A 266,799-nucleotide genomic window follows, 5' to 3' on the forward strand; every position below is an offset into this window, starting at 1 on the left:
TTTTGTTAGTAATAGTGCGATTTCCACCAAACTTGGTAAGATCATGCTCTATGTTATATCCTATATTGTTGCGAAATTTCGTGGTCCTAGCATGGACTTAAGGGGGGTCTTGCAGCGAATTACTAAAAATTACCGTAATATACTATTATTAACTTTATTTGTGCAGATATCAGTGTGGAAGGTATTTCGGAGCCCAGGCACCATATAGTGGCAGCCTCTTGATTTTTTTCAGATTTATCGGTTGGGTAGTTTCTGAGAATGGCCCCCGTAAATGAATGGTCACTTTCAACCCCCCGCCCTCCCCACCTTTTCAACAAATGTCAAAACTAAGACCGTCTTCGAAAAGTACTAACCGAGACCTTTAATTTGATACCCCACATGACTATATTTGATGAAAAAAAAATTTTCACCCCTCTTTTGCATGTATGGGGACCCCCCCTTAAATTCGTCATTAAAGGATGTAATTCACTGTATGCGTGAGCGTTCACAGTTCCCAGCTTTTCACCAAATTTGGTGTCAATCGCTGCAACCGTCTCCGAGAAAAATGCGTGTGACGGACAGACAGACAGACAGACAGACAGACAGACAGACAGACGGACCTGTGAGGAGTGGCCAGATCTCCCATCAGGCGCGACCCCAGGTGGCGGATAGGGGCATACCTATTGATGTGTAAATATGTGTTCATGCACTTTTCTTTTCTGACTGTGCATGGGCACCATGCCCAGGCACCATATAGTGGCAGCCTCTTGATTTTTTTTCAGATTTTTCGGTTGGGTAGTTTCTGAGAATGGCCCCCGTAAATGAATGGTCACTTTCAACCCCCCGCCCTCCCCACCTTTTCAACAAATGTCAAAACTAAGACCGTCTTCGAAAAGTACTAACCGAGACCTTTAATTTGATACCCCACATGACTATATTTGATGAAAAAAAAATTTTCACCCCTCTTTTGCATGTATGGGGACCCCCCCCTTAAATTCGTCATTAAAGGATGTAATTCACTGTATGCGTGAGCGTTCACAGTTCCCAGCTTTTCACCAAATTTGGTGTCAATCGCTGCAACCGTCTCCGAGAAAAATGCGTGTGACGGACAGACAGACAGACAGACAGACAGACAGACGGACCTGTGAGGAGTGGCCAGATCTCCCATCAGGCGCGACCCCAGGTGGCGGATAGGGGCATACCTATTGATGTGTAAATATGTGTTCATGCACTTTTCTTTTCTGACTGTGCATGGGCTAGTGTTTGCTCATCTCTGGTGCGCGGACCAAAATGGCTATGGGAAGGATACCCAGAACATAAAACCACCATGGAAGACGAGAGAAGGAGTAAACTTACGGTGCAGGGGCTCGGAACCCCAGTACCGGCGGCTTTTGGGAGTGAGCAAGCGGGCTCCCGGTCGTCGATATCCCTCGACCGCAGTGCCTCGGTGGTGGACAACTTGGCCACCTTGGCATATAATGTTACAAGTAATTTGGATCTGGAGAAGGAAGTGTTCAAGCGAAGTACGACCTTACCGAGAACACCAGTAGCAAGAACAACCAAGGATGAACTGAAGATGGATCGTTGGACGACAAAAACTGTAACAACACCCACCGCATATGTTCAAGATGCGCGACAGCAAGAGGTGCTCCAGGAACAAGATAAGGATCCATTCAAAAGAAGCTCATCAACTTTGAGATCTCCACCAATGCCAAAGACGATGAAGGACAAAGTACAGGCAAGGTCAACAAACGCCAAAAGTGAAGGACCGTGTAAAAGGGGTAACCCTGCCGGGACTCATAGGGAACAGAGTCCTGATCTGGAGGAATTACCCTTCACCCAGCTTGGGGCAAAAATAGTTGAGCTGTCCGAGTTTATCAAGGACAAGCACAACGTGCACCAAGCCATAAAGAATATGGTGAGGGCTATTAGAGTGCTCTACAATAGATCACAGGAGGAAAAGAATAATAAGGACACGCCGAACCCCGCTGTGCCAACAGTATCACAAGCGACCCAAGTGACGCCTAACCGTACTACCATCCAATTCCAGCGAAATAAGCGAGTACGTGAAAAAGAGGGGGATCCTGTAAATAATCAGCAGGCGCCTAAGAGAAAAAAAGGAGGACAGGACATCCTGAAAACCAACACCAACAGGCCAGAAGGAGGAAACCGTACAGCGAATCTGGGAAACTCGACCAGCGTTGCGAAGCCCAAGACCAACGAAAACGATGGATGGACTAAAGTTACCAACAAAAAAGCGGAACGAAAAGGAAAAGTGCGAACTCGTCCAGATGTAATTGTTATCTCCAGTAAGGGCAATCTGTCCTACGCGGAGATACTCAAAAAGGTCAAAGCGGATCCCGACCTGAAAGATCTGAGCGGAAATGTAAACCGAATCCGAAGAACCCAGAAAGGGGATCTCATGTTCGAGCTGAAAAGATCCAGCGTGGGCAAAACTGATGACTTTCGCACTCAAGTGAAAAACTCACTTGGGGAGAATGCCGCAGTGCGTGCCCAAAAACATGAGATCTATATTCAGTGCAAGGATCTCGATGAGGTAACATCGAAAGAAGAAATTTGTACTGCTCTGAAGGAGCAATTCAAGTTGAAAGAACTCACCGAGGAGTCAGTTGTGGGCTTGCGAAAAGCCTATGGTGGTACTCAAACGGCCACAATACGAGTACCAGCGGAGGCGGCACAGATGTTGTTGGCTGCCGGAAGGGTTCGGATTGGATGGGTTGTTTGCCGTTTAAGGGAACAAATTTCACTGAAGAGGTGCTTTAAATGCCTTATGTTTGGGCACTTCGCGAAGGCATGCACCAGCAGCATTGATCGATCCGATCGATGCAGAAGGTGTGGGGAGAAAGGTCATATTGCCAGAGAGTGCAATAGGGACCCCAAATGCCTATTGTGCGAAGTAAAAGAGGGACAAGATAACCGGCATATTGCCGGAAGTGGTAAATGTCCGGAATTTAGGAAGGCGCTCACTGCAATGAGAAAATGAGGTTTATCCAAATAAACCTCAATCATTGCAGGGTCGCTCAGGATTTACTTGAGCAGGCCACGTTCGAATCTGAGATGGAGATCGCCATCATAAGCGAACCGTATAGACACCGTCACGGTGGCATATGGGTCAAAGATTCGACTGGGGGAGCGGCGATATGGGCTTGCGGTCGACAGGCCATCCAATGTACTGCAAGTCAAGCAGGCAGTGGCTTCGTGTGGGCGAAAATAAGTGGTGTATATGTATACAGCTGCTACGCCCCGCCAAGTTTGACACTGTCTGAATTCGAGCAAATGCTTGATAATCTTGTTCTCGACGCGAGGGGACGTAGTCCAAAGGTGATTGCTGGTGATTTCAATGCTTGGGCCCTAGAGTGGGGTAGTAGGGAATCAAATGCTAGGGGGCGCAGTTTATTAGAAGCTTTTGCGCAGATGGACATGGTTCTGGCCAACGAAGGTGCTGTAAACACCTTCCAGAAAGGGGGGTCAGGCTCGGTTGTAGACCTGACCTTTGTCAGCCCTTCGCTGGCGCGTGGTATGTCCTGGTGCGTCAGTGAACGCTACACCCACAGCGATCACCAGGCAATCTTCTTTGAGACATGTGTCGAGCCACAGGCCAAAGAGCTATCATGCCCGAAACCGAGAAAGTTTTCAGGCTGGTCTGCAAAATCTTTGGATGAGGAGACCTTCATAGAGGTGTGGTTAGATCAGCCTGATAAAGCAGGCACCTCTACGGAAAGAGCCGTCCATCTGGCTCAATGCATTGCCAAAGCGTGTGACGCGTCCATGCCTAGAAGGTGTTCATTCCCCAGTAGAAGACCAAACTACTGGTGGAATGACGAACTGACCGGCCTTCGATCAGCCTGCCACCGAGCCAGAAGAGCGGCTCAGAGGGCGGTAGGTAGAGTCCAACAGGGACAAAAGGAGCGCGCCTATAAGGCAGCCCGCAAAAACCTCAAGCTCGCCATCCAGCGAAGCAAGAGGGAGTGCTTTAAGGAGCTCTGCTCAGAAGCGAACATAAACCCGTGGGGGAATGCCTACAGAATCGTGATGGGGCGATTCAGAGGCCGTTCATCTCCGCAGATCACGTGCCCCACCCTCTTGCTAAAAATCATCCAGGGGTTATTCCCCCAGCAAGAGGAGAGCACCGACACATTCCAACCACCTCTGAATATGGCGGCAATTCCGCCAGTCACCAGAGACGAGCTGTTGGATATCTGCGGTAGAATAGGAGACAACAAAGCGCCGGGCCTGGACGGAGTACCGAATAAGGCCCTTAAGCTTGCCGTGAAATCCAGACCGGACATGTTCGCTGAGTTGTTCGAAGCGTGCATGTCCGAGGGGATATTTCCAATGGCATGGAAGCGGCAGAAGTTGGTACTTCTGCCTAAACCAGGTAAACCTCCAGGTGAACCGTCGTCATATCGACCCATATGTCTCCTGGACACGGTGGGGAAAATGCTAGAGCGGGTAATCTACAATAGACTACTCCCGGTTGTTGAGAGCCAAAGCGGCCTTTCGGATCGGCAGTATGGGTTCCGTAAAGCCAGATCAACCGTTGATGCCATCAAATTGGTTACTGGCTTGGCCGAAGATGCAATTCACGGAAAGGGTAGTACCAGCAAATATTGCGTGGTAGTAACCCTGGATGTGAAAAATGCATTCAATTCGGCCAATTGGAATCTAATACGGAAATCTTTAGCGAAGGTTGGTATTCCCGCCTATCTCGCTGCTATCGTCGATAGTTATTTAACTGAAAGGAGGCTCTGGTATGACACCGATGACGGACCGCAGGAGTACGTTGTTTCCGCGGGTGTCCCGCAGGGCTCCGTATTGGGCCCACTACTGTGGAACATCATGTACAACGATGTATTTAATCTTCCCCTTCCGGGGGAAGCCACAGTGGTGGGTTACGCTGACGACATTGCGCTGGTTGTTGTCGCAAAGCATCTTGAAGATGCTGAGTTATACTCAAGTGAGGCAATCGGTGCTGTTAAAAGTTGGCTAAAGAGCTCTGGTCTGACACTTGCGGAGGAAAAAACGGAAGCGGTCCTCATCACTAAGCGCCGGAAGAGAAATTACGCCTGTATTAGAATCGGGAATCATATCGTCACTTCCAAGCCGACCATCAAATACTTGGGAGTGGTGATAGACAGGAAGCTTAGCTATAAGCAACATGTGCGGTATGTTTGCGACAAATCATCCACTGCAAGTATGGCCCTGGCAAGGATGATGCCGAACATTGGAGGGCCACGGCATACCTCTAGGTTGCTTATAGCCAGGGTGGTGACCTCGATCATGCTCTATGCGACCCCAGTTTGGAGGGAGGCGTTGTGGATGTCAGGGAACGCTACCAAACTGAGTTCAGTCTACAGGAGGACAGCCCTGAGGGTATGCTCTGCCTTCAGGACTGTCTCAGATGATGCAGCATTCGTCATCTCTGGAATGATGCCGATTGACATCTTGGCAGATGAGATGGCGAACATATACAATGCAAAGCCAACCTCTTCCTCATCGCGGACGAGGAAGACTGAAAGGGAGAGATCCATAAATAGATGGCAAGAGCGGTGGGAACGCTCGGGAAAGGGCCGGTGGACGCACAGGCTCATTCCTGCCATCAAGGAGTGGTTGGAGAGACGACACGGTGAGATTAATTATAATCTCACCCAGTTTCTCACGGGGCACGGAGGATATCTCCAATACCTTCACAGGTTTAAATTGGAGACCTCACCCGATTGTCCAAATTGCAATGGAGTCCCAGAGGACCCAGAGCATGTATTCTTCCACTGTCCGAGATTTGTGGAAGAAAGGAGGAATCTAGAGGAGATTCTAGGGGAGGTGCTGGTACCAGAAAATATGGTTCCGAAAATGCTAGCACATCAAGAGAATTGGGATGCGGTAAACTCCATGATCGCATCTATCCAAAATAAACTGCGAAAAGCAGAGGAGAGGAGAAAAACGCGGTCACGTGCGCCGCGTATAGAAGAAAGGTGACAAAGCTAGAGTGAGCTGACTCCGCCCCGTGATGTAATACCTTATGGTGGTTCCGCGGGGCAGGGAGGGAGTCGGGGGTGGTTTTAGTGGGTAAAAATCCCACACGCTGGTGTGTCCAGACCAGTGTCTTTTTGAAGATTTCCACCTCCTCAACAAAAAAAAAAAAAAAAAAAAAAAAAAAAAAAAAAAAAAAAGACAGACAGACGGACAGACAGACAGACAGACAGACAGACAGACAGTAAACCGATTTTAATAAGGTTTTGTGTTTACACAAAACCTTAAAAAGCCAAAACTGAGACAAAATATGAACCTATATTTCTCACTTATTTGGTATTCGGAATGTGCAATGAGAATGAAAGTGTCTCCGACTCACTGATTATCAATGCGCAATCGGATGAAAACTATGTAATTACATAAAAGTCGTGGAAGAAGTTAAGTTAAACGTGTAGGACGTAATCCTACACAAATGAGAAAATTGGCAGTGGATCTTGACGGAGATCTTCCAATAATACATGTGTGTGGTGAATATGTGTGTGTGAAAGCAGGTTTAGTTTGAAACCCTTCCACTTGTCCAGTTTTACGCTTTAAAGTAGATAAGATAAGAAAGGATCGAAAGGAAATCGATCAGAGATACGTCGAGAAATGGTTGAATAGAAGATGATAGAAGAGAAAACATGTCGGTCGAATAGGTAGGATGCAAGCACGAAACATTTGAATTAAAGAACAATTGACGGACTTCTTTTGTGTTTTTATATTAATGCATTTAAGTACTTTACATTTGGTCCTTCGTTCCGATATATCGCATCGGCAATAAACAATTTTCAATCGTGTAATTAAATCAATTGATAAGAGTCAATGAAGTGTCGGTTGTGGTTAAATAAATGTTGAATGCTTGTGTGTTGAATAAATCTGGTGAATTAAGAATTCCTAAATTTCGTCGAAAAATTATTGTACTGTTGGGATCTGACCAAATCTTGTCATTTGTTGTCTCGGGCGCATCGTGCAAAAGTCGAAGACGACAGTACATTACGAAAGGACAGCTTCCGAAATTGCTGCCGGGGGTTGTGAAATAGCGTGACAACTGCAATTTTGCCTCTGTCGTTGCAGTCTCGGAACTGTCATGGGCTAAAATTAGTGATGGAAGTGATTTTGCAGTGAAAAAACAAAGGCTCGACTCACGAAATCATCGAAAATTTTGCTGTGAAAATCGACACGGTTCAGTAAGAGGCGTCTTTCGTATCTATGGTGGATATCTTTCGCGGCCACTGCTACCGGGAGATAACGAAAACACGGGATACCGAAAGTACCGTGAAAATGGCTACTATTGGTTGCTTGCGTGTGTGCATCAACTCGCTTTAGCAGAGGAAGAGGAGCTACAACCGAACGATATATTGCTTATGAAATTATCGAGAATCGTTGAATTGTGCTGTCTCATAAAAGTAGGTTGAATCGTGGGAGATTTTTTGGTGACAATTTTCTCGCAGATTGCATTTGTGGTGAAGTTTCTTCGGCCATGTTGCATCCTTGCAGCGGAAACGAGTTAAAATATTCAAGGTTTCTGTGTTCAGGTCGTTCTCTCCTTTATGTATGTATTGTTGCTATATGTTGACTGTTAATCTTTTGTTCGACCTTGTGTGGTTTTGTGGATTTTTAGAAGTGTATAGGTTAACAAGGATAACTGCTTTGTTTTCGACTGGATTGTAACCAGCCATATAAATACGGACACAGTTTTATTTAACTCTTATTTAAGTAGAAAGAACGATCCTAGATACTAACTTCAACTCATAATTTTCCTCTCTATTAATTTTGATATCTGTTTATGCGCACGCAAACACCATAGTACATTGTTGATGCATCCGAAAATCAAATCAATGCCAACTAAATCAACAATTACGAACTCATTCAACCCAAATTGTCTCTTAATCTTTATATTTTCTAAAATTATAAATTCAGAGTTAAGAATGTTTCAAGTTTTTAGTAATTCAGCTGGGACCATATTATCCCTATTTGTTTCATATTTCCATATTTAGACCATTAAAGATGTTGGAGCCAATAATCTCATTGGATCAGATGTCAGCCAAAATTCCACGATGGCGTTTAGTACTTTTGGATGACTTTTTGATTTAAAATCCCATATGTGAAATGTTCTTTACTATTTCATAAGAGTTCAAAAAACACTTGCGTAATTCAAGTTTTTTTTTATAATACTTTTTATTTTATTGCTCCAAGAATATGCTTCTGCTGCTAAATCGTCTATATAAGAACCAGAAATTATAATTTGCCGTTCTAGGGGACATTTAGTTTATTGAAACTGATATGTTACATTATTTGTGCATTCCAACATCTTATTTACTCTTCTGAAATCTTATTCAGTGTTTATGTTGGTTTGCATAGTCCGAAGTAACACTTTGGCGTCGTGAGCATGTAAATGCCAGTTTTGTAAATAAACTTAATATTATATATTTCCTCTTTGGAAGTTATTTACCAATTTAAAATTTCCCTTTTCAATATCTTGCGTTAGGGTACACTTTTACAAATTACCGCACTTCATGCATTTTCTAGCTTAAGTGTAAATATGCCTCGGGTTCTTATGGTTTCGTGTAAAACAAAACCTTATTTCTAATTGCCAACACACCTCGGACTATCGTTAGCAATTGTTGTGGCACTGTTGTTTTTGATCAAGTAAGTTAGTTTTATTGCACTAGACCTAAGTGAAAAGCGTGGCCAATTTAGTCACGCGAGCAGACAAGCTTCTGCACAGCCAAAACCCGGCGCTCCCGATGAAGTCACAATCGGGGCTATTTGTAGCAACTTTCGAGCCCTCCTAAAAGCTCAGTGAAGTATATAAAGTGAAATATATACTTCACCAAAAGATTTCGCTTGAGAAATTCAAACCAATTCAAGAAGTGCAGTGCTGCAACTGCCAAAATTTCGGGCACATCGGCCTCAACTGTTCTATTGTGCACAGGTGCGTGAAGTGCGCAAAAAAACATGTCCGTGGGGAATGCCACGCGGAGACGCCGCATTGCTGCAATTACGGCCAGACCGGACATCCTGCCAACTACCGCGGATGCCCGACATACAAAAATATGGTTGCCAGAAGGGAAGCTGGCAGGGCAAAAAAGAATGCGGAAACCACAAAGACCAAGCAAACGGTGACAGAGATGTCACAAAACTTGTCCCGGCCAGGCGTATAGTACGCCCAAGCAGCTAGGAACACTCTTCTTAGAGCTGCAGAACGTCAAGCTCCACAAGACAACAAACTGGCCTTCAGAAACTTGGTCGAAAGTCTCGCTTCCGCCCAGACGAATGAACAGCGGCAGATTGCCGCAATCCAACTGTTAATGAATCTATGGAATTCTAACGCCAGGGAGTGATTCGTTCTCAAAGAAGCAAACAACACTCTTTTAGACATTTAACACTTTTTATTAACATTTTCTACTTATGCTAAAAAAGTGCTATAATTAACTCAACCTACTCTTCTACTACTCACTCTTCTGCACCCAAAAACGAAAATTTTCTTCCTACACAGCCGTTCAATAAAAACTCCACTACTACTCACTCCTTTGATCACAAAACGAGAATTTCCTTCCTACTCACTGATTTCCGGCTCGCTGCAACTTAAGAAGCCTCAGTCGCGAAGACCACTTGCAGCAATCCGGAACTTAAACAATTGTCCAAGTCAAGGTTTGTTGCTTCTTAATACTGCAACAGTCAGCCAACGGGCGATATCGTCAGAATATGCTCATGTGTGTCCATCACTGGTACTATGGTGCTGGTGACGATATAGCAAGCCGGAACACGGAATCGCTTGCAAAGTGGGACATTAGCACATGGACAAGATTACTAATGTTTGTTTTGAAATTGGAGCAGTCTGCGACGTACGCTGTCCTTGCAGCAATTACTGCCGGTGATTGCTGACGATGTTTCGCTTGAGATTTTCGTGCGTGATCCACGTTTCACCACCAGTCACCATCCGCTCCAAAAATGGGTCGAATTCGTTCTGTTTCAGCAGTGCATCGCAGGCGTTGATTCGGTCCAAGAGGTTTTTTTCTGCGTCACTCGTGTGGCACCCAAACATCCAGTTTTTTTGGAATCCAATCTTCTGCAAATGGTTCCAAACGATTTTATGGTCTATAGTAAGTTCTTGGCCAATCGAACGAACACGCCGGTTTGCTTGGATGATTTCGACGATTTTATCGGTTTCAACGACGATTGGCCTACCAATACGGAGTGCATCTTCGACATCCACTACACCAGAAAGAAATCGATCGAAAAACACTGTCCTGTGCGAATCGTTACAGTATCGGGCCCCTAAATATCACAAATCTTTTCGACCGCCTTCGTTGCATTTTTACCTCTCAGGTAGTAAAAACGTGAAATATGACGAATTTCTTGCTTGTTGGACTCCATCTTTGACGTGCTATAACTTGAGACTGAAACGTACGTAAAACACTTTCAAAGAGACACTTGTAGAAGATTGTCGTCTTCAAATCGCCATATAGTATGACCCTGTGGCGCGGCAGGATTCGCGGCATTCGAAATTTATTTCGAATGTTGCGAGTGCCAACGAATAGATGGCGCGGATCTATCCACTTTGCGGATCACGACACGGGAGTGGAGGACCGGCGAGTGTGCCATGAGTTAGGGGCAGAAAAGAAACAAATGAAGGGAGACGTCTTTTCTGCCTCTAACGTTTGAGAAGCAAGAAGGATTAGAGTTCTCAACCATCAACCGGACTGGTCGTTTTGGTTTTGTATTTCATCTTAAATTAAAGAATAATTGTAAATAATATAAAAAAAAGATAAGTTCTATGATTATGTCAATTCAAACGATTCGCTTTTCAAATATTTTTCTTTTGAATTAAATTAAATATTTTTGTATATAAAAGACAATTTAGTGACAATAATGCAATAGCTTTAATAAAACTGAATAAATACTTAAACCCGATGCGATAAGTACAACACAAGATATGTTTAAGTATCGCTATCTATTGACAAAATACGGCATTTCTTTTACCCCAACCCTATACAATTAACGTAAGAATTACGCAGAAGGTCGGGTAGGCCAAACAATTGTAATAGCCACCCATTGAAATAAAGTTAAGTTAGTTAAGCTAGATATTTAAGCTAGAATGTAATTAATAATGTATTAGAAAGTAAGACACTATTGAAAATAAAAAACTTATGAACAAGCAAAGGGCGCACTCTTATTAAAGACATTAAAGTATAGAGTTGCGTTTGAACTTATTTGTTTTGCATTCTATCAAAGGCGGATCACGGTCGGAAACTCGTGATCATAATTGCAAGAATCTCTCATTTTCAAAGAATGCACCAAGTTGGTAACGAAAATATGGTTCGTTTGTGGCGCGGCAGGATCTGCAGCATTCGGAATTTATTTCAAATGTTGCGGATGCGGACGGGTAGATGGCGCAGAACTCTCCACTTGTGGCAGCCCTGAATTGCATTCTAACGAACACAGCGCCGTGAGAGTCAGTGCTTGATATTGGAAGTAATGCAAGGAATAAATAATCGGCGATCGCGATACAAAGGACACTGATACGAAGAGAGTTGTTACGACAAGAGTGAACTTAGTTTTACAAATGTAATCATATTAAAGCTAATAAACAAGTAAGATCCCGAGCCGTTCTAGTTTTAATATATATTGTAGTAGACACTACAAATTGGTGACCCCGCATAAAAGACAATTATTCAGTGAGTGCAATGGCTACAAGTGATAAAGTGAGTGAGGAGGATATACAAACTCCGAAGATAGATACGCGTAGAAGACTGGAAGAATTTTTACCTCCGCGTTCAGATGTGCGTGTAGACTCTATTCGCGACGTGAAACTTCCGCCATTTTGGGCACCGAGACCTACGTTGTGGTTCGCGCAAGTGGAAGCACAATTTGCTTCAAATCGCATTACAACAGACAATGCTAAGTTCAACGCAGTGATTTCCTGTCTAGATTTTGCGATACTAGAGCAAATCGCTGATGTGGTAGAAAAACCTCCATTAGTGAATAAATACGACGAATTAAAGCGTCAGCTCATTCAACGATTTACTGATACACCGGAAACGAGTCTAACAAAAGTTCTAACAGAATTGGAGTTAGGTGACAAACGACCATCTCAATTTTATCGGGAAATTAAATCAATGGCTGGTGATCAATTGCCTGAAGATGCGGTGAGAGCGTTATGGTTGAGACGGTTACCCTCCCGCGTACGTGCGATTTTAACTGTGTCAACCGATACAAAAATGAGCGTTCTCTCAGAAATGGCCGACCGTATAATGGACGAATTTAGTGCGACATCGTCTGTGTCAAGTGTAAGCCGAAACGTGGAATTTACTCAGATTCCAAAAGAGGAACCGGCAAAGAAAAACGTGTTGGACGAAATTCTGGAACGTTTGAAGAAATTGGAAATGGGTGCACGACGAGACCGAAGCCGTTCGAACAACCGACAACGTTCACGATCACGATCCCGACAATATGGTAACAGCGATTGGTGTTATTATCACCGTACTTTCGGGAATAAAGCCAACAAGTGTCGAGAACCGTGCTCTTTCGTTCAATCGGAGCCGGCGGAAAACTAATTCTGCCATCGTCAATACGTACGGTCAGCGATGGCGTAACGAAGAACCGTCGTTTGGTATCGGATAAGTCAAACGGGATTACATTTCTCGTCGACACAGGTGCCGATATTTCAGTTATTCCGCATACTAACAACAAGGATGTGGCTTCTTCTTTTTGCCTTTACGCCGCAAACGGTTCAATCATACAAACTTTCGGAAAAAAAACACTGAAACTTGATTTTGGACTTCGCAGAAAATTTCAATGGACATTTAGTGTTGCAAAGGTGTCGAGACCAATAATTGGGGCCGATTTTCTCAATTTTTATAATTTATTGGTCGATTTGCGTCGAAAACGACTTGTTGACGGTGAAACATCATTAGAAGCAGCTACAACAACTACAATCGATTCTGCACCAACATTGTCAACTATTCGAAGAGGAGACGAGTTTCATGAACTCCTTGCAAAGTTTCCGTCAATAACGAATCCGAGTATTAAGACCGCAATTCGAGAACATGTCGTCAAACATCACATTACGACTCGAGGCACACCAGTAGCAGAACGACCAAGACGTCTACCACCGGACAAATACGCAGCAGCCAAACAGGAATTTCAACGAATGGTGGAGGATGGAATCTGTCGTCCTTCCAGTAGTCAATGGGCTAGTCCATTACACCTGGTAGCAAAAAAGTCACAGGAATGGCGGCCTTGTGGGGACTACCGTCGACTAAATGCGATAACGATTCCCGATCGTTATCCTATTGCGAATGTTGAAGATTTTACCTACAACCTCGAAAATAAAAAAGTGTTTACAACGATTGATTTAGTTCGAGCATACCATCAGGTACCAGTTGCCGAAGAAGACGTTGCCAAAACAGCAGTAATCACACCATTTGGATTGTTTGAATTTATTTATATGCCATTTGGTTTACGAAATGCCGCTCAAACTTTTCAACGGTATATAGATATTGTTTTGAGAGGCCTCGACTTTTGCTTTGGATATTTGGACGACATCCTTGTCGCTTCGAACAGCCTGGAACAACACAAGCAACATTTAGAAGTTTTTTTTGAGAGACTGAGCGAATACGGCATCAAAATCAACCCGAGTAAATGCCATTTTGCCAAAGAAAGTGTACAATATTTGGGTTATACGGTCAACAGCGAAGGGATTCAACCTTTGTCCACGAAAGTCGATGCGATACGAAACGCGAAACGCCCAGAAACTATTATGGAGCTTCGAAGGTATTTGGGACTTCTAAATTTTTATCGTCGCTTCATGAAGAATGCAGCTGAAGTACTGTTACCATTGAATAAATTGATTGGTAATAGTAAGAGAAACGATCGAACACGAATACAATGGACACAACAAAGTGAAGACGCATTTGAGAAAAGCAAAGGCTTGCTCGAAAGTACCGCATTGCTTTCTCATCCGATTTTAAATGCACCAATAGCGTTATGTACCGATGCGTCGAACTTTGCGATGGGAGCTGTACTGGAGCAGCAGCAAAATGCGACATGGAAGCCTTTAGGTTTCTTTTCAAAGAAATTCAGCAACGCACAAAGAAATTATAGTACTTATGACAAAGAACTTCAAGCGATTTATTCTGCTATTAAATATTTTCAGAGCCGACTTGAAGGAAGGCAATTTCTTATCAAAACGGATCATCTTCCATTAACACATGCGTTTTTACAGAAATTATCGAAGGCTACTCCACGACAGGCACGACAACTTGCATATATTTCGCAATTCAATGCTGAAATTATGTATGTTAAAGGAAGCTTGAATATTGTCCCAGATGCTTTATCACGGTTAGAAGGAATTGAAACAACTGCGCTGGATCCGGAAGAAATTGCAGTTGAACAACAACGGGACGAAGAGTTAAAAAATCTTTTGGATTCGACTACATCATCACTTCAACTGAAAGAATTTCCTGTAGATAATAATCACATTTTATATTGTGATGTTTCAACAGGCACCGTAAGACCGTTTATTCCTAAACAACTTCGACGAAGAGCATTCGACTCAATTCATCGATTATCGCATCCAGGAGTAAAAGCGAGTAAGAAGTTGATTCGCAAACGATATGTGTGGCCGCAAATGGATAAGGACATAGCAATATGGACTAAAAATTGCATTAATTGTCAGCGATCGAAAGTACATCGACATACCGTACAATCCCCAATGCATTTTCCGTCGACAGACAAACGATTCGAACATGTACATATTGATATTGTCGGACCACTGCCAGCTTCTCAGAATTTTCGATATCTATTTACAATGATCGACAGGTTTTCGAGATGGACTGAAGCTGTTCCTACAACTGACACGCTTGCTGACACAATTGCAACTGCATTCTATACATCATGGATTGCCAGGTTTGGAACACCTCGAATTATAACTAGTGGCAGAGGAAGTCAATTCGAATCTTCGCTATTTCGATCGTTAACGAAGTTAATCGGTTCAAAGAACATCAAGACAACAGCATATCATCCTGCTTCGAACGGAATGATCGAGCGATGGCATCGAACATTGAAAACAGCTTTAATGTGCCACGAAACGATGAATTGGATTGATACGTTACCTACCGTTTTGTTAGGACTACGCACCGTGTACAAGGAAGAAATGAAGTGTTCTCCTGCCGAAATGATTTACGGGACATCGTTGCGACTGCCTGGAGATTTTTTTGTGGAAAACAATGCTCCAAATGATCCATCAATCTTTCTTGAAAAATTCAAACGAGACATTCGTCGATTGAAGCCTACACCAGCGTCACATCATCGAACAGACAGCATTTTTGTACATAAAGATTTGCCGAAATGCAGTCATGTTTTTTAAGGTTTTGTGTGAAACAAAACCTTATTAGAATCGAGACGGTGTCTGTCTGTCCGTCTGTCTGTCTGTCTGTCTGTCACACCCGATTTATTCGGAAACGGCTGGACCAATTGTTACGAAAATTGGTATGTAATCTGGTGATCCCTTTACATGTAGTAAGTGGCGCCATCTTGTGTTAAGTTTAAGGGGGGGCTCCCCATACATGTGAATGGAGGGTGCAAATTTTTTTTTCACAGAATGTAGCCATGTGGGGTATCAAATGAAAGGTCTCAATTAGTACTTTTCGAAACTGGTGCAATATTTGATATTGGGTGAAACATGGAGGAGTGAGCGCTCAAAATATGACCATCAAAAAGTGTAACAGGTCTCGTTCTCAGAACCTGGAATCAATCTGGAAAAAATCACAGTGGTGCATCTCTACGAAATCTAGGCCTCAAAATATATCCGGTTCCGACATCTGCACAAATAAAGTTAATAATAGTATATTTCCACATTTTAGAAATTTACCCGGCACCCCCCTCATGTTCATCCCAGAAGTACAAAATTTGGCATGCGTGTAATGAAGAACATAGTGCATAGTTTGGTCAAGTTTGAAAAAATCCAATTATTATTAACAAAGTTATAGGGGGTAAAACTACAATTTTTTGTGAATTTCGAGCACTCTACAACCTGCATGACGTCATCATCACATATCAATTCGTCAATACCACAACGAAATAAGTTCTTATGAATTGGGTCTCAGAGAATTATTTTGTTTTAGTTTTTTTAGTTATTTGCCAGCCAGCATGTGTGCATGTAGGTATATAATATATGCGTGCTAATGAACTTTGCGGGTAGTGCCTAATTCAAATAGATATAAGAAGTAAATCGGAAATATGGGTACGATCAATTTATATACGTGCCTATATGTGTACAGTATTCGGAAATAGGCAGTTTGTTTGTTTAGGGTAAGCGTAATATCTATGGCTGTAATATGTACGTATGTCTCGTAGTTTGGAAAAATATGAAGGAGTATGTTGGATTTGTAGCTATATACGGATAGAAAAATATGCGTTGAAATTTCTTACATAAGATGAACACAAAACCTTTATATCCGAAGCGCGAGCTTCCGGTATTCCGACTTGTTTAAGAGTGGATTCGTGTAAAAAACCACTGCAACAACCGTACACTGGCCCGCCCGAAGTAATCAAGAGAATATCGGATCGCGTGTACACAATAAAAAAAGACGAAAAGGAAATTAACGTTTCAACAGAAAGACTGAAACCAGCATTTATCTTGAATGAAAATTTGGATTTTTTGACAGACAACGCAAAATTAATAGCACCACGACCACTGGTTCGAAAAACATATTCTGGACCCAAAACAAAAAAAGTACGATTCGAGACAAATGCTTAGGGGGGAAGTACTGTGGCAGCCCTGAATTGCATTCTAACGAACACAGCGCCGTGAGAGTCAGTGCTTGATATTGGAAGTAATGCAAGGAATAAATAACCGGCGATCGCGATACAAAGGACACTAATACGAAGAGAGTTGTTACGACAAGAGTGAACTTAGTTTTACAAATGTAATCGTATTAAAGCTAATAAACAAGTAAGATCCCGAGCCGTTCTAATTTTAATATATATTGTAGTAGACACTACACACTCACTCATTTTCTGAACGCACCAGGGGAGTGGAGAATTAGCGGCGGAAAAATGCCGTTGGTTGGGACAGTAAGGACCGCATGGAAATAAGTCGGTCTCTTCTGTTCCTAACCGCGGCGGCGTAAACATATAACCCAAAAAAATTGTTTGTTGTACGCGCATCGTGTAATTAAATTAAAAATTTTTGGTGTTTTAAATAAATAAATAATTTCATTTAATTTTCTTAATGATTTTGATTACTATTCACACGCAAGGGGGATCAAATTATTTAATTTTCATCTTCAATTTTAATTAATACAAAGTTGAGCAAGCAACACGTTCACCACACAGGCAGCAATTGGTCCTGCAACTTCATTTCGTTGCGAGATCTCGAGGAGTACACATCCGTGCATCGCGAAAGTAATTACGTTTAATTGTCGCGAACTGGTAGTTGGTGGTTGAATTGGATTGCTTGGGAAAAGTATATGCATAGAGATTTTAGAGTGAATTGGACGTATTTGTAGTGGATTTAATATATTGTGCGGATTTCATAAATTGTGCAGTTGATAAAATAAACATGAGTGTAAATTTGAAAAGGGCCTTGTTATATGTCATAATAGACGAACTATGTAATGATGACATACAAATACCAACCCAAATAAAGAGGAAAAGTGTTTGGTCGAAAAGTTGGTATTTAAATCGACCTGAATTATCAAGAAGAAGATCTGAAATTCTTTACTGCAATTTCACCACAATCTTTAGGAGTGTTAATAATGGAGACGTGTTCGGCAATAATTAAAGTATTAAATACATATATTAAGATAAGTCCTCTTTTAATTTATAAAATTTAACACCTTCATTGGTTGTGCTAAGTTGCAGAAGAAAATAGAACATTTCCTTATTTACAGCTGCCGGCAACCGAAGACGAATGGAAAGCCGTTGCCACCGAGTTTGGGGATAGGTGGAACTTCCCAAATTCCATTTGTGCTCTGGACGGGAAACATGTGCAAATAAAAAAACCTGATTGGTCAGGATCGTGGACAGACATTTGAATTTTTGTTGATATACATCCAGATTTCTATTGACAAATTAATAAATGGTTCCAAACAATTAAATTATCTCTATGGAAATAGCCGTTCGGCTTACAGAAGGTCTTTTGCTTATGGTTAAGTACAAATATAAACATATCAATATGTATATCTGTGTCATCTTTCACCAATAGGTTAATTAGAATTTGATGGATCAACTTCTATTTTTCAGTGCGCATAATTTAATTTAATTTCCTGTTTATAAATGCAAAGAAATTAACGGAATATTCAGGGAATTGCTGATTACCGTATCTTAAATGATAATTACGAGGGATGTGCTCCACGGGAATTCCACCTACACAACCATGCGAGTTATGTATACGCCAAATACACATGATATTAAAAACTTGCTGAGTCAATTAGACCGGCATGTGTCGGAAACGTAGCAGACGTACAAAGGTCAGAATGCAATACTACACCTAACTAAGGTGCAGACATTGCATCAGCATTAATTTTAAATATAAGGCAAGTATGCGTAGCTCTCTATTCCGATTCTTGTTATCTAGCCGTCATTATGTCAATTTGTGAATAATTAATTAACAAATTTTCTTGAAACTTTGTACAAAAGTATTTTAATGTTGTGAACGTGGAAGTTCTTTCTTATTTTTCATTGCTCGGTGATATAATCATATATCATATCAACAGTCCTCCATTTCCAGTCCTACCCATAAACTACCCAAACAACATCATCATCATAATCAACGGCGCAACAACCGGTATTCGGTCTAGGCCTGCCTTAATAAGGAACTCCAGACATCCCGGTTTTGCGCCGAGGTCCACCAATTCGATATCCCTAAAAGCTGTCTGGTGTCCTGACCTAAGCCATCGCTCCATCTTAGGAAGGGTCTACCTCGTCTTCTCTTTATACCATAGATATTACCCTTATAAACTTTCCGCGTGGGATCATCCTCATCCATACGGATTAAGTGACTGGCCCACCGTAACATATTAAGCCGGATTTTATCCACAACCGAACCGGAATCGCTCATAGGCTACGGAATTCTCCATCCTCATGTAGTGGGCCAAAAATTCTTCGGGTCAGCCTAGTCAATCTTATCAATTTCGTCGGGATATCGAATTCTCTCATGGCGGTGTACAGTTTTACCCTGGCTACGCTATCATAGGCAGCTTTAAAGTCGATAAATAGATGGTGCAACTGATGTCCATATTTCAACAGTTTTTCCATCGCTTGCCGCAGAGAGAAAATCTTATCAAACAACACCCCATACAATATACGACGGTGCCACAACAATGGCTTTCTAGATAATGATAATAATAGCCGCAGGCAATAAGAACTGGAAGAATTTTTATTACCAATATAATAAAGATATAATCGAACGCATATTTGCACTTAAGCAACAAAATGAATAAAGTGCATTAATTTATAAGAGTATAGCCTAAGGCAAGATATGGTTAGTATAAACAGGAAAAAGAGTTAAATATGTTGTCAGTAGGTAAGTGCCAACACAACAGCACAATAAATAAATATATTTAGAAAACTCATATTTCTTTAAATTTATATTTATTTATTCGCAAAACTTATCAAATCATCGTATCATGTCAAATCAATTAATATCAATCATCATTGATTGATGTGAACGTCTCAAGCGTTCGCAGCACATTAAAGTCCCTCGGAAGCTTTTCAAATGATCAAGCACACACCGAACCGATTCACATTTAGAGGTTATGCCCACAAAATCTCAAAAAATCTTGATGTTCTTGCAACCGTTGCCGCAACCTGAGTTTGTATGGAGAATGCTCCACAGACGTGCAACCGCACTGTAACCGGGAACTTGGTTACCAACTTGGTTCGTCGTCTGTGGGCGCTATTACTTTCGAAAATATTTACAGCACATTGTAATGTTGAGTACTGCAATTCAGTGAAGTCGTTTAAATATTGTTGCAAGTATGTCACAAAAGGAAACGACATGGCTATATTTCTTATTGCAGCTCCAAATGATGAAGTTTTAAACTATCAGATGGGAAGATATCTTAGTAGCAATGGGGCAGTTCGGAGATTTTTTTCATTTTCTATGCATGAACGTCATTCCACCGTAGTCCATTTACCTGTTCACCTAGGGAATGGACAACGAGTTTATTTCACGGCAGAGAACGCAATGCAAAGAGCAGAACGGCCACCAGTGACAACGCTGACAAGCTTCTTTGAGACATACGCAAACGATCCATTTGCAAGAGCATTACTTTACTCAGAAATGCCAAAATATTTTACATTGAATGCATCATCCAAAAAAAAATTCAACGTCGAATATTCTTACTTACGTTTGTTATTAGTTAATGTTCGTGGACCAACTTCATTCGAACTTCTACGAATAATCAATGGTGAATTGTGCACAACATATCCAGCAGCCTGTCATTTACTAGAGGATGATGTTCATTGGGATAACTCCGCCACGATATTAACATAGTATGCTGGTCACAAGCCCAGGTAAAGGAGGAGGGTTTGAGGCAACGTACTCTGTACTATTCTCAGTAAAACAAAAATAAAATGCTGAGATCAGGGAAGGAGATAAATAGAGTATAGTTGGAGTTTTTCTACTATGCTAAATCCTACCTGATCTCTCTTGGTGACAGGCCCCGCGACAAGTCGACCAAGAAAATGCATACAATGTCGTTATAAACATGATGATCGGATTCGGTCACAAGCCTCGGAGAAATGCTAGGGTGTCCACCTCAGTCGACGCGGCAGGACGGGCCCCGGTTCTGTCGAGAAATGGGCAAGGGTTCTTGACGCATGGACGGCGTCAGGACGTAAGCAAGTTAGTCCGCACACAACGAACAAAACAAATACGTGTCTGCACGCTAAATGTTGGTACCCTAACTGCAAAGACCGAGGAACTCGCAAGAGCCCTTCGGAAAAGGGGCATTGATATCTGCGCTCTGCAAGAACCCGATGGTCTGGTGCCAAAAGCTGCGAGATTGAACGCGAACGCGGTAAAAATGGCTATAAACTTCTCTATTTTGGTAACCCACACACTCAATATGGTGTTGGCATTGCCATCTCAGAGGGTTTCCGTGATGCCATTAAAGAAGTCGAACGATTGGATGATCGGCTGATGAAGTTCACCATTATATCAGCTGATCGCACTATCCACTTCTTCACCGCGTACGCACCACCGATAGGTCGACCTGATGCCGAGAAAGATGCCTTCTGAAAACTTCTCGATGAAAAGACTTGTCACGCGCCTGCTGACGACTATATAATTATTGCCGGCGACCTTAATGGTCATGTGGGTGAAAAGGCAGACGGTAGCAGGTGTCATGGGGGAAAGGGGTATGGAGCGTGCAATGAGGGTGGCGAGCGTATAATCGATTTTGCGGACACCCATGACCTTGTACTTATGAATACATGGTTCATCAAACGATTGTCTCATCTTCCTACATTTTATAGTGGGAACAATAAAACGCAAATCGACTATATTCTCATAAGACGCCAACATTTTACCATTGTCACTGATTGCAAAGTCGTTCCCTATGAGACAATCGCACCTCAACATTGGCCGTTGATTGCCATCCTGCGAATTAAGCCACCGATAAAACAGCGTGAGGAACGCACTGGCCCGCGACGCATTAAATGGTGGCGATTTGGTGAGAAGAAAGAGGAAACGATCTCACTCATACGATTGCCGACCATTACGAATGTGGAAGAATCATGGAACCAAATGAAAGACGCGATCCACAAAGCGCCCTCTGCAACCCTCGGGGTCATCAAGCCGAGTAAGCGGTACATCAATCGAGATACTTGGCTTTGGAATGATGATGTTGAAATGAAGGTCCGTGAAAAGAAACGCCTCTACCACAAATTTCTCGACGATAAAACGCCTGCTAATTGGTAAATTTATAAGAATGCCAACCGTGAAGCAAAGAAAGCGGTCGCTGTCACCCGAGCGAACCATTTCAATCAATTTCATTCAAACTGGACACTCGGGATAGCGAGAGAGATCTGTATCAACTTGCTAAAAGCCTTAATGAACGCACACAGGATATCGAACACTTCTGAAGTATTTGCTCATCCTCCACTTCCACAATCATTGCCGACATTTGGACCAGTTCCACCAGTCAGCGCAACTGGAGTCGAGGAGGCAATAAAACAAATGAAATTGGGGAAAACAACAGGACCTGACCACATCGCACCTGAGCTCTGGAAAGCGAAGAGCTGGGACCCAACACTGTGGCTCAGTGAATTCTTTAATCGGGTTATTCAGGAAGGAAGAACACCATCTGACTGGTAAGAAAATACCACTGTTCCAATATGGAAAAAGAAAGGTAGTCCAGCAGAATGTTCAAATTACCGTCCGATCCGGTTACTTTCCCATACCATGAAGATTTTTGAACGCATTCTTGACAACCGTATTCGCGAAATCGTTGAAATAACCGTGAATCAAGCCGGATTTGTCAAGAACTGCGGAACTACTGACGCAATACACGCTGCGCCGTTACTCATGGAAAAATACCATGAGAAGCATCGCCCTCTATACATTGCATTTCTGGATCTAGAGAAAGCGTTTGACCATGTACCACACGAACTCATCCGGTATGCTTTACAACAACACTTCGTGCCAGAAGAACTCGTGCACTGGGTTCAATTGCTCTACCACGATCCGAAAAGTAAAGTTCGAAGTATGGCGGGTGTATCAAAACCGCTTCGTGTCTCTGTTGGTGTTCATCTAGGAAACGCCCTCTCACCAGTCCTCTTTGTTCTTGTTATGAACACCATCACACGGGATATCCAACGTCCAGCGCCCTACACACTGCTTTATGCAGATGATGATTTCCTAGCATCTGATAGCAAAAATAATCTCGAGCAACTTGTTCAAAAATGGAATGATCGCCTCATGCAACACGGTCTCAGATTGAATTTAAACCAAACTGAATTTTTGACGACCGATCCCCATGAAACAGGCACAATCACTGTCGGCGGCAGTGATCTGCCCAGAACTGAGCGAATTAAATACCTCGGGTCAACGCTATCAGCCAATGGAGAACTGCGTTATGAAATTGCTTCGCGCATTAACGCAACCTGGATGAAGTGGCGTTCCACAACTGATGTTATTTGTGATCGACGTATCAACGAACGTCTCAAATCTAAAATTTACCGCAATGTCGTCCGTCCAGTCGCTCTCTATGGTTCTGAGTGTTGGCCGACTATAAAAGACAATGAACGGCGTCTTGCGGTAACGGAGACGAAGATGCTTTGTTAGACTAGTGGCGTCACACGTTTAGATCACATCCGAAATGAGGATATTCGCGATCGTTATGGGGTTGCACCAATCGTGGAAAAATTGCGAGAGAGGCGTCTTCGATGGTATAGTCATGCAATTCGTGCCACCGAAAATTCACTTGCCAAGATTGGTCTAAACGTCGAAATCGATGGTAACCGACCAAAAGGTAGACCTAAACAACGGGGGCTTGATACGCTGGATGGAGATTTGAAAGCCTCGAGATTGCACTCAGATCAGGCATTCGATAGAGCCAAATGGCGAAAAATCGATTTCAAAAAAACACTGGTTTTGCATACAGTATAGATTCAAAAACAGTACATGAGTTTATTCAAGTCTACGCGCTCTTAAAATGTATCTATAGCGTATATTCTGAGTGCGCGCACAAGTGTGATTTAGGAGCGATTCAGACAGCTGTCAATCGGAGAGGTATACTTGCTTTTAGTACGCATATTCCCGCTCCTTTCTATATTTATACATCTGACACCTGTTTTTGTTGATATTTAGAAGCATTAAAAGTGTTACTTTCTTTTAAATCAGTTGTGTTAAGTTTGTGCTGAGAAAAGTCATAAAATGGATAAAAAACGTAAAAAGGTGGCAATTTGAGAGCAGTTCGTAAAAAAAAGTAGTTTTCGTGGTAATCAATTTACGAATCAGCGTGATGAAATTATGGTTAGTACATTTGCTAAGAAAATTCTGTTGAAGATATGAGGAATGATATTTGGGTAACTTTCTACCACAAGATTTCAACTGATGATAGGCCTCAACCTATGAATTGCCCTGGTGGGTTAGACTCATGGTGTAAATACCGAATTGCTGAAATTGGAAAATTTTGTGCACCCTCCACTACTAGACGAAGAAATTTAACCTTTATTGAAAAACATTTGTGAAGATCTTACCACCGACGATCTACTAGAAAGGTGCATCGAACACACACACAAAACACAAATGAAAGCTTCAACGCTTGAGTTTGGAATATAGCTCCAAAATATACTGTGAGCGTCAAAAATAAGTAAACACTTAATTTTTTCGTATTTAAGCTTTAATTTCATAGCAGTTACTGATAAAAATTAACATGCTTCATCACCGGTTAAAAGTATTATATAATAGAAGTTTAAATCTGAAAAAAAGTTAAACAAAACAAAATACCGTTTCAAAAAATTATTAATGCTTCAAAATACTGCTGATTTTACGCGTCAAAAGAAAGTATACAGAATTTACTTCTCTAAGAAATAATATCCAATAATTAATTAGAAATAATTTTTAATATTTAGTTTGTTTTCCATGTGACTTTAGAACAGCATTCAGTCTTTTAGGCATTGATTTGACAAGATTTTTTGTAATATCTGGAGAAATGTTGTTCCATTCTTCGATTAAAGCCCTTTTTAGGTCGTCCTTGTTGGAAATGCTTCTTTGTCTGATTTTCCTGTCAAGGTGCTCCCACAAATGCTCGATAGGATTAAGGTCTGGGGACTGCGGTGGGTGATCGAGGGTTTTTGGCGTTCGGTATAACAACCATTCCTTAACAATGTGGGACGTATGTTTCGGATCGTTATCGTGCTGAAAGATCCAGTTTCCCGACAGCCCCAATTTGTCAGCACTAGGAGTGATATTGTCCCTCAGTATATTTAAATAGTCTATTTTAGTCATTTTAGACTCGATGAAAACTAGATTTCCAACTCCGGATGCCGCCATACATCCCCAGACCATAACTGAGCCTCCACCGTGCTTTATGGTGCTTGTAACGCACTTGTCGAGAAATGCTTCATTTTTCGCTCGCCATATTTTTGGTGGCTTTTTCGCCCCAAATATTTCAAATTTACTCTCATCGGAGTATAAAATGTTTTCCCAAAAGTTTGGAGCCTCATTTTGGTACTTTCTGGCGAATTTTATACGCTTCTTTTGATTCGCTTTAGAAATATAGGGTTTCTTACGTGGCACTCTGCCATGTAAACCATTTTTGTGGAGCGCTCTTCGAATAGTGCTTGCACTCACTGATTTGCCTGAAGTCTCAGCTATTTTCTTTGATATGTTTACTGCACTTGAAACTGGATTATTCCTTACTTCTCATACAATTGTCCGCACTTCGGAGTCAGTAAGCTTCTTAGGTCGCCCAGACCGCGGTAAATTTTCAATAGTATGACGAGTCGTATACTTATCTATAATTTTTTTTATCGTACAATGATTCCTTCTAACGATTTTTCCAATTTCACGCAAAGATTTCTTTTCTTTATGTAAATCTAAAATTATTTTTCGTGTTTCGTTTGTGGTTTGCTTACCCATTATCTTAAATGTTATACTTTTGCACTTATTCAAACAAAAACAAAGAAAATCTACGAAAAATATTAGTGCATTATATTTGCTTACTTCACTTATAAACAGTTTCAAAGAAATTTGTGTGATTCCCGGAAATAATTAAAAACAAAACGAGAAGTGTTGTCACTGTATACTTTCTTTTGACGCGTAAATTCAGGAGTATTTTAAGACAAGATGAATTATTTTTGAAAATGTTTTGTTTAAGTGTTTGTGCTCACATAAACTTCTATTATATGAGCCTTTCAAGCTATGATAAAACATTTTAATTTCTATCAATAAACATTGTGCAATAAAAGTTTAAATACAAAAAAGATGGGCGTTTACTTATTTTTGACGCTCACAGTACGTTTTCTGGAAAGACAATCGTTGAAATTGCAACCTATTGTGCTGTGTGTGTTTTTAATGAAGGATTTCAACCTTTATTAAGATCATGGTATTTCGATTGGCAACGGATTTTGTGCAGAGACAGGACAACAATCGGATCAAACAAGGCAATCGTCGCAGCATTGAAGCTTCAAAAAAAGCGACTTATACCTTAATATGCGTTTTGAATTTTTGATTTCAGAGGTTTCTGTGTCGAGAAATCATGTCAACCAGGAAAAAAGCAGGCTTTGTTGTGACAGCTATATTTATGTCATATCGAATTATCAAAATTAAATTAAATTAAGTTTTGTATACTTTAATATGTATTTCGCATTTGTGAAAAAATTCTAGTATGAAAATAAAATTTACTGTAAAAAAAAAAGCTCTTGAAAATATGTGCAAAAGACTAGAGACGCCCCCTTAAGAGATTTGCCTATCAAGTACAAGCCTCGCGCCGTGACTGCGGAACTCATCCTTACTCAAGGGACGACAAGACCGTTACGGCCGAAGAAATGATTAGTGATGGCTGCCCTTCCTTAATCATCGACGACGACCAGAGCTCCCCTCCTGGGGACCAGCCCGACGCTCGGATCGGTGAAGCAAATTACTGTGTCAATTACATCCAAGGTTTCCAAGACGAATTCAAAGTTGCTTCAGGTAAGTCTGTCTTCAAACGAAAACAAACAGATTCGGGCATCTCGGACAACGAGGCTCCAACGAACAAAAACCGATTTTATCTTCTCTCTGGCAATGAGCAGGGCCCCGAAGCGACGCATGCACGTCCCGGAACCTCGAAATCTGCTGACACTGGCAAACCACCGTTAGTTAAAGATAACAATAAAATTAGGTTTCTCCCCCCACTTGTCCCAATATCCATAAGAAACTACTACACGTAATTACAAAACTGGAAGGCCATTCCTTCACGCTGAAAGAGGAGAAGAAGCCAACCCCTCAAAGGAATACCCCCCCCCCCAAATGAGTTCACCCACGAAGACGTGGCTTCGGAAATTAAGAACCTAACGCAGATTACGCCTGTCCGCGTTACTAGGCTCTCCACCCCGTGGTCACGAGCCAATGACACCAATCTGAGCCTCTTCCGTGTGACTCCCAACTCTGAGGCAGATGTCAATATAGTCACGAAACTAAATACTCTTCTTTATCAACGGATTAGCTGGGAGAAACCCCGAAAAGGGGAGGTCACCCAATGTTTCAATTGCCAACAATTTGCCCATGTATTCTCAAACTGTGGATACGACCCCAGATGCGTGAAGTGCGCGGGACTGCCCCCGTTCGAATGTAGAAAACACCACTGAAAAGGAGTCGGTGGCGCCGCTTAAATCTGCAAACCGCTCAAATGTGCCGCCGCCCATGGACTGGGCATTTCCAATATCACCACACAACTCCTCCATTCGACCAACAATACCGCTACGGCCGAAGAAATTATTAGTGACGACTGACCTGCCCTAACCATCTACGACGACAAGAGCCCGACGCTCGGATTGGTGAAACAAATTACTGTGTCAATTGCATCCAAGGTTTCCAAGACGAATTCGAGCTTCAGGCAAGTCTCTCTTCAAACGAAAACAAACGGATTCGGGCATCTCGAGGCTCCAGTGAACAAAAACCGCTTTTATCTTCCCTCTGACAATAAGCATCGCCCCAAAGCGACGCACACACGTCCCGCAACCTCGAAATCTGCGCCCACCGTTAAAAATACAAATAGAATTAGTTTTCTTCCCCCCGTTTTTCTTGTATGAATTGACAGCAAGGGCACGAGGCCTTTTCATCAAGAACATAGACATGCGTGCGTGAAATGCGTGGTCCCACACGCCACCAGAGACTGCTCCCATTCGAATGTAGAAGACACTGCCGAAAAGGAGTCGACGGCGCCGCTTAAATGCGCAAACCGCTCAAATGTTTCACCACCCATGGACTGGGCAATTCCAATATCACCACACAACTCCTCCATTCGACCGACAAGACCGTTACGGCCGAAGAAATTATTAGTGACGACCGCCCTGCGATAATCATCGACGACGACCAGAGCTCCCCTCCTGGGGACCAGCCTGACGCTTGGATCGGTGAAACAAATTACTGTGTCAATTACATCCAAGGTTTCCAAGACGAATTCAAACTTGTTTCAGGTAAGTCTGTCTTCAAGCGAAAACAAACGGATTCGGGCATCTTGTACAACGAGACCCCAGTGAACAAAACCGCTTTTATCTTCTCTCTGACAACGAGCATCACCCCGAAGCGACGCACGCACGTCCCGGAACCTCGAAATCTGCTGACACTGCCAACCAACCGTTAGTTTGCTAACCACACACTCAAGCCGAAACCAAACGTTTTAAATACCTGGGAATCTCCCTCAATAACAAACTTAAATCCAACCCTCATGTCAGATCTGCTATTGCCAATGCTTCTAACGCCTCATCTGCCTTACAAACCTCCTCTCATCCCAGGCCCTGTTCACTGCCACCAAAACCCTTTTATACAAAACTCTTATTCGTCCAACCTATGGTTTCCCAGCATTGGCTACCAAGTCACCGAACGTAGCAGAAGCCCTCGCGCACTTTGAAAGGAGGCCAAGTACAGAAGGCCAGACCTAAAATCACAAAAACTCTGTCCTGTACGACCTTTCCGGGGTGTGCCCCATAATTCCGGACATGATCAAGTTGTCGCGCGTCAGACTGAAAAAGTGGCTGTTTCACTCCAACCCGCTGATAAAAAAACTCGCTAAGCACAATGTTACGCGAGCTGAGGTATTACGTGTCAGGGCTGGCTCTCCTCTCGGACAGTAATTCTCCTCTCAACCATCACGCCTCCTCTCTCTCGTTCACCCCCTCCTTTTATCAAAGCTCCTCCCCGGACTTTCACAGAGGCTAACCGCGTAAGACCAATGTTCCGGCAGTCAATCCCCACGCAGGTGTAGATCACCTTTCATTATTTTTCTTTACATAGTCTAGATTAAGACAATCGACATTAATTAGCCTGTACAATATGTGATATCTACAATCATTAACTTCTTCCCTAAATTAAGGTCCCTCCTTCTACCAATTAGGCTCCACATTACATGCCCCGCAATCCCACAGTCCTCTTCATCCCTCCCGCCTTGGGTCACTGTCTTTGCACAGGTCCAAATCGAGTAACAGGCAGCCCTTTCTCAGTTGCTACCACCATTGAGAACATAAAACCGGGGGTTGAGGAAATGGTAAACCCCGCAAAGGTTAAGCCGTCGAATAAACGTTTTCAAAATAGAACACGATTATTGTTATGTTGAACCTGCGCTAGAGTAAAGTAGCGTTCTAAAATCCCCGGAGGGATACAGAATGTAATAAATATCCTACAAGATAGTGATTATGTGGCGCGGCTGGATTCGCAGCATTCGAAATTTATTTCGAATGTTGCGAATGTGAGTGGTCAAATGACGCCACCGGCGCTCTCCTACTGCCGCCAGTGAGATTTGAACCGCGACTTTCCGTACGACAGCATTGTGCTCTAACCACTCAGCTATCCGGACATGTCTAATTATGCGTCAGGTTGAAGTTGCATAATTCGGCAAGTCCTCACACGACCTCCTCGTGGTAGCCGCTGGAAACCGGACGGGCCAAGAGTGTGTAGGGCTGGGCTGGGGGTAGGCTCATCCAACGGACGAAGATCTGCTTGTCTGGTGGTCATGTGTTAGGGGCAAGTAGATTTGGTGGGACGATGGACCGAAGCAGCAGCCCGGGGATCGTCCTCCCTGCACCGGAGAAAATGCTAATAGGATCCCAAGCCAAGGTGGAACAGCATACGCCGAGGACTGCGTGGCCAATGGGGAGCTTGGTCTTTAATATGCGAACTCTGAATACCTTGGGCACCTTCAGTTTCAAATAAGACCCTCACCCTGGTGGCCGGGCCAGCCATGGTGGACATTCTTCCCGGATTACTTGTGAGACCAAGACATGGACTCAATTTTTTAAAAAACAAAAAACGACGATAGAAGTGTAGGAGGTGATACCAGGCGCATCATCGGAAGACGAGCTACTGGCCTCCAGCAGCCAGGAGACAGTAGCCGTCAAGAGCAGTACACTCGGTGCCAGCCGTAGCACCGCTGTACTAAAACCAACCGCAGCAACCTCCCAGAGCGAGGCGGCAGACAGACTAATGGCTTCCAGCCTGGAATTCACTGCCGTCAAACTGGGTGTAGTGAGTACCAGACATAGTACTCCTAACCCGAATCCCTCAACGTCGGGGGATCCCTCGAAAGTGAAAACCGACAAGAACGTCGGTCGCCAGAAACCGGCTAGGAAGCGAAGGTCCACTGGTGACCTGCTCAAAAGGCCGGTACTGTCGACGAGCGGAATGAATAAGACCTCGCTAAATACCAGACGATTGTTGAGGAATACAATAGCAAATGCCTGGCAGACGAGGTCGAGCAGGTTGTCCGTGAGTTCCACGTTGTAGCTTGCGCGGACCAGTTCTTTAAGGACTTTCTCGGTTCGTGTGCCGCTAAGATCAGCGACGCCTGAGAGGGCGAAAGCTAAAGATCATCGCTTACGACGAGGTTCCCAGGAGAGCGGTCACTCGCATCTGGTTACCGAAGATCCACATGGATAAGGACAAGCTCGTCCAATTCCTACGCCTTCAAAACCCCGAGATTCTCATAGACAACTGGGTTATTATCAAGGAGGAGGAAACTCAGACAAACAGCCAACCTTTACTACTCCGTATAAACGAAGAGTGCCTGGAGGCACGGAAAAAGGTTCGGAATCAGAAATGTAAAGGTAAAAGTGTTTGGCTCTGCAAAACCGGACGACGACTTAGATCCAATCCAATCCAATCGACGCCGCCAACGAGCTGTTGGAGGAGATGACGATCCGATGGGGACTGACGAACCCTCCACGCAAGCAGACCATGCTGAGGGTAACGCAGGTAAATCTGCAGCACTCGAAGTGTGCCTCGGCTAATCTGCTTATATGCAACATCGCACTAATACAGGAGCCTTGGCTCGGAGGCGACTGAACCATCAAAGGGCTCCAAAGCAAATACTTTAATTTATTCCACTGCACAGGAGATGCTGATTAGGATAGACCTAGAGCATGTATTTGTGGCGCGGCAGGATCTGCAGCATTCGAAATTTATTTCGGATGTTGCGGATGCGGACGGGTAGATGGCGCTGAACTCAGAAACTCTCCACTCACTCGTTTTCAGAACGCACCAGGGGAGTGGAGAACCAGCGGTAAAAAAAATGCCGTTGGTTGGGACAGTAAGGACCGCATGGAAATAAGTCGGTCTCTTCTGTTTCCAACCGCGGCGCTATACACTTCGGTTCGCTCGTGACTTAAATTCAAAATAAATAAATACTTAATACTCATCTTTGGAAGTTAAATATATTGAATTTCAAAACTCAAGTATAAATAAATTCACTAAAAAGTAATACTTAATATTCTCGCGAGGAAGAATCTGTACGCTTTTCTGTGTGCGGATCTGAGTTCCAGCGACCTAGACGTGGTGAAGCTGGAGCGGGCGGGGGCAGAGAACGTGTATATTTCCTCGGCTTACATGGCTCATGACCGACCAGCTGTTGATAAGCTGCGACGCCAATGCAAATCAGACGCTTTGGGGCAGCTCGGAAATCAACGGGAGAGGTGGGCCATTCTTTGATTTTATTATTACTTCAAACCTATCGGTGTGTAACGGGGACAGTACACCAACCTTCAATTTCCCCTGCTCGAAGAACTGTGACGGTCTTTGATATGACCCTAATAACCGACAATGGGATTCTTAGGGTGGAGGACTGGAGATTGTCTGACCAGAGATCCTTCTCTGATCACAGTTGGATACTTTTCAGTCTAGATCTCGCTGCAGAAGTCTACAAACCCTTCAGGGACCGCAGGAGGATCGACTGGAGAAAGTTTGGTCAAGTTATTAAGAATAAACTCTCCGGTGCGCAAATTGGTAAGATTGGCACGACAGACGAACTGGAGTCAAAGGTCGGGGCTCTGGAAAAGGCATTCGATACCGTCTTTAAAGTCTCGTGCCCTAATAAGTACAGCAAAAAGATACTGCACTGACTATCGTCAGAACATCGAAAGCACCAGTAAATCCGCGAGACTCGTTAAGATTCCCTCCAAGGAACATAAGAGCCCATCCTTTCTTAAAAAGTTGGAAGGCTCCTGGACGGAATCTTCTGCCGAAACCTTAAAGCTGCTGGTTCAAACGCACTTTCCCGCCAGCGAGGAGGACTGTGAGTCAGAACCTTGCTTGGAGGGTTTGCGGCCACCACAGCTGTGCGAGACTATCAAATCGGCAATTACCGACGATAAGATTTGCTGGACTATAACCTATCAATAAAATTCCAATAAACAGCTTCTCCGCATATAAATCTTCAGGCCCAGATGGCATAATGCCAGTAATGCTACAGAAGCAGCAGGAAAGGGTTGTGCCGTGGCTTGTTGAGATTTATCCGAGCTGCCTTTTTTTTAGGATACGTACCACAGTCTTGGAGGCGCGCACGAGTGGTTTTCATACCGAAAACGGGCAGGCGTGGTCATGAGTCCGTAAAGGAGTTCGATGAGTTCAACCATTGAGCTTTTAAATAAATTGAGTGACATCAAGACAAACGGAGGGAAAGAGCAAGACGCCATGAACGCATTGTCGGGGTTTGTCTCTATTCAGCAGACTAGCAAATCGACATACCACACGTGGCGCATCGACAACGGTGCATCGCAACACATGTGCGGTGTTACGTCGATTAATTTTCCTGACCGCTTTCGAGGTTTGAATATTCAAATTGAAATTCGATTTTGAGTCGTCAAGCTTCGACCATGGAAGAAAGATTTATTGTGATGGCTGCCCTACTCTGCCTTGCCGCGCAACATGGCTGTGGAATTGGTTTGGTAGAAGAAGAGAAGGATTTTTGGGTTGCAGCTGTGGCAGAGAGTGGTCACGTGCTAGGATTGGCGTTAGTTCATCAATGTTTATTAGATGCATTTTTTACTCATCCATTTTATAAAGCGTCTTGACCGTGATGTGTGAAGTGGTTGACTCGCTATTGGTGTCTGTTTCCGATGTCACCGGATTGGAAATTGCAATTGCCGGAACAGCTGAAATCGATTTAAATGATTGGCGAACGAACACCGAGTACCGAAGTGGATATCATGATAACCACCACGTGATCATTTGGTTTTGACAGGTAATTGAAAGATTTACTAATGAAGAGCGTCTTCGATTGCCCAAGTCATATCGGGCACATCAGACGTAAGGTATGAAAGATTCTCAACACTAAGAGGATCAACCGGTCCACGTGGGACGTCCCAATATATGTTGTATCATTGCTTTAATTTCAAACCATGCAAAAGAAGAACAATTGTCGCAGTCAAACATTTGAACATACGAAGTGGATATATAATATTATATTTTGCTTGTAGTTGCAGAGTCGTCAAACATATGAGGCCATAGAGTTAATGGTCAATAATGTATATAAAAGATACATCCTAACAAGATTCGGAAATTATGTTCTGGGAATCAAGAAAGAGAAACCGCTCTTAATACTGAAAATGAATCTTTCCAATAACTTTGCTCCTAATTTAAACCTTAACGAAAATTTAGAAAATTAGAAATAAAGTCATCGTGTTAAGTAAGGAGATATATAACGAGACCCACAAGCAGCCACTAATATCACATTCCAAGGGAAACTCCGGATCAGTAAACCCGAAAAAGTAACGATCTCATCTGCTGTTCCAACATTGAGAAACCGCTCCTATATCAGGATCAACAAAATTTCACTTTCCCCTCCCGCGGCTTTTGTATACGCGGGAAGGAGATACGAGCCCCAGAATACCAAAAAACATAAGTACTGCACGTGCTGCACATTCAATTCATTTTAATAAATCTCGTTCGAAATTGAAACATTTTAGTTTTCAAGAACATATTATAGTTAACTCGCGTTAGTTTTCTTTTGTTCGTTTGTCTCCCATTAGGCAGTTTACCTCCCTTAGTAAAGAAATTGTCGGTGGTATCATTTCGCCTCCAGACTTCATGTCTCTGCTAGAGTAGTTTGCCCTGGATGGGCTTAGTTTTTTTGAGTATTAAGTCTAAGTACGTGAGTAAAATCTCTGTTTCCTGACAGAGAGGTAATATTTGGTAACCAAGAACCCCGGCTCTCATCTCGCCAAACTGCAGGCATTGGGGTAAGCTCCTGCATTTGCCGCCCGGGTCCACAAATTATCTCGTGCACCGATGCCCAAGATTGCCAATCCTATTAGGGGAGTAAGGTTGGTAATAGCTTTGATGACCGAGTTGGCGCCAAAGAGATGCAAGGCCGAACTCCCTTCGTAACAGAGTTGGCGCCCAACGTGGGGCTCGAAAGGTAACATTCCCACTATTTTTAGGGTTTACATCCACCGGGCTTGATAGTATTAGGATCACAGCTTCATTCGTTTGCGAATACTCTGGTGCCTAAACGAACATTGGTGGAGTTTTGTTCACCAGGTGAACATCCTCTTATAAGTTCGAGCTGGACGCTCAAAACAGGGCTCTTCTTCTGCTTAGCGGGCTTAAATCAGTACTAAGGTGCCTGAATGGAGGATGTAGACCCTGTCCATTCATTTGTCCTTCCGAAGCGTTAGCTTACACTATTGGCTCACCATTTAAATTAATGTTGCATGTCGTGTTTTTTTGGCTTTGTGGGAGTCTGACTTGGATCGTGGCTTTGAGGTTCAGCCGGACTAATCGAAGTTGAGAAGATTGATTAATGGACCGTTCACAAAGTTTTGCCCGAATTTGTGAGTGCCGTTGTGGCTCCCGAGAGGCAGTCCTAGTCATTCTAACATTTCCCAGCAACACAATGTGTTACGTCGATATAATTTTCCTAGCCGCTTACGAGGTTTGAATATTCAAATTAGAAATTCGAATTTGGGAAGTCAAGCTTCGATCACGAAAGGGAAATTGATCGTGGTGGCTGCCCTGCTCTGCCTTGCCCCGCAACATGGCTGGGGAATTGGGTTCGGAGAGAAGAGGAAGATCGGGTGTTGGGAAGTGTTGTTGGCGCATGATCGAAATTTTGAAAGAAACAAAAAACTCCAAGATCTGGCGCGGCGAGGCTGTCGAATGGAATCGCTGGAGTGAAATGATGTGGGTGGCGTCCCACATAACTGGGAAACTGTGAAGTTTTTGAATGCCTTGGGCATTGTCTACACGCGTCGAGGCACTGCAACGATTCTGATGCATGTTCAATGTAATTTCACCCCGCGAATTAGACATAAGCCGAGCATCGTTTAAATTTGTGACGAGAAGTCAATTTGAAGACAACCAACCAGAATAAAAGGAACAACATCGAAAATCTGAGAAGCGAGGAGTACCATCTCGTTGGAACGGCCAAGCTTAATACTATATATAAATAGTTTCTGAATTTACTAGTTTCCTAGATATTCAATCATGATGGAAAAGGACGGCTCGTGTGGAGTGTGCGACAAGTGGAAGTGAATTGCTGTTTAAGAGAGTGCTATCAGGACTACATTGGCGATTGGATGTTGTTGGGTGCAAGTTTGTGGCTGCAAAGAAAGCTGGGAATCATTTGGTCCGCCGCGTCCGTGCATTTTGCACTCACAAAAGGGTCGTTCAGGTTGTGACCCCAGTCTTCCGTACACACCGTTTTTGTCGGTCTTCGCGCCCTGTGATGCTGGCAGACAGGAAACCGCTGAGAAATTGTGAACGTGCAATTTTGTGCAGTCTTCAAGATGGTCGATTATCGAGTTTCCACTGATTATATTTGCCCTCGGGGCTATTTTGAACGAAAATCAAAAAAAATGGCGACGTTTGAAATGAAGAGAAACTGCTGTACATAATAGATTCCTAAGCAACTAAGGTAAAATATCCTACAATTTTTTTTTATATTCAAAATGAATTGATAAAACCATTGCTAATTTAAAATTGAAATGAAAGAAAAGAAACTGCATATTATGTAGGCATAGATTTATATACGAAATTGCACTAGTTTAGAGAACCCGAAATCGAACATATTATCACTACAACTACTATTAACATGCCAAATGATCATTAAAGCCCAAACCCTTAGGAGAAATGAGAAATAAAGAACATTAACATTCAATGATAATTGTTACTACTATTTTATTGCGTGTAGTTAAAGTGGAATTTAAAAGTTATTATAATCCTTTATATGTCATATTTTTCTGTCTGTCAAAAAAAAAATAAAAATTAACGCAATTTAAGTCAAGGAAGCAACGCAATGCAATCAATAGAATAAAGGAAAAACATGAAGGAGGCAACTAAAGGTCGTAGATCTGTCGAAGTTCATATAAAATTAATAATAATAAGCTAAGAATGGTGTTCTACTTAGTACAGATTTTGCTTTCGTAAATGTAAGAATGCACTTACGAAAGCAAAATCTGTACGAAGTAGAACAACGAACAATATTTGATACGCATAGTAACAAATATGCATAAAGATCTATATAAAATGTAAAATAAAATTCATGTAGAATATATATTTAAAGAAATTGCATTAAAATTTCATTTTCCAATCTGATCAAATTTTAGACATTTATTTTAACATTGTACTTTGGAAGGTGTCAGGATCTCGCTATTTTGAAGAAAAATAAATTTCATCATTGTATCTGGTTTTCTTTCCTCACATGACCACATTCTGTGAAAAGAAATGTTACACCCCCTTTCGCATGTGTGGGAGACCCTCTTCAAACTCAACACAAAATGGCGCCACTTGCTGCATGTAAAGGGAGACACAGAACACATGTTTTCACCAAATTTCGTAACAATCGGTCCAGCAGTTTGGGAATAAATCGGGTGTAACAGACAGACAGAATCGATTTTACTAAGGTTTTGTTTCACAAAAAAACTTTAAAAAAGAATGTAAGAAGTACAAATTTTTTTTGTAAAGTCTGATCCATGCTAATATAAAATCCTTGAAAACACAAGCAACATTTGTCCAAATCAATTTTCGAAAAATAAAAGTTTGAAAAATGAGAAAAACTGATCTCAAATTGGAACTCGGACAACTGGCAATACCGGTGTTGTTTTATCAGAAAATGCGGGAATCTCCAGAATTTGCGATCACCTTGACATTCACAATCTGCTGGTTTCATTTTACGTTGAGAAACCTCAAAGAAAGTTTTAATATTCATTTGTTTTTGCGAATTTCCAGTTTGAAACTTAACAAATCGGGAAACCGGAACCTGAACGCTTCAGGTATGAAAGGTTTTGAGTATTTCTTTTATAAAGATATTTAGGTGTGCATTTGTTCCATTAGTACGTAGGTCGTAATATATGCATATGAGAATATCCAGTTTCGGGTGATATTGACATTAAAAGTCAAAGAAACTACAACTTTGACCTATTATAACTTTGTTTGTAATAGTGCGATTTCCACCAAATTTGGTGAGTGGTGAGCACCACATAGTAGCAACCTCCTAATTTTATTCCCATTTTTCGGTTGAGTAGTTTCTGAGAATAGGCCCGTTAAAGAAGTGATCAGTTTCAACTCCCCGCACTCCCCACATTTCCAACAACTGTCAAAGGTACTTACGGTTTCGGAAGGTACTAACGGAGACCTTTGATTTGATACCCTACATGACAATATTTGGGGAAAAAAAATGTACATCCCCTTTTTCTTTCCATAAAACCGCAAAAGTTCAACTGTGGTTACTTTATAATAGACTCTCGCCTTATTTTCACTAATGATGGAAATCACTTCTATGGTGTAATCTAACAAAATTCGCAAAGACCGGTTTCGAAAAAAAACTGTGTGTTTGAAGTTATCAGTATTTGAAATTTCAAACAAATTCAAACAGACTGAAAAGCCAAGAAACTTTAGTAACCCGGCAACTGCCAGTTACTCAGAAAAATATAAAACTGTCAATATTATTTTCCCCGTGAAATGCTAAAGAGGACGATGAAATATTGTTTCGCGCTTTTTTGGTTGTTCCGAAAGGTTTTCGGAAGAAGTGGATCGTCATCGTCTTACAGAATCCAGTTTCTTTGGAGTCAGGTTTAAATTGGGAGGATCGTTTCAATGTGAGTTAACGTTTTTCAAACTTTTTCCATTTTCAAAGGAACAAATGCTTCTACAAAAGCTGCGTTCCCTTTGACCTCAGCTAAAACTAACAACGCGCTCACAATGAATAGGCCGGTCGACGAAACAGAGCAGCTAGGTCTCACAGCCAACATCGAGGCGGAAACTGAAGAGGATCAAGCTATGTTTCATCATTGCTGTTGCAATTTATTTTTATTCTGAGGAACAGATGAGCTAGACGAACTAAAGTCCATCAAATTTCGGTGGCGTATCGGAGCAGCACAAAGTGCATTTTTTCCACTTGACAGATTCCAGTGCACACACAATATTTAATTTGAACAAAATAACTCACGTTGACAATTCTGCTGAGAAACAAAGAGACTTTCCCATTAAATTAAAGTATTAAATAAATACAAATTTATTTCCCAAATTATCTCCTCAAAATCCCCTTTTGACAGTTAAATACTCGCATAGCCCTCAAACCCGTTTCATTTGGAAGTTTACACGCCCACTACCAAGCGCAACGAATTTCACCGCGCTCGTTGTCGTACGCTTTGCTGGTTATTTTACCAGGTCCAACACCCAAACGAAAATTCGAAAAGAAGTTTTCAAAAACCCGAGCGTACTGCTATAAACAAGGCAACATATGAGTGGCTTTGCAAAGCGCGAGCGACCAATGTACCGATTTCGGGTCCGTCAATTCAAGGAAAGGCTTTTGAAGTTGTTGAGGCTTTAGGCATCAAGGATTTCAAGGCATCTGGGGCTGGGAAAATTTAGGACGAGGCATGCCATTAAACATAAACCTGATCTCTGATCGGTCACCTTAGCCAATTTCTTTTAGGTTCCAATCGCGAAATTCGTTTAAATAAGTGGGGACTTAAAATAAGTTTATTGGTGTCGAGCTCACTGACAGAAATCGCAAATAAATTGGAACTGCAGGTGACGCAGCCGCCACAGTGGAAAGCACAAAGTTGCGAGCCTCTCGCCCATTTTGCGAGGTTAATTGGTTTCTATATTGTGGCGGATGTTTGATCTCGTTGGTGAGGTTAACGTCTGGCGCTCGTCTCAGAACGCAAAAGGATCTTTGACGGAATCTCAAAAGTGGCCCACCACCTGGTGTTTACTGACCAGAGCAGCTTCCGGCTTTGTGCAGGCAGGCCTCTGAGAAACGTGGAAAGAGCCGGTGGCCCCGTCGCAGCTTGTTCACCACATGAAAAACTTCCCTACAAAAATGTTTAGTAGCGGTAAAATCTGGTAGTCATGAGTATTAAATATGATCAGTGTGTTAGCTACGTGAACGACCATTTTAGAACATTTTGCATGAATCGATTTTTTTATTGAAAATATGAAGGGCATTAAGCAATCGAAATCTACTGCGGTCTTTGTTTGAATATGAGTCGACCAAAATATTATAAAGTGGAACCACTGTTCTACTAGCGTTGATCCTTTGATACCTTATTTGACACACAAGTAAAAATATATATTTTATTCCTACTAAGGAGTGGAGGATAAAGATTGATATTGCTTTATTGCTGTGAGCATCTTTTTGTTGCACTTTGAAGTTTCTATGAAAAGGAGAGAATATCAGTTGGAAGTTTCTATTTCAAATTATTTATTTGAGACTCAAATTCCTAGAGAGTGCACTGTAAATAAAAGAATAATGCCATTGGTTTACCAAAACCAAAACCAAAAGTGAAAAAAAAAATATTCCAGTGATCCCGCTTATCTATGGATATGTTAAGGTCAATTTAAGTTTCTCTGAGAGGTGTTCGAATGTGCTTTAAAAAGTAGAAATCACATGTTTAATAGAGCAGAATGTATCTGCTTACATAATAGCTGCCTTGTCTCGACAAACTTGTGGCGCAGCAGGACTGGCAGCATTCGAAATTTATTTCGCGGTTAGATGACGCCACCGACGCTCTCCACGCGTTTTAGAACTCGCCACAGGAGTGGAGAGCCAGCGATGAAAAAGCGCCGTTGGTTGAAGGCAGAGGGACCGCATGGAGAATAACCGGTCTCTTCTGCCTCCAGCCTTGACTGCGGACAGGCGCGTACAGTGATAACAGTGAATTAAAACAATTAGTAGTGATTTACTTTTCTCTAAAATATCGTATTATATTTCAATATTTCATTAAAATATTTCATTTAAATTAGTATTTTGAAAACTCGGATGATTTTGCATTTCGTTTCATTTAGTACACTAAATTTCATATGGTGTGTGCTATGCCCTGAGAATATCACGCCAGATATTGGATTATACGTAGCAGTTCAAGCTAATACTATTCATTAGTATTGATATGAAGAAAAAATATTTTTTTCAAAAATTGAAACTATCATATATGCTATATCGCTATACTCATATAAGTACCAGCTTTAAAGATAATTCAATGGAGTATTTTAAAATAATGTGGTTTGTGTGGTTTTTACGTAAGAGGGTAAGTAAAACAAACATTTGGGATTAGGAGTGGTTTCCGCCGAGCGAGTACAGCAGAAAATTTGATAAGTTGACCCGATCCTTTCTCTCCATTGCCGGTTACTTGTAGCAAAGGAGTCGTGTGACTGAAAAGTGTTTGACAGTTCCGGCTAGGAATTCTTTCACCAAAGACGTTTTTATCGATGCCTAATATTCAGTAAGTAACATATAATCGAGAATTAAAACTCGAAGCCGTCGTAGTGGCGGTTTTGAATCCTCTTTAGTTACCCAAAATTCCAAGTAAGTTGTTACTATGGCTCCAAAACCGTGGTTGCGTCCGAACGTTGTCGCTTGAACCCGTCACGAAGAACATCGCCATTTGGGGGAACAATTAGGAACCATTTAACAAACGTTCAAAAGAGGCACGGAAGGGAGTCACTTCCAACCGATTCACGATTCATAAAAATTAAAAAGATGAAACGCGTTTGAAGGAAGTAATGCCTTATATACGTATATTAAAAAAATGAAAACGAGCAGTCCTGGCATTTTTAAATTAAAAATAAATTTGTTATTTTTCGAAAGTATTCTACCGAGTTAAGTCAAAAGGCCCGAAAAATACTTCGAGGCATTTGCACGTTCTATGTGCTATTATGATATTCATTTTTTTCTATTTTATTAATAACTATTACCTTTATTGAAAATTAAAGAGAACTTAGAAATCTGAAAGTACAAAAAATATGCTGTACATACTGCATGTGAAAACAAAGCAATCATACGATTGTGAACCTTTTCTCTTAGTTAACTGTTGCGACTATACAAAAACTAGCCCTACCTAGGATTAACATATAAGGTTCGCCCCCATTTTATTTGAAGCGGCAGGTTGGGGTGGGTCGCACAGGGTCATCATGTTATCTATCCCCCCCATGAGGAAGAAGAGTAGACGGGGGTGACCCGTCGCATAAGTGCCCGAATCAGCTCAGGGCTAATCCTTCCCCGTCCATCTCGCTCACGTTTTTTTTTTTTTGGATTTTTGGCCCTTTCCTTATTAGGCCGGTTGGCAGCTTAGCTCCTTAGGTAGAAAAGAAAAAAATGTCGGTGATATCAACTCGCTTCGAGACTTCACGTCTTTATTAGAGTAGTTTACATCCGGTGGGTTTAGTTTTTTTGACTATTGAGTCTAGGCACGTGAGTGAAATTTCTGTGCCCTGATAGCGAGATAATATCTGAGAACCAAGGTACTGATGTCTTCGCTCAGTAACGAGGAAATCACTGAAATCGACTTGAACTCATCCGCTTTTAAATCTGCGAAATATCTCTTCCTGATAGCTCGAATCCAGGACAATTCTAATCAACTTCCGTATCTTTTGAAGGCACCCAATCAAACACTTCGCCCTCCTATAGTTCGCACTCCACTTCCCGATAGCCCGTCGAAGTAGGTCGGGAAACGTTAGAGCTATTGTCGTGCTCGATCACTTCACAAAATTCGTTTTCATGGAGCCGATCCGGCTTTTCATTGCTGAAGCTGTAACCGGTTAGTTGTGTTGGTATTGACGGACAATGGGGTACAATTCCGTTCCGCTCACTTCAGGCGAGTGATAAAGCAAAGGGGCATTAAACACATATTCACCGCTCTGTATTCTCCTCAGGCGAACTCCTCCTAACTGGTTAATCGATTCTTAATAGCTACTATTCGAGCTTACGTCTCTCCTGATCAACGCGACTGGGGCCGAAATATCCATGACATCTGTTCCGCGCTGAGATCGTCTGTTCATGGAGGGTCTTACTCTCTGTTACTCCAACCTCCTTCAGGATTTTTCCTCGGTCAACTCTGGCGATGCGGAGGTCCTAAAACAGGAGGTACAATTGAACCTGCGATTGGCCCAGTAGAAAGTACGACCTTCACGAGAACACCTTCGAGGTGGTGTAACCAGTGTTAATATTTAATTTAATAAATTTGTGTATGTAAATACGAAGTATACATTTTTGCTCGAAGGTTTGTAATTCGTTCACCATGTTGTGGAGATGTTTCGAAACCTCTTAAAGTGAATCCCAAACTCGCATTATAGCTCTTGAAATAGAGGCTCTAATTCGTTCTCTTTCCAGTCGCGAGTTTTATTTTTCAGATATTTCAGCAACTATTCCCGGAGAAGGTGAAAACTTTATGGTGGGGGCGCATCTAGTGGCGAGCTACAACCAGTGTTGGGCACATTTGTATTTGTAAATACGATGATTTTCTATGAATACGAATACGAATATATTCGTATTCGAAAAAGTAAATATTTTCGTATTTACACAACTGAATACGAATAAGGCTCTATTCTCACGTCCGAAATTGAACACAAACGTATTCGTATTTACGAGTACGAATATGAATGCTGTTGGATGCGAATACGAATTTTTTTGTGTTGAAATGTTATTATTCGCCTGGATAGCGAAAATTAGATCTGATCATGTTAAACATATAAATGGTGGAGTCAGACTCAGACAATATGAAAATTAAGATGCTTTACAGGTATAGGCGAAAAAGTATGTACATATAAACTCGAAGATATTTTCAAGCCTGAAGAATTGTTTTGTAAAGAGAAAGAGCTTTTTCTTCTTGTTTTTGTGTCAGGTAAATGACTTCGTCTGTATCAGACATCAGACAGACAAATGTCCGTTTCAGATAAACGCCTGTTTCAGACAAAATCTGCTTCCACATCAGACAAATGTCTAAACCTTCCTCAGCTGAATGCCTGCTTCTGTATCAGGAAAATGTCTGAGCCTGTCTCAGATATCAGACAATCTGTATTTGTCAACAGGCAGACAGATGTCTGTTCAGAAGCAAACAAATGGTTGGCCAATTGACTCACACAGTACGAGCATATAAATAATTGCCAGTTATGAATGCGTATATAAATATTTAAATTTCTAAATTGGGTATTCCCAAATGGACCGGACTATTATCCAGCTCACAGTGCACACATATGTTTGTGCACATCTCAATTCGTCATTTCGGCTTGCAACCAACACCTTTTGCTTACAAATTACAAACAACCAATTATCGCGACTGAGCCCTTCAGGGAGCAACTATGGGAGTTTGAAAATTCCAATTTATCGGTACCGCAGCGCTACACCGCTTTGTTGCATAACGTAGCGTGGGTTTTTTTTTGGAGTGAGGGGATGGGAAAAAAAGAGGAAAGGAGTTACGTCATCCTCATCGGCCTACACATATCGGCATCGTGAAAGTACGATGCTTAAGTAAATACTCGTTAGCAAGTAAGTTAGTTTTATTGCACTAGACCTAAGTAAATACGCAACTGGTAGTAAGGAAACGATGTATATTTTATTGCTTGCATTGAACCCTTTAAAGGGACATGTAACTATAAACAAAGCGAGGATTCATATTCCAAACATTAAAGTGTAAAGTTGTATTTGAGCATATTTATTTTCATTCATTTTCACGTGATTGTAAATAGATACTATATCAAACGCGGATCACGGTCGGAAACTCCTGATCGTAATTACACACCCTTTTGGAAGTACGAAGCAAGTATTCGGGAGAACTGTTGAGAGAAGTGGAAGAAGGAGATGTTCATGGACATTAAAGAGGCGTTTGACTGTGCGCCTTTCCAAAAACTTTCTGATGCCGCCAGAGCGCATGGTATTGATAATACTTTATTTGAGTAGATCTATGCTATGCTAACACAGAGATTGCTGTGTACTGGAGTGGGTGTCGATCGCTATCTAACAGCAGAAGCATCTCCACTTATGTGGAATATACTGATCGAATCAATACTATGTGAGTTGCAAAATTTGCCAATACACGCTCAAGCTTATGCTGATGACGTGGCTGTGCTTGCTGTTGATCGGGATCTTGGAACGGTGTATAGAAATATACAACATATCGTTGATTTGATAGACAGTTGGTGCCTCAAGTATATACTTTCAGTTAATCCAAATAAAACCACACCTATTATTTACAAAAAGGACAGAGACTTTGCCTCCCAGAGATGAGGGGTACAGCCTTTAAACTCTCCGAAGTAGTGAAATATCTGGGAGTCATTCAAGATGAAAGGCTTCTTAGGAACAAACATAAAGAAACAAAATTGAAACGCGCTCTCACAGCCTATGGGTTGTGCATACGAACTGTAGCGTCCACGCCACAAAAGTATACAACAAATAAAATGTATCAAAACTACATTAAACATAAAATACGAACACTGTACACACCAAAAAATAAATCTAATTATCGCCATATTTATTCATAGACTGGTTTCTCAAAAGCAATCATTTTATTTTTATCGAGCTTCCTCATACAACATATGCATACACTTTCTAATCTATTGTTTTACGGGAACTTGCTCGAGACATATTTAAACAATATTATACACCGGTTCTTATTTTACATTTTTCTCCAAACACAGGCATCAGCATCCATGAATAACAGACACTTACAATACACAATACACATGAACTGTATAAAGGGACTTAGAAATGTTAAAATGAGTAGTGAGTAGTTCGCTTCGAATCTTCGTAGCGAGCAGACCTGTGAGAGAGCATTCGCTAATTTATAGTGAACGTAAAACGTACGAAAACGTAAAAGTGGAAAGTAAAGTGAATTCGAGTGTGGAGAAAACATCCAAGGAAGTATCGTTCCGTTGCCATACAGTGCATCTCAAATTATTGAGACACTGTATACTATAGTGCTAGTAAATATAACGTATTTTTTAAATTTCAATTTCAGTGAATTCGGCACCAACCGAGGACGGGCTTGGGGACGATAATGTCCGCCAAGAGGACCAAGCTAGTGCTACCGGACGAAATTTCGTCCGAAGAGGAGGGAGCCACGGGCCCTGCAACAATGATGGAGGGGAACTCGAGCCTCCTCATGCGAATTGCGGAGCTTGAGCAAGAAAAGGCCGACATGGCGCAGCAGTTGGAGTGCCAGATGGCATTCATCAAGGAGCTGCAGCAGCAGATGGCTGAATTAAAAGCAGCTAACATGGCCGCGAAGCAGCCGGTCCAACAGCAAGAAGTGCAACAGCAGCAGCTAATTAAACAACAGCGACAACAACAGCAGGAGCAGAGGAAGCAGCAGCGACAACAGCAGCAGCAGCAGCAACGACAGGAGCAGCAAAGCGAAGAAGATGACGGCATGTGCCCGGAGGTCATCATCGAGGAGGAGGAAGGAGACCCCTTCAACTTCGTCGTCCGAAAAAAGAAGACATCAAATAAGACTAAGGTTAGTGCTATCACTGTAAGTGCCCCACCAACCACCCCAAAATCCTCTCCCCAAGCAGCCACCCCTAAGAAACTCAAAATTCCCCCGATAACTGGGTACAGACTAAATGTACCGCAGTTCCTGAAACTTCTGAAGGAAAAAGGGTTGAAAGCAACCCTGAAGAACACGAGGGCTGACAAGACCCTCATCTTCGCCGAGACGGTAGAAGACCATGCTGCAATTTTCGCTCTCATAAGAGAGAAAGGGCTTCACGCCACCACCAGCACCCCACCGACCCTTAGAACAAAGTCGCTGGTTATTCGCGGTCTCCACAGGGAGACAGACCCAGCAGACATATTGCGGGAAATCAATGAAGATTACCCGCAATTAAAAGTGAAAACTGTGGCCAATCTAATTACGCGTGCAGATAAGCTTCTGCACAGCCAGAACCCGGCACTCCCGATGAGGTCACAATCGGGACTTTTCATAGCCACCTTCGAGCCCTCCCAAGAGCTCAGTGAAGTATTGAAAATTAAGTATATACTTCACCAGAAGATTTCGCTTGAGAAAGTCAAGCCAATTGAAGAAGTGCAGTGCTACAACTGCCAGAACTTCGGGCACATTGCCCCTAACTGCTCCATTGTGCACAGGTGCGTAAAGTGCGCAAAGAAACACGTTCGCGGGGAATGCCCCACACCATCGGCGGAGGCGCCGCATTGCTGCAATTGCGGCCAGACCGGACATCCTGCCAACTACCGCGGATGCCCGGCATACAAAGATATGGTTGCCAGAAGGGAAGCTGGCAGGGCGCGAAAAAATGCTGAAACGGCGAGGACCAAGCAAACGGTGACACAGATGTCACAAAGCTTGTCCCGGCCAGGTGTATCGTACGCCCAAGCAGCTAGGAATACTCTTCCTAGAGCTGCACCTCAAGCTCCACAAGGCAACAAACTGGCCTTCAAGAACTTGGTCGAAAGCCTCGCTTCCGCCCAAACGAATGAGCAACGGCAGATTGCCGCAATCCAATTATTAATGAACTTATGGAGTTAAATATAGTCACATTTAACTCCGCGTCCCTGGTCTCACACGCCCAACGTGCCACTGCCCAAGCGTTGGTTGATACTCTGAAAGCAGACATATTTTGCGTTTCGGAGACCCACCTAAACCACAGACATAATGTCAATTTCACCGGATATACCACTATTCGGCATAACAGCAACACGGGCGCTGCCCTTCTAGTCAAAAAAGACTATCATTTTGAGGAAGTCGTCATCGAGGGCTTACTAGTCTGTTCCGCTGCAGCGGCAATAGTTAAAACTACCGATAATAAACGGATTTTGGTAGTTTCCGTTTATTTCAAATACAATTCCCCAAGTGAGCAACTGGGCCATGACTTAAAAGTCTTGGGCGATCTCCAGTTAAAATCCAAATATCTTATCTTCGGTGGCGACTTTAACTCACGGCACAAATCCTGGGGCGATAAGGCAGAAAATTTAAATGGGAAAACCCTGTATAACTGGATCCACGACCCTTTCACGCCAGCCAACCTTGAGGTGGTCTCGCCGGATTCGCCGACAAGACCCGCTAGTCAATCCATCATTGACTTTTTCCTGCTGTCTGATGAAACCAAGCAAAGTTTTCAGGTAACTTCCTGTAAAACCTTGCCAGGTATGTCCGACCATTTTGCAGTTGAACTCAAAATGGCCTCAACTTCACAACTGCAGAAGCGAGTTAAGATAACCATCAGGTCATTCGCCCACACTGATTGGGACAAATTCAAGTCAGATTTAGCACCAAGGCTGAACTTGAAGAAACTCGCTACAGATCGCAATCTGTCGGACAAAGAAATCGACGAAGCAATCATTTTGGCCACGGACGCCATCAATACTGCTACACGCAGAAATACCAGGCTTATCAAAGTCGATGAGTTTGTATACAACAAACTCCCGCATGATATCATGCTACATATGAAGGTCAGACAGATTTGGCGCAGGAACCTCAAGCGCAACTTCCATAAAAATGGAAATAAAGTTAATGCTGAATACAAAGCATTGCTCTCCCGGATTAATTGCCTGAGTACAATTATCCGGGAAATGGTGGCGCAATTCCGCAATAAAGAATTAACCCGTAATCTCGCAGATATTAAACCCGGGCCAGATATGTTTCAACATATAAATAGGCTAGCGGGGAAAAATAAGTCCCGTAATTTCGTTCTTACCAGGAACAAGGAACCAATCTGCGGAGACGCCAGAAAGGCGCAAGTCCTTGCGGAATCATTTGAGTCTCAGCTCAATACCCCTCCGCCTCAAAGTAACCCGGCTATAGTGTCGATGGTTGAAACAACTATCGCCGACTTTGTCTCTAGGCATTCAAATAGATTAGTAACATTCTCCCAAACGAACTCCTCCGTAAAACCAACGGATTCGCAACAATTTCTGAGTTTATCACAGCTCACCGCCTTGACCTCAAACCTAAACGGTAAAAAATCAGCCGGACCTGACGAAATTCCTAATTACGTAATTAGGCAACTTCCCCGAGTCTCCATCAAATTTTTGCTGGCAGTATTTAATAACTGCATAAATAATGGCTATTTTCCCACCACCTGGAAAGTAGCTAAAATAATTGCGATCCGGAAAAAAGGCTTCTCTTCTGAGCCTAACAACTTTAGACCCGTTTCATTATTATCCAATTTAGGCAAACTCTTTGAGAGAGCATGGACAATCGGGCTAGTCCAATATTGCAACCTCAAAGAGATTATACCGAACCATCAGTTCGGGTTCCGCAGCAAGCACGGAACTCAACATGCACTTAGCTACCTTCACGACACCGTCGTAGCAAGACTTAACGTCAATAATAAACCGACCGTAGCATGTGCATTAGACTTAGAAAAGGCCTTTGACTCCGTATGGGTAAACGGACTAATCTACAAACTGATAGATCTTGAGTTCCCAATTCCGATCATTAGAATTGCACTAAGCTTTTTCGAAGATAGGTATTTCTACGTCAGTGTGGGGAATGAATTCTCCGATCTCTTGTCGGTAACATCGGGAGTACCGCAAGGATCCATTTCTGGACCCACCTTTTATAATATCTTCACGGCTGACGTCCCAACTCCTGAGACCGGCACCGAACTCATTCAATATGCCGATGATACACTCATCTTCGCTTCAAGCCTCCACCCCAACAGGGCAGCCAAAGCGGTCGAGAGGTATTTGAAAGACCTTGGCAAATATTACCTGGCATGGGGCATTAAGATTAATGAGGCCAAAACACAATTCTGCACCTTCCGGAGGAAAGCTAGATACCTAGGTTCTAGAGGAATCCATAGAAAAGCTACACGCTTGAAAATGAAGATCGGAAACACTATAGTGAGCAATTCCCAGACCATCAAGTACTTAGGAGTTAAACTTCACGAACTCCTTAAGTTCAAGCCACATCTTGAGCTCGCTATCGGTAAGGCACGCGGTGCATTCAGTAGGATCTACTTTCTTCTTCGAAAGAAGGTAGGACTCAGCACCAAGGCCAAACTGACTCTCTACAAGACCCTGATCAGACCCATTATCTGCTATGGAGCGCCCACGTGGATCACTTGCTCCACCCGAACCATGTCCAAATGTGAGGCATTCGAACGCCGGATATTAAGATACTGCACTGGTCTTTCCTATAATTGGAAAACCAAGAAGGTTGGAAAAAACGCCGAGGTATATCGGCGCGCCAAGGTACAACCTCTTCGAGAATTCGTTCTCAACTTGGTGGAACGGTTCTTCGAAAGAACGGAGAACCATCCAAATCCACTAATCCGGCAACTCTACCAACAGGGTAGCACCTTCCCATTGGCCAACTACCTAAGGCCCTGCCAAATAGTGAGCGAAGCTCTTAAACCCGCCATCCTTTCCCTATATGATTCTCCCTGCCTGGTAGGGGTACATCGAGGCTAAGCACAAGATATGTAATGTGCTATTGTATATAGTAGGTTAAGTATTTATTGTTAGATTAAGTTAGATTAAGTTTAGACTTAGTTAGTTTTAAGTATTTTAAGTAAGTAAGTAATGCCTTCTGGCGCTTTTAGTGCAAGCGCAGTCTTTTAAATAGTTCAGTTGAATACAAATAATTGTGAAGATATATGTATTAAAATTAATACAAGTAAAGTAATAATTTACACAGAAGGTCGGGTAGGCCAAACAATTGTAATAGCCACCCATTGAAATAAAGTTAAGTTAGTTAAGCTTAATATCTAAGCTAGAAAGTAATTAATAATGTATTAGAAGTAAGTCACTATGGTAAATAAAAAACTTAAACTTAAACTTAAAATGAGTACAGTTCGCTCCAAGACATCGAAGCGAGCAGACGTGCGACGGAGAGTAAAAAATTACAGTGCAAGGTGATTTCTTCAAGTCACCAGTTGAGTGAAGGAAAAATTGAAAGTAAAAAGTGGAAAGTGAAATATCCAGTGACAGCCAAAATAATCCAAAGGAAGTACCGTTCTGGTAGCGTTATACAGTGCATCTCAAAATTATTGAGACACTGTATACTACAGTGCAAATTGACAACCTTTTTATTTGTTTTTCAGTGAACTGACAACAACAAAGGACGGGCTTGTTGACAGAATGTCCGCCAAAAGGACGAAGCTGATCCTGCCGGACGAAATTTCGTCCGAGGAAGAGGGAGCAACGGGCCCTACAGCCAAGATGGACGCAGATTCGAGCCTGCTCATCAGGGTTGCGGAGCTCGAACAGGAGAAGGCCGACATGGCCCAGCAGTTGGAGTGCCAGTTATGAGCGCCAACTGCTGCAGCAGGAGATGGCTGAAATGAAAGCAGCCAACATGGCCGGGAGGCAGCCAGTCCATCAGCAAGAAGAGCAACAGCAGCAGCTAATTAAGCAACAGCGACAACAACAGCAGGAGCAGAGGAAGCAGCAGTGACAACAGCAGCAGCAGCAGCAACGACAGGAGCAGCAAAGCGAAGAAGATGACGGCATGTGCCCGGAGGTCATCATCGAGGAGGAGGAAGGAGACCCCTTCAACTTCGTCGTCCGAAAAAAGAAGGCATCAAATAAGACTAAGGTTAGTGCTATCACTGTAAGTGCCCCACCAACCACCCCAAAATCCTCTCCCCAAGCAGCCACCCCTAAGAAACCCAAAATTCCCCCGATAACTGGGTACAGACTAAATGTACCGCAGTTCCTGAAACTTCTGAAGGAAAAAGGATTGAAAGCAACCCTGAAGAACACGAGGGCTGACAAGACCCTCATCTTCGCCGAGACGGTTGAAGACCATGCTGCAATTTTCGCTCTCATAAGAGAGAAAGGGCTTCACGCCACCACCAGCACCCCACCGAGCCTAAGAACCAAGTCGCTGGTTATTCGCGATCTCCACAGGGAGACAGATCCAGCAGACATATTGCGGGAACTCAATGAAGATTACCCGCAATTAAAATTGAAAACCGTGGCCAACTTAATTACGCGTGCAGATAAGCTTCTGCACAGCCAGAACCCGGCACTCCCGATGAGGTCACAATCGGGACTATTCATAGCCACCTTCGAGCCCTCCCAAGAGCTCAGTGAAGTACAAAAAATTAAGTATATACTTCACCAGAAGATTTCGCTTGAGAAAGTCAAGCCAATTGAAGAAGTGCAGTGCTACAACTGCCAGAACTTCGGCCACATTGCCCCTAACTGTTCAATTGTGCACAGGTGCGTGAAGTGCGCAAAAAAACACGTCCGCGGGGAATGCCCCACACCATCGGCGGAGGCGCCGCATTGCTGCAATTGCGGCCAGACCGGACATCCTGCCAACTACCGCGGATGCCCGGCATACAAAGATATGGTTGCCAAAAGGGAAGCTGGCAGGGCAAGAAAAGATGCAGAAACGGCGAGGGCCAAGCAAACGGTGACACAGATGTCACAAAGCTTGTCCCGGCCAGGTGTATCGTACGCCCAAGCAGCTAGGAATACTCTTCCTAGAGCTGCACCTCAAGCTCCACAAGGCAACCAACTGGCCTTCAAGAACTTGGTCGAAAGCCTCGCTTCCGCCCAAACAAATGAGCAGCGTCAGATTGCCGCAATCCAACTACTGATGAACTTATGGAGTTAAATATAGTAACATTTAACTCCGCGTCCCTGGTCTCACACGCCCAACGTGCCACTGCCCAAGCGTTGGTTGATACTCTGAAAGCAGACATATTTTGCGTTTCGGAGACCCACCTAAACCACAGACATAATGTCAATTTCACCGGATATACCACTATTCGGCATAACAGCAACACGGGCGCTGCCCTTCTAGTCAAAAAAGACTACCATTTTGAGGAAGTCGTCAATAGTTAAAACTATCGATAATAAACGGATTTTGGTAATTTCCGTTTATTTCAAATACAATTCCCCAAGTGAGCAACTGGGCCAGGACTTAAAAGTCTTGGGCGATCTCCAGTTAAAATCAAAATATCTTATCTTCGGTGGCGACTTTAACTCACGGCACAAATCCTGGGGCGATAAGGCAGAAAATTTAAATGGGAAAACCCTGTATAACTGGATCCACGACCCTTTCACGCCAGCCAACCTTGAGGTGGTCTCGCCGGATTCGCCGACAAGACCCGCTAGTCAATCCATCATTGACTTCTTCCTGCTGTCTGATGAAACCAAGCAAAGTTTTCAGGTAACTTCCTGTAAAACCTTGCCAGGCATGTCCAACCATTTTGCAGTTGAACTTAAAATGGCCTCAACTTCACAACTGCAGAAGCGAGTTAAGATAACCATCAGGTCATTCGCCCACACTGATTGGGACAAATTCAAGTCAGATTTAGCACCAAGGCTGAACTTGAAGAAACTCGCTACAGATCGCAATCTGTCGGACAAAGAAATCGACGAAGCAATCATTTTGGCCACGGACGCCATCAATACTGCTACACGCAGAAATGCCAGGCTTATCAAAGTCGATGAGTTTGTATACAACAAACTCCCGCATGATATCATGCTACATATGAAGGTCAGACAGATTTGGCGCAGGAACCTCAAGCGCAACTTCCATAAAAATGGAAATAAAGTTAATGCTGAATACAAAGCATTGCTCTCCCGGATTAATTGCCTGAGTACAATTATCCGGGAAATGGTGGCATAATTCCGCAATAAAGAATTAACCCGTAATCTCGCAGATATTAAGCCCGGGCTAGATATGTTTCAACATATAAACAGGCTAGCGGGGAAAAATAAGTCCCGTAATTTCGTTCTTACCAGGAACAAGGAACCAATCTGCGGAGACGCCAGAAAGGCGCAAGTCCTTGCGGAATCATTTGAGTCTCAGCTCAATACCCCTCCGCCTCAAAGTAACCCGGCAATAGTGTCGATGGTTGAAACAACTATCGCCGACTTTGTCTCTAGGCATTCAAATAGATTAGTCACATTCTCCCAAACGAACTCCTCGGTAAAACCAACGGATTCGTAACAATTTCTGAATTTATCACAACTCACCGCCTTGGCCTCAAACCTAAACGGTAAAAAATCAGCCGGACCTGACGAAATTCCTAATTACGTAATTAGGCAACTTCCCCGAGTCTCCATAAAATTTTTGCTGGCAGTATTTAATAACTGCATAAATAATGGCTATTTTCCCACCACCTGGAAAGTAGCTAAAGTAATTGCGATCCGGAAAAAAGGCTTCTCTACTGAGCCTAACAACTTTAGACCCGTTTCATTATCCAATTTAGGGAAACTCTTTGAGAGAGCATGGACAATCGGGCTAGTCCAATATTGCAACCTCAAAGAGATTATACCGAACCATCAGTTCGGATTCCGCAGCAAGCACGGAACTCAACATGCACTTAGCTACCTTCACGACACCGTCGTAGCAAGACTTAACGTCAATAATAAACCGACCGTAGCATGTGCATTAGACTTAGAAAAGGCCTTTGACTCCGTATGGGTAAACGGACTAATCTACAAACTGATAGATCTTGAGTTCCCAATTCCAATCATTAGAATTGCACTAAGCTTCTTCGAAGATAGGTATTTCTACGTCAGTGTGGGGAATGAATTCTCCGATCTCTTGTCGGTAACATCGGGAGTACCGCAAGGATCCATTTCTGGACCCACCTTTTATAATATCATCACGGCTGACGTCCCAACTCCTGAGACCGCCACCGAACTCATTCAATATGCCGATGATACTCTCATCTTCGGTTCAAGCCTCCACCCCAACAGGGCAGCCAAAGCGGTCGAGAGATATTTGAAAGACCTTGGCAAATATTACCTGGCATGGGGCATTAAGATTAATGAGGCCAAAACGCAATTCTGCACCTTCCGGAGGAAAGCTAGATACCTAGGTTCTGGAGGAATCCATAGAAAAGCTAATCGCTTGAAAATGAAGATCGGAAACACTATAGTGAACAATTCCCAGACCATCAAGTACTTAGGAGTTAAACTTCACGAACTCCTTAAGTTCAAGCCACATCTTGAGCTCGCGATCGGTAAGGCACGCGGTGCTTTCAGTAGGATCTACTTTCTTCTTCGAAAGAAGGTAGGACTCAGCACCAAGGCCAAACTGACTCTCTACAAGACCCTGATCAAACCCATTATCTGCTATGGAGCGCCCAGGTGGATCACTTGCTCCACCCGAACCATGTCCAAATGTGAGGCATTCGAACGCCGGATATTAAGGTACTGCACTGGTCTTTCCTATAATTGGAAAACCAAGAAGGTTGGAAAAAATGCCGAGGTATATCGGCGCGCCAAGGTACAACCTCTTCGAGAATTCGTTCTCAACTTGGTGGAACGGTTCTTCGAAAGAACGGAGAATCATCCAAATCCACTAATCCGGCAACTCTACCAACAGGGTAGCACCTTCCCATTGGCCAACTTCCTAAGGCCCTGCCAAATAGTGAGCGAAGCTCTTAAACCCGCCATCCTTTCCCTATATGATTCTCCCTGCCTGGTAGGGGTACATCGAAGCTAAGCACAAGACATGTAATGTGCTATTGTATATAGTAGGTTAAGTATTATTGTTAGAATAAGTTAGATTAAGTTTAGACTTAGTTAGTTTTAAGTATTTTAAGAAAGTAAGTGATGCCTTCTGGCGCTTTTAGTGCAAGCGCAGTCTTTGAAATAATGCAGATCAGTCAAAATAATTGTGAAGATTTATGTATTAAAATTAATACAATTAAAGTAAAATTTACACAGAAGATCGTGTAGGCCAAACAATTGTAATAGCCACCCATTGAAATAAAGTTAAGTTAGTTAAGCTTAATATTTAAGCTAGAATTAATCCATCATGTATTAGCGTAAGACACTATGATCAATAAAAAACTTAAAACTTAAACTTAAAATGAGTTCAGTTTTACTATACACCGAGATCGAGCACATCAATTCGTCGAGCGCGCCAAGTTCCTAATTTGATATCTCGCTATTATTCTCACACTCTGTAAAATCCCAATCCTGTTATCATTTTTATAATAAAGTTAAACTCGTGTGCTTATAGTCTTGATATAAGTTCCATTGAGTAGTTCTTATAACATAAAAGTGTAGAATTTTACTTATTTACCGTACCATACCTCCCAAAGAACCTTTGTTTCGACATGGGGACTCAGGCCTCATGTGGTAATGTGAATATACGTTGCTATCATTAAGTTGATGTTCGCTTATGCATCTGTAGTGTAGTGTGTTAAGGTCAGACAAAGAGTTTTCATTGCACAAACTAGCACACTGCGAAGAACTGTGTATCTGGGTATTACCGGTGGCATGAGCAGGACATCCGGCGCAGCTCTAAATGTATTACTCAATCTGCAGCCCCGGGATGTGCTAATTCAAAGCACTGCAATGAAAGCAGCTCCCAGACTAATTCGATTAGACCTATGGAGAAAGAATGGACGTGGGGTTCATCTTACAATACGTTCTGATTCTCAGGTTCCCATACATTTGTTTAGTAGAAAATATGAAGTTACCCTGAAACGTAGAGAGAACTGGAAAGTCCCAGAGGAATACGTGGAGGTGTGGCGCAGCGGGGTTAACAACATTCGAAATTTATTTCGAATTTTGTTAATTCAATTGATAGGGGCCACCATCTGTGTTCTCCGTGGCAGAGCAGGCAATGATGTGCTTCAGGAAAAATTACGATGCGTTAACGAATCAAGAATATTCCGTTAGACGGGAGAGTCGAGTATAATGGGCCACCACGGTCTGAGTGCTCAGAGGCTGTAGCTTCTACCCCACCACAAAGACACACGGACAATTTGAAAAAAAAATTGGAAAGCAAAAACGAAAAGTTATCCTTTTTCTTGATAACGTGGGTTGTCACATTAACGTGAAGCCCGCATTTCTCTCACCAAACACCACCTGTTGGCTACAACCAATTGATCAAGGGATCATAAAAAGCCTTAAAACGCACTATGGCAAACTTTGCAAGTGTCAATGTAATACCACCAATCGATGAAGCTGTAGTGTCCGGACAGCTAAGTGGTTGGAGCACAAAGCAATCATAGGTCTCACTGGTTGCAGTGGGATTTTTATCGTGACTTGACGTCGGATACCAGTCGACTTAGCTATGAATGAGTAGCTGAGTCAAATCAGGGTAATAATCTCGGAATGCTGACCACATTGCCTCCTACAGTGTACTGTAGTATACCGTTAGGGTCTTCAACCAAGTGCTCTAATACATTTCAAGGCCCTGATCCATTATGGATTGTTGCGCCAACGATTATTATTATTAATCGATGAAGCTACTTCTGCGACAGCCTTGACTAAATCTACCACAGTACTACGCGGTTGTTTTTGGTTAAAGACTGAATCGAACAAAGTAAACGAGCGTACAATTAAAAACTCTTTCAAACCTAGGAGATTTAATTTTTCGTCAAGTTCATCATCGTCCGAGAATGGCGTAGATTTTGTAGCCAATGAAACGATTCCCGTAAACTTCATTGATGTGGATGATGACATTTTGACATCCGAACCATTGGGAAAATGAATTTCTCAATTCACTTGAAGCTTCGAATAAAGAAGTTGAAATTTTCCATATTTCCGAAGATGATGAACTTGATGATACAAACTTTTCAGCTACAATAGATTATCGTGAGACAGCTAAAGCTTTAAATTGTCTTATTTTTTTACAATTAAAAACTTAGATGAACTTGGAATTTGGAAAAAAGTAATCAATGTCGCATAATGTGAGTTTGATTTTCTATTCTGTATTTCTTTGTGTGCACTATTAAAACCCGCACTGATTGCCCGAGGGAAAATTAAACTGTAAATAAAAATATTTGCACAAAAACTCATTATCAGCCTCAGTAAAATTTGCAGTAGACTTCTCCAACTGGTAAATACAGCATTTGCAGTTTATGTGTTTGCACTGCATCTGTTATCCGTGTTAGTAAGACACATCCCCCATATGCCCCTCCGGCACTCAGTGCCCATCACTGTTTTCTGAGCTTATCTAGTTAGTCTTGCGCATTTTATTCAGAGTCAGTCAGCATTTCGTTTAGTGAAAACAGTGTCGAGACATAGTGATGTTTCATCCGGACATTTGGACATGGATGGGATAGTGATGGTGATAGTGACTTTTCAGAATATTAAGCATATAGTGACGCATCCGACTTCGATGAACCGGGCGATTTAGAGCCGCTTGAAGATCTTGAAGTGCTAGCACTCCAGCAAATCGTGGGCAGAAATATGTTGGGCAAGGCAGGAACGACAAAACCGTTTGGTGGTCTATGCCGAGTAGAACTGAAAAGGCACGCAAGGAAGCTTTAAGGCGAGAAATAGTGGCAGCATACGTGTATTCGGAGAAAACCGATGCTTTCAAACGCGTTTTTTCCTCTTCTTCACTCTATCGTCCAACAAATTATCCTTAAGATAAACAGGAAAGCGAAAAGAGCGTACGAGGCAAATCGTAGGGGCAGCAATCCGAAAAAAATGTGGCCATGGAAAAAACGGATGTGGATGGATACAGCCGGATGAGGCTCGGTCAACTGGCGTCGCACTTGATCTGGTGTTGCGCCTTTGCAAAGACTTTCAGAATATTGGCGTCAACATCACAATGAATAATTTTATTATCAGTTATCCACTGAAGGTCGAACTGGCTGAAAAGAATACAACTTTGGTCAGGACCATACGGCGAAACAAGCGCGAATTGCCAGAGAGTTTTGCGTTGAATCAGGAAGCACGAAAGGTAGCCCCAGACACATCAATTTTCTGCAGTGCACACAGACTAGACAAGGTAATATCATCCGAACATTATGTTCGCCATTTTTTAATTTGGTGATGTCACTTGGGTCGTGATTATCGAGTCGACCATTTCAGTTTGAAAATCGTTGCGAATACTTTATTGAGAAATGTTAAAATTTGTGGTTTTAAATTTTCTATTAATAGTGTTTGAGGCAAATTTTTGTGAAAAATTGAAAATGGTGAGGTGCGCGATAAATGGTTGGGATAGTTATCAAGGCAAAAGAGGAAGCACCTTGAGATCCTTTCGTTTTCCGAAGAGTGAGACAATTTACGAAGTGTGGAAAAAACTTTGCGAAAAATGTACGAAGATGGTCTTCAAAGACGCTCATGTGTGTTCAAAACATTTTTTGCAAGAAGATTATAAGCTACAAGACATACTTCTGGAGACTGTGAAAAGCAACAGACGGTAAAAGGACGACGCTGTTCCAAGTTAAAATTTACGGCAGCAGGGTAATGAAAGCGGCAGATCTAAATTAGTAAAGCTCAGGAGACAAACGAAGGAATCGTCTTTTGAGAGGTATGTTATTCAATTTGAAGATGAAATTTAAAAAATAGGAAAAGTCTAGATGCTGTCATCCAAGATGCAGGCATAATTCATCAGACGCTACCTGGCCTCCACCTTGTCAGCAGCATGTGCCAACCGACTCGAAAAGACGCCGATGTTCAAACAGAGTAAACTATGGATAGGATACAAGTACGTTTGTTTTTCTAATCTAAATAAATTGTTTAAAACAGTTTCGATCACGATTGTAGCAAAGAATTGGAAATATTGGAGCTACAAAGAGAAAACAGGTTGATCCTCAAAAATACTTAGACGTCTACAAATAACAGAACGTACAATTTCTTCACTCAAGAGTGTTTTTACGAAAGGGCAAATTCGGAAATGATTGATTGATTTTATTATGAATGAATTTTGCAAATTTTTCGTTGAATTTCTGAAATTTCTGTTGTTCGTAATTGAATGCAACATTTGATTGACTAACAATAAATTTTAGTGACGACTTCATTTAACAATCTGTGGTCATCTTACCAAATTGGAATTTCGAAATCCAATATCTCTGAGACTTTTCTAAAGATTTCTAAGATTTATCTTAACAGCCGATATTGATAAGATATAGCAAATAGGATTCGCTTTAGTTTAATTATCAATTATTATTAATTATTTAATTATTTAACCAGGAATATCATCAGCCATATAGAATCATATTGATAATTATAAATAGAATCGAATAAAGAACATATTTTAATTCATGCATGAAAAAACTTTCTGATGACTGACCATAGACAAGGTATGCTACTAACCGGTAAATATACGAGAAAAAATGTGATACATCGGAAATCACAATTAAGCCTAATCCATTAACAATTAGTGAAACGCGATATGCATATGGTTTCGATGAGAAATTTCATTCGTGATATGAAGAAATATATATCGACTCGAGTAAAAAGATTATTGATCTAGTTCGCAATGTTGGAAAAATGCATTTTTTAATTCCCTTGCGCTAATTTGTAACATCTGCACACTTTGATTCTCATGCACTAATTTTAGAAGTAAAATTGAGTGGATAAATACCTTGTAAAGTAGTAATAAGTTTCAGAGAGAAAATAAAAATCGATTCGATAAAATCGTAATTTATTTTTTCCGCAAACCTTTCCCACAGATAATAATTCCTACTACCATTGGGGTTATTATCTTCCTATTTTGATCAAGTAAAAGAGGCTGAAGCGATCCCACCTCTGCTGATCAAATCTCCATATGGACTTTATTCATAGATAGAGATGTTACCTACAAATCTTAATTCATAACTTTCCTTTAGCCATAATAGTTCCAGAGATACAGGATGTTTATTAAATTTCACTATACATTATTTCGGTCCAAATGGCGTCATCAGCAATTTGACGTTTCGTATTGACATTACCTTGTCTAGTCTTTGTACACTAGATTTTCTGCTTATCAAATGTATGCGAGCTATTGAGCTACACGATAAACCCAAAAAAGCATTTTTGTTTGCTGTCAACTGCCCATGCCACAGAAGAACTTAATGCACAAACGCAGCTCTTTCAGCATACCCTTTGCTTGAATTATGCCAACCGACATTTGACAAAAAAATCACTTGGAAAGTCGGTCGAAATTCCCTCACTTGCTGAAATTCGTACGGACTGCTATGGGCTTGATCGATTTCAAATCCGGAAATTCAAGTTACGAACGGCCAACAATGCCTACAATACAGGTAAAAAACAATATTCCAATTCCGTGCGCATATTTAGTTATATTTCTACGCTCTCGTTTCAAGGTTAGCAATGCGAAACGTAGATGTGAGGCATGCAAAACTAACCCGACTACAAACGATAATAAAACGACGGCCGTGGGTAATATTTGCAGGAAAATTTCTTCTTCGAAACATTACATACGGGCATCTAAGTCATGCTACCTACGTTACTTCGGAGACCCAAGTGGTAATGACGAGGAAAATGATGATCTGGACGAGGATGATCGACAACGGCCATCGACATCAAAGGGGCTACCGCCAAAACGTCGCCGTCACTCGATCAATGCTTTGAAATATATCATTTGAATATTTTTTATTTTCAAACATTATAGTTATAGTGACCGCGGCTTCACGACGGGAGCGGAATCTCATTCGGCTCTTTCTTAATTAATTTGCTTAAATAATGCATTTAATAATGTGCAATTACCCTAATGATCGCTACAGATTGCACATTATTGAATGCATTCGGGCGAATTAATCTTGACAGAGGCGAATGATTTGCCGCATCCGCAGGCGCATGCGCATGTTGCCGCAACATTGATTAGACAGAGTTCAAGGAATATAGCGGCAAGTGGAGCGGTGCTGGGTTGAGAAGAGAGTGGAAAATGTAGAAGCTGAACGAGAGGATTGAATTTAATGGCGGTCCTCATCCTGGTTATCAAATATAGCAGCCATATAATCGAAAAGTCCTCATTTTTTTCGACTAATATAGTGTTGGTTTTAGTTTTGACGTTTATTTTGGATGGAGACTTTGAGGGAAATTTGTTACAATTTAAATCAATGACTTATTCTCATAACAAAGGAATTGAAAAGGTGAAAAGTGAATGGAACGGTTGAGGTGAACGGCGCGAAACTTTGTCTTTTGGGGTTCGAGACCAAAAAACCTTCAGGACTACCTCGAAATATTGAATAGAAATTAATAGTGACGGTGAACTTCAAATTTTTTCTTTTTCTTTAATGATTTTTAATTTAATTTAATTTTTGTTTTAAATTTTTTTTCTCTCTGATTTTTTTTATTATTTTTTTATATATATTGGATTTTTTTGGAATAATTACATTATGATTTCGAATTAAGTTTTGCGTAATTTGAGGACTTCCTCCCCCTCTTTTCCTCCTTGATCCCGCAGAACCTATCATCCTCAAAAGATAAACTGACCTGAGGATGTCAAGGAAGGGTGAGAGCGGCAATAATCGGGACTGTGATCCATCCATCGTTTTTTTCATTTTTCAATTTTAGTTCGCGTTCTGGTTGTTATTCGATAGGCCGTCGCGAATTCCCTTCTATTGTCTATTTTGGAATCCGGTGCGGACCCACGTATCGGAATAGACACGTTAAGTTTGTAGTAATGAAGCGTGAGGGATCAAAGCGCTCAAAGGACCCCCCGAGCTAGACTAGCACAGAGGCGTGCAAGAACGTGTCGACCGAGCACTTTGATGGAGCTTCAAACTTTGCGGGCGGAACTTCACGGTTAACTTGGGATAGCTCTGCCCTCTAGGTCGTTGCCGGCCACTTAGGATGATCGCTCTGAGCATCCTACTCACTTAATTTCATTACATAGTTCATTTGAGTTGAACTATATTTTATAATTAAGAAGAGGGCGTGAAAACCGCGATTTTCCATGGATTAAGTTGTAATGACAAGGGACGGGTATAGGGTAAAGAAGAATAAATATCTATATACATACATATAGTTTATTTGCGTTATTTTATTCGGTCCCGTCAGTGATCCAATCAGACAGGTTTTGACTGTATTCAAAACAAGTTTTTTAAAAAATTAAACCATACACACTTGTACATATGTCTCTGTACACCCATATATACATAGCTTACTTTTGGTAATTTTCTTATTCAATTTGTATTCATGTTCATATACATTTTTATACGATTAATAAATATTATATTATCAAAAAGTATCTTTCTGTTTTGTCAACTTTTTTGAATTTGTTGAAATACCCTCACTTAAGAGGACACTGATGTCCGGTTATGAGAAGTTCCACTGTACTCTCAGTGTTCAATTCGTATTATGCTAAGATAAACCTTAGATTGAGTTCTATACTGTTAAGGTTAAAATATTTCCTTGGTTAGGTAGTTATACTTTATGTTTTCTTTTCAAAAATGAAAATGCTGTTACTCTTGAAAAAAATTGTGTTTTTCTCGACAACAGTAGTGATGACGAGACGCTGAGTTGAATAGATTGTTCGTCTACGAAAAGAATAAAGTGGATTCGAGAGAACTCATTGTGCTAGTCTTTCTCCACCAACCACCAAATTCCCACATAGATTTAAGATAATTCTAAGATTTAAGCATTTTTTTAATTATTAAGGGGTTAGGTGGGTTTCAAAATTTCAAAAAAAATCGTTTTTTTTTGCTTATCTTATAATACAATATGTTTAGAATATTCTCTCAAAATTTGAAAACGATCTGAGTAATATTCTAAAAGATACAGCCTTCGGATGTTCGGCCCATCCGGTTATGTCAGCGTGACGCGTCGCAGGTGTATCGGGGCAGCTGCTTAGCTATTGTTAGTTTGTCATCATTTACCCTTACTTTTCGCTTACCTAGTCCCTTACTTCCACTTTCTATGGTCACATTGCATTAGTTATTCTGTATTTTACTTATTTTAGTACTGAAATTTAGTTGATTGTTGCCAGTCGAGCTGCAGGGTTGCTTGAAGTTATAAGTATTCGTTGTAAATTTTATCGAGGTTTTTATAAATTTCGTTGCAAAATGCATAAAGTTACAAGATCTGATCAAGCATCGGGCGCTCAGAGAAAAGATAGACCCAAAAGAAGAAGACAATATTTCAACCCTAAGGCTGCAGAGGTAGACGAAAAATCTTTCACCAGCACGTCGGCGAAGAAACTGAGAAGTCAAGACGAAATACACGTGCCAGAGGACGGTACTCAAGAGTATGCCATTATAGACTTTTTTTAGTATTTTCAACACTTTCAACTTTTGTGATGTGCGGTAATATAATAAATGAAAATGGACAGGACAAAGTCTGGGATGGTATAGCTAGTTTTAGACAGTGTGTAAAATTTGGTCTTGGATTTAAAATTCAGGTGGAATGCGAAAATTGAATAAATCAACGTCTGCTGCAAATGAAGAAAAAAATAATTAACGTGTGATAAAAACAATATTGAAGATATGACAGATGTTACCGTGTCAGGTGATGGCACGTGGAAAAAGCGTGGGTTTGCATCATTACAGCTTTAGAAATTTTTGTAAAATGATCCTATTGTAAATTGTGTGAAGCGTGGAAAAAAAACTTACCACGGTAGATTTTGAAGAGTGGCAAGAGGAACATGTGCAAAAAAACGAATGTAGTGCCAATTACCAAGGACCTGCTGGTAACATGGAAGTATCATCAATCGTTTCAATGTTTCAACGCTCTTTAGAAAAATTTAGCCTAAGATACAAAAATCATATTGGCGACGGGGATTCTAAAACATATTCTGGAATTCTTAACGCCAAACCTTACGGTGAAAATTTTGAAATAAACAAAAAACAATCCATCGGACATGTACAAAAAAGAATGGGTACCCGTTTACGTAATTTGGTCAACAAAACCGGTAAAACAATCAGACACAAAAAAATCTTTCTGGTAAAGGCAGACTTACCGCCAATTGATTGATAAATTAACAGTTTATTACGGTTTAGCTATAAGAAGAAATAGTGATGCGGCACAAAAGATGAAAGACGCAATATGGGCAACTTACTTTCATTATAACTCCACAGATGAAAATCTGCAGCACAATAAATGTCCCTGCGGCCCCGACTTGTGGTGCCCTTGACAGCGCGCTTCGGTTATGAATTCTCTATCATCATCTAAACACGATCACGACCCGTTACCAAGTGACATTTCATCAGCCATCAAACCGATTTATGAAGAACTCAGTAAGGAAGAGCTCTTGGAACGATCCGTTGGTGGTTTTACGCAAAATAACAACGAAAGCCTAAACCAATTAATTTGGAAAATTACGCCAAAAATTCTTCCTGCTGGATCAAAAATACTCGACATTGCTGCATATGTCGCTGCCGGTACATTCCATGAAGGAATCGCAGCATTATTACTGCTCATGCACAGTATGGATTTAAAACTTGGCCGAAATAGCCACCAGTACGAACGAAAAGAGGATGAGAGCCGCATACTTGCAGCACAAAAAAAGCTGACGCTGAGACTCGAAAAGCAAGAGTTCGTCACAGACAAGAGCAGGTGGATATTGCCACTGCAGCAGGCACTTTATTATATGGTGCTGGAATCGATGACTCCATGTAAGTTAAAAAAAACATTTTTTTCACATGTTATTTGAATGTAAATCTTTAATCGCGTTTTTCTCGAAACTACAACTTCAAAATAACATTAACTCGTGCTTGAACGAAGGGTTTTTTTTCTATTTTAAGTAATTTTTCAAGGCCATGAAGGACGCAACTTTTACTCGAAAAAAGGGTTTTTTGTTCTCAACGCCACCAAAAGTCCAATTTTTGTTTTTTTTTCCTTTGTCCAAGCACGAGCTTTAAGCATCTACTAACAGAAAATTTTTGGTTTTTGCATTTCAGATGAATCTGTCATGAGTTATCCTGACTACGCCAAGAGAACTTTTTTTGAGGAGTCACAGGGGATGACGTGTCAACGCCTTAATTTTCAATATTTTTCTATGAAAATTTCACAAACTACTTATGAAATATATATTTTTTGCATGGTATATTGATGGACTAAAATGTTTTGTTGGATAAATAAAAAAAAATCGTAAAAATGTACCTGTTTTGAGCCTTTGAAACCCACCTAACCCCTTAAGTTTTCCTTACGAGTATTAGTAGCTGAGGTACCCGTTGTTACTGTAGTTGAAAAGTAGGCTACGCTACTGTACCTATAGAATAAGCTTCTGCACCAAGCAAATTATAAAGATGTATTAACTAATTAATCAATCCATCAATCAAGATAAATTCGGGCCATTTACCAATAATATTTAAGATATTCACTTCTTTCGATTTTCTTTAACTTCAAGCGAGAAACTTCGTCAAGGTATTAATTTAAATTAATTTTTTTCTAGACAGAACTATTCTATTTCGAATATTTCCTAGAAAGAACCCCACAATTTTCCTTATAAACAACACGTGAGTGATCCTTTTACCACCTCAAATAAAAAAACTAATATTTTGAAAGCCGTGGACCAAAAAAGAGGAAATAAATTGCTCTCCATTTGGTCGGGTCCGGCATCAAGTTGATGCGGACTTAGGACCCCGCAATTCTCAAAAAATAAAAAAAAAACGATTACTCAAAAAAATTAATGGGAATGGCAGTGCCATAGGGATACTAGCTCATTATCTTCAGGAATAGCTGATGGACTATGATGTTGGGAAACTAAAGAAAGGAAAGTTGGAAAATCGTAAAGAAACTGTGACTTGAACATTTTTAAACAAAATTTGGGTTATAGCATCTGCAGGCAATTTTTGAGATGCAGAAAATTTGGAACAAATTTCATTAACAGGAAACCGACAAAATTTTGGAAAATATTAAAGAATATTCGGACAGATATTACTAGAATATCTAGAATAGTTAAATGGTCAAATTGTGCAAGGAATAAAGACACGTACTGTACTTGAAAAAAAATTCTCTCCACTTAAAAGAAGAGCGATAAAGCAATGTATATAAAAAAGATATTCAAAGATTGCTTTTCACTGTTCTTCGTGCAAAACTATTTAAATCTTTTGCAAATTGTCATCAATTTAAATTCAATTTTTTAGTTCGCTTACAACCTACAGGGAACCTTCATTGTGACTCAGTACTTTCGGTTAAGTTAAATCTTGTTTTTGACTCCTCTATATTACTATTAACCTAGTGAAGTCATCCTTATGAGAAAAATAGTAAATATTCTAAGTATACTAATCATTTTATAAAAATTATAAACCGTAACATTGGAGGCTTGCCATGTAAAAAAATAATTAATTCAATTAATTGCACCTTAGTTTCTTAGTTTTCTTAGATTTTATTTTTCAGGTCAACCACTCTATGACACCCAGTTAAATTGACCGATATTTAGCCGTAATCAATTTAAATCGAATTTTCGTATTAAGTATTTCTAATTATTCATTGATAATCTAAAAGCTTGACCACTTACAATTATTGACTCGCCGGGCTTGCTGTAGGTTGGCAGCGATGAATTCACAAACTGCAAAATAAATATTTTATTGAAATCAAATTTCAAACAGAACTATTAACAATACCTTTGGCGTTTTTTGATGCGTTGACATATAACCTAGGCAAAGAGACTTTGTAGTGTGGCCCCATAATAATTCTCCATCTTCGCTCCCACGATTAAAAATTATAGCTAACGACCCTCCATAGAGTTCCTTGTCTCTAGGTAGAAGTTTAGATTCCAAAAATTTCCCTTTGAACGTCTGATGTAATGATGTTGTCGGGCATGTGCATGATAGTAAATCAGTTGCTAATTCTCTGGCTAATAGCGTTTTTATCAAATATTCCCCATTTCCGGTTGTGCATGTGCCAACCATACGATCGTCTGTAACTTCTGCCCAACAGCCGGCACCGAAACTTGCCGCTTGCCCCACTCTCCCCGAAATCTTTAATATAAGTCCTCCAGAACTGCAACCCGCCGCTATATTACCGTTTCCATCAACACAAACTGCGCCCACCGTATCGAGACTAGTTATTTGTGTGTTATATACACTGGATGCCGTTTTTATTTTCGATTTATAATGTTCATAGCATCTCTGCGCTTTTGATGAAACCAGCATCGATGGGTCAACAAGCTGCAATCCCAATTCTTTCGCGTACAGTTCAGCTCCATCTCCAGCTAATATCATAGGCGGTATTCTTTCAAATGTTAGCATTCTTCCTTGGCGACTGCATATGTTGCGAGCAAGCTGAATCGGGTTTTTCACGGTTCTTACATTCGTACATGCTCCAAATTGTAATGTCGCTCCATCCATGATGGATGCTTCACATTCAACTTTACCATCCCATGTCAAATTTGATCCAAAACCAGAATTTGTATTTCCCGAATTTTCTAGTCTTGTTATGGAAGCTTCACAAGCTTCCAAGGCAGTTCCGCCGTTTCGTAAAATATGAACTCCTCGCAAACAGGCCTCTTTTATCACTTTTTGATACTTTGTTTCGTCTACGCAATTGCCTGCACCTGAATGTTGAATAGAAGAAAAATATTATCTACTTTTGATCATGAAAATAGGAAAAAAACCTTAAATAGAAAGATAAAAGAAGGTACGGTCAAAGGGTGTTATAGGTCCCAGGGCAAAACGTGGATTGGGTACACACGATGGAGCATAAAACCTGGGAAATGGCTGCTGAACCGACATCAACAACTCTATTACCAATCCCCAGTCCCTAATCCTAGTTATGATAACGAACCCATACTTGAAGATTTTAACAGCTAAGTGGGGAAGGAGCCTGTATACAGGCGGTATGTTGACTCCCATAGCTTACACAAAATTAGCAATGATACGTGGGCCTCTTCGGATAAGACTACTTTCAACCAAATTGATCACTTGCCTATGGAACACCGCCACCTTTCAACCTTGGTGAATATCAGAAAATATACGGCGGCCAATAAGACTCAGATCACTATCTCGTTGGCATGATGCCCCGAGCTCGTTGCCAACGAGATCCACCTAGAATGCCCTCTGACAATCAAGTGAGAGTTAACACTGAAGCCATCACGACACAGCGCTCCGTAACATCTACAATGGGAAAATGGCTGTCGCAATAGGCACTAAAAGATGTCCTGGAGAGGAGGGTAAAATCGCACTGGTCAAACGAAAACAATAAAGCTAGGAGGCTACAACTTTCAGATCGTTGAAAATTTCTCCTATCTAGGGTCGAAAATCACAACCAACAACAGCTATGACAATGAAATCCGCGCACGGTTGTTGTCAGCCAACAGAGCCTATTTCAGCTTATAAAATCTGTTTCGCTCAAAATGTCTCACCATAGGGTCAAAGCTGTTACTATACAAGACTATGATCTTCCCAGTCTTTATATATTCCTCGGAGAACTGGGTTCTTAGCAAAAAAAATCCGAACTATTGACCACGTTCAAGAGAAGAACCCTCCGAAGAATTTTTTGCCCCCTGCATAAGGATGGACGATTCCGTAACCTACACAACGAAGAAATCTATGACCGGTACAACGACTGTCTGATTATGGATAAAATCCGGCTCAACAGGGTGCGGTGGGCGAGTAACTTAATCCGCATGGATGAGGATGATCCAACCCGGAAAGTCTATAAGGGTAATATCTATGGTAGAAAAAGAAGACGAGGCAGAATGTGCCTAAAATGGAAATGGTAGGTCAGGACGCCCGATAGCTTTTAAAGATATGGAATTGGTGATGATGAATGTAAGCTAGCAACGGAACGAAAACAATCCGTGGAATTCATCGGCTTAGAAGCCATAAGTTGCCAGGGGCCGATGGAATCACAGCCGAACTGATTAAATATGGTGGCCAGCAACTGCATCAAGCGGTTCATCAACTTATACTCAAGGTGTGAGAAAACGAATCAATGCTCGACGATTGGCAACGAGACATTACCTGACCTACTCATACAAGGGGAGATATCACGCAGTGCAGCAATTACAGAGGTATCACGTATGGAAAAACGGTTGGAATATGGCCACCACTTGTACCATCTTTTCATCGACTTCAAGGACACCAATGATAGCATAGCCATGGCAAAATTGTACACGAACATGAGAGACTTCGGTATCCCAACGAAATTGATAAGACTGGCTAGGCTGATCCTGGCCAATATGCGGGACCGAATAAAAGCATCAGGATCACTATCGAGATCATTCGACATGAACAACGGTCTAAGACAAGGGGATGCCCTGTCATGCGTCCTCTTTAACCGGGCCATGGGAAAGGTGATCCGCGATGCAGATGTTAATGCAAGAGGCATCTCCTCTTCAAATCTACCAAATTACTGGCCAGCGCTTACGATATTGACATAGTGCGAAGAACGACCCGAGGTGAACAAACTGCCTTCGTCCAGATCTAGCATTCGGCGCAAGATCTTGGGCTGGACATTAATGAAGACAAGACGAAATATATGGTGGCAACGTTACCTCCAAAAACCAAAAGCTGACCAACATCAAATCGCACTGGTCAAACGAGAACAATAAAGATAGGAGACTACAACTTTGAGACCATTGATAATTTCTATCTAGGGTCGAAAATCACAAAAGAGAACAGCTACGGCAAAGAAATCCGCGCGGTTGTTGACAACCAACAGATCCTATTTCAGTTTACAAAAACTGTCTACTGTAGAATGCTATGATCTTGCCAGCCCTCATGTATTCCTCGGAGATTTGGGTTCTTAGCGAACCCTTAGCCGCGTTCGAGATAAAAATCCTCTGAAGAATTTTTGACCCCTTTCATGTGGATGGACGATTCCACAGCCTACATAATGACGAAATTTATGAGCAATACCACAACCGTATGGTTGTGAGTAACATCCGATTCAACAAGTTGCGCTGGGCGAGTCGAGTTGTGACGATGATGGTGATAATGATCAAATCAAGGAGGAGGGTTTGAAGCAATGTACTTTGTACTATCCTCAATAAAAAAAAATGAATGAATAAAGAAAGAGATAAAAAAAATTTACTTGTAGTGCCCTTCGTGTAACCCACTCGTCGGCCATCTTGGGAGAGTCCGCAGTGCAATTTTCACCCATTCTTATCCATTGCCACTTTCGCCTTCCGATAATAATGCGTAGCAGTGTTAGGCTCGTGCGCCCACCAAGTTTTTCGTTTGAGATATTATCAGGCAAGCGCACTCCGATGATAGGACGCAGACAGGTATTGACGAAAGCTAGGAGCTTTTGAATATCAATGTAGTTCACTTTTCATGTTCCACTCTCATTTAGCAACAAAGAAAATACATTAGCACAGAACAGTATCTTGAGATCTGCGTTTCCAGATTTTAGACAGGGCAGCAAAAGTAGATCTAGTGCTGTTAATGCGTCGTTCGTTGCTCTGCCCATAAATTCAGATGCGATGACGCGTCAGACTGAGAACCTTGGTGGTCATGGTTATGGTGTTTATCTTCAGTCCAACTACACTTGCGTCGCTTTTAGAGAGAGAGCCATTTGGCCATCGATAACAAGAAAAAATAATATCGGTAACAGGATCCAACCCTGGTGGACTCCGCTTTTGACCTCATAATCCAGCAGCACGTGACACTTTCCACCACCATATGTCACTCTAATAATAGATATTAGCTTTTCCGCAATGCCCCTTCTACGTAGTATATATAGATAACTTTTTCGAAATCAATGAAGAGCAGGTGAAGTGAAAATCTAAACTCCGCGCATTGTTCCAAAATGATCGGGACGGTGTTGATGCGGTCAATGCAGGAGTATCTAGAGCGCAAACCACTCTCCCAACTACTCTCGGTAGATCAAGTTTTCAAGATGTTCTTTGATGCGTTCCTATTTTAGCCATTATTTTTGCGACACACTTCCAATTGTCACACTCAAAACGAGTGCCTTTCGGGAGTGCTTTTTGCGGAAAGGTCTCCGTTGACCAAGATGCGAGAAATGCCGAACGCACCACGCAAGCGAACGTAAGCGGCCGTCAAATGGTGATCCCTTTTGAGGCCAATGTCAGCATCTCTCTTGTTACGCACACCCAGGAGACAACTCCTAAATCTACTGCTTATCGCAAAGTGGTCATTCTGACCTTATGGCAAACTCTGTCCTCCAATAATGTGCCACTAACGACGAGGCGGTGGAAGCTTTAGAAATCCACGTACCCCCCACCATTATCGTTAAGAGTCACCAAGACGATGTTTCCCCATCACATATTCGAGCAAGATGTTGTCAGAACCCACCTTGGCATTCAGATCACTCATCACAATCACAATGTCACCTTTAGGAAGCCTCCCCTGAACGGCGTGTAATTGTCCGTGGAAAACATCCTTCTCCACTATATCGGAAGTCTCCATTGGTGTGTACGCGCCTTGCGCTTAGGCCCAGAAGGTCCAGTTTAAATCCTTGAAATTCCCACTCAACTTCGAGAAAACGACCATTCTAAGGACACTCGCTACCGTTATCGAAAAGCATGTGCACATTCCAAAAACCAATCGTAGTCCGTTTTCGATAGTTAAAGGAGACTCATCATTCCAATATGGAACCCGTGCGATCCGACTGCTGTCCCATACCATGAAGATTTTTGAATGCAATCTTGATAACCGTATTCGCGATATCGTTCAAATAACCGTAAATTAAGCCAGGTTTGGCAAGAACTCCGGAACTACGGACGCAATACACATTGCACGGTTTCTTATAGAGAAATACCGCGCGAATCATCACCATCTTTACATTCTAAAGAAGGCGTTTGGCCGTGTACCACACGAACTCGTCTGGTATGCTCTTATCCCACACCTAATATCCGAAGACCTGGTACGCTGGGTTACATTGCTTTACTCCGATCCGAAAAGTAAAGTTCGAAGTGTGTTGGATATATCAAAATCGCTTCGTGTCTCCGTCGATGTTCACCAAAGAAGCTCCTCTTTTTTCTTGTTAAGGACACTATCACATGGTTCATCCAACGTCCATACACTGCTTTATGCAAATGATTTCCTATCGTCTAATAGGAAAGACGATCTCGACCAACTTTTCCAAAAATGGAATGATCGCCTCATGTAAAACGGTCTCAGATTGAATTTGAATAAAACAGATTTTCTTACGCTCGATCCTAATGAAACAAGCACTATCACGGTCAATGACCTGCTATTCTTTATGATCGACGTCTCAAGTCGGAAATTTACGACGGTGTCGTTCGCCCTGCCGCCCTCTATGATTCTGAGCATTGGCCAGAAGACAATGAATGCGTTTCTTCGTAATAGAGACGAAGATGTTACATTGGACTGGTGGCATAACATGCCTTGAACACACCCGCGATCGATTTGGGGTTGTGAATGAGACAAAGGCGAAAGAAAAAGAAGAATACCCACTTTTAATGTTTTGTGTGGATCTCTCTGTTTGTCCTATTTCCCGAGACCAACGCCATAAAACAGTTCCATGGTGGAATCGAGATCTGCAAAGACCCGAGAAATCTACCAGATGGCTTCTAAATCGTTGATAGACCATCACAATGGTAATATTTACAAAAATGAGGAAACTAAATAGCAGTTACCTTCCAGAAATGAAGGGTACAACCCTTCAACTCTCCGAAGAAGTGAAATATCTTGGAATTATTCTAGACAAGAAGCTTCTTTGGAACAAACATGTAGAGGTAAAAATAAAACGAGCTATCACAGCTTATGGGCTGTGTAGGCGGACCTTTGCCTCGACATGGGGACTTAGGCCCCAGGCAGTAATGTGGATAAGATAGGATCCGTAGTATGGTAGGTTAAGATGAAAGAAAAGAGTTTTCGCTGTAAACAAGAAGCACTACAAAGAACTATGTCTGAGATAGATTTGTTGGAGCTCATAGATTAATTCCCCATAGATCTGGGAAACAATGGACGTGGGGGCACAGAGCATCAAAAGAGTTATTGGAAAAACACACCAATTTTCACAATGTCTTCTGATTCTCGGATCCCCATACATCTCGTTGGTAGAAGATATGAGGTTATCTTGAAACGAACAGAAAACTGGGACGAACCAGGAGAATGCGTGTCAGAAATACTGACTTCTTCTACACCGATGGCTCAAAAACAGGACAGGGTTCTGAAGCAGGAATCTACCTCTCGAATAAAAACGTGAAGTGGGCTTTTCCCTTTCGACAATATACAACGGTCTTTCAGACTGAAGTGTATGCGATCCTAAGGACAGCAACTTGGATGATTGACGAGCGGTTGAAGGGGCGGGCGCATCGCAATCTGTAGCGTAGCAGTCCTTTGATCACTTCAAAAATCGTTCAGGAATGTAGAAATCGATTAAACACTATTTCTAGATTCAATACGGTGGGACTTCTTTGGGCATTCAATCATTATTGTGTAGAGGGAAATGAAATCTTGGATGCTTTAGCAAAAAAGGGTTGAATTTCCCCATGTCCGGACCAGAACCAACAATTGGGGTGTCAGTAGCATTGACTAATGCTGCTTTCAACAATTGGGAACAAACTTCCCATAATGACAGGTGGATGAGCCTTAATGGTGCTAGTCACACCAAACTTTTCCTGTTAGAACCAAACAAACATACGACAGTTTATCCCGTCGAAAAGTAGGAAGACTTGCAGAAGTGTTATGGCCATAATTAACTAGCTAAGCATATGTTTAGAATAGGAATTCTCCAAGATGATATGTGTCCATCCTGTAACGGGGTAGCTGCATCCACGGAACATTTTCTATGTGAGGGCCCCGCCTATGGACCTATCAAGATTCGATTTTTGATACTGACGTGCTACAACTGCAGTGAATAGCATCACATCCAATAACAGAAATCCTGCGATACATAAACGAGTCCAGGATATTCCGTTAGACAGGGGAATCGAATACAATGGACTACTAGAGTCTAAGAGTGCAGAGGCTTTGCCTCTCCCCCACCTCAAACCCACACACAAATTTCATTTGCTCATACATGCTGGTATACACACACATGCCTGCCTCCAGTAATTGACACTGAAATACAAATAACAAAAAAAGGACAAAAAACGAAAACTACAATGCCCCCACGGACTCGGTGTTCAGTTTTTTTTTGCTAAGAACCCAAGTCTTCAAGGAATCATAGCTGTTATCGGTTATGATTTTCGACCCTAGATAGGCTTCAAAGTTGTAGTCTCCTATCTTCATTGTTTTCGTTTGACCAGTGCGATTCGATGTTGTTCGTTCTTTGGTTTTTGGAACTGGCGTTGCCACCATGTTTTTCGTCTTGCCTTCATTAATGCGCAGCCCAAGATCTCGCGCCGTCTGCTCGACCTGGATGAAGGTAGACTGTACAATGATAACGTTCGTCAGGTGGTTGTGAAGACCATTTGTTGATGGTTCATCTCCCGGACTTCTGTTAGCTGCGGCTATTGTGGCATCCATTTTCCCTTGTAGATGTTACGGAGGACTGTGTTGTGAATGGCTTTAGTATTGACTCTCACTTGATTATCAGAGGGGATTGTAGGTGGTGTTGTAATTCGAGCTCGGAGCACTATGCCAACAAGATAGTGATCCGAGTCTATATTGGCGCCCCTATATGTTCTTACATTTATCAAGGCTGAGAAGTGGCGCTGTTCGATCAGCACGTGGTCAATTTGGTTGAAACTGGCTCCGTCTGGAGAGGCCCACGTATGTTGGTGGACCGCTTCCGCGCAAACCACGTACTTCCAACAACCATTTCGTGCGATACTGCTAACTGAATAATCCGCAGTCCGTTACCATTGGTATCCCTATGTAAGCCGGCGTATCTGTTGAAATCTCCAAGTATGATTTTGATATCTTACTTGGGGCAGGCCTCGAGGAGCAGCATTCGATCTGTACAAGGAGCACACGTTCCATGAGAAAATAATGATTGGATTGCCGAATTATATCCCATATTATCGCCGATATTGATATCAAATTTTGTACTTCTAGGGTCAACTTAAGATGGATTTTCCGGAAAAAATTCTAAAGCATGGTAATATACTACTATTAGCTTTATTTGTACAAATATCGGGACGAAACATATTTTGATGCCTAGATTTCATATAGATCATTTTGATTTTTCAGAATTTTCGCCTGGATAGGTTCTGAGAACAAGACCTGTTCCACTTTTGCGGCACGGCAATGTCAAAAATAAGATCATCTTCAAAAAGTACGCGTCGAGCCCTTTCCTTTTATACCAAAGATAACAATATCCTGCGAAATAAAATTTTACACTTCCCTTTCGCATGTATGGGGAGACCCTCTTCAAAGTCAACGCGAAATGGCGCCACTTGTAAAGAGATTAACAGACCACACCTTTTCACCAAATTTCATGAAAACAGGTTTAGCCGGTTTCGAGTAAATCAAGTAGGACAGACAGAGAAGCAGACATTGATCGTGTTAATTTTAGAATGCGATATACAATGAATACCGAGTATTCATTTGTCTGATTATCAGATGAATCAAAGACTCCCTCACTAGGAACAGAATGAGTGACTATGGCTGAAAGTTTTGAATAATCCAAAACAAAATGGATATGCGTGACTATAGGCACAAACACAACAGCAGAGTGACTGTGTCCGTCCGCAATGAGAGAGCTGTCAAATGAGGTTCATTAGACGTACTTGTATGAGACAATATACAATAAGCCCGGTGCACCATGCGGCAGGCAGAAAAGTTCGGAATATCGAATTTGTGCGATGCCTGAGAGAGAGTTTGTTGCGTCATTTACAATATGGCGGCACTTTTCGTTCGCGGCTGTTACATTTGAATAGGATTAATTAGCATGATTTCGTTTAGGAAACTGTCGTAGGCACTAATTGAATTACAAGTGCCAATTATATCGGCCTCCATGCATTTTTCATGTTGAACGGCGTCTTGCCGTAATGGAGACGAAGATGTTGCATTGGACTATTGGCGTGACACGTTTTGATCACTTCCGAAATGAGGATATGGGGATTGATCGTGGAAAAATTGCGAGAGAGGCGTCTTCGATGGTACGGTCACGCAATTCGCACTAACGAGAATTCGAAGTCGATGGGAAAAGTCCAACGATGGCTTGATACGCTGGATGGTGATTTGAAAGCCTCGCTACTGCATCCATATCAGGCAAATGATAGAGCAAAATGACATAACCGATCGCGACGAGCCTATCTCGCTTCTGAACGGGACAAAGGCTGATGACGAAGAAGCTGAAGCGCATTTAAAGTACCCGCGAACGGAGACAAGGTTATAACGGCCACATCTATGGTAGAAAATGAAAACGTGGCAGATCCTGTCTCAGATGAGGCGATCTCGTAGCTCAGAACACGAGACAGCTTTTAGGGAGGTCGAATTGGTGGATCTTAGTGCAAAACTGGGACGTATGTTACTAAGGCAGGCCTAGACCGGATACCGGTTGTTGCGCCGTTGTTGTTGGTATTTCCTCAACTACTCTAACAGTTTAAACAATGACATCTCCTCAGGGCAAGTTTTGTTCAGCTCCAAATTCATCACTTTGCTGCTCCTTGTCCTAACACATTTGAATAGTAATCCTACACTCAGAGTCCTTTGGATAAGGGATAAGTTAGCTGATTTGCTTGATTTTAAAGCAGCCCATGTGCACTTCGTTTGTTGTAGGATAGCCCCAGGAAATGTATATTCCTAGAATTTATATTGCAAACGCCGCGAGGATAGTGCCTGTTTTTCATAAAGCATTCATTCTATTGGAGCTTCCTATTACAATGTATGCTTTTGTTCCAAATCTGTGGCATCACCGTCCAGTGCCAAATTCCTGAAATTCTCCAAAGTAACGAACATGGTTCATAGAATATTAACGCCGAGAACTACATCTTTCCTTACGAACAACAATTTCGAGAGACAATTACAATTTACTCAATTACTTTACGGAAACCAAGAATCACACTCTAATTACCTGTATGCACAGCAACGAATCCCGCCATAATTCACTCCCGAAAGTAACACAAGTAACAGCCAACAACTGTCAACGAATCTATTGTTTGTAAACAAGCACACCGCTCCTGTCACCCGTGGAACTTCTCAACTAATCAACTTCCACTATTTATCAAGGAATCTTGCCATTCCCCCGGCAATTCTCGCACATTTACCGCACTCCTAGCAATGCCGGTACTGAGTTTCAAAGCGGAACTACAAATCTAAATAGTTGGTTAACGACCGAGTGATCCTTCCACGGCGACCGACTATCGAAAAGTACTTATATTTCAATTCAATGTTTTGCCTTTTTTTATTTCCAGGGAATAAATACCGAGCATATTCACACACCAACTTACTTTCAAACGCTCAGCGCGACATCTTCGAGTGAAGCCTCAGTTGTAAAGAAGTTGGAAAGCAGCATTAGCTTAATTGACAGCCCAAGTAATCGCAAACACCAAACCGCCATATGATCCCGTCAGGACCCAACCGATTAAATAATAGGGGAACGGAATAATGTCAGATAAAGGTATTGGCGAGAAAGTAGACCCTCCCAAAGCACAACCGGGAGATGGAATAAGATCACTCCGTTCCACGACCCTCTTCCGTGTGGTCAACTACGAACTCTACGCGAAGCCAGTATGTAAACAATGCTCCCCCCTAACCAAGGAACAAACTGATCCACTTCTTCCCTTGCAGAACATCGTCATCATGTCTATCGGTCTTGCCGCCTTTGGGCTCGCGCTAGGATACGTGGCCTACATGCGGTCCAAGTACGAAGGCATGGGATACTACTCGGCGGTGCAGGACGACGGCAGCGAGGTGTTCGTGAAGAAGCGCTCTAAGTGGGAGAACTGAAACGCCGCCGGCTTCGAGAAGTGTATCAAAAAGGAAAATTTAATTTATTTATGCCGTTATTGTTGTTGACAATTTTGAACATTTAGAATAGACGCGTAAACAAATAATTTCAACGACTTCATGTTTTGACTCGAAACAACAATGCTGGAGCTCTTAAATGCTGCCGCGGCCGATTCCGGTTTTACGATGCTAATTTTAGTGAATTCAATTCTTCTATTAAAGCGTTTTCTGTTGCAATTTTCGCCATTTGGTTTGCCTCGAGACGTTCGCCCTTACTTTGTTTCGTTTTCAATTTTGCGATATCTTGCAGTCGTTTGGCAATGTTGCGCATTTTCTGATCTTTTTCAGGATCACCAGTTGGCGGAAGACTGACGTGCATATTTTTCCGATTTTTCTGCGCATTTCGGTGTTGCGGCTTGGCCTGCTCCTTTATCTGTTTACTGTTATTGTCGCCGGCAGAGTTGGCCTGCTCATTGGTATCTGTTTCCTGCTGTTGGCTCTGCTGCTGCGGTTGTCTGTTCGCACCCTTAGGAGCAGCTTGCTTGGAACCCGCCTCCGAGTTCTTGTTTTCCTTCTTCTTTCGGGACTTCTTTTGCCGATTAGAATTTGACGAGGTGTTCTTTTGGCCTGTGTAACCTTTAAAGAGCAAGAGGAGAAAACACACATTAATAGAAGGGTTCACTCTTCACTAAATTCTATTTTATTGATGCATTGATGGGACATGTCGACTGAGGGGAGCTAACACTAAACGGGGCGGTCTGTGTACGCAAACTTAGTAGTATCTTCGCTTTTTGTTGAACGGAGGATCCCGCCAATTTCTGTTATTGTAGTGTCTATCGCGCCGCTGGCCATACCCTTCCCTGCGGTTATCCCAATATTTCCGTTTTTTACCTGGTGGCAATCCTGGTATAATCGGCTGCTGTTCGACGTCACCGTTTCCACTGAGCCTTCCTTCCTTCATTAGTCGCACGTTAGGAGGTTGGTAAACTTGCTTGCTAGCTTCCGGTTGGCTCGACTTGATTCCTTCGACCTTCACATCTGTGATGGGGTTTTCCTTGAACACTCCTTCACCGAACTTCTGCCACATTACTTCCAGTAACTCTTGCCCCTGCGGCCAAAGGGTTTCGTGCAGTAATGCCCCAGAATAGTGCCATACTTTGAAGCTAAACATCAGAAAAAAATTGTCAATAAGGTGAACTTAAATAAAAACAAATGGAGACTTACCCGTTTGCAATTCGAAGTCGTGGTGCAGTCGTTGCAGTAACGAACGTTTCACCGGTAGGACACCATTCCAACAAGGTGGAATCCGGCGCTTGCATGGACGAAATCTGCTTCCTCCTATTCATATCCCACACTTCGACATATCCTCGCAGGTTGCCGAAGCCAGCCAGGATAAGCAGTGTCTTTTAGTCAAGGAAAAAACGATGCAATGTATTTGGAAATCGACGTTGTCCTGAAGAGACACAACTCATAGGAAGGGCTATAACAGAAAAATCTAGAACTTGAAACATTTCAAGCCGTAACATGCTACCGTGAAGCAATTTGGTGACTATTGCGCTCGCAAATGTTTGGATTATAACCAAATTCTTCAACTTTTAGCGAAATCAATCCTAATTAGGGTCCAATAGACCGGTTCGTCGTGCACGAACGTTCTGCGAACTATCAAATTTTTGGCTGATTCTCTTTCCTTATGAAGTTAATAATCTATTTATTATTGACGAACAATAAACAGAGCAAACTTCATTCATTTATTGCCCTCAGCAGGTGCTCAGAGGTGGCGATGAGGAAGACGGGGCGGCAACCCTGTCGGCCAAACCAAAACCAAGTGGCCGAGGAGAACCTCCATAGTGGTAGCACCGGGAGACGCTGTACTCACTTTGGCTTGCCGGCCGTGATGCAGTAGGCGAATGCTCCAAAGGCCTAATCAGGGCGATCAGACCCGAGTCTGCAAGGGGTCTCATTTGAAGTGGGCAAACTGGTCACGAAACCTCACCAGGGTATACTGGTACCATGGGAACCGAGATAGCCCCTGGACTCTCATACCCAACATACAACTCTCGTTGTATGTGACACTCGGTTATTTGCGGTTAACCCCCTAGTGCGAGCTTCATGGGGGTTGTTGGTTATGCTCAAGCGAGAAGAGACCTTCGGGCTTCGGCGTGGTGTTGCGTTTTAACACGGGTCCCGTACTCCTTAGTTCGGTAGAGATTTAGGTAGGTCTTGCATCCACCAGTATGAATGCTAAGCCATGCACTTGGTATAGACTAGTACCGTTGTTGCTTGTCTCAGCGGGGCTCTGATTGTGGTCACAAAATCTATCCATGTCTTAAGAAGATCGTGGGATTAAGTCGTCCAGACAAGTGCTCACATTAAACCCTCAAGAACTCACTGCCCTCAGCAGGAAGAGAAAGCATGAACCTATACTCCGACAAAGTCTAGTAATTGAGGAACTATTTCCAACTCCACGAAGGGCGATGTCATTAGAGGTGGAGAAGTCCATCAAACCCAAGGAAAGTTTAAAAAATATACAGGCATCCAGATAGGTTCTACTCTATTGTAAGATGGGGAGATTCAGAATGCGGAGGCGGAAAAGGTAGCCCAGAGGACGAAAATTTTTCTAAAAGAAGAGGGAACGAGTTAATGTACGTTGCCCCTTTTCAAGGGTAAGACAATCACAGACTGGAGGGTCACCAGTTTACGAAGCAGTACTCGAGGGTACTTCTTATGAAGCAAGGTAAGGAGAGTATGGTTGGAGTTAAAATTAGAGGTGGAGCGAAGTGTAAATCCGGACATCGTTGCTGCTCGATCGGTGACTTTGAGGTGGTGAATGTCGCAGCGGAGCGTATTGTCGAATGTGACTCCGAGGTCTTCAGTGAATTTCTGATAAGGACTATTCGATTATCGAGTATCAAACGGAAGCGGGTGAAGGTTTAAGCGAGTAGCTCATCAAGTGACACTTTCTGACATTCAGCACTAAACTAGCAGCAGTGCATCAGTGATCCAAAGTGTCTAGCTTTGGTTGGAGGAACACAAAGTCCATAGGCGACGGTATAGTAGAAAACAGCATAGAACAGGCATAGAAAACAGGCATAGAACAAACAGGGACAAGTAAGGATGGTGAAAAGGCTGTTGATAAAAAATAGTAAAGGGCCCAGAATAGATCTCTGAGGGGCGCCAGAAGAAGAGGAGAAGGAACAGGATATACAACCATAAAAAAAGACGCGGCAGGATCGGTTGAAGAGGTAAGAGGTGAGTCATGTAGCAAGTGGAATCGGAAAGCCTAGAGGCGAAAATTTGGGCAGCAGTATCTTGTGATTTACCGTATCGAAAGCTGTAGAAGAGTCAGTGTAGATAGTAGGCACCCCTATCTCACCTCGATTAAGTGATCCTAGCAGTGAAACCGCGACTTGCGGTTTTTATCTATAGAGCAATTATAGTTGTTACACTCTTGAATAAATGAGAGTGAGTAATTGTGCGGAAAGTGCCAGTAATCAGAAGAAAATATCTGAGGGAAGATATAACCCCAAAGCTAATTCTTATCAAATTGCAATTTTGCATTTTGAAGGATTGCGCAATGACTAGCAAAAGTATTCGTTTTGCTCAGCGGCCGATTGATAACAAAGCGAATAAGGAAAAAAAAGTCCCAAACTAAAGTTTTACTTCCTGAGCTATGTCTATAGGCTGCTAGGTACAGTCAGTGCAATGATGTGTGATTTAAAAATCTCGGATTATACTATTAAAATCACATCGGTGGGCAAGGCGATGGGGAGAAAATCCGGGCCCGAGGTGAAAATTATATATGGTCCCTTTATCGACCTTCAGTTTTGTCGTCACTATATTCCGAGTCTGATGAAAATCGCCCTCTTCTCAGTCCTGAACAGCTTAAAAATATGCCGCACACTTCCCGCGTTTGTCATGTTTTTTTTGTGTAACGAACATGCTGCAGGACCCTGCTCGCATATATTGTCCAAATTGAAAGAAACCGAAATGGTGTCCAATGTTAATAAAAGTTTAATTTTTCATCCGTACTTTGGGATGATGATTATTGTTTTTGTTTTCCTCCTCGGACTCTACCTTGTCGTGGAGGAGGAGCCTGTAGTAGTTTATTACTAATAATATTCAAGTGGTAAGGAGCCACCGACTTCGAACCCAGCCGACCGAGGCACGGATTTAGGAGGCTTCACCATATTCATATGACGCCACGGAGAAATCTGTGAAAAACATGCTCTCCACTTCAGTGGAAAGCTTACACCTAATTTAAAAAGGGAGTACAGCAACTGTAACGAGAGGAACCGAAAACCCGACTACAGTCGGCGTGTCGATGACACTGTTGCGTACTTCTTTTAGAAAATGGAAAAGGAACCTGTAAAGACTCCTAGCCGACGACAGCAGACGGAGCTTCTTTGGAATGATTTCTAAATTGCCCGTTGTTAGATCACAACGTACCAGAAAAAATCGGACAAAAGAAAGCGGAATTTTCAACGAAAGGTGGAGACAAGCTGGTAATCTCGGTAAGATCCACACTGGACGCAGCAGCACTTATGACAAAACCTCTTCCTATCTATTGGCAACAAGGCTAGCAAAGCTGTAAGACTGCCCTTATTTACTTCTGGGCAAGAGCCACGAGTTCGTTTTAACAAGACCTATGATATTAGATAAATAAGATCCTCCAATCCGAGAGCCTACGTCCTGATGTCAAAGTTGTTAGAGGCAACCATGGGGCCTATTTGCAATCAACTTACAATGCCAGGTTTATGGCAAGAGACATAGAGAGATATAGAGCAACTTGTAAGAAATATTTTTCGAGGATACCTTGCTCTGGAGTACGTCGTGGTTAAGGTAGTCTTCATCCCTAAGCCTGAAAAAGAGGACTTTATATCCAAAGAACTTCAAACATATCAGCTTAACTTCATTTTTGTTGAAAAGTCTGGAGAGACCGGTTGAGTCACACTCGCGAGAAAATGCTAAGATCGCACCCACTTAAAGTAAATCTGCTCTTCACTCTCTGGTTTCAAAGGTAGAGGATGCAACTCTGAAAGGCGAGTACGCAATGGAGATGTTTGTAGACATTGCAAAAGCTTTGGATTGTCACCAGAGAGCATGGTACCAATGAAACCTTAATTAAATGCGTGCTGCGTGCTGATGTAGGTGTGGATTGTTACATAACAACAAAAACGACGAAAGGCTACTTCTAAGGAGGTGTGGCATCGCCAATTTTGTGGACTAGGTTAAGCAACTCACTATCATGCGAACTGCAAATCTGCCAGTACACACCCAAGTTAATGCGTATGACATGGCTGTGGTTATTATTGATCGGGATCTCGAAAATGTGTGTAGAAATATACAAAATACCGTTGATAGGTATAAATAAAACCATAATGATATTATTGGCAAAAAGGAGGAAACTGAATAGTTTTTTCCTTCCAGAAATGAAGGGTACAATTCTTCGAACAACACCTCAATTGTTGATAACGAGCGCATATGAATTAGCCAAGTAGGCAAGGAAAACCTAAGCCATTTACAGAACAATTGTCCGATGGGATTATTATTCGGATGGCAAGACTGATCCCACTCAAAGCCACAACTAAGATACTAGCAATTCGGACATGGCCCGCCACATTGTTATCGACCGTCGAAATGTCGACTATTCAATTAGCACAACATCACCATGGCTTGTAGCTCGGCAAATGAATGACTTGTGGGCAAAAGCAATCGTCTTCAGACGACATTTATCAAAAACGCTCCGAATTTATACTATTCAGAAAGAAAATCGCAACACATGTCGGTTCAAATGAGGACATTGCACCCATAATGGAAAAATTGAGAAAGATGTCTTCGATGACATGCTCACGTAGTTCACGCTGCCGAGAACTCAATGATGCAGTGATATTAAGAACCTTGTTTTGGGTAAATTAGACAATCGATACAGGTTTGATTTGATACAGAAAACAGTCCTCTTAGGAATTGCAGGGTACCTACAACATTTTAATGTCAGTTTCAGCTTTTTGCCCTTACATGTATGATAGTTTCCTTCCGATTAGAGGCACACTTGGACAAAGGAAGCTTTCATTTCGCCAAGGTTTCCGAAAGTATTCGAATGGATGATGGTTCCTCTAGGAGGTACCATCATCCATGTAGAACACATTCTTTTTTATCCAGCCCCGGGAAAATTATGACGGGCTAATTGATGCAGTATTCTAATTGCTTTCCAAGGCGCACAATCTCTCACTGTTTTGAGGAAATATCCACTGAGTGGACATTCCGAATTATTCCTCCACAGGATTCAGGATTCCTCCGGACTTAACAGGATACAGGAGAAAATACAAATTCAAACTTTCGCGTGACAATGTGATTCTGGAGTTTAGGCTGACAAATAGAGCATATAATAGACGTTTCTACTTTTGTCTCCTTCTAAATTTGTCGGTACCTCCTCCATGTGCCACAAGTCGAGATACTCAAGCAAGCGTCCGATTTCATCTTGAGTTCTTTATTTTTGCACCAGCCCTTTTCCTGCGCCAAATAATAAACAGCTTTATGGTAAGAGGTACTCGATCTCAGCCCTTCCAAATGCTAGCGAGTTGGGAGCACATATCTTCCCTCTTCCGCCCAATAGTGGCCCTCTGAATAAAGCTTCTCGCACTTCTGCTCTTCCAAAGCATTACTCTGTCGTCCTTATTCAGTGGTATACCCCAAAATGTCTTGAGGTCAAGTTCTAGTTCCTCTAGCGAGACTTGAGTCGAGGTGTAACTTTCGGATTATCCCCCGGTTCTGAAACAATCCACCTCAATCCAATCTATAATTTCGACTCCCCTTAGGAACAGCGAAATGTTTGTCTGCTAATAGTGATTGGTCCATGAGAAAAGACTTAAAGTTTAACCACAACGACGATAGCTTGATATGCTAGATGATGGTTGGAGAGGGTCTCAACTCTAGCCAATAAGAGTAGCGAATCCGACGAGTCGACCCCGTTAGCGAACGGAATAAAGGCTATACAAGAAGTGAAAAGCTCTGAAGAGCGAAAAAGCCCTTAATCCTCACTTTCAATAAAAAAGATTTCCCATTGCTACCCGGATCCTCATCGTCAAGTAAACTAATTAAAAATCCTAGCCTCCAACATGACGCTACTGATAAAATGTTGTCTCAAGATTCACAACACACCATTCAGAACAATAGTAGCAGCTAGATATTCAATTTAGAGGATCACACTCTTATAAAAGGAGGAGTACCCCTCAATGAGGTAGTCATTTTGCAGTTCCGCTCCGATCCAGAAAAGTGAAAATGGAAAATCTTAATACAAGTTGAATAAGTTAGTGACGTATACGAAAATTACCATAGCCGCAACTCCTGAATTAATGTAATGTTTATAGTTATATGAAAAGAATATTTCCCGGAAGATAACAAATTCAAGGTAGTCCTTCAGAAAAATTTGACTTTTTTTAAGAATGCAGGATTTTTTATGGAATGGGCATCTTTCTCTAACACTATGGTATTATCAAAAGAGACACAGCAGCAAATTCAGGATCTATGTCAACAGGACCGACCGACAGCTTAGTTTTTCGAGAAAGGCTGTCATTTTGTGGGCCCAGTAAGGTCCAGAACAAATTGAAGAATGGGAGAAAAGTGGAGGGCTGCAAGTGCTCCTACCGGGCGATAAGAAAAAATAAAAATGCTAATTAAGGATGAAGTTGGAACCAGAACAAGGACTGTAAAAAAATCCTGAACCAATCACCTGAATTCAAGCATCAAGGAAAAAAGCCTCCAGAACTATCGTCAAAGATTACATCAGGAGCCTTTCGTGGGGGATAATATGTAGAGGTCAACGAAACAACTTCTAATCTAAAAGAACACTGAAGACAGGAAAATGTTTTGTTAGAAATTAATCGACGAAGGCTTAACACTAGAAAATGCGAGAGGTAAGAAACAACGAGTTTACAAACTTTTACAGATGAATCCCCTACCAAGATTTTTCCAAAACCAAACAAAAATATACGAGCGAAAACATCGGATCCGAAAACGATACAGCCAATTCAACGACCTAAACCAGGGCTTAAAATCATTGTGGCCGGAGCGATAAATTTATACGTCCATGCTTATCATCATGAATGAAAACTGTACGGTTAATGGCGAGTACTATCGAAACAAAATGTTACCGATCTACGGGAAGTGTCTCAACAACCCGCAACAATATCCAAAAGGAATACCTCCCATTCTTATGCAAGATGGGGCTCACTGTCACAGTACTTCTCAAAGGTTTGGATGTTTTCCCAAGGAAAATAAATGAATGTTGCGAAATGAAAGGACATCACACCAAATATTAATCTGACAAATTGTATTATTTAACATGTACGCTTGTGTATGTGTTTGAGATGGGGGGAGAGGCAAAGCAGGAAGGTGAGGAAAAGTTTGATGTGTTTAGCAGCATTAAGGCTCAGCCACCTGTCATTATGGCAAGCTTGTTCCCAGTTTTTGATAGCGGCATTAGCCAATGCTACTGACACCCCAATTTCTGGTTCCGGTCCGAGCAAGGGGAAACTGAACTTTCCTGAACGATTTTTGAAGTGAACAAAGGACTGATCAATGCTTTCAAAGCAACTTGAATATCGCTACAGATTGCGACGCACTTGCCCTTCAACCGCTCGTCAATTATCCAGGTTGCCACCCTTAGGATCGCATACACTTCAGCCTGAAAAGGGAAAAGCCCACTTCTCGTTTTTATTCGAGAGGTAGGTGCTCCTGAGCCCTGTTCTGTTTTTGAGCCATCGGTGTAGCTGACGTCAGTATATCCTGGCACGCATTCTTCTGGCTGGTCCCAATTTTCTACCAAACAGATGCATGGTGATACGAAAATCAAAAGGCATTGCGAAAACTGGATTCAGTTCTCCCAATAACTCTTCCAATGCTCTGTGCCCGTATGTCCATTGTTTCCCCATAGATCTAATCGAACTAGTTTATGAGCTGCTTTCATTACAGGGCTCTGAATAAACAAATCCAAGGGCTGCAAATTGAACAATGCATTCAGAGCTGCGCCAGATGTCATGCTCATGGCACCGGTGATACCCAGACACACGGCTCTTTGCAGTGTGCCTAGTTTACAGCGAAAACTATTTTGTTCACTTATGCTTATTAAATTAATTAAAAACAATTCAGTAGTTTCGATACTTTTTGGAATCTTTGAAAAAGTAAGTGATACCATACTCCTGTTCACCCTGTATATGTATGTTTATGAACTTGAGTTCACAAAAGATTCATAATATCGTAAAAAGTTGAAATTGTTCGACTTTGTGGCGCATAACATAGATATGTATAATGGTTTTAACAAAAGCATGGTTGCACCCTACACATAAACTCTGTCGTCCCGACTCCTGCATTTCCAGAGACGACAGACAAGGAAGAGAAAGAGCCGATGTGGCAATATATATATGGAAGCGTATTAGGACGTTGGCACCCGAGACGGTTAATCCGCCGCAAAGCTTGCGCACAATGCGACTCGGGGGTTGTAGTAATGTCAATTTGAAGTTTAGTAGCAAATTGCACTTTAAAAATTACTTGAACATGATGCGCTTTGAATTGGTCGCCCCAAGAATGCATGATGCAGAACAGTGGAGGATTAACGCACTAGGAACCATTCAGGGAAAAATGACAAACATATGATGCATTTCGCGTTATGTACAAAACGAAGCGGATGTTCGACGATCAGCATATGTTCTCTCGTGAAAAGAGAATATATTCTCTCCGAGAAACAATATGCACATATACATACATGTGGGAGTAATTTCGTTGCACATGTAGCAAAGCACATCATGTACGCGACTATCGCACTGCCAACGTCGCGACTTTCGACCGCTTTGTGTGCCAGCGCCGATTCACAGCCATTTAATTAACTTCTGAGTCAGATCGCCAGCGTACTTAAAGGGGGAAAATTCTCCAGAATTTTCAATTTCCGGCTGTTAACTCTACTTTACAAGGACGAAAATGTTTTTTTTTTCGCGCTGTACACGGTCCTTTTCGGACACGGATTGATTTTGGGACCACTATCAGAGCCCCGCCATGACTAGCACAGCGGTACTGGTTTATACTGGGTGCAGGCTCAGCATTCATACCAGTTGATGCGAGGCCTAACTAACACCTCTGCCACAACTACGGGGTACGGCACGCGAGTTATACAGCGCAACTCCACGCTTGAGCTCCGAGGAGCTCTGCCCGCGAAGTAGGCATAACCACAACCACCATGAAACCACTAGGGGACCACCCGCAAATAACCGGGCCGAGAACACATCCTCCAGGAATTCTCCTGGAGCATATGCTCTCAGAGGGCCATCCCGGTTCCCATGGTACCAGATAACCTCCAGTGAGGCTCCGTGGCAGAGCCACTTCAGATGAGTCCCTTGCAGACTCGGGTCTGATCGCCCTCCTCGAGTAAGTGGGGACGGCACCCTCCAACAGATAGAAGGAGTGGAAATATTCATGACAGGTGCATATTTTCCAGAATTCCTATTGGGATACATTCTTTAAAGACAATTTGAAATGCATTTTCAGGCCACCGAATAATCTATTATGCGACAACATCGAGACAGTGGCTTGTAAACCTACCAGTTCCAGCTCTGGAGATCAATATCTCAAACATTGAGCTACTAAAATAAGTTCAATTAAAGATATTGCGAGATTGGTATCCCATAACACTCTGTCGTCGAAAATTTAATCACATATGACACTTGAGTTGAGCTTGCTATTCAGATGCCTTCCGAATTTACTTAATCTTACATTACCTTTCAATTTTATCTTTTTTGAAAAGGATATAATTTCCAAAATCATTAAAATAGCTGCAATTACGCGAAGCTTCTCCAAAGTCAAATATAATATCGCATTTCAAGTTGAACAGTGTAGCCTTGGCTGGCATATAACCGTAGACAACCACGAATTCCGTTGACTTTGGACTCCAAGTTACAGAGTGGATAGGTCCCTCCTTTCCTGTTAAATAAGCAAAAAGTTTATTTCAACAACGCTTCCTCACTTACGTCTAAATCATACCTAATTGAACTGCAAATGAATCTCCTTTCGTGGACATAAAATGAAGTGCTTGTTTGCCGTAATATGAAGCCCCAGTCTGATCCACTTCCGTACTTGTCAGCAATAATAGACCAGTGCCTCGTTTATTCCACATCATTTCCACACGATCGGCCTTGAATTTTAATCAATTATAATTGTTCTACAATTTTGACATTAAATTTAAATACTTGGAAAAAGCTTTTGCATGCAATTGTCTGGTTCTGTTGCAGTGCCGGATATCGATATATCTTACACATGGAAGGAGCTCCTTTGGCACCGGGTACATAAAACGCAAGATGTGGAGGACATTGTCCAGGTGCGATCGACAATACTCCATTTCGACCGCTCCCCAGCTTATTGGTGGATGTAGCAAAACCTTCCTTACCCTTCAATTCGTAAAAATGTGCCTCACCGCCAATCATTAATGCAAACAAGCTCTCATCCGCCGACCAGCATGGTTCCCTGTAAGAAAGTTTGGGAATGATTTCCTTTGTAAATAAGATTCATTCTAAAAATATTATTACTCACAAATTGAGAAAATACAAAACATATTTGTTGGAAAATCAAGGGATTCTACTTGACACGACACAGCACGTTTTGAAGCAAAGGTAACGACCCTGCATAACAATTTTTGGAGACTATTTTTTTCTAATTGGGTTCATGTCGTTTTCATCACTCAGATTTCTAATCAAGAATATTATTAACTGCATTCTCCTAATTTTTTCATACGACTCAGCACCTGCCTCAGATAGCCTTAATGATGACAAAAAAGGCTTTTCACAAGCTCCAGAATGAAAACAAATATGGAAGAAAAATCCTTGTTCCGAAACGCCGAAATGTGAAACGTGGAATGGTGTGGCGTCGAAAGGACCTGTGAATTTCATCCTTCCAAAACTTTCTTTATGTGGCTATTACCAATCACTTGTTTACAAAGATCACCCCGTGAACCTGGCCCAGCTAAACAGCAACATTGGTCAGGTTGATAAAACTTCCGCTTCAATTATCGCAATGGCAGTAAGAACTAAACTGTGCACTGGACTTTACGCGCCAAATTCCATTAGATGAATCTGGACAAGCTCATTGGCCAGGTTTTATACTAAGCAGAGAGTACACTTCCGTCCAAGTTCCAAACGATTTTTATATGATATAAGAGGCATTCTCGGCCACCGCATTGCAAACTGAATATTGGGACTTTAGTGCAGTAGCCCAGTCGGCCAGAGAAACCTATCGGTGTCCGTGCTTTGATTTTATTCGCCATCTATCCTTTAGCACGAATTTAATATACTAGACTTATAGCACACCGCTTTCCTCCATATGGTTATGGTTTCCATAGGATTTGCGGATTTTCGTATATAGGAGGCACGAAAGTCTCTAGACCCCACGTCAAAAAATTGCCTGAATGAATGTACCGGAAAAAATACTCTAGATAGAGAGGTACTCAAATTTTCAATGGAAATGTCCAAAGAAATACAATTGCCTGTGGATTCCCAAGAGGAAATACGAAAATTTGAAGATGATTTGTATGAACGTGCAATCACTAAGAAAATATATAGATGACAACAGTACTGTTTTCAAGGGAATGAATGGAGGGTTTGAAACGCAACAGGATATCATAAGTTGATATTAACACTGCATATTAAGGCAAGCACCGCAATTTTTGCCAATTATTTTATATAACAACATTGATCTTAGAAATCTTAAATATGTGGAATTGCAATTCCTGGACGACAGCAGTGGTGAATACCAGAATCCAAAAAAGAGTATAAATTCAATAGACACATTGGCTTGGTTACAGCAACTACCAAGGAAGCAGACTTTCTCAAAAGGAAGATAAAAGGAGAAGTGCTGAAATATCGGCACTTCTCACAGAAGCCAGGAGCAGGCATACGAATAGTGAAGACACGGATGAACGCATCCGTGGGGCTCGGTAGACACGAACTGATAACGGTACATTGGATAAACCAAGAAGAGGCGATAGACAACGTGTGAAGCCTTTACTTTCCACAAAGATCATCAGCAATCGCCTGCCAAAACCTCCAACGGGAAAGTCATGAAAATTGTGTAAACAGTCACGGAAAAAACCGACTACACTTTGTCGAAGAAGGATGTCCGTAAATGGAGAATATAGAGGGAAGACAATTTTGATGCAAGATGGAGCTCCACCGTATAAAGCTGTGACAACTTAACTGTTCACGAGCTCACAATCGACCAAAAACAACCACGAGTTGACGATTCTCAGCAGTGTTTGATGCTCTTCCTCCACAAAAACCCGAATTTATCCGTAGATATGTAGCAACCGACGAAGCATGGTTTCATTATTTCACACCACTGACGGATGTATTACGGAATGCCATAGAAACAAAAGAAATAGCACTGCAAGCGTTTTCGGACATCGAAGTAGCGTTCGATAATACATGTCACACAGAGATACAAGATGGCCTGATTTGTATGACAGTGTGAAACACCCTGGCCTTCTGGATGGGGAGAATGTTAAAGAGTAGGCAAATAGAAATACCGACAGGTAGGCTGTCCACAGGGCAAGGTACTATAACCGCGTATGGGGGGTGTGATATTGGATTGACTTCTAGGAAAGCTAACAAATACAACTCCAGAGTTACTAGCTCCTGGTGCAGGAAGGCGGGCTGCGCATCAATCCAGTCAAAGGTACCATAGTACCATTCACTAGGAAGCGTAAACTTGATCACCTGAGAGGCATCAAGTTAGATGACATGGAGGTGAAACGAGAAACAGAGATCAAATATTTGGGAATTATACTATACCAAAAATTACTCTGAAAAAAATATATTGGAAAAACTTGTCGGAAAGTTGCGATGGCTTTCGTGACTTACAAGTCCATAGCAGCTGATATACTTTCTAGGCGGTAACCCGAATTACGATACCATAAAAACGACGTTTCATTTCAATAAGAAGTTTGAAACACGTTGGAGTAACTGGATAAACTGGGAGAGCGTGGCAATGACATACGGGAACTTGTTTGCATTAATGAAGGGAACAAGTAGTATTGCCACCATCTTATGGAGGAATATAAACCCATATGCACGAAGGACTGTTTAAATCTCACCAAGAAGAACTTCGAGATTATAGGGAATAATCATTGGCCACACCCGCCTAAACTATCATCTGAGGAAGCTAGCGATATCTACGGATACTGCTTGCAGATTCTGTATAGAGAGTGACGAAACCTCCATACACGTTCCGGAGCAATGTCTGGCACTTATGCAAAGTAGATCGAGGGACCTAAGAGAATACTTAACGCCAAATGAGAAGTTGAAATACTTGGTAGTAGGGAATATATTAAAATTCCTGACGGTTATAGACTTGCTTGACATACTTTAGTTAATAGGTGCACTATAAACAGTAAAAGGAGCACAATAGTTCTTTTAGTAGAGATTGAATGTTTTAGTTTCCTTGCGATTTTTTTTAAGTGGAAGGAAAAGTAAACGAGTTGTTCTTTTTAAGCATGTTATAAAGCATGTTCAGAAGATTGGAAAAAAAATTTGTTTACAGAAAAATATTACAAAATGACTGCCCAACAGCCCTTTCTGCGGAACAGTGTTTTTTTAGGGGCTCCGGATTTTGGAAATATTCATTTTTAATAAAGTGGTGAGCATTTGGAAAAAAAGTTCATTTTACTACCAAAAAAATCGGGAAACCAGAATCTGGACGCTTCAGGTATGAAAGGTTATATTTCTTATATAAAGACATTTGAGTGTGCACTTTCCCCATTAGTATGTAGCACGTAATATATGCATATATTATGTGAGAATAACCCCTTTCTAGTGATATTGACATTCAAAGTCTTGAATTTGCAAAGAAGCGGCAATTTTAACCTATTATAACTTTTTATTAATAATGCGACTTTCACTAAACTTGGCAGGATCATACTCTATATCATAGTTTACATTACTGTGGTGGTGAAAAAAATGTACACTCCCCTTTTGCATGTATGGAGATCACCACTTAAATTCAACGTAAAAGGATGTAACTCATTGTATGCGTGAGCATTCATAGTCCCCACCTTTCCACCAATTATTTTACACAAAACCTTAAAAATGGGCACTCATTTATACCTAAAAAATCGAAATATTAATTTATCGAAAATCGACTGCGTATTTCTATGCGGAATTTCTTTCTCTTTCTCCAATATTGATCGTCCAATGGGAAGATTACTTCTTCCCTCTAAACTGAATCATCCAAAAATAGTTTCAACTGTTTTCATTTGCATGCTCCGTTCTCTTTAACCCTCCCACTAGAACTACCATGGGAAATATGTACATAAAGATTTTTGAAGAGTAGACTTGCTTGCTTTAGAACCTTGAGTATGCAGTTTTCGGATAAAAAATGTAAATAGAGACATTTTATGCTCAAGGGCCTCGGGTGACCAAGATCGCGGTGAAAATAATGCGGGCCCCACTTTCATTACAATACACTTACATACATGAATATAGAAAAATTTGTGATTTGGATCATGAAATCGACTTTTCAATTTCTCCTTGGAAAAATTATAATGTATGAAATATTTCGCCAAAGTTACAAAATATGGTTCGACTAAGAGGTTGAATTTTATTTGGAAAACTGATGGCACCGCTATGAAAGGTCAAAAAGTTCGAGTTGAGAATAATTCGACTTTATTTCTAAGTGTTAATCCCTCTTGAACAGCAACCCTGCAGCCTTAACACTCTGCCAATTGTAAACATTCAATGGCAACCCTATACCAAAAATACCCGTAAAATCACCAATCAAATGTGTTCGGAAAAGTGTCCCAACGAAAAATCCCCAATAAAGAAACACCACCTTCAATTAAACCATTCGAATTAGAATGATGTCGGGAGAATATATTCATATTGAGCAGCCGCTTTGCGTGTACATTAGGGTTATGATTTTTTTTAAATTCAAATGCCTGAGGTGATAAACGATGAACTTTTGTATAAAACTAAAAAAAATAACTCCAATTTTCTAAAGGTTTAAAAAAAATTCCGCCCATATTGGTATTTGTAATTTGAAGAATATTTTCAATATGTTTTATTTGCTTATGAATATGGTATACAAGTCGGGAAACCGGAAGCTGGGCGCTTCAGGTATTTGTACGTAGTCCATTATCTATATGCATTTAGCATGTCAGAATTAGTAGTTCGGGTTGTAAATTTACACGGAAAGACAACTTTGAGCTACTGTAACTTTGTTACTAATAGTATGACTTTGACCAAACTTGGGGATAATATGCTTCATATTATATTTTATACTACTACCAAGTTATATAACTCTGGGATAAACCTAAGGGGGGTTTTACTCAATTTTCCCAAAAATATTGTAATATACTATTATTAACTTAATTTGAACAGATATCGATATGGAGAATATTTTGAGGCCTGGGCACCATATAGAAGCAGCTTCATGAATTTTTCAGATTTTTCAGTTGGGTAGTTTCTGAGAACGGGTCCGTTAAAGAAATCATCACTTGCGACCCGACTAAGAGCGGCTACTAATCGAGACCTTTCATTCGATACCCCACATGACTACATTCTGTGAAAAAAATTTTTACACCACCCTTTTACATGTACGGGGACCCCCCTCTAAATTCAACCTAGAAGGATATCACTCACTGCATGTCTGGAAGTTTACAATTCCTGCCTTCTCACCAAATTTCGTGTCAATCGGTATAGCCGTTTCTGAGAAAAGTGCTTGTCACAGAGAGACAGACAGACATTAAACCGATTTTAATAAGGTTTTGTTTTACAAACAAAACTTTAATAAAAAAGTATGTGAATGATTTTCAATTTCTAAATTATTTTTATGAATTTCTCATTCAGATACATGACACTTTTGTAAGTTTTGTGAAGCTATTCCATTAATTTTGCAGCTCACTCAGCCACCATATTTGAACGAGGCACAGAACGTTCTTTTGTCCAGTGAGTGGTAAACGACTTTAAAGTCTTTCCGCAATTTAATTTGGTAATAACAGCTACTGGTTATCACATGTATGTGTCCTCTGAATAGTGCAAATTTTAAAATCCTGCCTTTGCTCAGACAGTTGCTATAAAGTCACAAGGAAGTTTCGGATAATTTCTCCATTTTGTGAAGGAAAATAAGCAATCAGTGCAAATATTGCTCCTGAATTCCACGTGGCACAATGGAGAGAGGGCAACTTTTTCCACTTGATTTAAGGTTATATTTTTTGCTCCTGTCAGTGGCTATATCCTTCTTAGTGTTAGAAAAGGAACTGAAAGTCATCTCTCCATCCCAGGCTTCTGCTCACAATAGCTTCTTTGCATATTCTCGTATTCTACCAAAATATAGTTGATGCTGAGAGACTGCGATTTGGTTAAAAACACAGATTCCACCAAGTGGCGAAGAGGAAGATCATGAATGTTATGTTGACATCCTATAAACTTAGGTGCTCCTAGATTCTTTCGTCTGAATTGTGCTTGGTGGTTAGCAACTATTCCGTTTTTCCTTCTTGCATTAACTGCAGTTGTGTTACAAATAATCATGTTGATATTGTTCCATGCATTTAGCCATCCAGCAAGGCTTACAGAGGAATAAAAATGTCGTTAGCTGACTCACTGTCAACAACTGAAACACCAAACTGCAAAGTTCTTTTCTTGTTTGTGAGACAAACCGCCTGATATTCTTTATTTTTCTCTTTCCATCAAAATTTAGTGTCCGGATAGCTCAGTGGTTAGAGCACTAGGCTGTCATACGGAAGGTCGCGGTTCAAATCTCACTGGTGGCAGTGGAATTTGCATCGTGATTTGACGTCGGATACCAGTCGACTCAGCTGTGAATGAGTACCTGAGTCAAATCAGGGTAATAATCTCGGGCGAGCGCAATGCTGACCACATTGCCTCCTAGTGTACCGTTACGGTCTTGAATGAAGTGCTCTAACACACTTCAAGGCCCTGATCCAATATGGATTGCTGCGCCAACGATTATTATTATTATTATTATCAAAATTTACACAAAGCTCCTCTTCAGCATCCTTCATAACTCGAAACCAGGTCCCTGATTATGAAGGTGTGAGAACCGGCATTTTCTCTTCAGTCAAGTTTTGAAGAACTTTCGATGCTTTTCTCGTTGACTCACCCACTTTTGATACCAACTGAGGTGCCGATTTTGTAGAATATACCTTCGTTTCATCGGAATATTCTCTTCTGCATCAGCGTAATCAGTACTGCTATTATCTTATTGAAGTACTATCATTTGTAAACTATTGCTTTTGTAAGTTAAGAAAAGAATTAGTTGTTTTACCAGGGTGGTTGCAGTTTCCTTCATCGTTACCTACCTCCAGAATGTGACAAAGTATATATTGGTCAGACTAAAAAGCTAGTGACCACAAAATTCGAGGAACACATAAGAGATTACAACAAACGAAAAAGCGACGACCCTCGAAACATCAAGTCAATGGTAGCAAGGCATAAGGTGGAGGAGGGACATACCCTAACGATGGACAATGTGGATGTTATAAAGCGGGTGTGGATCAAAGAAGGGAGGCAGGTAACCTTAAATCACGATGAAGGAAACTGTGCAACGACTCTGGTAAAAAAGGTATGCAGCAGGTAATAAAAAAAAAAGTAGGGGGAAATATGGGAAGGGTCAGAAAATTAATTATAGAGCTGAAAAGTTGCGAGATAAATAGGGGTAGTTTAAGATAGGTTAACTAAGGAAAGCGGAATACTAACTGAGGAAGGAGGCACGTGGTCTTCAAAATAATTGTATGCGGGAGAAAAATAAAAATATTTACAGTATAAGGAAAAACACCTGGTTCTTTTCTTAACTTATATATCAACTGTAAAAAAAACATGGACATTAATTTAAACTTGTTGTTTTTGGCTTGCTAAGGGGCCTGATTTATTTATTCATTTTGAAGGATGAATTGTTTTTTTTTTTCTTTTTTAGCCGTGTAACCTACACGTTCTCCTGATTCAACTTGTTTCAAGTAAAACTCCTTGCCTTCCTCATACAAAAAAATTCCGCTCACTTTTGTAATGCCTAAAAGATCCTTTGCTTCCTGTCTGTTCCAAGCGACGTTATAGCATGCGAAATTTATTGCATTGCGAGAATAAAGAAGTTTAATTTCTCACAAAGCTTCAAGAATTCTTGCGATATCTTATTTATTCTTTTATTAGGCATTTAGGTTTGTCATATAAACCGAAAATTCGACCAACGGTGTCTATATTTAAAGACATTTTGAACATAACTTCATCCATATGTTTTTTCAACATCAAATAAATAATGTCAGATGTTTAAAGTGCACTGATAGAAATTAACATCCACAGCATCATTTCATATGCACAAATACAGCAAATAAAATTGTTAAATTTTTTTAGTATTCGCAACCTACAAACATGTAAATGGCTGCCGTCATTTGCTATTCGCGTAGCTATGAAAAACCCTTGCAAATAAAGTAATGTTTTGCGCGGGAGTTTCTTTTTTGGAAAAAAAAACACAAACAAAATGTAATAATTAGACAAAAGTTCATCATCTGGAAACACAGGAAATTCAAAAATTGAAAAGTGTCAAAAACTCATAACCCAAGTGTACATTTAGTCCAACGACCACCCACCGCGGATCTCGGTAGTGCAAATTCATAATCTACCTAGCCTCCATATGGATTGCTCGATGACTATCGCAGCTGATAAACTCGCCTTGTTTGGTAGCGTCCAGGTCTCAGTTCCAGTCGTTTCCAATAAACTGAGTGTCTGAGACAGACAAATCGACAGACAATGGAGATTAAGAACTCCCTCAAAGTATCGCTTGCTTTTAAAAGGCGGATTGGAAATTTCGAATTTTCTCCTGGTATAGAAACGTTGGCGGTCAAAGGGTAGTATAGCTCCCAGGGCAAAATGTGAATTGCTACCCACAATAGAGCATACAACCTGAGAAACGCCTGCTGAACCAACACTAACAGCTCTACTACCAAACCCTATCTCCACCTCCATGTAGTGATCGCTAGGAGTTCTTTACAGACCGAATGCTGCTCGGCAGCTAGCCGATACCCTGTCCCAATATAAGGCTGATGAAACACCATTGCAAGATATGCGCTAGGCAGAAACCGGTTGCCTGGAGAAGAGTCACTACCCCACATATTATAGCGGCCATCCAGTAAACCATGTGCTCGGCGTAGGTTTCTTAGTCAGCCGAAAAATGAAAACTGCTGTTATCGGCTATGAAAATATAAGCTTCATAAACGTTCACGCCCTACAGAGGAGACTACAAAGTCGGAGAAGAATACCTTGTACGAGGCAATTGAACGGACCCTCAAAGCCTGTCCCAAGTATGATATGATATGACATTTCAACAGTCAAGTAGGGACGGAGCCCGTATTCAGGCGACACGTCGGCTTCCATAGCTTACATAAGGATAACAATGATAACGGACTGCAGATTATTCAGTTAGCAATATCGCACGAAATGGTTGTTGGAAGTACCCGGTTTGCGCGGAAAATGGTCCACAAACATAGGTGGACCTCTCCAGACGGAACCACTTTCAACCAAATTGACCACGTGTTGAGTAAACGCCGTCACCTCTCAGCCTTGATGAATGTCAGAACATATAGGGGGGCCAATATAGACTCGGATCACTATCTCGTTGGCATGGTGCTCCGAGCTCGAATAACAACACCACCTAGAATCCCCTCTGACAATCAGGTGAGAGACAATACTGAAGCCATTCACAACACAGTCCTCCGTAACACATATAAGGGGAAATGGATGCGGAATAACCGCAACTAACAAATGTCCAGGAAATGAAGCAACCACAAATGATCTTCACAACCACCTGAAGAACATTATCATTAATATGACCAAAAACATTCCTAAATGTATGCTAGCAACGGAACCACCGAGTAAAGCTGCATTCTCAAAGAACGCGGGCACTCGCAAAGACCTACTACGAGCAGAGAAGCGACTTCACAGACGGAAATAGGAAGCCTAGGAAAACCAACAGTTCTGTGAACTCGAAAAGTACAGGGAGCAACCGCACCAGGCGTGCAAGTTTTACCAACATGTCAGCAGGATGAAGTCTTATACACCTTCATACTCATCCTGCCGAGACAAAGAGGGAAATCTGATTTCCGACAGAATGGGCATATTAGAGTGATGAGTTGAGTATTTTGATGATGAACTGCTCAACAATCAAAATATATACTGCCACCACTAACCATGGAGGAAAGAGTCCGTGCAATCCACCGGCTTAAAAACCATAAGTAAAATTGGTTAAATATGGAGGCGACCAATTTCACCAAGCGGTTCATCAACTGATGCTCAAGGTGTGGGACAGCGAATCAATACCTAGCGACTGGCAACGAAGCATTATCAACACATAAAAAGAGGGATATCACGCAACGCAGCAATTATAGAGGTATCACGTTGCTGAGTACCATCTATAAGGTATTCTCCGATATCTTGCTAGGTCAGTTAGCCCCATACGTCCAGAACATCATTGACACATACCAAAGAGGCTGCTCTCCAGGCAAATTAGCAACAGATCAGATTTTCTCTCTGCGGCAAGCGATGGAAAAATTGCTAGAATATGGGCATCAATTGCACCATCTTTTCATCGACTTCAAAGCCGCCTATAATAGCATAGCCAGGGTAAAACTGTACACGGCCATGAGAGAATTCGGTATCTCGGGGGAAAATAATAAGACTAACTAGGCTGACCCTGACTGACTCTTGAGACCATTCGACATCAACGGTCTAAGACAATGGGATGCCCTATCATACGTCCTCTTTAACCTGGCACTGAAAGAAGTAATTCGCGATGCAGATGTGAATGCGGGAGGCCTCTTCAAGTGCACCCAACTACTGGCCTAACATTGACATTATGGAAAGAACAACCCGATATGTACAGTCTACCTTCATCCAGATCGAGCAGGCAGCGCGAGATCTCGGACTGCACATTAATGAAGGCAAGACGAAGTACATAGTGGCAACGTCAGCTCCAAAAACCAAAGAACGAACAACACCGAACCGCAATGGTCAAACGAAAACAATAAAGATAGGAGACTACAACTTTGAGACCGTTGAAAATTTCTCTTGTTTAGGGTCGAAAATCACAACCGATAAATTTTATGACAACGAAATCCGCGCACGACTCTTGGCTGCCAACAGAGCCTATTTCAGAATCAAAGCTCTTAAAGTACAAAACTATGATCTTGCCAGTTCTTATGTATTCCTCGATGATTTGGGTTCTTAGCGAAAAAAAATTTCGAAATCTTAGCCGCGATGGAGAGAAGAATTCTTCGAAGAATTTTTGGCCCCCTGCATAATGATGGACGATTCCGTAGTCTACATAACGACGAAATCTTTGAGCGATACCACGACCATATGTTTGTGGATAAAATCCGGCTCAACATGTTGCGGTGGACAGGTCAGCTAATCCATATGGATGAGGATGATCGGGAAGAGGAGTCCGGAACTTCTAAGGGCAATAACTACGGTAGAAAAAGAGGACGAGGCAAACCCTGCCTGAGATGGAGCGATGGCGTCGATCAGGGCGCCCGACAGCTTTTAGGGATATCAAATTAATGAAGCTCGGGGAAAAACTGGAATCTGGAGTTCCTTACTAAAGCAGGCCTAGACCATATACCGGTTTTTGCGCTGTTGATGATGATGATAGGAAGATTATCCATGCCTTGGATAAGGACGGACCAAAGGATAACAACCTTTGACTATCGTACCAGCAGTTGGTTTTTAGAATGTGTGTGCTTCCTGCCGTCGTCGTCAAAATAGCTAAAATAATCCTGGAACACATCATGAAACATCTCGAAAGCTTGGTTGGCAGAGAAAAGGCTAGCGGGCTTTCTGCATCGTTCTATTCTGGAATAATGCAGGAGAGTTCTTATCTCCGCTTGCTCTGTTCTTGATCGATTTCGAGAAGGCTTTGGACAGTGTTTTCAGCTAGTGTATCTGGCGTGCTCTACGCAGGAGGGGCACTCCGGAGAAACTGATAGCCATTATCAGAGCAACATATCCTGTGCTGAACCGAGGTAAAATCTCGGAGGATTTTAAGGTCCAAAACAGAGTCCAGGATTGCATCATGTCATCGATAACGTTCCTCGCCCTGCCTCGCCCGGAGGGTGTGGAAGGGCTCAAGGGACCATGACATTTTTCTTCAAAGATTTCAACTATGAGCAGAGCATCGAGGACGTTGATCATCTTATATATCCCAGAAGCGTCATTGCTGCCGACATCAGATGGATGGTTCACGATTAGCGCTACCGACACAAGATTTCAAATGAATATCTGGTGGAGTTTCAAATCTAATTCTAGCAAATATCAACCAGTTCAAGAAAAAAGCTTTCTGCTTCGCTGCGTGGGTACAAAGCAGGGGATATTTACAGCGCAACCAATGCTACGCCATGCGAACAGGTCGGCCCAGGAACACAGCGCAGAATAGTGCAAGCATCTCGAGAACTGAAGCACATTTCAGCACGCCGCTAACGATGATTTGTTCAGAATTACACTAAAATTCGCCTACGAACAAAATAAAACAGATTAAAATACCCAATGCAGATAATGATGACATTGAAAGCTAGGAAAGAGGGGGAAAGAATTTGGCTTCCGATTGTCAAGTTTCCTCATTGCACTTTATGCAACTAACAAATAGTCTCCGGAAATTGTTTTTGATGAATACATAGATTTTGAGGCTCAAGTCAACTTAATCGCTACCGTAATTGAAGATTTCATCACCCTAAGGAATTGCAGAAAATCGAATGAATACATCCAACGTCTTGAATTGAAGCGTGTTTTGTTTACTGTTATTTCGCTAAGGATCTATAATTTAAACTAGAACATTCAACACAATCGATTACTTACCATTCGGACTGTTTCTTCTGAATAAGCGAAAACACCTCCTCACCAGTCGCTACTTCGTACACGTACTGGTTCGGGGCTCCTTCAGGCTTGTCCTTGGTTATGGTGAACAACTCCCAAGTTACAAGAAAGTTACCCCTGGGGGAGAATTTGAGGTGAAAGGCCTTAGGCCGTGGCAAGGAACATATCACTTTCCAATCGCTCGTTGCGATTATTTTGACCGCGCTGCCATTCGCAAAAGCGGCGTATCGTCCATCGGAACTGAAAACAATCGCGCGACAGTTCTTACTCTCCTCTCGCGGTAAGCTCGAGTTCGGTGCGTAGGGCAGCTTCCCATTCGTGAGGGCCCAGAACTCAACACCCGTGCCGGAGCGGACTGAAAATACAACGAAAAGTGTTTAGCTCACGCAACCGGATCATATGTAAATATTGCGCTTTCGCCAGACTGTCTGCACAACATCTCGCCACTTGGGTCTGTCAATCAGAAGCCCAGAGCCAGATTCACCGCAAATCTTCTCTCATGCACCCCCGCTCGGGTGTACAACGGCAGGTAGGCGACGGCTTTCTGGAGAAGCGCTTAAAATCCAAGAAAGTAGGTAATTTACTTGCAAGAGCAGGAGAAATTCCTTCCACAGCCATGTCAAAATTCTAACCTCAAATCTGAGCTGCGAGGATGCCAACTGCCAAATGACGACGAGTGCTGTCTTCTAGTTTCTGACGTCTGGTTGTCAAGTGCAGAATGTAAACACATGCGGACAATGGTTCAAATATTCGCTAAGCGATCAACGGGTGTGCTTGAGGGGAATATCGACGTTGAGGAAAGCAGCATAACAGGCGTCCAAACTCCCGATCAATGGGACAAACAGGATTATGTAGTGGAAAGCTAGAAATTGGAACGAAAATGCAGCCAAAACATTTAACGCCTATGCCTATGACGAATTTGAAAAGTATGAAATCTTCAACTGACAAACATGGCATTCTGGGATATTGAAAACAATAGCAATTGAATTTTCGGATTGGAACCGAGTGCGTTTTGCTCGATAACTGGGAAACCGTCCTTTTGTAAGTATAATAGCATAGATTCCCAATATGGGGATTAAGTTTTAATTCGATGTGCCTTTCATATTGTATGCAAGCACTTTTCCTTTATTTTTCTTCACTTATGTAAAGAACCTGAAAGAGATTCTAGTCTGATCTTTGCCATTAAGATATTCTGCAATACCTTTTGTTGTGGTGAATAATATTACTAGTCTAATTTGAATTGATTTTATCTGTTAATAGTGGCTTATATATAAACAGTAAATATTCCTCCACCAGCTTATATTTAGCAGTATGTCACTAAACTTTATTTCAATGGGTGGCTATTACAATTGTTTGTCGTACGCGACCTCTGTATTTTACTTTATGTTTGTGTAAAAACATAACATTATTACCTTTAATATAATATATGGTTGCCTTTCACCAATTTGTGGGGTATACATATCTACGCGCCATCGCTCGTGGTTACCTGAAATGCACTTCGGCTCCCAACACGACTTCCCAAAACACTCGCACTCGTCCTTTACTGTCCTACGCCAAGTGCGCTTGGAGTTCACTTTCCATGTGCTACCGCCATATAGCAACACAGAAAGGACACTAGCACAGAACAATCACAACTTGATCTTAGTGTTGAGATAACTGCAAATTTTAGACAGGGTAGCGAAAGCGGATCTAGCACTGTTGATGCAACAGCGTTCACGAAATCGTGGAAATAAGCCGGATTTGTCAAGAACTGCGAAACTACTGATGAAGTGCACGCTAGGCGATTACTCATGGACAAATACTGTGAGAAGCGTTGCCCTCTTTACATTGCATTTTTGGATCTAGAAGAAGCGTTTAATCGTGTATCACACGAACTCATTAGATATCCTCTACGACAACACTTAGTGCCAGAAGAACTCATGCGCGGGCAAACTGCTCTCGACCCGAAAAATAAAGTTCGAAATGTGGTGAGTGTATCAAAACCGTTTCATGCCTCTGTTTGCGTTCATCAAGGAAGCGCCCTTGACCCACTCCTCTGTTTTCTTGTTATAAACATTGTCACACGGGACATCCAACGTCCAGCGCCCTATACACTGATTTATGCAGATGATGTTTTCCTAGCGTCCAATAGCAAAAATCATCTCGAGCAACTCGTCCAAAAATTGAATGATCGTTTCAGGCAACACATTCTCAGACTGAATCTGAATAAAATTGAATTTTTGACAACTGGTCTCCATGAAACAGGCACGATCACTGTCAATGTCAGTTACCTGCCCAGAACTGAACGATTTAAATATCTCGCGTCAATGCCTCAAGCAATGGAGAACTGCGTATGTTATTGCTTCACGCATTAGCACATTCTGAATGAAGTAGCGTTCCACAATTGGTGTTGACGCGACGTATTAACGAATGTCTCAAATCTAAAATTTACCGTAATGTCGTCGTGGTGCAACCGATCACGACGAGCCGACCACGCTTGTAGACGGAACAAAAACTGAAGAAAGAGAAGAAGTCAAATAGGGACTTAGCTTTCGCTATAATAGCAGCCTGGCTTAAAGATATTTGCCACTGGTTCGTATCATCTATATCATTTTAAAATGTACGTTCGGGTGACTCCTACACATCAATCCCTGGACTGAACACTGTAAACGATTTCAAATGTTTACTTTAGTTTTATTGTTAAAATTTTTCACTTCTATTTCGACATTTTTTCAGCCGTTATACAATTGATCATTATCCGGTCAGGGTTTCGTTTTTCATATAACATTGCATGCCATAAATCTGCTAACAATCTATTTGCACACATGCATTAAAATTGGCTGTGTTAATAATCATTTTAAAACCATTTGTAAACACAACCCATTTCAAACATAACACGCATCTTATATAAGTTAAACATGGATTGCGTTAAAAAAATTGTTTCAGGGCTAAGCCTCACCTTCATTGAGTCGTTGTTTATTAAAGACTGACTAAATCTAATTACAATATTAACTTATTTCCTGCATTAAGTTGATGCGGACTTAGGACCCCCTTCATTCTCAAAACGAATATTAACTTATTGCCTTTGATTGCGGTGGAAACGGATGTCAGCAATTTTTTTTAATTTGCTCAACTGCAATGGACTCCCCGCTTTAGAAACAGACTATATGTCGTTTACGAAGAAATAGTACTTCCAAATATCACTTAATTATGTGAAAGAACAATCCGAAACAAAAGGTGTAAAAACAGCAAATATGTTAGATTATAGCTTGGGAATTGAGGGAGTCCTAAGGGTTGTGCTTCGCTCCTCATTCCTAAGTAAACATCCAAATTCCAAAAATTATATGACTTGCGGTTTCGTCTAGGGCAGAAGCAACTCATCGGACGGTGCCGCAAATACTACTTGTAGCCACTTCGGTCACGCCGCTCTCAGCGCAAAGGTGAGGCAGTTTCTGATGAGTTGCCTCTGCTCTTTGAAAACGCAAATATACTAATTAGAATAATAGCATATCCACCGATGCCTTCAAATATATTATCTATTTTACAAATGTGAAAAGTTAAATTAATGCAAATTTTGGACACATTGTTGGGTCGGGGCAGGTGTGAAATGCTTCCGGAGGAGTTTTCTCATTAGGGTAGCAAACGTCAACAGTACTCGTCGACCGTTTTTCTTTTGAAGGTTTTGTAGCGAAAATGAGAGTTCGAAATTCTAACTTTTAAATTTCGTCATGAATTAAAAAACGATTTGATTAAGTTGCCTTTCCACAAGATGGATTCCAAATTTGGAGAAACAGGTAAAAATACAGTCGAGGAGTTTCTACCGTTCGCACTTGAATCAACATCTGAAGAAGTTGGAATTAGGACTCAAACTCAAACTGAATCCTTTCTATGGAGATGAGATATGGCCGTTGAACAGCATGGAAAATTTGAAAATTTCACAATACGAAATGCCGAAGAGTAGTCTCGTGGAGCAGATTTTTGGAGCATTCAGGGTGCCAGATAATGAAGCTAATGCAGGAAGTAGAAGCCGCGTCAAAAAAGTTATCGAACGTCTAGTTTAACTTTCACCTAGTTTGAAGTGATAAACGCAGATATGTTTCTAAAATCAAACTGCGCAATTCTAAGAGCATTCCTAGATGCTATCGGCACGGATTTTGTTGTAGAAATTTATACACTCAATAGCTGAACAACTGAAAATATGTGGTTGTTATGCGCTACTTGGTGGGATATAGCGCGTCAACCATACAATCACCACGTCAATTACACGCATCGTACAATGGACCACAAAAATGCGTCTCAAATGACGCCGCTAAGTGCTCTTGGGGCGACCCTCTCGTCGGCCATTTCGACATCCGATTCGGTGCCACCGTCGGCCGAAACCACAAGTTTGTTAACGCCTTCGATGCTCTGCCCATTAATGCAGAGAATGACCCGCCAGACTGAGAATTTTGGTTTTGTTGGTGTTTATTTGCAGTCCAACTGTACCTGCCTTTCTTTCCTATCCCAGAGCCATTTGGCCAAGATACATGACCCGATGAAAAACAAAATATGTCATTAGTGTGGTGGAGATGTTTGAGAAAAGATGTCATCGTCCATTGAACCCCTCCACCTCCTGCGGAAAAGGCACCATGAAGAACGTCATCGGAATGCTTCTCCTGGGTAGAGCATACCGGACACATTGTCTATATAAGGAATGTGTTGATGGGGTCAATGCAGGAGGCTTGAGAAGGGAAACGAGCAGCCCCTCTTTTAATAAAGCTTTTGAGGTGTCCTTTGCTGAGTTCTAGGATTAATTTAACTGCAATTTCTGCGAAGTCACAGAGCACGCGGATACACCTCCAATTATCGCACTAAAGGCGGGTCCCTTCTTTAGATACTTAACGATCAACCCTTTCTTCCACTCTCTGAAAAAGGTTTTAGATTTCCACGATTTTCATACCGTGGAAGTAACAGATCTGAAAAAACGCGGTACACACTTCTGAATTCATTCCATTCTATGGCATCTTCCGCTTCCTTGAACAGCTCAATAACAAATTCCTTTTTGTTACGACACACACTACACGAAATTTCCCGGGATTTCGGTCGGTATCAAAGTTTGAACGCGTCACGCTCGCAATCCCTTTCGTTTTGCAATCCGGTTCCACGGTTTTGCAGTCAGCCAATTATATGCTAATCCCTTTCAAGGTCCACGTTAAAGCCTCTCTTGTTACGCACATGTCCGATCAAGGTGTTCTCTGAGTCCACCTTGGCATTCAGATCATCCACAACCATCAAAATGTCACCTTCAGGAAGCTTCTCCCGAATTGCATGAAATTGCTCACTTAAACAATTTTTCTCCACTCCACTTTTTGGAGAAAACGGGCATTGTGAGGACCCTCAATCCCGTTTTCGAGGAAAATTCGCACATTCCAAAGGTCGTAGCTGAGGTTGGTCCTTATCCGAAGCATTCTCCACTTCTCGGTAGCAATGAGAAACTGACTTACATCAATCCGTCTAATCAACTTTCAAAACGATATTTAGCAACCCAGTTGCAAATGCTTATGATGGGGAAAAGAAGAAGACTATGTTCGTAATTAATAATATAAAACTTGTATTTATAGCTAACAATAATATTTAGTTTTCGTATTTTAACATTTGGTTTTATAAGCGAACGCGTAAAAGATACTGCATGGACATTTTATTTTAATTAATTACAGGTGATTGTACATTGATCAGCGCTGCGGCAATTTTAACGACATCGCTTAGTAAGTCTACGGACTGAATCGGAATCGCTGCATGGGGCTTCAAAAATGCAAATTCTCTGAATTGTTTAACTACTCGTTCAGTATGGATTCTCAAACTCGCTATTCTATTTGTTTCTTTCACTTGCTCTTTCGTTGGCGTTCCGTTGTTCCTGGCAGTAGGCGACCTTACAAGAACGCATCCTTTCTCCCCTTGCAAAAATGACTCTAAGTGGTTGAATCCTTGATCGGCCATGATGTGGCATTTTTGTGGGAGTACATCAAGAAATTTGCTGTTTTTGACTATTTCAGTATCCGAGCATCTCCCGCCGAAACCTTCGGAAACGAAATTGATAAAACCATCAGGCGTCGCAGAAATGAGAAATTTGGCCGTGTTGCATTTTTTGTAATTGGACCACGTTGACGCCTGATGTAATAAATTGCTTGGTTGCTCGATTTCAATTTCAAGACAATTTAGGATCGATTGCACCTTTTGGTATTGAGCGCGGAAAGCCAGAGGCAATGCTGATTGGATCCTTGATTTTGAAGGCCAAAATACCAATCGCCCGAAAAAGTGAGCCATGATTGGAACAGTTGCACGAAATAGTTTAGCGGCTTGTTGCGCACTTATGTCATATTCATCCCCAAGAATATCAAAAGGAAGATTGTTTTTTATCTTCTCCATTGTCAATATTATGTTAAAAAGTGGTATTTTTGCAGATCGCGATAGCAGTTCAAGGAGGAAAAACCATTCATCAGTGACACCAATGTAAATTTTAGGCTTTTTCGAAATACGTTCAAGTCGTCGTTCGGAATTTCTAGAGATCGATCCAAGGAGTTCCTCGGGGATTAATTCGGGGGTGCTAACAACGCTCGGCACATATTCGTATACCGCATCTGCCACCGAGGGGAATGATCCATCCTGCGGTAAAATAGTCGATTCCCTGGGAGAATGTTTCAACGACGAACAGGATTCCACATTTTGCACAGGAACAGGTATAGCTTCTTCGGCATGCTGAGACTCCTCTGTCGCAGTCCAAGCATTGCAGACCTTCACTCGCCTCTTTACCGGGGTGGTGATGGAAGATTTGCCAGCCACCGAAGCATCGGATTCGCACTGAGAGGGATTCGAATCTTCGGCTGGTTGAATATTCTGCGGCATCTCTTTTGTGGCATGATTCGTGTTAGGTTTACTTTTTTCTTCCAGCATGTTTGCCAAGATCCGCTTCCTTTGCAATTTTGCAGCTGCAGGTCGGATTTCGGTAGGGTGAGCCGTCCTGGCCCGGTCCTTTTGGCATGCAAAAAAGCGAGGCAGGACCCCTGCCTTCAAAAAAACTCTACAAGTGGGTCTTAATGAGAATTTGATGTAGTTCTGAAGGTCTTCCTTCAACTGAAAGATGAAAAATGGATAATAGTGTCATAAGAATCAAGCGGAGTCATAATTGTTAATTAAGAGAGTTTATAGAGGCGGCTTTCTAATTGTAGCTTGCAACGCTCATGCTCGCGATCCCGGGGGTTACCCTTTGGCATAATCGTTTTGGTTGGTTGAAAGAAAATCAGTAGCTCTCCTACTACAATCAGTACTATTATTGGGTATATGCATGCATTTCGGAGCAACTTGTTACCTTCCTACGCTGAGGAAGCGAGCAAGCGTTCCAGAAATGCGAGCATATACACAATAATAAAACTGATCTTCGTTAGCGAGTTACTGTTTTTTTTTTGGCAGAGCATGTTCAAAATGTTTTAGCCAACTTAATCAATGGCAGTGTACTTCTATGATTTCGTCTCTTCCAGAACCACAAAGCAACTAGCACTTTGGTCGTCACGAGTTAAGCCCGCGAAACGGAAGTGATCTTGGACCCATAGCGTTGCGAGCGCTAAGTAGCAGCCACCTAAAACGTTAACTTACATCGAAATGATCCTCGCAACAATGTAAATCCGATTTTAAAGAAGCTGGACTTCGGCGCGCAACGGCGATCCATTTTTTTCGAATTGTACCTTTCGGGACAGGTAAAAACAATTTCCACGGGGTTTTTACGGAGTTACTTTCGCAACAGGGCACGAAACAATGTTTCGGCGTCTTCCTTGACATTTCACCGACTAAATTGACTTTGACAGTTTGATATTTTGATTTGCAACCACAAGCCGCCGTTCTGCTGAAGTTTGTTGACTAGACTTGTGACGTCATACACCATGCGCGGGGTTTTCAGTGCGTTCGAATTTGGCTGAAATTTAAAATGCTGATAATTAAAGAGAAAAACCTTTTTTGTTTTGAGAAACTATCTTTGAGAGTTGAAGAGAAATGATTGCCATCATTGAAGAAAATAAGGCTTTACGTACAATTGGTCATATTAGGGATTTATAGAAAATAAGTTCAGTTTTGGTGCCAAGGACTACTTTCTTTCGAAGAAGATAATAGATTCAGATTTATTTATTGAGCAAAGAAAAGAAATACATGTGCGGTACAAAAGGAATAATAACTTAAAAGCTCAAGCGTGACCAATTAAGTATGCAACGCTAACCTACGGAAATATCCGGCCTAGCCGGTTACATGTTATAAAGCGAAAAGGTGGTGCATGTAAGTACTCATTTGACATAACATGTGCTTAAGCCTAAGAATAATTTATAACTTACAACTAAACAAATATAACACAAAATAGTACTCCGCACTGGAAAGCGGGAAAAAATAAGTTTTTAGGCCCCGGTGGACAGGATTGATCGACGGAATTGGATTAAAGCACAGTCCTTTCTCAATGGTGGTAGCATTCTGAGAAAGGGCTACCTTTTACTCGATTCGGACCTGTGCAAGGACAGTGACCCAAGGCGGGAGGGAGGAAGAGGACTGTAGGATTGCGGGGCATGTATTGTGGAGCCTAATTGGTAGAAGGAGGGACCTTAATTTAGGGAAGAAGTTAATGCTTGGAGGTATTACATATTGTACAGGCTAATTAGTGTCTATTGTCTTAAACTGGACTAAGTAAAGAAAAATAATAAAAGGTGATCTACACCTGCGCGGGGATTGACTGCCAGAACATTGGACTTACGCGTTTAGCCTCTGTGAAAGTTCGAGGAGGAGCTTTGATAAAAGGAGGGGATGAAGGAGGGAGGAGAGGCGTGATGTTTGAGAGGAGAGCCACCCCTGACACCTAGTACCTCTGCTCGCGTAACAATGCATTGTGTTTAGCGAGATTTTTTATCAGCGGGTTAGGGTGGGACAGCCACTTTTTTAGTCTGACGCGCGACAACTTGATCATGTGCGGAATTATGGGGCAAACCCCGGAAAGGTTGTACAGGAGAGAGTTTTTGTGAAATTTTAGGTTTGGCCTTCTGTATTTGGCCGTGCATTTCCTGAGTATCGTCCTTTCAAAGCATTGGAGGGCTTCTGCTACGTTCGTTGACATGGTAACCCATCCTGGGAAACCGTAGGTCAGGATCGGACGAATAAGAGTTTTGTATAAAAGGATTTTGGTGGCAGGGAACAGGACCCGGGATGAGAGGAGGTTTTTTAAGGCAGCTGAGGCCTTAGAGGCATTGGCAATAGCGGATCTGACGTGAGGGTTGGATTTGAGCTTGTTGTTGAGGGAGATTCCCAAGTATTTAATGGTTGATTTCGGCTTGAGAGTGTGGTTAGCAATGCGTAAATTCAGGTTTTTGCTTTCTGGCACTGTACGCCAGTGGCACTTCCCACCGGGGTTTCTGAAGCAAATAACCTCAGACTTAAGAGAATGCTGAGAGATTGGACGAGATTGTAAAGCCCTCTAGGAAAGAAGATCCACGAGGAAAGGATGGTACTCCCGCGTTAATGATATCCGCGCTAAGAAATGGGCCTGACTGGGGCCAATCGAAGAGCACTTTGCCGTTTTCGTTGTTAACTGAGTCGCCCCAAGATACGTGCCTTGCGTTGAGGTCACCGCCGAGGATGAAGGCGTCGAAACTGATGCGATTTTCCAGAGTTCGTCCAGAGTGGGAGTGAGGTGACGACCTGTGCGGCCCAGGAAGTAGAGAGAGCCGATTAGGACCCGGAGGACGCCACCACCTCTGACAGGAAGTCTGACTACTACTAACAGGCAGTTTGACGCCAGTGCAGCCGATGGGATACTAATTTCCCTAAGTCTCGCTTTGACTAGTATGGCTGTGCCTCTGCCCGCGTCGTTGCGGAAAGTACTGTAACCGGGCGCATGTAATTTTACGTTGGGGGCTTCCTCCAGTCTGGTTTCGTTTGGCAGAGCGAGATTAGGATTGGAATCCTCTAAGAGCTTGCGGAGAGCGAAACGTTTGTCATTAGAAATGAGCGAATTAGTGTTGAGTGTGAGCACCTTCATTTTGGTTGTCTAGCAATTTGCAGAGGAATTGTAAGTACGCTTCGGGTTTGTTTTCAAGGGGGAAACGCAGATAGTTGTGATAGAAGTCGGAAATAGTGCTCCACAGCGAGGAGAAAGAGATATTGAATAGAGAACTCGCTTCCATGAAGAAGCCCCTTGGAATGGAAGAATGTGCAGGCGATAAAGGGCTAAGGGTTCTTGTTCGACTCCTGACCACTGCGGCAAAAGACGAGGTCAGTGAGGGAGGGGCGGTCCAGTTGGCATGAGGCAGAGTGTTAGGCTGCGAGACGCGAACAGGCGAGGGTCTGTCAAGGTGGGGGAAGAACGAAGCAGATCGAGAGTGCGGGATGCTTTTTGCTCTTTCTTTGCGCTGGATAGATTCCAGCCTGGATTTCGAGGTTCCGGGACGTGCGTGCGTCGCTTCGGGGCGATACTCGTTGTCAGAGAGAAGATAAAATCGGTTTTTGTTCGCTGGGGCCTCGTTGTCCCAGATGCCCGAGTTTGTTTGTTTTCGTTTGAAGACAGACTTACCTGAAGCAAGTTTGAATTCATCTTGAAAGCCTTGGATGTAGCTAACGCAGTCATTTGCTTCACCATGGGCAGGAATAACGATGATCGTAAATTTGGCAACAGCGCATAAGCCCGATCTGAACACAGTCGAGAGCAATCGTCAGAACGAACCATGCGCTGATTTTGATCTGCTCATCTGTTTCCAGCTTTCAGCTTCACGTTGTTGATTTATAGGCGTGACATCGGTCGGAATGTTAGTCGCGAAAATGTTATATAAGGTTAGCCCTGAAATGGATCCTTCCGGTACTCCAGAGGTTACTGGCAACAGACCAGAAATTTCATTTTCCAGGCTAACAAGGAAGTGTCTTTTCTTCATAGAAATTTATCGAAAATCTAATCATCGGGATGGAAAACTCTTTTTCTAATAATTTATAGATAAGTGCGTTTACCCATATACAGTCGATGGCTTTTGCTACGTTTAAGGCACATGCTACCGTTGGTTTATGGCTTGAGGTTAAGACGGGTGCTCACGGTGTCTTCGAGAGAATTATATTTTCGAGGTCATAGTACTGGACTAATTCAAATGTCAATTCAAATGTCCATTGCTCCTCAAAATGTTCTCCCATGTTTGATAGAATGAGAATATGCCCAAAGTTGTTGGTTCGTGAGAATTACCTTAGGAATTGAATTTTTAACTATGTATACATGGAACTGTCATGCATTCATCGCTCTTCATATAGGGAAACAGAAAACCTTTTATACCCAAAGCTTCTAGCTTCCGGTTCCCAACTTGATTCAAATTTAGCTTCTTTTTCAATTCTGATTTTAATTTGCGCCAGTTAATGTGGGCCAAAGATGTTATTGTGGTATTAGCCGCTTTTGCAACCGGTAAAATGAGGACAGTTTAAGTTCAACTGGTTCCTGGTTGCATCTTGACTTTCGGGGCTGATTGATAAATCCGACAAGACCAAGGTAGATTGGCGTCTGAGAATCGTGGATCCATTTAAACAGGATTTTTCCATTCTAATTAACGCTGAGTTACATTTGATATGGGCGAACGCCATCAATATCCGTCTATAATAAGTGGTTCTAACAATCGCCTCCACAGCGAAAGAGATGAGCAGGTTCTCGATGAAAAATTTTTTAAAATCATAGTTTTTTTCTGACTAAAAGGGTAGTGTCGGTGTTCGAGTCATTTCATCTTTGAATGAAACTCTATCATGCAGTTGGGCGTACCAAATCAGGGACGCAGAGTACTTATTTAACCATATTTAATTTTATAAATTCAAAATCTGCTAATGAGTTGTCTCTGTTCATTATTTTGGGTCAAATTTTAGAAAGCGTTGGAAAAAGGGGTAGAAATAGGTTGGGTTGCAATTTTAGGAAGAGATCCTTTACCGGTTTCAGTGTCAGAACCATCCGGTTTGGTCAAACTTTGTGACAACTGTATCACGGTTTGCTTGGCTCGTCTCATTTCCTTTTTTTATTTTGCCAGTTTCCCTTCTGGCAGCCATATCTTTATATGCCGGACACACGCAGTAACTGGCGGAATGTCCTATTGGACCCAAGTTACAGCAGTGTGGTGTTTCGGTCTTTGGTCTTGGACATTTTCCACGAGGATGGCTTTTTATACACTAAATTCACCTGTGTATGATCGGCAAGTTAGGGAGAGAGCCTTGTTTTGCCAAGAGAGTTGCCACTCATTTAGTGTACTTTGCTATTATTCAGGAACAACCTCCCCTCTTACGCTTTTACATGACTTTATGCTCCTTAACAAGAAGGGAAACGGGAATGACTCTCACACCCGCAAAGCTCTACGTCTTTGTACTTGCGCAAGCCGTTTAGGATACACTGCCTTGCCAAGATCATCAAGCAGAAGAGGCTCATTAAAAGACAACTGACTTTAGTTCGAAACTCCAGCTGCAGCATTGCCCGCTACTCTTTGATTTGCTTGACAAAATTCACCTTTGAGTCGAGCATCAATCCAAGGTACTTAACCGTTGGTCGTGACTCAATTCTCGTACCTCTTTTTTAGTCGGGATGACTACTTCGGTTTTTCCAGCGGAAAGCTGAAACCATGAGCAGTCATCCGTCCGTTTACCCGATTCATGAATAGGCCAAGTCTGCTTCGCGCCTGTACAGCAGTGCGTCCGGCAACAAGTACTGCAATATTGCAAATTGTCTAGGGTGGCTAGAATGTCTTTCTTACGGAATTAATAGCATTTCTGACAGCAAGCGTGCCAAACCTACAAAGTGGTCGGCATGCAAATCACAGCTCAGGGTCTCCTTTCCCCCTGCTGATCACCGCAAATCTCGCCACATTCCAGCGGGAAGGAAATATGCCTTCTTTCAAGTAAGCTTTGAATGCGAGCAGTAGTTTTGATCGAAAATGGAACACCAGTTTGTATACCTCTACCGGAATACTTTCTTTATTTTCATAGAATGAGTAACACTGCCTCTTTCAACTGTTTTATAGAGAAAAGTGTAACCTGTACAGGGTGGGCAGGGAATAGTGCTCGTACAATACAAACCACCTGTTCGAGGTTAAGTGTTTTAAGGGTTTCCGTAGATTCCCCAATTTGTCGGGTAACCAGCTTATAACAAAAACTCTACGGATCCCCATTCACCTTATCGACTAGGTGCTGCCAGCAGCGAGATTTTCTTTTATTTGTCATGCTGCGAAGTATCCTCTTGACTGATCTGTACTCTGCCATTGTGCTGTATACCTCCACTCGTTCGTTGTGTTGAACAAAGGAGTTTTTGACACTCCTTTTGGAACTCGGCAATCTTTGCCGTCCATCATTTCAAAGAGGTTTTTTTTTTTTGTTTAGAGGTTGAGGAGGCTTAAGTCCGCATCCACCTGATGTCGGACTGGCCCAACCCACTCTCAACTTTTTTGGTTCACGGACTACTTTTTCCGGACTTAACAGCCAAGTATAAAAAAAATTAAAAAGCGTCGAAGACGGTAACGAGGTAACTCGTCAAACGCTGCCTTCCGGGGCAGAGGTAAGGATGGTCTGAAGTGTTGCCTCTCAGGGCAGCCTCATTCAAGTGCCCTGGCATTGAATTTACCACCAACCAGGATTCTGCACTCCGCGCCTAAGACAGCGTCTTTCAGAGTATCACGCCTGCGTCGAAAGTCCAGCATCGTCTCATTAATTGTTAGATAGACGTTGAAAAACGTTACCCATAAGGACAGAATCCAAACAAAGCTATCCCGAAGCACCTAATATCTCGGGGTGCCATGAAGCTGAGCCCTTGTTCCGGTACTATTCACTGATGAGCACTAGTCAGCTTTTATCTCTGCAGCGAATTGCGCAACTCATGAGCAGTTACACTCCGGTGCATATTGGCCTGTAGGATGCGGATCATTTTAACCGGCTCCTACCTTTTTCCAATTCTGCTCTGAAGACTGGACATCCTTCCGAGTTCGCAATATCTACAATGGTCTCACCAGGTGCGTCACCATCCTTGTAGAGGACCAAACTCTCACTTTCTTTTTAGATATTTGCTTTATGACACACCTAACCTGCGGCATGCTGCCCTACTGCTGCAACGTGTGCCCATAATCTTAGTATCTATAACAGTTGGTGGGGCTGCCTAAATTCGTATCCGACATACTTCCCAAGCGGTTCTGATTTCACGCGGTTGAGAAGTGTTATCCGTATTATTCGGGTACTTCCAAGTCAAGATCTCGAATTTCTAGACAACACGTTGGTTTTAGGCTAGAAACCAGAGCTTTCTCTCCCAATAGCCCTTTGATCCCCGCCCAGAACGTAGCGTTGTTTGTTGTCTTCAGACCTAATTCGATGAGGATTATTCCACAATTTTCAGGATTGATCATTGAATGGATCTCACCGAGATCGTGTTCGTCTTGGCTTTAGGCAGACGACACGGACTGTTTTTGCCTATTGTCCCTGTTTTGCCTTCTTTTTTTAGCCTTAGAGGATACCAAAGTGAAGTCTCCTTCAGATGTGTCTTTCTGCTTCCATTTTTTCTCCAGTTCACTCTCCAGTAGACTATTTGCAATCCGTTTGGCACATATGGTACTCTTAGCAGGCGGTGCGGTTGCTATTTCTGAGGCTCTCCCCCTGTAGAAGGAAATGCAATCCAGGAGCTCCTCCAGGTCCACCAGCCCGTTTTTTACTGGACGAGCCTTGTAGACCGCATGTGCTCCACAACTGTCGTGTATTTTCTGATAAACCTTTTCTTCGGTTTTCGCAAGTAGAGTCGACTGCTCTCCCAATTGGCTTATATTCAAAGCCATTTGTTTGCTTTTTTCCGAAACAGCACTGCAGGACACTTGAGTTGCCGTAACCGCCCTGTAAATCCAGTAAATCTTCCCCTTGAAAAATCTGGTGAAAGAGACGACGAAATCCTGATTAGATTTGATGGAAATATCTAGCACTGGCAACTGCGATTGCAAAATGTGTTATCTCTGCCTCAGTATTTGCTCTACAAAAATGCTTGAGCCGATTCGAGAATTTGAGCCTTCCAATTTAGGAAAGCCAAATTATTGTTGTAAATTTGCCCTGATAAAAACCTGAGGCAATTATCTACAAAAGTGACTTCTCCATATGTGTGTTCTGCAACGAATCACGCTAATTATCTGTTTGCATACATGCTTGCATTATTTTCATTTCATGTTGATATTCCATTTTTTAAAAACAGTTCCTTCCCCAATTCTAATGATTTTAAAATATGTTGTTCAAGATATACCCTAACAATTACTGAATGTATTCGTAGTAAGTCAAAGCACTTGTTCCTTGATCTTATTTTTTTACATTGAGTGAATAATAGAGGAACGAGGGCTTAAAATATATGCACCGAAAGATGTAAAGGGTCTCGTATTTAGAAACTAAACAACCGAAAAATCTGAAAAAATTTACAATGATGCATCTATGCGAAAACTAGGCCCCAAAATACATCCCATTCCGATACCTGCTCAAATACCTTCATTCTAGAAGTACAAAATTGGACACCATTATACGTAACAATATAATACACAATTCTGGAAAGTTTGAAGGAAATGCAACTATTGTTAACAAAGAAGAACATAGAAGCCAAAATTTGTTTTTAAAGTGAATTTATCATAATCTAAGACGTGTATAATGTCATGGTATATAAAGTGAACTCATATCAACAGCGGAGTTGAATATCTTGGAATATTTTGCATTTTTAGCTATATACGAATGGGAAAATGTAAATAGAAAATTTCTCACACAAGATGAACACAAAACCTTTAGACCCGAATCGTCGAGGTTCCGATATTCTCACTGGTTTTATACTTGGGATTTGGCATGACCATGAGAGCCATCTACGCATTTCCATTACCTTCTCCCGGCTCCTAAAACTCGTTTCCCGTAGTTGTTTTTTGACTCCCCTGAGTAGTAAAATAAAGTCTGGGAGACAAATCAGGTGAATTCGTTGTGTTTACTAAAAAAATTACCGATAATGGTAACATTGTGCTGTTATGGTTTAAAACCCAAGTCGTTTATCTACAGAAAATCACGCATTTTTATGAATTTAATGCCCAAATAATACTTCTTGTTCATTGTCTGACCATCTGATAAAAATCATCATGCACACCACTTGATGAAAGGCGCTTGCCTTTCTTTAGAATTGAAATTGTGGATCTCTGCATCAACTAAACCACAGAGATTGTGATTCAATATAATTTTTAAATTGTAAAAAATCCAAAATATGTACGTGGATAAATGTGTCCAGCACGGTGTAATTTTCGTAACAGTTGAACTATGACGTAAGACTTGATTCGCTTAGTAGAAGTGCCCCGAGGTATTGATTCTGGAAACTTTTTCATCAAGATAGTATATGGAGAGAGATAGATCATTAAAGTAGAGATCTTATTTTTATAGGAAATTGGACATGCCGTATTTGAGTTCTCAGAAATCAATGAAGTTATTTTTATATCTGGTCTCCATTGAAATGAAAAATATGGAGACGCGCCCCGTTTGGCATAGAGCAACAAGTTATTCAATTGGTGTTGGTGTACACACTACAATAACGAAAGTACTGTGAGGGGTCGACATTTTTTCCACTTTCCACGAAACTAATTCTTTGAATGAGATAGTCTCCTGATAGAAATGTTAGTGACCGAATATGGCTTAGTAAGCCTGGACGAATTTATGGTAGAAATTGACAGTGTTAGAGAAGCAGAGAAATGATGATATGGAACTGCCAAAAGAAGATGGGCATGTGTCGGTTTTCCAACAATTTGTAAACCCCTCCCACATCTTACTTTCAAAAAAAAATTTAACGTTTTAAAAGGTGCGGTTCATTATCAGTTCAGTTCCGCCATTATTCATGAAAAGTTAGAAATTCAAAGATTTCCAAAGAAGCTAAACAGAATCGAGTTGAAAATATGCATAGATGTGTGAATGAATATAGGCATTATTATACCTACTTTAGGTAAAAATTCTAAAAGAACACGATATCTCATGCCATATTGAAACGTTACTCAATTATCTTGGAAGTTCGAGACGTTTTTTCTTTTCATACAACTTTTAACAACCGTTAAAGCAAGTTGATACCTTTTGGACTAAGTAACCATCTACAGCAATTTCTTGATATCTGGGGAGCAATATATCAGAATGATGACATTATGTATTTTTCCTGTTCTCTCCTTTGTGGGGTATAGGGCATCCGCATAGTCTCAGGTTTCAATGAAACGGTGTTTCAGTTTCATTACGATCAGACTTGATGCTGTGCAAGAGATAAGCCTACAGCAGCGAGGCAGCACGCTAATGAAAACTCATCGTCTTGGATTACCGGGACTCCAACTCGAGACTGGTGCTCAACCATCTACCACCATAATAAAAGGTATTAAATGCAGTTCAAATCCCCCACCCTCCCGCTCATGAAATAGACAATTTTCTTGGAAGCTTCTCCAAATTCGCCTTAATTAGACCAAATAATAGAAAGTATAATTAAAAGCATTTTATATCGTAGACAATTAATAAACAATATTTAAAATTATTCTCAATTAATAAATAATTGAAAAATCATAATATATAAAAGGCATTCTTACAACTCTACTAGTGTCATTAGCATTAGACAAACTAAACCATACAAAATACGGACTATTCTTTATTTAATACTAATTATCCACAAGATCAGTTTTGGTTTACTCTTCTACGACTCATTCAATAGGGTGGAGGTTGATGAGGCTGGTGAGGGTATTGTTGTCCCATCATGCCCTGATTTGGCATCTGCCTTTGCAGTTGTGCAACTAATGCGGGAGTTTGTTGTTGACCCATTCCTTGATTTTGAGGTTGTCCCATTCCTTGTCCTCCAGATTGCTGTCCCATCCCTGTAAGTTACCATGATGATTCACAATTCAAATTCAATTCCAAACTGAAAAATATTCTCACCTTGCATCATCATTTGCTGCTGTCTTATTCGTTGCTGGAATTGTTGCTGGGTGACACCTGGTTTTCCACTACTTGCCTGCTGCCGTGGGTAAGGCGGTGCCGCTCCTTGGCCTATCATGTTGTTCATTGTAACATTGGGAGTTTGAGTCATATACTGGCCACGATTAGCTTGTATGACCCGTTGCTGGGCGAGAAATTCAGCTGGTGTATTCCTTTGAGGATTCATTTGATTGTATCCAATCATGTTTTGTTGTGATGTCAATTGATTAATTGTCTGTCCACTGTAGCCCGTGAAATTTTGCCCCATTCCTTGGAATTGAGGACCTTGATTTCCCATGCCAACGGCTTGTTGTTGCAGCAAGCCTCCTGCTTGACCCATTACATTTTGAACTATTCCCGGGTTAGGTTGTCCCATCATGCCAGCATTCGAAGTATTATTCATCATTCCGGCTGTTTGGCCCATCAACGATTGGTTGCCTTGAGGGTTTTGGTTCAAGGCAGCTTGTTGTAACTGAGGTTGCTGGTTCATCATCTGGTTCGAGTTTAATCCTTGATTGAGACCTGTTTGATTTATTTGGCCTAAAGCCTGGTTCAGATTGCCCATGTTAGACTGCCCACCGGACATCTGGGCAGGATTTATGCCGCGAAGTGGATTACGCATGTATTGTTGTTGTTGCTGCTGCCTTTGCTGCTGTTGTTGTTGGATATTGAATGCTGGATTATTATTCTGGCCACCGGTCATTATCGGATGCCGTTGGCGTAACATGTTTGATAAAGCTTGTTTCGAGGTGTTCAACGGTGGTCTATCGAATCGATTAACTGCAAACAAACGTGATTGAATGTAAAAACAAGCACAAGAAACGATAAGGGGCAATTGTACAATATAATTTTCAACAAATCAAAAGAAATAATTTTGAAACAACGATTTTGTTGACTTTACGTCCTAAGCTCGAAATTTGAATAAGCTCATAATTTCCAATCAAAATAACGAATGTCAAAATAGTTTGCGATATTTTGTTCATTTTCTTACTTTGCATTCCTTGTTGATTATAATATGGTTGTTGTGGTTGCATTTGTCCATAAGCACCCCACGGTTGTTGGCCTTGATTCATTTGTTGCGCACCCGGCACAAAGCTCATCGGTGTGTTTTGTGCCTGCCCAACCGAGTTCAACACTTGCTGTACATTGCCTTGATTTTGCATTTGTTGCTGTGCCATCAACTGGTTGTTGTTTGGGATCATATTTTGTTGATACTGTTGCATATTGGTGTTCATGGGCATATTCATCTGCATTTGGCCCATCTGATTATTTGGTATTTGTTGAGGCATTTGTGGTTGCTGTTGCGAATTGACAGGTGCCGCGGCTGGGACTGCCGCACCCGGTTTTTTCCTGGGCTTACGATTCCCTTTTCCTCTTCCTCTACCGGAAACAACAGCACTCGGAGATTGATCAACCGATGAAGGGGTATCCGCTTTCATATCATCTTTCTGAAATACAAATACGTGATTGAGTTAATGAAGAAACAAAATGCTCGTTCGAAACTTACAACAGGTTTTTCAGGAAGAGGTTCTAAGTCTTCGGGGGGTAGTGGCAATGATTCGTAGAAATAACTGGTAGGCTTTACTAAACTGTGTGTATGATACTTCAATAGGCGATGGGTTTCTTCGTAAGTTAAAGGTTTTCTTTCCAATTTGACTGCACCGAACCACGCCCAGGATAAAGGTGCTGGGTTCTTATGGCCTTCCAAAATGTCCCAAACACTTACCCGTTGTTTATCCGAGATGCGTAGACCCTGGTGACAAATTATCTATTAAAGAAATATTCAAACGATTTAGATTTGTTTTATTACATCAAAGCCACTCCCTTTATTGTCAACACCACTTGGCTCGCACGAAACAACCTGCAATTCAAAAAACAATATATATATGGGCGCATTTAATGGTTCGATCATTTTAGAAGACTTATATATAGTTATCTGGAAGAAGAAATGATATTCATATATAGTAGTATATGTTGTTGCCAAATGCGACCCCCGGCTATTGAAAAAGTCTTAAATTTGGTGAATCATTCCCGTGAGTTGTCTACATTATTCGAAAATTGCAAGACGACTTTTCCAAATTTAAAATTATAGCGAAGAAGGCATTAGCCTTCTCCACTGAATCTTAATAGCGAATGAAGATGTTTAAGAGGATGATGTACAATAGGTTGCTCTCATTCATCGAACTAACGGGCCGTCCATCAAAATAGCAGTATGAGTTTCACCAAGACCGCCCTACTATGATAGCAAAGGTTGGGGATTTGAATGGAGTTGCGATGACCATCAACGTATGATGACGCTAGATGTTGAGAATGCTTTGAATTCGGCCAAGTGGATTAAATTACAGGCACTTTGGCTAAATTAAATGTTCCTGGCTTGCACCCCATGGATTTATATGGATACATATATGGAGGGTGAATACGACATACCATGCAAATGCACAGAGGATTGGCGACGGATTTAGGATGGCGTCGAGTGAGCCCGTATGCCCCATCGTGGGAATAATCGCTATAGACCTCCTAGCCGTCAATGGAACAAAAAGCTAGATGCAGCTTTGAAGGGGTTAGGACTGAAAAGAAACAAGTACCGCGCTTGCGTTTATTTTAGGGAAGATTCAAGTCTGATTGTAGCCTTTGTCCAGTTGGCTCAGTGGTTAGAGCGTTAAGCTATCTTAGCGGAAGGTCGCGGTTCGAATCACACCGGTGGCAGAGGGATTCGCATCGTGACTGGATGTCAGATACCAGTTGACTCAGCTGTGAATGAGTACCTAAGTCAAAACAGGGTAATTATCACGGGCGAGTTACGTAACGGTCTTGAATAAGTGCTCTAACACGCTTCAAGGCTCTGATCCATTGGATTGTCGCGCCATTTATGTCTACGATTTTCATTTATTTTTGCAAGCACTGCAATGTGTGAATTCAAATTATCTGTTAGCAAGATTTTCAAATTGAAAAAAATTGTTTTTTCTGGTTATACGGTGATAAGGATCCATCAAAGAGAAAACTGTATCTAGCTAGATCAATCTCAATATATCAAGAAAATTTTGGGTGAATTCAGTATGGCAGATTGTAAGCTTGACTCCGGCTAATACGAGCATCTAGCTATCAGCTTATATGGACAAAGGAAATTAATTGTTGGTCATATACCCTATCAAAGGCAGTAGAATGTTTACCGTATTTAACTTAAGTCACACAAAACTTTATATTGTTTTTGTGAATCTCCTTGGTAAGCCGTAAAATAATTCTTCCGGTACCTCAAAGGTACAATCGACATGAAAATTTGATACACCAAATGAAGCGAGAATTAGTTTGATATATATTGATGAAGGTTTGGTATCCGAAAGTGATTCCATACGATATTGCAGTAGGTATATGGTAAAAATTGAAAACGGTGTAAACACTGGTGTAGTAGATGACAGCCAGGCGCAAGATCATCTGGAAAAACAGTAGATATACGCCTTATTTCAGAAAGCCAACCCACGGGATCAACCAATGCTAAAATCCGTGACTTTTGCTCATACCATGCAATACACCTCAGCCAGCAAGCTAGATGGGGAACTACCATTACGAGGAACAAAAAATGAAGATGACAAGCAGCTTGCAATTGTTGGTGTGCAACTATTTAATAAAGATATGAAGATATCCACAAAATACTGTCCGAACCCGTCTGTTGAAAAAGGAGGATTCTGCTCGGCTCTTTAAGCTTAATGGAAGCTCCTCCATTTTAGGAGGTGACTTACGCGAAAAATGGATTCTGGGGATCCAGGTTAACAACTTTATTTGAAGAGTTATGAGCACAAAAGTGCAATTTCCACTGCAGTAACAAGCCTACATACCGACCGACCGACGAAATCCTAAAATCTTATGTATCCGAGCGCCTATTCGGAGTGAAATATTTAGGAACATACTCTGAATTGAAAAAAATGCAGCTGGGGCACCGCAGGCCCAACACTGTTTAATGTAACTTCACAAACAAAAAAGAGATTCTAGCTAAAGTCATCATCAACTGTCAGACGTGCCAAAGAAACAAATTTGAAAGTTATGCAAACGCTTCAAAACAAAGTGCTTAGAACCCTAGAAAACGCTCCCTACTTCATTCGTAATGAAGAACCGTATAGAGATCTGAGAATACAGACGGTTAGTAAAGTTATCAAAGACTATGCAGTTAATCAAAGCCAGTGATTACGTTCATAAGAAAGTAACGGAGTCCAAAAATTAACAGATATCTCAAGTATGACGAGACGACTGAAAAGAGTAAATCCAAATGACTAACATAAAGGACGAATTGCTTGAGGACATAAGCTTTTGAAGAACAACCAATCCATCAGCAAAGCCAACCAAGGCGCTGGGGTTGTGGTCAACCCTATAAATATGAAACTGAAATTTGCAAATGAAGCTGCTCAGTCGTAGCTGGCTAGAGGTGGGTTTAGAGGGTAAAAATTCCACGTTTCAGGTCACGTGAATACTGAGGGTAGTCTTTTAAAGCATTTGAAATCATTAAAACTTGCTTTTTCTACGAGACTAGCACTGACGAAGGGAACAAGTGGTTCCCATGAAATCTGTACGAAGCGAATGAGATTTTGTATCGTCTAGTGAACTATATTTCTGCGTATTTTGCATTTAGATAGTTATTTTGAATTAGTGTTTACTGGTGCGTTATTTATCATGGTTTGCAGTCGTCTGAAGAGTGTGGTTGACTCAACTGAATAAATCACCAAAAAAGTTGTTAGACAGGAAACCGTACAATAATACAACCGGGGAATAGTCGTCCTATTATTCACATTGCAGTGCAGGGAAGCTTCTGGAGCTTACATGTTCCTTCATTTTGGAACGATACAAACGGGTGGAGAAGTAGTACATGACTCACAATGACACCGGCTAAGGAAATTTAAATGAGCCAAGTGGTCAATGATGGCAAATATTGTCCAGGATCTTTATTAAGGGAGGGTGTTAATAAACGTATCTGTATATTAGTTCTGGTCCAAGGGTGGTATATGTCCCAGGGCGAAACGTGGATTGGTACCCACGATGGAGCATAAAACCTGGGAAACGCCTGCTGAACCAACACCAACAGCTCTACTACCAAACCCTATCTCCACCTCCACGTGGTGATCGCTGGGTGCTCTTTCTTAACGAACAGCTGCAGATGGAGAAGGATGAAGACGAGTCTCCCGCGCCTAAAAACGGGACAAATTGTACCAACTGATCCTCAAGGTTGCGGGTTGGGTAGGGCTGACAACCCTACACGGAAAACCGACGTTACGAAGCCACAACAGGAGCCTCGGACTGGATGGATAACACAACGAGGAACCCGGCAATGACAAAGAAATAACGATTTGCGCATTTTCTCATGGAACGTGCCCTCCCTGTACAGAGATGAAGCTGCCAAGCAGTTTGCCGAGACCCTGTCCCCATGTAGGGCTGATGTAACAGCGTTGCAGGAGATGCGATGGACAGGGACCGGTTTCCTGGAGAAGAGCCGCTACACCATATATTATAGCGGCCATCCAGTAAACCATGTGCTCGGAGTAGGTTTCTTAGTCAGCCAAAAAAATTAAATCTACTATTATCGGCTTTGAAAACATAAGCGAACGGCTATGCACTCTGCGCTTGCGAGGCAAGTTTAGAAATATAAGCCTCATTAATGTTCACGCCCCTACAAAGTAGACTGCAGAGTCGGAGAAAGGTACCTTCTACCAGGCAGTAAAACGAACCCTCGAAGCCTGTCCCAGGTATGATATTAAAATCATACTTGGGGATTTTAACAGCCAAATAGGGAAGTGGTCCGTATTCAGGCGATACTTTGGCTCTCATCGCTTTCATCAAAATACAAATGATAACGGACTCTGGATTATTAAATTAGCAGTGTCACAACAAATTGGTTGTTGAAAAACCCTGGTTTGCGCGGAAAGCGGTCCACAAACATAGTTTGGCCTCTCCAGACGGGACCACTTTCAACCAAATTGACCATGTGTTGATCGAACGCCGCCACCTGTCAGCTTTGATGAATGTTAGAACATATAGGGGGGCCAATATAAACTCGGATCACTATCTCGTTGGGATGGTGCTCCGAGCTTGAATAGTAACACCGCCCAGAATCCCCTCGGACAATCAGGTGAGAGTTAACACTGAAGCCATCCACAACACAGCTCTCCGCAACACCTATAAGGGCGAAATGGATGCCGCAATAACCGCAGTCAACAGAGAGTCTGGAGATGAAGCATCAACAAATGATCTTCACAATCACCTGAAGAACGTTATCATGGATACCGCCACAAACATACTTGGCCCCAGCCGCAAAAAAGTCGGAACGGCTGGTTTGACGATGAATGTAAGCTGGCAACGGAACGGAAGATTGCCACATACCGAGTAATGTTGCATTCTCAAAGGACGCGGGCACGCGCGGAGATTTTTCACGAACCCCGTCGAGCGGAGACGCGACTTCACAGACGGAAAAAGGAAGCCTGGGAGAACCAGCAGGTCTGTGAACTCGAAAAGTACAGATAGCAACCACACCAGGTGCGCAAGTTTTATCAACAAGTCAGCAGGATGAAGCCTTACACACCTCGATGTTCATCCTGTCGAGACAAAGAGGGAAATCTGATTTCCGACAGAATGGGCATATTTGAGCGATGGGTTGAGTGCTTTGATGAATTACTGAACAACCAGAACCTCGGTGAGTTGGAAGTCCCGCCAACTGAAGACGACGGACAAACACTGCCACCACCAAGTATAGAAGAAACAGTCCGCGCAATTCATAGGCTTAAACATCATAAGTCCCCAGGGGCCGATGAAATTACAGCCGAATTGGTGAAATATGGAGGCGACCAATTACACCAAGTGGTTCATCAACTTGTGCTTAAGGTATGGGGCAGCGAATGAATGCCTGACGATTGGCAAAGAAGCATTATTTGCCTCATACATAAAAAGGGAGATATCACACAGTGCAGCAATTATATAGGTATCACGTTGCTGAGTACCATCTATAAGATATTCTCCGCTATCTTACTAGACCGGATAGCCCCATACGCTCAGAACATCATTGGCCCAGATAGAGGCTTCCCTCCAGGCAAATCAGCAACAGATCAGATTTTCTCTCTGCGGCAAGCGATGGAAAAACTGTTGGAATATGGACATCAGTTGCACCATCTTTTCATCATTAAAGCCGTCTATGATAGCATTTCAGCTCACAAAAACTGTTCCGCCCGAAACGTCTCACCATAGGGTCAAAGCTCTTACTGTACAAGACTATGATTTTACTAGTCCTCATGGGTTCGTCGGAGACCTGGGTTCTTAGCAAAAAAAATTCTTGGCCGCGTTCGAGAGGCCCCTTACATGAGGATGGACGAATCCGTAGTCTACATAACGACGAAATCTATGAGTGAGCGGGTCATTTAATCCGTATGGATGAGGATGATCCAGCCCGGAAAGTCTATAAGGGCAATATCTATGGTAGAAAAAGAAGCCTAAGATGGAGCGATGGTGTAGGTCAGGACGGCAGACAGCTTATAGGGATATCGAATTGGTGGACACCGGCGCAAAACCGGGGTGTCTGGAGTTCCTTATTAAGGCAGGCCTAGACCGGATACCGGTTGTTGCGCCGTTGATGATGATGACATTAGTTGTAGATTATTCCATCATCACATTTTGTTTATGTTGCATTTCATTTAGTATCTTTCTGAATTGGCATTTCTTTCAACAAAAACAAAATAAAGTGTCGACAAGAAAGCTATATAATCATTTGAGAAAAACGGTTTGGAGACAAACCAGATTGATTAAAGATCGAAATGATTATGAAGCGAAAGAAGTTCTATATAAGCCCCGCATCTAATTAGGAGTGCATGATGTATTGAGTTTTTTTTATGGTCAGTACGTACATATATATTCGCTTCTCCCGAGATTTCTGGCGTTAAAGCATTCATGCAAATGGTTTAATTGTTCGCGTTACCATTTTCACTTCATATTCAATACACGTATCACGACGGAAAATACAAAGATGAAAGCAATTAACGTCTGCGACATTTCTTATTCATAATTCTACGCGACTAAAAAATGTTAAAGTGAGAGTGAAATTACTCGAATTCAGTTCCATATTTTTGCCAGCTGCCATTTTGGTTACTATAGTTCATTGTAGTTTTTTACCGTCAACCAATTGTTAGTGATAACAATTTATTCATATAATTATAAATTAGACGTCGTTATGATGTCGAATAGGTATACCATTAAGTATCGTTCATTTAAAGAAGGATTATTCAGATGGAATTCTATCTTTAAGTTCATTAAAACCGTTATCTGATAGTATTATAATTAACCAAGTATTTTCTTCATACGCACCTCAGTCGTTTGTTTTGATAACTGCAATAACTGCCTAATGAATTTTATAGAAGCGTTATTCTTATCACCAATCTCCTTCTTCAGCTTCTTCATGAGATTTATATATAATTTCTTATTTTCATCGCGTTCCGACTGGCTGTCAGTTATTAACGTGGAATGTATTAAAGTTGCTAACATATCCAGCACAGTTGTAAACAATTCACTACAAAAAAAGCGAATTTATTGTCTAATTTATAGCATGAAAAACTAATTCTCACCAATTTGTAGTTAAATCAATTATTCCTTGGCACACTAGTTGTGTTAGTAAAATCGCCCAATCTGTTGTAGATGTTCCGTTCTTTTGTATTGCTTCAAACATTCCGCCCACAAGCGAGAATCTCAGTTGAAGGGCATCTAACATCTCTTCTCGACCTCTTGGATCTTCAATGCCGCCAACATTCTCAAACTAGAAAGAACATAATTAAAAAGTAGTAGTAGTATTTGCTACGAGAACGAAGTTCATAATGGAATTCAAAAGAAATTGGGAAATGAATATAATGTATCAAATTATTTTGAAAAGAATGAATCAACGCGATTTTAAACGTATTTTATTTAACAGCGTTTTGTAATGAACTGACTCTCCCAACGTTAATCAAAATAATCATTAATCAACAACGTTTCCTTTGAATGTAATAAGTCAATTGATTCGGAAAATAATGCTCTACTGTTTTCCCATTAAATAAATACTTTAAATCTACTAAAGAAAATGCTAAAATCTATTTACTTCACTTAATGATTGCAGAAACAGCGACAGTTGAGAATAAAGCGATGTGAGCAATCCTTCCTTTTGCTCATCTTGACCCTTCAGGCAAGTCAGCACTAGCCCCAAAAATGGGTGGTTATTCAGAGGAACTTTCTTCTTGTTATTTCCGTTGGTCTTCTCCTTTTCATCCGAATTCTCCTTCGACTTTGTAAAGAAGTTTGTACTTTCAAGAACTTGACCAGCAACTCGTAAAATCCGACCTTGAACGGCGCTTGGCAGTCGAGATACTAAAGGGGCTACTAACCATATGGACGGTTTCGGCTTAGCATTTTTCGAATCGTCTTCATCAATTTGGAATACATCTATGGCAGCCCTAGCGACCATGTCCAGCCAATTCGACCTCTCGGTTTGATTATTCGCTGTTTGCTTATACATTAATTGTAGATCTAAATATGAAATTCTTAAAGACCATTGCTCCAAATTTTCCAGTATGCGCACAATTATCGACTTTTGATCCAGATCGGCGATAATATTGTACTCATTTTCTGAGTAGCAAATCATATGTAATAGATTTTGCACTTGCTTTGAGGTAAGCATATTATCTATTAACATTCCACACAAAGTATCGGCTGTTTGGAGGCATCGTTCAAGAACCCACTCTTGCGAGCAAATTTGCTTCAGCACATGTTGTGCAAAATCCGATAGGGATGAAATGTGTTCGTTTTGGGCCACGTTATGTTGTTGTAGGTCCAGCATCATGTCGTCCCTATCATTGAGAGTATTCAAGTCGCTCGTACCCAAAATGTGACTCAGGTCAACAGGCCGATCCATATTTTTTGGTGTGCTTCCAGGGTGAACTGGTGTATTTAAGCCGCTCCTCTTTCCGTTGCCAAATGATGTCACCGAGGGCTTTTGCGCTGTCGTATCTCGCACAACCAGAATCCCTTTCAAAACAGTCATCACGGCTTCTACTCTTAAATTCTTATGTGCGGCAACTAACAGATGTCGATCGCAACTAAGTTTGATTCCACAACCAGGCCCTGTTGCGGTTATAGGATTTGGCGATGTACTTACTGAATAAAGTCCAGGCTGTGGTATTTCGATAGTCTTAAAAAGTTTCAATAAAACATGGCATGATAGCCGTGCACCGGCTTCTACATCGGGCGTGATTTCTCTTCCGCCATATGTATTTCCCAAAGCTGGAAGAGCTATTTTCAGTACAAAATCAGTCAAGCACATACAGTGTCGGGCTACTAGAATACATGTAAATACTGCCAATGAGTTATGTATGTTCAGATTCTGGATATCTATTTGACCTACTAGGTCGTGATAGAAGTGATCTTTGTTCGAACCGCATAGTGCTGCTAGGGCAACAATCCACTCGGCACTTAATGAGTTGCAACAGGCAGTCAATTCAGCACAGGATATGGCTATGTCGTTCAGGCGATCATTGTCGGTTTCTCTACACACTGCAACGATTGCATTACACACGAAACTATACCGATTGTTTGGAGATTCCTTCAAAAGTCTTCCCCATGCAGGTTCAATCTTTCCACCTCTCTTCGGTGAATTTAACATATCTACTAAAAAGTCTGGATCGTAAGTATAATCTACAGATTTCGGCTCTGTTGAGAAATTCAGAGCTTCTTTTAACTTAGGATATAACGCATGGAACGTTTCCACTGTTTGTGTCACCTTAAGAACAGCGCAATTAGAATAAAGTTCAGACAAATATGCCAGAATACATCGTTCAGCGGAACTACAGTCAGTTGGGTCTGCTACATGTTTCACAACTCTGCATAGGCCCTCGAATATGGAAGACACTTGATCAGGATACAATAATAAGCAGCTGTTATAACGTCTTAGGATGCCAATTATATAAAGACTGAGAGTGGTCGTATAGCTCTTCACAAGCGTCGATTTTCTGATCATCAGTTGGTTTTCTACCTCAGGCAATTCTTTTAGTATTTGAATACACATATCATTCAGTCCATAAATATTTAACGCCATTTCCATCAAATCAAACAAGAAAGCTACGTGTTCTTGAACTGGTAGATAATTACTGTTGCCAAGTGCAAATGCATTGAGCATTTCCTGAACTTGCACAGCACATTGCCAAGTGACCACATGTTGATCGAAGTACGGCATATTTTGACATTTGTTCGTTGTAGCCTCAAAATTGAATTCACTCCGTGAATGTTTCTTAACTTTACCGCCTTCCGCAACGTCAATGCTGAATTTTTTCGAAAACAATTTACAAATTTCCTTGGACATTTTTTTCACGGCGTGTTTCTTTTCATCTCTTTCTTTACCAACGCCAAACAGAAGAATATATCGTTGGTTACAGTCATGCTGGGACAATGGGTCATCTTGCGACAAAGGAAAATGTTTTGTGTAAATGTAATGTCTTGAGATTGGAGGATCACTCGACCCAGTATTTCCCATCGAGTTGTGACCGACATGATCAGGATCTTTGGGGCTATCTGGGGCATCCATCCCACTATGCTGTCCCTTCTCTTTGATATGCTGAAGTATTTTATCCAAGTCGTCGTCCACGTTTGAATCATCGAATTCCTCCATATTTTGTCTGAACTCCATCCCTGTTCCAAATGCATCATCATCTAATCCTTGGTTGGGAGGCGATGGTTTATTTGACACAGGCCCAGTTTCTGTAATGCCCGACCCGGATTGCTTGTTTATTGAACTTTCCATTAGAAGATCTCCTCTGGAAATGAGGGTGCGTAAGTAAGCGTCATGAGAGAATACATCGTGTCGGATAAGCTCGCTGAATAGGTGAACTAGATTAGTGAACTGGGCGCGATTTTGAGGAGAACTGTTTTCTTCTAAAATGGGCGCGTCATGATCAAGGAAGTCCATAAGAATCGGTTGAAAAACCGGAACTCCACCAACAAGTCCTATTCCTGAGCTCACTGATTCTTTATCATCCCCGTTAGCGGTGTTGTTCGCGTTGTACAAGTCATTATCTGCTGTTGTCACTTCAGTTTGTCTTTTATCAAGCAGCCAGGCGACAGCCATAGCTCGGTGCTCGCCCCATCTTTGCCAGGAAACTGCCCATTCACACAGTATCTTTACAGTTGGGGCGTCCTGTTTAGAATCATATTCGCTTTTCATTTCTTTTGATTCTCCATTTGTTGTTGGTTCCTGCTTTACTACATTGAATGGGGTGAATATTTTTGCATACAAAGTCTCCATTGAATTGCTCGAGTCCATTCTGTCAAATGAATGGTTATCAAGGGCCTCTAGAATCGTTAAAACTTTGGAATATGAATTTGTATTTGCTTTTTGCCACTTTTCAGCGCACCATCTATTTTCAGCATGTTGAGAACGAATACGAATGTTTTCTTCGGATTGTTGCAATTGTCGTCGAATTTCATTATTCACTTCTACGCTGTTTCGGCTCGGCAAAGGTAGGGCTGATGGCGGTATAAGTAAATGATCTAGTGGACTGCCAACCAAGGAAGAAGTCGATCGGGCTTCACCTATCCAGCACCATACTAAAGCTGTTGGGCATTCAATTGTTATTATTTGCAAAATCGAGCTAAGCTGCATAATTATGTCCCGGTGATGTGGACAACTCATATATTCCGTCAGAATTGAGTCATAAGGATCTGTGGAAATTCGCGCACGTTTATCCTTCTCTATTAATTGCTCCAAAGTTGTTGGCATTCCGACAGCTGATTTATTATCTAGTTTGTTGGGTTCCGTCTTAATATCTACAAACTGGGATGAGTTTTGTGCCGTTGACGAGCTAGAAGATGCTTGACCTTCAGCAGCATGAATCATATTTGACAATTTTTTAGCAACAATATAAGCCAATTTTCTGGAAAGTCGTTCAGATTGAACGAAATCTTGCATGTACTGTAATGTGAAAGGTAAAACTAATTTTAACAGTCCATCATCTGCAGGTTGTGCTCGAGTTTTGTCCAACAATTCCAAAATCCAATAGAGGAACTCCTGACGATCTAAAAGCGTCTCCTCATACATATATTTGCTCAACTGTGTGCAATAATTCCACTGCTTTAAAGCATTTTTAGCGTCATCTTGATTAGTTGGGGTCGTCCCGGAAAAGCCTCCGCACGATGAATTTGCTGGACTGTGTAGTGATGCTGGGCTGGTCATTGGAGGAGGGATCGTCGATGGATAATTGGCTGAAGCGGCTGCAGGCTGATTTGAGGATTTTTCTTGAGCTGGACCTAGAAACGATAAATATATTGAAGTTGTCTTTACATTATTACATATTATAGTTTGGAACATAAAGCTAGAATTCTTTCAATTGGCCATTACTGCCATCATTATCACTTATTACGATAGAATTGGGATTATTATCATATTGGTACTTGAATATGTGCTTATTGTATAAAGTTGAGGATATGCAAGAATTTTAGACCTGACTACGAAAGCAGTCATAAGTTGCATCTTCATGTGGATACAATTGCTGGCAACTCGGAAAGGTGTATTGCTGTTGCAATGGTATACTGATAAAACTTCTGGTAAATCACCCTGTATATTCCGACTGAAATAGAAAACATGGATATATGCGAAAGTCGACGAGATACCTATGTAGTACATTACAATGTATCTAATTATACCAGTACTTTATTTATAACTTATTCTAACCTTTTTTTTTTTTTAATATACAATTAATTACTATTCCTTAAAATTTTAATAAATTGCGGATGTTTTGTCTGTTCTTCTCTATCTTCCTTTGGCTCTTTCTTTCTTAGAAGTCAAAGCCAATCAACTCTTCCCAGAGCTTTCACAAGTACATGCGTTCGTCATGCAAATTGCTCGTCCACCACACCACTCACCCTCGGTTGGAATCAAACGCTTTAACCGGGCCAGAGAGACTCTCTTGGGTGTGTAACCTATAACGGGGCGTGTCGGCCTCGCTCGACGATCTCAAAGGTACCCTCGTAAGGTGGCCGCAGTGGCTCCCGAGAGACGTCGTCCTAATTAGGACATCCGTGCTAGAGTCGTGATATCGTTTTTTGCGTGATTGGCGGTTGGTGGCAGCTTCAGCTTTTAGGAATTAATCGCCAATTACGGGCCAGCTCCTCAATTGCTCGCGCCGCTAACTTCTGAATCCAATTCTGATTCGAGATTTTTCGATTTTTCCGTGTAGAGTTGCGCTGAAAATGCAGCGAGACTTTGACAGCACGAATTGAGAAGACCATGCGGACGCGGAATAGTAAATGTGATCGCAACTTCAAGCGAAGTTTGTTTTCTCGTGCAGTGCAAGGTATGGGAAAATGCGAAACCCAATTTTTGCAATAAAAATGAAATATATTTTTCAAGCGTTTCACAAAATGCCACGAACACACACTTTTAATAGTGATAGGTGTAACTAAGTTAAAAATGCGTCCGTGCAGGTCCAGGTGCTTCGACAAAAACGGATTTTTCACCGTTGGCTTTCTTCTCTTGTGGCGAGTTCGAATATGCCACGGAGAACGCCGGCGATGGCATCTGTCCATCGCGTGCTAACCCTGTTGCGTCACAAGCTTTCGCACTGCCACCTTGAGCAAATGCAATAATCCGGTAGAATTAAGGGTCGACCCAAGAAGACTATACACAAGAGATTCAACTACCAGCACATTCTTTAGAATTTTATGGAGACGGAAACGAGAGTTTCGCAAGAAAAATTCCACGCATCTTTCGGATGCATTCGTTTCCTGCTGGGATGAGATAAAGAGACACACACAAGAACACCATCTAGGCGACATTAACACACTAATACATTAAATGCATGGGTCTCGGGCCACTTACCTACCTCGTCTCTACCCGATTGATGCACATTGAGATTCGGTGTCCCTTTGCCGCTCAAGTTGCTCCTTCTGTGCAGTCTTCTTGAGTCGACCTAATGTCGAGTACAGGGTTGCTGGGGAGCCTCAGGTTCTCCCTGTATACCAGCTCCGCGGGACTTACAGCCAATTGCTCGCGATTGGGTGTCCCGTGACCAAGTAAAATGAGTAGCAGGACTTGCGACCAAGAAGGGTCGGGGCATTTTAGCCGCTTTCAGCATCCTGTGCTATCTTTCAAGTATCCCATTGGACGGTACACTGTTGTCTTATGGCGTTTGAAACCAAGAAATTTGCTTAACTACAAGAGAAAAAAGGGGTCGAAATTCATTTTCTGGTCAGTGATTATAACCGCAAGCTCATCGAAGTGTGATTGTGAGGTAATACTGAAAACGTACGAGTCTCATGAAGGGCCAATTAAGTTGAGATGCATTGTGTGGTAGCGCTTGGTGGACCGAGGAAAGACGCCTATTTCTTTACTCACATGCTTTGTAGTTTCGCACTTCCGACATGCGGTACACTGTCTGTCCCAAGAAATAATGTCCATGACCATAGGCACCCAAAAATATTATGCGTTTACTAACCGAATCGGTGTCCGGATGCACTAGATCCTGAAAGGCATGAAATTTTTGCTTACGCAAATCCGCCGGAATATATGGTTTTGATTTAATCTTGAGAATCTGAAAAGCTGAGTCGTCCTTTTGCGCTCTGTGATTAGCGGAAAATCGACGGTTATGATATGGCAGAGACTACGCGCGGTATTGATGTTGCGGTATTTCTGAAGAAGTGTGCCAGTACGTAGGATGGACTATGGAAAGAGTGATGACCTAAAGGGGAGGTTATGGGGTCAGTGAGCGAACTGTTGTGCAGATCAACTGGCAATCCACATTAGCACAGGAAATCTGCGCCTAAGATGGGAGTATTGATATCCGCTATAATGAACGCCGAGAAAACGCCCGTCGAAGTTCTAGACTCATATTTACCTGTCTGTAGTCATATCTGCGGATCGACGAGGAATTTGCTGCCGCGAGATTTAACAATTGCGGTATTAGGCGATGATTCCGGGATGCGGCAAAAACTGAGACTTCAGCGCCTGTATCAAGTACCAATACCAACTGCTGTACAAAACCAGATTGAGGCGGGGAACACAATGTCTTGCGCCAATCGCTTACGTTCTCCTTTACTTTCGCTTTTCCACGCTCTAATTCGATCAATTCCAAATTAACGAGTTTACTTGATAGACGATTCCGGATCCACAAGTTTTTCTGATAGCCGGAAAGGCAATTCCTTGCCGCCAGGAGAGCACACAACAACAGTTTGATCCCCGATTTTATTGTGAAATCACATCAAAACCAAATAAAGTCCAAACTTGCGACTCCCCGGGTCAGTTCACTAATTATATTTTATTTTTACGTCATTCTGAACTTTCTGATTTTTTAATATACAATTAATCACTATTTCTAAAATTTTAATTAATTTGTGTTAAGTTAAAGCTCTAGGCTATTGTTTCGGAAGGTTATGGTTCGTATCTCGTTGGTGGCAAAGAGATTTGCATCGTAACTGGATGTCGGATACCAGTCGACTCAGTTGTGAATGACTGCTTGGGTTAAATCACCATTGTACCCTAAATGGAACAATGGCGTCAACCATACCTATGCACTATCATTGCCGGTTCGCTGGTGTCCATTTATTGAAGCCCTCCACGTCCTCCAGCAAATACAACATGAAGGACTTCACCGATAACTATAAGAGCAATATATTCATTATGAAAGTCGAGTCTTGGGCTCACTCATAATCAACAACAGAGGAAAAATCGAATTTGACATATACCGCAAAATCAACATTCACGCAGAATACCATCCCAGCAACATCACACGACGCAATTCTCAATTGTATGCTAACCGCACCGTTATTAGAGGAACGCTAGAATAACGAGAGACGCCATCTTATTGAAACTACGGCAAAAAAAAACCGTTTCAACAGGAAGACGATTAAAGGAATAATCCGTGAATTGACAAAAGTGGAAATAAACAATCTGACGATATTTTTCACACAAGCAGGACCATAAAAAAAAGACGTGTAGCTATCATCCATTCCCAAATCAGCTAACAGGTCAAAAATCTCTCAAGGAAACGCGACATTGAAGTGACATCTACTAGCAGACACTATCAACTTAAGATACGATTAGGAAGCGTCAAGGACACCAAGGATGACAACGTGAAAACCAGAATCTATCAGACAACCTGCACCAATTGAGAAAAATTGTATGTAGGGCAAACCAGAAGACTAATAACGACGAGATTCAACGAACATATAAGGGAAGCAAATCTGCCTTCATCCAGATCGAGCAGGCGGCACGAGATTTTGGGCTGCACATGAATGAAGGCAAGACAAAGTATATGGTGGCAACGTCAGCACCGAAAACCAACCACCCGACAACATCAAACCGCACTGGTCAAACGGGAAGAATAAAGATAGAAGAATACAACTTTGAGACCGTTGATAATTTCTCCTATCTAGGGTCGAAAATCACAACCGACAACGGCTACGATGATGACATCCGCGCACGATTGTTGTCAGCCAACAGAGCCTATTTCAGCTTACAAAAACTGTTCCGCTTGGAACGATTGACCATAGGGCCAAAGCTCTTACTATACAAGGCTATGATCTTGCCAGTCCTCATGTATTCCTCGGAAACGTGGGTTCTTAGCAAGAAAAATTGCGAACTCTTGGCCGCGTTCGAGAGAAGAATCCTCCGAAGAATTTTTGATCCCCTACATGAGGATGGACGATTCCGTAGCCTACATAACGACGAAATCTATGAGCGATACCTTGACCTTCAGGTTGTGGATAAAATCCGGCTCAATAGATTACGGTGGGCGGGTCACTTAATCCGTATGGATGAGGATGATCCAGCCCGGAAAGTCTACAAGGGCAATATCCATGGTAGAAAAAGAAGAAGAGGCAGAGCCTGCCTAAGATGGAGCGATGGCGTGGGTCAGGATGCCAGACAGCTATTAGGGATATCGAATTTGTGGACCTCGACGCAAAACCGAGATGTCTGGCGTTCCTTATTATGGCTGGCCTAGACCGGATACCGGTTGTTGCGCCGTTGAAGAAGATCATGATGAAATCTGGCGAAAGAGAAAAACAGACCAACACATTTTCTCAAATCATTAGTAGCCAGACACATCACCGAGGAGAAGCAAACACGCAAGATAACTTAAGGGTAATTAACGAGGTTAATAACTTCCGTAAATATGATGCATTAGAAAGTTTTATTATCCCCAACATACCTGAAGATAAAAGGATTAACGGCGATCTAGGAAACATGAAACAGTTGGCTTTTTGGATTAATAACCAGATGTAGATTTAGGTATTTAAAGGACAAACTGGTGGATAAGCAGGAGCTTATAGCGACTCGGGAAATAATAATTCTTATTCGGCATTTCAGGGAAAATTTAGTCTTTTCTTTCTGGTTGTTTTTTACTGGTCGTGTTGTGCTTTTCAGGTGTCTTTGGATAACTTCAGCTATTATCTTTGTGACAGCGAGCTATCAGCTGCCCCACTTTAAGACTCATGCTCTTCTCCCAGATTTTAACGATCACCCCCTTCTACTATTCCTTATGAAATCTCAAATGGCAAGGGGTTCTGGGCGACGGCCAAGCCTACGGCTTTACTCTTTTTGAGTCCGTTGACAGTCAACATGATTTCACTTTTATTTGGATTATTGCATGTTACGGTGATCAGCCATTTCATCTACGAGAGGTGGTAGTTTAGCAGAAAGTTCTGTGATTGAACATAGTCCCGCCAATGATGAGGACGCGGAACTGCAGAAGTTCTCAAACCTCTCATCGTTGTTGTTACAGTCCTCAAGGTCGATCACATGTGCGAGCGAGGTATTTCCAAGCCCATCTTGGAATTCAGATCACTCGTCATAATCGCATTAAATTGTTCATAGAAAGTTCTCTTTTACTTCTGTATCGAAAATCTCTTTGCATAGTATAGTTTATCAAGATTTTTATTATTTTGGGTCGGAGTATTGTAGCCACCATCCTGTCCCAGTTTATGCTAGAGTGCCTTGCAGATATAAATAGCATTAATCCGACGAGAGCTTTCCAAAATACAAAAATACAATGCTCTGTTAGGCAGTCCCACCATCTTACTTAATTTAATGCCAGGATATGCAGCCTGCGCCGTTCGGATTAGCGCTTAGGTTAGAGAAAGGGAGGGAGCATTGATCTCGCTATCGAAGACCATATGCACGTTTCAAAACAATTTTAGTCCGTTGACGAAAACAAAAGGTAGTAGTTGATAGATAAACCAATCTACCTTTAAGTGGTTACCGTTTTTCTCTCCCCATTCCTTCTAGATGTGGTTTATGACAATTAGGGAATAATTTGAGTATTTTGCAATTCACAGGCGATTCACTGCTCCAGTGCACGAAGCACGAATTAATTTTACCCCATTTACACTTTCAGACGCCTAGCTGCTACACGGCCATTCAGGTCATAATGAATCTTCCCTCCTCCTCCCTCAAGTCCAACAGAAGTGCATCCTGTCACCGATATTTTCTCTCATTATTGGCAAAGGGTTCAAACATCAGCAAAAGGCAACAACTCCCATCTTTGGCTGTAGCACGTAGTGATACACATTATCCCAAAATGATCGATGAGTAAGTCGTCTTAAAAACCCGCGATGCAGAACAGTGAAGGAATGTTGGCTTCACGAAAGGTCCTGGGAAGTGTTAGAATATAGCCTCAGAAATAACCAACGGTGATATATGTTAAATTCACCATTGTCCATTCAAATCAAGGTTGAAAAAGTTAAGGGGAAATTTAACTTCAATCTAAACTCGTTGTGCGTTTAACTGATTGGAGTTATCTGATTTATTCCGATTTTTCGAAGAATTCATATAGAACAAAGAAACTTATTTTGTGCGGGCCTGTAATCTAACACTGAGCACAGGTTCTCCAGGTGAGTACTCGAAGCGAATTCATATTTCGGGTGATAAAATCGTCGTACTTAACTGAAAATTTTGATGGTGATATCGGTGTACACCACCTGACTAACAACGTGGTCGTGAATGTATAGAATATAGAAGTTTCCAATCAAAATGTCAATAAAAGTTATGAAAAAGCTTGACTCCCAGACAGGCAGGTGCAAAAAAGACTTGCAGTGGGTCTAAGAAAATATTGATCACGACTGAGCCCAGGTTATTTTCACATATGATTCGTCTTTTTGGCTATCCATCTCAGTGAAATTTCTATGATCGAAAAAAGATGAAGGATTTCTTCAACGCACACGAAAAAATTCTGCGTAGGTCCATTTTTACTGATGCTTCTCGACATAAACCACCAAGCATATGTAATGTTTGTTGGGAAGGAATTTCCAGCCCACAATCCACAATAAATTACTAATTTATAAACAGATTCTAGAATGGCCAACCACTGGTCAAAATCGTTACAATTGTGACCACTCTATTTGTGGGTAGTGGAATGTAAAGATCAATGTAAACGATGCAGTGAAATATGCAATGCTTTACACCAGGAGAGAGTGCTTAGATTTAGCCACATTCGCTTTAAAAATAGTCATCAACATCTTGGCATAAGCTGAGATAAAAGTAAGCAAATGGTCTACCCATTATATACTGGCTATAAATATATTTTTTTGGACGAATTATCAAGTGGCGTTCGGTTGGTTCTCGAGTGTAAATGAATAGGTTTCAAGCTCACACTTCGAAATGGAATACTTGCGTAGTCAGTCAGGTCTCTAATATCATCTTCACCCTTTTTACTGCAAAATCCCAGCACTTCACACCAACCAGTTGGTGATTGGGAAATCGCTTTTACAACTCCAGAGACCCTAAGGAAACAGTTACTCGTACTTATATTTGGCTAACACAAATGCAACAAAGACTTTCTCTATGGATTTAACGATTATCATCTTATGACAAAAAGATCAACTTACTTATCACCCAATCAACCGCGACCAGTAAATTTCGCAGAAACGGAGTGCGAGCAAGGCCGTCTAATTGTTTTTCATTTGCTACCATAATCAAAGTTAAGAGTAGAGAATTCACGTTAGGGTAGGCTCATCTCAAGCAATAGTTCCAGTTAACGATTAGCTTCATGCCTTGACTATGAGACCTTACTACTACGACTTGGTAGACGATTGAGAGTGAAAAGCAGTTCATGATTCTGCTGAAAACCCATCTTATGATTCGTCCCATCGTGGAGGGAGTTCACTGTATCATATTATATTGAAGACAGGGACTCGTTCAATCCCTTCTCAACTGAGAATATTGGATTCTGAACCCACGCAAAGTAATTAGATATGTGCTGCGACGTTGCATAACGTTAATTAGGTTCAAGGCCACGATCATGGAGCAGACCCTGGAGCTTTTATCTGCAATACGCTCTTACCTTACATATCTATTTATACACATTTCGCAGTGGACTTAGCTTGATATTATTAAATTTATGTGGCTCTGGGTCAAGGCCAAATTGCTTTCAAAGGATATGCAGAAGATTTTGTTCGTTCTTTCACCGCATACTTAATAATTTATTCTACTTCATATGGATAAAAACAACTAACATATATACTCTTAAGTGCTTAACTGTACCAGCTAAAATTCCACCCCTGATAAGGTGGGTAGTGTGTAGCTTAACAACGTTCTTAGTAAGCATAGCTAGTCGTCTCCATAGCTTTTACCGTGAGTCCGTGACGGAGGCAGTAACAGTGGATTATCTGGAGAGTAGCATTCAGGCGGGCACATGTTTCCGCAAATTTCCAATAAACATTACGAATAAATCGTCTGGAATGCTTGCGCAACTGCCTTTGTGTCACCTAGGGGCGATGATTAACAGCGAATCGATTCCATCGAACTTGCCCCGTCACAAATCGGCGCGTATGTAACAAAATTGAAGGCACTTTCGATGATCATGACGAATCTAAGGTATATGTCTTTTCCGATGTGGCCATCTCAATTTTTACCGAGTGCTACCTACATGGATTTGTTTTAGACTGGTCTGTCCAAAGCTTTTTGCGTCTGCGTATAGTTTCCCTGGTTGGTATTTCTTCATCACTTTCTGTGTACCAACCGCTCTGTAAACGTAGATTACCTAACTGTTGGCTACGTTCTTTAACAAGGATCCGCTTCAATTTCGAGGTTTCGAGTTTATGCACTTCTTTAGAGCCTCTTTGAACCGACCCCACTAATCAGCTCAATCAACGTAGTCAGTGCTTGGATGAAAAGGGCCTTTATCGTTCACATCTGTTTTGCCAAATCGAAATATAGCCTCATACTCGGCAATGTATCTAACATAAAGTGCTTCCCAGGAATCGTTACTCGACGCTGAATTCTATTTTTTCTTTCATCCAAATGTCGACATCAAGAGATTTCACCGGAATGTTGATGACCTCGCATCTAATCGCATTAAAGTAAATGGGAGTCATTATTTGAGAATCTGTATTTCGGTCTCTACCAGATACTCTAATAGTCTCGACCTTCTCGTGTTGATGTTAGAATTTTCCCAACAGATATGATGAGCGTTAAAATCGCATCTTGCGATTACTTCCATGCCTATACTCTTGCAATATTGAATACTTCTAATAAGTTGATCTAGAAAATGCGTCTTCGTCGTAGGGAAGGAAGGTTTTTTGAAACCAGCATGTAGAAGTGAGCAGCACTTTCATTGGTAGACAACGATTTCCCCACTAACCACACATGGTTCTTGTATGAGGTACATAACATTCTTGCAACAATTGAGCTGACGATTGATTAGTGCATGGGTCGCTTTACAATGCTGCAAAATTGTTTGGGAAATATTGCACCTCATCTACGCTTCCGATGAAGATGCCGTGGGCTGTACGTTACCTTCATTGGCATTAGGAGCCGACGCTTGTAGTGTGACGATCTCTACCCGTAATAGAGCCAGCTCCCGAGTCTTCCTAATATCCGGTTCAGTAACGCCTATCGGCTTTCTATCCTGCTCGTGTTTAGCACCATCGAGGTGGATATGTTGGGAAAATGATTTCGGGTTTGCATATGATACTAAATGGGATTCTTCGCTACTCAATGCCGAACAAAGCAATAGAAAGTGCATATTACCTTAAAGCGGCTTTCTTCCCAGTGCGCACTGCATGTGAAACGCCAAACCAGAGTATCCCTTTTTTGCATGAAAGTTCAATTCATTCATTATTTAATTCTTGCTGTTGCCGTAGATCTTATGCTACTCTAGTGGTAAAAAATATTTCCTAAAATCGGCTGCCGAATATGTTGGTGATATAACATCATTTGTACGCTTAAGCGAATGGAAGATGACGTTTGATACATTACGTTTCATTATTGCTTTCAAGGTGATGTGACGGAAGGAGATTGATTCCAAAACAAAAAAAAAACGAGGCTACTCAAAGAAGAGCTGCTGGCGAAGGGTATCGACATTCGCAACCAAGCCAATAATTTGGATGAAGGAGACTGTTTTAAGTATTTTGGTTAAGTTGTTAGTTGACATTTTTAGATGTTCTTCTTCTTATAACTCGCAAGATATGTAATGCTTTCCCCTTGAGAAGCAAAAGAAAGAATATTCTAAAGAGTTGTTGTTTTCCCCATAGTTCAAAACTACACCCAAATGATATTTGCATTGTCGTTGTTTCGTATTTAGTTTTTCGTTTGAAATGTTCGCTGAAGTTTTATTTAATTTTCTGTTTGTTCTAAAACGAGCTCCTCCGTAAAGTTCCGTTTCCCCTTAGCCTTTATTGGCTGCACCCATACAAGGTCTAACTCATAAATTTTAAAGAAAATTACGAGAATTGTCGCCTTCGCTCGAGTCAATTTTACCGGCGGTTTGTTACGCCACGGCACTTCACTCAAGTTCATTTTTGATTACTGTTGTAAAGATGTGTCTCGCGAAAGGAAATACACCACGGGAACTTCTGCACCCATAACTGCCGTGACAATAAAGATGCCACCGTTTTAGAGCTGTTTGTCGCAACGCTCGATAAAATATGAGGGCGGATTACAATACGTTCGAAATCCAACACATGAAATGGGCGGACGGATAGTCGAGCGGTGCGATCGCATCGAATTCCATCGTATGCTGGCAGCACCACACAGATTTGCAGACAGGGCCGCAATATGTACCAGCTCATCCACGTTTATCGCAATACAACAAAAAAACTAACTTCACTGGAGAACGCGGCGTCGTATACCCGGAGCTTAGCAACACGACGCGTAACAATGTACGACCACTTTAGTATGCTCAATTTTCTGGTGGGCACAGACGCGGAAGTCTCGGTCCTCCCCGTCTCCAAACCCAACAAATTGTTTCTGTAGCAGTTGAAATTTCGGGCGAAGACGCCTCTCTCGCAACTTTTCCACGATCGGTGCAACCCCATAACGAGCGCGGATATCCTCATTTCGGATGTGATCTAAACGTGTGACGCCACTAGTCCAAGGTAAGATCTTCTTCTCCATTACCGCAAGACGCCGTTCATTGTCTTTTATAGTTGGCCAACACTCAGAACCATAGAGAGCGCCAGGATGGACAACATTGCGGTAAACTTTCAATTTGAGACGTTCGTTGATACGTCGATTACAAAGAACACCAGTTGTGGAACGCCACTTCATCTAAGTTGCGTTATTGCGTGAAGCAATTTCATAACGCAGTTATCCATTGGCTGATAGCGTTGACCCGAGGTATTTAAATCGCTCAGTTCTGGGCAGATCACTGCCGCTGGCAGTGATTGTGCCTGTAAATCATATTCGCCTAGTTCAGATCTAAGCCGGCCGAAGTGGAATCAATTTCTTCTACAATTTCGGGAACTACCAAGCACTGCCAGTAGTTCCTCTATGCACCGCATGGATTAATGGTATCCAAGCAGACAACGCCTGCTATTGCGTGCTCAACAGGACTAATGTATGTACAACTTACTACCTTGGGCCTTGTAGTACCTGAATTCATATTTGCTACTACTCTGTGAGTGCATAGACCAAGCAGCTATAAGGGGCGGTCGCTTTCCAATACAAATTGAGGAAACAATCTTTTTAATTTACTGTTGGTTATGATTTATTCTATCCCTTGACTTTGAAGACCAATTGGACCGAAATCAAGCTTTTTGCTCGACTGTATTGCATTGCAAAATGAACATGTAAGGAAATGTAAACGCCCTAAATAAAACTTTTGCTATTATGAATACATGTCTTCCTATAGACCGTGGCTCAAGCTTTAATTTGCAGATGATAAGAAATATCTCGAGTTAGCAGCTATTTAAATCAAGAGGAAATTGAAAACGACCCTGAAACAACTGAAGGAATTCCTGCCTTTATGATTTATAATACGATTCAGAACTTACCGTGATGATAGTACTCCTGGAGTTTGGGAATTAAATCTTTCATGAATTTGATTAACGTGCCCGTCCACTCCGTTGCAGGATCGGGCATTTGCCTCTTTTTAATTTTCGCTTCCGACACCGCCACGGTGTACGCCGAGCTCAGTTTGATGAACCAGGCCGCGCGCTGCATGCTCACTTGATTCTCACAGAGCATAACGAAGATTTCTTCCTTTTTGTTAAAACTCGGTGCCTTCTTCGCAAGGCTCTGCAATGGCTTATTGCCTGCTAAATCCTTGAACCATGCGTCCAGAGTCACCTTCGTACGCGGTGAAACGGGCCAGAAGTTGTCTTTCGGATTGATTTGTTGCTTTTTTCTGCCACTGTCTGGTAATGTCATCAATTCTTCTTTCTTGGCAAGTATCGAGTTGAAAAATGCTCCGACTCTGGCTGCAGTAATGTTGGAGTTATGGGCCGTGCCGAACTCATCAGATAGTTGCGGCATTGTTGCAAATCCATGCTTCACATTCATCGATGTCAATTCGTCCTCCTTCTGTTTCGCTTCTTGCGGGTAGACATCGGGAGGCCCAAGCCGAGGCTTTTTCAGGGGCCGTTTTTCTTGAAATATCGCCAACATTTTGCGAAATAATTTATCACGAACGGTTCACATACAGCTATGAAACCTTTGCGTTATTTTCTACTACAGTCCATTCACTTTTACTAGTAATATTTCACTAAATTAACAAAAGACACCCCCGCGCCTAGATAGTAGACGTCTTCTCCATATTGACTGAGATCTGTCAAACAGGACAAATGTCAAGTTAGCCATTGTTTGGGTCGTTTACGAATCTGTAAATTCGATCTGCACAACTGCATAAGTCTCCACAAGTCAGAGCGGAAGTGATGATTCTCGCCCAGAATGGCCGTTATTTACCTTCAATGATAGTTCTATTAATATAAATAGCAGCATTACATACATTTCAATCAGTTTCGAAATATGATATTTTGCCTGTTTATTCAAAAGTATCTAAACATTAAAAGTCAGCTTCATCTGTTGTCTATTTTGCGGGGAGTAGTTCACAGTACTTTTACTGTAAGTTGTATATGTACTTTTTGGTTCTTTAGTTAATCTTAAGCCGTAGCTGTGTTTGTCCGGCAGACTTTATATAAAACAAATATTTCCCCTTTTTCTTCAGAATTTGTCTTGTTCAGGGTCAGCTCCTTTCGGTCGTAGGCTTGATCGAATATTAATTGAGAAATTTTCCATTCACCGTGTAGTGTATCAAACTATCGCTATATCGGTCAGTCTTTGGATGTCCAGGTCAATCTTAGCTAGCGAGTTGTAATCAACGCAGTTGATATGACCCTACCATTGAAGGTGTCCATCACAACTTCACTTCAATATGTACCACGTCATATCGATCGCCAATATTTTCATTTCCCTGTTTTTGGTTTGGAAAATATAGAGGACGGTCGGTTGAACGATGCTACGATACATTTTGGAATAGAGCCGTTTATTGATGCGTCGATCGCAAAACAGATAAGTTGTCAAGCGCCATTTCATCCAGAACTGGTCAGTTCTTTGCCTCCTGTTGCCGCACTATTAATATCTTACAATTCGATAGCTCTAACCCGATTATTTTGCTTTTTACACTTTGTTAATTAAATTAAAGAGTCGAAGTCTACTTAAAAAGATTCAATTGTACCATTAAAATATTTTTTACCCCTAGATGGAGCACATTCATATGAAGCTATCTACTGGAGCAAGACGGGTTTTGGTGAGATGCTCATATCTGGATTAGAAAACGAACAACGCGCCGATTTTTTCATACCAGCCACAAGGTGAACCCAACATAACAGGGTTATTCATAAAAATTTTTCACACATAAATAACAAGCCAGTGTCCCGAATAGAAGAAGAAGAAGAAGGGGTATTCCGGAGAAACTAATAGCTATTATCAGAGCGACATATGATGGCGCAAAATGTCACGTGTTACATCGAGGTAAAATCTCGGAGGATTTTGAGGTCCAAAGTGGAGTCCACTAGGGTTGCATTCTGGTCCCGATATTATTTCTTCTTGTTATCGATGACGCTCTTCATGCTGCCTTGTTCAGAGGACGAGAAGGAATTCGATGGACGATGATATCCTTCTTCAACCACCTCGACTACGTTGATGACATCTGTTTGCTCTCTCATCGGGTCATGGAGCTTGGCTAAATGGCTCTGGATTTGGAAAGAGAGGCAAGTAGAGTTGGATTGATGATAAACACCAACAAAACCAAAGTTCTCAGTCTGACGGGTCATCGTACTATCCCTATCTGCATTAATGGGTAGAGCATCGGAGACCTCGATCAATTTATATATCTAGGAAGTGTGGCGTGTGATTTCTGCCGACGGCGGCACCGGACCAGATGTTGCCCGACGCATTAATAGCGTTAGGTCCACTTTCGCTGCCTTGCGTAAAATCTGAAAATGCAGTTATTTTAGCACTAAGATCAAGTTGAGACTGTTCTGTGCTAGTGTTCTTTCTAGATTTCTGTATGGAAATAGCACCAGTGACCACCACTGCCATTGGTAGCTTCCAAGCCTTCATCAACACTTCTCTGCAACATATCACCGGAGTACGCTAGTCTGACACTATTGCAAACAAAGAACTTTATCGGCACACAGGCCTGCCAACGCCCACGCGCAATGTGATCGGAAGGCGGAAGTGGCAGTGGATAGGTTACATATTAAGGAGGGGCGACAATTGCATTGGGAGCTATGCCAAGCAGTGATATCCACTCTCGCAAGATGGCCGACGAGTGGGTTGCCCAAAGGGCACTTGACACAGAACAGTAGAGGAGAAGTGCGAACGCCTCGGGAAGTCGTGGAGGGTGCTTTCAGGTAATGATGAACGATGACAGTGCAACTCGTAGGCCAAGATGGTCCTGCAAAATATTGAAGTCATATATTATAGATTTTCTGCACCCTATAACATGCTATGAACGCGCATGGTGTGCGGATCCTGCACACAAACAAGAACCACTTAAAAGTGATAGAAAAAACACCGAAAACTTCAAAATTTAGCTTCACTGAATTTTTGCGCGAGTGCAGAAAACTAGACCCAGATTCTTCAAACCGACAGCCCAAGAACAGCAATTTTGAAGAGAGGACCAGCTATGTTTGAAGCGAGGTTTCGTTCATTTGAAACAGGATAAGTGGTTAATTGCCTATCTGGAAACTCATGAATGCAAGTGGATCTGTAAAGTCATCATTGAACACCTCGATGATTTCTATTTCTTAATAGACTACGCTTGAAAAACCATAAAAGCGCATCAATCAAATGCGAGGTACACCTTCCGTTCCGAGAAGACCCATCGCAGCTAGGAAACGTTAATCTTCAATATTAAACCAGGTGCTACGAAGCTTATTAAGATCCTCCCGCTGACAATGAGAGGCGGAAGGTTGGGATGGGTACTCCAGTGGAGCTGAAGTACCAAAGTAAAGTACCGTTGGCTACGCCTCACTAAGACCCCGATGGAGCAACCGGGTTACGAGAGATTTAGCAACTAAACAGAGAAATAGCCCCAAACCTTCATTGTAACAGTTACGAACTAATCTTGCAAACAACAGCGAAATCAGCTCTGTCATCAATGCGCTTAAACGGAATAAAGCAGCTGAACTTGGCCGGTTCCCGGCGGAGTTGTTTTTCGTTGCCGCTGCACTTTCAACAGAGTTGATATTTTCATTTATCTAAAAGTCATGAACTGCTACTTCCATTCATCTAAAAGTCCTGGGAATCAGAAATTTCTACCACTCCTGGGAATGGAGGAAAAAGGATGATCATTAAGCTCAAAGAAAGAACATTTTCCTTAAATACAATTTGTATAAATGCCCGAAGTATTGCATTCATGTCTTTGTTGGTAACGTTGTTTCTGTGGATGGTATTTTGTCTGAAATTTGAAAATGATGATACCTTAACACCAGAACAAATGAAGATTGTTCCGCACCAGCATTCTCTCTGTGTTGCCATGAAGGAACACCGTCATTCCATTATTATTCGGCGCAACAACCGATATCAGGTCTAGGCCTGCTTTACTGAGGAGCTCCAGACATCCCAGTTTTATGCGAGATCCACCATTTCGCAAGCAGGGTCTGCTTCGTCTTCTTTTTCTACCATAAATGTTGCCCTTATAGATTTTCCGTGCCGGGTCATCCTCCATACGGATCTCGCGCTACTTGCTCGATCTGGATTAAGATAAATTGTACATCTCGGGATGTTCTTCCCTTAATGTCGATATTGTCAGCACGGGCCAGTAGCTGGGTGGACTTAAAGAGATGGCGTCTCTCACATTTACTTCAGCACTACGGATCGCTTTTTCCATCTCTGAATCCTTCACCACAATTACAATCATAATTGACATCCAACCTTAAAACAATGTTCGCTAAACCACGTAAAAACAAGCATGAAACTAGTGAAAGGGCTGACAGATCAGCAGAAAACTCACTTCAAAATTATCTCAAACGACAACCACAATAGGCATATGAAACTGCACAATTAAATCTTCCTTAAACAGGAGAAAAACTAAGAACTCTTCCTATACAAAATGATGAAAAAATTAAGCAAGTTCTCCCTCTTCAACACCGTTGAAAAATTTTGGCGGTCACCACCCTTTTCAAATTTATGGAGCTTCGAAAGAGGGATATTTGTTTCCATGTCGTTAATAGACTTATTAGTAAGGTATTATTGTCATGATTTGTGAGGGGTTTGGAGAAGGGAGCCATTGCCTTTCCCTTCCACCTCCTCTTGCGCGGGTGACGAGATTAATGACATGGAAATATCCTCTTTTTATGGTGCCGTAATTTCTTAAAAGGGGGCAACGGCTACTGTCTAGAACTCGAGTACCTTCCTTTTCTCCTGCATACCTTTTTTACTCCCTCCTCCTTCGGGGGTGATGTTGGCAAAACTTTACCAAGATAATATGAAAATACCACTACGAACTAATCTTTATTCTGCTTTAACTGAAATCAAGCTGAAAATTAAGTTTTTACTTGTCTTAATTGTTCAAAACCATATTTAAGCAAAATCTTTTCATATATATGTTTGTATGCCTTGCACACAATTTACTTAAACTGCGAAGCTCTATATTAAAAATTACCATTCATGGCAGATATGCGGGCATTTGTAGACATTTCGAAAACCGTCAGCCGCAATGCATGAACATAGAATTTCGATGATTCCATTCATCTTCTGCTGACTCGGGGTGATTGTGCTATCGCGTAAACAATCAGCTGTCAAGGAATGTCATCCAACTACTCACCGATTGTCATGCGCGAGAGTTTGTTGTTTCGATTGATGAAAAGTGAACGTGTAGAACGACTGACAGATGTTAGATGCTAGGCACTCGGTCCTGTTTTATTTAAACCCTAGTGAATCGAAGTAGTGTTCTAGTTAATAAGTTCCGATCAGGATTACATACCGGGGCAGCTAGAAAACAAGTGCACAATTTGCTCCCATTGATTATTGTAAAGTGTAAGAATGAGCGGCGAAGGAACCAGCACGAAGAAGCAGAAGACCGTAAGTGGCTCCCATCTGCTTTGCGATTTCATTTGAGTGTAATATTTGATAATTGCTATCTGTGGAAAGATTCATTAGCGCAGACTATTGAGGTCATGGGAAAACTGACGAAGTTGGCGTGTCAAACGCCGCTTAGAAGGCAAATAAAAGAGATGAAATAAGATCAGTTTGGACTTTGAACTAAGTAGTAGATCCCAAGCCTTTTATGAATGAAAGATAATCTCGTAGATAGTCAGATTAAATACTATTGTCATACCGTTATCGTAGATTCTTAATGTTCTATTGAAATTGCCACGTGACGTGTCCTCCGACGTGAAATGCCGATGGCCTTGTGGGTCAGAAATCTCAATAGTGGCATGGAAAGTGCTTTCTAATTCTGATTGGTTTCGCTACATCTAGCCGCACTTTAATCTCTTCTAGCGATCTTTTCCAGCTTATTAGTCAGGATATTGCGTCATCGCCCATGCAAAAAATCGCAGTTTTTTTTCAGTAAAGTGAGAATTTTTATCACACATATATAGTAGAAGTGAGCAGTACATCTAGATGTTAGTCTATTTCCAATATGCAATGCAGAGCGAGCCTTAACTTAGAGCAGGTTGGAAGAATATGATTTGACCGATGGATGCATGTTTGTTCAGATAAAAATTCGTTATCAGTAAATAAATGTTCTTTCTATGTAATCTTAAAAGTGGGATTTTGACAAAGATGAAATGATAGCTACTCAGCAAAGCAACTTACACTCGAGTTTTTATAATGTCGCAGATTATCATCGCTCTAATCATTAAGATAAGTTTGCTAGCTGAACCCGGAACTGCAGATTTTCTTCAGGTACTGGAAGAAATGGAAGAACTGCTTGTTCACTTCCAATATGGGTGTGAAATTACCATATTTTAAAACATGCGTCGCTCCAAATGATGCCATTTGAAAGCATGCATTGTATTTCCGAGTACGCTGTAAAAACTGTTTGGATTCTTGAGTAGCTCCAGTAATATGAGTTAGAAGTGGCTCGGCCGGTTCAGTTAGGGGTGGTCAATTGACCTTGCAATGGAATAACACATACTAGGCACTTCCTACAGAAACTTCAAAGCGCGACAATATGAACACAATATAACCATTATATCAATGAGGAAATTTCGACGCATTTTGCAATCGTAGTCTTCATTGTAATTGAGGTGGTGCTTTATGAGGATCGATTCTCAATATTGATCGAACCTGTCGTGAACCTTCAGCCTTACCACGTTGTTTGTTTTGCTCTTCGGGAATTGCAGCAGCTCTGAAAGTATACATTTTTGCTCGAAAATTTGTAATTCGTTCAATAATTGTTGAGATGTTTCGGAACCTCTTAAAGTGAAATCCCAAACACGAAGATTATTAAATCATGCATCTCATCTTTCTTATGTTCCAGTAGCTCTTGAAATAGAGGCTCTAATTGGTTCTGTTTGCAGTCGCGAATCCTGTTTTTCAGATATTTCAGCAACTATCCCTGGAGAAGGTGAAAACTTTATGATGGGGGCGTGGGATGCTCTCCTTTTCAAACTCCATGAAAACTCGTGGCAGTGGGAAAATTGCAGCGGTCACCCCCTTAAAAAGTTAAGACACTGCTATTGGGGGATATTGTGATGTTATCATGCTGAAGTTTGATTTGCCAACCCCGCCACCGAAAGAGTGGGAAGTGAAAGGCGAAGGAATAAAAAAGTCCGTCCGTTCTACCCCGCACTAAAAACTCGTAACAGTCATTTCTTCTTAAAAATTTACGATGCCCTAAAAAGGGTTATGTTCGTAACATTAATAAGCTTATTATTAGGATTACTTGATACACTGACGGATCCCTCAGAGCAGAGGGATAGGGTACCGGTGTCATTGGTCCAAGGAAAATGTACTTTAAGCCAATGGACAGGTACTCTAGCATATTCCAGGCGCAAATATACGCCATAGACAAATGTGCCCCCTTTAATCTGCAAAGGAACTACAGGGGGCAGAACATATCTATTCTCACCGATAGCCAAGCAGCAATCAAGGCACTTAGATCCAACCAGGTGAACTCAAACTGGTGCGGGAATGCCTTGAGAGACTGAATACACTCGACTCGTCCAACAAGGTCTGGATACTTTGGGTTCCAGGCCATGCTGGGTTGGAAGGCAACGAGGCAGCGGATGAACTAGCCAAGAAGGGAGCAGGGACGCCTTTACAACAAGGAACTATACTGGGCCTACCAGGGATGGAGCAGTCCAGGATGGAAGCAGCAGTCCCAGGAACCCATACGCACAAAGGATTGCTTAAACCTCACCAAAAAGAACCTCCGAATCATAGTGGGAATTCTCACTGGTCATTGTCGGCTGAACTATCATCCAGGTAAGCTAGGGATATCCTGCAGGTTTTGTGAGGAGTATGACGAAACCTCTATACACGTCTTGGGACAGTGTCTGGCACTTGTGCAAAGTAGGTCGAGGCATCTGGGATACCCAGCTGAAAGATCTGGAAGTAGGGAACATACTAAAGTTCCTGACGGTTAGAGGCCTGCTTGAGATACTCTGATCAAAAGGTACACTATAACCATTAAAAGGGGCACAATAGTTCTTTAAGGACGCGGTGCGACTTTCCCTTAAAAGAATAATAATAATAATATTAGGATAATCATCATTGCGACGTGCAGGTGTAATTGCGGAGAGAGCTACTTTTCGCTCCTCCACCCCTCCTGCATTCACGGATTGAAGGGGGGATCGCCCCTCTTCCTCTGCATATACTCCTCACCTTCTACGGATGAACCTTTACTTCAATTTTCATGGCGATCGGGCGAATGGTGTAGAAGTTAAGCTGTCATTGGGCCATCCAGTGGGGAGCTACAACCAGTGTTGTATTTACACAAGTATTGTTATTTCGGAAATTGGATGCAAACATATTCGTATAAACGAGTGTGAATACGAATTCTGTTAGATTAATATTTCCAAGTGCCAATACGACAAAAAAGTATCTACATATACATTGGAAAGATATTTTCAAGCCTGAAGAATTGTTTTATGAAGAAAGCAAAGGTATCTTTTTCTTCTTCTGTGCTTGTATCAGGTAAATGTCCGTCGGAATCGGACATCAGATAGGTAGATGTCTGTGTCAGACAAAAGTCTGTTTCAGATAAACGCCTGTTTCAGACAAAGTGCTTCTGTATCAGACAAATGCCTGGCCCTGCCTCCGCTGAATGCCTGTTTTTGTATCAAACAAATGTCTGCGTCTGTCTCACAGGCTGTGTCTGAAGCAAACATGGGGTTGGGCAATTGACTCACACATTACGTGCATATAAACAATCGCCACTTACGAAACACGCGTATACATATAAATATTTAACTTTCTAAATTAGGTGCTCTTAAATGACCAGACTATTGTCCACCTCACAGTCCACACATATATTTATGCGCATCTCAATTCGCCATTTCGGCCCGCAAACGACAGGCCTTGTTTACAAATTACAAACAACCGACCAAATATTCCATTTAGGATCATATATGTGCGTGTCGTGAGGTGATGTTTTGCAATTCATAGACATATACATATCTACAATAGTGTTGGCTACAAGCCGAAGTTGAGAATTAAGATGCGCACAAATATTATATATGTGGCAATGTCAGCGCCAAAAACGAAAAAACGAATAACATCGAATCCTACCTAGAGTCGAAAATCACAACCGATATAAGCTATGACGATGAAATCCGCGCACGGTTGTTGGCTGGTCTCATAATAGGGTCAAAGCTCTTACTGTACAAAACTATGATCTTGCCAGTCCTTATGTATTCCTCGGAGACCTGGCTTCTTAGCAAAAAAAAATGCGAATCCTTGGCCGCGAAAGAAGAATCCTCCGAAGAATTTTTGGCCCCCTACATGAGAATGGACGATTCCGTAGCCTACGTAACGACGAAATCTATGAGCGACATCATGACCGTCTGATTGTGGATAAAATCCGGCTCAACAGGTTACGGTGGGCAGGTCATCTAATTGGTGAACCTCGGTGTACAACCGGGGTGTCTGGAGTTCCTCATTAATGTTGGCCTAGAGCGGATATCGGTTGTTGCGCCGTTGATGATGATGATGATGGCAAATATATGTGTGCACTGTAAATGACAATTGTTTATATCCACGTACTGTTTGAGTTAATTGTCAAACACTTGTTTATCTGTTGTCTGATGCCTGAGACAGGCTCAGACATATGTCTGATACAAAAACAGACATCCAGCTGAGGTAGACATTTGTTTGACACAGCACAGATATTTGTCTGTCTGCTGTCTGAAGCAAACCCAGACATTTGTTTAATATAGAAACCGACTTCGTCTGAGACATATTTATCTGAAATACACATTCGTGTTCCTAATGTCTGATACATTTACCTGAAATAATCGCAAAAGAAGTAAAAGTTGTATTTAGTATTTCGCATGGCCGCCTTTCACCCTGATCCACCTCTGCAACTCGTACGGGCTTCGATTGGTATAAATTTTTAGTAAAATCGTCCAGAATTTCATTAAGTCGTATCTTCTCTAAAGTGTTTTCTAGATTTGCTTTGTTCCTTATCGACCTTTGTTGCAGGCGCCTCTTCATGAACGCCCATAAGGTTTCTATGGGGTTCGAATCTGGACTGTTTCCTGGCTATGACACCAACTGTATGCTAATCTCCTCTTTCCAAGATGTTACTTGTGAATAAGAACCGTATTGAGGATAAAACAGATAAAACATTTGACACGGGAAAAATTTCCTTTACTTACAGCTCTATGATACGGAGCCGATTCGTCCTGAAACATTAGTTCATCAAAATGCTCATGCAGTGCTTCTACCGTCTGAAGAACGAAATCTTCGATAACTTTTATTCTTTTCTGCGTTGACAGCACCACTTAGAAACGAAGAAGTACTAATTCCTTTGGATGTTATGCATCTTCACATCATTATTGAGGGAGAATGGCGTGCAGTTCGCACAAGCCACTGGGGGTCAAATTACTCTCATTTTCTTCTTCGCACTGGAGATGGACTGTCAGATCCCAGCAAAATGCATTTCGACTCATCAGAGATCACAACTCGCCTCCAATCGTCCACAGTCCAGTCATGTTGATCCAATGCCCAATTCAGTCTTTTTTTCGAGCATAGCCTTCGTTAAAATCGTTTTTTTCCTGGTTTCGAGCTCTGAATCCTAATTCATTCAACCGTCGCTCTAATGACTGCCTGGCCCGGGGAGTAATCACCTGTTTCCTCTCGCTCCCTTGTTTTCGTCCACGAGGGCCATCTCTGGCATACTTTTTAAAAAAAATTTCTAATACTTGCCTCAGAACAATTGATTTTTCTCCATATTTCGCTATTACTATCACCCCGTTCCCACAAAACCAGAATACGGGCCTTTTTTCAAGACTTAACTTCTTCCTTCCTGTCATTTTTTCATACAAAATTAGAGGTTTCACCCTCTGTCTTTCAAAATCTCCAAACAAACTGATACTGAACTAAATTTCAATATGACAATTCTTTTATAACACCAATATTTAACTTTAAATCCCAAAAAACAGACATCATTAAGCGAGACTAAATGTTGTTTTGACGTAATTAAAAAGGTGGAATCACAAAAGAATTGAGTGCGAACATTGTTTGTCGGGCACAGTACATATTTTCAAATCAGAATATGTTGTAAATATATTGAATAAATTTTAGACTGAAATTCCAAATATTTACCAAGTTACAGCGAATAGAAAAGCAAGCGCCAGGTTATCACCTCATAAAACGAAACCTTTAAACGCGTTTTTCTCGAAACTACATCTTTTCAATTTTAGTCTACATACAGTAGTTCTGGTCCAAACCACGATTATGTATGTATTTTCATTAATAATTTCTTTTTTTCTGGATTTTCAATGAAAAATAGACGCGATTTTTAATGGTTTTTCATTTCAATTCCGTTATTTTAATATTTAGTAAGGTGAAATTATAATCGTATCTTGGACGATAGAGAGAGAGAGTATACAGAATAAGAATATATTTGAATTTTTGGTTCCAGATTATTACAAATAGAGATGTGCTTCCCACCAACCACCTACCTTTTCGGTCTCGGGGTGAAAATGATATGATGATGGCCTCCCTGAAATTGCAAAATTAGTCTAATTCTGTTAGTTTGTACTCTAGGGCCCTCGAAAGAACAAGAGGAAAATATAGGTTCAACCAATATTAGTAATCAATATCCTAAGTCGAAAAGGGTTTCAGAAATATCAGCCCCATTTTTTGAAACTTTGTTTCCCCACTTGCTAGACACATGCTAAACAATTAAAGCTATTATCATGAAATTTATTGCAAGTATGTATTCGATGAAACCTTGTACAACACGGTTTTGTGTTGAGTTTAAGTGAGGTTATACATCCATGCCAAGAGGGGGTGGCATTTTTTCTCCAAAATTAAATTAAAGTGTCCCACTAAGACCTTTGTATCAATCATACAATGAAGGTGGTCCCGTTCTCAGAACCTATCCAAAAAAGGATTATAAATAACTGAAAACGATGCTTTTTTGTTTAAAGATGTGGGAGCCCCCATCTATTTGAAGCGGAATCACACTACTTCTAATAGCTGACGTTTTCGTCACAACGGCTGATACCTCCGACGCTGCCTCAATTCTGCCCCGCTCATTATGATTCATACTCCCCTGCAATGATTGAGGTTTATTTGAATAAAACTCATTTTCTTATTGCAGTGAGCGCCTTCCTAAATTCGGGAAATTTACTACTTCCGCCAATATGCCGGTTATCTTGTCCCTCTTTCACCTCGCCCAATAGGCATTTGAGGTCCCTATTGCACTCCTTGGTAATATGGCCCTTCCCCCCACACCTTTTGCATCGATCGGATCCATCAATGCCGCTGGTGCATACCTTGGCTAAGTACCCAAACGTGAGGCATTTAAAGCACCTCTTTAGTGAAGTCTGTTCTCTTAAACGGCAGCCAACCCATCCAATCCGAACTTTTTCCGCCGCCAACAACTTCTGCGCTGTCTCCGCTGGTACTCGTATTGTGGCCGTTTGAGTACCGCCATAGGCCTTTCGTAAACTCACAACAGACTCCTCGGCAAGTTCTTCCAACTTAAATTGCTCCTTCAGAGCAGTACAAATATCTGCTTTCGATGTTATTTCATCGAGATCCTTACATTGTATGTAGATCTCATATTTTTGGGCGCGCACTGCGGCATTCTCCCCGAGTGAGTCCTTCACCCGAGTGCGAAAGTCATCAGCCTTGCCCACTCTGGATCTTTTCAGGTCGAACATGAGATCCCCTTTCTGGGTTCTACGGATTCGAATCACATTTCCCCTCAGATCTTTTAGGTGGGGATCCGCTTTGACCTTTCTGAGTATCTCCGCGTGGGACAGACTGCCCTTACTGGAGATACCAATTGCATCTGGAAGGGTTCGCACTTTTGCTTTTCCTTTCGCTTTTTTGCTCGTAACCTTAGTCCATCCATCGCTTCCGTTCGTCTTGAGCTTTGCAACGCTGGTCGACTTTTCTACATTCGCTGTACGCTTTCCTCCTTCAGAGCTATTAGTGCTGGTTTTCAGAGTTTGCTGTCCGCCTTTTTCCTCTTAGGCGCCTGCTGGTTATTTAAAGGATTCCCCTCTTTTTTCCGTACTCGCTTATTTCGCCGTGTTTCGAAGGTAGTACGGTTAGGTGTCACTTGGGTCGCTTGTGACACTGTTGGTGCAGCGGGGTTCGGCGTATCCTTAGTATTCTTTTCCTCCATCTGCGATCTATTATAGAGGACTCTAATAGTCCTCACCATATTCTTTATGGCTTGGTGCACGTTGTGCTTGTCCTTGATGAACTTGGACAGCTCAACTATTTTTGCCCCAAGCTGGATAAAGGGTAATTCCTCCGGATCGGGACTCCGCTCCCTATAAGCCCCGACAGGATTACTCCTTTTATACGCTGTTTCACTTTTGGCAGTTATTGATTTTGCTTGTCCTTTATCCTTCATTGTCTTTAGCATTGGGGGAGATCTCAAAGTTGATAAGCTTCTTTTGAATGGATCCTTTTCTTGTTCCTGGAGCACCTCCTGCTGTCGCGCAATCTTGAACATATGCGGTGGGTGTTGTCGTTCAACGATCCGTCTTCAGTTCATCCTTGGTTGTTCTTGCTACTGGTGTTCTCGGTAAGGTCGTACTTCGCTTAAACACTTCCTTCTGCGGATCCAAATCACTTGTAACATTATATGCCAAGGTGGCCAAGTTGTCCACCACCGAGGCACTGCGATCGAGGGATATCGACGATCGGGAGCCCGCTTGCTCACTTCTAAAAGCCGCCGGTACCGGGGTTCCGAGCCCCTGCACCGTAAGTTTACTCTTTCTTTCGTCTTCCATGGTGGTTTAATGTTCTGGGTATCCTTCCCATAGCCATTTTGGTCCACGCACCAGAGATGAGCAAGCACTAGCCCATGCACAGTCAGAAAAGAAAAGTGCATGAACACATATTTACACATCAATTGGTATGTCCCAATCCGCCAGCTGGGGTCCCGCCTGATGGGAAATCTGGCCACTCCTCACAGGTCTGTCTGTCTGTCTGCCACACCCGATTTATTCGGAAACGGCTAGACCGATTGTCATGAAAATTGGTGAGAGTATGTAATCTGGTGTTCCCTTTACATGCAGTAAGTTGCGCCATTTTGTGTTAAGTTTAAGGGGGGCTCCCCATACATGTGAATGGAGGGTGAAACATTTTTTTTTACCGAATGTAGCCATGGGGGGTATCAAATGAAAGGTTTCAATTACTTTCCCAAACTGATTCACATGTTCATGTTCACAATCGGGTGAAACATAGGGGAGTGAGGGCTCAAAATATGTCCCCCAAAAAGTGTAACAGGTCTCGTTCTCAGAACCTTTCCAGCCGAAAAATCTGAAAAAAATCACAGTAGTGCATCTGTACGCAATGTAGACCTCAAAATATATCCGGTTCGGATATCTGCACAAATAAAGTTAATATAAAGTTAATATATTTCCACATTTTAGAAATTTACCCGGCACCCCCCTTATGTTCATCCCAATTTGGCATGCGTGTAACGAAGAACATAGTGCACAATTTGGTTGAAGTTTGAAGAAAATCCAACTATTATTAACAATGGGGGTAAAACTTGACCATTTTTTGTGAATTTCGTGCACTCTACAACCTGCATGACGTCATCATCACATATCAATTCGTCATTACCACAGCGAAATGAGTTCTTATGAATGGGCTCGCAAAGAATTATTTTGTCTTAGTTTTTTAGTCGTTTGTATATGAATATCAATTACTCCAAACAGACATGTGTGTATGTAGGTATATAGTATATGTGTGCTAATGACTTTGCGGGTAGTGCCTAATTCAGATAGATATAAGAAGTAAATCGGAAATATGGGTACTATCAACCTTCATATATGTGTACAGTATTCGTAAATAGGCAGCTGGTTTGTTTAGGGTGAGCATAATATCTATGGCTCTAATATGTACGTATGTCTCGTTGTTTGGGAAAATATGAAGGAATATGTTGGATTTGTAGCTATATACAGATAGAAAAATGTGCATTGAAATTTCTTACATAAGATGAACACAAAACCTTTATACCCGAAGCGCGAGCTTCCGGTATTCCGACTTGTTTTTAAAAGAGACTGCTTTAATTTTATTAGCTATATCATTTAATAGAAAAACGAGATCGAGAGGCTGACTCTCCATTAACTGTGTTCTATTAATTGTGAAACACTAAAATTGATGTGATCAATAACGAAATTATTTCCAATCATATTCTTCAATTAATAAGGCAAACTGTACTGAAAATCGACGAATCATATTAACGATCTTTTCCTCTTATCAACCTATTAAAAGCGTGGCAAACCATAATTGTAAAAAAGCAATTAGGAGTAAATACCGGGAAAAGTAGCTGCTTGCTCTGAGAAAAGTCATATTCCTTCTATCTATTACAAGAAAAGTTTGTTCTGATCACCTCAACATGCGTGAAATGCTATTCATAGTAACAAATCAAAACTCTGCTTCAATAAAAAATGGTGCAATTTTTCAAATTGAATTCCGAATGGACCAATCAATATTTTCGTTGATCTGTATTGCGTGGATTTATTAATTATACAACTTGAACCAAGTCGGGAAATCAAAAGCTGGAAGCGTATGAAAGGGTTTGGTGTATTTCTTATATAAAAACATTTGAGTGGACATTTGTCCCATTAGTACCTAGTACGAAATGTAATGCGTTTATTATGTCTGAATATTCACTTTCGCGTGCTACTGGCATTCAAAGTGTTAGAATCAATTATAGTAGGATCATGCTTTACATTACAGCCTATATTACTGCAGAAATTCGTGATTCTAATAATGAACTTAAGTAGGCTTTTATAGTCAATTACTAAAAATTATATTATTATTAGAGACATAGATCGGTCGGTATGGAAAGTATTTTGGAGCCTAGGCAACCTACTCATTTGTACAGGGTGCGGCAGCATAACTTCGTTTTTTAAAATGCGCGCCACTCAGTTAGTTGATGTCATAGCGGAGCGCTAGTGGTCTCGTTCAAGAGGGGATACTGTAAAGTTTTGTCCCGACACGGTTCAGTCGCCATCATGCGTTGGAATAGTGAGGAGCGTGCCTTTGCCGTTGGGGTTTACTTTTCAACCGGATGTTCGGTTATTGCAACACAGCGTGCATTTCGGAATCGCTTTAATTTAGCCCCGTTGGCTCCCGTCCCAGACCGCAAATCAATTGTTACATGGGTCAATACATTCAGACAAACTGCAAGTGCGACAAAAGGAAGAACTGGAGTCCCTCGGCCCATTAGATCACCTGAGAACATTGTAGCAGTGAGAGCGTCAATGTTGCGATCGCCACGGCGTTCTGCGCGCAAACACGCATCTGCCCTTGGACTATCCGATCGTTCTGTGAGAAGAATTCTTCGTGGTGATCTTCATTTTCTTCCCTATAAGATGGCGATAGTGCAGGAACTTTCAGAACGTGACTTCAATTCTCGGATGAACGCGTGCGAGCTTCTTCTTGATGTCGTTCCCGAGTGTGCTATTGTTTTTTTTTAGCGATGAAGCCCATTTTCATTTATGTGGGTCGGTTAACAAACAAAACATGCGCTACTGGGCTGACACCAACCCTCGAGAATTGCATCAAAAGCCTTTGCATTCACCCAAAGTCACAGTGTGGTGTGCAATTTCCTCAGCTGGAATTATTGGTCCCTGGTTTTTTGAGGAAAATGAAGTTACAGTGACAGTGAATTCGGACCGGTATGTAAACATGCTACAGAATTTTTTTTTTCCCACGGCTAGAAAATTTGGATTTGGGGGACACTTGGTTCCAACAAGACGGTGCAACAGCACACACTTCTAGAGCATCGATGGCTGTTTTGAGGGAACATTTTCCAGAGCGCCTTATCTCAATTAGAGGCGATTTGGAATGGCCGGCACGCTCTCCCGATCTGTCCCCTTGTGATTTTTTTCTATGGGGTTTTTTGAAATCCCGTGTTTATGTGAACCGTCCACGAAGCCTACAAGATTTGAAGACCAACATCCAAGAAGAAATTGCCAACATAACACCTGCTATGCTAACAAGAGTCATGACAAACGCCAGAAATCGGTTTACGCAATATATGGAGAATGGGGGACGTCACCTAACAGATTTGATCTTCAAAACAATGTAAATAAAAACTTTAGACATGTACCTACATTAAAAAAAATAAATAAATATTTTCCGATGCATACAATAGTTTTTATTGAGTTTTGAAAAAAGGAAGTTATGCTACCGCACCCCCATATTAAATATCAGAACTGAGACTGAAAAGTACTAATCGAAACCTTTCATTTGATACCCCACATGACTATATTCGATGAAAAAAATGTACCTCCCCGTTTGCATGTGTTGATAGCTCAATTCGTGATTTATCAAAAATGAAATTCAAATCTCAAAATACATTCAAATTTATTTAAATGGGGGGGGGGGGATGCACAACTCCAGCACCTATGCTTTTAGTAGGCCCATTGAATTATCCTATTCCTTTTTGACAAACACCCATGCCCGTACCTGGGAATCGAGCGCGAAGCACGAGGTCGAGAACGCTACGCTGACGCCGCAACCACGCATTTTATTAAAAATATTGCGAAATTTATCTAAGAAAGATATGCTTCGGAGAAAATATAGTGGAAAATGTTGCTCCATATTAATTTAGAAAACTCGAAAAATATTTAGGAAATGTTTTGTATATTTTACACATTCAAAAAAAAAAAATTAAAATTGTAAACAACCGACATTTTTCAAGACAGACTAATATAAAAAAAATGTGTTTTCATGGAAAAAAACTTGGTTCGATATTCTCATCTTTGTTTATTTTTCATTCTATTCCACATTCTTACATTTCTCATGGTACCGATAATGTAAGTGCTTTCAGCCTGCACTTTCAATATCTTCTCTTACGTTGGGTTATTGATTGAGAGGCTAAATTTTTCGCGATCTTGTCCATAAATATACTTCTGGCTTTTTTGCCAGTAATTAAACTTGAGAGTTCAATGCTCCGTTCTTCCAGGTAAATATATTACAGTTAGATACTGGCCAAAACTAGTTTCTGCCTCGGAACACCATCAGAACTTAGATGAAAAGCATATCTCTGAATAATGCTCTCTAATGACCATGATGAATTGCAGTAGATTTTTTTTCGAAAGTTCCTGAGGTATCTTATTGTAATGTACTTGGACTTTGGCAAATATGAATTCGGACTAAGTTAGCACACATTTTGGGGAGCTAGAGTGGAGATTTCGACACCGAAATAGCACGTTTATTCATAAATCTTTGATACTTTCAAGCGCCAAAGCTTCGTAAAGTATAGGTGGCTCTAAAATAAGATAAAATAAGATACAAATGATGATTATGAATTTACGGGCACAATAAGACTGTTTATGAAAATTTCAAATATAGTAATTTCAGAACATCTGCGTAGTAGTAAGCATTGCACTATCATCTAATTAACATAGATAAACAAATGGTTTGCCAACAGGCATATCTAGAATAAACTGTTATCTCAAATTATCTATTGTAATTAGGTGTATACAATAGAATTCATTCAAATGATTTGGATATTTCAATAACCTTTATTGTCATTTTGTTTTAGAAAGCATTACGTGATTCAGTTTGTAGCGCTTCCGCCTTGTTTAAAATGTTATGTGGATATTGAGAATATAAATAATGAAAAAAGTGAATATATCCTAGAAGTGTAAACTCTTAAATCGTATTTATCGGCTATAATTGGTTGCAGAAAGTTGAGGAAATATGAAAAGTAATGTTTATTTAACCAGCTATCGGTCATCGCTGGGCAACAATACGAACTATTGCTATCATGAAATCAAAACATTTTGCTTACAACATCAAAATTGTAGTGGAAATTCTCAACAGGTGAACTTTTTAAATTGGATATCATACATAGTTAATTTTCTCTATTCTCCCCTCCCCTATCTGCCCTGTAAAAGAAAAATACTAATTTTTGGCTGTAATTTCCACCATGTGTTTTTCCGTTCACCGTACTATTAGCAATGCATGTTCGTCCCCAAGGATAGTGTAACAGTCGGGAACATTACGTAGGATTTTCTCTAAATGTTCAGTTTGTTTCAACGAGACGTTTTTCTAGTTTTTTATTACTGTGAAAATTAGTGTACATACCATAAATTTTTTTTCAATACTCATCACAAGTCAGTTAGGTTGCTGGGGCTTCGTTTGCAGTCAATAGAAGATACTTTGTTCATTTCTTCAAAAACACTCTTTAGATGAACGCAAGTGTGAAGATAATGTTGATTAGTCTTTAAGGGGGTCATCCCGTGTGTCGGTTCCGCGGAATCGAATTTTTTTTTTGTTATCAATTGTATTTAGATATAGTGATTTTTTGATATTCGGAGTCGTTCGGAAATTACAGTGTTAAACACGTAATATGACACAAGCCAGATTTATGTCGCTCGCGTTATAAAGCGCGTATTTATCCGTCCGAAGGAGGTTCGAGTGACTTCGCTAAAAGGACAAGAATTGAAACCAAGGCTGTACATGTGTCTCTTGAAGAAACCTAAGGTTTATGGATTAGATATAGCAGACTAATGATCAGTTAAGATTTTGTGGCTAAAAATCACATTTTTTTTTTAAATGAGTTTTTCTCGAAACTGCATATTGAAAATCTGCTGCCACCCTAGCCCAAAATCTATCCAACGAAATTCTTTGAAATTTTCACGACTTATTCAGAACATATTTCTACGGTCCGCAAACTAGGATAATTGCGATTCATTCAGTAGTTTTTTTTATTCATGGAAAAAGCCGTAAAAAAACACCAAAATTCACAAAAAAAAGTTTAACGCAGTACCAAAAATTTAGTTTTTAATAATCCTAGTTTGAGGACTGTAGTTAAGTCTGTACGTTAAAATGCCGTTTATTTTTTCTCTAAGACGATCGCAGCGCCATTTAGCGTGGCACCAGAAAAACACCTTTTTTTGGAGATGGGTGTATAAATTGTTCTGTATTTCAATAATGAACTATACTACCGTGCTGGAAATATTATTACGCATGCTCAAGATATTAATAAATATATGGTGAAAAATTCGTATTTGTATCTTTATCCAGTTCTTCACAAAAAATTTCTAAAAAAGGCGAAAAAAACGACCTTCACCCGGTATGACCCCCTTAAGGTTTTGTGTAAACACACAAAACCTTATTCGAATCGAGTCGATGTTTGTCTGTCCGTCTGTCGGTCTGTCTGTCACAGCAAATTGTTCCGGAAACGGCTAGACCGATTGTCACGAAAATTGGTAAGAGCATGTGATCTGTTGTTCCCTTTACATGCAGCAAATGGCGACACTTTGTTTTAAGTTTAAGGGAAGGCTACATGTGAAGAAGGGGGGGTGAAATTTTTTTTTCATAAAATGTAGCCATGTGTGGTATCAAATGAAAGGGTTCAATTAGTACTTTTCGAAACTGGTTCAATATTTGATATCAGGTGAAACATAGGGGAGTGAGGGCTCAAAATATGACCATCAAAAACTGTAACAGGTCTCGTTCTCAGAACCTATCCAATCGGAAAATCTGAGAAAAATAGTGCATCTCTACGAAATCTAGGCTTCAAAATACATACGGTTGCTATATCTGCACAAATAAAGTTAATGACAGTATATTTCCACATTTTAGAAATTAACCCGCCAACCCCCTTATGTCCATCCCAGAAGTACCCGGTATGGATTTGTAGCTATATACGAATAGAAAAATGTGCATTGAAGTTTCTTACAAAAGATGAACATAAAACCTTTATACCCGAAGCGCGAGCGTCCGGAATTCCGACTTGTTTCGATATGTTTGCAGAATTTACCCCTCCGAAGCAGAATCTCATTTAACGATTTGGGGTGAGCAAAAAACTAGCACAAAACATCCGGCAATGTGGATTCAGGCGAATGGTTCTTACATCATGACATCGTTCCTGTGAACATGTCTCTCGGTGTTCGCCAGTTTCCTGCCCCAACGAAGACTATTTGCTTTACCTACTGATCCTACTCACCATATTTAGTTCCCTCGGATCTCCTCCTGTTCCCTAAAAAGAAAAAAGGACTTAAAAGAAAAGTGTTTTGCCGATGTCGATGACGTAAAGTGAATTTAAAAGGTGCTTCGAATACTGAGCTGAACGTTTATATAATTTCCTCAGTATCAGCAAAGAGTATTTCGAAGCAGGTTAAAGTCGCGTTTGAAAATAAATAAACTACAGTTCAACTGCCAACCTGTTGTCCGGAAGGGAGTTCGTCGTCCTTTTTTCTATGGTAAATATCATCATCTAAGATGTTCCTTAGGGAGCTCGTGGTCTGCAATACGTCACCCAAGTCCTATTTTCAATATGAAATCCAATCCAAGGATGATATTTGTACTTCGAAATTAAGTACTGATTATTTCCGCTTATACGGAAATGCGGGGAATTTGAGATCTTTTCCAGAGAGTGGAAGAAGAGGTGATCTGATCTTTAAGATTTTGAAAACGGGTAATGGGTCAAACAGAAAGATGAAGTTAGCAGAAAGGAAATGGAAATAGTTAATAACAAGTCGGAATATCGGCAGCTGACCCTTCAGGTATAAAGGTTTTGTGTTCATCTTATGCGAGAAAGTTTCTACGCACATTTTTCCATTCGTACTCGTATATTAATAAAAATCCAAAATATTTCGTCATATGTTTTTTCAAACTACAAGAAATACATACATATTACAAAGGTAGATATTATGCTCACCTTAAACAAACAAACATTGTCTATTACCGAATACTATGCTTATATATGCACGTATATAAATTTATCGCACACAGACTTCGGATTTACTTCGTGCACAAAAGCATACATATGTACATATGAAGTACGCTGGTTTAATGTACAAATATATCTATCTGAATTAGGCACTACCCCAAAGCTTCATTTACATATACATACCATATAAATATATACATGTATATGTCTGGAGTAATTGATATTGATATATAAATGATTAAAAAACTAAAATGAAATGTTTTCCTACGACCTCTCATTCACGTGAGCTCTTTTTGTTGTAGTTTTGACGAATTGATATGTTATGATGACGTCACACACGTTTTAGAATGCACGAAATTCACACAAAATGTAAAAGTTTCACCTTCCATAACTTTGTTAATAATAGTTGGATTTTCTTCACACTTCTCAAAGTTATGTCTTATGTTATTACTAACGCAAGTGCCAAATAATTCTAGCATGGGCTTAAGGGGGGAGGGTTTCCGGCTAAATTTCTAAAATATGCTAATACACTATTATGAACTTTATTTGTGCAGATAGAATGGGATGTATTTTGAGGCCTAGATTTCGGTTAGATACACCACCGTGATTTTTTTGAGATTTTTCTAAGAACGATACCTGTCGCACTTTTTGGGGGCCATATTTTGAACCAAAACTCTTCTACGCTTCACCCTATATGTGGGACTAGTTTCGAGAAGTACTTATTGAGCCATTTCATTGATATCCCACATGGCCCACATGGATTGTGTGGAAAAAAATATGCATCCTCCATTCACATGAGCCCCCCTTAAACTTAACAGAAAATGACGCTACTTACTGTATGTAAAGGGAACAACATGGGACACAACAAGAGACCACATGCTTTCACCAATTTTCCGAATAAATCGGGTGTAACAGACAGACAGACGTCGAGTCGATTCTAATAAGGAATGAACGAAGAGATTGTCATTTCACACAGAGGCTGAGGAATTCATTCCTCAATAGCAATACCTTTTAACACAAAGACCCGCAGAGACTTCTGGAAGGTAATCACGTACAAGATGAACACAAGAAATGACAAGTTCTCTAGATATGCTAATGAAGGAATGGGATAGGAAAATGTGCCTCAATTTCCTATCCCTGCTTCCAAAGGAAAGGTGTGTAACCCAAAGTTTGAAAAACGAAGTGAAATGCACGTGGAGTCCAGCTGGAAACAAAATTGAGTTGTTTTCTCCTATCCGACACGCCAAAATGAAGTTGGAGCCAAACAAATGAATGAAGCTATCCCACAAACTAATAGTCCGACAGTTGTCAAATTTGCACGCGTGTCTTTTAAAAGTTAGGGTTAATTAAAAATCATATAGATTTAATACCAGTAGCACCATATGTATGGTAGCTTACGAACTTTTCATCCCAACTGGTACTATATATTATATGAAAGGTGTAAGACTTGTTAAAGTAACTCCTTGTCCAATCGGTATGTATGATGTAAAATCTTTGGATGTTATCGAAATAACTCCTTCGTTGTAATGCCTCTTTGATTTCGTTGCCTTTGTTGATTGGGACGTTGTTCATTGCGTTTAATGCTTTCTCCCGTGCCGAATTTAATGTGGATACTAGTTCTCGTAAAAATATGGATAATTTCTCTCCATTGCAGGGGGTCAAAATATCCGTGTGAAAACTTTTTCGTCCATCATGGCTGCAATCAGAGTTACATTTCCCACATGAATTATAAGTTGATCGGGCGTGCTTTCGACGTAAGTCATTTTTGGCCGTATCAGTTGACATCATGTCGAAATACCGATAGCATATTCTTTGAATGCTTTGCGGGGCGTCTATTCGATCTACTTTGAAACTCACATAAGTACATTTTTCATAGTAGGAAAACCAATAATTCTTTTGAATTCTTAGACAATGAATTTATAAAATCGAAGATTCGATGTAAATTTGATCCGGAAATAAGAAAAAAATTAGAAATCTGGATCTGGAATATCGTTAATTTTAGGTGGAAGTGCTTTACATCACCAATCAGCGGCCGACATTCATTGCCAAGGGATGACATTACTAACAAATAGTTTCTAAAAGCAAAAAAATAACATACCCAAAGCCGGCTCAAAGTTAGACTAAAACCAGCAAAGAGAACAAGGAATCAGATAAGGTATAGATAACTAGATTTTTCAACGTTTCAGCAATAATCTTAAAAGCTCTGCTTGCTGTATTGACAAGCCCGTCTAAATTATTGAAGCCACTTCTTGCTAGTCAATATGATTTATTTGATAAGAAACTTCCCACATCAAGCTCACCTCTGAAGAAATATAATTCATAATTTGGAACTGTTAATCATTGTGAAAAATCAGTTTTCTTCCCCGTAGATGCCTGTAAAACACGAAAGTACGCAGAAATTTATCACTGTCTTCTATCGAATTCATGGGAATACAAAATGATCAATATTAATTCCTAGTTTATATAACCTTTTCTAATTGCTCCTCCTACACTTTTTTTATTTTCCGTTGTTTCCAGCGGATTTATCTTGCTCTCCTCGTAAATATTGCAGTCCCCAGTCGCGATAATGTACTTTTTACATGTGTATATATGTCCGAGAAAAGTATTTTTAAGATTCCTTTTGCAATTTTAATCTACACCATACCGATAATGCAATATTACATTTGCAAAATGTATTATATCATAAACGTCGACTCTGAAATGAAACAAAGAGGTAGTAGTCACAGTCCTTTGATAATTTTATATGGACTCAGACTTTTCATAGATAATGTCATCATCAGAGAGACCGGAAGTTGGGTGTTTAAAATGTTATCTTTATTAACATTTTAAACACCCAGCGTTATCAAAGTTCGCATGCTTTTGCTAACTTAGCATAGGCAACATAACATAGATAAAAAGCTATCAAGGATCGGCAAACTGGGCACTCCAAGTATCGACCATGTTGTGTGTATTTTGCTTAGAGTAGAATGTATGTAGTTTTTCATATTGAAGGTGTTTTCATATCATCCAATTATCCCATGATTGTTTTAGTCGAAAAAGCTTTGCAGTTTATAATTTCGATATTTCAAGCTTTACTTCCCATAGGATCGCAATTATTCCAACCCTTAAAAATGTTGAAAAAATTAGCAGTTTTGCAGAGGGTGTGCTTCTCTTCCAAATCTGTTAGCTTGAAGAAAACAACACATTTTCGTTATTATTAACTAATGTAGTTTTTTCGAATGAGCTCAAGCAGCTTCACTTTTTCAGCTGCATAAATAGCATTAACAAATAATTCATGGCAAAAAATATCTGACGATATTGGGTTGCCTGGTAATAAAGTGCTAGATGCCGTGCAAGCAAGAAAGGAGGGACATTAGCCGAGATGACAATGTTGATGAAAATGGGTAAACGGACGCTCTAACAATGAAGTACGTACGATTATGCGAAAAAGTACGACTGCATCTCTTTGAAATACTAAGTTTGAAATATAGAATTAAATCAGTGATTTCCCCAACATCGAAGAATGATGTGAAAGAAATAAGTAATAATATATGCCATATTTTTGAAAGAATTTCGAAATTTTACAATAACACATTACTTCATTAAATCATAGATCCGCAATTAATTTGCCCTATTGTTTTATTGTAACTTTATCTTTGCATCTTCGAGCTGTTGAATTGAAGCAAATTAAAGATGGTTCGACGTGGAAGAATGTTCCGCATATTCATCTAAATTTTAATAGCGCATTGACCAATCCACAAGAGTAATTCAATTTCGCAAACCAACTTGAACTTTATTGAAAAATTTAAGTGGTTACCATAATTATTTTCATAGTAAAACTCCTTATTTAGGTAATTCTTCAAAAAGGCCAAAAAACAAGCATTCAGGACTTGCTTGGATTCTTTCATAGTTGCTCGAGTTGTTATGTGTTCTGTGGAAAGCAAGGCGGATTGTCCAGTAAGTGCTGAAAGCCGATCAAATTATGAGGGTACTTCCTTCGAAATAGGCTATTTATTCCTTCATATACATATCTCCAAACTTTTAGATATACCATATTGAAGAAATAAATATGATGTTCATCCTAAACAAGCAAACATTGCCTTATACCGCATACTAATACGTACGAATGGTGAGTACGCGATGGGGGTGTTCATGGACATTGAAGGGCTTTTGACTGTGCGTCTTTTCAAAAACTTTGTGATGCCGCTAGAGCGCATGGTGTTGATGATGCTTTTATTAAGTGGATTCATGCTATGTTATGCTAACGCAGAGATTTCTGTGCGCTGAGGTGGGTGTCGATCGCTACCTGACTGCAGAAGCAACGAAGGGCTGCCCCCAAGAAGGTGTGCTTTCGCCACTTCTGTGGAGTATGTTGATCGACGCACTACAATGCGAACTGCAAAATTTGCCAATACACGCTCAAGTTTATGTTGATGATGTAGCTGTGCTTGCTGTTAATCTGAATCTTGGAATGGTGTGTAGGAATATACAACGTGCCGTTGATTTGATGGACAGCTGGTGCCTCAGACATGGTCTGTCAGTTAATCCAAATAAAACCACAATAGTTCTACTCACAAAAAGGAGAAAACTGGATGGACTTTGCCTTCTGCAGATGAGGGGTACTACCCTTCAACTCTCCGAAGAAGTGAAATATCTGGGAGTCAATCTAGATAAAAAACTTCTTTGGAACAAACATGTAGAAGTAAAGATGAAACGACCTCTCACAGCTTATGAGCTGTGCAGACAGACCTTTGCCTCGACATGGGGACTCAGGCCTCATGCGGTAATGTGGATATACGTTGTCTTCATTAGGCCGATGTTCGTATATGCATCCGTAGTGTGATGGGTTAAGGTGAGACAAAAAGGTTTTCACCGTAAACTAGCCGCATTGCAAAGAACTGTATGTCTGGGTATCACTGGTGCCATAAGCACGACATCCGGCGCAGCTCTGAATGCACTACTCAATTTGCAGCTCCTGTATATTTTTATTCAAAGCACTGCTATCAGAGCAGCTCATAAACTAATTCGATTAGATCTATGGGGAAACAACGGATGTGGAGGCACAAAGCTTTGGAAGAGCTACTGGGAGGACTGAAGTCAGTTCTTACAATGCCTTCCGATTCTCGTGTCCCCATACATCTGTTTGGTAGAAGATATGAAGTTACCCTGAAGCGTAGAGAGGACTGGGAAGACCCAGAGGAATGCGTGACGGGATATACGGAAGCCTTCTACACCGATGGCCCAAAAACAGAAGAGAGTTCTGGAGCCGGAGTCTACCTCTTGAATAAAACCGAGAAGTGGGCCTTTCCTTTGGGACAATATGCAACGGTTTTTCAAGCCGAAGTTTATGCGATCCTAAGGGTGGCAAACTGAGTGATTGACGAGCGGTTGAAGGGCAGGCGCATCGCAATCTGCAGTGACAGCCAAACTGCGTTGAGGGCATTGAGTCCTTTGATCACCTCGAACATAATTCAGGCATGCAGAAACCGTTTGAACTCTATCTCTAGATTCAATGCGGTGGAACTACTCTGGGTACCTGGCATAGAGGGAAATGAAATCTCTGATACTTTAGCGAAAGAGGGGTCAATCTCCCCCATGCCGGGACCGGAGCCAGCATTTGGAGTATCAGTAGCATTGGCTAAGTCTGTTTTCAAAAACTGGGAACAAGCTTCCCATAATGACAGGTGGCAGAGCCTAAATGCTGTTCGACACACCAAACTTTTCCTGCCAGAACCGAACATGTGTACCGCAAAGTTTATTCTGTCGAAAAGCAGGAGGTGTATTGTGGGCATTTTGACAGCCCATAATTCACTAGCTATGCATATGTTCAGAATAGGAATTACTCAAGATGATACGTGTCCCTCCTGTAATGAGGAAGCGGAATCCACGGAGCATTTCCTATGTGAATGTCCCGCCTATGGATGCATCAGGCATCAGATCTTTGGTGCCGTTGTTCTCCAATTGCGACGGGTAGCATCACATCCACTAACGGAAATCCTGCGATACGTTAATGAATCCGGAATATTCCGTTGGACGGGCGTGGCGAGTACAATGGGCCAACACGGCCTGAGTGCTCAGAAGCTGTAGCTTCTCCCCCACCATCCACACACACACACACAATGCGAACATATGTATATACACATATATCCATCTAAATTGATCGCCGGCATCTGAATATTCCCCCATTACTCTAAGCAGTACTTAGATTGAATACTGCTGGTTCTAATGCATATGCATATGGTATATCCACCTGGATGGGACACTACCCATAAATTTTATTAACATATACATACATATGCATTTGCAATAACTAAAAAAAACCAAAAAAGGAAAACTGAAATGCGTCCGCGTTGATGTGAGTCCATACACGCGTCATACATGCCACGCCATACAATAAATTCACGTTGAATAAAAAATATTGCCTGTCTATAACCTTGTTAAAAAATAGTTGTATTGCCTCCCTCTCCTATGTTTCATCCAATATCAGAAGAAAGAGTACCATTTTATTTGATACTCCATAAGACCAGCCCCCTTAATCCCAACGCGAAATGATGACACTCGTTGTCATAGACCATATATTCTCACCAAGCTAGGGTCAGCCGTTTCCGAGTAAAACGGGAGTGGCAGACCGACAGACAGACAAACATTAAACCGATTTTAATAAGATTTTGTTTCACACAAAACAATATTAATATAAAGATCAATAGAAAGTTCATTTATATAAAATTATTTGGGTGCATGATGGTTATAATTCTTGCATCGCTCCTAACGCATGTGCATTAAATACGTCAGATTGTTAATTTGTGTGGTAATTTTATCTCTTATGGTGCAGTGGTTTTCCGCAAAACAGGAAATATTATAGCATTGTTAATAATAATAATAGGTTTTCTGCCAAACTTTTCGGTATAGTTTTCCATATTATGACCTATATTATTGCAACATTTCATAGTTGAAGGGGAGGGTGACCAGCAAGGTGACAAGATATAGTAATATACTATTATTAATTTTATTTGAGCAGTTATCGGAATGGGGAGTATTTTAAAGCCTAGCTATCATACACAGGCACCATCTAATTTTTTAGGTATTTAATTTTTTTTATTTTCGAAATTCAATCCGTAATATCTGAAGAATATTGTGTTAAATTTTCAAGTCAATTGGAGCAAAATTGACGAAGTTATGAGTATTTTTATACCTGCCAGATTTTTGTACCTATACCCGAACCAACCCCAACGCCCCGACCCGAGCGCGCTATTCTTACCCGGCAGATGTTTCACTCTCTATTAATGTAGTACCTTACCTCCCAGTTCCATCTATCGAAATTTCAAGGCAAGGACAAACGGGTTTATACCTGATCTGTATACTTTGTCAGTGTGGTGTACAGTTAGCAGAAAATATCCTATCGAGTAGACGTATCCACGTGTTCTTATTTTCGCATAATTTCACCTCCGTTTTCATTCATTTTTGTTGCTAAATTATTACAAAAATGCCCAAAAAAATTGGAAGATCTGATAGACAATCAACTGGTTCGAGATTATATCGACCCAAAAAAATTTTACCTCCCCACAAACGGAAAAGCGAAGACATTACGACAAGAAGCGCGTCAGCTAAAAAAATAAAAATGACCGTTGAAGATCAAATTAGGGAGGATCTTGAACGACATTATAGGGCAATTGATTTTTTATTGGTCTTTGCAACAATTGCTACGCTAGTGAAGTGTGTGAAGTGTGATGGAAAAGTAAATTTCACATCAAAGTGTCGTGCGAAAGTTGTAAACAAATTACAAACGTTCCGTCTAGTGCTCGAATAAACTCTGGTATTTACGAAGTGAATTATCGGTTTGTCTTCGTGATGAGGATATTAGGCCTTGGATTAGTTGGCTGTGATAAGTTCTGCGGCTTGATGGATTTGTCTAGTTCATTTTTATCAAGACCGACTTACAATAATTACGTGACGAAAATGTGCTCGACTATAAGAGAAGTAGCGAATCGGTTTTTTTCATCTGCTACAAAAGAAGAAAGAGCAGCAACAGCCGAAGAAAAAAAAACTGAAGATGCCGACGAACTCAGTGTATCAGGCGACGGAACATGGAAAAAAAGAGGCTACTCATCTTTATTCGGCGTCACCTCGCTAATCGGTTACTTTACTGATAAAGTGGTTGACATTCTCGTCAAAAGTTCATACTGCCACGAATGTAAAATTTGGGAACACAAATTGAACTCTGCCGAATACGAAGAATGGCATGAAGCTCATGTAGATACTGGAAACTGTCAGGCAAATCATACTGGTGCATCTGGAAATATGGAGGTCGAAGCGATAAAAACAATGTTTCAACGCTCGGTAAATAATGGTGTACGATATCGCAACTATATCGGCGACGGTGACTCCCAAGCTTACTCCGGGTTAGTGAATTCTAAACCTTATGGTGATGATTTTTCAATAGTAAAAAAAGAATGTGTAGGGCATGTTCAAAAAAGAATGGGCACTCGTCTACGTGAAATAGTCAAAAAGACCGTTGTAGATACCGAAACTAAGGCTGGAAAGAAAATCAAAAGAAAGAGTCTGTCTGGTAAAGGGAAGCTTACGGCCAAAATTGTCGATAAATTGACGGTATACTACGGATTGGCTATCAGACGTCACTCTGATTCCGTAGAAAATATGAAGAACGCTATCTGGGCAACGTTCTTTCACTACAGTTCGACGGACGAGAATCCACAGCACGAAAAATGCCCGAGCGGCGCGGACTCCTGGTGCGAATGGCAAAAAGCTGCAGCTGCTAATGCTTTGGATTCGTTCAAACACACGTATTGTGCTCTTCCCAAGGATGTTTTGGATGCAATCAAGCCTATCTACGAAGATCTGAGCAAAGATGTCCTCCTGGAACGATGTGTCGGAGGCTTCACGCAGAACAACAATGAGAGTTTGAACCAACTTATTTGGAAAATCTCACCGAAGCACTTGAGTGGAACCTCTGTCGTCGTTGAAATTGCAGCTTATGTGGCAGCCAGTGTCTTCAATGAAGGTTCGTTTGCTTTACTCACCTTCATGCAAGACATGGAAATCAGTTGTGGATCAAGCGCTCATGACTGGGCGCGATCCACTGACTCCATACGCATAAGCCGAGCAGAGCAGGAAGCTGAACGACATACCAAAAAAGGCAGGATTCTTCGTAGGCAGGAGCAAAAAGATGCATTAGACATCATCGATGATAGCAACATCCTCTATGGACCTGGCATTGATGACTCAGTGTGAGGTATGTCGATAAAATTCGCTTATAAACGTTTTAACTAGATTTTTTTGTGATTAAAACTTTAAAGCGTTTTTCCCACAACTCACGTTTTCAAAGTCGGTGCCCCTGATAACTCCAAAACTACTGTACCGATCCTTTTGAAATTTTAAACACTATTTCTGTACATCATTTACGAGGTAACGCTGTCGAGTTTGATTTTCGAGACACGTCCGAACAATTGCTGCCATTGCCGTATTTTTTAATATTTCTTTGTAAAAATTTGATGAAACATTCTTCGAATGTCATACTTTAATGTACCATTGGTTGAGTAAATAAATTTTAACTGTGTCGTTAGAAAAAAAATCACAAAAACATGGCTTTTTTTGTACGATTTGACCTTATTTTTATCTTCACGTTAAGGATTGCTTTCAAGTTGTAATTTTCTTTGTCTAATGTAAGCATTAACAGTGGGAGTCCTCGCTTGTTGATTATAGTTTCTCTCTTCTCCTTTGACTTTTTTTCAGTGTATTCACTGCATCTGGGTTTTTAAAGCCTTCTCTCCTTACAATGTCGTCTTTAGACCCGTCGGGTGGAGTCCCCTAGCTGCAACCTTGAGAGTTATGTTTTTATCTGCGAACGTGCACCATTTAATTTCAGCCTTTTCGAGAAGGCACTGTAGTCGTCATCGCCTGTGTACTTTCCACACATTTCTGCTTAGAGCAATTATTGACTACTCCTTAATCATGCCTGCCTGCTGTATTTTTAGTTAGTTTTTAGGTGCTTATCAATTCCGCTGATATTAATCCGCGGGAGAAGTTTCATTGAGGAGGAAGATGCAGCTCCAAGCATTCAGTTCTTAGATATTAAGCGAAATATATCATGTCTTCAAACGTCTATTCAGCTGGTTTCCTCATATTGGCACTCCCAGGTTTTTGAGGATCTTAGGACATTTTCCCAGAACAGAGAGTGTTCAAATTCCTTGGCGAAGAAAACATTTTCATGGTATTCCTGTCTAAGTTTAAGAATTGCAGATCTGTCCCCTTTTCTTTAGATTGATGGTCACTCATTGATTTGATATTTAGTGCTTCTAACGCCGATTGATTGCGGGAACAGATTCGAATTTCAGCCAAAAAAATGTCTATATCTCCGCCCAGAATATGATCATCATTCTGCCAAGGGATGGATCAGTTCTATAATCGCGTCCTTTTTACGAAAATACTCTTGAGATTAACGTGTCTTCCATAACTGACCTGTCAATGAAAATTATTATGGCTGTAATTCCAAACGATCCGTGGTTATCTGCCATTTTGTTTTTTTTTTAGTGAATACGACAGAGAAGGAACTCTCAAAGAAAAGTTTGGGAATCATATGATCTGCACAACCATTACTATTTGAAATAATCCTTTAGGAAATGATTGGATGGTGTTTAAGGGAGGAAGTGCTAGTAAAGAGGCTTCAAATTAGCACTTTTTGTTATGATATTTCATTATAGGCTCAAGTTATGAAAAGTTCAAGGTTTTAGATTAACTTAAAGTTAAAGATTGCTCCTTAAATCCGCAAGTATATACAATTGCATTACATAATTACTAAGAAGAGAAAAGCAACAAATTATAAACTGCCCTACGTTTGGGATCGAACTGTCATATAGGGGAATTAATTTTGAAAGAAATATAAGTCAGAAACGGGGAACCTAAGATTTACACCAAATAGGATAAGGAATCAGTTGATGTGCTTTTATTTAGAGCATAGCAGGGTCATAAAGCAGAAACGCGGCCCAGTGTGAAAAATATGCGGACCTCTCTATTATCTCTTTAACTTTAGTTAGATCCATTGTATATCCCTAGCCCAGGCTCCCGAAAAATCTCGGCACCTGAAGAAAATCATCTTTTTCTCGGGTTTCGGGTTTACTTTCTTTGCGTAGAAACATAAGCTTTTAGCACTCCCATAAAGCAAGGAAAATCTCCTAATGCATGCTCCACAAAACTTAGCAAAGATGTCCGCCTAGTCTTTATCGAGACTATTGCCGATTGTACTATTATATTGCAAGTTAATTATGGCAGGCACGACTCCTTTCTTTCTGAGCGAATAATTTCTAAATGTGTTTTCATCATCATCAATGGCGCAACAACCGGTATCAGGTCTAGGCCTGCCTTAATAAGGAACTCGAGATATCCCGGTTTTGCGCCGAGGTCCACCAATTCGATATCCCTAAAAGCTGTCTGTCGTCCTGACCTACGCCATCGCTCCATCTTAGGCAGGTTCTGCCTCGTCTTCTTTTCCTTCCATAGATATTGTCCTTATAGACTTTCCGGGTGGGATCATCCTCATAGCTGAGTGGTTAGAACACAAGGCTGTCGTACGGAAGGTCGCGGTTCAAATCTCGCTGGCGGCAGTGAGATTGGTATCGTGATTTGACGTCGAATACCATTCGACTCAGCTGTGAATGAGTACCTGAGTCAACCCAGGGTAATAATTTCGGGCGAGCGTAATGCTGACCACATTGCCTCCTCCAGTGTACTGTAGTGTACCGTTACGGTCTTGAATCAAGTGCTCTAACACACTTCAAGGCCCTGATCCAATATGGATTGTTGTGCAAATGATTATTTCCGAGTTATCACAATCTCGGCAGATGCCGGATTTTACCTAATACTAGCACTAAGTGCCAAGCATTTAGGCTCGGACGATCCTACCTACTTAAAAACTAAAGGGGCACTGGTGGTGGTGGCCGGTGGTAGGTCAGTGGGAGAATCCGTCGAGTACCCCCCGCAACATCGAGCACGTATGCAGAATGGTGTACTTCTGCATGGTTTGAACCAGACTGTGCGAAAGTCCCAGGACATCAAGGGAAGCCGTCAGGGATTTAGGTACAATACCTGTAGCTGACAATATTATGGGAACTACAACCACCCGCTCGAGACGCCAAATTTCTTTGATTTCACGAGCCAATGGCTCATAGTTCACCTTCTTCTCCACGTATTTCCGTTATTATTATTATTATTATTATCGTTATCCATACGGATTAAGTGAACCGCCCACCGTAACCTATTGAGCCGGATTTTATTCACAACCGGACGGTCATGGTATCGGTCATAGATTTCGTCGTTATGTAGGCTACGGAATCGTCCATTCTCATGTAGGGAGCCAAAAATTCTTCGGAGGATTCTTCTCTCGAACGCGGCCAAGGGTTCGCAATTCTTCTTGCTAAGAACCCAAGTCTCCGAGGAATACAATAGAACTGGCAAGATCATTGTCTTGTACAGTAAGAGCTTTGACCCTATGGTGAGACGTTTCGAGCGGTACAGTTTCTGTAAGCTGAAATAGGCTCTGTTAGCTGACAAGAACCGTGCGCGGGTTTCATCATCGTAGCTGTTATCGGTTGTGATTTTCGACCCTAGATAGGAGAAAATGTGTTTTAGTAAGAGATTAATCCACTTGATCCAACGTATAGCTATTGAATGACTTCATCACAACCCCCTATAGACCGATCATAAGATTGTTTATTACCCATTCATGTTTCGCTGACCGGCTTGCCTCTATTCTTGGATCCGGATGTTTCCTATGGGATTCTTCTCTTGCTAGAACAAAATGGTGGTAGTTGCTGTGGGGCGGATTGCCAAAATATATTCTGGAACTCGTCAAAGTAATACTTGGGGAGCGTAGGAGCATTGGAGCTGTACCCCTGTTTATCGTAGGGTCCACTTTGGAAGTGGTCGCGGAATGCAAGTCCTGGCAAATTTTATTAATTTTAATTTTCTATTCCGGTTAGTTCTGAACATTTGTCGCTCACAACTTGTGGATATTATGGAAACCCTACTCTCTTTCGTACGACCTGAATTTGCGGTCCTATTGCACTGCCTTACAGTATCACTTGTATCCCCATACCTTCTACGTCGGGGCCAGTATTCCTCCCCTCTCTCGTCAGGCCTGTTTGCAGTACATCTTATATTCCTGAGAGTGTCCATGAACATGAAATGAAACAAAACCCAATGGTGCCTTAATTATTTCACACGGAAATCGTAAAATCTGATGCTGATGTATAGCTTTTAGTGTTTGATTATGGTTGTATGTAGAATCGAAACTATTAGTTAAAAGTTTATTTCATTTAACACTTCAAGTGATAGCTTGTCAATTTGAGGAATACTGCCTTTGGTAAAGCACATAATTATGATTGCGATAAATTAACATAGAAACCACTAAAATCGCTTTTAATTGGTTGCCTATTTTATTAATACAAAATTCCAGGCACGTCGCATATTGTTCAGACTGAATATGCATTTCTGTAACTCCCCAAGTTGAATGGAGCGTAGTCACTAGAACTTGGTATATCAGTTTTCCATAGCGTCAAAAAGTTGGTCGCGTGGATATACCAAGTGATAGTTGAATGTTCTGAGTGTTCCAAATATTATGCAGATAACTTTGTGTATGGGACGAAAGCTTACGATTTATTGCTGAATATGCTGTTTTCACCAAGCCGACTATGAAAGCGTGAATTCTAGTAAAATTTTCTTGTTGCTTGTGTTAACCAGTTATGTTGGTAGCTCAGCTTCTTCACTGTCGAACTGAGGCTTCGCTGGTACAAAGACGAGAGTGGAGTGTTTGAGGCATCAGTCGCTCTGTGATGCTTTCGGTGAAAGGTTTCGCTCATTCGTAAGTCTTCTCGGTTTGTCTGGTTACTTTATTTATTTACGATGGTGCTCAGAGGCGGCTTTTGTAACGGAACAATAAATAATGTAAGTGCACCATTCACTTTCTTCACTGGCTTCTATTAATTCCCATTTATCATCAATCAAATTGGTCTGGTTTAAGAAATGAGCCGATAAGATATGATACGTGTATTTGAATGTTTGTACAAGAATACCGACGAAATGAGGGAAAGTGTTGAGTTGTCAATATCCAAAATTGGGAAGTGTTTAATGTGAAACTGCATACAAAAAATGTGAAAATGATATGTGGCGTTGCGAATAATCAACGATGACTTACCATTTTAGTGGCTAATGAAACACAGGCATACAAGCTTGGAGGTAAATGTGAAGTAAAAGTTATAAATGAAGTCTTTTCACTCAACTCAGTCAACGTAGCTGATGATGATACGTGAGAAAAGCGAAGGGAAATTCATGAAAATTCTTTCGAAATGAGTGGACTTTTCTTTAGCTTTCTTTGCTTTTATATTTATATCCAGAAAATTGCTGCTAGCACTGGATATATAATAATTATAAAAACGCATGAGCTCCTATGGAAAGTACTACGAAAGTGAATAGTGAGTTTAGTAAACTTCATATTTAAGAATCTGTACACAATAGTTTTATATATGTGCGTATAATAATTACCTAACTACATAATACAAATTGTCTTAAGAGGAAATTTAGATCTGATCAACAATAATAAACGAAAGGTTGAAGTCTGCCGATAAAACATTCATTAAAGTACATAACGTACATCACACTCTCGAACGACGAGCAAAATTTCCCACGATGGTTGGTGATGGGTGATCGGAACGGCTAGGATTTTCAACTGCGGCAGAGAAGCCGCATTTTTAAATTCCACTTCAAATTTGATATATCCCATAAGTAAAAGTTCAAGTTAAATCAGAGCTGCGAAGTATCAAATTATATCATCTCTCCTCAGATCAATTTATTAGAGAAAATATAACAAACTGTTGACAGACACGTATTAGACGCATCTCCCCTGACTGAGTTCTGCTTAAACCATGTTTTTAAGGTTTGGCGTAAAACAAAGCCTTATTAAAATCGGTTTACTGTCTGTCTGTCTGTCCTTCACACGCATTTTTCTCGGAGACGGTCATAACGATTCACATCAAATTTGGTGGAAAGGTGGGAACTGTGAACGCTCACGCATATCGTTAGTTACATAATTCTACATCGAATTCAAGGCGGGTTCCCATACAAAAGGGGCGTGTAGATTTTTTTAATCAAATAAAGTCATATGGGGTATTAAATGAAAGGTCTCGATTAGTACTTCCCAAAGCCGGTGTTACCATAGTTTTGACATTTGTTGGAAAGGTGGGGAGTGCGGGGGGTCGAAGAAACTACCCAACCGAAATATCTGAAAAAATTCAAGAGGCTGCCACTATATGGTGCCTAAGCTCCGAAATATCCTCCATACCGATATCTATTCAAATCAAGTTAATAATAGTATATTACTATAATTTCTAGTAATTGGCTGCAAAACCCCCTTTAAGTTCATTCTTGCACCCCGAAATTTTGCAACAGGGTAGGGTATAACATATAGCATGATCCTACCGAGTTTGGTGGAATTCGCAATATTACTGACAAAGTTATAAGAGGTCGAATTCGTCATTTCTTTGCAAATTCACGAATATCACCTGAATGTAGATATTCTCACATAATATATACATATGCATATATGCTATGTACTAATGGGACAAATCAAACACAAATGTCTTTAAAAAAGAAATACACAAAACCTTTTATACCTGAAGCGTTCAGCTTCGGGTTTCCCGACATGTTTGTTTAATTCTCATGACATAAAAAGCTTTTAATTTTGCATCCTTAACTATTGGCACCGGTAGGTATTTATATCACTTTTTTTGCAGTCTCCGTGGTTGGTACCTGCACGAAGCCGGAAATACTCGCGCTCTAAACTACTGTAATTTTCATGCTTTTTTGAATTTCTTTAGTAGGACATGATTTTTGAAAGTAGATAGACCAAAATTTGCAGACTAGCAAACCGTAAATTTCGAAATACTCGACCCACTCGAAACGTCAACCACGACTCTGACAGGGGCTGACCTTACGGCTGCGACGTTAGGTTATCGAAAAAGAGTTTTCCGATATAGTGGAAAGAGATCCTTTCTATCATATAAGTAATTTCCCGTAGGTCATGAAAGGCTTCCTAAAGGTGACATTGTGATCGTGATGGATGATTTGAATATCAAGGCGGGCTCTGACACCACCTTGCAACAGGGAAACATAGTTTCGATGACGGTAACAACAGTAGTGGAAAGTTTGCAGACTTCTGTAACTATCACTGCCTCGTCATCGCATCGGTAGCACACTGTTCGAGCACAAGGCTTACCACAAGGTTAGTTTCATTTCGACTGATCGGCATCAAACATATATTCAGATCGGCCATATCGTGATCAGCAATAGATTTAGTAGTTGTTTTTTGAAGGTGCGTAACGAAGGAGGTGCTGGCATCTTATCTTCGCTTGCAAGGCTGCGTCTGTTTTTAAGGGAACAGAGTGTCGGCCCCAAATTTAATAGGGAATATTTTTGCGATTTTTCTGTCGTCTAGTAATTAGAAAACTTTTTTGATGCGGAAGCAAAACAATCTTTAACCAACCAGCCCGAAAATATTGTTGAGCACTGGCCCATCATGAAAAGTGCCCGTTCTGATATCTGCACAAATAAAGTCAATAATAGTATATTAATATTATATATGGTGGCAACGTCAGCATCGAAGACGAATCAACCAACATCATCAAACCGGACTGGTCAAACACGAAGAAGCATAAGGATAGAAGAATACAACTTTGAGACCGTAGACAATTTCTCCTATCTAGGGTCGAAACTCACAACCGATAACAGCTACGATGATGAAATCCGCGCACGGTTGTTGTCAGCCAACAGAGCCTATTTCAGTTTACAAAGACTGTTCCGCTCGAAACGTCTCACCATAGGGTCAAACCTCTTACTGTACAAGACTATGATCTTGCCAGTCCTCATGTATTCTTCGGAAATTTGGGTTCTTAGCAAGAAAAATTGCGAACTCTTGGTCGCGTTCGAGAGAAGAATCCTCCGAAGAATTTTTGACCCCCTACATGAGGATGGACGATTCCGTAGCCTACACAATGACGAAATCTATGACCGATACCATGACCGTCCGGTTGTGAATAAAATCCGGCTTAATAGGTTACGGTGGGCGGTTCACTTAATCCGTATGGATGAGGATGATCCCACCCGGAAAGTCTATAAGGGCAATATCTATGGTAGAAACAGAAGACGAGGCAGACCCTGCCTAAGATGGAGCGATTTCGTAGGTCAGGACGCCAGACAACTTTTAGGGATATCGAATTGGTGGACCTCGGCGCAAAACCGGGATGTCTGGAGTTCTTTATTAAGGCAGGCCTAGACCGGATACCGGGTGTTGCGCTGTTGATGATGATGAATAGTATATTACTATGTTTCAACAATTTACCAAAAAACTCGCCTTAAGTTCATCCCAGAAATACAAAATTTGGGATCAGCGTAGGCGATAATAATAACACATAATTCTGAAAAGTTTCAAGGCAATCCAACTATTATTAACAAAGTTACAGAAAGTCAAAGTTTCGCATTTCAGGCAAATTTATTTCACCCGACTGCGTGTATGACATCATTATATAAAGTGAACTTATATGAAGGGCGGGGTCCATGGGGACGTTTAATGCGCGGGTAGTAACCTATGTAATAGGCATGTATGTATGTACCTGGTTACCAGCACGGAGTAAAGTGGAAATACGTGAAGATGCGTTAGATCAATTTCTCAATGCGACAGACAATGTTTGTTTATTTAGGATGAACACAGTATTTATGTCGCGGCGGAATATTGCGGAATATTTTGTATTCTTCTTCTCTCGAATGGAAAATCGTGCGTAGAGAGTTGCTTACATAAGATGAACACAAAACCGTTTACCTGAAGCGCCGAATTTCCGGTATTCCGACTTGCTTAGAGAAGTTTTGAAAAACGTGGTTTGGAGAAAACGCATTTAAATGTCGGGAAACCGGAAACTGGACGCATCGGGTATGAAAGATTTCGTGTATTTCTTTTTTAAAGACATTTGAGTGTGCATTTGTCCCATTAGTACGCAGCACGTAATATATACATGTATTATGTGAGAATATTCACTTTCAAGTCATATTCAAAGTCTTGAATTTACAAAGGAACGACAACTTTGACCTATTTTAACTTTGTTATTATAGTAATATTTCGATTTCCACCAATTTAGTAAAATCATGCTCTATGTTATAGCCTACATTACTGCAAAATTTCGTGTTGTTGCTATGAACTTAAGGGGGGCTTTGCAACCAATTATTAAGTTTATTATAACAGATATCGTTATGGAGGGTATTTCGGAGCCTAGACACCATATAGTGGCAGCCTCCTGATTTTTTTCAAATTTTTCAATTGGGTAGTTTCTGAGAATGAGAAATGATCACTTTCGTCCCTCCGCATTCCTCACCTTTCCAACAAATGTTAAAATTAAGAACAACTTCGGAAGGTACTAATCGACATTTTATTTGATACCCCAAGTGACTATATTTGGTGAAAGAAATTTGCACCCCATTTTTGCATGAATGGGGATCCCCTCTTAAATTTGACGTAAAAGGAGGGATGCGTGGGCGTCATAGTTCCCACGTTTGCACCAAATTTGGTGTCAATCGCTATAGCCGTTTCCGAGAAAAATGCGTGTGACAGAGAGACAGACAGGAAACCGATTTTAATAAGGTTTTGTTTTACACAAAACGTTAAAAAGGAGTGAAGCAAATGGGATAATAAATGGCCGTGCAATATTAAAATGTTTCCGAAAATTTATATGAAAAACGGGAACAAAGTCATGAACACAGAGACTTCATTATCTTCTGAAATGCATTTCAATAATCTATAGTGTTAAGTTCATATCTTACAACTTACTAACAAATGTTTCTATATAAGTCAGCTATGTCGCATCTACATCTGATTAATTATTTATTCAATTTCTAAAATGTTTATATTCTTTGTCAACTGCTCTAACACTATTGAAGCATGTTTCTGGCAAAGAGGTTAGGGTAGACATTTAGTTTTCCCTCATTACTTATTGTTTGTGGTATAGACAATTTATAATAATAATATTTTATACCAATAATAATATAGACTTAAATAGACTTAATAAAGCCAAAATCCATTTTTTAGGTTGATTAATCAATTAAAAGGGTGGAGTGGATACGCAGTTGCGATATGGAGAATTGCTTGGCGATTTCCCTTGCAATTGCAAACACCTATTGAAGTTATTCTTCACAGGAAGAAAGAGTTTCTCCAGCATCAATGGTACCTTTTTATTCAATTGAGATAGCACCAGAAATATCTTGCTAGACCAAATTCCCGTATCATAATTCCTGGATCGATTTCCACTAGGTTGCCTTTGGACTGAAAGTTGTTCCAAGAAGATTTCCATTCGTTATTAATTCAAATCCACCTACTGTATTATTATGGCATTTTTTAAGGGAAGATTACAACAACGAAGATAGTAGAGCTACATAGTGCTGAATAAGAAGGTACTCGTTTGCAGTAATCTGTGAATTCTACTCCGCTTTTGGATAAAGCAGGCCTAGGGCAGCAGATGGAAGTGTGCCAGGGAAAGACTTGCCAAGAGTTTGAAGCATTTGAATTTGGCCGCTGCTGCGAGATGGGTTTTAAATGTGAAAGTATCGTCAAATGTGATTTAGGAATTCCAACAGATTATCAAGATAGAACCGCTATATACCTACTTGGACATGCTTTTCATTAGTTTCTGTTTCTTACAGTATTCGCTTAAAGTTTATAAATTTGTTGCTTTGAAGAACTTCAGCAGCTTGGATCAAGTTGAAACTTAATGGATTCAGTTATGGGGCATATCATGAATATATAAATTAAATAAAAGTGGAGCTTATACCAATTTCAACAATTATTCAGGTGGCTAGGTTTACTCAATCTATTGATCAACCTGGAAAGTTTGAGCAGATTATTTATTAAGTTGGTGGTCTTCCTGCCTTGAGACACTTTTAACAGTTTGAAAACTATTCCAATTTGCCATTTGAAAGAGGGACGTAATTTTTTTATTAGAATATAGTCATGTAGGTCTCAATTAGTACTTTTTAAAATTAGCCTAATTTTTCATATCAACTGGGGGGGGGGGGGGGACTAAACATTTCAATTTTCCTTTTTTAGTTATTTATGCATTAGTATTAATTATGCACGGAGTAAAGCAGAAATATTCAGATGCGTTCGATCAATTTAGATGCATACATATTATCTCTCGATGATGTTATAATATGTAATATTTTGTATTTTTAGATATATATGAAATGAAAAGCCCGCATAGAAAGTTCCTAACACGCCGTTATGCCCGAAAAGCCCGGCTTCCGTTTTCCTTTGGAATAAATATTTACAATTTGATTTAAACCATACATTCGAAGCTTTAAATACATTTAAATTTTAATTGCTGAGAATTTTCTGTCTTAGCAATAAAATATAGATCTTTTTTATTTTTACTTTTTTTTGTTCTTGAATTTAAATTTAGTTAAACCGCAATTTTTTGGGGAGCTGTATTCAATATCAATTTATTTTTATAAAAAAAGCTATGCTAGTGCAGACGCCTTTACAAAGTCCAGAGCGTCAAATCTTTTCAGCCGCTTGAATTTTCAATGAGGCAAAATTCGTTTAGCCATTGTATTAGCGTGGTTCTTCAGTCTAAGGGTTTATTAGCAGAACACATTTCTTCCACTATTGTCCTGGTCTCACTGTAAAGATCCACAATGGGGAAATACCAAGGAGCACCGGATACACATCTCAGAATTGTAGACTAAGACCGCTGGAAATCAGTCGTCTAAATAAGGTTCAGTACAGGACCGAGTACACTCCCCTAAGGTACTCGTGCTCTGATCTTATGCTGTTCACTGAGAATATTTTTGTATTTCACCTGGAATTGGCGTTTCGTTAAATACGATAGATTATGGAAACAATCAGGGAGTAGTCGTTTGATTTTATTAATAAGACCTGCGTGCCAAACTTTGTCCGAAGTTTGCGTCACATCTAGAGGTAGTGCTGTGCAATATCTTCCGCCTTCGAGAGCCTTGTTCATTTCTGATACGATCCGGTGGACTTCTTCTATTGTATTGTGCTGGTTTCTAAATCCGAATTGATGATCAAGTATAACGTTACTATCTGCTAGGATTGATCGTAGCTTCTGGAGTAGTAGTTTTTCGAATACTTTCAATATTGTGGGAAGAAGGCTTCTCGGTCTGTATGATTTACTTGCAATACATCCTTTCCAGCTTTTGGAGTCATTGTTACAATTACATTCTTCCAACAATTTGGAAAATATCCGATTCTCAAGATTGCATGGACTGGCAGCTATTTCAACATGAAATTCTGATTTGCGTTATAAGCGCTTTGTTTTCCTCAGTGTGTATAATGATATCTATAACATATTGATTTCGTAGCATATATAAATAGAAAATCTAACATTGTTAAAGTAAAGGAAAAAATATTACAAAAAAAGTAAAAGGAAACTGTTTCCGGATCTTCTATTTATATCAACCCAACTTTACTCAAACGCTCTAAATGGAAGTTTTGTTAATAATCGTAGCAGATATTTAACACACTAGCGGTACCTTCACATCAATTAACTAGTTTACCCGATTTGCACACTGCTATCATTTTTTTATTCCGTCTAGTAGAACATCAGTGCACAAAAAGTTACTATATAAATTTAAACAAGTCGGGAAACCGGAGGACGGACACTTCAAGTATGAAAGGTTTTGTGTATTTCCTTCATAAAGACATTTTCGTGTGAATTTGCCCCATTAGTACGTAACACGTAATATACGCATATATTTTTTGAGAATATCCACTTCCGGGTGATATTGACATTCAAAATCTTGAATTTCCAAACAAGTGACAACTTTGACCTATTATAACTTTGTTAGTAATATTGCGATTTCCACCAAACTTGACAAGATCAAGCACTTTATTATAGCCTACATTGCTGCATTTTCGTGGTGCTAGGATGAACTTAAGGAAGATTCTGCAGCCAATTACTGAAAATTATAGTATTATACCAATATTAACTTTATTTGAAGGGATATCAGTATGGAAGATATTTCGGAGTCTATCAACCATGTAGTGGCAGCCTCCTGATTTTTTCAGAACTTTCGGTTGGGCAGTTTCTGAAAATGGCCTCGTTAAATAAATGATCACTTTCGACTCCCCGAACTTGTCGCCGTTCCAACAAATGTCAAAACTAAGACCAGCTTCGAAAATTACTAATCGAGACTTTTTATTTAATACCACACATGACTATAGTTGGTGAAAGAAAATTTACACCCCCCTTTTGTATGTATGGGGACCTCCCCTTAAATTCGACGTAACAGGGTATAACTTACTGTATTTGGTGTCAATTGCTGCTACAGTCTCCGAGAAAAATGCGTGTGACGGACAGATAGACAGACAGTAAATCGATTTTAATAATGTTTTCTTTTACACAAAACTTTCAAAAACCACCACCTAGCGTTTTCATCAAAATTCGGTTTTAACAACTTTGTCGCCCAATTCGGCCAAACAGAGTTAAGCGGAATATCGAGAGGTTTCTGAAGAAGAGCGCTTTCGTCAAATGAAATTTATTTTGACATTGATTTATTTTGAAACAAAACTTTATTAAAATCGATTCAATGTTTGTCTGGCTGTCACACGCACCTTTCTCAGAAACCGATATACCGATTGACACAAATTTGATGGGAAGGTGGGAACTGTGAACGTCCTCAGTGAGTTGTATCTTTCTACATTGAGTTTTAGGGGGGCCTCATTAATGCAAAAGGGGGGTGTAATTTTTTTTTTCACCGAATATAGTCATGTTGAGTATCAAGTAACAAGTTTCGATTAGAAATTTCCGAAGCCAGTCTCAGTTTTCGCATTTGTTGGAAGGGCGGGGGTGCGGAGGCTGGAAAGTGATAATTTCTTTAACGGAAACATTCTCAGAAACTACCGAACCCAATAAAGCTGCCTCTACATAGTGTTCAGGCTTCAAAATACTCTCTATGTCGATATCTGCTCAAATTAAGTTAATAAGAGTATATTATTATATGTTTTCCAGAAATTGACTAGAAACCCCCATTAAATTTATCTTAGAGTAATGTAGACTATAGTATGAAGAATGATATCCCCAAGTTTGATCAAAATCGTACTATTACTGATAAAGTTACAGTACCTCAAAGTTTTTTTTTTCGTATACATTGATTGCAACCCAAAATATAATACTAAATATCAATATCACACTAAAGTGACTAGTAGTAGTCATATGCTAAATATACGTAGACATTACGGACTATTTACAAATGCGATAGTTCTGTACTCAAATATATTTACACAAGAAGTAGCCGCATTTGGCTCTGCCGATGGTATTGAGTTAGTGAAGACGAACGAAAAGTTTAATATATGATGTGAGGATATGATATTCGTTATGATCAATTAGTTGATCAGAAATATAAGCAAGGTAGAATATGACTTTGGTCGATACTTTGGGGATAATTTTCTGGATGATATAGCCACGAAAGGTAAAGTATCTGTGTTTTATTCTGAATTCACATTCCAAGAAAATATGTTCCAGAATATAAGACGTCTCCAGTGGAACGGGTGTTTCAATTTTGCCAACCAGACCTTCGTTACACACGAACATTTTTTCCCAAAGAAATTCTAGATGAGAAATTGAGCCTGTAAGCCCTGTTTGGGCATCATACAATATTGAAGGACAAATGGGAAGATTGGACATCGAGATAATGCAGTAACTCTCCTTTCTTGAATAGTTCCCCAAAGCACTGAAATGAAATGTCGAACTTGAGATGGTACTATCTTCCTGGATCGCTTTCCAACTTAAAGAGTTGGTGAATTGAGTACGCAGAAATTGAGTTATGTACACAGCTGCAACAGCTGTTTTCAGTTACCTGCAATTGACTGGTTATACGTGTATAAACTTGACGTCACATCCTTTAACATATTAAATATCTGGTTTGCTTCCAGTTTACCAACTGTTGGGATAGTGTAGAGGGAACTAGTGTGTTTTTCATTCATTCATTCACTCAACTAAAACATATTCTCCTTCTTGTGTTATATGAGGGGATGACTTTTCCAAATAATTTGCAGTAATAAGAAGAAGATCATTTTCGATTTTTCAATCACGTCGATCATAGCCCTACTCAGACTCTTGACACAGGCTCATTATTTTCCTCTCCCAAATCACTTCTTTGATGTTTCTACTTTCTTAACTTGTTTTGGTTTTCTAGTCGAATTTTTATCTGTTTTCGGAGCATCAGTTACAACTAATTTTTTTTATAATTCCCCTGGCTTACGTTTGAATTTTCTGGATGCTTCTCAACTGGGAGTTATATACATTCCGTTGTAATAGTAGCTGATTTCTTACTCGCAATGGAGGAAGCCGATTCTGCGGATGCTTTCTATTGGTATTCAAATCCGTCAGTCGTGGAGTTGTTTGAGTTCTTACAGAGAGTTTTTCAATTTCAATTTACAGCTTTAAGCACAAGTGAAATACTGGATTGCTTAAAAACTGTGTGGCTTAATTGGAAACACAATTGAGTTCACGCATGTTTGATAACGTATCATCTCTATTATGTAGGCGTGTCAAGGTTATTATATTTATATATTATTGCATAACAATCGAAACTTTCTCTGGTAAGTTTGATACAGATTAATTATCTTCTTCAAACGGGGTAACGTCTAATAGTAGTCGCAAATTGAGTTGAATCCTTTGTGGAGGGACCTGCCATACTTAAATTGATACAATCTTGATCAGATGGTGTAGATTGTATGTAGATGAGAAGTGGTGCATAATTAGGACATGCGCGATCAATAACTAATGACAGCAAAAAAATCGTCATCGTCAAGTAAGTTTCTATCGAACTGGATAATATCACATGCTTTGAATGCACATATATTTATATGTCAGTGACTGCAATTAGCTAAAATTATGTGGATGAAAAGTATGATAATTACGTGAATAGTTGAGTCTCTAATCTATCACTACGATACATACTGACGGTTCCTAAGGAAGTTTGCAATTCGTCGTGATTACACTTGAATTTCCTGGAGTTATATTTGTATGCTTAATCAACTGTCTATAAAAATAATAATGGTTGGCGCAACAATCCAATTGGATCAGAGCCTTGAAGTGTGTTAGGGCACTTCATTCAAGACCGTAACGGTACACTAGAGGATTACAGTACTCTATAGGAGGCAATGTGGTCAGCATTGTGCTCCACCGAGATTATTGCCCTTATTTGACTCATATCCACAGCTGACCCGACTGGTATTCGGCAGCAAATCACAATACAAATCCCACTGCCATCAATGACCTTCCGTACGACGGTCTTGTAGTCTAACCGCTCAGCTATCCGAATTTACTTATGGAGAAATAAAATTGAACATCCACTCTGCAGGAGTTGTTAGCACAAGGATACCAATGCTACCCCACTCGCATAAGTATGACTCATCAGACGCTGCTTCACGTCTGCCTTGGGAGCAACGTGAACGAAAGTGGCTACGGATTGTGTGGCTAAAGTGATTTTTTTGCAACTAAAAAAGTTGTTGAGAAGAAAATGTAAAAAGAGGTTATTCTGAAATCTTGCTACATCTGTTCGATTGAAAGTCTTGCGAGATTGCATGCAACAGCTTCTCTTGAAATGATTTCTAATTTTTTCATTCTAAAATTCAAAACCTGTCCAATATTTATATTTTCATTTGATATGCTATTCTTCAGTATTCCTTTGTACACAATCCGTAAAGTAGGAATGCTGTTTTAAGATTTTTCTCATTCTGCACTAAAAATTTTAACAATTTTAATTTTGCGCCATGTGAGTTTCGTCGATGTTTACAGTTTGGTCCTGAGATAGTAATGCCTACAACTAGGATTGCTTTTCTCAAATTGATATTATTCTTGACATTCAAATTTTCATGCCATAAACAGTGGACTACCGGGCTTTGCTGCCTGAGCCATTCTGAAGGAGAAAATTAACAAAAGCAATACATTATTTTATTAAATTTAACATGCAACATTATTACGTAAATGGAGGTGCAATATACGCTAAAAAGGCATCAATTAAGCTTACTTTTTATCACTTATATCAATTCATTGATGTTACGAGAGTTTGGTGAATAAATGCAATAAGAAACTCACTTTTTCACTCATTAAACCAAAAAAACTGTTCGTTATATGGATTACCTCTATCGCAGAAGCAACTCGACTGACTCTACCCACTAGATATCCCAATACCTTCCAAGCCAGAGACATCTCTTTAGCTGAAGTATATTAGGATATAGGGTTCCTTTAAGCCCTTGAGGATCATAACGCGCCAACCAACAACCACGCTTCAACTTTCTGCAGGACATCTTGAGCACCCTATGATACACTCTTCCATTGGTATTACGAATCACGTAATTGAATGGTGAATTACTATTTGCCCTTTCTAATGTGACCAACAAGAAAATGGTCGCCTTAATAACTGACTTATCCACCACCATCTCTGCTCTATTATTAACACGCCCTCAGGGGTTTGGCCCATACGGTCAAGTAAGTAGTTCTTCTTTCAAGATTGGTTCAAAGTATCCTTATAATGATGAACGTTCATGAAAGTTTGCGACTTTCAAATGCTAGAGGTTCCAGGTTAGGGTCTTAACTAGCTCGCTATTTGATGGTTATTTAATTACTGTCCAGGAAAGCATATGCATATTGTTGCTAGAGAGACAAAAACCCAACTAGCTTCGTATTACTTCTCTGTAGGATATTATGGAGGCAACCTACTTGCGAGGCTCAAAAAATGGGTCACATTTGTATTTTAAGCGATTTGTATAACAAAAAGCAGCTTTAAAAAGAATATCTTGAAAATACGCCCCTTTGCGGTGTTGGTGATTTTGTAGAAATGATCTATCTGAAACTAAAATAACAGCTTCATGATTGGCATAACAGTGGGTATCGTTCGATCAATAATTATTAATTTACATTCAAAAGTATCCAAAACTTTGTAAAAAGCTTGTTTTTTCGGTTAATTTTATGCCGAAAAAATAATAATGTGAAAAAATCTGGCTTTTTTAGGTTTTGACCGAGGCCCTATATATGTAGAATCTTCTTTTTCAGCCTTTGTCCCGTTCAGAAGCGGGGTCGGCTTATCTTCATTGGTTACGCTCATTTTGTTCTGTCAAGGGCCGATTTGGATGCAGCCGCGAAGCGTGAATCAATATCCAGCGTATCAAGCCTTTTCCCTATGGCTTCGATGTTCAGATCAACCTTGGCAAGTGAATTCACGTGAGGGCAAATTACGTGATCGTAAGGTCGAAGACGCTTCCTTCAATTTTTCCACGGTTGGTGCAACCATATCCTCACTTCGGATGTGATCAAGACGTGTTACGCGACCAGTCCAATGTAATATCTTCATCTCCATTACCGAGAAACGCTGTCTATTGTCTTTTACAGTCGACCAATGCTCAGAACCATAGAGAGCAATAAGGCGAATGACAGTGCTAGTGGCAGGGTCATTTTGAGTTTGAGACGTCGATAAAGAACACCGGGAACACCACTTCATTACGGTTGCGCTAATGCATGAAGCAATTTCATAATGGCTGATAACATTGATCTTAAATCTTTAAATCGCTCAGTTCTAGGCAGTTCATTCTTACTGACAGTGATAGTAGCTTTTTCGATTAGTAGTCAAAAATTGTGTTTTATTCAGATGCTGCATGAAGCGATCAATTCATTTTTGAACAAGTTGCCCGAGATCGGCTTTGCTATGAGACGCTAGGAAAACATCATCTGTCTAAAACAGCGTATAGGACGCTAGACGTCACACTTAAAATTTGGTGAGAATTGGTTGAGTATAAAAAGTACATCGCATAAAAAAATGTTGTTCCGAAAAAAACGTATTTAACGTTTTTCTTAACGGGAAAAATTAATTGATCATACCTAAAGCTAACGTTTATAACTTACCTAAGGAATATTCAGATCATGGTGAAATTTTCACGAAATATTCTTGCACAGGTGTCCGAATAACGGAAGATCAGGGTTCAAATCTCAGTGGTGGCAGTGGGATTTGTATCGTGATTTGACGTCGGATACCAGTCAAGTTCAAGTGTTCTCTTGTGTTTTCAAGTACTATTTTAGGTATTATCTTTTCGACGGTAGGAAGCAAGCAAATATAATGCGCAAATAAAATAATCTTTAAATGCAATGCCTACCGCAGAAAAAGAATTGGAGTTTCATCTGCATAGCTAATAAATTTTCTAAAAATTTATTGGAATTCACAAGAGATTAGAAGTGATTTGCTATTCTTCTGCCATATGTCGGTAATATATTTAATGATGGCATGAAATCAGTTATATAAATATACAAGGTGATCTCCAAAAAACACCAAACGTTTAAATCACTTCTTTAAATTTAAAATCTTTTTTACGTATCTCTCTTTGTTGCTTAACAATATTAGATACTCGTAATATTAATGAAGTTCATATTAATTTTTTTACAATAATTGTTCCTTTGCAGTGCATGCAAGTAGCTACGAATGTCACAGAGCAAAAACATCATGTTACAAGAGAAATCAGAGGCAGAAATTTGGGACTGTGCAGAGGTTTTAGAGGGTGCACAGTTTGGTTAACAGGTAAGAGAATTTATTTCTAATTTGAATATAGACTAAGGTTCTAAATTACCAAATATGAAACAGAATGAATCGGCACACAAAATCTCCATACTATATTGTTGTTGTTATATTAGGTTTAATTTTATGGGGCCCATTCTAGTCTACTCCGTAATGAGGCCAATAAAAGTGACCATCTCGATGGGGTCGTCCCATAATGCCTTGGTGGTAAGTGCCGTATGAGCTGCCGAGCAATTGAAGATATAGTCAGCATCATGGGAGGTGCCGTTGCATACTGGGCAGGTATTTTGGATATGATGGTCGCTTCGAACAGGTACGAATTGAGGTAAAGACTTCCTCCTTCCAATGAAAAAATGAGTAGCTATCGTTAATTGGGGTAGGCTTTTTTCGCCTTCGGGTCTTCCTCCTGTTGTAGCTGAATAATGGCACTTCTGTAGGTTGATCCGTCAAATATCCCTTTCGAAGTCCCCCAGATTGGGTCAGATGTAACAAGGAAGTGTTAGTTTATTCATTAAGGATTGGTTGGAGCAACGATGTCGGTAACATTCTATGTATCAAACACTGCTTGGTGAGAAGCTTATTCTGGTTTATTTTTTTAAACTTTTGGGCATGGCATCAGAAGGTGATGACTGCCTGCTTGTGTGTGAAGAGCGGAATTCTGTCAGGTCTGAATGTTCGTTTATCAGGTTCACTTAAATTAGGAGGCCACATGGGAGCTGCATATTTTGTTAGAGATATACTAGTCGCTTTCATCATCATTGATGGGGCAACAACCGGTATCCGATCTAGGCCTGCGTTACTCCAGACATTCCGGTTTAACGCCGAGGTCCACCAATTCGATACTCCTAAACGTTGTCTGGCATCCTGGCCTACACTATCGCTCCATCTGAGGCAGGGTCTGCCACGTCTTCTTTTTCTGCTGGATTTCATCGTCGTAGCTGTTATTGGTTGTGATTTTCGACCCTAGATGGGAGATATTGTCAACAGTCTCAAAGTTGTAGTCTCCTATCTTTATTGTTATTATTTGACTAATGCCATTTCATATTATTGCCTCTTTGGTTTTTGGTGTTAACGTTGCCACCATATATTTCGTCTTGTCTACATTAATGTGCAGCCCAAAATCTCGCGAGGCCTATTCGATCTGGATGTATTATAGGTAGTTTGTACATTTCGGTTTTTTCTCTCATGATTTCGATATCGTCAACAAAGGACTTAAAAAGGATGATGCCTCTCGCATTAACCTTAGCATCACGGATCAGTTTCTCCAGAACCAGGTTAAAAATGATGCACGATAAGGCATCTCCTTGTCTTAGACCATTGTCGATGTTGAATAAGAGAGTGATCCTGCTGCTTTTATCTGACCTCGCATATTGGTCAGGACCTGGTCTGTCTTATCAATTTCATTTCAGAATGACAGTTTATAGTTTTACTTTGACTATGCTATCGTAGGCGGCCTTGAAGTTGATGAAAAGATGGTGCAACTGATGGCCATATTCCAACAATTTTCCATCGCCTGCCACAGAGAGATCTCTCTGATCTGTTGCTGATTCGCCTGGAGTGAGATCTCTTTGATATGGGCCAATAATGTTTTGAGCGTATGAAGCTAATCTTCTAGATGGTACACAGCAACGTGATACCTCCATAATTATTACACTGCGTCATATCTCTCTGTTTATGTTTGGCGTAAATAATGCTTCTTTACCAGTCATCACGCATAGACTCTCTATCCCACACCTTAGCATCAGTTGATGAGCCCGTTGGGGGGAAACCAATTATGTCGCCTCCATATTTAATCAGCTCGGTTATAATTTCATCGGCTCCTGGCGACGTAAGGTTCTTAAGCCGATGAATTGTACGGACTGTCTCTTCAATGGTTGGTGGTGGCAGCATTTGTCCGTTGTCTTCAGTTAGCGGGACCTCCAACTCGCCGATATTCTGGTTATTGAGCAGTTCATCAAAATACTCAACCCATCGCTCCCATATACTCATTCTGTCGGAAATTAGATTTCCATCTTTGTCTCTTTGGCAGGATGAGCATTGAGGTGTATAAGACTTCATTCTGCTGACTTGTTGGTGAAACTTCCGTGGCTGGCCGCTTTGTAGATTACTAATGGGGCTCTTATTCTTCGTGCAGAAACGTCTAGCTAAGGTTTTGAAAATAATGTTCTTGCTTTTCATCTAATTATGATACATATCGTAAAAGCATGCGAATTTGATGTCATCATGATGTGGAAAGTAACACGGAAGGTTTTAGGGTAATTAGTATTGCGAATAGGTTGTCTACTACTATATCTTGCTGCATCTTTACTTCCTTGGTCCATATGATGAAAAGAGTCCCTGTGTATTTAGGAGTAGATAGTTTCAAGTTTCTGTTAACGAAGAAGTTAATGAGTTCGTTCACATGTACCCATCCTCCCTCAGTTCTGATAGATACGAGTTGAACGGGGGCAACCTATTTGGTATGCTAGGTAGCACAAAGGCCTGTTCCTCTGGAAGCGCTAGGCGAGTTGAATATGGGTCTTAAATATCGGGAAGAGTAGCACTTCGAACATTTGGGCCAGTTTCGTCCTACTAGAGCATATTCTGTAAGTGATTTCAGTAAAAATCATCCAAGGATTGATTGCGCACTTCATTAGGATAAATTCTTATCTTCCCAGTCAGCTTTATTAGAGCTGATAGAGATACAATATTCAGCAATCTTATATAACTTGACTTATATAACTCTAAAAATGTTAGTGGGTCCCACTGCTTTTTATCTACCAGCCCAATAATTTTACTTCGTTTTATTATTTTATCTGACGTCTTAAGAAGTTCATACCTAATTTATGCTAATTTATGGTGTTTGTTTTTTTAGGTTTAAGTGGCGCAGGAAAAACTTCTATTGCTTTTGAGTTAGAAGCGTTTCTAGTTTCTAGGGGGATTCCCGCTTATGGCCTAGATGGCGACAACGTACGTACAGGCTTGAATAAAAATTTGGGATTTACTCCCACGGATAGAGAAGAAAACATTCGACGAGTTGCTGAAGTAGCAAAATTATTTGCTGACAGCGGTGTTGTAGCAATTTGTAGCTTCGTTTCACCATTCAGCGATGATCGTGATATGGCAAGAAAAATCCATAAAGATTCGGATTTGAAGTAGGATAACCTATAAATTTTGCAGCAGATTGTTAAACTATTATTTTATTAGGTTCTTCGAAATTTTTATTGATACACCCTTATCAGTATGTGAGTCGAGAGACGTTAAAGGGCTTTATAAGAAGGCTAGAGAAGGTTCAATTCAAGGATTTACAGGGGTCACACAAGAGTACGAACAACCTGTAAAACCTGATTTAGTAGTGAATACCGAAGGTTTCACGGTTTGGGAGTCTACATACAATGTCATTAAGTTATTGGAGAAGGAAAATGTTATACCTCCTAATCTTCACGATCTTACTCAGGTAAGTTTTCTACAAACAATACTTTCAACTTTTTTCTCATAATTTCATGTTAACACCCTCTTAGATACCCGAGCTGTTCGTTCCAGCTGCACGTAAATTAGCCGCCTTACACGAAGCAAAATCTCTACCAATATTGCAGATTACAAAAGTAGAACTTCAATGGGTTCAAATACTATCAGAAGGATGGGCCTATCCTTTGAAAGGATTTATGCGGGAGCAAGAGTACTTACAGGTTAGTTGCTAAAGATGTGACTTACTATTATATTTTTATATGGGTACAGATTCATATGAATTCCAAATGAAATAATTTGGTTTATAATTAAATTAATCTTTATTTATAACTTTTTCGTATCATACCTTTATATAATAATGGAGAAATTGATTCACGTTGTGTCCAATCGTTGATACCTCTGCTTTTTCGTCACATCGTTTCAACTGCCTGTAACGCACACGAAACTAAATGTTCCTATTCTTTTTCTGAATCAATGAACCCTGTTTGTCAATATTCTACACCATTTTCCCTACTTCTCCTTGCTTGCCTTGAGATTGACACCTGGGAAAATATTAAATTGGTATCGGGTCCTACGTATCAATTTTACGAGTTACGACATTAACCTGTTATGCCATGATTTGCTTCTAAGCTGCTAAAGGGAAGCTGCATTGTGTCCTTAAAAAACTATTGTGGCCCTTTTACTGGTTTTAGTGTAACTATAAACTATAGTATGTCAAGCAAGTCTATAACCGTTAGGAATTTTGGTGTATTCCCTACCTGCAAATCTTTCAACTTTGTGCCTTGACCTACTTTGCATAACTGCCGGGCGCTGTCCAAGAACGTGCATCGACACACTCCGCACACCTACAGGCAGTGTCCGTAGATATCTCTAGCTTCCCTTGGTGTATACGGTGACCGGTAAGAATTCCTACTATGATTCGGAAGTTCTTCTTGGTGAGGTGTAAACAGTTCGTCCGTTGCTTCATTGCTTTCTAACCCAACCTAGTCTTGCACCCAGAGTATCGAGATCTTATTGTAAGAACCGAGCGTATTCAGTCTCTCAAGGCATTCCCATACATCGACAGAACCTAAATAGGTGATATTAGAAACAGGTAACCAATTTCTCACGATGTCTCCTTTTCCTGGTAGTTTCGACATAATTCAAATACTTCACCGAGACTTCTTGCTTCTCAATCACTTTTATTAAAATGTGCACTAATGAGGTTGCACAGCAATGATGGTATTCCATCAAAACTCGCAGTTTCATTGGTTTCGTGTTAGAAACTGTTATAAAAGTCGTTCTCTCCCATTGCATGAGTAGTTATCATTAAAATCATCTTGTCTACTAAGATATCTGCTATCAGAGAAGCAAAGTTGAATGTCTCTCAGTTGAACTCTCTCTTTGTGTCTATTCGCCTGTAGCTGTTCGCACGTACCTTCTGACTTTGTTCCATTAATGGTCCTTCACGAGACCTGGTCTCAGAATTGATCTCCTTGTGGCGGTATCGATGGTGAGCACACACAGCACCTTTTGACCTAGTGACCTTTTTCTCCACAGTTCCAGCATTGTGGTGCTTCACCGACTGATGGCGCCTTTACATTAGTTTGTAATTTTCCACATACGCGTCGATTGCTTAGTAGTTAATACGTTACTGAAATAAGACATGCTTTTGAAGTTCCATAGCTCCTCATTCGATGTGGATGTGATTGCATCACAGCATCCGTTGGTTTACCGCCTGGCGCCCTTTCTTCTCTTTTCTGTTTACCTCTACTCAGCTGCTCTTTTTCCATAAAGGTATGCGTTTTCTAGCCTTGACCTTCTGCCATTAATGTTTCCCTTAAAGAAGCAACTAAAGTTTTCCGATTACCACCCATTGTCACTATTTTTTATCGTTATTTATACGCGGTATGTTCCAAGTCCACGAAATTTATTCACTTGAAATCCAACTTGTAACACCAGTCTTGGATGCATAAGGGTTCGTAAGGATGCCAAATGAAACTGGATTATTATCGAAATAATCTTATTTTATCGCTATTTCATACAGTCCACTTTTGCAACAAGCATGTATAGTTAATTAATTAATTAGTCGTGTTATTATACTATAGCTTTTTCGTGATTGTGTATCTCATCAAAATCGTCCGCCTGCCTGCTACGTGTTGATGCACATTTGTTTCTGGATGCAATTCCTCATTTCCTTTTGATTTGAACTGGTAGAGCTGATCTACTCTTTTTTACAAACGCAAATTTGGTATTTAATCTAACAATATATTCTTGGTTACTAATCAAATATTGGAATGCAAATATGTTGAACCTACGAACTCTTAATGCAGCGGTTGGAAAGCTCCAACTTCTGGAAATATACGTTCATGGATACGGACATCGTGGAAAACCCTTTGATTTTAATTAGCCCACATAATTCAAAAAAGTTGATCTTTTAAATTTCTCGCAGGCACTCCATTTCAATTGCATTTTTAATGAAGAGGGAACTGTTCGAGAAAATCAATCAGTTCCGATTGTGCTGTCCGTGTCAGAAGATAGGAAGGAAGAGTTAGAAGGTTTGTAGAAATTAGGCATATTTAACTAACCATAACGCATTTGTTTGTTTTCATTGAATTTAGGCATAAGTGCGCTGACATTGATGTATGAGGATAAACCGATTGCTATCCTTAGAAAACCAGAGTTTTACTACCAACGGAAAGAAGAGCGCGTATCCCGTCAGTTTGGTACAAGTAATCCATTCCATCCTTATGTGAAGGTAAGCACTTGAATTTCATAGATATTTCAAATTAAAGTTAATTTATTGCGAAAATGGAAAAAATCACATATTGCTTCCCGCCAATGAATAATTAAAATTACTGATACTAGATGTTGATAAAAAAATGGAGGCGAATAACAGTGGCGGGCACTTTCTGCGTGCTATTCCTATATAGCATATAGCAGCGCGAAGAAAACCTTGCCAGGGAACTATCTCAACCTGATGTGACGTTGAGGTTAGGAATGACCAGTGATCAATCCCTCAATCTCGAGGAGTTAGCTATCCCCAAAACCAGAAAAAGTGATTAAATTTCACCGTACAGGTCCACCTGCATCTAAGTGCGGATCCTCTGAAACATCCTGTTGAATATGTGCTTGCATGTCTTTGCAAGCCAGGCTCTGGAATACAGGTCAAGTTTTTGAGACACCATTTCCTCTCAGGTGCTCAGATGTGGCGGTGAGGAAGACGGGGCGGCAACTCTGTCGGCTAAACCAAAACCAAGTGGCCGAGGAGAACCTCCATAGTGGTGCCAGCGGGAGATGCTGTACTCACTTTGGCTTGCCGGCCGTGATGCAATAGGCGATTGCTCCAAAGATCTAATCAGGGCGATCAGACCCGAGTCTGCACGGGGACTCATCTGAAGTGGCAAATTGGTCACGAAACCTCACCAGGGGTATACTGGTACCATGGGAACCGAGATAGCCCCTGGACTCTCATACTTCGGGTGAACTCCCGTTGTATGTGAGTACAGTTCGGTTATTTGCGGTTGGTCCCCTAGGGGGACCTTCATGCGGGTTGTTGGTTATGCTCAAGCGAGAAGAGACCTTCGGGCCCGGCGTGGTGTTACATTTCAACACGGGTGCCGTACTCCTTAGTTCGGTAGAAATTTAGATAGGTCTCACATCCACCAGTATGAATGCTAAGCCATGCACTTGGTATAGACTAGTATCGTTGTTGCTTGTCTCAGCGGAGCTCTGATTGTGGTCACAAAATCAATCCGCGCTTTAAGAAGACCGTGGGATTAGGTCGTCCAGACAGGTGCACACGTTAAACTCTCAAGGACTCACCACTTTTTCTCATGACATTTGCATCTTTAATAAATGGTGCGGTGGGCTTACACCAGGATGAATCGGCCGTTTAAATGAAACGAAAAATGCAGCTCGAGCAGAGCAAACAAAATTTTCTTTTCAAATAATTCAATCGACTATCATGCTCTCATTGCCTGGCTACGATTATCCGGTCCGCCACCAGTGCTGATATCTAACTCATTGTCGAGGAAAAGGGTACTCAGCAGAAAAGTTATTTACAAAAATAAAAATGTTTTAACTAAAAGTGACTGGAGAATTAAAAGTTTGACCAATTTTTCTTGGGATCGATAAAAATATATCTATAATCGAAGAAGAAAAGAGAATATTGGAAAATGAATTTTTACGAAATAGGATTCGGAAAATGTGAGAAGTAATGAGGAATTTTGGATAAAGGGAATTGTAGAAAGTGCTATGCTCTTAAAAAAGAAGAGAAGCAGCATCTATTTGTGTTTCTCATTCCATCAAAAGCCAATTGATAGGTGGAGCCCATCCATATTTGTCTTCTGTTTAACTCTACACGCTGTTCCAAATCCAGAGCCATTTGGACAAGATCTATGATTCGGTGAGAGAGCCAGTAGATTTGATCAGTATAGTAAATGTGTTTTTCCGACGAGTGATCCATTGAAACCCTTCTCGCCTCCTGCTAAGTTAGTATGGAGAACGTTGTGGGTCATGAATGGAAATAATGTTGATGTAGCGCCCCTTTGACAAGAAAAATTCTTCGAAGATTTTACCTGCGAAGATTTATTTTTGCATATTATATAATTTGATTATAATTTATTAATGCAACTTCGCAGGCCTACTCTCCCCCACTCCAAGTTGTAATAACTATGGCACGGGTGTCTGGATGGCTCAGTGGTTAAAGCCCTAGCCTGACGTAACGGAAGGTTGCAATTCAAATTTCACTGCTGGCAGAAGAATAAATAGGATAAAGGATAAAACATCATGACCGGCTATCGGGATACCAGTAGACCCAGCTGTGTACCAACAAGATATCCCGACATTTTTTTCTTGCTCCAGAACGATTTCTACTGGTCCAGGAACAGGAGAGTGAATGTTGAGAAAAAAGATCATTGCCTACTAATTAATAATAATAACAGTATCGAGAGAGGTGCAACGCGTCCTAGAAGAACCATTGTGCCTCTTTCAGAGTTATAGTATACCTATTAGCTATAGTTTATCGATCAAGCCTATAACCGACAGGAATTTCAATATTACCTATTGGTGTTTCAGCCTGGCTTCTGGTATTTAGTATTTTCGCAGGTACCTTAACCTACTTTGCACAAATGCGGGACACTGTCCCAGAACATATATAGAGGTTTCGTCACTCTTCTCACGGAATCTACGTTGGTTGATACCGAGATATTTAAATCGCTCAGTTCTGGGCAAGTAATATCCATTGGCTCCGTTAGTGTTTGTTTCATGGCGATCGGTCATCAAAAATTCAGTTTTATTCAGATTCAATCTGAGACCGTGTTGCATGAGGCGATCATTCCATTTTTGAACAAGTTGCTTGAGATTATTTTTGCTATGAGACGCCAAGAAAACATCGTCTGCATAAAGCATAGGGTGCTGGAGTAGGATGTCCCGTGTGATAGTGTCCACAACAATTACAAAAAGGAATGATGAGAGGGCGCTTGTTTAATGATGAACACCGGCAGAGACGCGAAGCGGTTTTGATACACCCGCCACATTCCGGCCGAGTTCTTCTGGTACTAGGTGTTGTCGTAGAGCATACCAGATTTCTCCAAATTCGGAAATGTGTTGAAAAATAATCATGGCATGGGACAGCTGTGGTATTTTCTTGCCAGTCAGATGGTTTTATATCTTCCTGGATAACCCGATTGAAGGATTCACTGAGCCACAGTGCTGGGTCCCAGCTCTTCGCTTTCCAGAGCTCGGATGCGATGTCGTCAAATTCTGATGCCTTCCCCAATTACCTTCGTTTTGTTGCTTCCTCGACTTCAGTGGCGTCAACAGTGAAAGCCTCGGTGTTTTACGTAGGTACCTGTCGTGGAGACTTAATCCTATGGTCCTCTTCAGACACGGGTTGATTTTGCAACACCACGTCGAGGCCCGAAGGTCTCTTCTCGCTCGAGCACAACCACAGCCCCCATGAAACTCCCACTAAGGGGCCAACCGCAACCAACCGAGCTGTACTCAGATACGACGGGAATTCGCCTGAAGTATAAGAGTCCAGGGGCTACCTCGGTTCCCATGGTACCAGTATACCCCTGGTAAGGTTTCGTGACCGAAGCCACTTCAGATGAGTCCCCGTGCAGACTCGAGTCTGATCGCCCTGATTAGATCTTTGGAGTATTCGCCTACTGCATCACGACCGGCAAGCCAAAGTGAGTACAGCGTCTCCCGGTGCCACCGCTATGGAGGTTCTCCTCGGCCACTTGGTTTTGGTTTAGCCGACAGGGTTGCCGCCCCGTCTTCCTCCTCGCCACCTCAGAGCACCAAGTGGCGTCAACAGGGGGAATCGCTCCCAATGTGACAATACTTGTAGAAGTGGAGGATGAACAAATTCTTCCATGGAAATTTGCTGGAAATGTTCGCGCCAACTATCAGTCGCGGTTCGTCGATGGGTAAGCAAAGTCCCGTTCTTGTTATTATCGCAACAGAATTGTTCGATATCTTGTGTGTGCTCATGTCGGCTTTTGGCAACTCGATACAGATCTGTCTCGCCATCCCGAGTGCCCAGTTTATCGTAAAGATCTTCGTATTAGACTGCTCGGGTGACAGCGACCGTTTTCTTTGCTTCCTGGTTTGAATTCTTATATATTTGTTAATCAGCCAGCGTTTTATGGTTGAGAAACTTATGGTAAAGGCGTTTCTCTCCAGGGACCTTTATTTCAACGTCATTCTAAAGCCAGGTGTCTCGGTCATTCTTATAAATTTGCCAATTGGCCGGTGTTTTATCGTCGAGAAATTCGTGGTAAAGGCGATTCTTCATCATCATCATTCCAAAGCCAAGTATCTCGATTGATGAACCGCTTACCTGGCTTGGTAGCCCCGAGAGTTGCAGGGACCGTTTTGTGGATCGTGGTTTTAATTTGGTTCCACGATTGTTTCATATTCGTAATGGTTGGTAATCGCGTAAATGAGATCATTTCTTTTTTATTTTCACAATATCGCCACCATTTAATGCGCAGCGGGCTAGTGCGTTGTTCACGCTCTTTTAACGGTGGCTTGATTTGCAAGACGGCAATCAACGGTCGATGTTGAGGTGCGATGATCTCATAGGGAATGCCTTTGCAGTCATTGACGGTGGTAAAATAGCGGCGTGTTATGAGAATATAGTCGCTTTGGGTTTTACTGTTCCCACTAGAAAATGTAGGAAGATGAGACAAATGTTTGATGAACTATGTACTCATACTTACAAGGTGATGGATGTCCGCAAAATCGACTATACGCTCTCATTACGCGCGCCAAACTCATTTTCCCATGGCACCTGATGCCGGCTGCTTTTTCATCCACATGACCATTAAAGTCGCCTGCAATTATGACATAGTCATCGGCGGGCACGTTACAGATTTTTGTATCGAGTTTGTCAGTTGTCAGAAGGCATACTTCTCAGCGTCAGGTCGACCTGTCGGTGTGCGTACACGGTAAAGAACTCATCATCGTTCAACTTCTTAAATGGCGTCACGGAAACCCTCTGAGATGGCAATTTCAACACCATATTGAGTGTGTTGGCTACCATTTTTAACCATGTTCGTGTTCTATGTCGCAACTTTGGTCAGCAGACCATCGGGTTTCTTGTAGAGCGCAAATATCAATGTGCCTTTTCCAAAGGGCTCTTGTGAGTTCCTCCGTCTTTCCTGTGAGGGTCGACTGAGGAGGATATCCTAACATTTTTCCGAAGCTTGTTACTCGATCCGATCATGTTGTTTCTAACGACATTGGATATATTTTCTTGGTGCGCGACTGGCGGAACCAAGAAAGATCGGGTAGAATTTAGCATAGTGGAATAACTAATAATATTTTATTTGTCTCTTTCCCTGATCTAAGCACTTTATATTTGCTTTATTGAGATAGTACGTTGCTTCAAACGTTCCTCCTTTACCTGGGATTGGGATCAGCATGCGATGAAAAACGCATGGCGGAGTTTATCCAGACCTTATTAACGAACGTATTAACGCATTCCCAGACCAGTTTGGACTTCGCCTGATTGAACCTAACTGCCTTCATAGCCTCCTGACTGTCAGTCAGAATGCTAATGTTCCGAACCCTGTAGTTACTTTTGAGGTTGGAGGCACATTTATCTATGGCTTATTTTCCACCTAAAATATGCTAGTGTGCTTATCGATTAGTTCAAAGTCCGTTTTCCTTGGACCAATGGCCCCTTGCGCCCACTTTTTCAATTATGAGGGACCCACCAGTGTACCAGGTAATCAGTTACTGATTTAATTTATTGGTCACTACCACACTCCCCCAGTGTAACCCATTACTCTATTGTGTTCCAAATTCCTTGTGAAAATGAAACCGCATTGCCATGCTTCTCTTGGTATCTGTAATGCAGAATACCGTCTAGAAAGAATGTTTATTTCTTTCCTACTATGGATCTTCAAATCATCAAAAGTTTTCGTAGTTTTCCGACATATGTTGCCAACATGTAGTTCAAGGTAATTTTACCTGTCTTTCTCTTTTAACGTGAATGCCATGAAGCTCTCAGATCAAGCTTGCGCTTTCTAAGAAATGATACAATAGTGGTCTTGGTTTAATTTCCCACATTAAGGATAGTAGGGCCCCGCGGTGCGGAGAACTTTAAGTAGTGTTCATGATTATAGAATTTGTACCTGTCAACATTTCGACTTTCCTGCTCTCTAAGCATCTTGCCCATCCAGAAGGCCACGGTGTTTCCGACTCCCTTGCGGATTAGGACATCTCTCTCCATGCGATGTGTTGTCAAAAGCTTCCTCGACATTCTGCACACAGTGTAATTTCTTTAGTCTTTATAATATTGCGTAATGCATCTGTAAACTGATACAGGGCAGTTTCGGTTGACATGAATGTAGGGGATTAAACAGTCTACCAGTTTAAGACCTGTTCGAAATTCTATTTCGGTGAACACCAGTATTGCACTCCATCCCTTGGATAGCTGCATGATGATGACCTACTCCTCACGCGTCACTATTTGTTCTGAAAATTGTTTAGAAATAGCGGAGATATCTCCTTTTTGAACGTCATTTTGCTGGTCTTTGCCTTCTGATCAAAGACCTTAGTTAGTTGCAAGAGAGGGATAGGTTTGCTTCCAGAGCACTATATTCCACATCAGTCTATCCTGCAGTCCACTGCCTCTCCTCTCTACTCAAGGCTGATTATTATTAAATTATCGATCACAAGGAGGGTAGATGATTACCTTCAATTCTTCGCATCCTGAGCACACGAATGCTTTTTGCTTTATTGCCCCTCTGTTTATCAAAGCGCAATCAATAGAAACTTACTTATCTAATATCTTCTTCTAGATGGTTTATGAGTCCGGTGAATATTTAGTTGGTGGTGATTTGGAAGTTTTCGAACGAATACGCTGGAACGACGGGCTTGATCAGTACCGCTTCACACCCAACGAACTCAGGCAGAAATATGCAGAAATGAATGCTGATGCGATATTTGCCTTTCAAGTAAGTGGCGCTATGTAGAAGGAATACTTAAGGACTAAATTTTTTCTTTTTTCAGTTACGTAATCCTATACATAATGGACACGCCTTACTTATGCAGGATTGCAAGAAACAACTGCTAGAAAGAGGTTTCAAAAAGCCTGTTCTCCTTCTGCATCCTTTGGGTGAGTAAAACGTTTTATGGTTAGCTTAGAGAGATTCCCACTAAAGAATATCCCTTAAAGGTGGCTGGACAAAAGACGATGATGTTCCACTTGATGTTAGGATGGCGCAGCATGATGCAGTCTTGGATTCAGGTGTTTTGGACCGTAAGGACACAATTTTGGCGATTTTCCCGTCACCGATGATGTACGCAGGTCCAACGGAAGTTCAATGGCATGCTAAAGCAAGTGCGTATCCCTGCCCTAGTCTACATTATTTTTATAGTCACACAAATTAAAAAGCCTATCTTAGTGTGTATTTAGTAAAAGCATGAATGTAAAGGTAATGGTTATTATCATATAGGGATGAATGCTGGAGCTAACTTCTACATTGTGGGACGCGATCCAGCTGGAATGCCACATCCCGATAAGCAGTTGTATCCCGATGGCAATTTATTTGATGGTACCCATGGTGCCCGAGTACTCAAAATGGCTCCAGGGTTAGATAGAATTGAGGTAAGTATTTTGAGAAAAGATAAGCATGTAGTTTTGTGCTGGTTAATTGACTTCTTTCTACTAGTTTTAAAAGAGATCTGGCCGAACAATTCAAGAACGGTTTTCATTTTAGATTTTACCATTCCGCGTAGCAGCTTACGACAAAAGTATATCAAAAATGGCATTTTTTGACGAGAAACGATCCCAGGACTTCGAATTCATTTCGGGTACGAAAATGCGTACTTTGGCCAGAACTGGACAAAATCCACCGGATGGCTTCATGGAACCAAAAGCTTGGAAGATCCTAGCAGAATACTATCAATCACTGAACTCCTCATGTATTATGTAGAAACATTTCATTACGAGATTAGATGAACATTGGCAGCATTCGGTGTTATGCAGAAACACATAAGTTTAAGTGCAATTACATTTTAATTTATTGACACGGTTCGTGTGATAGTCTTAAATCACGACACTCACCAATATCACAGAGTGAGTTCCTGCAGAGAACGGAATCGAATATTTAGTAAAGAATTTCTCCAGTACGCATTGTTTTCCACTCACATTATGTCTTCAGTTAGAAATCTAATTTCTTTTCTGTAGCTAGGAAAAAATAGTCGGATAGTCAGAAACATTCAGTGAGCATACGTTACCAATAATTCTCCTCCTTGAAAAGCGGGATTATCGAATGTCGTAGAATGAATTGATATAAAATAAGTATAAAGTTTCGACGATAAAGTATATATATATGAGGGTGATAACAGAAGTATTCGAAATATGTTGGGTCATTTTAATGTATTTTAAATAAAATTATATTTTTATCAAATCCATTTTTTTCTTATTATGCGCTGGATCCTGGACTGTATGTGGTTCTTTTAATACCCATTTTTCATTAAAGATTGGAAAGGGTGCAACAATGGTATATAGTATGTACCTTTATTGTTAACTCCATGTTGCTGATTGTAGGATAATATCTTTTATTTTACCAAAAACAAAACCACAGAACAGTCCCAGTTTTCTCTCAATCTGGGGCGAGGGCATTATCTACTATACCCAAACCATCATTTTTGAGGTACTTCGTTAAACGGGTGGCTGGAAATGAATGCGTCGTTTTTTTTAAATTCTTTTAGATCGGCACACTGATTGGGACAGTTAGCTCGGGCCTATCTATTTATTGTTCACGACTTGTGGAGTAGAGATTTTTTCGTCGTCGTCTACATTCTATACATCATTTTTCTCCAGTTTTATTTTTGCGTTCGATTCGTTTGATATTTTCCACGTCCATTTATTTCTGCTTGTTTGTAGGTGTAGCGATAGACAACACAATTGGATCACGTTGAACGAACTACAGGGCTCAGTAGATTCCATTGAAGTAAATTATGAGCAATATTGGTGGAACAATTTGTAAAAATAGTTTGTTGTTTTTTTTGTTATGATCCTCGACGGTGAATTTGCGTCGGCAGACTGAAGTAGCTATCGAACACAACTACAAGGTTTCAATGGTGACGTCATTTAAGAAGTCGAAAAATGTGATGACTGGCTGATGAAGCTCATCTTTATATCAGCTGATCCAACTATTCACTTCTTCACCGCATACGCACCACAGACAGGACATCACGCCGAAAAGGATGCCTTTTGGCAACTTCTCTGTATAAAAACCTGGTGCTCAGAGATGGCGGTGAGGAAGACGGGGCGGCAACCCTGTCGGCTAAACCAAAACCAAGTGGCCGAGGAGAACCTCCATAGTGGTGGCAGCGGAAGACGCTGTACTCACTTTGGCTTGCCGGCCGTGATGCAGTAGGCGAATGCTCCAAAGATCTAATCAGACCCGAGTCTGCACGGAGACTCATCTGAAGTGGCAAATTGGTCACGAAACCTCACCAGGGGTATACTGGTACCATGGGAACCGAGATAGCCCCTGGACTCTCATACTTCGGGTGAACTCCCGTTGTATGTGAGTACAGCTCGGTTATTTGCGGTTGGCATCTAATAGGAAAAATGATCTCGAGCAATTTGTCTAAAAATGAAATGATTGCCTGATGCCACGGTCTCAGATTAAATTTGAGTTTTTGACGACCGATCCACATGAAAGAGGCACTATCACTGTCAATGGCAGTGACCTGCACAGAGCTGAGCCATTTAAGTGTCTCGGATCAGTGCTATTAGCCAACGGTGAACTGCGTCATCGAAATGTTGTCCGTCCTGTCGCCCTTTATGGCTCTGAGTGTTGGCCGACTATAGATAATAAACCGCGTCTTGCGGCGATGGAGACGAAAATGTTCCTTTATACTAGCGGCGTGATACGCTTTGATGACATCCGAAATGAGGATCGATATGGGGTTGCACCGATCGTGGAAAAATTGCGAGAGAGGCATCTTCGTTACTCTCACTAACAAGAATTCACTCGCCAAGATTAATCTGAACATCAAAGTGGATGGTGAGCGACCAAAAGAACAGTGCCTCATACGCTGGAAGGGGAGTTGAAAGCCTTGTGACTGCATCCAGATCAGGCCTTTGATAGAACAAAAAGGTTAAACCGATCATGATGAGCCAACCCCACTTGGGAACGGGACAAAGGCTAAAGAAAATCAGGAAGATTTTAGATCCCACATATTGTGAGAAGTCTGCAGTATTTTCTATAGTTCGTTTTTTTTTAATTCGGGCCACCATAGAAAGATTTGTGCTTCCCCGAGTGGCACTAATTTTTCTTTCAAGAAATCGTCTCTGGTCATAAAAACATACATTGATTACTGCAAAACTAAGTAAAAAAAAATTTGTTGTATATTTTATGCTTCCGTTAAAATCATATTAATATTTCTGGATGATTGTGTATTATTTTCTTGTATAGAAATAAAAATTTTGAGCTTAACACTGTACTACTAGTCCTGTCGAATATTCTGTACAAAATTGACGATCGACCATAAATGATTTCGACCATTCAGCTGTGTCTAATGGTGTTAATTTCCCCGTTGCCAGGTGCATCGAATTGGCTTCGCTTTTGAATTGCAATACTTTGAAACCCCCTTGTAGTGTATTACGCCATTTGTGTATATTAGCAAGTTGAGTTAATTCACTACTTGGAAACTGAACAGTGCCTCCAGCATTTCCTGCGAGACAAAATTCTCTTTGCTATTATGTGAGGTGACCCTTCATTCTAGCTAATTGTTAGTCGCGCAACACTCAATTCCTTCCAATATTGTTTTAGTTCCCAAATCTTTATGAAGATCAATATTCCTGATATTTCAGGATAATACGAAAACTTAAAACTGAAACCGCTGCAGCAATTTTGGGTGTTTTAACATATGTTCCCATATGTTCATATAGATTGAGGATGAATGTAGATTAATCATTTACAGCTTAAGTAGAGATGATTTTTAATGGAATATCTACAAAAGGTTTCGAATTTAAGGTTTCTTATCGAACTGTATTCCCAGGTATTTAATGTCATTTGATTGGGTATGTTTATGTTACTGATTATCACTTGATAAAAAATTGTCAGTCTGCGGAAAAAACAGATTAAATTATAGAATCAAAGCGAAAGTAGACATCAATATAATATTTTCATCGTAATTCTTGAACGTGTTATCTATCCAAATATGTAAAAAACAAAAATCGGAAAAGAAATTTGGCTATTTTAATAACTTCTTAAACGCTTTTCTATTTGTAAAGAAGTCGCTTTAGAGTTTGTATGGAAACTCGATGCAGCGGTCTCGCAAGCAAAGGTACCTTGAGTCGTTAAATCGTTAAGAGGAAAATCCGTCGTCCGTAAGACCAAGCACATTCCCTAGGGTATTCCTACTTTGTTCTTATATTGTTTAGTGACATCTTTGAATTTCACCTGGAATTTGCTTCTGGTTGAATATGATGTTAACAATTTGCTGAAACAACCGAGAACAGGTGTTTGATTTGATGAATAAGACGGCGCTTGTGCCGCATCTAGGAATACTGATGATCAGGTACCACGTTTGTGTCTGCAAATGGAATTTTTTTTCGTATCACAAAAGAGTTTGCAAACGGTCGCATGCCTTTTGATGATCCTAGAAAAGACGACGATCAGTTGCATCCGCGAAACAACCATCGGATCCGTCTAAATTTATTTCTCACCCAAAAAGGATGGTTGGCAATTTTCTCGATCACAGGTCACAAAGGCATATATTGGAAGATTGTCTTTATGTACCTAAGTTGTGTGTCAGATTTCAGTTTTTGCCGCTGCAAATAACTGGTTCTGGTTTGCGGCAAAATATATGAACATCACGTACACACACACACACCTATTTCTTCATTGATTTCCCATAGAATGGCATCTTTTCGCTGTATATAATGGGATTTTTTTAAGTAGCTGCTGTATGTAGCACCTCAGTACTATGATAATATCAAGTAAAATCTCTTCCGTGATAATGCCCTTTCTGTGCTTCTATATGGGAATAGCATGTGAAAATTTATCGTCACCGTTATTCAAAAGCCGGAAGCTTTCCACAACTCATATCTGCGTCTTACCGAGGGGTTACTCTGTCTTGAGACAATTACAAATGAAGAACTTCATCGGGGTAAACGGTAGACACTCGCACACGTGCTAATTAAAAAGTGGGAATTGGCGTGGATAGGTGGTACGCTGAGAAAGAACGAAAACTCCATTGCGGGTTATGCTATTATACCATCTAATGAAGGCCACCATCTCAAGATGGTCGACGAACAGTGGAGCAGTACAAGCTTCTCAGGTAGTCGTGGAGGGAGGGAGGAGCTTTGGAATGATAAACTTTTCTAACAGTGCAAAAATTGAGATGATTGAGCGCCAACGCCTTAATTTCTACTACCTTATATATTGACACCAGAAACCAAAAACGATACTTAGAAATCTAAGACAAAAATACACTCCAATTTTACCTTAATTTTTTATATTTCAGCATTACCTACAATCATGAAACATAAAATAAAACCGTATTTCCTGTTTCATAATGTACTTACATCCCAAATTGAATCGAAATAAGCTACAGCACATTTAAATTACAAATAACAGATTTTATTAACAAATAACAATTGAGCTTTTAAAATAAAACAGAATAATAATATAATAATATTTAATAAAAATAATATACGATTATGGTTCACGTATTAAAGCGCTAGAAATTAGGAAATTACACATGTTTTCTTGTCACCATCCATATCATCCGTGTCGATAAGATTTCCATTGGGCAATGATCGTCCTTCAATATTTGGAAGGTATGGCTCGTAATCTAGATTTTTCCTTTCGTATAGCAGTAAATATGCAGAACTTGGATCAATGTTTGGTCTGTTACGTATTTCTCGACATGAACTGTCATTATAACAGTACCACGATCCATTTGGATTGGCAGCAAAAGATACGTAATGGCCTCCATTAAGCATACCGGAATGTGACTGAAAAATAAAACAGAAATAGAATTGTAAGACCAGCCTGAGGATTGGCAAAATTTCAATCATTAATTAAAGATAATTTATCATTATTTCTAAGAAACCATCTGTTATATGTGGCGTACGCATGGTAAATATCACAACAGGGTTTGCTAGAAAGGCACGAATATATATGGTATATAATGGCGATATATTATATCGATATATATTACACGGCCAGGGAAGGATACTCGAGCTCTACTACGTGTCAAAGACCATTCCCTTTTTACCATGAACCTGTGTTTCATAAAGTTCATTTTGTTCACTCTTATGATTCATTTCAGTTTTCACCAGCTTCGAAATTTAATAAGTGAAATTGGCAATAAAGTCCATGGGAGACAGGACAGCCTTATTTGAAAACTTCGCAAAGAAGCTCCCAAATCACTTGCAGAGGAAGATTCAGAAGTATTTCAGGGAGAAGATAGGAAAACAACATAGATCAAATCAATCAATTTCAGAGTATCAACTATTCCACTGAGTTGAATATTGGGATTTCACATAATTTTGTCATTTTGACTGATGCCAGACTCATGAAATACTGATCGTGTAAGGTCATCGATACAACATATGTTCTGACATGCTCTTGCCACCAAAGCTGGCAATGACGTTTGGCTCTCAAAATAAATTCGAATAGCTAATCATTATTGTGTCCGAATAGCTGAGTGGTTAGAGCGGAAGGCTGTCATATGGAAGGTTGCGGTTCAAATTTCACTGGTTGCAGTGGGATTCGTATCGTGATATGACATCGGATACCAGTGGACTCAGTTGTGAGTACCTGAGTACCTGAGTCAAATGAGGGTAATAATAACGGGTGAACGCAATACTGACCAGATTGCCTCCTACAGTGTTCTGTGATCCTGTAGTGTACCGTTACGGTCTTGAATGAAGTGCTCTAACACACTTCAAGGCCCTGATCCAATATGGATTGTTGCGCCTTCGATTATAATTATTATTAATCATTATTGTTAGTGGTCAAAGGGTAGTATAGGTCCCGGGGCGAAGCGTGGATTGGTACCCACGATGGAGCATAAAACCTGGGAAATGCCTGCTGAACCAACACCAACAGCTCTACTACCAAACCCTATCTCCACCTCCACGTGGTGACCGCTGGGAGCTCTTTCTTAACGAAAAGCTGCAGACGGAGAAGGATGAAGGCGAGTCTCCCGCGCCTAAAAACGGGACAAATTGTACCAACTGGTCCTCCAGGTTGGGGGTTGGGTAGGGCTGACAACCCTACACGGAAAACAACCGTTACGAAGCCACAACAGGAGCCTCGGATAGGACGGATATTAAAACGACGGACCCGGCAACGACAAAGGAACAACGATTTGCGCATTTTCTCATGGAACGTGCGCTCCCTGTACAGAGATGAAGCTGATAAGCAGCTAGCCGATACCCTGTCCCAATATAGGGCTGATGTAACAGCGTTGCAAGAGATGCGATGGACAGGGACCGGTTTCCTGGAGAAGAGCCACTACACCATATATTATAGCGGCCATCCAGTAAACCATGTGCTCGGAGTAGGTTTCTTAGTCAGCCAAAAAATGAAACCTGCTGTTATCGGCTTTGAAAGTATAAGCGAACGGCTATGCACTCTGCGCTTGCGAGGCAAGTTTAGAAATATAAGCCTCATAAACGTTCACGCCCCTACAGAGGAGACTGCAGAGTCGGAGAAGGATACCTTCTACGAGGCAGTAGAAAGAGCCCTCGAAGCCTGTCCCAGATATGATATCAAAATCATACTTGGGGATTTCAACAGCCAAGTAGGGAAGGAGCCCGTATTCAGGCGATACGTTGGCTCCCATAGCTTACACGAAAAAACAAATGATAACGGACTGCGGACTATTCAATTAGCAGGGTCACACGAAATGGTTGTTGGAAGTACCTGGTTTGCGCGGAAAGCGGTCCACAAACATACGTGGGCCTCTCCAGACGGGACCACTTTCAACCAAATTGACCACGTGTTGATCGAACGCCGCCACCTCTCAGCCTTGATGAATGTCAGAACATATAGGGGGGCCAATATAGACTCGGATCACTATCTCGTTGGCATGGTGCTCCGAGCTCGAATAACAATACCACCTAGAATCCCCTCTGACAATCAGGTGAGAGTGAACACTGAAGCCATCCACAACACAACCCTCCGCGACACCTATAAGAGGGAAATGGATGCCGCAATAACCGCAGTCAATAGAGGACCTGGAGATGAAGCATCAACTAATGATCTTCACAACCACCTGAAGAACGTTATCATGGATACGGCCACAAATATACTTGGCCCCAGCCGCAAAAGGAGTCGGAACGGCTGGTTTGACGATGAATGTAAGCTAGCAACGGAACGGAAGAATGCCGCATACCGAGTAATGTTGCATTCTCAAAGAACGCGGGCACGCGCAGAGACTTATCACGAACTCCGTCGAGCGGAGAAGCGACTTCACAGACGGAAAAAGGAAGCCTGGGAGAACCAACAAGTCTGTGAACTAGAAAAGTACAGGGAGCAACCGCACCAGGCGCGGAAGTTTTACCAACAAGTCAGCAGGATGAAGCCTTATACACCTCGATGCTCATCCTGCCGAGACAAAGAGGGAAATCTGATTTCCGACAGAATGGGCATATTAGAGCGATGGGTTGAGTACTTTGATGAGCTACTGAACAACCAGAACATCGGCGAGTTGGAGGTCCCGCCAACTGAAGACGACGGACAAATACTGCCACCACCAAGTTTAGGAGAAACAGTCCGTGCAATTCATCGGCTAAAAAATCATAAGTCGCCAGGAGCCGATGGAATTACAGCCGAATTGGTTAAATATGGAGGCGACCAGTTACACCAAGTGGTTCATCAACTTGTGCTCAAGGTATGGGACAGCGAATCAATGCCTGACGATTGGCAGCGAGGCATAATCTGTCTCATACATAAAAAGGGAGATATCACACAGTGCAGCAATTATAGAGGTATCACGTTGCTGAGTACCATCTATAAGATATTCTCCACTATCTTGCTAGGCCGGATAGCCCCATACGCCCAGAACATCATTGGCCCATACCAAAGAGGCTTCACTCCAGGCAAATCAGCAACAGATCAGATTTTCTCTCTGCGGCAGGCGATGGAAAAACTGTTGGAATATGGACAACAGTTGCACCATCTGTTCATCGACTTTAAAGCCGCCTATGATAGCATAGCCAGGGTAAAACTGTACACGGCCATGAGAGAATTCGGTATCCCGACGAAATTAATAAGACTGACTATGCTGACCCTGACCAATGTGCGAGGCCAGATAAAAGCAGCAGGATCATTCTCAAGACCATTCGACATCAACAACGGTCTACGACAAGGGGATGCGCTATCATGCGTCCTCTTTAACCTGGCCCTCGAGAAAGTGATCCGTGATGCTGAGGTGAATGCAAGAGGTACGATCCTCTTCAAGTCCACCCAACTACTGGCCTATGCTGACGATATCGACATCATGGGAAGAACCACCCGAGACGTTCAAACTGCCTTCATCCAGATCGAGCAGGCGGCGCGAGATCTTGGGCTGCACATCAATGAAGGCAAGACAAAATACATGGTGGCAACGTCAGCACCGAAGACGAATCAACCAACAACATCAAACCGCACTGGTCAAACACAAGCACGAACAAGAATAAGGATAGGGGAATACAACTTTGAGACCGTTGACAATTTCTCCTATCTAGGGTCGAAAATCACAACCGATAACAACTACGATGAGGAAATCCGCGCACGGTTGTTGTCAGCCAACAGAGCCTACTTCAGCTTACAAAGACTGTTCCGCTCGAAACGTCTCACCATAGGGTCAAAGCTCTTACTGTACAAGACTATGATCTTGCCAGTCCTCATGTATTCCTCGGAAACTTGGGTTCTTAGCAAGAAAAATTGCGAACTCTTGGCCGCGTTCGAGAGAAGAATCCTCCGAAGAATTTTTGGCCCCCTACATGAGGATGGACGATTCCGTAGCCTACACAATGACGAAATCTATGAGCGATACCATGACCGTACGGTTGTGGATAAAATCCGGCTCAATAGGTTACGGTGGGCGGGTCACTTAATCCGTATGGATGAAGATGATCCCACCCGGAAAGTCTATAAGGGCAATATCTATGGTAGGAAAAGAAGACGAGGCAGACCCTGCCTAAGATGGAGCGATGGCGTGGGCCAGGACGCCAGACAGCTTTTAGGGATATCGAATTGGTGGACCTCGGCGCAAAACCGGGATGTCTGGAGTTCCTTATTAAGGCAGGCCTAGACCGGATACCGGTTGTTGCGCCGTTGATGATGATGATTGTTGAGAACTCGAACGGCAAAGTAGAAGAAATGGAGAGAAAAGGTTATTAATAGCAACAAACTAAAGAAGTATTAGTTTGTTGCCACTAACAACTCGCGAACACAGCGAACACAATGTATTTCGATCGACCGAATATTTTTTCCCCAGTAGGTGTTCGACCAGAGTTGATAAGATCAATCTGGATTCATTTAGATTAATTGCGGACGACTGTTAACTCAATGCGATTTGCCCATTGCGCGAGAGTACAATAATAATAATAATAAGAATGAGAATTATTTCGTTGCATTATGATTTAATTTTTTATTAATTTAATTTTTATTTTCATAACATTTTCAAAAAAGCAAGCGATGGCGGCTTTACGGTTTCTTACCAGGGCAGAGGCAAATCGTCAGACGCTGCCTCTGCCCTGGTAAGAAACCGTAAAGCCGCCATCACTTGCATTTTTGAAAAGTTTGGGTGCAATCCCTAAGCAAGGGGTCCGTGGACCAGAAAAGAGGGAGTAAGTTGCTCCCCATTTGGTCCGGTCCAGCATTAAGTTGATGCGGACTTAGGACCCCATCATTCTCAAAACATAACATTTTGTTGCGAAATCTTTGCCCCAACCCAATACACCAAATAACGTTTCAAGAAACTATAAGACCTGATTGAATATAGAAATGTGGAAACGGATTGACGAACAAAGGAGCTGAACGGTTCGAGTGGACGCTTACACCGATACCAGCGCTCCTCGAGATCAAGATTTACTTTAACATTAATCCATAAAAAATAATTTCGGTTCTGTATATCGCATTACGAAAAGCGTTATTAATAGTCGTCTTTCAATGTCTGATTAAGAATGTTAGCGGTAGATTTATCGTTCAACTTAAAGGGTAACACCACTGTAGAATTTTTCAGGAATCGATTTTTTTACTGGATAAAAAAATACTTGGAACTCTGAAGAATATGAAAAGCTTAATTGACAAAGAACAAAATGGTTTCTACACAGAATCCTTTTCCATCAGAGTTGGGCAAAAACATAATCAACGATTATGCTTTCAACTACGATTACGTTGCTAATCAGAGGTTGGCATGATTAATTGCAATCACTGTAATCATAATCATGTGAAATCAACGTAATTATAGCAATAATAATAGCACTACCGGTTTTTTTTTTAAGTTGCTAAGTTTTTATGAGGTAAGAAAAAAACAACTGCTTACTTGTTCTCCATGTCTAGAACCATATTTTAAAAATAAACAGCTTTATTACTTATAGAGGCTGCGTAATATCACTATTAAACTCTTTTTAATTTCCATATTATTATAACCTCAGTCGAAATTATTTAATTTATTAATTAGTAATTTAAAATTAAACAAGTGAAATGGATATGAATTGTTGGTAGCTTTTCTATTTTTAGCAATCAACTCATAAATTCGATTATACCTATGTAAAATACGTACCACAAAACCTACAAACAATCCACTGAGTAATAATCACAAAATCAGTATAAAAATAGCATAAAAGTATATAAACTTCAAATAAAAACTAATAATGAGAGATGAATCTAAAACCCTACAAACAAATCTACATCGCTAGATAGCATAGTCAACCTTGATCCAGAACTACCTGATAAACAGGTCAAGTATTCTAAAAAGAGTATTATGCGATCAGAAAATTATTCTGTCATAGGAAAGAACACAAGCGAGCTTATACCATGTGCAAAAGCGTAATATCATAAAAAATTCATTCTGCCTGATAACAGTTTACTTATATACATTTAGATATAATATTCACGTATCTCTTGAATGAAATGTCTAGTAGTAAAATAATACTTTATACGTACGTCTAACATATATATACGTATAGAACCTTTTGAAGGCTGAAAAGTTAATATCGACCAATATAAATAGGAAAAATTGTACAAAAAGATGCGATGAGAAAATTGCCCCTAGAAACTTTAACTTTAATTTAGAATCAGATATAGGAAATTGCGTAGAATTAAGCTTAGTATGCATAAAAATAATATTTAAGCAGGTAATTCAAAATGGCAATACAGAGTTGTGTGGCAGGCGATTAAAAGCAGGTTTATGTTTCCACTCGGAGAACATAGAATGAGGATACAGTTTCCGAACTCGTTTCTGGGCACGAATATGGATAGTGATTTGAAAGCAACACGAGCGTGGTGTTCTGTAAATATTGAATGGTGCCAGTGGCAGTTTTATTTCATCCCGAAAGTGGTACCCTTCGGGCAATGCAATCCAAACCGATCTCGATAGGGCTCTTTGAGTCTCACCAACCGACAAGCCTACTATACATCGAAATCTCAAGAAGCACAGTGGAAAACATGCCTAGTCCATTGCCAAACTCCGAATTGGACGTCAGTCTCCGATAAACGAGATCTTCCGTCAACGCGCCGGTATCCGGTATAGGCCTGCCTTAATAAGGAACTCCAGACATCCCGGTTTTGCGCCGAGGTCCACAGACAGATATCTCTAAATGGCTGCCTGGCGTGCTGACCTACACCATCGTTCCATCTCAGGCAGGGTCCGCCTCGTCTTCTTTTTCTACCGTAGATATTACCCGTATCGACTTTTCGGGCTGGATCATCCCCATCCATACGGATTAAGTGACCCGCCCACCGAAACCTATTGAGCCGTTTTGAGCGGAACAGTTTTTGTAAGCTGAAATATGCTCTGTTGGCTGCCAACAATCGTGCGCGGATTTCATCGTCATAGCTGTTTTTGGTTGTGGCCCTAGATAGGAGACATTATCTACGGTCTCTAAGTTGTAGTCTCCTATCTTTATTCTTCTCGTTTGACCAGTGCGTGTTGATGTTGTTGGTTGGTTGGTTTTAGGTGCTGACGTTGCCACCATATATTTCGTCTTGTCTACATTAATGTGCAGCCCAAAATTTCGCGCAGCCTGCTCGATCTGGATGTATGTAGTTTGTACATCCGTTTCCGTTTGTTCTCCTATGATATCGATATCGTCAACAAACGCCAGTAGTCGGGTGGACTTAAAGAGGATGGTGCCTCTCGCATTCAGCTCAACATTACGGATCAGTTTCTCCAAAGCCAGGTTAAAACGGATGCACGATAAGGCATCTCCTTGTCTTAGACCGTTGTCGATGTTGAATGAGAGAGTGATCCTGCTGCTTTTATCTGGCCTCGCACATTGGTCAGGGTCAGCTTAGTCACTCTTATCATTTTCGTCGAGATAACGAATTCTTTCATGGCCGTGTACAGTTTTACCCCGTGCTATGCTACCATAGACGACCTTAAAGCCCATGAAAAAATGGTGAAACTGATGTCCATATTCCAAAAGTTTTTTTCCATGGCTTGCTGCAGAGAGAAAATCTGTTCTAATGCTGATTTGCCTGGAGTAAAACCTCTGTCAATGATGTTCTGGGCGTATTCTGGCTATCCGACCTAACAAGATAGCGGAGAATATCTTATAGATTGTACTCAGCAACGTGGTACCTCTATAATTTCTGCACTGCATGATATCTCCCTTTTTATGTATATATGTATGTCACCGACCGCATCGAAAAGTCCCAAATTAGTCCGAACCAAGCAAATACATGTCTGCACGCTAAATATTTGCACCCCCAGTGGAAAGATGTAGGAGCTCGCAAGAGCCCTTTAGAAAAGGTGCATTGATATTTGCGTTTCACAAGAAACTCGATGATGCGGTGCCAAAAGCTACTAAATAAAAGGCCAACACGGTAAAAACTTCTCCTTTTCGTGATACCATAAAGAAATGATTGACAAATCGTGGAATCAAGCTAAAAACACCATCCACAGAATGACCCATGCAACCCTCGAGATCACCAAGCTTTGGTGAGCGGATTCGGTTAACGATCCGCTCACCAAGATACTTGGCTTTGGAATGGCAATGTTCAAATGAAGATCCGTGAGAAGAAACGCCTTTACCATAAATTTCTCGTCGATAAAACAAGACAAAACACTATATATTTCTCTAAAAGTAAACAAATTTCTATTTCCTCATTCCGGAATTCCGTTGAAGAAGGCAGCAAGTGGCTGCCGAAATAGGTGTTCAGTTACTAATAGAAGATTCATTAACTATAAGAAAGTTGAAATTTTTTACTTTTAGAGTATGACTTTAGTCAGTGCAAAGGAGCCGAGCGCAACAGGCAACACTAGATAATTGGCAAAAGTACAAGAATACTAACCAGAAAGCATAGAAAACGATCGCTGTTAACCGAGCGGTCCATTACAGGGACCTTTACAATAAACGTGGGACGGCGAAAGAGACCTGCATCGACTTGTTCGCCGAGGCAAACGCACATCAAACGGATATCAAACACTTCTGTTGCGACAAGACGGTAATTTACTTACCAATCCACAGCAGACAATTTGTTCGTCCTCCACTTCCACAAGCACAGCCGACATTTGGAGCAATTCCACCTGTCAGCGCCACTGAAGTCGAGGAAGAAAGCAAATTAATGAAATCGGGGCAAGCAACAGGACCTGATGATCTGAGCTCTGGGAAGCGAACAGCTGGGAAAAACACTGTGACTAGGTAAATTCTTTAATCTAGTTATTAAGGAGGGTAAAACATCATCTGACTAGCAAAAAAGTATCACCGTTCCAATATGGAAAAAGAAAGACAGTCCAGCGGAATGTTGAAATTATCGTACGATCCGGCCACTATTCTATACCATGAAGATTTTTTAACGCATTCTTAGCAACCTTATTCGCGAAATCGTTCAAATAGCTGTGAATCAGGCCGGATGTGAATTGGGGAACTACTAACACAATACATGCTCCGCGGTTACTCATGGAGAAACATTGAAACACCCTTTTTACATTGCATTTCTGGATCTTGAGAAGTCGTTTGGGAGTCGCCTAGAAGAGGACTATCTAAACGTTATTTGAGCATACCCGTTCACATAAATGTATAATTTTTTTGGGCAGAGTCATTAGCTAATAATAAATCGGACCTTCGTGATGCAGTCAGAAAATGAAGAAAAAATCATACAAAATAATAGTCAATAATAATAGTAGATTAGATTCGCAGTATAAATGAGGTTCATGAGTCGGCCGGAGGAATTTCCACCCTTCCTCACTGCGGGGATTACCTACCTTATCCCCAACAGGGCACGGTGCAGGACCCCGCAGACACAAGACTGATCACTTGCTTACCAACCCTCTACAAATTCATCACGTCCATTATTAGTGGACGGATCAATGCGCGCCTCGAGACCAAAAGATTTTGTCCGAGGAGCAGATGGGCTGCCGAGTTGGGTCAAGGGGTTTCAAAGAGCAACTCATTATCGACTCGGTAGTTGTAGGACAAGCAATTAGAGGCCAAAGAAACCTCTTCAGTTGCTATATCGATTATGCCAAGGCTTTTGATAGCGTTCCGCACACCTGGCTAATCGACATCCTACATCTGTATCGCATTGATCCGAAACTAATAAAGTTTTTGGCGACAGTCATGGAAGGGTGGCATACCACCTTATCGGTGCGTACATCTGAGGGTGCTAATACCTCAGAGCCCATCCGTATACGGAGGGGCATCTTCCAGGGGGATTCATTGAGTCCTCTTTGGTTTTGTATGGCACTGAACCCCCTTTCATGGCTACTGAATGATGATAGAGGGCATGGTTTTGCAATAAAGTATGGCCTACGTGCTAAGTGCGAATTGACACCCTTGATGTACTTAGATGACATCAAGCTGTATGCTGGTACTGACAACCATCTTAGAAGTCTGTTGTGAATAATAGACATGTTCAGCCGTGATATTCGGATGGAGTTTGGATTAGACAAGTGTCGAATCCAAGCCATCCGCAAAGGTCATCACGAGCCGCATGCCGGACATAGCATTGGTGACCTCCACATCGAAGCTATGACCGAGACAGACTTCTACAAGTACCTAGGAATTCTGCAAGGACCGACTGCTCGAGTTGGTGATCTGAAGGATGCTCTGCTGTCCGAATTCCTGCGAATTATAAAGCTGGTGCTGAAATCGCATCTCTCGGGGAAGAATAAAATAAGCGCGTTGAATGTATTCGCTATCCCTTCACTGGCTTATGCATTCGGAATATTGCCGTGGACGAAGACCGATCTGGAAAACGTCCCGCGGCGGATACGGACAACTATGTCTAAATTCCGAATGCATCATCCAAAGTCTGCCGTGGAGCGGATGAACCTGCCTCGTAAAATCGAAGGTAGGGGCGCGTTTGACGTGGCGGCACAACATCATCACCAAGTCGACTCGCTGCGCGCTTATTTTTACAGCAAAGACCAGGCGAGTCCCTTGCATGAGGCTGTCTGTAAGGCAGAATATGGGCTGACTCCACTTAACTTGAAGGATCCATCTTTCAATCCTCTGAGTGGGGTGAAGTCGGACCAAGAGCGGATCGATGAATGGAAGTCAAAGGCAATGCATGGTAAACACGTGAATTGTCTTTGGCAGCCATTTGTCGAACAGATTGCTATGTGCTGGGGAGCTCTTTGCTGAGACGGAGGGGTTCATGTGTGTCATTCAGGATGGCGTGGTTGCCACCCGAGCTTATAAAAAGCTCATCATGAAAGAACGGGTGGAGAACGACCAGTGCAGAATGTGAGGTTCAGCGTTAGAGACGTTGGACCATCTCATTTCTGGCTGTACTGTTATGGCAGGCATAATGCTGTATGTTAGGTTATCCATCAAAAACTTGCATACAAGCATGGGCTGATCACGGGAACATGCCCGGTTTACCGATATGAGCCGCAAGCAGTACTTGATAGTTCTGCTTACAGCATGTATTGGGACCGGCAAGTTCTGACTGATCGCCACACTCCACACAACAAGCCTGACGTACTGTTAGTTGACAAGACGGGTCGCTCCGCGTATATTATTGATGTGGCTATCCCCCATAATAGCAACATTGAACGGAAATACGTGGAGAAGAAGGTAAACTATGAGCCATTGGTTCGGGCTCTATCAAATGCCTGATCTGAATGCAATCTCGAGGCTTTTAAATCCCCATCCAGCGTATTCAGCCACCGTTGTGTCGGGCTGCCTTTTGGTCGTCTACCATCGACTTCGATTTTCAGACCAATCTTGGCAAGTGAACTCTCGTTAGCGCGAATTGCTTGACCATACCATCGAAGACGCCTCTCTCGCATTTTTTTCACGATCGGTGTAACCCCAAAACGTTTCACGACACTGATCGGATAAATACAGTTCAGATTATTTTGCAGCAGTGTACGGAGCTCAGATTTGTCTTCTATTGCCCTTCATCGATTTCAAGAAGGCTTTCAACGAAGTGAACAAGGAGAAGTATTTTCATAAACTAGCTATTATGAGAGAGACCTAGTTCAGTCTTTAAAGTTGAAAATCGGGTGCGACCTCCGAGTTCTTTCAGTCAAGACCGATTGACATGAAATTTGTGGTTGGGTGGAGGGTGGCATAAGAAACAAAAGTTATATAGCGCAAATTTTCGAAGTCAGTGGGATAAATAATAACGGATCTATGATCAAAATAATGTAATTTCAGTTAATTTCTGATATATAAATAAAAACAAACATGGTTTGAACCCTCGCAATAAATTCTGAAAATTTGGTGGATATGGAGTGCGTAGTTTTAGGCACAAATCGGCGTTATATAACTTTTGTTTGTTTAGTCACCGTCAAATTTCATGTCAATCGGTCTTCACTGAAAGAATTCGGAGGTTGAAAGCTTTAATGACTGTCCCCTCCTGTCCCATATACTATTCCTTCTTGTTACCAATGACTGGCACGCTGAGGACTTCAATGGATCATGATCTCTTTTCTCAAGCAACTCGACTACGCTGATGACATCTCTTTGTTCATGGTCCTTAGACAAATGACTCTGCATTTGGGAAGAAAGGTTATTAGAGTCGAATTGAAGAAAAATACCTACAAAACCAAGGTGCTCACTCTTAATAATAATAATCGTTGGCGCAACAATCCATATTGGATCGGGACCTTGAAGTGTGTTAGGACACTTCGTTCAAGACCGTAACGGGACACTACAGAAGTACACTGTAGGAGGCAATGTGGTCAGCATTGCACTCGCCCGAGATTATTACCCTGATTTGACTCAGGTACTCATTCACCGTTGAGTCGACTAGTGGGATTTGAACCGCGACCTTCCGTACAACCTTGTGCTCTAACCAATCAGCTATCCGGACACGGTCACTCTCCCAATCTGCCTTAATGGGCGGAACATCGATCAATTCGGTTATCTTGAAGGCGTTGTTTCCGTCGACGGTAGTACCGAGCTTGATGTCACATTGCGATATGTGAGCAGCACATGAAAAGTGACCATCACTGGTATTTAAAGGCAGCAAATAAGAACTCTAAAAAGAAAGCAACTTGATTTGCAAAACCAATGGTCTAGTCTATTTTTTGAAAGATGAAATTTTCGAATGCATATACCCTTCGATTAGTTCGGTTTTTCTAATAATACTCATCTTCATTGCGAGCAGACCTTAATAAATATCTATAATTTTAATATGCCTGTTGAATTTGAATTTTTTTCGTATAATGTAAATTTTCGGAAGCTACTTACCACTACAGCATATAAATCATATTTGAGGTTAAAGGGATCTGCTTCTGGCGTCAATTTATGTTGGTGAAAGTCCACAAAGTGTCCATCAATGATGGGTGTTTTTGTCAGACTGGTTGAAATCAATCGCTTCCGTTTTTCCAAATTTTTTGCAGGCATTTTTCTTAGACTAGTACTCGTATCAGATTCCAGAATAGACGGAAGGCCACTTTCTTCGATCCTGTCTATATGATTTTCTTTGGCGGTTTCTATCATGCTTTCATTTCCCACTTCTATTATAGACTCGCATGTTTGTTCCGAGTGATTCGAAATGTTGCGGTTGGTTTGTGAAATATCATTTTTGGTATTTTCATTTACTGTAGTCTTATCGATACCACTCTTCATTTCTAACAGCTCTTTATGTCGTAAAATTGTTTCTTGTGGCACTGATGCTAAATATGGCGTAGGATCGAAATCTTCAAATGGGAAATTTACTACTTTTTGTGATTTCACCCACTTTCCATTTACACAGTTAAATCGTTTTAGATGAATAATCTGGAATCGAAAAATACCTTAGGATGTTTATAATTTATAGATAAAAGATAACTTACTAAAATAGGTGGTAATTTCCAGATTTGCAGTTTTTTTGTTGCCGGTTTCTTACCCTTACAGTGGCTGCAATGATACCACTGCTCCAATTTCTCTTCCGAAGTAAAAGCACGCAAGCAATAATTTAAGTCGACTGGTTCCGTTTGCTGTCTCCTACAAATTGCCACAGATTCATGTTCCGTCCACAACTGAAAAAAAACATTAAGCTCCTGCGTTTTAAAGTTTGGATTTCCTTAAATACCTTCTCTCGCGTACTTTGATATCGCAAATGTAAAGCCGTTGGATCCCAATCGATTGCAATATTTATAGAACTAATTACATTTGTCGGTCTATCTGAAGCCGTTTCTTGCTGTGCCTTGTTATTATCTGGGAAGTTGGTTGAAAACTTGTATAAGTTAGATGAAAAGAACACTCAATAAACTTTTTCAATGTCCAACAAATCGGTGTAGTTCGCGAAAATTGTTAAAATCTTCATTTCAACGATGAATGGTGGTTACTTGTTAGCATCATTTTTCTTAAAATAAGAATGCATATCCAGTAGCAGAACAGAACAACATCTCCATTGAAACTGCCAAAACTTTCAGTTTTACCCCCGCAGCGATGAGAGACTTGTTCGAATTCAACATAGTAGACGCCAGTCATTGACAAATTTGAATAGAAAAAGATCTTTTTGGCAATCGTTCTCATCCATGACGCTGTACTGTCAGTTGCGTAATCTTTGTTCACCGATAGTTGATTAGTCTTCCAATTATAAAATATACAGCACTCGAAATAATGAAAAAAATTTTTTTCCTATTGTGGACGCACACCGGAAAATTCGCCAGTCCAAAGTATGATTTTTTTTCAAAATTTCAGAAAATATATTCCTTTATAATTCACTGTTACTGTTATGTTGGATCCTATAAACTGAGCACTCGAGTGTTACTCACATGAACCATGTTGCTACTTAAATTGTTTTAAACGAAGTAAACATATTGCTTCGAAGGCTATTTAGGCGTAGGTTAGGTTAGACGTTTTTTTAAAAACATTTGGATTTTGACCAACGATCAGAAAACTCGTCGTGTCAGGATATCAAAAGTAGATTCTTTTAGATTTTGCCCATGATTTTCTAAGCATGCATTATTGTATTGTAATACCAACTAAAGACAATCTTATTCACGGAACAAGTTTAAGGCAGCCAACTACCTCGACAACGGTATCGGAGATTCCAAAATACTCGCTTTCCCCGACTCCAGCGAGAACTCCAGCGATATAAACTGGTCGTTTTGGGGATAAGAGAAGTTTGATGATGGGACTCTGTTAAGAAATCCTCTCTCTCTCTCTTGCGGCATTGTGCTTTTTTACTCTGGAAAGCCAAGCGGTAGCATACGCGATTCCGGTATCAGACTGTTATTGACGGCTACCACAAGATGCGTTTTCTTGACCTGGAAGCAAGTTTCCGACAGGAACTTTCGGTCCAGGTTAAGGAGCATCAGAGTTGTACAGTGCTACGCACTAAGGGAGTTTCCGGTATAGTGGAGAAGGATGGTTTGTATTAGCAATCACTCGCTGTTCAAGAGAGGCTTCTTAAAAGTGACATTGTAATCGTGATGGGTGATCTGAATATCACGATGAGCTCTGACAACAACTTTGACATATGATGGGGAGGAATTGTCTTGGTGACCGTAACGCAATGGTCAACGGTTTGTAGACTTCTACAACTTTCAGCGTCCCCCAACTTTCAACGGGCCTACAGCAGGGTCAGCTGGGTTTTGACTGACCCACATCAAATTTCAAATCAGATCGACTATACCGCGATCAGCAGCAAATTAAAGAGTTGCGCTCCGAATGTGTATAACAAGAGGTGTTGACATCGGTCTTAAAGGGACCATCATCTGATGGACGCTGACCTTCGTTTGAATGTCGCTACTACATCTGCTCGCAGGGTAACATAGCGTCGACCCCTCAAATTCAATACGATGCGTATCAGTAAGCAAATAGTAAACATTTCAGAATCGTACAATGCATCATAAAAAAGCTTGCAGCTGATCGTAAGGCTGTCGATGGTCTTGTGAGGGACGTTAACGATAGACTTTTCATCTATGGTGGTGAGTAGCTGAAGAGATGGAAGGAGTAATTCGCCACGATTCTGCATCATGCAGAGCGAAATTATCACTGCCATTAACGCACTCAAACAGAGTTAAGCTAAAGAGAAACTCTTCTGTGTAGCTCCTATAGTTTCTGCAGAGTCGTTTCTTACGCTCATTTGTAAATGCTGGGAATTTGAAGTCTTTCCCAGTGTGTGGAAAAGAGGGATGCTCGTTAAGATTCCAATGACGGGCAACCGCCTTGAGTGCGGCTACTGGAGGTGTCTTCGCTTACTTTCTACTGTTGCGAAGATATTAGCTAAAATCATTCTGAAACCCGTTAAGGAACCCTCGGAAGATTGATCGAAAGAGAGTGGGCTGGTGTCCCCGCATTGACCACATCAATACCCTGCGGGTCATTGTGAAGTAGTGCACGGAGTTTAGATCATCGCTCCATCTGCTTTTCATCGATTCCGAGAAAGTTTTGAATAGCGTAAACAGAGAGTCTATTTGGAATGCACTGCACCGGAGGGCCAATCCGGAGGTGATAGCGGTTATCAGAGCGACATATAACGGCGTAAAATGTCACGTGCTGCATTATGGTAAAATCTCTTTGGAGTTTGAAATCGGAAGCGAAGTCCGGCATGGCTATATCTTGTTACCAATATTTTTTCTTCTGGTAATTGGTTACATTTTTTATGCTGAGTCTGCTGAAGGATGTGGGAGGATTCAACATCTTTCCTTAAATATCTCGACTAGCGTAGTCAATGACTTCTTGCTCTCTCATCAAATCATGGACTTTGGCCAAATGACTCTAGATTTGAAAAAGGAGAAAAGCAGAGTTGGACTGATGGTAAACACCAACAAGACCAATGTTCTCAATCTGAGTGGTCATCGTACTCTTCCTACTTGTATCAATAGGCAGAACATTGAAGGTGTTAAAAAACTTTGTATATCTAGGAAGGTTACTTCGGCCGACAGCGGCAATTCCGCCTTCCTTTTTTTCCAAAATTTGGAAAAACAATTATCTCAACGCTAACATCAAGTTGAGGTTTTATATGGCCGCAGCACATGGAAAGTGACAACCATTGTTACTCAAAAGTTCCAAGCTTTCATCAATCCATGTCTGCGTCATGTTATCTATGTAATCTGACTTGACACTAACGAAGAACTTTGTCGGCGTACGGGCCAAATGCCTGTAGACGTGTTGATCAGAAAGTGAAGTGGCAATGGATTGGTCGCACATACAACTACCTGCGGGTTGGGCCATGCAATGGAACCCACTATCCCCGGATAGCCGACGAGTCACCCTAGGAGTACGTGGCGTAATTGAGGAAGAAGATGAAGAGCATTGGACATGACAGCAACCACGTGTAGATGTGCTGCGGTATGGAACAAATGTTTTTGTACTTTTGATAGCAGAAAGTGGTCATTCTCTAATACATCCGAACACAGTGGGGACACAATATCTTTAAAATCGTGTTTTCGTTCTTCAAACATAATTTCCCGTTTTTTTAAGGAATAACAGTAGTTGAAAATAAAGGTTTGTAGGATATTAATATAATTTAACTTACCAGCAGAATTTCCCAATTGATTTGAAAATAGCTTTTCGAAAAGTATATCATCATTACATGGTATTTCACAGCCCCGACAGAAATTTGACCATGGGCACAGTGCGCAAACCAGCCCACCATTTGCAACTGCTCGAAGGGTGAATGGAAAGTCGTATCCTAAACTATCGTCACTACAATAAAAAAAATCATAAGTGAAATCATTTATTCAATGTAAACGTACTCACCAATCTGCCGCATGATTTGCCTGGTCCGGTGTAAGTGGTAGAGGACTGAGCAGCCTGTTCACTTGCATCCATACACCACAATACAAATCCTTATTTGTTCCATTTTCATAGCACGGTATTAATAAAGGAACTCCGAATAAACTAGGTCGAGTTTTATGATAGGATAGAAAATAGGTGTCTTGTCTTGTCAACTTCCTATGGACAGCCAATAAATATCGTCCAGCTGTTACGTTGCAGGGTATATCCACGCTTTTTTGTTCGCTTTCAATATAGTTCGTTAATTTTTCTTCGCTTTCAATAGTTCTATCCGATGACAGAGATCTACATGGGCAATTAACTGTGGCAAAGTCATTATCACATGCGTTATAATTCTCTTCAGATGCATATTCAGAATTGTTCTCCAAACTAGCTGGACCTCCATTTCTCGCAATCGGTTCAACATTGTTCGATAGCAGCTTAGTCGCTGATATCCTTTTCAAGTGAACATCACTAAAAGTACTTTCGGGGCTTGTACTAATTTGGGCAGATTGCTACAATGGGTTTCGAACAATTATTTATCAGATATGGAAGCAGCTTATCCTGACGTACAAAAATAACCAATACCACTCGAAGCAAATCTATCTCTTTACTTCAAAAACTGCTACTTTAAAATTAATAAAACACTACATAGTGTAGTATATACAGTGATGACCAAGAGCAAATCAACCTATCAGTACTTGGCAATTTTATTTCAATCATTTCTAAACTACAATCAATTCAAAGGAAGGAGTCAGTCCTATGATAATGTTTCTACTATAGACGCTAAAACTATATTTAAAATAAAGTGAACTAAGTGTTGAGGACGCCATCTACAACTAACTATACAATGCAACTTCATATAAATGTTTTGGTACCTCACACGAACGATTCCTCATTGTCGGTAAACTGTTCGAACTGAAAACTAAAATAGCCTCCGCTGAATTTACGATACGTAAAACATCAGCTACATTGAGCAGTGATCATTCGTAATAAAGAAGACGTTTCCGCGTAATTTCAGTAACGAAAAATGCTTCACGTAAAGATGGTTTAAGTCTTCATCCACGCTCTCCAAGAATTTTTAAATAACTACCAAACATTTCAATCGATCAACCAAAATAATAGACCATACATTCGCGACGGTGAACATGGAAAATGTTCTTCCCTACACTCGCAAGCTATTTTAGCGTTGGCATTTGAGTTAGGTATCGTGTTGATTAGAAGGTGAAAGTGGCGATGGATAGGTGACATGCTACGAAAAGACAACTCCATTGCTGGCTATGCCATCCCAGGAAGGTCATTATACCCCGCTTAGGGGCCAAGGGCAATGACAACCATTTTAATCGATCGTCAACTCCTCTTGCGAAATAGGTTCTACAATTTAACTCCTCTTTCCATTTATACTTTTCCTAAAAATCGCATATTACGTACATGCGGAAAAAAATGATATCGTTAGTCTCCATTATCCCATATGGTTTAGTTTAGCTCGTTCCTATTACTTCGAACAGACCTCACCGGGTGCAGCATTGCTATCCACTCTTTCCACTGCAACATGGATGACCATGACCAGATAATTGACAGAATCAGGAGATTTGAGAGTATTACAATCATCTAGTGAGTTCATAATAACCACTACCTTGTTCACTAGGATTGACTAAATATTGATATTAATTTCCTCAGTGCAAGAACCAATGGGATTCAGGCGGAGATTTCAGGCAGGATTTTTTTCACACAAAACTGCTTCCTCTAGGAGGTCCAACCTTTCATCAGATTTTTTCGTATGAAAGGTCATAGACATAACTTATTTTTTGTTTTGTCTTTTCTCTATCGAGATATGTACAGTATTTCACGGACGGCACGGAATGGTGGAACTGCACCTCCTATAGGATTGCAATTTTGAGAAGACAAAGAAAATCTTCCAAGAAATCGTCGAACCTGGTTTCCACATTTATTTAGAATTTTGCCGAACACATTGATTAGGGAAATTGGTCCAAATTTCTTCAAGTATTTCAGTTTCATATTTTTCTTTGGAATAAATATCTTTTGATTTCGGACCATCTCCCCTGGACATCTAGGTTCACAAGCATCTACATGCATAACCCACAGTCAGAAAAATTTATCACTATCCAATACAGCGTCGTGTAAAACCAAATGAGCTGAGGATAGAAATTAAACAAATGTACCCCCTAATAAAGCCCCTGGTTATGAACTTATTACAGGGATAATACTGGAAGAAGAGCATAATCAAGTTACTACAAATAAGTGGCAATGGAAAGTGGTCGAACTTATAATGGTTCCTAAACTAGAGACGGAGTCAAGTAGAGTCGAATCGTATGGCGCAATTGCTTACCTACTACCACCAAGTTATTTGAAAAGCTTCTCCTTAAGAGGCTTGAGCAAATCATTGTGGATCGAAACTTATACTGATGTCGTCTAGGTGTTCGATAAGGTGTGGCATGGTATTCTGTATGAGGATCTACATAGGGACCTGAGAATACAGTTGGCTAGTGGAGTCATTAAAGAGCATGCTATTGAACATAGCCAACAATTACGTTCATATGGAAATAACGAAGAACAAAAATTGATAGATATCTCAAACATCACGAGCCGATTGAAAAGGGTAAAGCCAAATAACTTACTAACATAAAAGACAAGCTGCCTCAAGACGATTTTGAGGAGCTAAGGAACTTCCTTAGCAAAGTCAACCAAGGTGCTGGGGCGACTGCAACTTGTGTTTTCGAAGAATTGTACCAAAATCTTCAGTCAAGAAAGAATGGGGAACATACGAAGAGCGAATATTAAATTCGAATCCGAATTTGTTTAAGGTATGACAGGCCATTTTTATTCTGTCAGTTCTCTTTTGAGATACTATCTTTTGATGAAATTCCAGAATGGTTTTGTTGTTAGTCGAATTGCTAAGAGAACTCCAGGTTTCTTGTTGTAACTTACAAATCAGAACTTTGAGAGACTGTCTCAAATCAGCTTGCATCTGCACGGACCTTTGACAATTATGAAAATTTCATCGTAAAACTTATATACTACTTACTTACATCTGAAGAGAGCGTTTAAGATTGCATACCATCAGATTATTTGCTAAGAGTGGAATCATACAGGCGATGTCTTCGTGTTCGATATAGCATCAGTCACTGGGCCCGAATCTGTTTGACATAGAAACATTCGGAACTGACCCTTCGATACTCAACTATGTGAAGGATTTGAAAAGAGTGCTCTTTCTGTTACTTAAGATACTTTAAATTAAATTGCCAACAACTACCTCAAAAGGACAACCTTTAGGAGAATTGATGATGCCGCCATGACACTATTTGGGCATTGAAATCCGTCGTTTTCGGCGCATTGAATTTGCTATTCAGATTGGAAACAAGTGTGAAATAGCGTGTTGGACATTAAAGGGAAACTTGGAACTTGAAATCGAAGACTAACATGTGGGCATATATCGAATTAAGCGAAGTTATTATTAAGTTTAGTACAATTATCCCGGAAAAGAAGGTGAGGATACGGCCAGGAGAATGAATAACGAGTAGGATCATGGATCCAGTCAAATCATGACCTAATCTAATGACAATCCTTGTCGCTAGATGAGGAAAACACCCAATTGGGAAGAACACCCCCAACAAACCAAACCCGAGTGACTTGAATATGGATTCAACTCGGAGACTGATGTCCGCCCGAACGGCGGTGGCGGAAATCTGAAAAGATCTCTCATCAAAAGCATTCTAAAACAGAGAGAATAGTCTAAAGCAACAATGTGAAAGACATTATTGCGATAAAAAAAACTCACGGACACGAGAATCAGTTATCTGAAAAGCCCGTGTCAGGAACTCATCTTAAACAAACGAAAGAAAGAACAACATGGGCTGCTCAAATGTTTCAGAATTTTAAGAAAGGTTTTGCTGGATATGTACAAGTAGAGGAGCATTAATACGGATTTCAAAAACTAAATATGACAGGTGGATGAGTCCAAAACCGAAAAGCGAAGTAAAGCTAAAAACCGAACACAGAAACTTAAAATAGAGTCACTATTTATCAAAATAATGGTTGCGATCACCGCTACATAGAAATACTGGGAAGTCTACATCAGAGCACATAATTCGAAGCCACAGCACCAATACGTAAAATTCAAAAGATAAAACAGGAGCGTTGCTTTTGGAACTTGAAAAAGCCGAGCAAATTAAACCTGCGTTTATTAAAAACTCAAAGAAATGTTAGATGTGCTTAGCTTAAAACCTATGGCGACAGTGAAGATGCGGGATATAAACGCTCTCAATATTGAAGCACAAGTTGTGGGAAAGTTACTTTCTGATCTAGAAGAGCAGCTTAAGATTTCACAAGAGAGGGTATGCCCGAGAATATGTAAACATGGCTCAAGAAAACACAAAAATTCTTATGAAAACTGGAAGAATAAAAGGTAACTCATTAACAAAAATATGCAGCCACAATAATGAAAGTTGCTATAGATGTTTTGGATACGGTCATGGACAATGGGACTACAAAGAATTAAGAAATATGCATCCAATGCGGCGACCTAGGATACAAGTTTTTCTGCGCACCCGAATGAAGCCTGTGCATCAAAGGAGGACTTAACCCAAAAAAATACTTATTGGGATCGACTGATGGACTTGACACAACATCAGCGAACAGTACAGCAAGATTAACAGCGGAAGATTAATAGAAGCCGAATTTGGACTTTTTTGCTCCCAGCATCCAGATACATGCTACCAAAGAGACAAAATGGAGCAATTACAAACGGGGAGGGCCTCAAAGACTACACGAAGACCTGCTGCGGCAAAAGAAACTTACAAAACGATCAAAAAACATTGAAAATAGTAACAGCAATGGAAGAACTTGGAAATGATATTAAAATAATCCATTTGGTACTAAATACAAGATCGACATCGGCAAGGCTACAAATTCCTTTTTCGACGGCAAAAAATGGAATATTCTCCCTTCGACCTACAGGACGTTAGTTGAGGATAATGAATCATCACCGAAAGAAGCACAGTTATAAAAAAGGTTGAAGTTAAAAATTGTCGTGAGATCCCATGATGCAACACCATTGCTAAAAAAGGTTACATTGTCTCAGCAACTCATAAAGATCATAAGAAGTTATTCAGATGATAGAAAATTGATCCGCAGCATTATCGATGGAGCATAGTGCATCCATTGCGACTACGGGCCAAAGTTTCCGGACCAACGAAAAGTACTTCAGCTCTTACGATGTGTTTCCAAGAAACCTCCACTGTTTTGCGCCATGTGTTTCTAAGGCGACATCATCTTCTTGGATATGTAATTGTTACCCTGTAGATGTAATTGTTACCCTTTCTTAAAGTGTAGTTTATCCACTGCCACTTTAGTTTTCTGATCAACGCATCTCCCTGTATCCGGCCTGTATGCCGTCACTGCTCTTCCATCCAGATTTTCCAGGCCGGAGTACAGCTCCCGAGAGGAAATTGGTGTGGAACAACTTCAACTTGATGTTGGTGTTAACGTATCTGCATTTCAGATTTTAGATAAAACACCGACGACGGATTTACCGCTGTTATTTCGTCGGGTGCAGAAACAACGCTGCCAAGATAGAAAAATTGATCATCGCCTTCGATGTTCTATCCGTTAAAACAGATAGGAATATGTTTTCGGTGTTATTCTTCAGTCCGACTCTAATTGCTTCTCTTTCCAAATTCAGAACAGCTTCGCTAAAAGCTATAACTCCGTGACAAAACTAAACTACTTCTCCTCCAAATCAGAGTAAACATGATCATAACGAAGAGAACTGTCAAATAGTTAGGTATCAGCCTAGATACAACATCTAGCGAAAAGCCAGTCAACCATTCGCTGCCTTCAGCTGATTGAAGTCTATAATATAAAAGAAGAGTACTTATTGCAGTGACAATCACCAACTTACTATAGTGAGTCTGAAATAAAGGTGAACCAAAAAAACTACATACAGGAGAGACGGATCTCTGGCGCATTGCTTGAATTTGTATGGTGGAAGAAAAACATTACGCATTATCGTCGTTCTTCAATCATTTGCACGTGAAGAATTCCACGCATTTTCCTTTTTGTGTTAGTGTTATGTGTGTGATGCTGTGCATTGGTGTGGCCACGTGGTCACGAGAAACATGGCTGCGAGTACGTGCAATCTCGAAAATGTTACAATAACCTCAGATCAAAGAACAACAGCACTGAAAGCTCGCTCAGCATATCTGAAGGTATCAGAGCCGCATGCATTCGTTATCACGGCATAAATATCCTTATTGATCGACAGGCAATATAGCGGAAAACATGATAGTAAATTGAAAGGTACAATTCTCGCTAGCCAAAACATCAACAACAATGACGAAACAAAACACAAGGAAGCTAGAGCGATTATCTTCTACTTTTATTTTACGCAACTGCTCTCCGAACAAGGGTATTTTCAAAAATACTTATATAAGATGGTGGAAATAGACAGACCAATATGTATCTAATGTAGTTCAATGCAGGATGCAGGATGCCAAATTTTAACTGAGTGAGGCGGACAATATAAAGACGCGTAGACGAAGAAGCCAGGAGCCACCCTAAAGTAATACATAGGGAATTCCGAATAGGGAAAAGTCACAATAGAGAGAGAGGAAGTCTAGTTGTTGCGGTCTTGTCCGCAAAAAAATTGATAGTGTATTGGGAGTTGGAGTTTACTCTAAAGGCAGATACCCCCTCTTCGAGCCAGATGTATTAGCAATCTGGTAAGTCAACTACTGAGATATGATTTACTTCAATCATCACCCTCTCCGTACTAACAATGAAATGTTTAACATCGCCCAACTTTGACTGTACACTGAAAAAATTTGCCCGCACAATGATCGATCGATCATTTCTAAAATATTAAGTTTTCCGATAATTGTGATCAAAGTATGAACTGAAAATTACATTAGTAGTGTGCAAGTTTTCCAGTCGATTTTAGAAGAAAGTTCCTTGAAAACGGAAAAGTAATTTATAGGATAGTTGTGGGTTTATCTTACACTAGTTATGATATAGGACCGATTTGCTCTATCGAGTCATTGAAGGAAAAGTTGTGATGTGGTAAGATTTTTTTAGTTTCATTATTTGCAAATCAACAGGCCAAAGCCGTCATTAAATGGTTACTGTTAATATTTCGTTTTAAGAGCTTGGTTCTCATCTTAAGTGTGAGATGCTTCCAATATCGGCGTTAACTTAAAATTAAAAATTATACATACTAAAAAGCAAAATGGTCTCAACCGTACCTTGAAGCATAAAAGATTTGGAGGCATGCACGTAGTGTTTCCAAAGCACCGCCTTACCTTCGATGTCCTCGCACTAGACGAATCTTTGTCATATTCAATTTCGCCGCTGAGTTGTTTGATTTCTTCGTTATCATTGTTGATAGAATTGCTGGTTGTTGAAAGAGTAGCATCACTACTTGCATGGTGATCTTGTTGCAATGCTACCATCAAAGCTTGGTTTAATAAAGAAAAAACAATAGCAAGTTATTTCGTTCGTTCAAAACACGGCATATAATTTATAGACCGGAAGGAAGATTGTAGCGTGTTTTAACGAATAGAACCGCTCTAGAGTTTCTCTATATTTACAATGCCATGAACGAAACGAAGATATGAAGCATTATCGTCGAATTACCTGAGTTCCGTTGAATATCCTTCAAACCTTTTTCTATGTTAATGCCTATAATCGAGTTACTTCTTGACTGGCAATCGTCTCCTCCTTCGGGCAATTGATATGCCACTAAATCGGTGGCATTTGCAGATGAAACTTTTATGTCGTCAGGCAGAATAGTTTTGATTTGAGAATTTGAAATTTCGCAAACAAGCAATAAATATGGATTTATGTTGCACAAAGGAGACAACGCTTTCTTCAAGTCGAAATATTTTGAATCGGCATTCAAACGCAATCCGTATTTTACAGGCACGGATCCATTCATAAGAATCACTGCAAACAATTTCTCTGTAAAACTGATGGAGGCTTTCAACTAAATATCAAAAAATTACCTAATACTTCACAATAAATGAAATTCTCAACTGGCAATGGTAAACTTAACAAACTAAATGGATCGAAACGAACTGATTCCCGACCACAACACAAGCAGCTAACTTTGGATTTCAGTTGTCCATAGAACATATCTATAACTATACTTTGGTTTCTAGAGTGATGGTAGGACCAGGCTTCTGCAGCAACAATTTCATCTGGGCGGCCAGCTGAATCTTTCAGTTCCATGTAAGGCTTATCTGCTACTCGATTCAAATCTTCATGTAGAGCATCCAAGAGCCACTCCAACAGTTCCTATGTTATAGGACAATAAAAATTATATTTAAATATGATCAAAAATATTAGAGTAAAGTTTTCCCACCTGTGTGTCATGCTGCCCTCCACCTGCGAATTGCGGAGCATGTTTTGTAACACAAAATCGTAATTTTAGAGGTGCTATAGATCTCGTGTTTGTTGTCCACACCTAGAGCATTTTTTCGTTATATCCTTGTGGAACAGAGTTAAAAAAAATATCTTCTTCAAACCTCTTTCAACAGTTCGCCATACCGAGTAGCTAATTGTCCCTTAGTCCCTAACTTATTGGCGGTATTCAATTCAAACAAATGTATGTTTTTCTTAAAATACAATGTAAGTGGTTGCGTATTGAACAAAACTTGTAAAGCTGCATTCATGAAGCAAGTATTTCCTAGGTTATGTAAACCAGTCGCACCAAGCGCATGCACGGAATGTATTGAAGCCGTCGTCAATCTTCTCTCTAAGCTAATATTATTCGCTAAAGTTAAGGAGCCTAACTCTTCGGGCCATGTCAAGTCCTTATTTCTTACTTCTAATAATATTTGATCCCCATCATTTATAGATAGCTCCTGCAATATCATATGTTCTTCTTCTAATAGGCACGGAGTTTCTTGGTCGTAATTACTATCACCACCCAAAATATGCCAAAGTCGAATATTTTCAGATTTCAGTTTTAGTTGTTCGCATAAGAATTCGGCAATTTGTTTAACAGTCGCTAATCGGCTAAAAGCCGCCGTATACGCAACATACTTCTTAGGTGGCTGTGGTGCAGCTGTTGCTATTGTCGTATATCCGCTTCCAGGTGATATCGATCCATACCCGCCTAGAATATCAAGTAATATGTTAAAAACAATGAATAGACAATAGAAATAAGAAAAAAAACTCAACCTGAGACCATTCCCCATGACGATGTATTTTGCACTACTTGTGATTGCACATTGTGATGCCTCAAAATCTTAAGATTTAGAGGGTACAGTTCGACTTCCACATCTGGCGAATTACGCGGTTGAATTACCTATTTTAAGAAATGTTAAAATTACTCTCATATCCTGAAACCTGATTTTTACCTGTCGCGGGAGAGGCAGCGAATCTCCATACCAACGAGACAATGCTTTCCAAAGCGACTCCGGAACCAATTCAAAATCATATCTTTGTGTCAATGGAGTATCTTTCTTCAAATGGCCACCTTCACCTGTTAAGCTAGGGATTCCCTTATTGGCATTTTGAGTAATCAGATTTGAATTGTCGATTGGGCCCGGACGTGCATTATGACGCCGTCCATAGGAAATACCGCTACTGCCAGAACCTGAAGCACAACATTGCCTAAAATGAATTTCTCAATACCGCAACCTCTTTACCTAAGCTTGACGAATCCGCGGTGGCTAATAAGTCACCCATCGATTCTGAAGAATTCGAAGTGAAACTTTCATCACAAATCATGGCTTCATCCAAACCAAAAACCATATTTCTACTACTACCCATTCCGGTATAAGGTTTACAGTATGTACAAGGAGTTGCTGAGTAATGTTGAGTATACTGTATCCAGCTCTGCCACCAATCAGCTGCGATTAAATACCAAAATTGGCCCACCTTATATCCCCGCCGCTTTTCCCGTGATAACCATTCTTTAACTGAAAATTAATAAACATTTAGATGTGACAAAACAACATTGCTTTCTAAGTTATCCTACCGATATCAAATTCTAAATGTCGACATTGTGGCTTCAGTCCAAATACTATATGGCAAACTTCGAAAAAAAGGTCCAAAAAGGGTCGTACGAGGTTCAGCGGGCTTTGTATGCTCCACATCATAAAATCTTCCTGACTAAAATAAAAATCCAAAAACTGATTGTTGTCTCCTATGCATACGTTCTGAAAAATACAATCAAACATTTACGCTACTTCTTGCTATTTCATTGTTCAATAATCACATCGGGCAAGCACTGACTGCCGTTGTCCTTGTTTTGTCGTGAAAACCTAACCATATCATTGATAACATGATTTATCAGAAAAGTCTTAGTATTGTTAGCACTGCTGCTTTCCTTTGCCACGTAAATCAATATCTCCACCATTTGATTCAGTTCCTTGAAGTTCAACACCCCATCCCGATCAATATCGAACACTTTGAAGCAAACTACATTCATACAATTTTCAATTAGCGTATACATACTTTAAATATCAACCAAACTACTTACATTTGCTCCTCTCTGCATTGGGCCCCCGACATGCTGCGCTAACTCCACAACATAATTCTTTGAAATCAATGTGGCCATCGCGATTCTCATCGAAAGCATTAAAAAGACCAATTAGAGCAGCTTTAGGTATTGGTGGGCTGATTAAGGGGCCAACACTTTCTATATCTAACTGTCCACTTGACGATGAATTCTTTAAACGCCAAAACACCTTTTCGAGATCTCCGATGTCCTAGATGGTATATTTTCACTAATCTGTAAACTGTTTAGAAACCCACAAATTTACCTGCTCCTCTAGATGCGTTACACCTGCCAAGCTTTGGTAGAATGTTGGCGTCTCCAACTCCGACGTTAAATTTACAACAGACTCCGCTAACAACCATTTTGACAGAACCGTTGCACTTTTATTACTTAATATCCACTCGTTGAATTGATCAAATGTCACCCTATCTGATTGTCTAAAAAGCGATAGCACAACATTTGTATTTGCTATACTTTGACCCTGATTATGACTATTTGGCCTCAAAGTTGACTCTAGAGTTAATACTTTCAGAAAGTCCGTTTTCGAAATATGCGTCCCGGCATCGTTAGTGTATAAGTTCCATAGAAACCTTGAATTATTCATTTTTTTAAACGTGCTGCAATTTACTGGATCCCAGTAGATGCTACATACTTAACTTTTTCTTCCTCAGTCCCGCGTGTCAAAAGCACAAGTCCGCAGAGCAAGTCTTTGAATGATATCCCTTTTTGCGTTCCGCCACATGCTGTAAATAGCCAGTCGCCGATAACAGTAGGAACACCTTCGCAAAGTACATCTTTTAGGAAGACACTTAGGGATAATAAATGTCCTCCGGGATTTGAAGATCGTTTAAACGCTTCACGAATACGTCGGAATTCGGTATCAGTTACTACAAGGAAAAAATTGATTGATTGATATCAGTAACATTATCGAATTAAACTTCTTTATTATCTTCTTCTTTAAATTTTTTTTATTGAAATCAAGAAGGTATACCCAGGTTTGAAACACAACAGTACAGAGATATTCAGGGTAGCTTGATATTGATAGCGGAAACACATAGCTAGAGGTTTAAAGCATTTTCGCAGTTATCATATTTTAACTCGGTATCAGCAATTGATAATGATCCATTGAAGAATTTGACTATAGAAAAAATGAGAATTACTAGCGAAAATATTAAAATGAATCAATCCTCAAGGTTGGTTTACCGAGCTTCGATGTTATAAAAAAGGTAGATCAAGAATGACGATGGCGAAAAGACCATAGAGCTCTCCCAAAACCCGAAAAAGTTGTTGAAATAGATCAGGAAGGTCCGCCCGAAAATACTGATCCTCCACTTAAGTCCATCGACACGCGCTTGCACGCCTCTCTACTGGCTCGGTTGTGAGATTTTTTTGACCCTTCGAGTGAAGAGATTCTTTTTGATACTTCAGTCCCTCACTTGTTATCTTAAAAAACTTAGGGTGTCCTTTTTAACCGATGCGTGGGCCGCACGGAAATCCTGAAGCCAACATATATTGCAAAACATACGATTTTCTGCTAGTGCAAGTTGCGGGAGTAGGGAGGAAAAGGAGAAGAAGGTCTCAAATAAAAAATTTCGCTCTTCTATATTGTCATAATTCGAATAATATCCGCCAAAGATAAAGTCGGGAATAAGTCTAAACGCTACACGCTTCAGGTACGAAAGGTTTTGTGTATTGCTTATGTAAGCATATTTGAGTGGGCATTTGTTCCGTTTGTACCTGGTTCGTAATGTTTATGTGGAAGTCCGTTATCATATACACACCTGCCTCGCCTAATTGATGCTGATATACAAATAACTGAAAAAAGTTAAAAAGGGTAAAAATAAGATATTCACATGCTTCATGCTGTTCAGATGAGCCCATTTTCTATGAGGGTGACGTCATACACGTCTTAGAGTGCAATCTATTCATATAAAATACGAAACCTTCATCCTCTATAGCGCTGTTAATAGCGGTTAAATTTCCTTCAAACTTCCCATTTTGTTTTGTTCCACACAAAACCTCATTAATAATCAAAAACGCAAAAAAGGGCAAACATCTCTTATCTCGCAATTCACATCTTGTTCGTTTAATGTTTAATCAATGATATCTCACGATATCCATTCACAAACCATCCACTATCCACCAAAAAAAACCTCAATGGTTTCGTATGTGATAATTTTAGGTGGTGTGTATATGTTATTGGCAATTATCGTTTTCTTCTCCTCCTTTCCCTGTTGTCCGGTTCAGAAACAGGATTAGCTCGCAATTGGTAATTAATACATTTGGTAAATGATTTTCATATGAAAGAATACGTTCGGCTTATATAGGTATAGGACCCCGATGCTGATATTTCCAGATATTTAACGGTAACCAGTGTATAGTAATTGATAATTCTCTCATAAAAAATACTAATTTGATATACTATAACTTTGTTGATTTCAATACGATTGCCGGGAAACTTGCCAGTATCATGCGATATATAATCAGCTATGTTACTGCAAAATTTTGTGTTTCTACAATAACCTGTGGAGGGTTTCCAAGTAAATTTCAAAAATATAATTATATGCTACTATTAACTTCATTAGACCACATATCGGAATGGGATGTATTTTGAGGACTAGATTTTGTATAGGTGCACCACTGGGATTATTTCAGATATTTCGGTTGAATAGATTCTGAGAGTGAGAGATGTTACACTTTTTGGGGAACACACATTCTGGGTCTTCACTCCCCTGTCCTTCACCCAATATAAAAAATAAGATCATTTTCAAAAAGTAATAATTGAGCCCTCCCTACACGACCATATTCTGTAAAAAAAAATATTGCTCTTCCCTTTCGTATATATGGGGAACCCCCCATGAAACCAATAGAACAACAGACGGACATTGAACAGATTTTATAGTAGTAAAATCGGCTATGATAGCATAGCCAGGGTAAAACCGTACACGGCCATGAGAGAATTCGGTATCCCGACGAAATTAATAAGACTGACTAGGCTAACCTGACCAATGTGCGAGGCCAGATAAACGCAGCAGGATCACTCTCAAGACCATTCGACATCAACAACGGTCTACGATAAGGGGATGCCCTATCATGGGTCCTCTTTAACCTGGCCCTTGAAAAAGTGATCCGTGATGTCGAGGTAAATGCAAGAGGTGCAATCTTCTTTAAGTCCACCCAACTACTGGCCTATGCCGATCATATCGACATCATGGGAAGAACCACCCGAGACGTACAAACTGCCTTCATCCAGATCGAGCAGGCGGTAACTAGCGCGAGATCTTGGGCTGCACATCAATGAAGGCAAGACAAAATATATGGTGGCAACGTCAGCACCGAAAACGAACCAACCAACACCATCAAACCGCACTGGTCAAACAGGAAGAATAAGGATAGGAGAATACAACTTTGAGACCGTTGATAATTTCTCCTATCTAGGGTCGAAAATCACAACCGATAACAGCTACGATGAGGAAATACACGCACGGTTGTTGTCAGCCAACAGAGCCTATTTCAGCTTACAAAAATGTTCCGCTCGAAACGTCTCACCATACGGTCAAAGCTCTTACTTTACAAGACCATGATCTTGCCAGTCCTCATGTATTCCTCGGAGACTTGGGTTCTTAGGAAGAAGAATTGCGAACTCTTGGTCGCGTTCGAGAGGAGAATCCTCCGAAGAATTTTTAGCCCTCTACATGAGGATGGACGATTCTGTAGTCTACATAACGACGAAATCTATGAGCGATACCATGACCGTCCGGTTGTGCATAAAATCCGGCTCAATAGGTTACGGTTACTTAATCCGTATGGGTGAGGATGATTCAGCCCGGAAAGTCTATAAAGGCAATATCTATGGTAGAAAAAGAAGACGAGGCAGACCCTGCCTAAGATGGAGCGATGGCGTAGGCCAGGACCCCACAGAGCTTTTAGGGATATCGAATTGGTGGACCTCGGCGCAAAACCGGGATGTTTGGAGTTCCTTATTAAGGCAGGCCTAGACCGGATAGCGGTTGTTGCGCCGTTGATGATGAAGTTTTTGTTTCACACAGAACCTTAAAATAATAGTACAAACTAAGAAATAAAGAAATAATAAATGCTATACATCGCCAAGAGGGTGAGCTACAGAATAACAATGAATGGCATGAAGCATCTATGTACATCTAAATAATTTTCATAGTATTATAAAAGATAAAGCTATTTTAGGCGGTTTTTTATGTTTAAATGTTCTTGTTGCTTCAAAATTAGTCATGAAATGAAAACGACGAGAAATGTAGCTATTCATTTACGGCAGCTCCTAGCGTCATACATGCACGCTCTCCTTCGCTTTGGTTTGAACCTTATTAAGAGGATTCTTCTCAGTTCTTGGTATCTTCAATCAAAGACTTGCTACTGAGTTTGTAAATGAACTGGAAGGTTTGAGCTAAAGATAGCATTTCATCGACGTGGTGGCCAACAGGTAGACTTTCTGATATAGCTCTTACTTGAGGATGGGTCGATAGAGAACAGGCCACCGAACGATACGCACGAAAGATTGACAGAGACGTGTCTAAAAGTATGGGGGGAGATGCCCGATTTGATTTGACGTCATATGTTTGCATAATGTGCAGGGAGTTCCCCCACTTTCTGATCATGGCGATGGTCAACGTTCTCTGATGTCGCTTACTTAGTGTAAATCCGCTCGCTCTCACTGAAATTCAGATAAAAATTTTAAACGTACCACGATTGGTAAACTTCCGCACTCCTGCTTCCCTTTATTAATCTAACACCACAAAAAAAAACCTATCCAACAGAAGAAACTTGAACGAATTCCCCACAATAGTTACACATAATCAAAACGACAGCGAACAAAATTAACGGAAATCCCGACTTTGCCGTAGACCTCAATTTGATGAATTTTGAATCGAGATTTGGGCCTGTATCCGTATAAGATCCAATTAACACAGGAAATTAACATTAATGACAACGTCATTTATTTGCTGACTGGCTTCGGAGCGTTTGAAAGAGGACTTAAACTTTGACCAGAAGAAAAATCTTCAGCAACAAGGTGCATTTTTAATCTGATTCAAATTGCGCAATATGAACGTGAATGACATGACGGTGATTGCAGCAGCACCCCTCTACGTCACAAACGAATACCTCTTAGGTATCCTCAAAATCACCATAAGCCTAAGCCCACCAGCATACATGAATATAACACTAACATTTTGCTTAGAGTATATTTATATGAATATTTATTCAATATCCTTTAATAACTGAATATTGAATAAATATTTACATAAATATAGTCTAACCTCAAATACGAGGTTGTATATAATAGATCTCAAGATAAATCCATAGAGTAATTTTTATTTTGATAAATATGCAAATTTCATTTACGTAAAATGAAAATTAGAATAGACCAAGGAAAAAATGTGCCCTGAAGTAACCATCGAAAGACGCTGGACTTACTTTGTGTCCAGACTAAGGAAAGTCAGGCGAACAAGAGGTGGTTGACGAATAAAATACTTTCAATTAGTTTGCATGAGACATTTCGCTAAAAAGTTTATAAACCCCAGTAGTTGCTGACAGTCGAGCCCATACTTTATTATAAGTTTCTGAAAATAAATTCCATTCAAAAGCCGAAAGTTAATGGCAGCTACATACCCAACCGCCCTATGAATGCACCCTGCAGAATACAATCATCAAAGATGTAACTTAGACCTTCTGTTCGTGATTTAATGATAGTAAATGTATTTGAAACATCCGACAATTGTCCTGCTAGGACGCGGTCCAACTATCATCTTTGTGAATGGTAATCTCAACTTCTTAGGAGAGACAAAAACATTTTTCCTTTGGAAACAATCAGCTAAGTCGATCCAAAATCAAATAAGTGATCTTTGAAAAAAAGCAAAACAGAGGTCACGGATTAGGTATTGTGACTAAGTGAATTATTAATTTGTTTGGCATAAATGATGAAGTTTAAGTTAAGTTTTAAGTTCGACAAGTTCTACACTATTAGAAGCATACCTCGCAACAATGTTACTATTTCAAGGTTGAGCATCCACCGAATTAAAATAATCATCGTTCGCGTTATCAGAATTTTCTTAAATTGCTAACAAATGTTGTAAATAAATTTTGAGAATCGTGTTTCTTTTTTTAGCCGGTAAACATCAAAGGAGACACGTGATGTAGATATTTATTATATTTAATTGGTCTGTCTATATATATCGGTCAGTTCGGAAAAATTGATGTGAACCAAGTGTAAACAAAAGTTGGTGGTTTTTTCAAGGGTTGTAAACAGTTGAAAATGCAAACAAGTCCGGAAACCGGGAACCTCGACGCTTCAGGTATGAAAGGTTTTTGTGTATTTCTTATATAAAGACATTTCAGTGTGCTTTTGCCCCATTAGTACGTAGCACTCAATATATGCATATATTATGTGAGAGTATCCACTTTCGGGTGATATTGATATTCATAGTCTTGAATTTGGAAAGAAATGACAACTTTGATCTATTATAACTTTGTAATAGATAAGTGCGATTTCCATCAAACGGTACGAGCATACTCTATGTTATAGCCTTTCATTTGATACCCCACATGACTATATTTGGTAAAAAAAAAAAATGTACATACCCCTTTTGCGTGTATGGCCCCCCCCCCCCTTAAATTCGACATAAAAGGATGGAACTCACTGTATGCGTGAGTGTTCATAGTTCCCTCCTTTCCACCAAATCTGGTGTCAATCGCTATAACCGTCTCCGACAAAAATGTGTGTGACGGACAGACAGACGGTAAACCGATTTTAATAAGGTTTTGTTTTACACAAAACCTTAAAAACAATATCTAACACTAGTATAATATATTTAAGCAGCAAATACTACATTCTAATAAAGTCGCTGTTTTAAAATCTATTTTCGGAATCTGGGTAAAGGTTTTATCGACATTTGTAAAGGAAAGTAAGATACTAAACATAATTCGTCCAATAGTGAAAGATCGGCTGACAATCATTCAAATATCGCTACTCTACTGAAACCTAATTAGCAGCGAAACCGCCTTGACTTGTGAGAGATTATCCACCACAACCGTAAGACAGCAGGAATTATGATTATTGCCTGGGCAATCGCATTCTTCTTCGTGATACCAGTCTTATTGTCAATCATTATCTAAAGGAAACCCACCATAAGTTGAATTCATTCCGCTCCAGAATGCCATTTCCGCCATCGATTCCTTTTTCTCCATATTCGATGGCGATAACTTGTATTCGGTCATTGCTCCCATCAACCACTTCCACCAGAGCAAATCGTCTTCGACATCTTTCCTCATATTCTTCCCTTCCACTTCAACCACTTTGTCGTTTCATCTCGATCAGAATCTTTCTTATAGCCTGCTTGTATCTGACCTTGGGTCCATCATCTTTTCGCGATTCTTCTCTCGCCAAATCTTTGTCCATATCCAGTAGACCTTAAAATTAAATATCCATACAAAAAATGGTTGTACCGCATCTATTTTGTTTTGTTGTCCGAGTTGTACAGCGCAGCTCTACGCTTGAGCTTATAAGGACCTTTGCCGGCGATATGGGCGCAGCCACTATGAAAATCGCAAATAACCGGGAACATATTATTACGTTCTTACTTTATGTTTATGTTCACTTGGATACCGAAACTTCCGTACTCGGACTAGTTTACATACAAACCTGGAACTCCCCATGTCCCCTTTACTTGAAACACCGCAACTTCCATAATCGGAATCCGGAGCCTATTTCAACTTAAAAAAAAACTGTTCTGCTCGAAACGTCTCACCATACTGTATAAGACAATGATCTTGCCTCATGTATTCTTCGGAGACTTGGGTTCTTAGCAAGAAAAATTGCGAACTCTTGACCGCGTTCCAGAGAAGAATCCTCCGAAAAATATTTGGCCCCCTACATGAGGACGGACGATTCCGTTGTCTACATAATGACGAAATCTATGAGCGATACCATGACCGTCCGGTTGTGGATAAAATTCGGCTCAATAGGTTAAGGGGGGCGGTCCCCTTAATTCGTATTGATGAGCATGATCCAGACGGGAAAGTCTATAACGGCAATATCTATGGTAGAAAAAGAAGACGGAGCAGACACTGCCTGAGATGGAGCGATGGCGTAGGTCAGGACGCCAGACAGTTTTTAGGGATATCGACCTCGGCGCAAAACCGGGGTGTCTAGAGTTCCTTCCGGCAGGCCAGGACAGGTTGTTGCGCCGTTGATGATGATTCCCACGGATCCGTATCACTGGACTGCATAGCCAGACAAAACCCGTTCTATAGCTTAAACGCAAATGTTGATTTCACACTTAATTGAACAACATTATGTACAGTTGATTACAGAACACAACCCGAGGTATATTTACGAACGATGCGTTTAAGTTTACTTTAGAAACTCCAAGGGCAGACCTCCACCCCTTTTATAGCCCGTGGAATATTCCAGAAGGGCATGCGAATACTTTGCTAGACAACTACTTTGACCCTTTATTAATCATGTTAACTAAATATTTGCCTCATTGTTACAGAATTTTGGAGGCTAGGCTAATTGGCATTACTACCATTTAAATTTACGTCACACATATTTCACCCAGTGATTTCCGTCGCAATATGTTCTTAGAGGGCCATCCCGGTTTCCGTGGTACCAGATAACTTTTGGTCCCTTGCAGACTTGGGTCTAATCAGGCTCCTCGAGGACGGGCAGACGGTAGAACTGGTTCCTTTGATGGGCCTAGTTTCAATCTGCAGGCGGTTTACACTTAGGAACCGCAACCTCCGCTATTAAAGGAGTAGCGAGGAGTCAGAGGCGATCTCTATTACATTGAACAATAAGATCATGGCGAGGACCAGCACAAAAAAATGGAAACGCATCGGCCGAAAGAGTGAGCCAGGCAGTTGGCGTCCATACAAAACACGGAATTGGATAAACTAGGAAGAGAGAGACTGCATGGACGATGGACCGAATGAACAGGGAAGCCAACTTCCAAAAAACAAAAAGGTTCAGCACTCAAGAAAATTAGATATGTGAGGAGACTCGATGGAATTACTGGCGGAAAGCAGACTGAAAAGACAGCTGGTTACCGTAAGAAGGATTCGGAAGCCTAGGCAAGGGCGAACGGGACAAAAGCTGAAGAAAAAGAAGAAGAGGAGGAGGATACTGCCGGAGGTCATCATCATCAACTAATGAAGTAATCATCATTTCCAAACGGTGAAAAGCAATGCGCCGCCTTCTCATAAAAATGAAGGCCGGAAATGCTAACCGCATTAGATTTTCCTGGAACGGATACCTTATGTTTAAGCTCAAAAATTTAAACCTGTAACCGCGGAAGAATTCTTGAACCAAAGCGAATAAATCTACGAACTTGAAGCAGACACGCAGACGCGGTGGGATTTGCAAATTTTGGGGATTAAAGACATACACATATATATATAAACTTGTTTATATATATGTCTCTAAATAAACTGCGCTCCTCTGAGCACGCAATAGCCTGCAAGTACAATAGCGTGAAAAAAAACCTATGAAAACGTGTTGGTCCAGGTTGCAAATTAGCACAGCCAAAGAGGCAATAAACAATGCGTACTCATCGAAATGAGAAAGAGACCTACTCGCCCTGTTCTTTCATTCTTTTTCGGATTCCACGATAACATCTCGATTTGCAGCTACGTGCCGAAAACGAACAAAGTGTTGATTCTACCTTCCACTGTGCATTATTCTAAAAATGTTTCAGGCGAAGTAATTTCGTTTTGCGATGCAAACAAATCGGGTGTCGATTGTATGGATCAAATGTTCAATCATTTCACATCGGAACGCTCAACAAAAAAGTGGATATTGGCTTGCTTTTTCAACATGTTGACTGACATAGGCTGCTGCATTTTGCATTTGCAAAGAAGTAGATAGGCTCGAGAAACCTGATGTAAGCGAAATTTCTTCGCTACGCAATCCAAATCGTCGATTGTGTCAAACGTTGAAACTCGAATAAAGAATACTCACACCATCAAGCAATTTTCTACTCATTTTGGCATTGAAGGAGTTTTAGAGCATTCACACAGTCTCTTTGTTGATAGTATTATTTATTTTTTTTTTCCATTTTTCAATGCTGACCACATTGCCTCCTACAGTGTACTGTAGTGTACCGTTACGGTCTTGAATGAAGTGCTCTAACACACTTCAAGGCCCTGTGATCCAATATGGATTGTTGCGCCAACGATTATTATTATTAATGAGACTATGCTTCAGTTTCGTTATTTTCACATTCAATGCTGAGCAAGTGATAAGCTCGCGGCAGTGAAACAAACACAAGGTGAACATAGATATCCATGGCAACGAGATTAAGAAGCTAACGCTCAACCATTGCACCGTCAGGGATTTTTTGGCAGACCAATTATCGAAAGTATTGAAAACCAAATGAAATTTTTTTTTCAGATTATTATTAGTTATTACTTGTGTCAGATTAGTAGAGTTACGCGAAACAATAATGATTACGTGATTAGGATTTTGAATTTTTTGATTACAAGATTGTAACCATGATAAGTTCTGGCGATTGCGATTGTAATCGCGTAATCATGTAATCATAGCCATGTAATCACGTAATCATAATAATTTAATGATAATTGTCTTATCGTAATCTTGCATTTTCAGTTGAAATTGCTTAATCTCGCTGATTAATAAAATGTACATTTGTACGACTTGTGGATGTCTTGAATGGGTTTGAAGAAATGATATTACCTGGTGTATCTGCATCATATGCATACTAAAAACACTGTTATTAAGTTATGTCTGGCTTAAGTAAATGTCCCTAATTACCTTATACAACAGGCAGACAAATGTCTACGCCTGTTTCAGAGAAGTATCTGTCCCAGATAAATGCCCGTTTGAGGCAAATGTGTCAGACAAACATCTGCGCCTGTGTCAGACAAAAGTCTGTATCTGTCTCAGACATCAAACAGACAAATGATTGTGTCTGTGTTAGATAGTTTTTTCCATCTAAATTGTTCTTCACGACAATTGCCACTTACGTAATAGAATACATTCAGTGCCGGAAAAAAAGTGCTCAAAATTCTCAATGATGTTTTTCGTTCAAGAACAAATATATTTTTAATCCTTATATTATATGCTTATCTACGGTTTTGTGGCATATTTTATATAGAATAAGATGTGTAATTTTAATTTTTGAAAAAAAGTTATCATAAAGTGACTACTTGCATTCTTGCTGCTTTCGTCAATATTTTGGACGGAAAAAAATTAATTTTTTTACCAAAAACTTGAATAAAAATGAGAAAATGGGCAAATATGCGAATTAGAAGTTCAATAATTTACTCCATATCATTTCGCAGTAATAACTGCACGACAACGCTGAAGCATGGAGTTCACAAACCAAAAAATCAGATCCATTGGAATTCTCGCGCACTCTTACTCATTGGCGGTGTGTAGGTCACTTTTTTGTGAAATTATGTTCGCTGACCTTTTTGTCAATGATTTCTCGTAAATGTTCGATCGGATTCAAGTGAAGTACTTGGCTGCAGCAGTTATTAAAACCACAATCTTAGACATTGAGCCAACTACATCACGAGAAAAACAATACAGTACCATCATAGGTCCACCTCCATGTTTGATCGCGGCCATTTGGTGGTTGACGTTTTAACGTTTTCCAAAAGGTAGTCGAACATGACGAATCCTTTCTGTTAAAAAGAGGATAAATTTTGATTAGCCCAATTATAAAATACGGGGCCAGCATTGACGCTCCATTCAACGTGACTCACTATCTTGGGTAATAGTTTTTTTACATGTTAGTGGCTTTAGAGTTGGTTGAATAGCAATCGGGTTGGGATGCCTAGATATATAACAACATAATGTGACATAAATAAGACATAAAAAACAAATTTCATTGTCCATCGCAAAATACAACTGCCGTGACTGCAAACTTCCACGAGTCGTCGGCCTAATCTGCAACATGAAGACGCCATTTTAAACGGATCTTTTCACACAATGCGGACAAGCAGACGTTCCTGCCTCAGTTGATTTTTTCGGATGTCCGCTACCCATTTTTCTTCCAACGGGGTTAGTGTTACGGAATCGCACTGCGAGTTGCTTCTTTAATAACTACTCTTTAACTAGGGCCTTTTTACATGAATTGAACTATAAAAGGCTTCACTTTCTCGAGCAAGTGTTTTTTAACAACAGAATAAATCAACGAACGAAAGGCCTTCCGAAACAACAGATCAGGCATTTGATAGGATCAAATTGCAAAGCCGATCACGACCAGCCGACCCCGCTTGTGAACGGGACAAAGGCTAAAGAAAAAGAAGAAACTAAGAAAATTACTTTGAGCACGTTTTTTCTCCGATAAATTAACCATAAATTGGAAAAATTACTTTGATCACGTTGTTTTACGACAACTTTTTTCAAAAATTTAAATTACACATCTTATTCTATATAAATATGCTACAAAATCATATATAACATATTGCGACGAAAATCACTTCGGAAAATTATGTGTGACGCCAATGTAAATGACAGCCTGGACACCCAAATTATATAACAGTAGGGCGAATATTTAGTTAGGATAATTGTTAAAAGATGACTCTAGTGCCAGTAAGATCTGATCAAAGGAGCAAAGTAGTTTCCTAGTAAAGTGTTTACATGCCTTTCCGGAATGTTCCGCGAAGTATAAAAGGGCCGCAAGTCCGGCCACGGAGTCAGCCTAGTTCTAGAGTTAGAACAGATCGCGTCGGTTATGAATACGCCTCGAATTGTACCAGTTGAATTGAATTAATTGTGCAGTATAATTGCATAAGGTAGTGTAAAATAAAATATTAAAGTTATAGAACAGGTTTTTGCCAAGTGCTATGCAATCGAGTGATACTAGTCTACGTAAAGCAAGTAACAACTAGTGACGAGTACGTAAAGCGAAGAACGTAACAATTGGTGACAGCGGTGGGATTACGTAAAATAAAATCGTAACAATATTTAGAATAAAAATACGTTCATTTTTTAACGGAAAATATCTTTAAAAACTTTCAGGTCTTTTTTTTCGCCACTGTATGTGTATGATTGGTACATTTCTGCGAACCTCAATTCACCATTTTGGCATACTACGGCCTCGCTTGTAGATGTATGTACTACAGTATGTTTTCTAGGGGTGGAGAACTTTGAATTTGCACCACAATTTTATCTGACAACCGATTTGCTTTTTGGTTAGTATTGCTTGGCAATTTATCGTGAATAGACTCACGCCCAAACAACGTTTGCAAATAGTTCAAATTTATTTTGAAAAGCATTGGTCAATTCGAAAAATGTATAGGGCATTACGTGTATAACCGTTCATAACCGCTCATCACAACTATTAATTCGGGACACTATGGATCGTTTTCGCAACACATTTACTTCAAACGATAGTACGCATCCTGTAGTACATCATACATTGTGCACATAAGCAATTGTGTCCATTCTTTATCGTGACAACAAATCAACTTGTGTCCATCCACTTTATGAAAAATTTTGCGAAAAGAGCTTGATTTGCGCCTTTTCAACATTCAACTTATACCGGAACTGAAGTCCCACGATCATCATTCATGCCGTACATTTTGTGGATGTCTGAACCATGGTTATTGATCCACAATTTCAGTTGAAAAGTTTATCGACACACCATTCCATCCAGAAAAAGCCACCATTTTGTGCGTTTTATGGGCTGCTGGAAGCATTGATCCATACGTCTTTAAAAATGATGATTGTTACAATCAACGGTGAGTTACAGCTAGTACACCTACAGAGATATGCTAACTTTTATGTTCTCTAGTTAAAAGGCGTCAATGTTGCTGATCTGAGCGCGCAAAACAATTAATTTATTATTCTCGTGATTTGACTCTTTTAGGTTGTTTTCTCTCGGGACATGTACTATATAATCGCATGACCATGCCGATAGACCAAATACAATTGAGCCCTAGGAAATCAACATTCGATGCGTTATTGTCAAAGTAGAGCCTGATTTAGTGCGAAAATGGTAATAAAATTGAACGTTCAGATTACGCCATGTACGCGGCGGCCACATGCCCGAAATCATCTTCAAATATTAATGCTATAAGATGATCTGTCAAATGCGGTTTTTGTCCTCGTTATAATCCATACACATATTGCCAAACAAACACGAAAGTATACATACATACACCTCTATCTCTCATGCCAGTCTCCAGTAATTGATACCGATATTTAAATAACTAAAAAAAGCTAAAAAGAAAAGTGAAAGTGTCTCCAAGAACCCCGCCGTTCATATAAGTTCACTTTATACATATAATAATGACGTCATACACGTCCTAGAATGAAATAAATATATGTAATTACGCTCACACAACATTTAGTCTCGCCTAATGCCGAATGGCTCAAGTGGTTAAAGCGCTGGGCTGTCATAGCAGAAGGTCGCGGTTCAAATCTGGTGGCAGAGGGTTACCAGTCGACTCAGCTGTGAATGAGTACCTGAGTCAAATCAGGGTAATAATCTCGGGCGAGCGCAATGCTGACCACATTCCCTCCTACAGGGTACTGCAATCCTGTAGTGTACCGTTATGGTCCTGAATGAAGTTCTTTAACACATTTCAAAGCCCTGATTCAAAATGAATTGTTGCGCCAACGATCATTGTTATTTGATGATGCCTGTTTTGGAATTTGAAGTGAATTATAATCATGGAATCATATGAAACCACCGTAGTTACCATTACGATCGATGTTGTTTGTGCTTTGTTCAACTGCATATTTGCTGTTATTTTAACTAACAACAATTTAGTGGGTTAGATACAATAGGCAGAGTAAGTAACAATTGGTTTAGTTGTTGATTGAATTTTGTGTTCGAAAGTTATGCAAATTGAAAGCGGAACTGCTTTTAAGGTTTTGTGCTGACATAAGATAAAGCCGTTTTGAAGACAATTCCTATTCCTGCTGCTTTTAAGTGGCAGTCGCTTATTGCTATTAACAACTGAATAAATTACCATATTAGCTAAATAATAAGGTAACTATCAAGTTAGCTAATTGCTGCATAAGCTTGGTTGCTAATATGCATATAAGTCTCTCAAATGCGCCAATATTGTTGGCGCCTCGTTATCATTGGGCGCGCTATTTATATAGCGACCTTTATAGGTCGCTATGCACGTCAGTTTCTCTTGTCAGTTACACCGGATGTAAGGAAAACCAATACGTGCGTTCATTGGCCTTGCCGACGGCCGTTGCTCACATCCTTTGTTTAGCCTATGAACGAGAATTTCACGGGCATTTTCATCGTTTTTAAACATTTTTTATAAATTATCACAAACAAAAATATCTCGAATTTGCGTCTCAACGCCTTCGACATCCAGGGTTGAAGAAATGATGCCGGTTGAATGACGGCTTTAAGATACAAAATCAGGTTACATCTTTAGATCAAGCAAAATGTGTAGAGAGCGCAAATCTGACCACATTGTCTCGAATGAAGTGCGCTAACACACTTTTAGGCCCTGATCCAACATGAATTGTTGCGCCAACGATTGTTATTATTATTAAAAGGTGATCCGCATGTCTCAGATAGGATCTACAAAATTTTATAAAGATGGCCCCATTATTATTACATGACTATAATTGAAGTAATCATGATAACGAGATTCGGTGGTTATGGTTGCAGTACAAACATATATTTATGCGCTTGCTGTGAACACGCTCGTAGATATATTGCGGACAAACTACAAAGTACAAGTATACCATAGCCAAATAAAAGCAGCAGGATCACTCTCCAGATCATTCAACATCAACAAGGGTCTACGACAGGGGGAAGCCCTATCATGCGTCCTCTTTAATCTGTCCCTAGAAAAAGTGATGCTGAGGTAAATGGGACGGGCACCATCCTCTTTAAGTCCACCCAGCTACTGGCTTATGCCGATGATATTGACATCATAGGAAGAAAGTCCCGAGACGTAAAAACTGTCTTCATTCAGATCGAGCCGGCGGCGCGAGATCTTGGACTGCACATCAATAAAGGTAAGATGAAATACATGGTGGCAACGTCAGCACCAAAAACCAACCAACTAACATCAAATCGTACTGCTCAAACGAGAAGAATAAAGATAGGAGACTACAACTTTGACACCATTGATAATTTCTCCTATCTAGGGTGGAAAATGACAACCGAAAACAACTATGACGATGAAATTCGCACACAGTTGTTCGCAGCCAACAGAGCCTATTTCAACTTACAAGTCGAGAAACCGGAAGTTGGTTGCTTCAGGTACGAAAAGTTTTGTGTATTTCTTATATAAAGAGATTTGAGTGTGCATTTGTATATTATGTGAGAGTATCCACTTTCGGATGATATTGACATTCATATTCTTGAATTTGCAAAGAAGGGACAAATATGACTTATTATAACTTTGTTAGTAATAGTGCGATTTGCACCAAACTTGGTACGATCATGCTCTATGTTATAGCTTACATCACAAATTTTGTGGTGGCTTTGCAGCCAATTACTAAAAATTATAGTAATATACTATTATTAAGTTTATTTGAAAGGATAGGAACTTTATTTGAACAAATATCGGTATGGAAGGTATTTCGAAGCCCAGGTACCATATTGTGGCAGCCTCCTGATTTTTCGACCCTCCCCACTGCCCACCTTTCCAACAAATGGCAAAACTAACACTGACTTCGGAAAGTACTCATCGAGACCTTTCATTTGATATCCCACGTGACTATATTTGGTGAAAAAAAATTTACACCCCCTTTTGCATATAGGGGACCTACCCTTAAATTCGGCGTAAAAGGATGTAACTCACTGTTTACGTGGGCGTTAATAGTTTCCACCTTTTCACCAAAATCGCTGTAACAGTCTCCGCGTGTGACGGACAGACAGACTTTAATAAGGTTTTGTTTTACATAAAACCTTAAAAACTATTCCGCACGAAACGTCTCATAGGATCAAGCTTTTACTATACAAGACAATAATCTTGCCAGTCCTCATGTATTCCTCGGAGACTCGGGTTCTTAACAAAAAAAATTGCGAACTCTTGGCCGCGTTCGAGAGAAGAATCTTCCGAAAAATGTTTGGCCCCCTACATGAGGATGGACGACTCCGCAGCCTACATAACGACGAAATGAATCAATAGGGCTCAATAGGTTTCGGTGGGCGGGCCACCAATATTTTGTCATCCTGTGCCGTTCCGAGTGGGCGTTAGCCTCAAATGTACTTCATTTAAACTCAAAATCGACCCACTAATTGCATTTGTTGTAATTACTTTCACTTCCTTCTACTGTAGCGAATAATGAATTTGCAATGATTATTGTACGTTACAAAAACATGCCCTGCAAAAAGACCAAAACGTGATCAGTACCTATCCAGAAATTTCACTAATTGGCGTTAAATGTCTGGATAGATTACATATATACATTCTGACATTACATATTCTTTTCCCCCTAGCGATCCGTTATGACTGATTAGGAATATCGTGTACTCCCCACTACAAAAGAAGCCACCAACATCACCAAGCATCGAAAAGCATCCTTAATATCATTTTTTCAAGCTCATCTCACTGAAGTCACACAACTGAAATTGCAGTATTATGATTACACGATAATGATTACATGATTATGATTACGTGATTACAATCATAATAATTCGTAATCTTAATCACAAAATCATGATTAAGATTTTGCCCTACTCTGGTATCAGGTGCTTGGAAATTTGAAAAGAGAGAGAGTGGAACCTTTAATTTTGTGGGAAAAAATTCAGGAAAGGAAACGTGAAGTTTTGAGGATAAAATCCGCATTCTTGTTTTGCGGGAACAGGGTGATAGTAATAGAGAAATGGGGAGAAAAATCAGTTGTTTTGAGGCAGTATTAGAATTGTGTTTGAAAAGTATGCCAGAGATGGCAATCTAAGACGAAAAGAAGGGAGTGGGAGGAAGCAGTTGGTTACTCCCTGGGCCAGACGGTCATTACAGTGAGCATCCTTGATAAAGTTGGGTTTTTGTGAGAATGGTTCAGCGACAGTTGGAAGGCTCAGAGCTCGAAGACCACCAAAGGCTGAATTGGACATTGTGGCGATGTGACTGGACTGTGTATGATAGGAGGCAAGTTGTGGTCTTTTATCAGTCGAAATTCAATTTGCTGGGATCTGACAGTCCGTCCTCAGTGCAATCAAGAGAGAGTCATTCTCCTAAAGAAATGATATTAGAGTGCATAACATCCTTAAGAATTGGTCTTTTTTCTTTCTTTCTTTGCTGTCAACGCTGAAAAGTACAAAAAGAAAAAAGAGTTGTTCCAACGATAGAAGCACTACATGAGCACTTTGATAAAGTAACGTTTTAGGACAATTCGGCCCGGTGTCATCGAGTTCGTACTGTAAATAATCGAACGTTTCCCCGTGTGAAATTTCTTATCTGCTTTATCCCCAATACGGTTCTTATTCACAGATAACATCTTGGAAGGAGGATCTTGGAAAGAGTCGGTGCCATGGCCATAAAATAATGCAGTTTTGAACACCTTAGAGAAGAGGCGACCCTAGATACGATATGGTTTAATGGAATTCCGGACGATTTTACTGAAAATTTGTACCGGCGGGCATACGAAATACTAAAGACTAAAAATTAAAAAAGCGAATATTAATTTCTTTTAATTTGATATTTAACGATACCTTCATTTATCTACTTCCATGAAAAAATCGTTTGTGGTTTTTTTTCGACTTTTTTTTGTACTCTACTAGTAACACATAAATCTTCGACGAACGTACCTTTTCCCTCAAAACTCGCTCTCCCCTCCCGTTCCCGGGCGAAAGTAGATCGGGACTTTATGCACGAAAAAGAGGAAAATCCTCTCTCTAACCCCTTTGCACAATTGCGGCCGTCATCCCTCTTAAAAAGATATGGCTGTTTTGATGTCAAAACGATTAGGCATAATTTTGCACGTCATCATCGGAGGGGATACAAAAGGTATCGGTAGTTGGAACTGAAGCTGGAAGACCTTTTTCTTCTAAACATGCTTACAGCGCGGGACCTCCGCCTTGCCCTTCGTAGCATCTCAACATTTAACTTTAACCAAAATAAAAATCTACACAGGGAATGCAAGCTGGCAACCAGACACTGCAATTTGTTATGACCGCGGGGAAGGGACGATGAAATAAGCTGAAAGCAGGCAGCGCATTGGAGGCGAATCTTCAGATAAATTTTATGAGGGATACCATAGGGAATTGACCCTTTCAAATGGCAAGCGGAAAATTCGAAAGGTCCAGTGCGCACACCACGTAGAGTGGATGGACGACCCTTATTCAAAGGCAGACGACCTCTTGGAAAGCCTCGTAACATATGCGAGGATTCGGTTGATAGGGTAGGTTGCGCTATGCACAAACTGGAGGACGTGGTAACCCAATCGGAGGCAGAGAACTTTAGATCACAAGCAGTTACAAGACTACAGCGCTATAGAAGAAAATAGAGTGAATCGATCCCAAGGATCTCTCAGAAAACGTTTGACTGAACTAATGCATAATTTTGAAGAACATTTTATTCTGAAATTGTGACACATTCTAAACTGGTTATTTCTCATTCCCGACATTTACGAAAATTCCACACGGTCGACAATTGTCATTGTTTTCAAGAGAAGTGAATTTTAATAGTCGAGGGAAATGTTAAACCCAATGAATCACTAACAGCGCATCCACGATAGTGGAACCACCTCCTTCATACATACACCGAGCCGAAAGTAAAGTAAACCTGTCATACGCGGCTCAAAAATTATTTAACATTTGATAAATCACAAAATAACTATGATAACGAGCCTCACGACTGACTCCCCGCGATGTACCTACGAACAGTAAAAAATCACTTCTTGCAAGAACTCCACGGTAGGCATCCACTGTGTATTAGACGCTGGAGACAGCTGGCCCGCATAATCTACGGACTCCACTTTACACTTGGCTTCTGACGTCATGCATATTTATCAGATCGAAGAGAATTGTCACGCTTTATTTGACTGCTCGGACGGCGGATGGGCCGCTAACGCTCCACTAATGCAGAACTAACGACTCGAGGACTGTGCTGCTCGCAGAGGTCCAACCGTCGCTACAGAGCCCACTGGAAATCTTCCAGAACCCCCGTAAGCCTCACGGCATTCTGGTCCACTGATAAGACTTTTATCCATTTCGGTTTTCTCGTATCTGAGGAATGTCTGCCAAAGCAAGTGTTTTGCGAGGAGCAGCAGGTCGAGCGTAGTTCTTGCGAAGCGGGCGTTGCATAACAAAACACTATTGGGTCGTTTCACGGGGCCATTAATTATTAAACATAAATAAAAGTCTCGGATGCATTTCTGCGCACTTAGTCTGGGAATCACCATGACATATTTTTGCGTTTGCTTTCCGCTTCGCTCTTCGAGCCCAAGGAAGAAATTTTTCTTGCTTGGAGCACGGGGATCTTAGCGAAATGTGGGTTATATTGTCCTAAAGCATTATCCGCCGGGTCGAATCGGAGGAACTTCTATTTACAGGGAGCCATTGGCCTTTGAAACTTCACTTCAATACCAGAAAATTGTGTGGATACAAACCCCTTTTGACAGCCTCCTCGTAACTTATGCAGGAGGGTTTGGATTCCTTCGCACCCATTTCCTTCAACAGCTCGGCGCCAGGCGACTACAACGCATTCTGAAAATCCACAGGTAAGAACGTCCTGTTGCGACTCCGAATTAATTACTCGCGACGGTAAACACCTTAAAGTTCTCTAGAATACAAATCCTATGATATTAATGACAAGCAGCAATTGACTTCATTTAGCACTTGCGCATTGTGCTGTTCATGTTTTTTGGCGATCAGCTGTGCTGGAAATGCGACTAGACAAATTTAGATGGCACTTAATGGGAAATAAAATCTACGTATGCGGTTTGCGTCCCAAATATTGGAGGCAGCCACCACCAATTTGTAGGTTCACTTGAGTTCATAGATGGAACTATTTTATACTCTAAATAGTTCATCTTTAGAATTATGTTCTCTCGTTGGTATTTAAAATCCGTCGTATGTCTTCCCGTTGACCAGTAAATCCGCACAATGCCTATCGTGTGTCTCTAAAAGCAATAACATAACATTGTAAAATTTTTAATCAAAATGTTCGCTTCGTTGTATTCGCTCCATATATGGTCGACAAATTATCGCAAGCTTCCATTGCTTGTAGTGATTTTAAAAGTGATTATCACTTGCGTAACGTTCCGTGTTCCTTCCACCATTAGTTTTTGCACCATAATGAATGCTTGCAATGTCTCCAGTCTACCCTTCTTTAAGTCGATTACAATGCCACATCCTACGCTTGAATGCTATGTTCTTGCACGGAACCCTATTAGGTTGCCCTTGCGAAAGGGTAATTTCGAAAGTCTGAACTCAATCCAACCCCACTGCGCTTCCATCGTTACTCCCTGAGTATTCGACCAAGCCTTCCGCACTTTTGGACTATTCTATCTGACCTGCTCCCTTCTCACATTCTTTCTTCCGACGATTCTCGATGAATTCATTTTTGATCAAGTTCTAAAAGGAATATTTAGCAAGTGCAAACCCACAATGGCGTGCTGTCTGAGACATCTGCCACGCATCTGCATTTGTCTGTCTATGCTTGCCTGAGACAACATGGAGAGCAAGCCCATGAATATGCGAAATGGAAATATAATATCCATGCAGAAGGAAACTTCAGCCGAAAAGGAAAACCTAAATCTTACCCATCAAAACCTTTTCTTTTACCTCTACAGAAAAAGCGGAAGAAAGTAAAGTTGGTGATGTGGACGCAACGGCAAAGTTGCAGGACTGGCATTATTTCTTTCTGGTAGAAGCCATGGATTGCGTTGAAGAAATTATACATTGAATATGAGCGATGAGGGTTCCCCAAGGCCGAAAACATGTATACGGGTATTAAATGTATTATGCTAACACAATTCTGTGCCCAATACCTAGGTGCGGTTATCTTACAATACCAGGTTAATGGTAAGAGAGAACGCATCGTAGTTGCCTCCATGTGCCAACTCTATGATTTTCGCTCAAAGACCGACGTAAGTAGCGTATGCAGAGTCAAGTTGTCTTGAACTCTTAATAGGTTGGAAGTAGCAAATGCAATCCTAGAGGAAAGAAGCTATTTGATTTTATCATCTCAGCTGGCCCCATGAGTGCGAACATCAGGTGTGCCTTAACGTTCGTCGGGCCGACCTAACAGTTTGTTGTTCAAAAATGTTAGAAGCGATTACAGACTGGCGGGTGCTAGACAGTCTCTCTTAGAGTTTGGTTTTTGTGTAACACAAAGACGAATCCTAATAAAATGGATTTAAGACAATTCAATGAGACTCTTGGCAAGAAAGTGCAGCCCCTGGGCGACTAAGGATTCTTTTGGTGACGCTTGTCCTGTCAACCGGAGCAAACGCTGTAAACATTTGCCTGGTGGAATCGAGACTTCAAGAACTCAGGAAATCAACCAGATGATTTCTGAATCGTGTTTGTATAAGCAATAAGAATGAAGACTGGTACACCATATACTTTCGAAACAAGATCACATTTCGATTTAGCTAATTGAAAATTTTACGTCGATATGAATGATATATTTTGAAGGGTAAATTGCGTTAAAAACAAATGTATAGGGATTTTCTACGTTAGTCTTCTTGGGGGTGCAGTTCTAGCATTCAGGCCTTTAGTAGGTCAATTTTACTATTATCTATTCTTTTGAACGTGAACCCGAGGTTCCAAAAAGGTCCAAAAAAGAATATAGAATTGAATTTGCAAGGAGATGATGTAACGATGTGTTAGTAGAGGAAGAAAGTAATGCCATATGCCATCGAGGTTCCCAGTTCCTAGTTTACGGGTTCGGGCCTAACGAAAGGAGATGGAGTCCTGAGTTTTCCCAAGGATTCATGCATAATTTTCTCATGGGGCTCGGATGTTATTTCTACGGCTCTGTCTTTAACTACAGGCTATTTGATAGTTACTAGAAAAATGAAGTTTTTGGAGATGATTTAAAATTTATTGACATCATCCTTACAGCCTATTAGAAATAATGCAAAGAAATTACACAAAAAACCAATTTAACAAAATACCGCCTGTCAAAGAAAATACCAAAAGCATATTTTTCGTCGCCTTATATAATATCTGCATTCTAAAACATGCCATTCGATACATGTGGCCTGTTATCAATGCGATACAATTATGACGCATTGATAAGAGATAAATGACACGGTTATGTAAAACCTTCATTTCAAGTAAAATTCAGTGTGGCTTAGACTGTTGCCGTTACTAATACTAATTGTTGCCGAACTGCAATACGAGGATAGACCAAAGTTCAATATACAGAGATATTTTCTTATGCATGTCAAATATGCAAATATCTGTTTGCACTTTTATTGAGCCATATAATTAACTGAGAAGCGATGCAGATACTTCTAGCATCAACGGAGAGAAAAGCAAAAGAATCAACACTAAATTCCAGCAATGTAACATTTACGTGCATATATCAACTCCTTGTTCATAGTCGTAAATCAAATAAAATTGTTATATCCAACTCTCAAAGTAAACTTTTGACCCTGTTCAGTAGCGGGTGTGCATTAAGGCATTGATTACAAAGAACACATGCTGTGGAACGCCACTATCTAAATTGCACTGAAAAATATGTGGAATTGAGTGAATTATTCGAGAATTTTTCCCAACGGTACCAATATTTAACATATTTCAACGCCCGAAATATCTTTTTTCTACACTATTATAGAAAAGCAGCAAATATTTATTGTTACGTAAAAGCAGCAAATAGTTCTTCAATGTTTCAGCAAATCAAATCAGTCCCTGGTTTCAAGATTGTTATTAATCACCATCTCGTAACCAGCTTCTCAACATTAGCCTACGATGAATCGTTCATAATTTTAAATGGAAAACAGTGCTGCTTGTTCAGGGAGATGTTGTCAATGGGTTTAATCAGAACATGAAGCTGCAGCGTATAGTCCATGGAATACGGAAAGGCAACATTTTTTCGGCGGTTCTCATTTCCCTTCCCATATAGCAGCACAGGAAATTTTAGTTTTTTGGTAATTATCTTCAGGCTAGCAGTCCTTATATCTATCTCTAAATGCGGCCAAAATTCACGTCGAAGTGTTCAAGAAAAGATGTCATGCTCCACTGAGGTCCCCTAAGTTCTCCAGCCTTATAAACATCGATATCCCCGCGCTTGACTCCACAAGGATACGCAGGGTGTTGATGAGATCAGTACAAGATGATGCAAATCGAACCAACCTGATCTTTTTCGATTAAGTCTTCGTTGTAGTTTCTAACGCCTCCAGGATTATATTAGTCATTATTTTTGGGAGCAATTCTGCGGAAAGAACATCAGCATTAAATGTAGAGGTGAAACCTTGTCAATCTGCTGAGTCAATGGTTATACGACTGAGAGTTATGGTGAAATGTTTCTTGCCATCGTTGATGAGCAGCCTACTGTTAACCACATTGATGGGACCATCAAATGACCTGCAATATTTTTGGGAGCTTCTCCTTTGACTGTCGAACAGAACCGTGGTAGTCAGAAACCTCAAATACTATACCGACGAAGGAAACACCACACTCCAATGCTCGATACGAGTTTAAATGTACAAAAGCTTCCAAATTGAGAAGTCGATGCAACAGAACTCAATCCAAAATCGAAAGTGATTGAATAAATGATTATGATGAAAAATACAAAATATCGTACCTCGAACAAAAGAAGACTCAACTTAAATGGGAGCAAAATAAAAGCATCCATGTCTGGCTGGCTTAAGTGGTTAGAGCGCTGGGCTGTCGTAGCGGAAGGTCGTTGTTCAAATCTCACTGGTAGCAGAGGGATTTGTTATCGTGACTGGATGCCGGGTACCAGTCGACCCAGCTGTCAATGAGTACCTGAGTCAAATTAGGGTAATTATCTCGGGCGAGTGCAATGCTAACCACATTGCCTCCTCCAGTGTACTGTATGTATCGTTACGGTCTTGAATGAAGGACCTCTAACACACTTCAAGGCCCTTATCC

At 40.8% G+C, this 266,799-nt stretch overlaps 9 protein-coding genes and 1 long non-coding RNA gene across 13 annotated transcripts; 5 read left to right on the forward strand and 5 right to left on the reverse strand.

Moving 5' to 3' along the window:
• Positions 1–59,141: 59,141 nt before the first annotated feature.
• Positions 59,142–60,524, forward strand: LOC119649753. The gene is made up of 2 exons (XM_038052045.1): positions 59,142–60,085; positions 60,149–60,524. The coding sequence occupies exons 1-2, from the start codon at positions 60,020–60,022 to the stop codon at positions 60,428–60,430; spliced, it is 348 nt and encodes a 115-aa protein (XP_037907973.1). The 5' UTR covers positions 59,142–60,019; the 3' UTR covers positions 60,431–60,524.
• Positions 60,525–61,569: 1,045 nt separating this feature from the next.
• On the reverse strand, positions 61,570–76,934 carry LOC119647558 (threonine aspartase 1). Its single transcript, XM_038048551.1, has 3 exons — positions 76,629–76,934; positions 66,353–67,284; positions 61,570–66,297 (listed from the first exon to the last, which is right to left on the reverse strand). The coding sequence occupies exons 1-3, from the start codon at positions 76,654–76,656 to the stop codon at positions 66,208–66,210; spliced, it is 1,050 nt and encodes a 349-aa protein (XP_037904479.1). The 5' UTR covers positions 76,657–76,934; the 3' UTR covers positions 61,570–66,207.
• On the forward strand, positions 63,934–64,885 carry LOC119648436. Its single transcript, XM_038050188.1, has 2 exons — positions 63,934–64,399; positions 64,685–64,885. Exons 1-2 carry the CDS (start codon positions 63,934–63,936, stop codon positions 64,834–64,836), a joined length of 618 nt encoding a protein of 205 aa, XP_037906116.1. The 3' UTR covers positions 64,837–64,885.
• A 129-nt stretch (positions 76,935–77,063) lies between the features above and the next one.
• On the forward strand, positions 77,064–77,610 carry LOC119647559 (small integral membrane protein 8). The gene is made up of 2 exons (XM_038048552.1): positions 77,064–77,284; positions 77,345–77,610. Exons 1-2 carry the CDS (start codon positions 77,162–77,164, stop codon positions 77,501–77,503), a joined length of 282 nt encoding a protein of 93 aa, XP_037904480.1. The 5' UTR covers positions 77,064–77,161; the 3' UTR covers positions 77,504–77,610.
• LOC119647557 (eukaryotic translation initiation factor 2A) lies at positions 77,516–102,310 on the reverse strand. The gene is made up of 8 exons (XM_038048549.1): positions 101,991–102,310; positions 101,389–101,761; positions 88,738–89,011; positions 88,532–88,682; positions 88,301–88,471; positions 78,728–78,902; positions 78,395–78,666; positions 77,516–78,139 (listed from the first exon to the last, which is right to left on the reverse strand). The coding sequence occupies exons 1-8, from the start codon at positions 102,022–102,024 to the stop codon at positions 77,685–77,687; spliced, it is 1,905 nt and encodes a 634-aa protein (XP_037904477.1). The 5' UTR covers positions 102,025–102,310; the 3' UTR covers positions 77,516–77,684.
• Positions 102,311–106,951: 4,641 nt separating this feature from the next.
• On the reverse strand, positions 106,952–109,210 carry LOC119650324. Its single transcript, XM_038052980.1, has 2 exons — positions 109,015–109,210; positions 106,952–108,495 (listed from the first exon to the last, which is right to left on the reverse strand). The coding sequence occupies exons 1-2, from the start codon at positions 109,195–109,197 to the stop codon at positions 107,068–107,070; spliced, it is 1,611 nt and encodes a 536-aa protein (XP_037908908.1). The 5' UTR covers positions 109,198–109,210; the 3' UTR covers positions 106,952–107,067.
• A 9,821-nt stretch (positions 109,211–119,031) lies between these two features.
• LOC119648089 (mediator of RNA polymerase II transcription subunit 12) lies at positions 119,032–145,372 on the reverse strand. Its single transcript, XM_038049581.1, has 9 exons — positions 144,613–145,372; positions 128,462–132,654; positions 127,956–128,143; positions 127,699–127,900; positions 121,178–121,228; positions 120,875–121,120; positions 120,359–120,815; positions 119,329–120,147; positions 119,032–119,267 (listed from the first exon to the last, which is right to left on the reverse strand). Exons 1-9 carry the CDS (start codon positions 145,223–145,225, stop codon positions 119,101–119,103), a joined length of 6,936 nt encoding a protein of 2,311 aa, XP_037905509.1. The 5' UTR covers positions 145,226–145,372; the 3' UTR covers positions 119,032–119,100.
• Positions 145,373–149,881: 4,509 nt separating this feature from the next.
• On the forward strand, positions 149,882–209,373 carry LOC119648976 (bifunctional 3'-phosphoadenosine 5'-phosphosulfate synthase). Of its 2 annotated transcripts, none has more exons than XM_038050899.1 (12): positions 149,882–150,148; positions 194,918–195,032; positions 197,884–198,163; positions 198,216–198,465; positions 198,530–198,697; positions 200,908–201,013; positions 201,077–201,213; positions 207,776–207,931; positions 207,987–208,092; positions 208,153–208,317; positions 208,433–208,584; positions 208,697–209,373. In XM_038050899.1, exons 1-12 carry the CDS (start codon positions 150,110–150,112, stop codon positions 208,910–208,912), a joined length of 1,890 nt encoding a protein of 629 aa, XP_037906827.1. In that variant the 5' UTR covers positions 149,882–150,109; the 3' UTR covers positions 208,913–209,373. The 2 variants fall into 2 exon arrangements, with proteins under 2 accessions (XP_037906827.1, XP_037906826.1); XM_038050898.1 differs by lacking the exon at positions 149,882–150,148 and adding an exon at positions 180,193–180,350.
• On the forward strand, positions 168,070–169,692 carry LOC119648977. Its single transcript, XR_005249074.1, has 3 exons — positions 168,070–168,169; positions 168,418–168,570; positions 169,662–169,692. It is a non-coding gene; the product is annotated as an uncharacterized LOC119648977 (long non-coding RNA).
• A 4,188-nt stretch (positions 209,374–213,561) lies between the features above and the next one.
• LOC119647423 (ubiquitin carboxyl-terminal hydrolase 32) lies at positions 213,562–262,556 on the reverse strand. 3 transcript variants are annotated; one of them, XM_038048321.1, is made up of 20 exons: positions 262,341–262,556; positions 242,454–242,688; positions 242,067–242,391; positions 241,784–242,012; positions 241,520–241,722; positions 241,280–241,460; positions 240,948–241,220; positions 240,657–240,895; positions 240,478–240,604; positions 239,820–240,412; positions 239,657–239,758; positions 239,298–239,589; positions 238,930–239,238; positions 238,539–238,738; positions 231,265–231,794; positions 231,041–231,210; positions 227,642–227,766; positions 227,403–227,588; positions 226,816–227,346; positions 213,562–213,960 (listed from the first exon to the last, which is right to left on the reverse strand). In XM_038048321.1, exons 1-20 carry the CDS (start codon positions 262,396–262,398, stop codon positions 213,691–213,693), a joined length of 5,178 nt encoding a protein of 1,725 aa, XP_037904249.1. In that variant the 5' UTR covers positions 262,399–262,556; the 3' UTR covers positions 213,562–213,690. The 3 variants fall into 3 exon arrangements, with proteins under 3 accessions (XP_037904249.1, XP_037904250.1, XP_037904248.1); XM_038048322.1 differs by having other exon boundaries at positions 238,596–238,750; XM_038048320.1 differs by having other exon boundaries at positions 238,539–238,750.
• Between the last annotated feature and the right edge of the window lie 4,243 nt (positions 262,557–266,799).

Source organism: Hermetia illucens, chromosome 2 (assembly GCF_905115235.1).
Source record: "Hermetia illucens chromosome 2, iHerIll2.2.curated.20191125, whole genome shotgun sequence".
NCBI classification, from domain to species: Eukaryota; Metazoa; Arthropoda; class Insecta; order Diptera; family Stratiomyidae; genus Hermetia; species Hermetia illucens.

What these genes read in the sequence shown, in the direction of transcription:
- LOC119649753 (XM_038052045.1), top strand. Translation starts at nt 60,020, where the DNA reads ATGGGCTTGATCGATTTCAAATCCGGAAATTCAAGTTACGAACGGCCA. An exon ending in CAACAATGCCTACAATACAG is followed by an intron (nt 60,086 to 60,148) that starts GTAAAAAACAAT and finishes TCTCGTTTCAAG; the next exon opens with GTTAGCAATGCGAAACGTAG.
- LOC119648436 (XM_038050188.1), top strand. Translation starts at nt 63,934, where the DNA reads ATGAATTCTCTATCATCATCTAAACACGATCACGACCCGTTACCAAGT. An exon ending in GCTGGAATCGATGACTCCAT is followed by an intron (nt 64,400 to 64,684) that starts GTAAGTTAAAAA and finishes TTTGCATTTCAG; the next exon opens with ATGAATCTGTCATGAGTTAT.
- LOC119647558 (XM_038048551.1), bottom strand. Translation starts at nt 76,656, where the DNA reads ATGGCGGGATTCGTTGCTGTGCATACAG. An exon ending in ATTCGTTGCTGTGCATACAG is followed by an intron (nt 67,285 to 76,628) that starts GTAATTAGAGTG and finishes TTCAACATTCAG; the next exon opens with GTGCAGGCAATTGCGTAGAC. An exon ending in CGCATCAAAAAACGCCAAAG is followed by an intron (nt 66,298 to 66,352) that starts GTATTGTTAATA and finishes TTTATTTTGCAG; the next exon opens with TTTGTGAATTCATCGCTGCC.
- LOC119647559 (XM_038048552.1), top strand. Translation starts at nt 77,162, where the DNA reads ATGTCAGATAAAGGTATTGGCGAGAAAGTAGACCCTCCCAAAGCACAA. An exon ending in ACGAACTCTACGCGAAGCCA is followed by an intron (nt 77,285 to 77,344) that starts GTATGTAAACAA and finishes CTTCCCTTGCAG; the next exon opens with AACATCGTCATCATGTCTAT.
- LOC119647557 (XM_038048549.1), bottom strand. Translation starts at nt 102,024, where the DNA reads ATGGCTGTGGAAGGAATTTCTCCTGCTCTTGCAA. An exon ending in CATGCAAAAGCTTTTTCCAA is followed by an intron (nt 88,683 to 88,737) that starts GTATTTAAATTT and finishes TTAAAATTCAAG; the next exon opens with GCCGATCGTGTGGAAATGAT. An exon ending in TTCATTTGCAGTTCAATTAG is followed by an intron (nt 88,472 to 88,531) that starts GTATGATTTAGA and finishes CTTATTTAACAG; the next exon opens with GAAAGGAGGGACCTATCCAC.
- LOC119650324 (XM_038052980.1), bottom strand. Translation starts at nt 109,197, where the DNA reads ATGTCAAGGAAGACGCCGAAACATTGTTTCGTGCCCTGTTGCGAAAGT. An exon ending in GTTGCGAGGATCATTTCGAT is followed by an intron (nt 108,496 to 109,014) that starts GTAAGTTAACGT and finishes TTCATCTTTCAG; the next exon opens with TTGAAGGAAGACCTTCAGAA.
- LOC119648089 (XM_038049581.1), bottom strand. Translation starts at nt 145,225, where the DNA reads ATGTTGGCGATATTTCAAGAAAAACGGCCCCTGAAAAAGCCTCGGCTT. An exon ending in CCAGGAGTACTATCATCACG is followed by an intron (nt 132,655 to 144,612) that starts GTAAGTTCTGAA and finishes TATCGTTTCTAG; the next exon opens with GTCCAGCTCAAGAAAAATCC. An exon ending in ATTGATTTAACTACAAATTG is followed by an intron (nt 127,901 to 127,955) that starts GTGAGAATTAGT and finishes CTTTTTTTGTAG; the next exon opens with TGAATTGTTTACAACTGTGC.
- LOC119648976 (XM_038050898.1), top strand. Translation starts at nt 180,309, where the DNA reads ATGGTGCTCAGAGGCGGCTTTTGTAACGGAACAATAAATAAT. An exon ending in GTAACGGAACAATAAATAAT is followed by an intron (nt 180,351 to 194,917) that starts GTAAGTGCACCA and finishes GTTCCTTTGCAG; the next exon opens with TGCATGCAAGTAGCTACGAA. An exon ending in ATGCGATATTTGCCTTTCAA is followed by an intron (nt 207,932 to 207,986) that starts GTAAGTGGCGCT and finishes TTCTTTTTTCAG; the next exon opens with TTACGTAATCCTATACATAA.
- LOC119647423 (XM_038048320.1), bottom strand. Translation starts at nt 262,398, where the DNA reads ATGGGTGCGAAGGAATCCAAACCCTCCTGCATAAGTTACGAGGAGGCT. An exon ending in GGATATTCAACGGAACTCAG is followed by an intron (nt 238,751 to 238,929) that starts GTAATTCGACGA and finishes TATTAAACCAAG; the next exon opens with CTTTGATGGTAGCATTGCAA. An exon ending in GCAAATCATGCGGCAGATTG is followed by an intron (nt 231,211 to 231,264) that starts GTGAGTACGTTT and finishes TTTTTATTGTAG; the next exon opens with TGACGATAGTTTAGGATACG.